Here is a 288,358-nt window from a genome sequence, read left to right as displayed (position 1 = left end):
TGATAAAATAAAGGTGTTATTAAAATTATTTAAGCTTTCATATTGATCCAAAAAACGTATTATTTATAAAATATTATTGTAGTATTTTTTTTCTTTTTCATTATTACCTAGCTAAATACTAGCCACTTTATGTTTATGTTAAATTATTCTTAATTTTACTTTGTTATATTTATATTTAGAGCATAAGATTTTCTCACTTTAATTGTCATCTTTTATACGTCACCTTGGATATTTTACGTTTCTTTTTTACTTTTTTGTAGGTTTTTAAATAAATATTTTACTCACATGATGCTCACACTTATACACACTTGAACACTTACTCCCACACAAACGCACAAAAACACACATTTACACTTACTCTCATACAAATACACATAAACACACCCTTTTGTTGTACCACAATTTAATGTGTATGATTTTTATTTAAAAACTTCGCTGGTCTGTCTTTAAACCGTATCTTTTTTATGCTATTATATCATTGTCGACTGTTTGTTTCTGTAAAATAAATAAATAATATTATCTTTCTTTCAATATGAATTATTGCTTTTTATAAACAAAACGATACGAAACGTTGCAGTTAACCAACTTACCTACACAACTACACTCTAATTTATTAATTTACGAATCACTAAAAAAACCCATATAGCACAAACGTCCTAAACATGAAAGAAATAAAATATATATTTCGTGGCATCTTTTGATGAAGCGCGGTGATGCAGCGAATACGCCCACTAAATCATATGGCGCTGTGCTGCCCTTGGGACGGCGCTACCAGGAGTGCAGGAGAACGGAGGAAGTGGAGGGGAGGGGGCTGCCTGTGGCGCCACCGAAGCGGTGTTTGCGAGCGCCGCGCCGCGCTGGTTAAAAATAGAAAACCGTCCGAACACGGCACACGGCGTTCTCTGCTCTCCGCGGCGCGCTGCGCTCCGGATACATCAACTTTGGAAATGTGAAATTTATTGGAAAAATTTCCTAAGGGAAAATTTTAAAAAGGGAAATTGCAGTACTTGGGACCCACATACTTGGATAATGGAATGAAAAAAAAAATAGATATGAATTCCAAAAAAATTTAACATTATATTTTTATTTTTTGGAAAGTCCACAGCTTTAAGACAACTAAGTAAATTGTAATAGAAAAAATAAACATGTCTGTAATTTATATTATTTAAACTGTAGATACAAAGTTGTACTTATATTAATTACTTTAGTATGTATTTAACAATAACGGGGAAAATACGATGCAATTCATTGTATTATTCCTTTTAATACTAACGTATAATATTTTATTTTCAAATTGACAATCATTTAAAAAAACATGTGCATTTCATATCCTGTCTTATAACTTCACATTACATAAATATTTTAATATGGTGAAGAGCGAGCAGCGTCTGATTAACAAACCAATCCTATTAATTGAGTTATAAATAGATAGAGGAACGACGGACTAAGTGCCACTTGTTATTTTTAGGAATACACAGAATAATATATTATATTAAACACAGCACCTTGCCTGTTGCGCGTTTCGTCCTTAAGCCCTTGATACATAAATGTATGATTGCTGTTATATATTTATAGAATGAGGAATTTAAACATTAAAGACAAATTCTTGCAGTATATAAACGCACCTCAGTCTAACAATATCAATTATCTTGTATGCGAGAGTTTTGCATACTGGTAATCGATATGCAGATGTGGTCAAAATTACGAGTATTATTCATGTTGCTGCTGAAGAAATATGAATATTTCGTTGTCAAGAATGTTTGTTTCACTATCCATTGCGCCACTCGCGTATGCAAACATTGCATTGGTTTGGTATTTGGTATAATATAAATCAATATACCTACTAGTACTACTAGCATCGTGTGCGGCCAAAACGGATATACAAAACGGATCGAACTCTGTCGATTAGGTCGGGTGGAGGAAATCTTCAAATAGCAGTAAACTCAACAATATGTGTACATTTTAGTCGATTCCGATGCAAAGAATTTACGTTCATACTTCAAGGCGATGATTTTTACGGATATAATTATTTTTAATTTTCAACTCTCCCTTTCCGGTGACGTGTAGCTAGTACACATTGCATCTAATAACTTTAATATCTCCATAAACATAATAAATTATGGGTTAAGTTTTTCGGTAGTCCTCCGTTATACATTTACGAATTTTGTTATTTAATAATTAACGATTATTGGGAGCAGAAAAAGCATTTTATCAAAAGTCTACCGATGTGTCGAATGTTGCCGAGTACGTAGTAAAAGAATACTATAATTGTCTCACACACTTTTAACGTCTCACTCTCGATAATACAGATTCGGGAGCGAGACAGACACGCGCGAACAGCGATGTTTCTAATACTTCTCCCAGACGCCAGTTAGTATCAATCCGATTTACGTCAAGGGGGGTTCTTTCGTTAGCGCTGGGAACATGAGCTCATGTTTTTAACAATTAGATTAAAAATATGATCACTTTTGACTTCAACTATAAATAGTTGAATTAATTGCATATGAATTACTTTTCTAAATTTTCCGATTTGAAAATATCTCAATTTTTTCACGTGTATTGACTATAGAGCACCGTTACGCGCGAATGTTTTTGGGACAGTAAGGGAAAGGTTAAAAAGATAATATTTTTGACTATTTATTTTACCAATGACAGGTCATAAGACCTGTAAATGCTTAGACTTCCATATTCCTTTCTCAAAAATGTTCCCCTCTTTGTTGCAACAAATTTAGACTTGTAAAATCTTCTGGGAGAAAAAAAACTTGGCAGGATAATTATTTTGCATCGGAGGCGTCTTGGGGAAAACGTCTTAACTGTATTTTAGTTTGACTTGTATCGAGACAGAATATATTAATATTTAGATGGTAGTTACATCTACATAGTAAGCAGACATGATGATGATGAAAATTCTTCGAGTGAATAAAAATAGAGGACGGATTTTAAAGACATTACAAGTTAGATGTTATTAGATCTCTATTCATAATAATTGAAATTGTCTTCTGTAGAATTTAAAGCATAAATTATAAACAAAAATTTGAGTTTGTCCAAATTTTTGTAGACAAGGACTGGATTCAACTCCCCGGGGAGCTGTCAATATAACATATAACAACAGAGACGAAGAACACTTTAGAGAAGGCAATACAGAAGTCTAGGCATTTACAGGGCTTATGACCTGTATGTAGTCGATCGGTAGATACATACAGACGATCATTAAGCGTACCGTCTAGGTGATTTCCAAAAGTTATACATAATTCATGTTCAAGCGAGCACTTTTAGCTTGAATTGGGATTTATTGGAGTTTATAACCGCTTTGAAGTGAGCACTTTTATTTAATTACAGAAGCCTATTTAAAATATAAATGAGAACTATTTTAAATGTCAATGACGTAAGGAACGAGGACTAATTGTTTGCGGTCATTCCGTCAGCTTGTTTCGATCATATGATGTCGATATGACAAGCAGGTAGAACATACCGAGGTAAGAAACAGATAGTACAGAAGTTAAGTATACCGTCTCGATATATACAGACGAAGATAGCGTTCATAATCGAGGCACAGGTCCGCCTGTAGAGACTTGTTGACACTAGCGCAGGCCAACAATGGTCGGTATTCCGTTATCGGCCGATGTTAGTAAACTCGGGAACTAGGAACAAACATGTTTATCAATACGCCATACCGTGGCGCCTCGGAGTGCCGGAGTCGCGGAGCCGCGAAGCGCGCGCCGGGGAGGCGCCGCGAATGGCTTCATAAAACATTAAGTGGAAACAAACCGAGAATATTAACTATTCGCGTATTATGACCGCATATTATTAGCATTCAATTAGACATATTACTTAGCCATTTTACGGGCGCTATTCGCATTCTCCGCGGAGGCGTGGGAGGCCGGAGACGAAGCGGGAATAGCTGTACTGTACAGATCCAACGTGATAACGCGAGGGACACGATGGGACAGGATCCACGTCGCCATCTTAGTTCGCGCGCTCTTGAATCGTATCCTTCTATCCTCGGTGATCCGTGGATGTAGCCGGCCGGCATCGGCGCCGGATGCAAATATTGAATCATTCGGCATTTGTTGATGTCGGAGAATGTTTAAATCGACAATTTCAACAAGGCATCTTTAGGTTTGCCGTAAAAATTGCACAATTTAAAAGTTTACGATTCGTAATTTTTGTCGGTTCGACGATAGAAAAATTTGAGTTTTTAACACACGTAGAAGCTAACAAAATCAAGCCATGTTTGAAAGGCACCACTTGAAAACGCAGAAATACATTTTGATACGACGAAGTTAGTGAAATACAAAATTTAAAAATGACTTTACATCGTTCTCATTTGCTTTCAACTCTCTGACACTGTTTTCCCACATTTTATGCATCGTGTAAGATTTATTCAATGTCTCGTATTTAAATGCAATATCCGATAATACTGGCTAGGCGACACGATTATGTGCACCTTCAGACACTTCAGTCACTCAGAACTCTGAGCACGATATATCGATCGAGACTAGAGGTGTCTATCAGGGGCGAACCGTGTATAGAAGCGATTATGCGCAGCTTACCATTATATTTGACTAAACATAATAATGTTTTATTGTAACTTTATTTACAGAAAAACAAATAAATAATTACCATTTATTTTAAATCATTTCCACCGTTTGTATTTTTATCCTAATATAAATATTAATATTTATAAAGCGCGCCCAGCGCATGCAGTGAGCCAAGAAACTAGTCGATTATTCCAGCTTATTTTTTCTTACAAATAAGTATACTATATTTTGAATGTCGTAACTCCAGTGCGGGTTTTTCTCCTAGATTAAACTTGCAGATTACACAAATTATTTGAAGATTCTTGATTTGGAAAACAGTATTTCAAACATTGTTTCTTAAGGACTATTTTTCTTTGAGATGTTACTTTTGACATAAGACCATAATGACTTTCATGCGTCATATTGCATATAGCGCTCCACGCGGCCGTTTTTAGCACTATTAATTACTAGAACAATTCGGCCAGTTGACATTTCAATTGAATACCTAATATCAACTAAATTCATAGTGGTATTTTTTTTATTTTTTTTAATGAATTATATATTAAAGTAATGCATAATATAATATATCCCGAAGTTAAATCGTTTGAGCTGATTTCATAGATGAGAGTTGTTGATTTCGTAGATGAGAGTTGTTGTATCACACAGAACCACAGAAAAAGATCAATTTATAGTATATATGACTTACGTTATATTATGTACCTCCTATGTAGGTACAAATATATGATATTTTTTATAGCTTACCTGTAAATAAAATCACCATTCGCCACTGGTGTCTATTGGATATTCACACTCAGGCGTCGCCGCGTGGAAGTGTTCCACGAATAATTTACTTGGGTATTATTCAGCCTGTAATCCGTAATGTCTTTTCGGCGGTGGACAGGCGCCGAAAGAAAGTCGTTACACGCGCAATGGTTTTAAGGCCCCGATTATAATGGGAAATTAAGAGTTATCTTCGACTGTCTATAAAGAAAAATCGATATTTGTGTACGAAAATGAGTATATTTGCGTGAAAATTTTAAATATCTTCGTCGGTAACCCATAATTTAACATGTTTAGAAGAAAAAAATGTATGCATATTCAGCGTTTCATACAGAAAACTTAATTTTACTATGTAGATAAAATTGAAGATAAATGTCAACTTCCCATCGTAATTGGAGCCCAGGTGACGCGAAGACACGTTAAAAGCAAATACAGTTGTTTTATTTGTTGAAGGGATGCTAGTCCGAGAAATTAAGGATTTTTACTCCTTGCAGATTACAACAAAAAAAAAGTTAAAAAAAAAATACTAGAATGTTTTTTAACAATATTTTGAGTTTGTCCAAATCTTATAAACTAAACCAAAATATTATAAACTAAATTTCATAAACAGTACACACATTTTTCCTATTTGGCTTGATCCACCAATCGATCCGTGCGCAACCCACCTCCACTATCCATTTCTTAATAGTAATTGTATATTTATTTATTTATATACGGCATTTCTACCATTTACATATATGTGGTATAAAGAGTGCTTAAAAAAAAAAAAATTTTTTTTTTAAATCGAGTATGAAATATTAATATACTCGTACTATACACATTATTAATTACTTCAAATACATATATATTTTAAATATTGTGAGTACTTACTAATTTTCCTTATGGATAATGGAAGTAGATTGTACACTTTAACCGAGTATTAGGCCAATCCTCTTTGACCGAAGGTTGTATTTTTTTTTTTGCAGCATCAGGGTGGACTATCTGGTAACTCTTGTATTTGAGGAAGGAGTTATGGAAGGTAGAGAATAATGTTTGTGTGCGTATAGTAACAGAACTTTGACATAAAGTTGTTTTATAGATTTTACATTAAGATTTTCGAATATACCGAGGATATAAGAATTACAAAAAAGAATACTTTTGTAAATAAAGCAACGACAAGCTCAAATCTATAATTTCAACAAAACGATAATTTCCTTCGATGTAGTTACGGCCTTTCTTCAAGGCCTACTTTCTTCGTATGACGGCAGAAATTTTTGTCGATTTTGTCTGTCGGTTCACTTCATCCGCGATGGTCTCATATATATATATATATATATATATATATATATATATATATATATATATATATATATATATATGTTAAGCAAACATGAGTCCAGAGCTTACTTCTTCCACTCCTTGACTATGCGGATGTATGCTATCCAGATGCTAACTCCGAATTACTTGATAAGTTAGAACGATTGCAGAATATTTGTATTCGTTATATCTTTGATCTTCGCAAATTTGACCACATAACCGAGTATCGCACGCAACTACACTGGCTCAGTATCAGGCATAGAAGAAACATTCACATTCTATCACTTCTTCACAATATTTTAAATAATCCCACTTCGCCTGTTTACCTGAGAGAGCTCATCCAACCTCTTTCACAACACGGACTATCTCTTCGTTCTAGTAACGAGAGGACCCTTTTAATACCCTGTCATCGCTCTAATTTTCTTGCCTCCTCTTTCACAATAGTAGCCGTTCGATTGTGGAATAATCTACCCACTAATGTAAGAGACGCCCCTTTTTTATTTACATTTAAGTCAAGATTGAAATGTCACTATCTAAATATTTGAATTGTTCCTTTATCCTCCTTCTTTCTTTCCCATCCCATCTCCTCTCTTCATAGTTAGTGTTCATTTTTTTTGTATATTTTTATTTCATTAATCTTTGTTTTTAATTTTTGTATAAAATTGTACGATTCAATATGTCCATGTATTTATAATTTTCTCAAACTGAACGGTTTGGGTAGGTAGGAAGAAATTGCCTTAAGGCAATATGGCCGCCCTTATATGTATATTTATTGTATATGTGTATAAATTGTGAAATAAATAAATATATTACGTTGGCGATGGATTAAAAAAAAATCTCAAATAAAGAATAATCTTATAACGAGCCGGGAAGCGTCGGAAAATCGTCAGATCAGGAGTCCACGCTCCACGCGCCTCGGCGAGAATTCCGCGAATCGCGCCGTTCGCGATATTGTTGTAATCTAAAATTCGTTCATCTCCGCAAATAGATAGCGAACATCTTGTTTGACGTTTTACACCTCGTTCCCTGGCACTCGGGAGTGCGCGGAAAACAACACAACACGTTGTCGAGGGAACATCAAATGGACGCGCGAATGTTCCGCGGTCTCGAGTGATGACACGTTCTCGATATCTCGGGAGGGAAATCGACGGGGCGTTCTTTTTCGACTCGACGAAAAATGCGTATTAAACTTAGTTATCAAAATTTTATTTTTTGTGGAATTAAGAAAGTCAACATGAACAGAAAATATTAAAGGAAAAATAATGAAACCCACTAAACCGCGAAACCGGCTTGTCAGCTGCTTTTTATTTTTCCTTTACAAAGAAAAAGTTTAAAAATAAAAAATTTAAAAGTAATAAAATGTAATTAATGTAATTAGTAATTCTGTGTTGACTTACGGTCTAATTGGTTGGGGAGCTTGCACAAAAACCGCCCTTGAACCTGTAGCAATTGCACAGAAATCTCTAATCCGAGTCATCTTAAAAAAAACATTTCGCTATCCAAGTGACTTGCTCTTCAAAGAATTCAGAGTACTGAATATTATTCAACAGTATACATATATTGAGAACGGTAGTGGTTACACACATAAAGAGAGACATTTACCCAAGCGTCAACCACAACCATAATACAAGATACTCTAATAGGGATCTGATACTAAGTGAAGGGGTCAACACTGTTCTGGCATCGAGACAACACTATAACGTAGGCAAAAAGGTCCAGAATCGTGGAAAGACGGGAATGTTGTCAAATTACGGAAGGTGTTGACCTCGCTCTTTCATGACATTGGTCGTAGGGAGTCAGAAAAGTTGATGCATGCCACGGATTGGAGAACCTTACTGGATGTCAAAAATAAAATATAAAAAATAAGGAATAATTTAAAAAATATATATTTATAGATGACAACCATGAAGTTTCGCATAAATAAATTGTCTATGTTTTTATGAATGTATGAATGTATGTATGTGTATGCGCATGGGTGTATGTACGTGTGTGTGTATGTACATGTGTATATATGTGTATATTTATATATACATGTGTGTATATATGTGTATGTCTGTATGTATATGAATCAAAATGTGTATCCGAATAAGTTTATATTTTGTTTGTCTGTGCTCTATATTAATTTGTTAAGTATTATAATATATTAAAATGTAATTGCCTAGCTTGGAACGGGGTATGTACCCTTGTTAGCTGGGCAAAGTGAATATGGAATTGTATTTTGATAAAGAGTGTGAATAAATAAATAAATAAATAAGAACATTATAAGAAATGAAAGTTTTTTTTTTACACAAAATTTATTTACAAAAATTTAAATAGATGACTGTTAATATAAAATAACAATCAATATAAAGCCTTGTTACACATTAGCCATTTAATTATTTTTCCTTTAAAATTTTGTCAACATTTTCCTTTCAGGTCTGCTTAGGAATCTTATTGAAAATTTTAGTAATTGTATGATGAAGTGTTCTTTGGCCACACTTGTTTACAAACCGCGGTACTGACAAGCCTTCACGTTGTGCTAGCCTTGTATTATGTGTATGTATATAACTTTTCTGGTAGTTACCATCAAATCGATATAGCATTAACGGACAGGCACCCAACCCAATCCACCCCTGCTTTTTAAAAAGTTCGGGTACCTCTTCCTTATCAATTCTAGTTGATCTGTTAATTAATTTAAGAACCGAGTTTTGTAAAGATTGAATTTTTAATGTTGGTTTTACAAGAAAGGCCCCAACTGGTGATACCATACCCAATAATTGATTTCGCTAATGATTTATAAATAAGTCCTAATGTTTTTATTGGAATACAATATTTTATTCTAAACATGCTGCCTATAACTATCCTTAATATTTTACATAATTTGGTAATAATGATCGGGTTGTGGTCCTGTGGCTAGTGTCTCGGACTCACGGACCAAAGGTCCGTGGTTCGAATCCCACTCCACCCCAACTTGATTCCATTTTCTAATAGTGAGTTATTTACAACTCGTTGAAAATGGCCCTCAAAATTAAATATTTGGGTAAATCATAAGAACGCAGATATTTCTTTAAAAAAATATATATATATGTTTATCAAAATACTTAATGCTATACTCGTAAGAGATATTCCATCTCTGATGCAATCAATCTCTATTTATATTATCAACCATGTCCCCATAGCCGTTCACAATGGAGTTCTAGTGCCAACTCTAATATATGGGAACGAAGTATGAAATTGGAAAAATAATGATGAATGTAGGTTAAATGCTGTCGAAATGCGATCCCTCGGGCGAATGTGTGGTAAAACGATGTACGATAGGTGCACAAATGTCGAGATCCGTGTACTGTGTAAGGCTGAAACATGCAGTATCGACAGAATCAAGAAGGGTGCTGCGTCGGTTTGGACATGTAGAGCGAATGGACAGCGAAAGAGCTGCTAAAAGGATCTACGATGCGAATGTTCATGGATGCAGAAAACGAGGAAGTCCGAGAAAGACATGGCAGGATCAAGTCCATCAAATAAAAAGACACCCTATTTCAGGAAGGGTCTGGTGTCTCGCAGAACACCCACACCCACACATATATGACAGCGAGTTGCATGCGAAGTAGCATGACATAATATAAATTACTAGACACCGAACACCACAACACACTGCATCCTGCAACCTGCAACCTGCAACCATATACAACGGGATTCATACCTTCAACTTTACGACCCGAAAGATAATAGTCTGACCTTTTCTGGAAATACTCATTTTCATTAAAGCTTACAATCCATGTTATTTTAGAAACCCGATGTTGATTCTTGATCAGAGAATAATATATTGTTAGTTGTCAGTAGTCACGTCGTCACACAATAGCGGGTTTTGTCAACTGTGAAACTGCCCGTAATTTCTCATGGCGCCGAAAACATCTAATAGCCCCTCTATGCTATGCTCCTTGCGCTGCTCATCACTATGCTCCTCGCGCTGCCGCCCTTTCGCCCGATGTTGCCCTCTCCGCCCACACACCGCTCTACTCGCGCAATTCATCGCGCTTGTCATTTGTCTTTCTATACAATGGACGATGAAACTGTGACAGCGTGCGCGCTATGCATTTTTAGTGTAGCTAATTATATCAATGTCATACAAAGAAATATACATCATTCAAAAATGACGCGTGCGTCTTGTGTGAGCGCTCGATGCGTACTGCGACCGCGCGATTATGTGGCCAACCACTCGCGCTCATATTGCCGGTCCTTTGACTCGCGCTAAAAACCGACAAAATAGGGAGCGGTGGGCACGACGAGGAGCATGACGTGCGGCACGACGAGTAATGTTGCCACACTATGTCTCTGCCTCTTTTCCTCACTACTTCCCATGCCACTGCACATGCTTGTGCGCAATTTTCAATCCCAGAGACGGGCCCGTGTAAAGCAACAAATAAAACGGCCCAAGATTTGGCACGAGAATTGTACGAGAAACTGGAGAAGTTCTCGTACCGTATTCTGATCAATGTAATACGAGCTTAAAAGAAGTCGAAAAACAAAAACATCACGCCGTTTCCTCCTAGAGGTAGGCAGAGATAATAAAGCGCCATATCACTGTCTTCGCGTACAGACCTCGCTTTCTCCACATTGAAACATCTTCTCATGCACGCGCGCTGATTATTCCGACATTTGGCAAGTCCACCTTCAAGTTATTTGCTAGATTCGGTCATGCCATGTAAAGACAGGGAGGACCGAGAAAGCTCCGTCCTTCTCGATTTATGCATCCATCAACGTTTGCATCGTAAATCTTTTTGGCCGTTCTTTCGCTGTCCATTCGCTGCATGTCCAAACCAAGGCAGAACTCATTTCTTAATTTTTCCGATAATGTTATTTCAGCCGTACATAATGCGCGGATATAGACATTTGTGAGTTTATAGAAACCATATCTCAATTATCATTTCAATTATGTTTTTGTATTATTTTCTATTGATTTCAATGATACTATTATTTTGTATATTTGATTATACTCGTATGTGTAACTAAATTTGTATAATTTATATTTAAATAATATTTATTTCTGATTATTTTTTACGTTGTCTTCTTTGGAATTTTACTACGCATTTTTTATTGTAATTATTATGGTTTAACACGGGCACAGCCTTAATAAACTCATGAATATGTAAAATAGTGTAATTTTGAATTATTAATTTAATAAATAATACCGCTCATTTTTTATCAAATCGGATTAAAAGAATCTCTTGTAAACGTCAATTAATTATATAAATCAAACTGTTTAGATACTATTTTATAATTAAGTGTTTATTTGTAATTAAAAATAATAATGTAAAACATACCTTCAGGTTTAAGCTTATCGTCCATCGGAGTACGACAGTAGGGAGGAGGTGGTGTTTCTGGAAAAAAATAAAATAAAAATTTATTAATAAGTCCTTAGAAAAATACATTAGAATGGAATTCAGCGAATTACAACTTTCTCGGATATGATTTAATGAGGAAAGCTAAACAGAATATTAAACGAGGAATGGCTCATTTCACACGGATCGAACAAATACCCGCCGCACAGTAAAATTACATAGGGTGGACTGTTTTTTTCTTGAACTACAGTAAAACTCCAATTATCCGGATTAATGGATGACAGATTTTATTGGTTTTGAAATTATACAGGGAACTGGAATCACATTAAAAACTTACTTAAACATGTCCAGCAAAGTTGATTGCACAATTAAATTAAAATTAGAAAATTATTTATTTATTATTTCCTGATAACGATCTGGATATTTGGCAATCCGGATGACTGGAGTTCATATTAACGGAGCTCTAATGTATTTTTATTTATTTATAATACATTTATGATATGAAAAATAGACATAAAAATGGTGTTGAGATCCCGCAGCTAGTGTCATCGATTCACGAATCGAAGGTCTGAGGTTCGAACCCCACTCTACCACAACTCGATTTCCATGTTTCAATAGTGAGTAATTTACAACTCGTTAAAAATGGCCCCAAAATCAAAATGTTTGCGTAAAAGTCACTCCCCTTTTTTTGAACCCACGGGATTTTAATTTTGATTTGAATTTTTTTGAATTCACTATTGTAATTGGGCCAGGAGGCCCAATTACAATAGTGAATAACAGCTCAGAACAGAACACCCAGGCTTTAGAAAAATGTACACCCTAATGTACACAAGAATGTTTTTTTCTTTTACGTTATGATAAACGTTAGTATAAATATGCATATTATTTTTTCAAAGTGGCGTTACTCAAAAAAGACCGTTAGTTATTCGAGTTTTGTCCGTTTTTATCCGATCACTTGATTATTTTTAATATGACACGACTAAGTGATTTCAAACTCAACAATACATTTTTTTAAAATTAAAAAGTAAGTATTTATTAATATAAATACTTATGAACAACATTTTTTTGTCAATAAAAATGGGAAAATAATAATAAAGTGCCTATAAGCTATTTATTAAAATAAAAAGAAGCTATTTAAATCTGCTTTTGTTATCCATAATTTAAACAAAAAATGAAATCTAAACAAATTCATGTAATTACCGTATTTTGCGGACGATAAGACGCATCGGACCGGATTTGGTTGAATTTTTTAGAGTAAAAAAAGTACGACTTATGGTCCAAAAATACGGTAATCTCTATCATATTATTCGTATCTAAATATGTATGTAGAATGATTATTCTTGTTGCGATATTTTTCAAATTAATCTTAATTTATATGACGACATTATTTCCGGAGTACATAAAGACGCAAGAGGTGTTCAAAATCCCTCAAATCTAGCGGCACCAGTCAAAGTGGCCGGGTACGAATGCATGGTATGACATACATGGACGTATGTCGGTTCTGAAGGAGTCCTTTGCATATCAAGCAACATGTGGCGGCCACATCACACGGCTGCGCCCGCGGTATGCGTTAGGGGGGGTGTAGCATGATGCTATGCGGATAACTGCATTACCAAGAAATAGTCCTGGGACCTGCCTCTTCAACTAATCGGGCTAAAGGCGGATACACTGAAATTCGTAAGACGCCTACGAGCATATGAATTAATCCTGGACACGTATTACAATAAGAAGGTAAGAGATTACCCGATGTCTGTCGATACATTTAACTCGATTTTTCCTTACAAATATTGGAGGCGTGTTAAAACAAAGACGGCAATCCCCACATTGGTCTGAAAAGAGTTAGATATGGCGACGGATAGAAAAACAAAAATACTATTGGCAAGTGAAAAGGTTTCGGACCATAAGTGACAGTTCCGCAACTATAACAGCAGTCTCCTTTACGTTGCAGAATATAAAAAAAACAAAACTATCTATTAATTTTAAAAAAGTAAAAAAATTACCGATTAATCATAATAAGATATACACTGAGAGCAACTTCTGGCAACAATAACTGTTAACTAAGGTAAAAATAAAATATCCTTGCAGTCTGGGAAAAGCAGGTTCCTACTAAAAAAAAACATTCATTGCATATTAATTAAAACGAAAAAAAATAAATGCCGGCATTGTGTTAGCACGCCGCACGAATTCGTATGAATTTTACAAGAATATTTGTAAGTATTTTTTAACATTTCTTTCGCGATCGGTGCCTACTATGTTATTATACCTCTACGCAAACAGCGCACTAAATTTAGTGAACGCGCAGAGGTGCGAGGCTGTGAAAGTGAAGTGATGTTTCGGAAAAAACTTAAAACCCACTTGTTCTTTAAATCATTTGAATATATCCGTAGCATGTGACAACAAAATAAATTGTTTTGATTAAATTACAAATTTAAAAGCTTCAATTCAATTAATTTAACAATAGAATCACTATGTACAGCGCCCTTAAGGTATTTTATTACGAAAATGACGCTATATAAGATATCCATAATAATAATAATAATATGTAACCTAACATTGATTAAAATTTTATCCCACATTAAAAAATTTAAAAAAAATTGAGTTAATTATATTGATAAACATTAACAATATTTTGAGTTTGTCCAAATTTTTGTAGACAAGAACTGGATTCAACTCCCTGGGGAGCTGTTTATATTAACATATTACAACAGAGATGAAGAACATTTAATAGAAGGTAATTTAATAAAGGTTTCAGCTCTTTAACTTCACAAACATCAACAGATGAAAGAATTGAAGGAATTTAGATGTTCAAATATAGGCAGAATGGTGAATGATACACAGTGTGTAAAGTGGCCACTTAAACCAGCCATTGACAGGTCATAAGCCCTGTAGATGCCTAAACTTCTATATTACCTTCTATTAAATGTTTTTCATCTCTGTTGTAATATGTTGATAAACATTGTTGAAACTCTTACCGTCCTTTTGTAATCGAGGGTCAGGTTTGATTTTAAAAAAAAAAAATATCTGATGATATTCAAGTAATATTTATGGACATTTAATATGTTAAAAAAAATCAACAGATCATCCATCCTCCCAATGATTAATTTTATCCCATCTATATTTTTACCACTGTTTAAAGATATCTATATTTTTGTACAATTTATTTCTTTGCGGTGTTTCGTTTTTTTTTGTGATCTGCAACAGTAATACTAAAACAAAAAATATCGATTCATCGTTTTTATTTATACTTTATTAAAAATATCGAAATGCTTTTTCCATCTTATTAATAATGGAATTCTCACTTTAGATCACCATGAAGTAAATTAAATCTCGGTCTGTTAAATGATTATTATTAAAATTACAAAAGCTTAGAATCTCCATAAAATCGTTCAGTCGCGGGAACTTTAAAACCTGTTTCGGTTCTCAAGCCGAGTGATAATGGTTAAATAGTATGCATTGATACATTTATATCTGTCATGTAATAGTTTAGTTCTATAATTGGAAATGATCGCTTTCTGCGGGTGAATATTGGCGGTGAGAGAAAACAGAAGAGGCGGTGATTATTTGGTATCATTTTAAGGCGAAGGATGTAACGAGAAACATTTGTTTTCGAGCAATTAACAGAGCTCAAGCTTTCATACGAGCAGTCCCGATTGCTAAATAGTTAGCAATCTAGTGAGCAAACGGAATAATTTAATACAATAAAATTAATCATTTATATTTAGCATTTCGATTACGGTAAATTACAGCCAAAAAAACATATCGGTGGAGGAATGGCAAGCAAATAATTTAAATAGCTTAAAGTGTATAAATAACACTATATTTAAATAAGGCGCTTTTTAAAAGAAGCTCTAGAGAAATACGTATACATTATTTTATCGTATAAAAGAGCAACAGATTTTAGCGTGTTTTATGTGAAAATATCTGTTTTGGAAAAAGTGATTGATAAACCCTTTTGCCATCAAACTTTTTTTATGTATATTTTTTTTAATTTAAATCATATAACTATACATTTTTACAGTTTTCAAAATTTCAATTGTTATATTTTTACTAAAACTAAAATCCCACCATGCAACTTTCTGTAGCTTGTTGGTGGAGATTATATTTATACTAACTTATATAATATTATCAACATTTATTAAAACAATGAATAACATATATAAATTAACAGCCGGAAAAATCAGAATATACATGTATGTACGAGTATAATAATAGTAATTATTATTTTGAATTTTTTGAATACAAGAAAATACATTAAAAATTGAAATATTTACACATAAACTTTTGACATAGGCAGAATGGTAAATGTTAAACAGTGTGTAAAGTGGCCACTTAAACCAGCCAATAGCAGGTCATAAGCCCTGCAAATGCCTAAACATCCATATTCGTTTCTCAAAAATGTTTTCCCTCTCTGTTGCAACAAATTGAAGCTGATTTGATCACATCTTGATTTTTAAATCACTTCGTCAAACTAAACGGTCAGCTGCTTGTAACCAGTTTTGTAAAGTAATAAATTGCGCGGATAAGCATCTGATTCCTCGTTTTCAAATCCATCGGCGGGTCGATGAATACATTGCAAAATAAACGAAGTTGACGCGAAATTCTCGGCTAATAGCGCCATTCTGCCTGACCAAAAGGGTCGCCACCCCGAGGTCCTGTCCGGCACTGGACCACCCAGGTATCGAGAGGAGGCAGGCTGGAAGCAGATAGCGACCGCATCGAGTAAGCCTACCTCCTGCAAGGTAAACTGCACGATCACCTGCAATTATCAACCTACCACCTGTCCACGAGCGACACTAAAATACCGTCGCGGAAACAAAAGGTGCGAAGGAATAAATCGCGTATATGAATCTAGAAATCACCAAACCATTGTCTGGCTATGTTTGAGTTTTTTTTATTTATGACAAAATACATCGTTTTTAACTTTACATATTACATTATATATTTTATTTGTAAGAAATATTCCCAATCAGCAAATGTGCTGGTATGAGGGGATATAATATATCATGACACAATAGTTTTAATAAAAAAACTATAAAAAAACATCGCATATCACTCGTCACACGGGCTGTAAGAACTGTTTTATTTAGGTGTTTTTAAAGTACGTATATGTTTTGTATATTTTTTAGGTCATTTGAAAGTGAATTGTAAAAATGTATTGCTGTATACACAAAACTGTTTCTTTTCTGTTAGTCCTAGGTTTTTTGAAAGTTAAATTATTTGACGCTCTTGTATTTATTTTATGTACATTGTAGTTAAAACTAAATGTAATATTTGTCTTTATTTTATTTATTTTCATCTTAAATATCAACTTTACAATGAATTAATTAATTAATCTAAATTGAGCATTTGTGTTATTTTATGTAAATCTGTGGTTCTAGTTTATTTATTAAAATTAAATGTTACTTTAAGTGCTTTATTCATTGTTCTTTGTATTGATTTTTTACTACATTGCGACAATATTATTCATCCATATACAAAGTGTGGAAGTATGAATGCATTGTACATCATTGTTATCACATAAATCTACATAGAATACGAGATTTGATTTTTTTAAATAGTAAAAAGATAAATAATTAAAATTTTCAGACCATTTCGTAAAAGTCGTTAATAACTTGTGCTGGAAAAATGTAAATCGAGTTGTGGTAGAGTGGGATTTGAACCTGGGACGTTTGGTCCCTGAGTCCACAATACTACCACGGGACCATTACCCGATTTTGTTCTTCTTATTGTATTGTTTAAAAAAACATATTTTGCTGAGTTTGAGTTTCGAGAGTATGTCTCGAGGAGAATATTAGGTATGGTACAAGGTGGTTCGATCAGACGCATCCGGCTATCGGGTTTAAGGGCTCGCCGAATATCCGGTATCCGGCCAAACCGCTACCAGTTCATCACTTATTGGTATCTACTTTATAGAGAAATTTTGTATCGAAAATAACACGGCGGTTTGTCAGGGAATTAAAATGATGAGAGTTGAAATATCTTGCACATCTTTGCACAATTATTGATATGTTTAATAATGCTTACGTGTGTAAAAATCACCGCTTTTTTTCTAGTTAAAATACCATAGTATTGAGCGTAATGGATTGTGTCTCGCGGCCTACTCGATATTCGGCATTCGTTAAATCCTACCCACGAACTACTAACTTCCCTACTCCTGGCTTCCTCCATCCTCCTAGTTTCTAGAGGAACAGGCCCAGACGATTTAATGCTACCATTTCCCGTCTGCGGCACTTGTGTGTCCTACACATTATGCACGTCAGTGATAGCCAACAATGCGACTACACCCAAGGACAACTAAAAAATTCGTTTTATTTTTTTCATTAAGTGTTATTTTTTTTATTTTTTTTAAATTGTAAAAATGTATAATTATGCTATCAAATAATTTCTACTTTTGAATATTGGTCACACAGTTGCACATTATAATATATAATACAACTATAGTTGACTATACAGTGTACATTTATTATGTGCCTACATACAGAACTGCACATAACCTGCATATTATAGGCTGCGGATTCAAGGCGCAATATCGTAACTTGAATTTTATTTTGGAAATTTCATTTTTAAAAGAAGTTAAAAGTATGTTATTAATATCAATACAATTTAATTTCTGATTACATAATATATTGCAGGTTCTATTAACAAATGACTTTTAAAAAGATTTAGTGGAACATGTAGAAATTTTAAATAGAGATTGATTTCTGGTCTAGAAAGTGATAGAATCTTACGGCAATCTATCATGTTATTTAAAGTTTTATACATAAAAATGGCGTCAGCCATGTTCCTGCGAGTTTGGAGAGTTTAGGTAAGTTTGTAGATTCATCTGGGCCTGTATTCTGAGTCAACCGTCTACAATTGCAATACGATATAAATTTTGATTGTATAGATTCAATTCGGTTAATGTATTTTTTGTATTGAGGGCTCCAAGCGGGAGATGCAAAAAGTTATGCAAAAGTTGCAGACCTCTGTATTACATTGATGCGACTTGGCTTTGTTACCTCTTCCTTTTGGCATTTAGATTTTTGCTAAGCGGCCATTTTAAATATTTTTTCCTGATTCATGAGAATCCCGTCCACCCCCGAAGGATCGACTCGGGCTAGTTGCGTCGAAAGAAATGAAATAATAATTGTAGTAAGAAATTAGGCACAGTAGGCTGCTTTTTTAACAGTTAACAGTTTTTAGCAACCTATGCAATAATTTTTGACCAAATATGTAGAATAACCTATTTAACTGAAACATTTTATCAATCGGTTGTTATTAAATTCTAGCCTCAGTCTTCGTCAATCTTATAAGGGCCTATATAAAGTGTCATGTCCGTCTAGTCGTGCAATGGTTAGTTAGGTTAGGTCAAGTTAAGATAGGTTAGGTTAGGAGATGGTTAGCAATGTATTTATACAAGACAGAGGTATAGATAAAGAATTCAAAATTATGTGAGAGCAAATTAAATTAAATTATTTTAGTCTTAAGAATCATTAACAAAGTGCTTCGGGTTAACTAATGAGTTGATATAATGACATTGTATATGTATTGTATATATCGTGGGCATACAAGAGAAATTGACCAAGTGACAAAATCAATAATGTTCAGGGGAGCCCTTTTAGTGTTTTTCTAGAGTTCAATTGCTTCTCAAAGATCAGATTTTTTAAGTAGATGGTTGATAATCGTACATTATATGTACGGTACTTTCAACTTTAATGTAAAGTATAAACGTATTTTAAAAACATTATCACTTTTTAATTTTTAAAAAAAATTGAAAAACTGTCATGAAATTTTGCAGATAAACATTTTTGTTTCGTTCATTGAGGGAGGTATTATTTTAGTTTATTTTATAACTATAATTAATGTTTTTGGAATATTTAAATATTTATAAAGGTTAAATAAACACAGAAATACAAAATGAATGAAAAAGAACATATAATTAAGAAGTGTAAATTTTATTAATGAGCTTTTAATAAAAAAAAATATGTCAAATACAAAACGTATGCTAACTTACTAAATACTACTAACTCTAACTAACCCTTCACTGGTGACATCTACCTACACGTAAAATGTTACTTGGTCAATTCTTTGGGTCTTAAATTTACTAATAAAAGTGACGATGTGTGTTGGTGAGTTTTACTTGTCAAAAATCTTTGAGCTTCTATCAAATGGTCACATATTTTAAGAACTAAATTTTTTTTGGAGAGACGGATTGACTTGGCATTTTTACCAGTCAAGCATTATGCTAATACAATGTCAAAAAGTCAATAATCTCAATTTCGTCGTTTTTGCAAATAGTCACTTTTACTTGTATAACCACGATATATATTCATATATTTTTTTTATTTTTACATTGAATTTTTTAATAAATATACCAGTCTCGAAGATGTCGCGAAAGCGATGAAACCGGTCACTGGACACTCCAAATTTGTGGATTAAAGTATCACTCGTCTTTTATATCTATAATAAATTACAATGAACTTCCATCAATAATGTTCACTTACAAACTTAAACGTTTTATATCTAAAATAGATCATGAATAAATATTCCATTTTTCATTCAGAAAATTTAATTTTACTCTGTTAACATCCCATTGTAATCGGGGCTCTGGTAGACTTGTACCATATTATAGATCGCGTCTTAGCTCGTTGGTTGATGTCATGTCTATAAGCCGAGTCAACATAGCCGAATTCTGGCAGAAATCTGAACATTACTCAAGCGATGTGTTAAGTATTTTTCCGTGCTTTGTGTAAAAACGTACACACCATGATATAAACATACCATTTCACACGTGCGTACATCTTTGCCGTATGCTGTCACAGCAAAAGCGAAGAATTTCCGGAATCTAAGGACATTCCGACGCAGAAATGTTACGTAAGTTTTAAATCGGATATAATTTATGGCGTACAATATTTTAACAATAACGACGCAATGCTTACCTGCTTTTCGTATTATATAGGCGCGTTTTGCAGTATTGTGGAAATTCAATTAAAATCGCGATTTATAAAATTTAAACCTTTAAAGAGCGAGTTACTCAGTTTTTGTAAAAAAATCGTGTTTCTAAGTTTAAGGGGAACCGGTAGGAAGAGCCACGGTGTTTAAAACTGTGAAAATTCCCATAAGTAGATATTTAAAAAAAAAATATTTCTTAAGTTAGCTTATATTAAAACTAATATAAACTATTATGTACATTTACATCATCTATATATATTTACATTTCCTTACAGTAACTTATACATTTATTTTTAAATTCTTTCAGACACTTTTCATTCTTCATACATTCAGGCATCTCATCATACATTTTTAAACCCTTATACATCAAACAATTTTGCGACTCAGCTCTTTTCAATAATGGTAGTCTTATTTTATCCTTTTGTCTAGTAGCATATTCATGACAATTTTTGTTTAAGACAACTTTATCCTTAAAATATTTTGGTAATTTATCGTGAAAAAATTTATGTATAAATATCAACATATTAAATTTAAGTCTCCTTCTTACAGATAACCATTTTAGTTCATCTCTCATTTTTTTTATATTTAAATTTCCTTCGTTTGCTAAAAATAATATTGTTGAGCAGTAATCTATATGTGGAAGAATGATTTGAATCTATTTGGTATCACATGCTCACATAATACAGTGAGGAACTAGAAGGATGACGAGTGCTTCTAAAAGCAAACTTAGAAATCTCCATTGAAGGAGTTTACTGAGATATTTGCGAAAAACTTTAAAATAAGAATTGCGAGATTCCGAATATGGTTTACCAGCTCAATGGAGAATGCAAAGTTTGCGGTGTCAAGTAGTATAATTGAAATCTGTTTTCGCAAGATTTAGAGACGGTTTTGAACTACGCGATTATTTAGATTTTTATGTATAGTTTATTTTGGCATCTACTACTACTACTACCATCACGCCATTTCCCCGTAGGGGTAGGCAGAAAGAATGGACCGCCACACACGTCTATCCTGACATACAATCCTAGCCTCTTCCACATTCATACATCTTGTCATACATGCCCTTCGGTTCTGTCTGCTTCTGACATAACCAGACTTAAGATTTTGGTTTATCTGATCATGCCACGTCTTCCTTGGTCGTTGGCATCAATAACAAATTTTCCGTTTTTGGTGGAGATTTAAAAAAATAAAACAAACAAACCACCACGCCGTTTCCCCCTAAGGGTAGGCAGATAGGATAGAACGCCACATCACTCTATCGTTGCATATAGATCTCGCTTCCTCTGCATTCATACATCTTCTCATGCACGCGCTCCGATTATTCCGACTTTTAACATGTCCGTCTTCAAGTATTTGATGGACTTGATCGTGCCATGTCTTTCTCGGTCTTCATCGTTTTCTGCATCCATCAACATTTGTATCGTAGATCCTTTTAGCCGTTCTTTCGCTATCCATTCGCTCTACATGTCAAAACCGACGCAGCACCCCTTTCTTGATTCTGTCAATAATGCTAATCTGTCTTACATAATGTACGGATTTCAAAATTTGTGCATCTATCGTACATAGTTTTACCACGCGTTCGCCTGAGAGATCGTATTTCGACAGCATTCAGCCTACTTTCATCCCTGTTTTTCCAAGTCCATACTTCGCTCCCATACATCGGGGCCGGTAAAGGACTCCATTGTGAACTGCTAATTTTGCCTCTTGCAACAAACATTTATTGCCAAGGTTGACTTCAGTGCACCGTTCACTCTGTTCCCGGCACTCGCCCGCCTTTCAATATATTTCTCGGTCATTCTATCCCTAGAAAACATACTTCCCAGATACACAAATTCCTCTACTCATTCCTCTCGAATATACATGAGAAAAAAATGTTTGTATTCTAAATAAATAAAATAATATATAATACGCCACATGTTGAAACAGTGATTTATTTATTTAGTTTTATATTGTTTACTTCGTGGCGTGAACATTTGACAGATTTACTACTATGCTATATGTTTACGTTTATTTTTTGCAAATTTATTGATATCATTAATTTTATCTTGCTAGAATTCCACTCGTCTATGCGCTTTGTAGCTGCGCGATGATTGGCTATCAAGCTTCCATGTATCAACTATAAAATACCTAAATTTTGTAAATGCGGTTTAGAATTGCATTCGTCCATGCGTTTAGTAGCTGCAAGACGTGTTGTAATCTTACTCCTTTTTATTATTCATATTATTTTAATTTTATTATTTTTAAATATCATTAATACACTAAATTAATTTGTCAATTTTTATAATGTGTAAATGGAGGCTAGATTTCTTACCGTCCACGCGCTCTTTAGCTGCAAGACTAGCTCCTATCTGTTGTAATTTTTAATTGATCTCAATTGAAAACGAGGAACTAGAATCCCAACCGTCCATGCCCTCTGTAGCTGCAAGACGCGCTGGGATATTTATTTATTGTACAGCGCCCTTGAGGTGATTTTCACAAAAATGGCGCTGTATAAATTATCCAACTATATTATAACTTGTTTAATTTAATTTAGTACGTACTATTATTTGGCATATGATTTATTGCTCCTATTTCTTATATTTCTTACTATAGTATTGAGTGAGTTTCTAAAATACATATCTCAATTATCATTTCAAGTATGCTTTTATGTATATATTCTTTTTCTGTTGATTTAAATGATACTCTTATTTTGTTTTTTTTTTTAATACTACTATATTTTACTATTATTTTGTTGATTTTATTGATACCACTATTTTGTATATTTGATTATCTGTGATTATTAATTTGTATAATTTTATATTTTAAAAATTATTTCTGACTATTTTGCATTGTATTCTTTGGATTTTGATTATTTATTACATTTACCTTTTTTTCTAGATTGTTATTCTATGTCATAATAATTTGATCTATTTAATTTTACTATGTATTTTTATTGTTATTTATTGTGGCTTGACGCGGGCATAGCCTAAAAAGCCTCAAAAAGTTCATAAATATTTAATTTAGTAATTTTGAATGAATAAATAAATAAATATATATGTCTATATAGCGGGTATTTATAGGAGCCGGCGCACTAAGCGGTAAGCGCTAGGCGCCACGTTTGTACTCCGACGCGCGGCCGGTCGGAGTATAAATAGAATTTTACGATTTGTTTTTACCGTGTGCGTTCGGCGTTCGGCGTCCGGCGTCCGGCATACGAGAGTACGTATGAATATGTCCACAAGCACCAGGGTAGCCAACCCTCAGTTTTAACTGTAGATTTACAGTTTTTTGGAAATCTTCTTAGTTTTCAGTTTTGACCTCTAAATCTACAGTTTTTTTTTAAATGCTATCGCCATCTATTTTACTTGCTATGTAGTTCGTTCACTAACTCAGCTTCGTCAAAAAATTCAACAAAAGCATGTACGATTTCAATAACAAAAATGAAATGGAAAATTAAGATTTGCAAAATGAAAATAAGCTCATAGCTTTATATAAATAACATGTTAGATATTATCACATTATTATTTTTATTTATTTATAGTTTCAAATACATTTTTATATTTATATTTACATTACATTTACTGTTGTTTTCACATTATATTTTACTATTAAATCTAATTTTTTATTTGATGCGTTGACTCTCCAAATAAGAGACTAGCTCTTGTGTTTGGAAAGTGACCTACGCTAATGTTTTTGATTTATTTTGATGCGATATATTTATTATTTTATATCTTTTATTTTTTATTTTGGTTGCTAGGTGTATATTAATATTATTCATTTTCGATTTGCATTTGTTTAAAGTGTTAGTTTAGGTACGTTTAAAGTTTTTTTTTTTTAAATATGGTTAATCTTCTTAATTTCTAAGGGTAGGCTATTGGAATTTTTTATGCCTAAATCTATAGAACTATATTGATATAGTTTATTTTCAAGTTTATTTTGTTAAACTGATTAAAAAATTGATGATCACAACATGATTTTTTTGTTTTATATTTCTTCCCGATAAATGTTTTATTTATTACTATCATTAATAATACAAAATTAGCAATTTCTCAAACATAGAATATTCCCATAATTTAATCAGAGCATGTTTGTCCTAATCAGTGCATGTGCTCATTAAAATGCATGTCGTGTTGGTTTTATATTTTTGTGCAACAACTATGATGAAGGTGTATAGTGGGTTTTGCATGTTGGTTCAATTAGTGTCCTGACGAAGAGACGGGAACGTCTCGAAGCCGGTATAGAAACAGACAGAAAAGTCGGTAAGTGGTTATTTACAAATATTTAATAACATTAAGAGTTATCTTCGGCTGTCTATAAAGAAAACCGATATTTGTGTACGAAAATGAGTATATTTGCATGAACGTTTAATGTATCTTCGTTGGTAACCTATAATTGATACATAGTCGTATTCTGCTTTTCATACAAAAAACTTAATTATACTTTGAAGATAAAATTGAAGATAAATTTTAACTTTCCATTGTAATCGGGGCCCTGCTCCTATATATCGTCGCCGTAATTTCGAATATGTATAACGATAGTATTTTTTTTCCTGTATTTGAGATTGTGATTTCTCGAATAACGCGTATCTCAGAGAACATTTATATTTCTTGGAGTACAGCGTAAATCAGTGGTATAGTAGTTTACATTTGTTTGTAGACATTCGTAAAATACACTGAGGTATCGTTGAATAGAGATGATGCTTCATAGAACGATATTTTAAAATTATGTTCCAAAAAATGAGCGTTGTTGCACGAACATTGCCGCGCCAAACGCGTAGTAGAATAAAAAAATACTAACTGCCTATGACTATCAAAATAAGCCAAAATTAAAAAAAATATTTTTTGGGCTGTATTATCATCGTTTTATAATTTTTCTATTACTCCGCGCTTGACGTCACTAGCTCTCTTCGCTAAGTTGTCCTGATTGGTGGGTTTGCTTTCCGGACACCGGAAATCTATCACAATCATTGGTCGATTTGCAAGAACTTGTGATATCATTTTAAGTACCGTATTTTGCGGACGATAAGACGACCATAAGACGCACCCCAAAATTTATCCATCAATTTTTAGAAAAAAAATGTTTTGGACGATAAGACGCATCGGACCATTTTTTATTTGAAATTTATTTATTAACCCTTACGGATTATTACATTCATTTTACAAAAATAATTTATCATTTATTATTCATACTCTGTTGTTGATAATATAATTTTGACGCCTTTTGAAAAGTTTGTCTGAATCTTTTGTTTAGTTGTCTGGTAGTTTAATGTATAATTTCAGTTCCTGATTTATTAGTCTCGATTGTCCTTGTCTTGTTTTGAAATGTTGTATTCGATATTGTTCTGAGAAGTTTTAGATCTTTGTCTAAAATGATATCACTGGCTTACTTATAAATTTTAGAGATTCAAGTTGAAAAATTTCTTTAACATTTAATTGTTCAGTTTTTTCAAAGAGTTCTTTAGTTGGTGTTAGATAAGGGAGGTCATAAACTAGCTTCAATATTTTATTTTGCTGTCGCTGTAGTCTGTTTATGTCTTTTTTAATTTCCTGTTCCCCATAGTTGTTGCATATAACATATTTTAATTTTTACATAAGCTTCGTACATTAGAATTTTTTTCCGTTTTTGGAACAAAGTTTTTGATTTTTTAAAAAAGATGATGTGAGTTTCCCACGTCAATTGTCTGTATATTGTTAGTCCTAAATATGTAACATGTACAATTTCAATTAGTCGTTCTTCGTTTATGTAAGCTATTTGATGACATTTTTTTCTAGATTTAAAATTTATAACATTACATAATTACAATTAAATACAATATTACAGTAAGTGTAAGTTAGTTAGTATTTGTCCATTTAGTCAACATAGTTAGGTCATCCTTTATGTTTTTGTTAGTAAATGCGTCAGTTTGATTTTTGTAAAATAGTCCTATGTCGTCGGCATACATATTTATTTTTCCTTTAAAATTATACAATGATAGGTCATTTATATATAATTGTATGTAACAATAGACCCAAGATCGATCCTTGTGGTACACCAAAATCCACTTTTTGAATTTGACTTTTTTCTTCATTTATACAAGTATATTGTTTTTATATAAGACGTACCTTAATTTCCAGTTGCATTTTCAAAAGAAAAAAATGCGTCTTATGGTCCGAAAAATACGAAAGTTAATTTTTAATCCATTTTTTCGTGCAAGAAAACATTTTTTAAATCCAATTTCCGGTAGAATATATTCTTTAGGCTAAAAAGGACAATAGATCAATCTGTAATTCTCAGAACCAGACGACTCTGGTCGTGGTTTCTATTATAAGCGCGGACAAGGGAGAGCAAATACAGCCTGTACACGAATATCATCAAGCGGACGCGAGTAGCCTTTCCTGATAAAATAGTAAGAAGGCGGCACGCTCGCGGTCCTGTATCGATTGGTCTCGCGGCACCTCCCACGGCCGATTATATTTCCAATCAAAGGGGAACCTTCATAAACAAACAGTCGAGGAGTCGAGACAATACCCACCATTATACTCGGTAGGTAGGTAGGCTCTCCGGACTCGGAACAATCTCCCCGGGTAACCGAAATTCCTGACGTAATGACAGACATCCCATCCCCGGCGGCTTTGAGTACGGATCCTCAAACATTTTGATAACAACAAAATTTTTAGTTCCGTATTTTGCGGACGATAAGACGTACCCCAATTTATGGTCTAATTTTCAGAGCAAAAAAGTGCGTCTTATGATCAGAAAAATACGATACCTAATAGAGTCGCCCATAAGGAGAAAAATCATTCTATGAATGGATATTGAACACGAAGTTAGCTACAGATTACAGCGGACCGTAGGTACTTGGGTTGAGAATTGCAAGCAAAAACTGTAACCGTCCATTACACATTTATTGTTTAACTAAAAAACAAACCAAAAAAATTGAATGCTTTTGTTCTATGCAATAGAGTTTAAGGGCTTCTCTAGAAAATTATTACTCTGAGTTACCAACAAATGTTTGCAGATAAGGGTCGACTCCACGCCTCGTGGGCGTTAACAGTGCAACTCGGTTAGTCTTAGACTAGCAGAATTTCAAATGTTCTATAAAATTTCGCAGCCATACGCAATAGTAAACCTGCGGCCCGCCAAGCTTATATGTGCGGCCCGAAACACATTTATTATCAAGAACACGATTGAATCAAAATCTTGCATTCTAAGTTTTGAATATCTTAAGATACGCGCAAATAATCATAGCTCGCTTCGAACTGAATTCGGCGGTACAGTATACAGATATGACGTATAAATCATATAGGGAAATACGCTATTGTTAATGTTAGAGCTGATATGGCTGTTATGCTGATACGCGATCTGTATTATTATCAATCTGTTTAAAAAAATATTTATTGATTTATCAAGTGGCGGCGACGCCCTAATCTTGAATCAATCGGGTTTTAACCATTACTGTTTTTCCCTGTACGATTTTTTTCCGTCAAATCGGTGTATTGTTGAGGCCCGTATATCTTAAGCAAACATATGTATGTGTGAGTATGGGTACTCTAGAACGTCCATAACTCTTTTATAGTTTTAGCTTCTCGATATGGTGTTTGACAGGTGCTTCGATCGTGCTGAGATCCTCATCATTTGTAATGTGGTCTCCCCGGGAAATTATTAGGATTCATCTATGGCCGTTCTCAAACCACAACAAAAATCCACACGGCCCGATAAAATAACATAGAATAGATTGGCTTTGGTCGTATAACTATGAATTTTTTAAATTATTGTATTTATTGATTGGCAGATAAACGCACAAACCAGCTCACCATGAGGCCGACTAATCTCTACTCGATTTCATTTGGCAAATTTTTCACTCGTTTGTAGAAACTAAAGAAATAAAACGAAACATTGACATTATAAATAAGTATTCACCCACCCTAATTTTACCGGGGCCGGGTGGATTCTCAAGATTCATTTGAAATGGGCCTATAGGTCCAAATCTCCAATCTCTTTCGCCTATGCATGATGTCTCGCAACCATAGATAAAATACTAAACGCATAATGTTTTGACTAATTGCTTGTGGACCTTGGGTTCATGTTAAGATTCTAAAATCTTTGGTTTCTTATTAAAGGCAGGTTTCGCTCGGTGGGTGCGACTGCCAACCTCTCTTTTTGTACGCCCATTTACGTCGAAGATGGACAAATATTCTTAGGGCCTTACTTACATACCAGGTATAAAGTTACGTCTAGGCATAGTGATAGAATAGGGATGCGCATACCGTCCTCATTCTACCACTACAATAAATATGGTATTTCCATCCTTATATGCCAAGGCGTAAGTTTAAAAGTAAGGCCCTTAGTAAAATAGTGAAAAGATTTTCGGAAAAAAATAATTGAAGTCTAGACATTTACAGGATTTACGATTAGGCATTGGCTGGTTAGAGTGATCACATTACAAAATTCTTTTTTTTTAATCACGCTCACAATATTATCAGTTCAATAAATTTAGTAAGTTACTTTATATTTGTAAAGTTAACCTTTCCCTTTTCCCGTCTTAAAAACACCCGCGCGTTACGGAGCTGTGTAGTCACTACACAATAAAAAAAAAGATTCAAGAAGGGAAAAATTGAATATTTATAGGGAATGGCTTTAATTAACCATAATTTAATTAAAAGATGATAATATTTCAAATCTAACTGCTAAAAACATGAAAAAACCATAAAGTATCGCTAACGACCCGGGCGAAACGTGCACCCGCGCCAACTTCCCGAGAGCTACTAAGTATAAGTAGCTAGTACTAGACTACATGACTGTTTCTGTGACGGGCGTAAATTCTTTACTATTTTCTTCATACGCAACAATGCGAAACATTGGTATACTGTGAGTATACTTTTGATGATATTTGTAATTTATCCCCGATTACCAATTAAATGCTTTTTTGTGCCTAATAAGTACTTATTATTTAATAACAAATTATTTCAGTCAATACGTAAATGTATAATGGAGGAATACTGAAAAACTAAACCCAATATTTATAATGATATTATAGTTATTAGACGCAATGTGTACTAGCTACACTTCACCGGGAAGGGAGGGGTAAACGTCATATTTTTTAGAGTGGGCTATTAAATTCCACGTGGATCGAAATAACCACAAAACAGAAATGGGACGGATTTCGCATAAAAATGAAGATCGTTTAACGGGAATCAAAATGCAGCTAATGTAATAACATTTTACAATCTGGAAATAAAATTAACATAATGCAGTAAAACATAATTTTGTCGAGTGGAAAAACACCCGGAGCTATAAGCGATAACTCTTAAAATATTCTCACGGGCGGAGAATTAGCATCGAAAGGTGAAGTTTTAATAGTTCGAGTGTTTATTAGATGTCCCGTAAACATGTTGGGAGCCGTTGGGTGCAGGCATTCCGTACGCGCGAGAAAGAGACGGCTTTAGGTAGAACGTGTTTCTAGGAACGAGATGGGAATATGAAAATCGGTCACCAGTCACCACTCATCGATAAGGTAAGAAATCTCGAGATGCAATTTTGAAAAAATACCTTCCTGCCGACCCGTCCTATAGGGAACTTTTTTTTTAATGGTTTGATTTTATAGTGATCACCTAAGTATGTTATAGGTACTTATATCTAATATTATTAGAAATTGAAATTCAAATAATCAACTTCTAGCAACAAATTTTACAAATTAATCGGAAATTATTTATTTAAAAAATAAATACAGCTGCAAGTGGTGCAAATCGCTCAATTTTTTTTTTTTAATCTAAATTATTAATATTGTTATAGAAAACCTTTATATAGCATTTTTGCATCAAAGGCGCATTACAAAAGAGATGATTAAAAAAAATAACAGTGGGTTCCTAACTGAACTTCTACCTCGTGTTTATTCATTCATGACGTGATAATGAATTACTGCAAATCAATTATAATCTACGCCATTTTTATAAGACCAAGCTCGACAAATTTAGTTTAAATTATTTTGGATAAATAATAAACAATTTACAGATAATAAAAGAAAGAAAGAAAGAAAAAAAACTTTGTTTTTAACCACTTTTTTGCTTTTTCTTTTTTTCTTTTTTTTTCTACCGATCGGTTTTAAAGCTATACAAGCTTCTTTATCAAGGTTTACTTAACTAATAAGTAAACCTCGATAAAGATAATAAATTTAAAAAATAAGTGGTTAAAAACAAAGTTCTTTTATTTATTTTATTATAATAAATAACCACAAAGTTAGTGCTTCAAATATAAAATTTATATTGAAATTAACAGATCATTAACAGTACAAAGAATACACAAATAAAAAAAACAAAAAATGTAAAAAGAGTCGATTTACATTTTCCACAACGGTAAATATCAAGCAGTAAAATTAAATAAACATTCATAAAATTTGCACGATTAGAGATTAAAAGATAAGATATTTTTTGTTTTGTAAAATATTATGTGAAAAGGACTTAAATTATATTGTTATGGTATTTGTTACAATCAATAATGTTTATTTTGTTATTTTTAAGTATTTTTCATACCCTTTTTAATTTGTAGTATATCATAATTTAAATAGTTCTGCTTTTGTAAATAATATTATAGTTTAAAATATAAAAACGTCTTTAAATAAATTTGTCATCTGTATGTCCCTAAATAATTTTTTTTTTTTTAAACTCCTTGGGAATATTGTATATAATTATGTATATGTTTTCAATTTAATAAAAAAAAGAAAAAAAAAGAAAATACAGATTACCTATAATGACAGTTTTAGTGACATCGACATATTACACTGTAAATACTATATTTTTATCAGATCTGTTAAACTTTTAATTTTGTCTTTTAGTTTCAACTATTCATTTTTACTTATTCATATGTATCTACTACCTGTATCTAATTAATTATTGTTAGTTATGAATTTTTACTAAGAAATATAATTGTTCATGGAAGCAGAGAGAGGGGGGAGGAAAGTATAGTTGGAGCTATGCAATGTCTTCTCCCTTTTATGTACTTTTTATTTGATATTTATATTTTTAAATATATTTTTTTTTAGAATTTAATTACCTTTTCCCATCTCCTCCTGCATTTATAATAAATTAATGTGAAATCTGTAATTGGTCTTACTTTTTTTAATTGTTCTTTTGTCCTTGTATTTATATAAAGACTGTATCTATATGTATATGGAAATCTCCTTAATAATTAAATAAATAAATATAGTGTTGAGTTTCCGCAAACCAAGTTTTGTAAAATTTCCATTGAAAATAAACGTAAAAATGTCCCTTTTCAATAAAAAATATAAAAGCGCCATCTATGAATAATTAGTTTCATATTTTCGTTTAGAATCACCATAAAAGTTTTTCGGAATCGTCATTTTACCGGAGTTATATTTTCATAGAAAAAGATTTTGGGAGTTCCCACTGATATATAAAAGAATGCAATAATATATGGCCAAGATTCCATTTCGCATTTAGGTATAATATATATACTCCGACATTCCCAAAGCAAACAGCTTCGTGGAATGTGTTGTGCCCGTGAAACCGGGTCACCATAAATTCCTTCACATTTTGTTTTACGATTCACATAAATCACGTGAAAAAATAAGATAATTCGTTGATGGTTAGTGGTGTTTTCACCACACCTGGCACCACAATCCACCTACATGATTCAATAATTTAATAACTAAACACACATAACTTATTTAACAGAAAAAACATAAAGAATGCTTGATTCATGGTGCACAAAGTAATAAACACATTCTGTCAGGTGCAGAATAAGTTATTAAACTTAAAAAGTGGTATGATTTATAAGCTGCAATTTTAAAATATGTGACACTTGTTACAAATTACAGTGGTTAAAAAAGACAAACATACAGATTTATTCTCAGAGTAATAATTCGCCAGAGTTCTCAATTCTCGAATTCTAAGAGTAGCAATAAAGTTGTCGGCCTCGTGATGTAATGGTCAATAATTTGCTAGAGAAGCCCTTTACTCAAACATCGAAAATTACGAGGCGAATTTATCTCCACACGATTGATTTTTTTTGGATTTTTACCCGACAGTGTTCATCGAGTCGTAAACATTCGTCCAGGGTTCTGGTTCTATTTCACACACAGAGCTGTATTCATCATCCACCCGGACACGATTCATCAAACACTCAATATTTTCTTGAGTCTATTCTCTATCTAACGACTCACAATTGCATTTTATTGTAGTACAGTACAGTACTCGATCAAAATGTATTTATATTGGATATGTGAAGTCTACGAAGTTTGGTACTAGATCTTTACAATACATAGGTTTGAAGGAATTTAATAAATTGCCACAAAAATTTAAAGTATTAATTTCGAAATAGAGAAACAGGACGTGCGAATAAGGAAGATCGGTGTCTTTTTTAATTAGTTTTATTTGTTAATAGAATATTGAATGATTTTTTTAGGTTTTGTATTTCTGAAATAACTCCGCGTGTGACGTCAGAGGTTGTTCTATGACAGTTCTTCTGATTGGTTTGTTTACAGTGACCAAACCGGATATCCTTCAAAGCTCTCATATGAACCAGTGACGTCATTCAAAGTAGTGCGTTTTTATTAAAATATTTTTTGGTACATTTTTAAGAAATTTTACTGTACAATTTAATGCTCTAATTTTTACCGCACTCAAGAAAACATTTTTGTATCCAATTACCCTTAGGGCTGAAGTTCCTCATTGATAAATTATTTTTTCAAGAAGTAGTTCGAATAAATAATGTTAGTTGATCCAAAGAATGCGCATCTTGAACATTAATTTTTTTTACCGTTTTTGCTTGTATATGTAATTTTCAATACTTTTGAAATGATTTTTATGCTTTTTTAACTATTAGTAAATAGTATTAATTTTAATACGCTTTTCATAAATTTTTAACCTGTATTGGGTACATATATTTCGTTAATTTTAAAAAACTTTTTTATTCTTGAATTTTTTTAACATTTGCACTCTCATACTCGTTCAGCTTGTATATACATACAGGATGTTCTTTAAACCTTGTCACATCTGAAACCACGATGATCAGTATGAGCAAGAAGACATATTGGCACATACAAATATTTTTTAGACTGAATAAAATTAAAAATAAAAAAAAACATCAAAAAAGCAAATGGTTGCTTACTTCTGCAAGGGAGAAGCGAAGGAGGCGTGGCCATGTGGTTGACGGTGTATCAGACTTCCCTCCCCCCTCCCCTCCACTCGCTTCGCCCTTGCAGAAGTAAGCAACCATTTGTTTTTTTAAATATTTTACTATTGTAAATTTTATTCATTCTAAAAATTTATTTTAACGTGCTAATATGTCTTCTTGTTCATACTGATCATCGTGGTTTCAGATGTGACAGGGTTTATAGAACACCCTGTATGCATACATGTAATTTTTAAACTTATTAATTATTTTTATTTTTTCTTTTATAGATTGTATTATATATACATATCTATATATTATTTTGAATTCATTTCCATACCTATTATTATTTTTATTTTGTAATTTTTTAAAACTTTTTCATACCCTTTCAATTTTTGTGTATCATAATTTCTATTCTGCTTTTGTAAATAATGTTATAGTTTAAAATATAAAAAACGTCTCTAAATAAATATTGTTATCTGCATGTCGCTAAATGAGTTTTTTTACAAAAACTCCTTGGGAATATTATATAAAATTATATTTGGTATGTTTTCAATTAAAATAAAAAACAAATTATAAAAATTAGTGAAACTCCTGCGCGGGGGAAAAGATTCTTACACACGGCGGACCACACATGCAGTGCACGGATTGGATAACCCGACTACATTTAAACAGTGATTAACTAGGATGCATTCATTATGGAATACATGTAAACCTGCATATTATGTTCACTGGGTCGAGGAATGGTGGTAGGTAGTAGGTAGGCTTTGCAGTGTATATAACTAACATTATTCGTTAATTTATCATTTCTACGTATATGTTAAGTACAAAGAAAAACATGCATATCAATAAACAAAAATAAATAGATTAACAAATTACAACAGGGATGGAGAATACCTTAAATAAAGGAATATGGAAATCCAGGGCTTATAACCTGTCATTTGCTGGATAAAGTGGCTACTTTACACACTGTGTAACATTCACCATTTTGCCTATGTTTGAACATCTATATTTCTTAAATTCCTACATCTGTTGATTTTAGTGAAGTTAATGAACTAAAACCTTTATTGTTGTGAAGAGATTCATATGATTGAATTATTTCACGTACTAGGCAACGCCTGAAAACAATTTTCCAATTTTAAAACTTCTTCTTGGACCAGTTGGTTGGAAAATTGTTTTCAGGCGTTGCCTAGTATGTGAAATATATTAGTCAGATAAATCTCTTCACTTCAAAAAATATCACTGTTCACGTCCTATAATCCAGAGATACGGGAATGCGTTTGTATGAAAAAATCTGCGTTTGCGTTTTCTCTTAAAAAGCTTTAGATTACTGATACAGAAGCAAAAAGTGCAATGTTAAAAGGTCAACAATAACCATACAAAAACAACGGTTTAAAGATAGATAATTAAAATAAAACTATACACATAAAATCAAAAGCGTAAAAGAAAAATAGATCCATAGACAATAAATAGACATGCCTTTTATGGTAATTACCATCTAGGTACAAGTAGCAAACAAAAAACATTCTTATGTAAATCAGTACCACCACATCGTAGTGTAAATAAATTTAATTTTAACATTTAATGTTTTTTACAATATTTAAGTTTGTCCAAATGTTTGTAGATAAAATACTGGATTTCACCCCCCCTTAGACTTCCATATTCCCTTCTTGAAGGTATTCTTCATCCATCCCTGTTGTAATTTGTTAATGTTTTTAAGTTTAATTTTTGGGTCTAAATCGTGAGTAAAAAGATATATATGTTTTAAAAATTGTTTTGGAAAAGGCAATATTGCCGTATATGTTAATAAAATAAAATAAATATAGCGTACTACTCATTGTCATTAAAAATAGATTTTAATTTTAATAATAAGTTTTCAGACGAAATAATGCAATAATTAGGTGAATCTCACCAGCATAAATAAAGGTTTCAGCTCTTTAACTTCACAAACATCAGCAAACTAAAGAATTGAAGGAATATAGATGTTCAAATATGGGCAGAATGGTGAAATGTTAGTGTGTAAAGTGGCCACTTAAACCAGCCAATGACAGGTCATAAGCCCTGTGATGCCTAGACTTATATATTACCTTCTCTAAAATGTTCTTCATCTCTGTTGCAATATGTTAACATTAACAGCTCCCCGGGGAGTTGAATCCAGTTCTTGTCAATTTTGGAAAAACTCAAAATATTGTTGAAAAATTAATGTTAACTTTCGACGCACATCGGTAAGTCTCTTATAGTATTTTGTAGTACGAGCTATATTAAAAAAAAAAACAAATCCCTTTAATCGAGGGCCAGGTATTCCTTCTTCCAGTTCGGGATCGAACGAGCCATGTTACCTCATTTTGTGGGGGCGCCGGCCTGTCATCACTCCTAATGGCCGCGGGCGCATTGCTCGACCGACCGAGACTCTACGAGACAAGGGGTGCGGGTGTACCGCACGACGGGAGTCCGGCGACGGCGACGAGCGGACCCGAGGGGCGCTGCGACGGGTTCAAAAACGCAAACGTCAAAGAAAGATCGAATACGTCAATTTACTTTAAAAAGATTCGAACAGTTCGATCAATATATACACGGTTTTTCAGGGCCAGGCCGCGAAACTCTAGAGGAACAATCCTCATGGTAAGCTTTTACACCTTACAAAACTTTTACAAAAAGTCATTTAAAAATATAAAAAAATTTTCATCGCAAAATGGAGTAAATTTTTTATTTCTTGGACTAGCATCTCTTCCGCAAACCCCTACCCTCCCTAACAAAAAAAAATGCGATAAAAACGTATTTGACCAACGATGCGATGCGCGTCAGACGCAGAAAAGCGGCTGGGTAGGAGAGGCGTAGGGGTTTTGTGGAGGGACTGCTTGTCCGAGAAATGAAGAATTTACTACATTTTGAGATTACATTTTTTAATTACATTTTAGAAGAAAATTGTTAGGATTTTTTTTAAACCTTACCATGAGGAATGTTCCTATGAAGTTTTGCGGTCTGGCCCTGAAAAACCGTGTATAAGATAAGATATTTAGGTGAAACTACTGAAGGGGATAATATCGAATAGCATAATCCGTGAGGCGATATGTATGGGCGAAGGTGTATATATTTTTTTTTTTTTAAATTTTGTAATGTCCTGCCGGTAAAACAACTTTGTGACTACAAATTGAATGTAGATCACTTTGTTAATCCGGAATAAAAAAAGAGTTTTCCACTAGATTACTAAGGGTTTCCCGAATCACAAATTACATCGGAGAACGAACATTAAATTGCGTTATTCCAATGTTGTTCAATGAACACAATGAAATTCAATGTTCCACAAACCATCATTAATACGAAATATCTTTTTTTACGAAATACGCATAAATAATGACAACTTAAACATTTTTTAAAAAAACCCCTTAAACATTTTTTTATTTGAATTTTATAAACAAAGTTTTTCTCAGAACTCCTGTACACTTAACTTAACTCAATTTCGTTAAAAATGGTATGTTGGACAAAAACGAACTAAAGCGACGATACAATACAAATATTGATCAGTTACGTAGGCATTTTGAAATTCTTTACTAGACATTAACAAAATTATGTGGATTTATTTCAAATCGAATAAATTTATTTTTTAAATGTAACCGATAGATTAACTACCGCGTCGCGTCAGGTCTGAGTTAAATTATTACTTTATTTCCGTAGGGAAATAGAGCCATGATTTATTGACAAGTGGGTAACTACACAAATATGGAAGGGAGACGAGCATACAATACACAACACGTGTGTGTTAAAACTCCGACATAAAGTCATGCGCTAACGGCTTCACAGGGCGAAAAGATCGATTGAATTAGCATAAATTAAAGAATGAAAATTCGGAGACGAGAAAGGGTAAAAGCGGTAAATGTTTGTAAATTACAGGTGCGGCCAACTGGGTCCCCACCTCCTTCCTCCCCACTCCATGCTCAGTGGGAACATTCTCCGGAGACATTTAACGTCATTCTGGTAACAATGTCGTAACGTGCGGCTGCGAATCATGGTGCCTTTTTGAAAGAGATAAAAATGATACTATATAGAAGCCTTCGACAAGTGATCCAATAGGATAGTTCTGGGAATATCCTGGAGACACAGCATCACGAATGATGAGGTTCGCAGTGGAATCGAAGTAGCAAAACACCAGATAAAGACCATTTCAGAAATGAGTACTAGTTAAAGAGGTCTTCTATATGAGGTAATAGAGGTGATGTTTGAGGGGACAAACTACAGATCAATGTAATAAGATGGAGCAATGCAATTCTGTCCATACAATATCCATTATTAAATGAGGAACTTTAGCCCGACGGAAAGTTGGACACATTTTTTTTCTTACGCGTGGTAAAAATTAGAGCATTAAATATTAAAGCAAGGTTTCTTAAAAATGTACGAAAAAAAATAGTAAATATATTTTAACGTAAACGAACTACGTTGAACGACCTCACTAGTTCATATGGATCTACCGACGATAAGAGAAATGTGCAGTATTTCCGGTTCTTCTCCTGAAGAGTTTTGAGTGGTTTCCTCTCCACATAAGCAAATGCTGAGAAGTTCCTGATTGGCCCACATTAGTATATCCCTCCTGATCCCAACAGTTTAGATAAATTTAAAGAAATTTAAATGCAGAAAAATCCACTTTTGAAATATAAACCTTGTTATAAGCAAGGTAAATAATAAAGCAACTCCTATATAAAAAAAATATAAAAAAATATTAAAGTTAGTATATGACCTTCCCTATCTAACTGCAACAAGAGAACTTTTTAAACAAACTAAGCAATTTTTTTTTTTTTTTTTTTGTTTATTTTTCCATACTGTTACATATTATGCATGTATTAAATTACATATTTTATACATTATATTTATTAAACATTAGAAGAGAAAAAGAGAAAAAATACATATTCTAAAAATAAACATAGCCTTAAATTTGGAAAAAATGCCCACAAAGACTTAAACGTCTGAGCGTGGGCCATTCCTTTTTTATTGTTTTTGGTGAATTTTTTGGTATACAAACACAAATATGACAACGCCATTAAAAATCATACAGAAATAACAGGAAAATGACATAAACAATGTAATTAAGACATCAAAGTTTAGAATATGCTGTTGTACGACTCTTTCACAATAGGTGTATATCTGTATTAAATTAAATATAACTGAACTCTTTCAACTAGAATCATGAAAATTTATCCATAAATTAGCCACTAATGTAATTGTAAACGAAGAACTAAAACTTGTAAAAAATTGTAGTCAACATGGACATAATACGAGAATATCAGACAAATACTATATACAACGTTCTAAAACAAGACAAGGACAATCAAGACTAATGAACCAGGGACTGAAATTATACAATAAACTACCAGACAAAACTAAACAAAAGACTCAGACAAACTTTTCAAAAGATGTAAAAAATATTATTTTGAACAACAGAGTATGAATGAAAAATGTTTATATTATTTTTTTGTAAAATGAATGTAATAATCCGTAAGGGTTAATAAATAAATTTTCAAATATAAAAAAATAGTATATTGACAAATAGAGAAAAATAAAAAAAATACTGAATTTCCCCATTGATGTTCAAAACGATTATTATTTAATTTTTTAAAACGTGCTTTTTCGAAACTTAAGGATAATCATGTATACATTCAATTTTGTGAGTGAAAATTTTAAATTCTAAGAAGTTAACATAATATTGCAAGACAGATAGATTTTATTTTTTATTTTACAGACGAAAAACCGTCTAAAACGAATGTTTCTTGAAAATGCCTAGATTTACATACACCATTTTTGAAAACGTTTTCTATATCTGTTGGACATAATATATCTTATTTATTCCCCAGGGGGATGAAATTCAGTCCTTGCCTGCTAACATTTGAAGATACACATATTTCTAATACCTATCATGTATACCGTTTCGAGGCGATTACTTTTTAGCGATCGGTAACAGTCAGATATAAATACTCGCAGATATTACACCGTATCAAGACAAAAATAGATAATTCCTAGAAGCGACAAGCCGCTTCACAAGCTACAAGCAGCTAGCAACTGGGTAAAAAAATACGATATTTACAAATAAACGAATTATGGGCCAATTATAGTTTTCTATATTTTGAACCGGGTTGCGGTCCCGTGGTAGTATTGTGGACTCACGGACCAAAGGTCCCAGGATCAATTCCCACTCTACCGCAACTCGATTTCCATTTTTCCAGCACAAGTTATTTACGACTTTTAGGAAATGGTCTGAAAATTTAAATATTTGAGTAAATAATAAGAACTCTAGTATTTCTCTTTTTATTTTATTTTTAAATAAAATATTTATCTAAATACAATGCCAAAAAAAGCGTACACGTGAGAAGCCACTCAGTATATAAATAACACAATAATTATAAAATAGAACATATTTTATGAAAACATTTTCTTTTTTATTATTCGACATTGAAAATCTTATCGCCTTCCAAACGCTCTCGCGGCCGTATTATCTCGCGTATTTACATACAAAATACACGTGAAAAACTCTTTTCTCTTGCCGCGAGAGCGGTTCAGAGTAACACCCCTGTAGCTCAATCACAAATAACTATCGACGTGCTAATCAACGTGATAACAATTTCTCACCATGGTTGTTTATCGTATTCGCAATCACAATGCAACATCCGTGAACACCTAATATAAAGTGTCAAAATATTTACTTTATTTAATTGTAATTCTATGTTCTGCTAAAAATAGCCAGACCGCTTTAACACAAAAAACTGCAATAATCACCTTCTAAAAATAGTGTCGATAAAAAAAAACGGCATTTCGCAATTTGCAGAAAACACATACAGCACTAGAAAAATCTTGCGGTACTTAAAAAGTCATTAAAACTGGTCAATTACATAATTAGATTCTTGTTTGCAATACAAAAAAAACGAATGTATTCATGGTTTATCATTGGTCAAAGTCAAAAACATTCCAACTTTTGTATAGATTTTATTATTTTATACTTTTCTATGGCTGGCTGCTTGCTGCATAACTACGTTCAATTACAGTGGTGAATTACATTACAGAACACCCAGGCTGGGAAAAATCACATTCACCGGGAATCGAACCCAGAACCTTCCGTGTGTGAGTCAAGCGTCTTGACCACTACACCACGGAGGCCGCTGTGAAAATTGAACTTGATTAGAAGAAAAAATTGAATGCATATTCTGCTTTTCATACAGCAAACTTAATTTTACTTGGTAGATAAAATGGAAGATAAATGTTTACTTCCAGTTGTAATCGGGGCCCAGATCAGCATTCCCCCTATTTTTTTCAGAGAAAATAATTATAACATGAAAGTATACAAAAAAAATAATTACGTAAAAAAAGAAAGAAATAGGTAGTTAGATTAAATTATAATTATTATATGTATTTAAGGTTCTAGCAATTTCTTTATAGTTGTTTAGAGTGAATATTATATATCGATTTCAGAAGAAAAAAAAAGTTGTAAAAATTAAGGATTCTCATTATTGAAACGCAGCACATAGATAGGCGAGACGGCTTTTCCTCTCACGCGACATTTTGTAAAACTAAACAAGAGGCCTTAATATTTTATAACCAGTTGTTTACAGTAGACGATAGTGTGACATCTGCGTGCTACTTGTTTTTCTGAAGTCCTGGTAGAAGCAAAGCTCCTTATCGTGTTATTTCAAAGATAGCCAAGATTTATATATGCCGCCACTTTCTCACCAGGGCTGGTATTCCAAACGCTCTCGCGGCCGTATTATCTCGCGTATTTACATACAAAATACACGAGTTAAACTGTTTTCTTGAGCTGCGAGATAGATTCATAGTAGCACCCCTGTAGCTCAATCACAAATAACTATCGACGTGCTAATCAGCGACGTGATAACAATTTCTCACATTTCATACTCACAACAATAAAAACACAATCACTAGTAAATTCACACAAAGCACAAATTCTTCTTACATCTTGTTGTACTGTTAGATAGTTGTTTCATATATTGTGTTGTGTACGTAATTGGTGCTGTGTTAGGTTTATTTTTTGTTCGTAATATTGTCTAGATTTATATTAACATAGCACTGTGTGCACAACATTAAATTTAAACAAATAAACAAATATTACCTTCTCTCAAATGTTCTTTATCTCTGTTGTAATATGTTAATACTTTTTTATCTTATACTTAGTTTTAATATTTTATATATATTTATATTTTCGACACTTGATACTTGTGGAATATTTACACACATGTCCACCCTCATTCCAATATAACACCCACTCACCCACCCTCTCACTCACACAAATACACTAGTATGTATTGTACGTGTATTTAATGTATTTCTAAGGATATCTGTCATTGGTTTTGTTCTCTGTATATTTTAGTTGTTATATTTTTGTTACATGTATTACTGTTGATATCCCCAATAAATAAAAATATTTAAAAAATTATAGCTTGGCACAAAAAACGCTACAAGGATGTATGAAAGCATGCACATTGTGTACAACGTACACGTATGTCAACACCGCTGGAAAACAAAACATTGCAAAAAATAAAATGGTCGTTCTGTTTTTAATACAAGCTGTAAAACATAAATGGACGTTGTGTCATCCTCAAATATAAGTTACATCAGGTGTTTGTGCATGGCGGAACATCTGTACAAACGAATGTACGAAATTCCTTCGCAAAGGCGGGAAAATCGAGTCTAATTTTAGCCGACTCGATAGTGATAAATAAATAAATCATTAGACTCGGCGTTAGTTCATTTGGAGGGTGGACGGAGGCGATACAGGATGACAAATATAGCAGTGACCGACCGAAACTTCGGCTCAGCCGATACCCGCGCTTGGATTGCGTGCGGTTGTACTCGGGTGCATCTTACGGTTCGTGCCGCATGACTTGTGATTTGTATTCATTAAACATATATCGATTTCAGTAAAAATCTATGACCTTTAGTTTGTTTTGGTTTACTATTAAATATATTTTTTAAATGGCACAATAGGGAAATACTCGTATCACATGTATGAAATGGATTTAAAATAATTAATTGTATTTTCAAAATCAATATGGATATTGTGGAGAAATGTTTTCATATATAAATGTCAAAAAGAAATTTGATAAAAATACGTTGCAAGAAAAATGCGACGTTTTTGGCCATGGTGGTTGTGACATCGAGATTCGCGATATTGTTCTGAACAAATTTAATGGCCAGGAACAAATAAACATGAATCGTGACGTATTAGGGGCGTGGCCAATGGAATGACCGTTTTTGCGGGAATCCAAAATTACAAATTTGAAAGTATATTTTATGCTACTAATAATTAGCAAATATTTTTTTTTTACTGGACAGTATTTCATAGACCTTTATTACATTAAAAATGCTTAAATAAAAGTGATATTTTCCTGTTATGGATATTAGATAAACATCAAACTGATTTTAGGATTTGTTGACTATTATACTCGTAGTTAGTGGTTATTATTATAACATATAATTCAAATACATTTTCATTAAAAAACTTCATAAAATTATAAAATAAACACCAGTTTTTATTATATACATTTAAAAAAAACTTATATTCTTATAATTGTTATTACCTTATACTTAAATGTTTTAATTTAAATTCTTTTATTTACATAATTATATAAAATCATGATTTACAACCCCTGCGTACACTTGTATATAACATAGAAAATGCAGTTCCACCAAGAAATGTCAGTAGAAAAACTCGATATTTATATAATCACTTTGTAAAGCGCCCTTGAGGTATTATATTACGAAAATGGCGCTTTATAATTTATCCATATTAATAATATAATGCAGTGTTGTATAGTATTGTATACATAGTGGTATAGTGCGGCTGCGTGCATTAGTAATTGTTTTGCCGCACGTTTGTTGGTTTAGTGTGGATTTGTCTAAGGTGGGTCGGGCAGAACCGGTTTGGAGATATTCGGATGGCCATGCACCACCATCCACCGCTATGGCGGAGCTGGCCACACAACACCGACGGCCTCCGAACCCATACTATATTGTAGTCACCAGTCGCTAGTTGCTAATAGGCTTGGCAATTATTTTTATTTTATTTCATTAGCGCGAGAATATTGGCATGCTAATACCCATATTTTATCAACGAGGAAGTTCAGTAGTTTTTTAAATTTATTTTATTTGTTAATAGACTATGAAACTAAGTCAAAAATATTTTTTTTTAATTTTTATATATCGTATTACCAGCGCTACGATTTTTTAAAGTTTTGTATTTCTGAAATAACTCCGCGTGTAACGTCAGAGGTTCATTTCCGCTTATTCTCATTAATTCTTCCCATTGGTCCAGAAGCGACAAGCAGACCGGAAATCTTCCATAGCTCTCAGATCATAGGTTGATTCACATGAACCAGTGACGTCATTCAAAGTAGTGCGTTTTTATTAAAATATTTTTTATTATTTTTTCCGTACATTTTCAAGAAACTTCGCGTTACAATTTAATGCTTTAATTTTTATCCCGCGCAAGAAAACATTTTTTGTATGCAATTTCCCATAGAGCTGAAGATCACTATAACACAGATAAAAATATCGGAAATGGATTTAGAAAAAATAATCGTATTTTCAAAATCGATACGGATATTGTGGAGAACTGTTTTCATACATAATTTTAAAAATTTAATTGTTACAAAATGTCAACAAAAAAACGCGACATGTTTGGCTTTGACAATTGTGAAGTCAAGATTCGTGACGATGTTCCACATAAATTTAAACGGTGACTAACTAAGTTCCAGATTGAACCGAATCGTGACGTATTAGGGACGTGGCCGAAGCAATGAACCGTTTTCGCGGGAATTTTAAATTATTATAAAAATATTTTTTATGCTACAAATAATTACATTTTTATTTATTTTACTCGACAGTTTTTCATAGACCCCTATTTTTTCGAATTCCAACTAAAAACATATTTTATGTATGTTTTTTTTAAATAGTGAAAAAAAAGAGTTACATTTTTCAGTTTTTATTTCATATTTTAGTTTAAGTGGACAATATGCAACATCGGGCATTGAAAGGTTGAAAAATACAAGAATGTAAGGAAAACAAGAAATTAAAGTTGCGGAAACAATTATAACTTTAAATCCTAAAAATAAAAACAAAGAAATCACCCTTTGAACTTTAGCTAAATTACACTTTTGACAGAATACGTGCAACTGACTTTTTTTCCAAATTTTATCAATAATTTTTACTCTAGTGGCGACTTTTTAAAATAAATTATAATGGCTAGTATGTATACAATATAATAAACTAGTAGCCGAGTGCTAAACATGTTTGAACTCACTTTTATACACCGATTATCGGTATGTAGCAAGCGTCTACATTGAGCATTATAGGGTTAAAAAAAAGAAGAAAAAGCTACAATACTGAACAAATAACGTGTGTAAAAAAAAAATGTTCGCCCAGTCACTTCCGCACGCACCGCCATGAATATTATTTTGCCGAATATTCGGTATTCGCGGCATCTCTAATCATAACATACAGGTCGCTCTCAGACGCTCTCGACTCTACATCCTGCTCCACTCTGCATTGTAGATACAATATAATTTTTAATATTTTTTTATTTTATTTAGTTATTTACTAAGAGACAGTTTATTACGCATTATTTGAGACATAAGTCCCAATTCCATGGGAATTAAAGTCCTGTGTCGGGTTAGGACGAGCAATCAGTTGACACAGCCACATGATAATATCATCACAAATATTTTATAGGATCAGAAACATAACAATAAAAAAAACAAATACATGTCACATCAATATGGTAAACAGTAAACTCAAACATTCGGAAAATCAACAAGGAGTTTCGAAACTCAAATCCTTCCCACTAAGGAAAATCCAGTTCTTAACCCCTCTCATGAAAATAGTTTTTGTCCTTGGGAGCTTAATACGCTCATCCAAAATATTAAACACTATCGGTGTGATAAAGGAGAGATGTCTCGTACCCAAAACCCGTACAATTTTTGGGTATGACATAATTTGTGCTCTGGGAAAACCTCGTGCGAACATTTTGCTGAGACCTCTCCTCACTCTTCGACCAGAAGTGTGCAAGTGCTTCTTTTAGGTACAGTTGTCTCATATCCAGCACTTTCGTGTATTGGAACAACTGTTCTGACGGGTGTGTTGGAGGGCACCGGAATATTATTCTCAATAATAATTTATGTGAAATAATGAGAGGCTTTAAGATGGATGCCGCACAACCTCCCCAGCCAACTATTCCACATGTTGCAGTGGATTAAAACAGATCAAAGTCCACGCTTCTGAGAGTGTAGAGTATTCTCGACTGCGCGTACATATTAATCAAGTCGAGGACATTTACCTCGATCTTCGTTTGAGAATAACATCTTCTCGGGAAATGTCACCGGGTATTCCGTAAAACAACGGAATTTCCATAATTGGATTCGCACCTGTCCGATATGGAGTTTCGCGTAGAAGACGTTGTCGTTTTAGTAAACGACCGTTCTAAAAATAGACAATGACGCCGTCAAAACGTAATCATGAATGACAAAAATGTGCGGCGAATAGAGACAAAATCGTCTTTGTAACAGGAGCGCATAATGGCCGCGTGGGAAGGCGGGCCAATGTGGCGCCGAGAGTGCCCGGTACAACGTACAACTTTACTAGCTGTAAGGTGCGAGACGCATCCGCAGTCTCCAGGAAACCATACCTACTGCGGGGCCTCGATTATGATGGGAAGATAAAGACTTCACTCGAGCGATTACAAAGATGCACTACCGGCCCCACCTTCAAGTTTTGGGTAAGTACATCGATATAAAACAAGAGGAAGCGTACGTCACGGTACAATTATCTACGCACTAAAATGGCATAGCTTCAAAATGACGTCATAGTTAAAGATAAAATTCCCCCGACCGATTACGAAGATACACTACTAATTTCCTTCTTTTGCTTCCCATCTCCTTGTTTTGTGCATATTTCTTTTATTTTAAGTTATAGTACACTTATTTTTATATAGTTTAAACCGTCGTCGCTTTATTTTAATATAATTAAATAATAAATGTTATTCGATGGCAGTCCCTACTATTTATATACATACATTTTTTATAGTTTCTATTTATAATTATTTAACCTGTACATCCGTTTGTAATATAAATAAATAAAATAAATATCTGTCGATTCTTTCAGTAGCATTAATTGAAATTTGAAATAAAATGTATTCGCCCACACACAGGCCAGCCTTTGTGGGATTTTTTTGTTTGTTTATGTAATAGTGTATAATTTGTAACTTATGTATGCGTATTGTAAAATGCAAAAAAAATATAATGAATAAAATGAAAATATAAAGAAATCGAAGGCAATATTTATTTTAGTTTTACGTTTGTTGATATTTTGAGTCATGAAAGAATATCATCTCGCAGTGTAATAAAGTCACACGTTCCTAATTATCTTGAGAATCTTATTATCATCAACAATGCTGGAATGATACAAAAATGCTGTTTGTAATATCTGACCCTTAAAAGCACGACGCATACACACGGTGCGTGGGCTAAATCCTAGGAAAATTCAAGAGTTTGAAAAAACAATCATGTGACCAAGTAATCGGTGGAGATAGCAGCAGGCCATTAAATAGTCTCCGGCTAAAGTGGCCCGGCAGGACGATAAGGAAGGTCCGCGCTCCGTACAAGGACAAGGAGCCGAGGTCGGACGGTTCCCAGAGAAATCCTCGCGCTTTATCAAAGGGTTAGTGAATGAATAATCCGACGCGACGAATCCATTAGCCGGCGACTCCAGAAGAGGAAAACGTCGGAGACAACAGAATCACTAAGATGTTTGAAATATGTTTCCGTCGTGGGTCCGCGGCTGAGAGATAGCGACTCGCCCGGCCAGAGAGGTGAATGAAAAACTAAAAAATCTGATTCGTACTGTGCTTTCGAATGTTTCATAACCCTGTGTTAGTGTAAAGATATAATTTACGATATAAAGCTGATTCTAAACGTAAATATGAATTTTACAAAACTTGGTTTGCGGAAACTTTACACTATATTGATTGTAACAAATACCATACCAATATAATTTAATCCTTTTCACAGAATGGTGTACAAAACAAAAAATATCAATTTTCCCTTTAATTCCGATTTGCTTAAATTTTTTATCGTTTTGAGGTTGGCACGTTTTTTTTAAAGGCCTATTCAAAATACAAGAGAGAAATAAGTCGATTTTGAAGTCAAATTAAATTCTGACATAACTGTCAGTTTCCGAAACGAGGGGCTTGATGCAAAAAATAATGTCGCTAGATTCTGCACTATTAACATATAAGAGTATCTAAATCTAGTAAATATAGCTTGATTAAAATGACAGCTGTTAACACTGTGACTAGTGATGGGAAAGTACTGATCAAATAGATTGTATCAGTTTTTTCATTCAAATATGAAACTCTACGAAAATTGATATAAAAACGAAAAACAAGCCTACTATAGTGTTTTTAGGACAATTATTTACCAAAAAAAAAGACATTGTATAATTTTTTTCATGAACAACATTAAATGAACTATTTTTTTATTCGATCGATTTACATTGATCAATTTGTCCCATTTTGCAAAAAATGAACCTGTAAGAACGTCATTAATAATTAGGTTTATTTTTTATTTTTTTTGGTTTTAAAGCTGATTTTATATAATTATGTTTACTACAAAGTTATGTCGTCACTTTTGCTGACAAATGTCATTCTAATAAAGCTATATTTTAAGGACTATAGATGGATACAGCTTTAAAAAACGCATCTAATGCCATTAAAAACGTAAATATAAAAAGTAAGATAAAAAAAATTTAAAAAGTAAAATCTCAGATTAAAAACATTGATTGGCTCTACTGAAAAAAGTCAAATTTCGATTTGTGGCCCTTTTCAATATAAGCAGGGATTTATCTTCAATTTTATCTACAAAATAAAATGAAGTTTTCTGTATGAAAAGCAGAATATGCATACGATTTTTTCTTCTAAACATGTTCAATTATAGGTTACCGACGAAGATACTTTAAATGTTCACGCAAATATGCTCATTTTTGTACACAAATGTCGGTTTTTAGTTAAGACTGTCGAAGATAATTCTGTTAACTTCCCATTGTAATCGGGGCCCTGCCGATAACCAATTGTTAATCTTTGTTTTTAATTTTTGCATAAAATAGTAAGATTCAATATGTTCATGTACTTGTAATTTTCTCTAACTGAACGGTTTGGGTAGGTAGGAAAAAATTGCCTTAAGGCAATATGCCAGCCTTTATGTGTATAACACTCAGACATAGGGAAATATTTAAACTGCCTTTGTTTTCAAATAATGCTACATACCACACACCTATGGCCCACATGTGTCGGGAATATAATATATACTGCCGAAATAATAAAATTGTCATTTTTCATGATACTCTCTCAGCTTTTGCGAATAATCTCTTAGGAATAAGTCTTATTCAATAAGTACACACGTACAACTTATTTGTTATTGCATTGTATCCTGTATAAAAAAAAATATTAAAAAATATGTATGACAACTTAATGTATAAATCTATTTTGTGTAAATCTATAATTGAAGATATTTATTATGCATGTAAAATTGTATCGACGAATGCTTTCAAATTGTATGTTTTCTAGTAATCATTTTTCTTTTTTTTATTTATTCATTTATTAGTTTATACATACAATGTTACAAAAATGGCACAAAAAACACTCTGGCAAATTCCGCTTGTACTAGGAGTAGGCTCAGTATATGAAGGGTCGGCAAGCCAGAAATATTAATACGCCTAATGTTGCAATCGGTTCCTATATGGGCAAATGCCTGTTCTAAGAAACCGATTTGTTGCGGCAAATATGGTTTTCTAATATGTTTCCTATAAATAAAAACAATATTGAAGAAATAAAAAAACAGTTACAGCCCAAAAGAGAAGAAAAGAAAAAAAATACAGTTTACATTAAATGTAAAAATATAAAGCATACATACTTCATACATACATATACACATACATACATATATACACACATATACATACATATATATATACACGCATACATACACAATATATATGCACATGCGAAAATACAATAAATTCTTCGATTCCTTACTTCCAATGTCTGTCAACCAAATTTTTTTATTTTTTTTCAATACTGATGGTTTATCAGATTTCCAAAATGACGGTATCAGGTTGTATAGTTTAGGTCCGTTATATAGAAATGTTTTTTGGAATACCTAGTATGTATCTTTATTGAATTACTTAATAAAATAAAATAAAATAAATATAAGCTGTATATGTGTATAAAGTGTTAAATAAACCAATATACCGATTTATTTTTTCTGAATCTACCGATATTAGCTTGATGGAGGTTGGCAACGCTGCTAGTACCTCAGTTTCCACAAAAATGTCGATTGCGATGGTTGCGCTTAGGGCGGCCGAGGAGTGCTAATTACTGTATTTATTTAGAGCTCAACGGTTGAAATGTACATATCTAGCTTTCTCCAATAAAAATAGAGAAGGAGACGCGGTTTCCCCGAGACTGGGACGGATAAGGCGTGCGGTTTGACCCCGAGCCGCGCCGCCGACCGCCACTAGTTAGCGGGAATGACGACAGGTGCCGCGGCGCGCGCTGGCGCCTGCGCCCGCACTTGGCGCCGGCCGCGCGCTTCTGCTGCGCCCCGTGCCCTCGTGCGTCGTGCGAAGTACAGTAAAAACACCGATATTCACTTATTATCTATAATATTAATACTCCCGAATTGATTGATGCGTCTGTCGCTTATAATTGCACCTTGTGCATCGTTTGCAGTACACTAGTACCAAGGTGTCATCACAGAATATATAAAAAAACGAGAAAGAACCACGACCATGTATAAATGGCAGGAAAATTGGGATAACTCAAATAAAGGAAGATGGACGCACCGTATTATGAAAGATATAAGAGTATGGGTAAGAGAGACCCCACGGTGAAACATCTTTCCGAATGACCCAGTGCCTTACAAGTCATGGAGTATTCTATAAATATTTGGAAAAAATCAAAAAGGCCGAATCAGAAGGATGCATGTACTGCAATGAATCACAAGACGATGCAGAACTCACGGTGTTTGATTGCAAAAAATGGAAAAAAAAGAGAAAACTTATAACGGACCTGGATATACCCGAAAGACTGACTCCAGATAATCTTGTAGAAACAATTGGGCTCTTATAAAACTTTTTATGGAAAATATAATGGAAGTAAAAGAAAAAGATGAGATGTCACAAGCGGAAGTATAGACAAACTGCAGGCAGAGGTGAGGTCGCGAGGCGGGCACCGGTCAGCAGAGAAGAAAAAGGGTGGGTTTTAGCCGGTGTGAGTCCGGCACTACTCAGGCTATCTGAGTGTTTATAATGGATTTCCCATCAAAAAAAAAAAAGTACTCTGTAAAGTAAAGAGCTGCACAACACGCTGGAGACCGAGACGTTCACGTGTACCGGCTGATTAAACTATGCCTATCATAAACACTGATATTTACTTTATCTATAGTATTAATACTCTAGAATTGATTGATGCGTCTGTCCCTTATACTTGCACCTCGGGCATCGTGTGCAGTACAATACACTAGTACGGCCGTGCCGGGCCGCACAACACGCCGGAGACCGAGACATTCACGTGTACCGGCTGATAAAACGATGCCTATCATAAACACTGATATTTACTTTATCTATAATATTAATACTCTAGAATTGATTGATGCGTCTGTCCCTTATACTTGCTCTCGGGGATCAAATCGAGCTTTACAAAATTGTAAATAACAAATTTGATTCCCCAAAACTAATTCATCTACTTGCTTACCGTGTCCCCTCCAGACCAACTAGACTCTGATATTTTCTATATTCGTTACATTAAAACTAATCATCGGAAACATTCTACCATCCCTCGTATATGTGAAACATTTAACAAGAATTTTATTAGTCTTGATATATTTAACTCTCCATAAAATAGGTACAGAAGAGAACAAATAGGCTTGATTCAGAATATTAGGGAATGAACGTTTCGTCTCTTTTGTTGCTCTTTATCATTAAATCAAATGCAATTTTCCACTCCTACTTTCCCTCATTCATCCTTTACCACTCCTTATCAATTTCCTTCTTTTCCTTCCCACTATCTCATTGTTTTGTTCATATTTCTTTTATTTAATAAAATATAATATATTCTTTATATGGTTTAAACCGTCTAAACTAAAAGTGTACACACATACTCGACATTAGACGATTGTCAAACTGCGACAGCAAATGTCGCGAGTTGCTAAGTTACTTTTAAATAATTAAGCAGCTTTTTGACTATCCTTATTCACGGCTGATTTAAGTGACCACTTTAAAGACTGTGTAACATTCACCATTCCACCTATATTTGAACATCTATATTCCACCTATTGACGTTGACCAGACAATGACAGGTCATAAGCCCTGTGGATGCCTTGACTTCTATTTTCCCTTCTCTAAAATGTTCTTCATCTCCGTTGTAATACGTTATTTTCAATTTTTAAATTAAATTTTCTGTATGAATAATACAATATTCATTCTTTTTTTTATAAACATATTTTATTACAGGTTACCGTCGAAGATACTTTAAATAGACAAACAAATATACACATGATCGTACATAAATATCGCTTTTATGTTATACCGTCCCGAATACAGTTGTGTGTGAAACAGTACCAGAACCCTGAACGATTGATTTCGGCTCGATGGCCGCTCTCGGGAAAAATCCCGAATGAGGAATTTGAGAGGAGATAAGTCTGCCTCGTAATGTATGCTTGAGGTCCCGGGTTTGATTCCCGGGAAGGTCAACATTAAATAAATATCGATTAGAAAGGTGGTTCTTCACCGCAATATTTTATGTTCCTGGATTAGCACCTGAAGCGTAAGGCTGATTACCTTACCTTCGTGTAACAGATGGTCGAAATACGCCGAATTTAGTTCACAAATGCACTGCCCTATGTACCACTGGTGTGAAAGGGGAACGATGATGATGGTCTTTAAAAAACAAACGGCATTTTTTTTTTCACACTTTGAGTAGGAACTTTTGTATTTCTATTTTTAAATTTCGACGCATCGTAGTTTTCCATGATAAAATGTCATGTGTGACAGTTGACAGTAAAAACGTCAAAGGGAGAACGCTGTCATTTCATTCGATGGCTTCAATCTGCTGCCAAAATTTGCGCTTGCAAATTGAAAGACTATTATCGTATTTGTATGTATTTAGAATTTAGACGTTGCCGGTACTTGGTTCGCACATAATGCAAAGGCGGCTTCAGTGGTATGGAGACAGAACGTCAGACAGCGCTATCATTCGGAAGGTCGCTACAAATGGCAGTTCGTAGTAAGATAGAGCCGATGGAAAGTAGAAATGGCAAGGAGAGTATAGGCGGTACACGGCTTGCGCACGATGGAAAGGAGTCTTCGGTTACGTAGAAACGAAAACGTCAGACGATGCTATCATTTGGAAGGTGGCTACAAATAAATAGTGGTTTCGTAGTAAGGGGGGACGAGTATCGGCGGTGTCTAGCTTGCACAGGCGGCTCCAGTAACACGGAGAGAGAAACGTCAGATAGTGCTATCATTCGGAAGGTCGCTACAAATGGCAGTTCGTAGTAAGATTGAGCCGATGAAAAGTAGAAACGGCAAGGAGAGTATAGGCGGTACACGGCTTGCGCATAATGGAAAGGCGTCTTCGGTTACGTAGAAACGGAAACGTCAGACAGTGCTATCATTCGAAAGGAGGGTACAAATGGTGGTTCCGTGATAAGAAGCGAGTGTACGAAGTACCCGTCTCGCACGTCGAGGTGGCTACAGGTGGAGGTTCCGTAATGAGAAGCGAGGAGGAGGAGGGAGAGTACGGGCGGTACCTGGCCACTCGGACTGTGCTATCATTTAAAAGGTGGCCACAGGTGGCGGTTCCGTAATGAGGAGAGCACGGGAGGCAGTACCTGGCTTGCACAGGCGGCTCCAGTGCCAAGGGTTGCAGCACGCGCGCAGCCGGCAGTCGGGCAGCGCGCGCAGCTCGTGCGCGCGGAGGTCGCGCTCGGGCCAGCGCCACGCGCGGCACGCGGCCAGCGCGGCGCCGGCGGCCGGCGGCGGCACGCACGCGCCGCCCGCGCCCGCCGCCAGCGCGCGCAGCTGCGGCTCCGTGAGCCGCTCCAGCAGCGCGCCCGGCTCGGCACCGCCGCGCGCCGCGCGCAGCAGCCGGCGCAGCAGCCTGCGTCTGCCGAGGTGGAACATCTGGCCGCATCGCCCGCCCTCCACCCTGCCCAGCCGCCCGCCTATCCCGCCGGGGCCATGGCCGCACTGCCCGCCGGACACCGCGCACTCCTCGCCGGACGCGGCCGTGCGGTGACCGCGGTCGCCTCCGATATGTGATCTGACTGGCGCCGGAATATGCCCGACGCGCGACGTCTGATATGCGCGAACTACGACGAAACTTCGGACGGAACGAATACAAAACACAGGCACTTTGATAAATATGTACGGTTGATCATTTTACGATTATAAGGCCACAACGGGGAAACACGCCACCGGTAAATAGCTAAACAATATTGCTGACACTCCGCATGCACCCGCCCCGACCGACATTGCGACTGAACTGACCAACTGACGTGAAGTACGCGAGGACCGAGAACCGAGAACGTCGCAACAACTGGTTTGTAATTCTCATCACCGTCGCTAGAGCGCGATACTAGATAGGGGCCGCGTTTCTAACTCACATCGAGCTTTGGCTGATTCAATTCGATAATAAAATTATTCTCGAATGTAATTTACAAAACTGGGTATTAAAATATTATTTTCTGATTTCAATAAATTAAGGTTCGTTGAATCTATTTAAAATTAAGCTTATTACTTATTTGTCGTACAACTGTTATACCAACAGCAAGATAATTATACTATTAATAAATAAATAACTAATTTTTTGATAAATTAAACTTACCGACATATTTAATTTATTCATATGTTTTGCTTACAAACTATAATTAATTATAAAAATAATTAGCCTCACTGGGGTTTCCCGTGCCGAGGACACTTAACAATATACTTTTTTTTTTTTAATTACATTTGAGAATAAACAAAGAAGACGATCTTAAAAAACGAAGATAATTAACAAATATTCAGACAGTTTTGAAAACAAGGTATTTATGTACATCTATATTATTTATATTACAAAACACACAATGAAAATAACAAAAACCTTACATAAGCTATACACTTGTGGAGCAGTTGATTTAATATTGGTATGGGCGAATGAGACAATCCAATTTACTTCTACCTAGCTCCACTATCCATTTTTTTATAGCCTTTTTAAACATTTTCTGGTTAGTAATTGTTTTATTATCATCATTATTATTTTAATATAATACCTTAAGGGCACTTTACAAAGTGATTATTTTACACTTTTTTTCTTTATTTGTGCATGCTGTGTTCACACCTAATTGTTGAACAATATCTAAAATAACAATTTGTAATAATTATACCAATGTCAAATGTATTGTTTATTGTTTGTGAACCATGTTTGTAATTTAAGCAGAACAATTAACTTTGTTATCACATGCTACGAATTTATTCAAATGATTTAGAGAGCAAGCGGGTTTTGAGTTTTTTCAGAAACATCACTTCACTCACAGTTTCGCACTTCTGCTGGGAGAGCATTCCATGTCGTTGGGCATGCGGCCGGAAATGCACGTTTGCTGAATTTAGTGCGCTGTTTGCGTAGAGATATAATAACGTTTCCTCCTGACGTAAATGAAGCTGATCTAAACGTAAGGCGTCTGTCAGCTAGTTCATCTGGAATGCAAAGTTCCCTTAGATATTCTGAAACAAAGTTGTGCAGATACTTATACTCATACATAGGCCCTATAAGGCTATGTCTTGTCTCTCTGAGATATTGTTATATTTTTGTATCTTTTCATTATTAAACGTTCTTTTAAACATAATGTCTATATCATAAGTAATGATTTTATTTGTAAACCTATCCTTACGCGTTAATCAAATAAACCTATCGATTAGTTTAAAAGAATAAAAAACTGTTTATTTCCTTTTTTTTAAATTTTATGGATAAATACCTAAAAACATACCTACCCATTGCACAAGTTTAAAATCTATAAAGCATTTAAATAATTTGGCATCTATCTGAATGATTTGGATTTTATGAATGCTCTAACCCCGTTCATTAATTATTACTTACATATTTTTTTGCTATTCAATTAACGTACTGAATTTCTTTATTGCATGAGAAAAAAAATGGATTGATCAATGTTTCTATTGTTATTTTGTTCTCTCTCCTAAAATACCAACTACATTTCTCCAAAAGAACAACAAATATGTTGTTAATATAGTACATTTAGTGAATTAGTGAAATGAACTTTAAAATTTTCTAGCTGTTTATAAATATTTAATAGACATAACAAAATTTCACCCCCAGAAGTACATTGTCATTAGTCTAAACTTGGCTGTTTTGTGTTATGAATGTAGTTTAACCACTTTTTTTATCTCTCGTTTAGGATACCTTACATATCGTACAAATATACTACAAATGTCAGTATCATTCTTGATCAATTTAGTGAAATATCGAGAATTTTGCAGTAATTATGATGCTTCTGTAGTTTTCTCATATGTTAACAGTCAATTGAGCAAATAACACGATAAAATACTGGGCATTATAATGTCAAGTTTTAAGCATTGACATATTTTTAAAAGTTTATTTTTGCTCTCTTGCAAAACTGACAATTTTGAAATACCACAGTCTACGCAAGAGAACAAAATTTCTGTAATATATAAACAAATTTCAAGCGTTGAAATCCCCCAAAATAATAATAAAAGCTATGCGCTTTTCAATATGCTCTATTTGTTCGACGTTCAGTTAGCATATTTTATTATTTTTATTTTCTTGGGCAACCAACCAAAATAAACTAAATAAATTGTATGTTGTGCCAAACGCAATGTGAGTTAAAAACGCGCTATTACGTAGAGATAAGGAGCCAATAGCAGCTGTGCTAGAGCGGCCGCCGTCGCCAGTCTTGGCGGCCGACTGGCGCCGCACGCCATGTCTAATGTCTGACGTGCGCGCGAATAGGAACGGAGCTTGTGGAAAAGTATAAAGACTCACGCGAACCCACGTCAACGCTCCGTAGAAGAACAGCGTACTTTTTACTGGCGAAGATTATTTTATACGACTTCCGTTGAAGCGCCCGGATGGCCATAAGTACTGGCGCTCAGGTGCAGTCGGACGATTTATGTACTTAATTAGCTACACTGAGCTTAGTTTCATAAGTTTTACAAGTAAAATATGAGCTTGGCATATAAAATGTTCAGTCGGTAATTATTTTTTTATTTATTTAGTAGATTACCAGTAGCGAAAAAAATAGTTACTCGACTAAATATTTCTGGGTTAATAATCCAACAAAACAAAATAAACAACAAAAAAAACCATCATGCCGTTTCCGTAAGGGTAGGCAGAGAGGATAGAACGCCACAAAACAAGCATGCAAATCTCGCTTCTTCTACATTCAACATCTTCTCATGTACGCGCGTCGATTATTCCGACTTTTCACATGTCTATCTTCAAGTATTTGTTGGATTTGGTCATGCCATGTCTTTCTCGGTCTTCCTCTGTTTCTGCATCCATCAATATTCGCGTTGTAAATATTTTTAGCCGTTCTTTCGCTGTCCATTCGCTCTACATGTCCAACCAACGCAGCACCCCTTTCTTGATTCTGTCGATAATGCGTGTCTCAGCCTTACACAGTTCACGGATCTCGACATTTGTGCATCGTCATCATGCATCGTTTTACTACTCATTCACCCGAGGGATCGCATTTCGACAGCATTTAACCTACTTTCATAATGATTTTTCCAATTCCATACTTCGCTGCCATACATTAGAGTTGGCACTAGAACTCCATTGTGAGCTGCTAGTTTTGCCTCCTGCGATAAACATTTGTTTGCCAAAGTAGATTTCAGTGCACCGTTCACCCTGTTCCCGGCACTCACCCTCCTTTTAATATATTTCTCAGTCTTTCCATCCCTAGTAAATATACTTCCCAGGTACACAAATTCTTCTACCTGATTCAGAATATCTCCGTTAACACTGATCTCACATTTAGTTATATCTTTAACCCTTTCGGGAAAGCATCACTTTCGATTTATCAACATTCATAAGCAAATCGCTTTTCTTGCATACGTCGTAGACTTTTGTTACCAAGAATTGCAGGTCTTCTTTGCTGCTAGCAAGAAGCACGGCATCATCAGCAGACAGAAGACAGTAGTTAAGGGTTATATCAATATTTTTTTCTCTTACTCTCCAATCTTTCAGTTCTTTCATTCAGTTATCGGCGCTAAACAAATTGGATACAACAATAAACAATATTGTTGAATTTGTTTAATTTATTCATTTTTACATTTATGTTTAATTTTTTATTATAAATGGTTTAATCTGTAATTTATATTTATGCTTCAATTTTTTTTATTATCGGAAAGTTTTCTAAGTTATGTAGGTATAAATACGTTTCAATTTTTAAATTATTAATGGGATATTTTCTAATTTATATTTATGCTTTAATTTTTATTTTTATGGGGATGTTTTCTTATCTATGTATATAAGTTTAAATTATTAATTGTATATAAATATGTATATATGTTTTTTAAATGATAATTTATAAAGCGCCATTTTTGTGAAAATCACCTCAAGGACGCTGTAAAATAAATAAATATCCCAGCACGTCTTGCAGCTACAGAGCGCATGGACAGTAAAAAATCTAGCCCCTATTTACATTTTTTTATTTGACAATGAACTTTAGAGTTTTGGTGATATTTTAAAAGATGCTATAAAAAACTAATTTATAAAAATAGAACTTGGATTACAACAAGTCTTGCAGCTTCTGAGCGCATGGACGGTTGAAATTCTAGACCCCATTTACTAAATTTAGATGTTTGATAGTTGATAACATTTACCCATTGAAGCTAGATTACTAATCGTCTTGCAGCTACAAAGTTCACGGACGAGTGAAATTCTATCAAGTTAAAATTATCAGAAATAAACAATGAGCATAGTAGTAAATTTGTACATTTATATTTGTTGTATATTTTCCAATTCACATTTATGCTTCAATTTGTATTATTATCGGTTATTTTCTGATATATATTTATGTTTTATTTTATAATTATTAATGGTATATTTTCTAATTTATATTTACGGTTCAATTTTTTTTTTTTTTGTATGTTTTCTAACTTACATTCATGTTTAACTTTCTAGTTATTATTGGTATATTTTCTTATTTGTATTTATGCTTCGATTTTTATTGTTATCGGTATGTTTTCTGATTTTTAATGATATTTCATTTTTAATATTATTATCATTTAAAATTTTAAATCACCATTTAATGAAAAAAAAACGCACGTAAAAAAGAAGATCACGTCTAAACACAGGGATTTCCTAGCTAGTCGGGATCTAAAACAAAGAACCTCGGTACATATTAAAACTGTGAAATAAATACATTAAAAAAATAAAAAATGTTTGTAAGATTTAAGTTTGTAGATTTCACCCCTAAGAAGTTGGAGGTGGAGATTATTTTATAGAAGGGCATTTGGAAGTCAAGGCATTTACAGGGCTTAAGACCTGTCACACCAGGGCTGCATTCGACGAGAATGCAAATACCAAAAAATTTAAACGTTTTTTTTTATATATTAAACGATGTTTTGTATACAAACAAAATTGTTTTGAATGTTTGCAAACAACATCCGTTTTTAATGGATGAAAATTAAATTATTTCAACCAATTTATTTCTTTTTACTAGATTTTTGGTAATAGGTCCTAAAATTATATTAACTGACATTCAATAAATTTTTCAAAATCGTATTTCTACATCCAGTGGATCGCTGTTGACAAATGAGCAGATTTTTTTTTGGTTTCTTTTAAGGGTTTTTACACGCTTTTAAGACACAATCAGCATTTTGGTTTCGAATTAAATGTCAGGCTCACGTCAAAACCTGGCTGGCGGTAAGAGAACAACTAAATACGCGTTAGGCACGACTGAGCGTTTGGGCATGAGTTAAGCGTCATAATTTTAGAGTGTTCAGTGTGCGTCTTTGTGTATTAAGAGGTCGACGGTTTTATTAAGGAAAACCGAACCTGTTTTTATAATTGGGTAAAAACATTATGAGGCAATTTTTTGTAAGTATACTAAATAATGTTTCGTGGAAAGAGGAAACGCGGTCTGACTTTTCTTCATACAAACGTATTCCCGTATTTTCTCCCTGGATTCTGGCACTAGAGCAGTGCTCTTTTTATGCACTAAATATTTACTATCGGCGTGTACCTATTTTTTTATTATACCAATTTTTTAATTGTGGGAACTAGAACGATATAAAAACCCATACAAGAGCCTAGTTTTATCTGCTCTTTTCGGGCGCACGCTATTCAAATATGATAACTATTTTCGAAAAAAGGCAAAAAAGAACAAGAAAGAAAATTTTATTTTAATACTTAGTCTAAAAAAATATCAAAATCGGCTCAGTTTTGAGGGAAAATGGGACAACGTAACGTCTCACTTGCAGTTGTCTTTTTTGCACAATATTGGGAAGGCATCTGCAAGACAGTGACAGAAAAACAATGTTCAAATACCTATTTATCTAAATTCCCCGTCACCGCATATCCTCACAATTTATGTTATCCGAAACACAAAAATAATAATGTACATGTACATTAGAGTGGGCCGCCGATGGTGTATGAAGTTTTTTTTATGTTTTTAGACATCAAAGTGAAAGGGGTCTAAAAAGTTGCATTTTGGATCACATTCAACGTAAATTATTTTTAAAAAAATTCCATACTACTTTTGGCCCTTAACCTAGTTTTGAAGTTTATAACTGTCTGAATATATTATTAATTATCTATATTGATAAAATAATTTTTTGTTAGTAAAGATATATGTAACTTTAAATTTATTTCAACAGAAAACGGAAAACATTGTTGGTAAGGGAATATGGAATGTTGAACTGTCATTGGCTGGTTTAAGTGGCCACTTTACACACTGTGTAACATTCACCATTCTACCCATGTTTAAACATCCACATTTCCCCAACTCTTCCATCTGTTGACTTTTGTAAAGTAAAGGAGCTGAAACCTTTATTATGTGGGTGAGATTCATCCGGCTGAACCAAATCACCAACTCGGTAACGCCCGAAAACAATTTTCCAATTTTTATACTTCTTCTTTTACCAGGTAGTTAATTCAACAATGTTCGAGTATGTCCAAACGCTTGCAGACTGGCTGGATTTCCTCCCTAGGGAGTTATTCATATTTAAATTTATTTCAACGGAGAGGGAAAACATTGTTGATATGGAATATGGAAGTCTAGGCATTTACAGGGCAAGTCCTGTAAATATGAATAACTCCCTAGGGAGGAAATCCAGCCAGTCTGCAAGCATTTGGGTCATACCCAAACACAAGGGCCAGACTCTTTTTTGGCAAGTTCAACCTTAAGTGTTCCATTTTTTTACTGAATGTATTGTTTATTTATACCAATAAAGGTTTTTATTAAAAAAAAAAATGTTGAAGATATAATTCAATCACATTACAAATTTGGATTCGTTTTAAAACTACCGAAATGCTAAAAGTTTACACTCCGCGGAACTGATTCCGTTGAGCGCCTGGCTAATTTGTCGAAAACAATGGCTTATTAAAACAATGCTACCTATTTATTACAAAACAAAGTGCAACTCACGCCCTTAGACGCTTATTCAATAAGGTTTAATGCACATTATAAAATTTAATTGGACTGATGTTCTTACTTAACTACGAAATGACAGCCGGTTTAGCGCAAAAAATAGACCTTTTTGAAAACTTCAAAAAAGAATGAAACTTCAAAATGAGGTCCAAAAGTATTATCAAATATTTGTTTGATATTTTTGCACCCCGTGTAATCCAAAAGGCAACTTTTTAGATCCCATTCATTTCTAAATTCGGAAAAAAAAAATTATCTGCCCACTCTAAATTACATATCTAATTTGAACTAAATACTACAATAATTTATATAAAACTTTTGATTGTGTTCATTTAATATACTCGTACAAAACGAATATATTCTCAAATCTAGAGATAGAAAAGCATTACCGGGCACAGCTCGTTAATAAAAAAATTTAATCTACAATAAATAATGCAACGATATTTGAAAAATAAACTAACTTAATTATTTCTAGTGGTAAGCCCATTTTACCTTTATAATTCGCACTGCAACATTTAACAGAAGTCATCGACATTAATTAACACTTAAAAATATATTATTGTAAATTGTTTGTAAGTTCATTAACACAGAAAAACCAGAAACAGAATCAAACTTAAAGTGTACAATGTACATTTGTGAAAATTCTTTATTTTTTACACGTCTCTTTTTATTCTATTTGTTTAGTCAAAAACTTCAAAAGCCTGCGTAAAGTTAGGGGCTATCGCGTAAAAGTTTCGGGAGATAAGGTTTTTCGTACGGACGCTTTCTCTCGCGAATTCGGAGGCGAAATAACTCTGTCGTAGAGGCACCGTCGCTTTTATTCGCCGCCCAGCGCCGTATCCATGGCGACGCCGACGCGACGGCGACGTCTCAATGGCGGGAATCGTGGCCAAAAACAAAGGGATGAAAAGAATGGTGCTCCACGATGTTTTTAACAGTTCATCGGCTCGCGGGTTAAGTACCTACGGAGTATATTATAGGAAGCGATGTTTGACGCAAACAAGTTTTGTCGTAAAATTACTTCACCACCCTACCACTGCGTATTACCTCCTACAACTTCATACTTACCGTTTAACTAGTGATTTAGGTAATGGTGGAGCATGGTATGCAAAGTACCTTGTAACAATTTTTTTTTTTTTTACTACTTCACTGTTATTTTTAATTTATTTTTTGGTTTATTCTGATAAAAAAATATAGGAATGTAATCCTACAACCAAACATAATTTTTGTATAAATTTAATACATGTATTTATTTATTTAATTACACATTTTATCATAAATGCAATTTTATGTTCACTTTGCCCAGCTAACAAGGGTACATACCCCGTTCTAAGCTAGGCAATTACACTTTTAATTCATGGTAATAGTTTACAAGTTAATAGAAAGCACAGACTAATAAAATATAAATTTACTCGTATACACATTTTGATACATACACACATACACATACACACATATACATATTTATTTATTTATTATCATATTAATTACATACTCAAAATTTCAATTTATACAAAGTTGCTTTGACTGCCTAAAGCTAGGGTTTCCTAGGACAGCGGTGCCCGTATCTTAACGGCCGTAGTGAACGGTGATGTGGTGGACAGCCGTCGTATTGGTGACTAGAGAGTGGTTTTATTTTTTAACGGTGTTATAAACACCATTTTTATAGGAAACCACTCTCTAGTCACCGTTACGACGGCTGTCAACCGCATTAATGTTCACTACGGCCGTTAAAATACGGGCACCGCTGTCCTAGGAAACCCGAGCTTAACTATAGTAGGGCCAATTTAATAGGTCACATTTGACATTTGTCGGTTTTAGCTTCATAGTGAGGTAACCTGCTTAAAAACATCGATTAAAGTGAATGAATCGATTCGGACTTCAAACATAATATATGTCAATTGAAATCAGTTGCTATGAAAAAGTACTTATAGGTACTGTAATTTTATTTTCAAAATCATAAGTCGAATCCCTGTCCCATTATTATTTTCTATCTTAAATTTAAGGAACAAAATAAGATATGCACATAATTTAACAAAACTATCAACATTCGATTTTTCTGGGTAACATCCCTAGTGTTCAAAAAGAAAAGGGGTTCACTGATGCAACATTGTAACGACGGCGACGTTTAGAACAGAAAAAGTTTATTATGTTTAGAATGGTTTAATTACCTTCTTTTGTCATTATTACAATAAATATGTAATCGTAATTGAAAGAAGTTAAGCAATTGTGCAGTTCTAAATTCGAAAAAATAAATAATATTTTTTACTACCGCTCTTACAAGGTTATGTTGTTGAATTTTGATGAAGTGTCAAATGTGTCCTATTAAATTGGCCCTACTATAGGGTTATTTACCCCGTTCTAAGACAGTAAAAAAAATATAAAAAACAGTAATCAACATACGGAAACAGTTCGGGGGCTTAGGGTCATAAGGGCGAAACTACAAAAAATGCTGTTTTGTGTTAAGTACTAATCTGATATCCAAACAAAATATCCTGTTAGTGACAAAAAAATGAAACTCATCCGATAAGTAGTTACCTAGATAAATTTGTGTGAAACTACAAATGAAGCGTTTTCTTTAAAGTCAGATGAATAAAACACCTTGTACATCATTTTGTTAATTTACTAATGTAAGCGCAAGTTAGGGTCATATAGACGAAAGCGTAGTTTCATATTTTTGTCTCTAAAACATTTTATGCTCTATTAACTGTATTTTTATTTTCTTTATTTGTTACCCTTAAAAGACAGTATTATTTTTTGAAAACTGATTTATCATTTATCTCAAAACTGTGTTTTTGTAGTTTCGCCCTTATGACCCTTAACCCCCGAGTTGTAAAGATAGAGGACAAAGTGAAAAACAACGTAAAAATGGAGTAAAAACATGGTAAAATGCAGCAAAGACATATTAAAAATGTAGTAAAAAAACGAAGCAAAAACATATTTAAAAAAAAGTTACGTACTTGCTTTTTGTCACGTAGAAACACTACTATTTGTTGATAGTAGTGTTTTTAATGGGTTAAACAATTCTTTTTGATTTACGATTTTATATCTAAAACCCTAAATTTCAGTGGGACAGTGGGAAAAATATACGGTTTTGTTTAATATGACTTTTAAAATTATTTTTTGAATTTTTTCGACCGGTAAAATATTCGTTATAAAAGCACCACCTCATCCGATTATTCCGTATATGGATCGGCCATCTGGCCAGTGGTCGGCAAACCGCGGCTCTTTAGCCACCCGAGTGCGACTCAGCGCAAGTTACACTTTTTTTTCAGATTATTTAGTCTGCAGGTTCTACAGAAGAACTTCTAGGACTATTGCCTTTGGAATTATTGATGATATTGCAAATACTGTAATCGAATGCATGGAGAAGCATCCTTTTTAACTTGATCAAATTATTTCAATTTCAACATATGGAACTAAAATTATGACTGAAGTAAGAACGCTTGTTTTTATTGTCGATGCAAAAATGAATCACGAGATCCTTTTTTACCATTGCATCATTCATCGAGAGGAAAAAATTTCAAATGCAATGGATTTAGTGATCAAGATTGTCAACACAATGAGAAAGTTCAGTGGTTTTTTAAAAAAAAAATATTTGTTTATAGACTGTTAAACTAAGTCTAATTTTTTTTTTTTTTTTTTCTATATCGTACTATCGGCGCTACGATTTTTCAAAGTTTTGTATTTCTGAAATAACTCCACTCCGCGTGTAACGTCAGAGGTTCATTTCCGCTTATTCTCATTCTTCCCATTGGTCCAGAAGCGACAAGCAGACCGGAAATCTTCCATAGCTCTCAGATCATAGGTTGATTCACATGAACCGGTGACGTCATTTAAAGTAGTGCGTTTTTTTCAAAATATATATATTTTTTTTTTGTACCTTTTCAAGAAACTTTGCCATACAATTTAATGGTCTAATTTTCACCCCGCGTAAAAAAACATTTTTTGTATCCAATTTCCCGTAGGGCTGAAGTTCCCCATTGTCGTTAAATCTCATTTTCATCGCTATTTAAAGAATGTGAACTCAAAATTTATAATACATTTTTATAATATATAAATTTATTATATATATAATAACAAAATAATAATATAATATGCTCGCATTAAATATAAAAAATCAAAAAAACTTATCTGGCTCAAGAGAAAGACGTCTGCTGAGAATCTGGGCTTTAGAACGTGGTTTTTTATATTAAGATTTTTTTGTGTTTTTCTTTTTTATTTGGACAATTTTTTTATTTTCGATGTACATATTTTTATTTTTTTCCATGGTAATAAGAGTTTTTAAATGTTATAAAATTTAAGAGATAAGATTATGTATATATATATTAGAATTTAACTATAAGCACCTGCTGACGAACTGCATTGTATGAAGTTCAGTAGGACTTGATAATTTATATGTTAGTTTCTGTATGCTTTTGATAAATAAATAAATAAATAAATAATAGAGACTAAATTCGGAGATCTTCACTGCATAATAAAGTTCATTGGCTTTGAAGAGGAAACAGTTTAACAAAAAAAAATGTTTCTCAAAAGAAATCTTAACCGTCGTAATGCTGATTTTTTTAATCTTTTGACTAATGAGTTTACCGACCACTGGATTGGGTTAGTACAAAGTAAATTGATTTTAATTTTTCGATAGTTATTATTTTTCTTGATCTAATAAATAAGTCTATAATTTTTCTCATAATATTCACAATATTAAGAGAAAAAAATGTATAAAATTGTAAACTCTCTTTTTGACGCACCAAAAATACTTGAATTGATTAATTTTAGAGTACCTGCTGTTAACACTAGGAGTACTTTATTGTTTCATTGCTCCAGTACTTCTTCCAACCAACAAAACAATTCATTGATACCGAGACTGCATAGGTTATGTAACACTTATGAAACGGCTGCAGACATTCTGTCCAATTCTTTACCATCTTATAAGTCCACAATATCAAGTTTATTTGTAGCTGCTCGTCAAACTATTATTGACAATTCAATTCCATAAATTAAAAAAAAATACTTACTTGTTTATTTTTATTACCTTATACTTGTTTTTTATTTTTTTCTATTATATCAAATTGCATTGTAGTATTGGCAAATACGCATTTCATAGATACGTATTTTTATTTCTTATTTTTTCGTGATAATATATGCTTGCTTGTTTATTAATTTAACTTAAAAATGTCTTTCTTGCTTACCGTAACACTTTATTTATTGTTTGCTTTACAGAATTTATTTCATAAGCTTATATCTTTGCATTTTTTGTTTATATGCTTACTGTTTTTTCTTGCATACCTTTGTTTTTATTGTTTTTTTTTTTTTTTACTTTTTAAAACTTTTTATCATATCCCTTTTAACTAATTTCACAATTTTTTCTGTATATTCTGTTTATTATTTAGTATGTTAGCATGTATTTAATTTTTATTTTTTGTAAATGCCTTTTGGGCGTTAATGAACAAAATAAATAAATAAATAAATATTCTTTATTTGTTCATTTTATTTTATATTTTTACCAATTATTACGCCCAAATATTTTATGGTATTTTTTTTATCTAATTGATTATTTCACATCTATTTAAAAATGTTGATCTCCTTTTAAATATAATCGGGGTTTAGTACCTATCACTTCAGCAGACCGAAGCGTTCAGGTGACTAAGTTTGGATGAGGACCTAGTATTGCGGGGTATAACGCGACCCCTCGCCCAGTGCCGTAATTATTTTATTTATTTATTTATCAAAAGAAAACAACAGCCATTACAACAGAAATATAAATATTTACAAATAAACCAAAATTATAGGCCAATTAAAGTTTTCTATACATTACTAAATACAATGTCAAAAAAAGAAGAAAAAAAGCGTACATTGAAATAGCCACTCCATATCATTCCACACGTAAAAAAAAATATTACAGCAATAATAAAAAAATGAAAAAAAAGTTTTTTGTTTAATCGAACTTTAAAATCCTTTCGCCGGCGGATCCATACGGAGTAATACGGAGCTATCAGTCCTCCCTTCTTTCTTCTTTCTTCTTTCAAACAAGAGAAAATAATTACAATACTAAAGTGTACAAAAAAAAACAACAAAGTATTAGGTAGGTACAGTTAGATTAAATTACAATTACTATTTTTAATTAGGGTTCTAGCATTTTTTAAAAATTTGTTTAAGTGAGGAAACATATATCTATTTCATCAAAAAACGTGTTATAATTATTTAAAATTCTGGGCAAAGATGCATTCTAATTATTATTTGTGCTTGAAATACCAACATGAAATAATTGTTGCAGCCGAGTTGTACGTTGAGGAATACGACTTTAAATTTTTTCAAGCAATTGAGGGCAATCTAAGTTATTGATGTTTGAACATCCATATAATCTTCAATTCTTTCGTCTGTTGATTTTTTCTTCTTCTCCTTCTTCTTTTCCGCATCCGCTCCTAAGTGGAGCGTGTGGACCTCACCAGTAGCCTCCAGGTGACCCTATCGCCAGCCAGCACTCTAGCTTCTTCCATGTCAATCCAGCGTCCCTTAATTCCGCCGAATAAAGTCTAAAGATCGTCATTGACGGCCTTCCAGGACGGCGTGATCCCGCGGGTTTAAAGAAGATGCAACTTGGGTTTAGGTTCTCCTGAGGCATGCGCAGCACGTGTCCAAGCCAGGTCCACCGCCGCATCCTCAAGACGCTCGTTATAGGAGGCTGCTGCGTCCGTTCTCGGACTTCAATGTTAGTTATAAAATCGAACCACCTTATACCTAATATTCTTCTCAAGCACTCTCAAAACTCAGAAGTTTGGTGTTTAATTTAATAAGTTGATTTTTGTGAAGTTAAAGAGCTTTGATTAAGAAATAGAACATGTTAGTATGCAATACTTAGACAACAATAGACAGACAATTGACATGGGCAATTCATATTAATAATTTAATTATTGAAATGGCGACATTATCGAGTCTTTTTTCAAAATTAAAATCCTCGTTTCAAATACGGAAAAAATCTGATGTATGAAGCATAGGCTTAGGTAAAAACTAAAATATGTTATATGCAACTACTATGGGGAACAGGAAATCAAAATGACATAAACAGAATACAAAGTCAGTAATATAAAATATTAAAGTTTATTTACTTTATCTACTAAGAACTAAAGAACTCTTTAAACAAACTAAACGATTAAATAAAACTAAACTTGTAGCTAACGCGCTACCGGCGTCGTGTTGTGGTTCCGCTGCAGTCACTAACGCACACGTCCCGATCCACTGGTTGTAAGGCAGCGGAGGCTAGGCGATCTTGTCTAACTCGTCAGGGCCGGAGATGTCCTCAGAAGGGCCTCTTATTTCAGGTTGAAGTTGCCGGTTCGCCGTGGTCAGGAATCCGTAGGGAGAGAAGTCCAAAATCCAAGTCCAGGGTGAAGCGAAGGTGTCAAGCGAAGTGAAGAAGAATCGAGTAGAAAGCCGGGTCGGGGAGAAGCGAGTAGAGATGAGTAAAAGCCAAACGTCAGAGAAGAAGTGTCATTTATTTTCATTTGTACACGTTATATACCGTTCGCGCTACGTGCCCCACCATTCACCCCGCCGAGCGGGTCTAGCCGTCGTATGCCGCGCGGAGAGAGAGAGAGCGATAGAGAAGGCCGCACGCCCGCTCCATCCGTCTCCCTCCCTCCACGTATATAGGCACTACCCCCTCCAGTTCTCACGGCATTCTTGCGGCGGCAACGCAGCGCGAAACGATGCACATTCAAAAATATACTTAAAACTAATTTGTAACTAAATGCCTATTCTAAATGTCTCGGTATGGAAAAGGCCACCCCCGAAAGTGACAAATACTAGTCTTTATTGGAGGGGCAGCTCATTTCTAACACATACCGAGATCCCTAAGTCTAAACATTTTAATATAGCGCAGGGGCGGTCCCTACAAGGGCCGCTTTCCGTTTGACGTCCGTAACAAAACTCTTTCAACTAGAATCCTTTTATCTTATTCATAAAGTAGCCACTGATGTAATTGTAGACGAAGAACTAAAACTTGGAAAAAATTGTAGTGAACATGGACACAATACGAGAATATCAGAACAATATCATAAATTATATTCTAAAACGAGACAAGGACAAGACTTATAAACCAGGGACTGAAATTATACAATAAACTACCAGACAAAACTAAACAAAAGACTCAGACAACCTTTACAAAGAATGTTAGAAATACTATCATTAACAATAAAATCTGAATTTAAAAAAGAAAAAAATAAGTGAAATGAATGTAATCAGTAGGGGTTTATAAATAATAAAAAAATGGGTGTAAAAAGTTTAATAAAACTCGGTTTATAACTAGCAAGTCCAGGGCCTCAATTATGAATGATATCTTCATCTGTACATATCGAGACGGTTTACTTAACTTCTGTACTATCTGTATCTTACCTCGGTAAGTTCTACCTACTTGTCATCTCGACATCATATGATTGAAACGAACCAATGAATGATGATCGTCTTACTTCATTAAAATTTAAAATAGTTCTCATTTATATTTTAAATAGGCTTCTGTGATATAAGGTGCCCACTTCAAAGCAATTATAAACTCTAATAAATCCCAATTCAAGAAAGAAATGCTCGCTTGAATATGATTTTTAAAAGACTTTTGACACTTGCCAAGACGAAATTAACGATCGTCTGTATTTATCTACCGAGCGACTACAAAGCTGGCTCCTTTAACGTCTTGATACATACACTCCGAAAGATAGTAAAACAGACGGAAAAAATATAATAACTAAACATATTTTTATAGTGGCAACTTTTTTACGCCTTGATACTCTTATATGTTCGTAGGACAGAATCTAGCGACATTTTTTTTGCATCTAGCCACTCGTTTCGGAAACTGACAGTTATGTCAGAATTTAGTTCGACTTCTAAATTTACTCATTTCTCTCTTATATTTTGAATAGGCTTTTAAGAAAAAAAGTGCAAACCTCAAAACGATTAAAAATTGAAGTAAATCGTAATTAAAGGAAAAGTTGCTCGGAGGAACAAATTTTTTGTCACATATAATGCGATAAACGATCGAGGAGTTCTAGACCCGTCGGTATAAACCGATGTACTTACATCAAAACTTGATAGTGGGGGGATCGGTAGTGTATGTTAGTAGTCGGTCGGGAGACTTTTATCTTCAACTATGACGTCATACTGAAGCTATGTCATTTCAGTCCGTAGATATATGAACCGTGACGTGCGCTTTCCCTTGTTTCATATCGATGTACATATCCAAAACTGGAAGGTGGGGGTCGGTAGTGTATCTTTGTAATCGCCAGAGATAATTTATCTTCAACTATACCGTCAAGGTGAAGGTATGACGTCTTTATCTTCCCATCATAATCAAGACCCAGGACCAAATATTATTCGCGCTTTTTTCTCATACTGATAACCATATCTGTGGAGCTTAGGTAATGATCGAGTGAGGAGAGTCATAGATTGACCGATCAGAGGTCGCATTTTGCCTTTATGCTACCGGCTCATGCAGCGCAACTCTTTTACGATATTTTGCAGTTTTTAAGATACCCCGATTCAGATATTTATCAAAATAATACCTACGTACGTATGTGGCACGCGAATAAACGCCGGCATGGCGCCCCTCAGCTAAGCAAAGCGGAGGCTGCGAGGGCTAGACAAGACGGGGGCAAGGGGGCGCCACTGAAAAAATGACACATATTTAATATGTTTACGGGTTGGGGCGCCACAGCGCCACCGCGCCACGGAGACCGCCGCCGGCCGCGGCCCTGGCAATAAGGCGCCAATTGACCAAACATGGCGGACGGGACGGGACGCCTTGTGGTGCGTATAACAGGTTACTGGCGTTAACCGAATACTTCGATCATTTTCCAACCGAGTTATTCCATTACACAATAAATTGTCCCGTTAAATCAACCAAGTAGCTGCTTCAAATTTTACTTACTTTGTCCCTATTTAGATATAATACTAAATTTTGAGACTTCAAAAAAAAATAACTTTTTGAAACACTCTAATTTATAGGCCTTTTAATATGTTTATGTTATTATCTAAAGTGAATTTCGAATTAGTCAGCTTTATTATAAAAATCCCTTTCCTCCACTCCTCCACTTTATTTCCTCATCCTCAACCTTCTTACTGTACTCTTCATTTCTTTTCTTATATAATATTTTATATTTTCTCTTTATTGTGTACCATATACTATCATTGTATTTGAGAAAAACTTTAACTAGATGTATGTACAATTTTCGATACTGTATTATATTTACACGGTTTTTCAGGGCCAGACCGGGAAACATCAGAAGAACATTCCACGTGGTAAGCTTTAAAAAAAATCATTTTTTTTCCAAAACGTCATTTTTAAATTTTTATATTTTTTTCTACGATCTCAAAATGGAAAATCAAAGTTAAATTTTTAATTTGTCAGACTAGCATCCCTTCCGCAAATCCTTACCCCTAACCGACCAAAAAAAATGCAATAAAAACGTATTTGACCAACGAAGCGATACGCACCAGACGCGGATAAGGGAAGCGGCTGGGTAGGAGAGGGGTAGGGGTTTGTGGAGGTACTGCTTGTCCGGGAAATTAAGTATTTAAATGAAATTATTTATTTAAGTATTTAAATTAAGTATTTACTACATTTTGAGATTTCAAATATTTTTTTAACTTTAAAAAAAAATTTTTTTTTTAAAGCTTACCATGAGGAATGGTCCTTTGAACTTTTGCGATCTGGCCCTGAAAAACCGTGTATTTAATATCTGTTGTTTTTCGTAATAATAAAAATATTTACTTAAAATCGCAATCGTTTAACGAACAAACAAACTATGACCTGTTTTCCCGTATGGGTAGGGAGAAGAGTTATAACGCCACAACACTTTGTCTTTGCATCCCACAGACCGCGCTTCTTCCTACATTTATACGTCTTTTTGTGCATGTTCGCCAATTATTCCAATCTTTGAAATTTTTATTATTTTGTTTTATTTAATTTATTTAGAATACAAACAGATGTACCCGTAAAAAAATTATACATAGAGATAAATAAATTTTATTTTTGTCGGATTTGATTAAACCACGTCTTTCTCGGTCTTCCTCGTTTTCTGCATCCATGAACATTTGTGTTGAATTGCGAACAATTCTGAAATTTACTGAAAAAAATGTTGAAATTATCGAAATACTCTTAATTATAAAAAAAAATATGAATTAAAAATTATTTTGAGTATGTCAAAATCTTTGTGGAAAATGCTGAATTTTACTCCTCGAAGATTTATCAAGATTGAAATTTATTGCAACAGAGAGGGCGAACATTTATTTATCATAGACAGAATTAAATTTCTAGCCCTTGGTCTTGGGGCCTTTGGTATCGGGCCATAGTTTGTTGGCATATATTTATCTGTTATTATACCTAAACGAGACCATTTACCTAGCTCACCTTCTCAGTTCTCACTGGAGTAATTTTTATTCAGCCCGTCCACGCCGCGGGGGTAAGCACCTCTCACTTCAGTAGACCGAAGGCCGTTTAGGTGGCTAAATTTAGGCGAGGAGCCAGTATTGCGGGGAATAACGCGATCCCTTGCCCAGAGCTACGGGTGAAGACCTCAACGGCTGTGGCGGCGGAGATGAAGTTCATCAGTACGGCGGAACAGACATACGGAACGGACGTTGTGTTGAGGATGACAGCGGAGGAACAATAGTCGACGGTCCTAAGCCCCAGTTAGCAATAGGGGTTTCTGTCTCGGGATCAGGTGGCAACCGGTCGTAAAACAGAAACTGAACAACAAATCCCCTAGTTCGACGTGTGGACTATAGGAGCTGACTCCGGACATATATCCAAGAGGAAGAAGAAGGCAGAATGAAATTATTCGATTTTTCCCATAATCGCTCGAATCAAATATAATTTTTAGTAATCAGTTGGAGATTCGCATCACTACTGACGCCTTACCGAAAAATCACCGCGACCGCGGCCCCCGAAGTCGTCGTTCTTTGAATTCATCCTCTGATTTCAACACAACTTTACTTCTTCTTCTTATTGTTATCCACACCGAACGATGCGTAGGGCACTGCATTGATATGACGCGGGAGTCCGGTGAAGATGATGGCTTTAAAATCAACAAAATACTGTTTGGGGCTTTAATCCCGTTTTGAATCTACTTGTGACTGGGTTGGTTACGTCATAAGCGATATTGCCACTCTGGTGGGAGGATTAAATAACGATATAGGGTCAAAGCACCAATGAATGACCGTTTAAGGATCAGCTTGTAGTGAAATCCACATTAAAGGTACAAATTTCATTATTTAAGCGTACAAAATAAAATAAAACAATAAAAAGCACATTAATTTTTCTAAGTACTTTTACTTTTTTATTGAAATACGAGTATTACAATTATAATTAATATTAATAATAATAATAATAATTAATAAAAAAGTAGAATCACCAGTGAATGACCACTACTACCCCAGTAAAAATAATACTCAGATTTAGTTACATCATAACATTATAAAACACCCTAGCAAATTAGAATATGGATATATTCAAATAATTGCACAAGAAATAGCATCAAATAAAACACTAACCACACCTTTCTTTATAAAAAACACTATCAATCTCAGAACAATAACGGGAAGACGCACTATTACCTTTTGTGTCCGCCTACCGCTTTTGTCATTGTTTCTAGTGTTAAAAGATTTTTGACTGGACACATGTAGCCATTCTTATTATATTGTGTTTTATTAACCAATGGTCATTTACTGGGGGGTTGTCATTTACTGGTGCTTTTTTAAATTTGTTTTTTAATTTTTTTTAATTTATTTACAATTTTAAAAAACCCGTTAGGGTTACATTAGAAATTTAATATTGTCTAGTCATTTTATGTCTCGTCTAGTCTAGTTAGTTCAGTCATCATGTGCTTTTTCAGATTGATTTTAAATTTGTCTCCATTAAAAGTTTTCAAGTAGTAAGGTAGGTCGTTGTAGTGTTTAAGTCCATTATGTAGTATTTTTGACTGTCCTGTGTTTGTCTTTGCTTTTTCAATATGATAGTGTTGTTGTTGTCTGGTGTTATATTTGTGTATGTCAGCATTTTTTACTTATATTATGTCGTCGTCTTGTATGTTTCCCAATGTTATTTTGTGCACAATTTTTAAGGTCTCAATTTTAGTCAAGTAGTTTATGTCAAACTGGTGTGTTTTTTTGTACAGTTCAGTCGTAGAGGTCAGGTAGGGTAGGTTGTATGTTAGTTTAAGAATTTTATTTTGCTGTCTTTGTATTCTTGTTATGTCTGTCTTGTTGCCAGTTCCCCAGAAGGCGATCATGTAACTCAATTTACTTTTGACATAGGCTTCGTACATCATAATTTTTTCCTTTCTTGGTATAAAATCTTTAATTTTGTAGAAGAGGCTATGTAGTGATGCCTATAATACCAACATCTTATGGTCCTTAGGGCACTGGATTAGTACACCAACTACACTCGAAGAGTCATTCGCTTCAGATGTCAGTCCAGCGGTGCTATTCTGAATCGCTCTCGTGGCCGTATAAAACACATTTTTTGAAAAACACACATTTTCATAGATAGCTAAAGCTATTCATCATCATCGTCATTTGCTTATCCGCATCCAGTGGTACATAGGGCATTGCATTGGTATAACAATACCACTGCTTCGGAACTACCCTGGCTACTTTTGCCACAGAGAGTGGAAAACAAACTCTGTCGGCCTATGTATAAATTAGTGCAGAACTCTGCTCCGGAATACCCCAAAGAACTGTAGGAATTAAGTTGTTGTGTGTTGAATGGAGTTCCTACCCCTGTTAGAGATTGACAGAGAAGACACGAGGTTGCTGTTTAATGTTTATTTATTACATGAAATAAATAATGAATTATGTCGGGCGAGTGTTACGGCGATGAGGAATTGAAGTAACTGCACTTGAAGTACATGCTGGAACCGAGTGAACTGGACTGACTGCCGTTGACTGGTTGACTGAACTTGTTGGGCTGACTGACTGGCGTTGCGTCCTGTGGTCTCTTTATAGACCACAGTAGTTAATTTCTTCATGGTAGGAACGATGTGAATGTTTTTTGTCCTAGGATGTCACATATAGTTTAATTTGTTGAGGAAGAGAAATCTTGTAATAGTTTGAAAAGGTCTCAGAAGTGTTTTGTTTCACACAAAAAATAGGTTTTTGGAAAGCTCTTGAGAGAGTAACAAGCTTCAGTCTTCATCTTGGAGTCTGCAAGTGTGCTTGTAGAGTTGCTGACGGAAAGTCAGACCATAGCAGGCAAGGAGTGTACGCATCTATGAGTGTTACGTGTATTAGGTTAATGTGTTTACCTACGTAATTATTTAAAGAAACTGCGGTTATCTTTTGGAACAGTTGCAATAATTATTATTGCTGTGACATGGATTAGTGAGTCTCTAGAGACGATGACGGAAGGTCCTAAGTGACAGGCGAAGCTTGTACGCTTCCTCGAGTGTTACGAGTGTGAGGGTGTGATTACCCTGTGGTTTTATTCGAGCTAATTTGTGTGTTTAATGATTGTGCTCGCTCAACTTTTTCAAACTGTTTTTAATTGTTACATATGTTACATTGCGGAATTCGGATAGTAAATAGTATTTTGAAGAAACTGTGTCTTTTTCCTCATTCGCATGTCACTTGAGATTGGCGAGACCGTCGACGCGAAAATCCTGCACCAGCTGTCGTGAACAACACTAGATTGCGTGTCAATATGGACAAAAGAGTGTGGTTTACTTATAAACCCATCTAAAACACAAATCATGTTTGCGGGTAGTCAAAGATTGCTTAGTAAATTAGACGTATCTTCACTAAATCCTCTTAATGTCAATAGAACCAATATTCAATACAGGAAATCCGTAAAAAATCTAGGAGTACTAATGGATGAACAGCTTTTTCAGTCTACATTCACTTAGAAGGTTGCAAAAATTCTTACTTATTAATACTAAATGCACTATGGTACAAGCATAACTACTACCCATTCTAGATTACGCTGATGTTTTCATGACTGATTTAAGCTGTGAGCAACTCGAACGACTTCAGAATACGTTCATAAGGTATATTTTTGGTCTTAGGAAATATGACCACATTTCTGATTATCGAAATGGCTCAAAATTAGACAGCGGAGAGACTATCACTCCCTCTCACTTCTGTTTAATGTACTTCATAGTCCTAATACCTGCGCAAAAAAATTCAAAGCTTATCAGTTCATGGTTTACCTCTTCGTTCTAATTCTCAAGGCACTCTCTTAAACTTAATACCCATCCACAATTCCTATTTCTTCTCTAACTCATATAGTGTCCATGCGGCTCCACTGTGGAATCATCTTCCATCCACCATCAAAGATGTTACTACAGTATCTCTATTTAAATCACGTCTGAAGAAACATCTCCTTTCTCTTCCTAATTCTCTCCTCCTTTCCTCTTTCCTCTTTTTTCATTTTTCCCATTGAGTAATAGTATTGATATAAGGTAAATTATATACATAAACATTTATTTATATTTTTTACACATCTTTATTTTTATTTATTTATTGAATGCACACTATACAAAATTTTATCATAGCACAATCATAATTTTTATATCCGGACTTGTTAGAAAATTCCGTGTTAAGTCGGGACTATTCTATATATAAATCAAAAACATTTATAAACATATTAAACAAAAGAATTTACAAAATAATAATAAAAAAATACAAATACTAAAAATGTATACATGTCAAGAAATGGAATTCAGAAAAGTTATTTAATAATACATGGCAATATGTAATTAATAATTTATAGTAATTTTATAATTCAATTCGGTAATTAGTTGATAGTAAAAATAAATACAAAATAAATCAATAAAGTAGTAACAGTAACACATCTATATTGAATATGTTTTAACTTGAATTATAAAACATTTATTTTATTGCTTAGAAGGAAGAAATTACAATTTGGCAATAATCCCGCTAATGTACAATTAAAATCAAGTACAAAAAGTCAAATAAACAAATAAAATATATACATAGCGTATGTAATTTTGCTTTTACGAAATAAAAATCCAGCTGAAGTATTAAGAACACTTCATGTATACACGGTTTTTAAGGCCGACCGCGAAACTTTAGAGGAACATTTCTCATGGTAAGCTTTAAAAAAATCCTGACAAAATTTTTCCTAAAAGTCTATTTAAAAAAAAAAAAATCATGTTCTCAAAACGTAGTAAATCTTTAACTTCTTGGACGAGCAGTCCCTCCACAAACCACTACCCCTCTCCTACCCAGCCGCTTCACTTGTCCGCGTCTGGTGCGTATCGCTTCGTTGGTCAAATACGTTTATATATTTTTTTTAATTGTCGAGGAGTAGGGGTTTACGGAAGAGATGCTAGTCTGAGAAATTAAAGATTTACTCCATTTTGAGATTGAAAAATGTAAAATTAAATGTTTTAGGAAAAAAATGATTAGGATTTTTTTAAAGCTTACCATGAGGAATGTTCCTCTGAAGTTTCGCGGTCTGGCCCTGAAAAACCGTGTACATATTATTCAAATTGTTGAAGGGAACGCTACACTTGCTAAATCTAAGATGGAGATAGTAAAGTAATAACGTGTCTATTTATTGTACGCCCGTGATCTCCCCTATTAGAAAACTCCCCCTCTCCCGCTCTTCCGAATGCTTGTTAATGCGTAATTTGACTTTTTCAGTTATTCATGTTTGAAAGGAGTAAAATGTCTGACGCCACTATAAAAAAATCTTCAACATATCAATCCATCTTTTCTAATGTCAATTTAGTCTGCTCGATTGACGTATTTTTCCAGAGTCGAACTGAGAGTAAAATGCTATATTGTTATTATATCTGAATTGCTTGATAAGCTGGAACGATTGCAGAATGGCGAATCAGTAGCGAGCCGAGATTTATTTTATAGGTAATCTACAACAAAATGTTCATTAACTTTTACCTACATATAAGTACCTAGATAAAATGAATGTAATATAATTATAAATGAATATTTTTTCTCTCGCAATTAACTCAAACAAGAATTATTATTAACCACGCGATTTACGTAGCTTTATTCTACATTATTTTAATACAATACTTGTACAAAAGTTTATTAACAAATACCACAATGACATTCAGCAGTACCTGTCAACACTGAGCCCTGGCCGATTCCCTTTAAAATTAATGCTACATGTCCTATGTGGTACATAATATGTCAACGGTATCCTATCAAAGAAAAATAGTCCTTCGGAAATAATATTCGAAATACTATTATTATTCCAAAACAGTCCTCTCCTGTGGGGTATGTACATATTGTAATAACTGTGAATTCATCCAAAGAAATTTGATTTATATCAAAGCTTTTGCCAAAAGTAATGATTGATGAAGTCGAGAAGGAACATACGCGGTATAAACGATTCCATCTTAATTATTGACGGTTCCGATTTTGAATTATCGCTCCATTGTTCTATTTTTCCATAGATATCTCACCACGGGCGCCAACTGTCAAGTATAAATCGCAATATGGCGCCTAGTTTAGGCGGGAACTCATTAGACATTCAGGCATTGAGATAACGTGTTTACGTATCCAATATTCTATTTATTGTGTTTTTTATTCCTTCCGGAAGGCGTCGTTCGGGAGATAAATGTATTTTTAATGGTTGTACAAATGCCGTGAAAAAAATGTAGCAAAAGCTGAGACCTTGGCGAAATAAAATGTTTTTGTTGTAGCCGAAAAATTTCCAATTAACATAGTGTTTTTTCTAACAATTTCACTCTTATGTATTAAAAGGAATACACCATAAACAAATTAAATTATAACTGTTACGTACCAACTTACAGAAATAAATTGGAGCATGTAGGATATCATATTTTGTATGTCCACTAGTGTAGATGGGCTAGATCTTCCAAAATGCATAAATAAACAGGGAAAACTTTAGACTACAATATACACAAAATATACAACATGCACAAGAGACAGACGTATGCTGAAAATCTTAATTTTGTAACGTGTTTTTCTTTATTGTGTTTTAATTTTATTTTTTATTTAGATAACTTCGTTTTAAAATTTATCATTTCTTTTCTTAATCTAGATATATATGTATATTATTGCATAGTTATCAGATTAAAATATATATATATTAGCGTTATCTTATTCAAATATTTTAATTTGGTGGCCATTTTCAACGAGTTGTAAATACAATGTTTGAGTATGTCCAAATGCTTGCAGTCTGGCTGGATTTTCTCCCTAGGGAGTCATTCATATTCAAACCTATTTCAACAGAGAGGGAAAACATTTTTAAGAAGGCAATATGGAAGTCTAGGCATTTACAGGGCTTATGAACTGTCATTGGCTGGTTTAAGTGGACACTTTACACACTATTCACCATTCTGCGCATGTTTGAACATCCACATTTCCTCAACTCTTCCATTTGTTGACTTTTGTGAAGTAAAAGAGCTGAAACCTTCATCACGTAAGTGAGATTCATCCGGCTGAACCAAATCGCCTACTAGGCAACGCCTGAAAACAATTTTCCAATTTTCATACTTTTTTACTAGGTAGTTAATTCAACAATGTTTGAGTATGTCCAAATGCTTGCAGACTGACTGGATTTCCTCCCTAGGGAGTCATTCATAATTAAATATATTTTAAAAGATAGGGAAAACATTTTTGAGAAGGGAATATGGAAGTCTAGGCATTTACAGGGCTTATGACCTGTCAATGACCTGTCATGACCTGTCAATGACCCTTCACAAAAGTCAACAGATAGAAGAGTTGAGGAAATTAGGATGTTCAAACATGGGCAGAATGGTGAATGTTACACATGACCTGTCATGACCTGTCAATGACCCTTCACAAAAGTCAACAGATAGAAGAGTTGAGGAAATTAGGATGTTCAAACATGGGCAGAATGGTGAATGTTACACAGTGTCTAAAGTGGTCACTTAAACCTGCCAATGACCGGTGGTCATAAGTCCTGTAAATGCCTAGACTATCTACGAACACGCGCAGCGCAAAGATCTACATTTTGCTGAAAACTGCACGTGAATCGGTTAAGCCGTTTAAGAGGAGTTCAGTGACATCACACGTACATAAGAATTATACGTAGATCTCTTCGCGACTAAACAGTGTGGGATGGATTGGCATGGTTTAGCTCAAAGTTTTTAGTCTTTCGTTTTTTTAAATATATTGTATACTATTATTGTTTTGCCCTTGTTTGTCTTTGCTAAATAGTTTTATGTTCTTTTTGTTCAGTTTCTTGCATTTATGTTTCTTCATGTAACTGTTGTAATTGGCTTAGGCCGTATATATATAATAAATAAATAAATAAATATATAAAGATGAATAAATTTCTTTTTCATTTTTGAGAATGGAATACGAAAGTCTAGCCATTTACAGGGCTTATGACCTGTCATTGACTGGTTTAAGTGGCCACTTTACACAACGTAACATTCACCAATCTGCCCAATGACAAACGTCTAGACTTCGATATTGTCTCCACAAAAATATTTTAATAGATTTGCACGTACTTAAAATATTGTTTATTTACATGTTTAAATCTTACAGATATAAACATTTATTGATTTGATCAACGCATCCCGAATTGGCAACAATCAATATAATATACTAGGTGGAATTATCACCAGAGCTCGCAAGGGAAGAGCCGGCTCGGGCGTCGCGGCGGCGGCGCGGAGAGGCGCCGGGACGCGCCGGCCGCGGCGACGCCGACGGAGGCACCGGCATCGCGCCGCCTACCCCGTCGTCTAGCCTCGCTGGTTCCAGCACTAAACTAACTCCATTATACGCCAACCCTAATATCTTCAACAGACAAATGTATCAACTGAATATTCTTTGTGAATCGAAGACATTCCAAACATTATAATATTTTCAGTAGGTTGAGCGTTTCAACAAATGTTTTGATGCCTAATTTAGATTTTTTAAATATTTCATTAACCTTTCTCTTTGCGCACCCAATGGTGCATAGGGCACTGCATTGGTAAACCACATGCAGGGTATTTCGATCATCTGTTACATGATTGTCATCAGTCCTACCCTTAAAACAAGATTTAATAACAATATTTTACGTAGCGTGGACGATAAAAAGTTTCTAAAAAGGAAAACATTTTGAGAAGGGAATATGGAAGTCTAGGCATTTACAGGGCTTATGACTTGTTAATAGCTGTTTAAGAGGCCACTTTACACACCATGTAACATTCGCCATTCTGCCTACGTTTAAACATCCACGTTTTCTTAACTGTTCTTGAACCTTTATCATGTGGGTAAGATTCATCCGGCTTAACCAATTTATCTCCTAGGCATCGCCTGAAAACTTAATACTTCTTCTTATACCATATATTAAGAATATTTTAGAGAGGGTAATAAAGAAGTCTAGGCATCTACAGGGCTTATGACCTGTCGTTGGCTGGTTTAAGTGGCCACTTTATACACTGTCTAACATTCACCATTCTGCTTGTATTTGAACACCTCTATTTCTTTGATTCTGTCACCTGTTAATGTTTGTAAAGTTAAATAGCTGAAACCTTTAAAAATGCGGGTGAGATTCATCTAATTGAATTATTTAACCTACATCCTACTAGGCAACGCCTAAAAAAAATTTTTTTTCAATTTCTATACTTCCTCACGCGCTGACCACTACACCACGAGGCTGACGGATTCAAGTTTTTCAAGGATTCAACTCCCTGGGGAGCTGATGAAGAACATTTTAGAAAAAGTAATATGGAAGTCTTCTATAGGGCTTATGACCTGTCATTGGCTGTTTAAGTGCCCACATTACACACTGTATAACATTCATCATTCACCATTCTGCCCGTATTTGAACCTATTCCTTCGATTCTTTCATCTGTTGATGTTTGTAAAGTTGAAGAGCGGAAACCTTTATAAATTCGGGTAAGATTCATTTAATTGAATTATTTTACCTACATACTAGGCAACGCCTAAAAAAATTTTTTTTTCAATTTCTATACTTCTTCGTAGACCAGGTGGATTTATCAACAATATTTTAAGTTTGTCCAAATTTTTGTAGACTAGGACTGGATTCAACTCCGGGGAGCTGGAAGGATATGGAACTCTAGGCATTCACAGGGCTTATGGCCTGTTATTGGCTGGTTTAAGTGGCAACTTTACACACCGTGTAACATTCACCATTCTGTTCATGTTTAAATATCCACATTTCTTCAACTCTTCTATCCGTTGACTTCTGTGAAGTAAAGGAGCAGATACCTTTATCATGCGGGTGAGATTCATCCGGCTGAACCAAATCACATACTAGGCAAAGCCTGAAAACAATTTTCCAATCTTTATACTTCTCCTTTTACCAGGTAGTTAATTCAACAATGTTTTTCATTTAATATTCTTTATTACTTTTTATACTAAAGTCCGAGGAGGAATTAGAGCGCGGGCCGGGCGGTTAGAACAAAAAACATTGAAGTCCTATAGTAATTTGATAGTCCATATTTTTTTTTTTTTTCTTAAATATTCTTATCAGAAGCCTATAAATCCAAAAAACAGCAATAAATTGTGTCTTTACTTCGAGAGATACATTTGAAACAGTTTTACATCTTCAAACCGCTCTCCTGAACAATTTACCAAATGTGACTTCCAGCATTTCAGCTTTAAGGTGCAGAATTGTATACGTAATAGTTATCATTTTTTGTAAACAATGGTTTAAAATGTACATAAATTTGTAGGTAGTAGAACCTTACGTATCGTATTAAATTAGTTTATTATGTGTAGTGTAGTGTTATTATGAGTCAATTATTTAATACGCAATAGTTGGACGGGGAGGGGCTTTCAACGCTCATCTTAGACCCCTTAATGTTTTACAAAAAATAATTATTAAAATAATACTATGTAAACCATCCTTCTTCTCAACTTCTGAACTTTTCAGAGAGTTTAATGTTTTATGAGTGGAGCATATTTACGAAAAGTGTTGAATGAATAACTGTATAGATGCCCATGATATCCTTGCTCAGATAAATCTTAATGTACCTCGGCGTAACTTGCGTACCAATCCTGTTTTTGCTGTGGGAAATTATAAAACTTACATCGGCTTCTTTTCCCCTCTGCCAAGGATCCTCAGAATAGTGAACGAAATCTCATAAACGGTACTGTCGATGTGTTCCTACAGCAAGGGCAGGCATTTAAGAAGTCATCGACTCGTGATGTCACATTTGCCATTTCCGCCTAGATTATGCTATATACATACATACGTTTTGATAATTATACACTTTGTTAATTTAAGTAGATTTTAAAAATGTTCAGATTAAGTATTACTCATTAATGCCAATCTATTAGGGCTTACTTAAGCAAGCTTATTAGCTTATTAGCAAGCATGTTGATTGGATTAAAAAAAAGGGAGGAAGCTTTTATATATTTATTTGACAAATTGTAGTCTGCATTACTTTACGGGCTGTTTAACCCATCAAGTAATGCAGACTGTAAATATATGTTAGAAGTCAATTAATAGAAAGCAGATAGCTGCTAAACTGCCGATGTGTACAGAAAAATATGCCCATGTTATTCGCAGAAGCCGGATTCAGCAAGCAAATTGCCCTATCAATGTGTGAATTCTGACTAGCATTAGTGTGCGTGCTTCTGGGTGTGTAAAACAGTGCATGAGATCTCGTTCCAGTATAATTACTGGGAACATACAAACTGATCTCGTTCAATATATTTGGATTATAATATATACTTCCAGAAATCAGCTTATAGAAATGTTTCCCAAGAGAAATTTGGCGACGAGATTCGATTTTTAAAAATTTACCACAGAATCCAGGGGAAGAAATAAATTACGAAAAATTTTAGAATAAATTAAAGAAAAGCTTCCTTCCACACTTAACATCAACTGTATTTTTATAGTAAAATGTATGTACTGTATAAATAGGTATATATGCATATTATGTACATAAATATATATTGTATGCTTGTGTATATGAAATAATTTAGTTTTTTTTTTGGGGAATATTTTTTTGATTTCTAATTATTACTCAATTATTATTTTTTATTTGTTGTGCATTTTTGTTTCTATTTTATATTATTTTGTACACTTGCCAAACACAAGAGCCTGACTCTTTTTGGCAAGTTTAATTGAGAATTGTTATTTTTTTATGTATGTTTTCATGTTAAATAAAGGTTTACAAAAAAAAAAAAACTTATTAAGTATTGTTCATTAATGCGAAATTAAAATTACACGCAATATAAACGATTTTTTTTTCAATACAACAAATTTTTGTCAATACAATAAATATGTACTTATATATTGAATTAGAAAAAAAAGTTGAAATTTATGGTTAGGACCAGAAGTAAAATCTTAATTTACCCGCTTTACATTCTAAATAGTCTATACTGAATAGAAAAAATGTTCTAATGATGTTTAGTAATTTTAAATTATCCGCCTTACGTCTATTATAGTATCTACCTGAATGGAAAATCTAATAAAAATATCGGCATTTGAATTGTGGTGGCAGCACTGATTCAGTCGCCATGTTTGTTAATATCTCGAGGTGTTTACGCATCGCGTTTGTGTGAATTTTACCTAAAAATATCCCATAATCTTTCAAAAACAAACTCGTTTACTAAACAAAGACGTTATTTAAGCATCACAGTGTTTGTCTTTCCAGTTGAAAAGTGTGTGGAAAGCAATGTTCGTGAATTAAATGCCCACGCAAAATAATAACAAAAATGCACTAATACTTGGACAACATGTTTTACTATTTTTGGCTATTAAAAGTGACCTAGCTTTTTAAACACGTTCTGAAAAGTGATTTTACAATGATTTGTACTTTATTTGTCAGATTGAATTAAGGATATTTCACTATTGCGCAGATCTAAGATGTGTAAAAACAGTTTGGAGGACCATAATGTGACAGCGCCGAGATGAGATCTATTTAAAGAAAATTCACCTTTTATTTATAGATGTGAAGACGTGAAGATAATAAACCCAATAAAGGGGTTTTATTTTTTTATTTGAAAAGTTATTAAGCCTAGTTTCATCTAAAATGGCGAATTCACAATTATTTGCTTTCACCGCTACGTGTGTCATATTATTCTTCATAGGTTTGTGTTTTATTTATTCTAATTCCTTATCCGGAAGTTACGCAAATAGACTTTGGTTTTCACGTCGATTTAGATACATTTCTTATTGTGTATTGATTGGTAGCCTTTAAGCAAATTGATTTATTAATAATACTATAAATAATCCACCCATTTATGAATAATACTAACTTATACCTGTAGTAGAAATGTGCATTTTGCTTACTTACCTGCTAACACTGATTGAAACATTATTAACATTTCTTTTTTACTTATGGTATTTTACTTTTAATCTTCTATAAGTGCTAATGAATGCTATATAGGCATATATATATAATTATTTTTTTGAAAATTGTAGTCTGTATTACTTTACGGGCTGTTTAACCCATTATGTAATGCAGACTGTAGACATAAGTTAGAAATTAATGAATAGAAAGCAGATAGCTGCTAAACTGCCAATATGTACCGAAAAATAAATCCATATTATCCGCAGAAGCCGTATTCAGCAATCGAATTGCTCTATTGATGGGTGAATTTTGACCTGCATTAGTTTGCGAGCTTCTAGGTGTGTAAAACAGTGCATGAGATCTCGCTCTAGTATAATTATTAGGATCATAAAAACTGATCACTGCTGCTCAGTATATTTGGATTATGCATACTCGGCCTCATGGTGTAATGGTCAGCGCGTTTGCCTACCATGCGAGAGGTCTCGGGTTCGATTCCCGACATGGTTGATATGAAATATTTATTTAAAAGGGTATTTTTACACCAGAATATTTTATAGTTCCTGGGCTGGTTTCTGCAGCGTAATACTGATCACCTTACCTTCATATAAAAAAAATGATCAAGATACGCTGCGATTGGTGTAACAATGCAGTGCCCTATGCACCATTACGTGCGGAAATGGAATGATGATGAATCCCACAATAGAAGTAATTTTGGTTGATTAAATGAATAGTTGGTAAATAAATATAAATTAATCGAACCCAGAACCTCAAAAATGGTAGGTGAATGCGCTAACCACTATTAAATTATTTCTACTCGATTTCCTTATTCAGGATTTTTACCTGAGCAGCCATCGGGTCGAAAACACTTGTCCGGAATTCTGGCTCTATTTCACTCACAGAACTGTATTGTCAGAACTGTCCTGGGTTCGATCCTTGGCAGGACGTGAAATACTGTTCCTGGACTGGCACCTGAAGCGTAGGACTGATCATGTTACCTTCATGTAACAGATGATCGAAATACACTGCATTTGGTTTACAAATGCAGTGCTTATGCACCCTGCGTGTGGAAAGGGGAATGATGATGCTGTGGGGATCATCAGTCAGACCCTGGCACTATATTGAATTTTATTTAGGTCAACCTAAATGTTTGAATGTTGTTAACGTCGTGTCAAAGCAACCGAAATCAGTGCTGGGCGAAAATTCTGATTTTAACTTTGTAGCTGCTGGTGTCGTGTTTCGCTGTTGCGTTGATAGGCCTGGCACTCTGCGTTGAGTGTTGCTAGTGCCCATAATGCTATAGGAATTAACCCGCTAAATGCTTTGTACAAAATTAAGGAAAAAAAAATTGTATTGTCGATTAAGGTAGATCTATCTCTACTTAAAGTATTATTTTCCAGGTCAGTATTGTTTATTACTACATCAAAATGGCTTCAGAATTGACATACCTATTTTGGTAAAACGCATAAATGCAAAATAATTTATTCTGGTATGAAATGTTTATACACTCGACAACAATTGATAGTTGTACTTTGTTTTTTCAAATTTTGAAACTATGTATTGATGGGTCTACGTTCGTGGCGCACAGAAGGAATGCGGTAGAGATGTGACGCTGCCCGGTCGAGTTTCAATAAAAATTGGATTGTCGATGTTAACCAATACAATATGCATAGGATCTTCGCAATTTGGTAATTTTTGCATCTGAGGATAATGTTAACTTTGGTATATTACATGTTTTAATCGAAATGTGCACGATTTCTCTTGATATTATTTTTTCATCCAGACATTGTAATTATCATGTTTTTTTTTTACCGATTTGACATTTTTATTTGTTACTTTTTAACCTAACTGTTATTTTTCTATTTAATCACTTCCTACTATGGTTTAGATTCAATAAAATACATACGCTTTCATTGATACGTTCATGGTAATAAAAGACAAAATCGTATTTAGAATTTAGTTAGCTACTTTCTTAGTTCTAAAACTATTTAAAAATATAAAAATTTCCAGTCATTTGTTCTCGCTGCCTTTGTCTTTTGATCGGCGTGATAAATAAATTATTTTGTAGCCGCTCAATACTATTAATTTAAAGTACTTATTTGTTTACAATACTTTAAGTTCAAACTTTTGATATTTAGAAGAAAACGAAACTTGTATCATACTAGAAATCGAAATATCGATCTCACAGCCATGAACAGCTCTAACAGCAAGAGCCCACCGGGTATGAGTCGCGTTAGACGGGAGTTTCATCCCCGCCAGTTCCTCCTCACCGCGCATGTCATGAATGTAGTAGTTTAATGTCCATAGTTTATTATTTGGATTTTATGGAATCTTTCTTAAATTATTTTTTAACGTAAATAACACATTTCAGAGACATCGCTATCTTCGGCAGCCATCGCCCAGACGATGGAAGTCCCCGGGGCCGGCATAGGGGCAGGCCGCACCCAGTACTGCGAGTACTACAACGCCACGTCTTGTCCCACCAACTCCAGCAGCTGCTACGAGCGCGAGGAATGCGAAAGCCACGACCCCCTGAAGAGGAACCACTGCTTCGTGCTGTGGACCAAGAACAAGACGTCCGGCGCCACCATCGTCAGCCTCAAGGGCTGCTTCCTCGACACCAAGGAGTGCTACGACAAGCCAGAGTGCGTCGAAGAGTCGTACCGCCCCAAAGGGATGTATTTTTGCTGTTGCGAGGGCGATCTTTGCAACAGAAACTTCACTTGGAGCCCAGCTCCGACCGAAGCTACCGTCGTGAAAGTCGGTACTGAACCCGTTCAACAGAACTATACGTTGATTGTCGTTCTGTGTTTCGTGGGTGTTATTTTAGTGTTGGTGGCTTGTTTAGTCATCATGCAGAGGCGTCAGAAGCTGAATTTATTCAATGAACTGCCTACTGCGGAGCCCTCTTGCCCGCCGTCACCGGCCGGGGAGGATAGGCGCCTGGGCGTGACGCTGTGCGAGGTGCGCGCGCGCGGGCGCTTCGGCGCCGTGTGGCGGGCGGCGCTGGGCGCGCAGGAGGTGGCTGTCAAAGTTTTCCCGGCGCAGGAGCGAGAGTCATGGCTGGCGGAACAGGAGATCTTCCGGCTGCCGCGCATGTCGCATCCGGACGTGCTGCGCTACATCGGAGTGGAGAAGCGCGGAGACAACATCCAGGCCGAGTACTGGCTCATTACGGCCTACCACGAGAAGGTATTTTATCCATTTTTAACCCATTCTTATTTATACCTTTACAATTTTGTATTAATTTTTTTATACAGAATAATGTTCCCTCACTGAGGTGTCTCGTGCCGAGGGAATCATTTTACAACAAGTATAATGAAACATGCCTCAAATTAGTTATTTAACACAGTTAACATAATAAGAAAATAAAAACGTAAATTATCTAATTAACCTAATTATCATAAGCAAACTAAATTAATCATAAAAAACATAAAAAATCCATATAAACTTGCAGAAAAAAATTCATAATCAGAAAACAATTTTTCATCTGTTTGGCATGATCTTCATCAATCCGTGCACAACCTATCCAACCTTATTCGAGTATGGTGAAATATTCCATTATTCTTAAAGCTGAAAAATGTACTGTTCTTCACATAGGCAAAATCAATTGAATACATACTTAAATATATCAGAAAAAAGGTCTTGGCATAATCATATCAATGGCTTTAAAATGGGACGCTCACATCACATCTATCGCCAAGAAAGCCAATAATTTGTTTAATTAAAATTATTGGCTTTCAATAATTTGTTTTATTAAAAAGGCATTCCAAAATATTACTCCAGAGATATTTCTTAAAATGTACAAGACCTATGTAAGACTAAAGACATTGAGGTACTGGAAAAAGTCCAAAAAAGCTCTGCGAAAATCCCTAAATTACTCAAAAGGATGCCCTACCGCAGTAGATTAATATCACTAGGACTTACATCATTGGAAGAACGACAGAAGAGAGGGAATTTGATAGAAACTTATAAGATACTCAATGATTACTGTGACTGTCTCCTGCATGAGATGAATTAATTAAATCCCAACTCAAATTTACGGGGTCATAACTGGAAGCTCTATCATCCCCAATTTCACCTCAATCCCAAAGAAAAACTTCCTTACCAGCAGGGTGGTTTTAGACTGAAATAAATTGCCAAGCCTAATTGTCCATTCCATTTCAGTCAACCACTTCAAAAACCGTTTGGATGATTTTTTTAAGGAAGAAGAACGCAGACACACCAGCAAAGGCTGGCTACCTTTTTATAATGAATAAGAATCTAATAAATAATAGTTTAAAAATTTAAAAAAGCGTCTGTAGCAGATATGATGAAATATTCCGTCAAGCCATTTAATAATATGTATGATTTTTATTTAGAAACTTTGCTGGTCTGTCTTTAAACTGTATTTTTAAAAAAATGTTATTATATCATTGTCGACTGTTTGTTTCTTTAAAATAAATAAATAAGACCTTTCTAAAATTAATCTCTCATGGGCGTGACAAGCTATGGCTTCTTTTGTTTGCGTATTATATTTCCGGCAGGGTGGTATAAATTGTCAAGCCTTATTGTCCATTTCGGTCAAGCAGTTCAATGCTTTTTTGGAGGAAGATGAACACAAGCAAAATGCGGTACACGAGATATAGGCGCACCAGCATGCCTGTAACAAATAATTTGTTGATGTTAAACACAATTTATTTTACATCCAATCCCAGGAATGTGTTTTTGGCAAACCGAGCTGTGGATCAATGTAATCTTTATTGGCTGATATCAAAATTTCTTTATTGCTTTATGTGATAAACAATTTTGTGATTTCCCTTTTTTTCTAAATAAAAGTCTAATTTTTTCTTCTCTGATGTTATGGATGTGTTCCCGTTGATTAAAATGTGTTTTTTTTTTTAAATTCTGTCATCTCTGGTAATTTATTTATTTAAAAAATACATAAATTAAATGCAATTAAAAATTTGTCTGACAGGGCTCCCTGTGCGACTACCTGAAGGCCAACACCGTGACATGGGGCGAGGTGCACCGCATCGCGCACAGCATGGCGCGCGGGCTCACCCACCTACACGACGAGGTGGCATCGGGCGCGGGTGCGCGGCGAGAGCGCAAGCCGGCCATCGCGCACCGCGACTTTAAGAGCAAGAACGTGCTGCTCAAGGCCGACATGTCCGCCTGCATCGCCGACTTCGGCCTGGCACTCGTCTTCCAGCCCGGCCGGCCCTGCGGAGACACCCACGGGCAGGTAATCCTCCGCTCATATTGCCATCGCGCACAGCATCACAGATTGAGAGGTGGTGAAATTATTAATTTATGGCTTCGTATAGCTTAGGCCAGAGGTCAGCGGTTTGAGAAGTGGGAAGAGCCGAATCGTCATGGAAACAGGATAACAAAGGTACAGAGGGCATATATAGTTGGAAAATTTATATAGCACCATTTTTGTGAAAATCACCATCAATCGTCACATTGAACGTTTGAGGTGTTTTATTTAAAAATTTAATTAGAACGGTGTCAATGCATTGCTTTTGATAGAGTTACTAAATCTAATATATAATTGGTTATTTTGAATTAAATACATGATTTTAAATTTTCATCTGTTATTCTGCTTTTAAGTTTATTTTTATTTGGTTCATAGATGATAATGTTTGTTCCCGTATATACACCGCAAGACAAAAAAAATTACGAGTTTACCTGCTACCGCGCCCCTTGACTTTACTGAACCCTTTTTCTAAGAAATCCTTTATCGATACCTCTTTCTTTTGTTTAATAAATTAAGGACACTATGTGTCACCTTTCTACAATATTTACATTTTAAAATGTCTCAACAGTCTTGTTTTACCCGCGTTTGAGTGAACATAACACAACAATCATGGAAAGTGCAAAGCAAATGTCGATTGCGATAAAATCCAAAATAATCACATTGTCGCAAGAAAACATATCTAATTGTGAAATATCTCGTCGAGTTGGGTATTCAGAAGGTGCAGTGAGGTTTTTATTAAAAAAAATCCAAGAAACTGGATCCATAGAACGGAAAAAAGGAAGTGGACGGGGGCGCGTGACATCTGCCCGAGATGATCGCTTAATAAAAAAAATTGTTATGCGCGATCGATTTTTAACGGCACCTGAAATACACGCAGAGGTGCAGTCTACCAGCACATCAACATTTTCAGTAAAAACAGTGTCCAGGCGGCTGTTGGAGCATGGTTTCCAAGCACGGAGTCCCGCAAAGAAACCATTACTCACGGACAAAATGAAGAAGGCTAGACTGGATTGGGCGAAAGAGCACCAGAATTGGACCTTGGAGGATTGGCAAAATGTTGTTTTCTCTGATGAATCGAAATTCAACCTTTTTGGTCCAGACGGCAGAAAGATAGTTCGACGAAAACGTGGGGAAAGATATCATCCGTCGTGCGTCACTCGAACCGTTAAACATTCACCCTACGTGATGATTTGGGGGTGCATGACAGCATACGGTTTAGGACCTCTAAATTTTGTACAGGGTACGATGAATGCCATTCAGTACAAAAAAGTGTTAAAAAAACATATTATTCCAACAATCGAGGACATTACGCAGTATACCGCGGACCCAATTTTTCAGGACGATTCTGCGCCGTGCCATAGAGCCCGCACTGTGAGTACAAATATATATATTTTTTAATGCATTTTGTGACCACATGATAAATAATTTATTGTTTTTTTATAGATCAATGAATTCAAGGAGAAAATTGGCTTAAAATCGTTGACGTGGCCCGGGAATAGCCCTGATTTGAACCCGATAGAAAATTTATGGGCGATTATGAAAAAAAAAGTCGGGAAAAAAAAATCAAAAAACATTGAGGAATTAAAAAAAAACTTAATTCAAGTTTGGGAAGAAGAAATAACATCAGAAATTTTAGATTCGCTTTACGCTTCTCTAAATAATAGAATTTTACATGTTATAAAAAATAAAGGTGAATTCACTAAGTACTAAATATTTTTAAATGTTATAAATATGTTTAAATGTAAAATACTTTAATTTAAAATAAAGCGATAAGAACCTACTTCTTAAATATGAATTAAAAAATAACATGTCTTTTATTATTCCATCACAAACACTCGACCATAAATGAACCGTTATGGGTCTCTAAGGTTCGGGTAATCTGATACCTGATATATAATGGCAATTTCTAAGTACAATTCATGAGTAAGATTTTCTATTTTAACCTTGAAATAACGAGTAGTCATCACATATGTCAAACAATATAAAAAAAACTAATTAAATATCAAGAATAATTCATTATATGTCAATTTTAGTTTTTTTTGAGAACTCGTAAATTTATTTGTCTTGCGGTGTATGTAGAGCCAAAGATTTTGAGATTACCAAAAACTAGTTGTTTTAACGCATCATATGTTTCAGGCACTCTATTCCATGTATCAAATATTATTGGTTCTATTTTAGGCAGCTGTTTTTATAGCTGTCAACTTGTGCTAAGAAATCAAACTGGATTTCTCTCTTCGAGTTCTTCCAAGCGGCTGGTCAGATCTGTGAATTCGTCACTCCACAGTTTCTCCCTTAAAATCTATTGTGTATGTATCTATTGTGTATCTATAGTGACTGCACCTGGAGTGACCCAGCATCTGTGTGGAACGGTGTTAAGTTCATTGACATTTATTTTGAGAGGGCATACGGTGAAAGTTAGTGTAGTCTTATTTGCTCTGAATTGTTGAAGTTCACTAAGTCCAGCTCTTTGTTTTTCCTAATACGCTATATAAAGAGCTGCTTCTGCCGAGTAGGTGTCTTTACTAGAGAGTATCGAGGAGACGATCGGGAACGTTTTGATTTCTAGAGCTAGGAATCCGCCTTATAAAGTATAATGGCAAAAATGATGAGGGGATGACATGGGGCATAAGGTAAGCGTGGCAGGTAAGGCTGACGGAAGGCCAGTAGAGCATCGCCATATGCAAACTAATTCCATAAATAAGAGGACTTGATAATAAGTATCCATGTAGTAAGAATGAAATAAAATTTATTTATTTAATACCCAATTTTATAATAGCGCACAGTTATAATTATTTTCATTAATTTAATTATCCTAACAAGGAATTTTCTAACAAGCCGGGACTCTATCAAAATTAATACATTTATAAATATACAAATTCAAAGTAAAAATTTATACAAGTGTTGGAAAGTTATACCAAAATGGTTACACACAGTGTATAAATTAGGACAATAAGTTAATGTACATATTAATGTAAATACTATAATTATAATAATAAAAATACATATTTAGTTTTATTCCACGTTTATTTATAAATTTTTACCAGTGACCGGGTTTCGTCGTGACCATCAGTCTGACGATGCTGGTCACGACGAAACCCGGTCACTGGTAAAAAATTATAAATAAAAGTGGAATAAAACTATATACGTATTTTTATTATTATAATTAAAAATGCTGTTCCACCAAGAAATATCAGTAGAAAAACTCTCAATATATTAAAAACTATATTAGACTATGATTATTATTATCATAAAACTAGATAAATAAAAAAATAGATTCCTCAACAGAAAGAAATGAATATATGTATAGGTAGTTATTGTAATGTTAGTTTATAATTTACACCTGATGATGGATGGTACCGAATTTCTAAATTTTGATGTTTTTTAAATTCTAAACTTAATTAGTGCCTGGTCTCAAAAAAGTTGATGATTATTTCTGGTATGTTTGTTCCTAGGTCGGAACCCGTAGGTACATGGCCCCGGAAGTGTTAGAAGGAGCCATCAACTTTACTCGGGACGCCTTCCTTCGGATTGACATGTACGCTTGTGGACTTGTGCTGTGGGAAATTGTTTCTAGGTAAATACTTATTTTCTCTTAATCATTCAATTTAATTAAATAGTTCCATCTGTGGGTTTCATAGTCCATGATACACACACACACATGTGCTAAATCATTTCACCTGAAATATAGAGCGACGACCGATGAAGCAAGTTATTATTTTATATTGAATACAATACATTATATGTTCCGTGCGTGGGAAAAAGGGTTTAAGTCATAAAATGTCTTAAATGTACAGGTAAGAAGCTAATTTTTTTGTGCATTTTTTGGTGTATTTGTCATAAGTTAATGACAATGTCCATTAATAAATAAATAAGTTATTGATACTAATCAATCGTTGCATCACAGGTCAAAAAGTCTAGACATACTTTTTTCAGAAAATTTTTCGATTTTGTGATCCAAAAGACTCATGTAAAAAAATTTATGCAAAATTTAAAAAACACAAAATGTCAAGAATAATTTTTTAAGTATCTAAAAAAAAGATTTACTCAAAACAGTTGAATCCTTTTTTGGCAGCTGTTTTTTCAATTTTTAGACACACTCAAAACTTTGATTGGCTTTCCTGAAAAAATCTTCTTTTTGACTTAAGCCCTTTTTCCCGCGCACGGAAGATATTCTGCAAGACACAAGAGCAACGTCCCGCAGTACATTAGCATAATTTCTTCCATGGGGATATGAAGAACAAAGGAATGTGGCATATAAAGAGACCACGGGGCGTGGTGCGTCTAGTCAGCCCGAGTCAGCCTAACCAGTTAGCCCAAACAGGCAGCCCGAGCAGCATGTAGTCCGAGTCAGCCAGTTCAACCCTTCATCGCCTTAACACTCGTGGGAGAAATTATTAATTACTAACAATATTTTAAATTTGTCCAAAACCTTGTAGACAAGGACTGAATTCAACCCCCTAGGTAGCTGTTAATATTAACATATTACAACAGAGATGAAGAACATTTTAGAGAAAGGAATATAGAAGTCTAGATATCCACAGGGCTTATGACCTGTCATTGGCTGGTTTAAGTGGCCACTTTACACACTGTGTAACATTCACCATTCTGCCTATATTTCAAAAATATATATTTCATTAGGTGCGGAAAGGGAATGATGATGATGATTCATTATTTATTCGCCATGTAATAAATACTTATTAAACAGCAACCTCGTGTCTTCTGTCAATCTCTAACTGGGGTAGGAGCTCCAACAATCCTCAACAAACTAAATCCTACACATTTGACATCGTAATATAATAATCAGGTTACGACATAAGAAAATACTATGACCAAAATTTGTTGTACGTGCACAAAAAATCCAGTACAAAACTGTAAGCTTAACTTGATTTTTTATTTTTTGTCACTTATACCTGATTTGAACCCATTCATATACTGTTTAATAATATATTTTTCATTATTTGTAAAAATAATCATGTAATTTAGGCCTGTTATCGCAAAGCAGGACTTCATTATTTAAAAAAATAAGATAAATATATCAAGTTTCCTTTTCTATATAGACTCATGTGAGATCATAGCCACACAAGGGTAATTGAATCGTTCACTGTTTTAATTCAGGTCGTTCCTATTGAATTTATTGTCTACACGTTGTGTTTAGATGCTCGGCCTTGGGAAATATGGGAGAGTACATGCTGCCGCTGGAGGAGGAAGTGGGAGCCCACCCCTCGCTGGAGGAGATGCAGGACGCCGTGGTGCACCGGAAAATGCGCCCCAACATTCCCCAGTCCTGGAGGGATCACAATGTGAGTCCTACATAGGGTTGCCATATTTGGCCAGGGTCTTGTTGGGATGGGAAGATATTGCTAGATATTATAAAAAAGTCCATTTTGTGATTAAAACATTTTTTAAATCCAATTTCTCATAGCATCGAACTTACTCATAATATAACGCTTTGTTAAATCAATATTTACAAAAATAATTCATTTTTGTACCCTACAAAATGTGTAAAAAAAAATGTGCAAAAAGAGCTATAGGTGTATTTAGAATACATATAATAATTATCATTGTAGAGAATCTGATAATACTGTTAAAATTTCCTTTTTGTGTTACTTTTATACCATTTAACTGACGACCTTTCCTCACATTTTGGTAAACCATGCAGAAAAGCCGTAAATTTTTACTATAACAGTCGAACATGGTTATTACGAGGAAGATGGAACTCGTTATATGCATTACTCGTTATACCAGAGTGTATAATCATAATAGAGTTATACAATCACTATTGCATATTTTCACTAAGTAAACAGATAAATGTTCATATAGTTCATACAGATAATTTTAAAATATAGAACTTGAAAAAATGCTTACAAATATACCACTTTCTAAATTTCAAATACAGATAAATAAACATGTTTTTTTTCCACACTATTGAGACTGGATAATATTTTTTACACTGTGATTCTTTTTCACAAATAATTGCCACTTTTTCACGAATTGAGAGACACTTTGTTCCAACCATCGACAACCCTATTTCTCAGGAAATGCTACTCTATTTTATCTATGGATTTCACCTGTTGAGTCAGTAATGTGTTTTTATATACAATTTTTTATTTGATATTAATAATAATTATTCAAATGTAAAATTCGGTAGCAGGCTCTTTCCGTGCTCTGCGATACGATGGAGGAGTGTTGGGACCACGACGCAGAGGCGCGGCTTTCAGCCTCCTGCGTCATGGAGAGGATCCGCAGCCTGGATCAGGTGGGGCGGCGTCCGCCACTCATCATAGAGAACGCCCGCCCACTGTGAGACATCGCAACCTGAAGTACAAAACCCTGATGCAACTTAAGGTTCACGAGTGAAACATCTCACATTGTCATTTAAACTAGTTTGTAAGAGTACAAAAATCACTCGCGATAATATTGTAGTGATCACATTCAACAAATAAAACATAACCTTTTATTATGTAGACAGAGTCATTATTTAAAACCAAATATTTGTTTTGAAAATGTGCCGTTAAAACTTCTTTTTTCATGTCAATTAAACACTTGCTAAAACCGTGGTTTCCTAAGTGTAATGTTTGAATAATTAATGATACACTAAGTTATCCCATGTTGGGTCATTATCAAGTACTCTTTATTATTGTTGTAAAAACACTTTGACTTTACACTTATGCACAGATCATATTTATCCAGACAAGTACCTACTCAGTGTTGCTATAATACATAACACTAAGAAAGCGGTGCCTTTATGGGCTGTGATGCAGTGGGCTTAACAAGACAGCTGTCTTAATGGTGACAAGAGATGTGACCTTTAAGAAAGCAGTGCCATTGAGGAGTCATCGTAACTCGAAAACTTTCATTCGGAGGAGACTTATAAATCATTCTACAGAGCGTGCATTTCAAAGTTTAGTGCTATTTTTTTGTGAGTTTCTGACAAATTCAATCAAATTTTGTCATTTTTGATAGTCCAAATCACGTTTGCACTCATTTTCAGATACAAAAGTGTTCACCGCCACAGGAGAAAAAACATTCCTCAACTGTTTGTACCGCCGTTACCGCCGTCTTGCAAATGAAGGCACCGCTGTTATATGTTCTGCTCACAATCAATGCTCTCTAGGAAACCTGCGCTATCTGATTTGTACAGACAATGTTTAATCATGTTATCCTCCGCTACATGATGGCACTGCTCTCTTAGGAATCCATAGCACTAACTGGCAACCTTTCTTACATTGTGATCAAGCAGAAATTCCATAGATTTCAACTGCAAAGTCACAGGTAAAATCTATGTATTTTCTGCTTGCCGGGTTGCCACTCAAAATGCATTTAAGTGACACGAAAAATAATATTTTAATGGCGCTTATTGTACGGTTTTAAATAAGCCTGGGTACGTAATGTAAGTTTTAATGGTAGGTAAAACTTTTCAATTAAAATTTCTGTCTTCATTGTAACAGTAACGCTAGTTTTACATTTAAACAATTATTGTCCTTGCAATCGAAACGGTCATGCGAGTAATCATAACCCACAATCGAAAAAATATGCTAGAAATAAGTCATTACTTAAATTGTCAATTTGAATGCATTTTTTTTTTTAATTCTTAAAATGAATTGTTATTTCTAGCTTAAAATCTGGCGTTTATTATTCCCAATGCAATATTCACACCCGTTGTATGATGTTAATATGTGTTTTTTATTATTATTATTAATAAAACATGTAATACAAGAATAAGATATTACTCTTCCAGGAGTTATAGAAAAAAAACTCATTCGGGACGATACATAAAAAAAAGTGACAATACATAATATCAGTTAATACAACTCAAAATAGTAAGAAAACATTATATTAGAAACAGAAATTACAGTATTATACCCATTTATAGAAATTATATGAATAATTATCACTATCAAACAGATTAAAGTAATATTTTTGAATTGCTACACTTTTAAATTGACTATTCTAAGTTATTAATGTGTTGTCAGGTTCATAACTAGGGTTCGTATTTTCTGCACACATAATAATACATACTCCATTTTTTGCATAGATTCAATTTTAAATCGTAAAATATTTTGAACAACCTTTTTTAACAATGTTTTGAGTGTGTCCAAATGTTTGCAGACATGCTGCATTTTCTCCCTTAGGGAGTTATTTAGATCTAAATTTGTTGCAACAGAGAGGGAAAACAAGAAGGTTTTTTCTCTTTGTTGCAACAAATTTAAATGTTTTTAAAAAAAATTAACTGGACGTAGGGAACTTGATTATTACATTTATTTATTTTACAAACAATTAATATTTTTATGTATTTAACTATTTTATGTCTATACTGATTTATTTATATGATCATGGCAGCTTTTTTTTAGAGTTTTTATTTTTAAAGTGTTTTTTAAAATGTATCTTTATTCAGACGAAACCTCGGGAAAGCGTTGATGCACGCTTCAAGGACTTACGCGTGTTGAAGATCCCATTATGAATCCGCAGAAAATCATCCATTATTTGTAACTCCCTTCCTCAAAAGCAGTGCCAATAATATTTTTAGTGAAATTATTTATAAATATATTATTAAGGAGCATTTAATTATTATTTTACGATAATAATTACTCGAAATAATGTACGGATAATTTTACTATTAGTCTAAGGACCCACCAAACAAATATATTTTTCACTATAGATCTACAATATTCTTTGTACTGGATCACACGCCATAGATTAGATCCCTGTGAAATTACATAATATTAAAACCTTAAGTGCAAATCTATGCAATGTACATATTGTTACTCGTACCTTGTACAAAATATATTCACATTAACTGTACATACTATAGATATTACGAAAAATAGTTATAAATAAGTTTCGAGTCGGTTATGAAATTTGTCTTTAAGTGTTTTAGATTCTATTTGAAGTAACACCTCGGAATTGTATAGGTACATCACTTACTAGTTCCAATACTTGTAATTTTACTAATGAAATTTCATTTTTTATTTTAAATGTTTTTTTAATCACTTAAATATTTCTGACTCATTTAAGAGTAAAAACATAATGTATGCATTTATTTATTTTAAAAGAAAATTTTAGTGAAATGGTATTTGTAGTAATGGTGATCTGATGGTACAGTCCCCCCATCTTTCTGAACTGACCAGATATACACATATAGGTAATATTCCTATTTGTAATTTAATTATAATTATACAACTCATTACAAAATTCTAATATTTTAAAGAGTTTAATCGTTAACCGAGTAGATGAATTATCAACATTAATTTGATTGAATTTAACAATGTTTGAATGCTTGCAGACTGGCTGGATTTCCTCCCTAGGGAGTTATTCATAATTAAATTTATTTCAACAGAGAGGGAAAACATTTTTGAGAAGATTGTTGAATTGCTACCTGGTAAAAGAAGAAGTATAAAAAATGGAAAATGGTTTTCAGGCGTTGCCTAGTAGGTGATTTGGTTCAGCCGGATGAATCTCACCCACGTGAGAAAGGTTTCAGCTCTTTTACTTCACAAAAGTAGGCAGATAGAAGTGTTGAGGAAATGTGGATGTTCAAACATGGGCAGAATGGTAAATGTGAGGCCACTGAAACCAGCCAATGACAGGTCATAAGCCCTGTAAATGCCTAGACTCCCATATTCCCTTCTCAAAAATGTTTTCCCTTTCTGTTGAAATAAATTTAAATAATTAAAAATAATATTTTCAATATAGCTATCATAAAAAGTTGTGTTGATAGTAAATTAGTGGTGAAAGTTGTTTTTATTTTTTTAAACACAACCTCAAATTGAGCTCTTCCAATTGTTCCCAATTTTGATGGCCTAATGTTAATTCCGCGCAGTATGTTTACATTCGATCGCTATTTGCTACTCAGTCATTTGATCAAAAGAAAAATTAATTGTTTAGTTGATCAATTTAATAATAAGTAAGAATGTATCGGATTGCTAAGGAAAATAGCAATATTCAAATTTATCATGTAATGCCAAAAGAAATAGTGTTTATTAGTTATTTTTTAAAGAAATTTGATTGGTTCAAAATGGAAACTGATTTGAGAGTCGTAAAGAAATTCATACGAATGTCAACAGAGAATCATAAAATATAGGTTTATTTACTTCTACTAAATCTACAAACGTTAACATTCTGTGAAAAGTTAAAAATGCAAAGCGGGGTTGCATTAGTGCGAACATTTCATATCCGATTTGTCAGAAAAGCAAAATGATGTAATCAAATGCTGTGTCATTCAAAATGAAATAGATTTATTAGATTAAAATTCTAATTTTTTTTAAATACATCGCTTTGTACTCTGGAGTGACCGCAGTCACCTGGAAGTGGTTGATTTTGTAGGCTTTCTTGAAGCTAAAACTTTATTTTGTTTGTTCAAAATATGAATGTAAAAAATAAATATATGACATATCATTGTAAAAATTGACTTATCAAAAACTGATAATATTTTTTGTTGACTATTTTTGACGATTGGTTGTAAGAATCGTCAGTTTTATTCTAATTCTATGTTTGCTGATTGATATTTCAGTAAAAAGACATATTTTTCATTTCTCGGTAAAACATAAATTTCCCGAAGGCCACTTTTAGTCGCAGTTAACCGTCCAGTAACGCGAGTTTGATAGCACGGATTCCATTACTGCAGCTAAGATTATTAACAGTAGTTGCTCCTTGAACTATGAAGTATTAGTTAGTAACTATAAATAACACCAATAATACATGTATTCACTAGCTAGTCTAGTGAAATAAGAAATTAGACGAGGCTAGACATTTTTCTAATTAATATTCTTATGTATAATATAAATATAACAGGCCCTCAACTCTCCTCATTAGACGTACTCGCCGTAGTGATTCTCGGGAAAAGATGACCAGAGTTGTTTCCTGTTGCCTTCTCTGGCTGATGTTTCTGCCAAGGTTTCCTTCCCTTAGCTGGTCGGTTTTGGTTTGGAGGCACCAGAAACTCGCTTTTCACCCTCTCGTTATCTGCTGTGATCACACCGTTACGAGTGTGATCCCATTAGGACAGTAACATTGGACTGGTCAGTAGTGTTTCCGGTGCTATGCAACTGGGCGTTTTGCAGCATTTTATAGAATTACACCCTCCATCAAGATGTGACTCACTGCGTTCCTACTGGCAGTTCGTACCCCTGATAAATATTATTCAATGTTGAATTAAGGTTTTAATTAATTTTTAATACAAAAATATAAATGATATAATACATTTTGCGCCAAAACATTTATATGGCCACTTCTGTAGGCCATTTTTTTTTACTGGTTCACGGGGCGATTACAAACGCTATCGAGACGATATACGTAACTTTAATTCTATCTCTATCTGCCTCGGTATTACGAATCTGGCTCTACCGACTTGTCGATATGTGTTTTCAGGAAGTTATTGCTATCAATGAAAAAAAAAAATTGGTATTTTCTATAGTTGCAACATTTGTGCCATTTTGTCATCTCAATTGTCAAACCCCGTTTTGTGCCCCGTCCTCAAGTTTAAATTAAAATGAACTTATTTTAATTTTTTTTATTTCGAAAAGGTTTATGTAATAATAAGTAGCCGCCTTGAAAGTATTTAAATTCACAATAAAAGCAAAAAAAATTCTCCTTGACGCATTTCCTGTGCATAGATAAAGTATAGAGTGGTGTAAAGGAGCCCTCGATAGCTATTTTTTATTTATTTTATTTTCTTTCTGTTGACGCCCATGGGGCTTTTACATTATACATACTATATCATAAGAAAAAAGCTATTGATGTCTATCTATACCTTCTCCAACTGTCAAAACTGGAAGATACAAGATCGACATTGTATCTTTTAATCACTCAGGAGAGTTTATCTTCAACTATACCGTCATTATGACGATATGGCTTCCATATCCTCTGATCGTAATCGCCCCCCAGTCTGTACGTGAATTTGTGTCGCATATACGCATACCTGATTACAAAAGAACATATCAACCGCACTATTGGAAGGTTTACTGTGTCTAGTTTATCTGTAACCTGTACAATATTGTAAATATATTACATTTTTAATATCTGATTTATTTTAACGACTGTTTTGAGATAGTGGGATATGCCCGAATGTATATCTACAGAATATAAATCAGATTTCAGTTTATTAAGAAAACAATTCTAATTTACACTGTGAATTAATTTTAGTGTATGTACTCGATGTCCAAAAAAAGACTGAATTTATTTTTATAAGTTTCTTATCCTCTCGTACATCTATCACTTCATTACTAATTATCGTATTATAAATTTAAACATTATGTTTAAACCAACAGATTTATATAAATAAAAATTCCACCATAAATGTCAGAAGATAACCTCAATCTATCAACATATTTTTAAATCTTTGTGTTATTAAACATTTCGTACATAATTGTGTTTTTCTTAAGTATCTTTAAACATGTAAAGGCTTTGATTTACAGTGGAACCTTTATATTCCTTTAGATATTCTTCCGTGCCTGGGGATCTAACGAATATGGAACCTTCCCTTAAGAAATTAAATTAATATGTTTCCAACTATTAAACATGGTACAAAAATATGAAAAATGTTCTTTAAACTTTGAATTTATTGTACTAGATAGCAGGGGCGAATCGTCCAAACAAGCCATTATGAACATCTTACCATTATATTTGACTTTCGATAATAATGTTTTATAGTAACTATGTTTATGGGAAAATAAATAAAATAATTTATTTATTTATTATAAATCACCACCACACCGTTTATACCTATCTTCCTACGAAAAAATAGAATCTATAAAGTGCGCCCAGCACCAGCCTGTTCTCAGTGAATGACGAAACTAGCCGATTACCTCAGCTTATACCTCCATACAAAAAGGTACACTATATTTTACATCTTTAACCCAGTCGTGGTTTTTTAGTACTAAAACAAGCTCGCAGATTACAAATATTATTATTTTAAGATTCTCTGTTTAGAAGCTAGTATTTCGAACATTATTTCCGAAGGAGTATTTTTTTTTGATAGGATACTGTTGAGATATTATGTATCACATAGGACATGTGGCGTTCGAAGTGGCCGTTTTTAGCATTATTCATTTTAAAAGGAATCAGCCAGTGCTCAGTGTTGACATTTCAATCATAATGGAAATATCCGCTGAATGTCATTGTGGTATTTTTGAATAAACTTTTGTACAAGTGTTTTATTGAAATATTGTAAAATAAAGCTACGTATACGTGAAGTTAACAATAATAATAATTATTGTCTGATTTGATTTTCACAGAACCACAAAAAAATACCCATATATAAAATTATATTACTTATATATTATATACTTGTATGTGGGTACAAATTAATGATAATTTTTTGTACATTACCTATTTAAAAAATCACCGCTCGCCACTGCTAAACAGATATACGTAATGGTAGAAGTAGAAGAGTAGGGAGGTTTATTAAGACAAGAGTTATCGAGTAAAATGAAATAGCCAATAATAATTCAAATTCTGACCATGGGGTCCATTTTGTCGATGATTCAGTAGCACTCGATTTAGCAAGGAACTTATTCGATGTTGTCTTGAGTGGCGACGATTGGGGGAAACAATTGTCATCTAAATGTGACGATTATCGAATATTACAAATATAGGTTCCACTGTAACTATCCAACCTGCTAGAAATGTTTAAAATTGAAAATGTATCATTTCTGGCGTTTTGTAAATGTTTATTGTCTCTTTTGGTTATGTCTCTACTCCCGGACTCGCCCTAGGGGGAGTTTGTTTAGTTTTAAATGATTGAATGTTTTTTCTAACTTCTCCAGTTATCAGTAAAATGCAACACTAAAATGTAGCTAAAATCCAAGTGATAGATGTGCTACGGTATTTAATTATGTTTTTATGTATTATTATTATCGTGTATATGTGCATAAATAACATCGAACTAAAATTTGATGTGTTATCTTGTAATTATTATATAATAAGGCGCTATAACTTTTAAAATTTCATGTCAGTCTTTGGAAATGAAAGATTATAACCCTACAGTTGGATTATTACAACCAATGCAGCCCCCGTGGTGTAACAACTAAGGCGCTTGACTCGTAAAATCACAATTATGTAATTAAAATGTGGTTTTGTTCAAGTTTGTATTTTTTACCCCTGTAAATGGGTTTTCTGGCCTGTAGTACAAAAATACAGAGTACAATTACTACACAAACGGTTAAATGTTTGAAATTAATAATATGTAATAAAGATAATGAATTAAATATACAGAATGTATAATAAACCAAATCAATTTATAATCAATCATCATTATCAAAATGTTGATATTAATTTCTCTGTGGTTGTATTAATCTGGCTGGAATTGTTTAATGTGTATCTTGAATCCACGTTTTGTTTGTATCAAGAATATGTTTTTGCTGTGTAAATTAATAATGTTTAACGTATATAAGTATGTATTTTCAAAAGGTACTAACGTCTACCATTAAAGAAAGTAAAATTTATATTTTTTGATGTTCTAAGGATACTTTTATTACTAAAAAAAAATGCATGGGTATGACAAAAAACTTTTTCTTCACATTCGGGTGGTTAAAATTTTAATTTATTTGTAAAATAAAAATGACATTAATTAACTAATAAAAATGCCTATCAACTGCATACCTACACACGGAATGGAGGATGTTACAAGTGATCACTTAACTCAGCCGATGGATTCGTAAACGCCTGTTGAAACTATCTAAATATTAATTTGAACAGTTTTTCGAGTTGGTCCGAATGTTTGTATGGACTGGATTTCATTCCCTAGGGAGTTATTCAGACTGGCAACAGAAATAGATGACATTTTCTCTTCTTCAGTTTCAATCCCGGGGATTGGTCGGTAGCAAAGCCCCGCATATCTTCCTCCACTCTGCTCTGTCTTCGGCGGTCTTCAATTCTCTTCAGTTCTGTATAGCTCCGGCAATATGCTGTATCTAAAAGCTAGTTTTGAGATAAATTACATAAATGGACATTTTGTTATATTTCTCGCAAACTAATCGTAGGAATAATTAAAAATTCGGTGAGAAGTTAGATTGACCCTTCATTCAAAACGTAAATAAGAATTAATAAATGTATTTTACATTTTCCATAAAATTCACATGTTCTGCTGGAACAGTTTTTTGATTTATAAAGGTTTTTATGTGTGTGTGTGCAGTGAACCATGTTCCGCATGGCAACGGCGCTGTGATGGCAAAACAGCGTATTCGTAGGGCTGTCCTGGTAGAATGCTGTATTTTAAGATGTAGTATTCTGTCATTACAGAAGTTTTTTATATTTTTTACTTGCAGCATTTTGCCATCAATTCCTCGCGAAGTAACAGCAATAAAAAAATAAAAGTTAGTTCATATGGTGTAACTCGACGAATGGAATTGATAGAGTGTTGTTAAGTATTACCATAATACGGGCGATAGGAGGTACAGGCCACATCACGGTATATTTGCTCCAGATACTCTCGGCGAGGATGCCCTCTGCCAATTGATCCCTCAGTCATTCCCTCCAGTATATTGTGCGGGAGATTTTCTTTCCAATATGGTGTTTGACAGACACCTGACGAGAACCTCGTCATTTATAATGTGGTCTCTCCATTTTAGATAAGGGAATATGGAAGTCTAGGTATTTACAGGGCTGATGACCTGTCATTGGCTGGTTTAAGTGGTTCGCTCCTGTAAGCCTTCAGATTTTTCTATGACATTTGGATACGGCATTTTTGGATGCGAATATTCCTGGCACTGGGAAACTTGACAAAAAAGTCACAAGCTTCAAGTATTTTTTGGATTTTATTAGTGATCATGTATTATTCACAAATGAAGCGTACAGGATATAAAGGATAAATGTCCAAAAATTATGTTTTGAGATAGAACATTTTAAAGTTTTTATACCTCTTAGATATTAAAATAAAGTTATAAATATAAAGAGCCCTGCTTAATGTAAATATCCTGTACTGTTTTACATAATCTAAAATGGTTTTCATTGATATTAAATTATCGCTTTATTAGTATTTAACTGACATCCACCCTTTGTCCCCTGTATGCATTTTTTTTCTTGCTCAATGAGGAACTTCAGCCCTACCGGAAATTAGATACAAAAAATGATTTCTTATGAGCATCAAAAAATTGGAGCATTGAATCATGGCAAAGTTTCTTAAAAATGTACAAAACATTTTTCTAAAAAAAAACCAACTACTTTGAACAGAGTCACTAGTTCATATTAATCAACCGATGATAAAAGAGTTGTGGAAGATTTCCGGTTTACTTTACCGTCAACGGACCAATCGGCGGAACTGACCGTAAAAAAGCGGAAGAGAACTTAAGACATCACATGCGGAGTAATTTTAGAAATACAAAACTTTGAAAAATCATAGTGCTGATAATACGATACATAAATATATTTTTTTATATTCAGGCTTAGTTTAATAGTATATTAACAAATAAAAAAAAACCACTGAACTTCCTTGTTATCTTGGAAAGTAGAGTCTTTATGTGAATGGAGATGTAGATCATGTGAACTGCCGTCAGATGTCATTATTAGTTTAAAACACATAAAAATTGGCCTCCATGCTTTATATCCTGTACCCTTCAAATCGTCGCCCTTGTAAAACTGTCAAATTTGTGAAACTCGCAGATCCAGAAATGGTCAAAAATGATATTTTGGCGTTTTCTGTTAGGACTTCAAATAATCTATAATATGTATTCACATATTTTGTTTTGTGTACAGTGTATTCTGTAACTTGTATTCTGTACAGTGTTGCATCGTCAAAAAAAGAAATGAAATAAAACTTCGCTACGATTTGCCACTGAAGAAAAACTGTTTTTACTATCCCTGAAAAAAAAAATTTTTGGCCTACGATATAATGTTTCGATTGAACTAGGTAGGAACATACACACCATATTTTAAATTTTCCTGATTACCTCCTTACATCTTTTCACCGTATCTTGTCGATTTGCATTATTTCCATTTCAACAGTACGGTTTAAAATTATTACCAGCGAACACACTATAATATCTGTACCTCAGAGGATAAAGCACGGGAGTCTACTTTTTGCCATTTTAAAGCTAAAAATGCAGAAATTATCGCAATCAGCTATTTTATAAAAATAAAACACCGCCATTTTCGACATCTAAAGCCTGTTTTCGTTCAAATAAAAATCCGAAGTCCACTTTGTTTTAATGCAAAAACATCAGTATCAAAATAATAATTATTTTATATTGAAAGTTCTTTATAGGTTGAAATTATCTCATTTGGTTCAAAAGTTATGATGTTCTGGATATCGCACGGTCACAAAATCTTGTTTCCTGGATATTTCGTTCAACGTGACTCTCGGTTTATCCTTAAATGTTTAGATTGGTTCAGATAATATCTTTATATCATATGGAGTTATAATAATTCTTATCGGTAGTACAATGTTTAGGATACATACATATTTGTGAAAATACATATTATATAACCAAGTTTAAATATTCACCCAACACTCGCAACATATTTTCTCTGTTTCTGTATATTGTGTTAATTTTCATAAATGATTCATGCAAATATTTAAGTAATAGTATATTTATATAGCGTGTTAAGTTTGAAAAGCAATATTTTTTAATGAAAAAGAGATCCAATAAATAAAATGTGCTACAATTTGTTTTATTCAAAAATAATATTTGTTTCCTTAAGATAATCAATTCCGGATTAACAGTGGATAGCGTTATATATTATTTTGTAAAGTTGAGTACAAAAGCCCGCCTTATTTTTTTTCTCTCGCTTTATTTGAAATACCGCTTCTAGTAAAAATCATGGACTTAATATTCCCAAGCATCTACTGAAAACCTTTTGTAGGTGTTTTTTTTCAAAATATTATATCTTTTTAACTTTTTTTAAAAATATTATTTTTATTCCAGTTTGATTTTAAAATTTTAAAATCCAATTTGGTGTGATTTTAAAATTTCTCCGTGTGGAGCGTATTTGTGATTCAACATCAACAAATCCTTATGAACACGATGGTGCATAGCGCACTGCATTGGTAAAGTAAATGCAACATGTCTTAATCGTCTGTTACAGGAAGGTAAGGTGATCAGATTTACACTTCATGTACTAATCTAGACAGTGAAATCTTGCCGTGTTAATCCACCTTATAAACAAATATTTCATGTTGTCTATCCCAGGAATCGAACTCGGGACCTTAAGCGTGGTAGGCGAATACACCAACCACTTTTTTTCCGGAATATTTACCTGAGAGTGGCCATCGATTCAAAAACACTTTTCCAGGTTTCTGGTTCTGGAAGACCGAATTTAATCTCCCCGGCCGTGGAAAACGAATACCATTTTCTCACCCATTAAAAATGGCTTATTAAAAGAGGCACATAAATCTTCCATGAAAAGTTTCATAATTACTATTTTACAGTCGGTATAATTTTCCAAATATTATCATATTGTCCATTATTAGATATTTTGTTTACCCTTCTACTTATTTTTAATAATAAAATGAATATAATTATATTTTTTCCCCTTAAAACTACTTATGAAAATATTACTGTAATTCAGCTTCCTTTAAAACATTCCCAAAGTGCCATAAAACAGTAATAGAAGTCATCTTGTTTATGATATATCTTTAAATAATTTTTAAAAACTCATATTTTTTAAATGCTTATTTAATTAAATTAGGTTTTTCAACGCTACGACACTACATATTTTTTGTGAATATCTCAAAACAAAGCAAAATGGATACGATGAAATTTGGAAATGGGCGACGTATACGCAGGACCGACTGCCACTTATCGTATGATTTGCTCACTCGGATCTTTCAGTACGATGGTTTTAGTAATTAGATTGTATTTTTTAGTGTAAAATTTTAGTTAGATGTTACTCTGACCATTCTAACAGAAGTGCTCTGGTTAAGTTAGGTTGTGCATTTGCATTATTTTATATTCTCATCTCTTAGGAAACAAATAAAACATCAGCACAGAGAACTGTTGTTATGAATACTAATATTGACTTGAATATTAACGTGAATCATTTACTTATTTCATGAAATAGTAAGAGTCTATTTATGTATTATATACGATCGTTTCCAAATAACATTAGATTTTAAAAATTAAAAACTAATATTTATGTGGATAGTGTTAAAATAGTGTCCTATATTTATCTATAGTTTGTAGATATATTTTTATCATATTATAAATAAGTTTTAATTGTGCTTTAAACTTTGTTTTTCTACATCGATACGAAAACCTCGATTGTCATTGCACTAATAGGCTCTAAATAACTACATAAATGTATTTGTGTTCTTAGATTTACGCAAATGATGTACATATATCACAAATTCTGTGCAATCTTTATTATTAAGATTATGATTGAATATATCTGCGTGCTTGTTCGCATCCAACTTGTGGCGATCAAATAAGTTTTGTTCATTTTGGGCGTGCTAACGCCCGTATTGTAATGCTTTCTTACTTATTTCAACTGAAATGTGAATACACCGGAAATTCTTTTTACACGGTTTAAAATGAAATTTTTTCAAAATTTACATTAATTTAACAATGTGTAACAGCGATGCATACTAATTATTATAAATGCAAAACTGTGTTTGTCTGTTTGTGTTTTCTTCGTGTCTGCAGAGCGACTGATTGACATATTTTTTTGCATAGCCGGAGACATAGAATTAAGAATAGTCCAGAAGGAGCGTAGAATCATATTTGAATACATCGGACTGTGTCGAAAATCCCCCCACTTTGCCCCGCTTTCGCCGCGCGCATTCGTGATGTCGCCGCGTAATGTTGCACGGTGGGAAAAATATAATCATAACACAAATGTAAGGTAAAAAAAAGCAATCTATTATTTCTCTAAAATTTTATTGTGCACGCGGAAATATTGATTGACACAACAGAGTAGATAAGTAAAGGATCATTTAAAAAGAATAATTAAATTAATGAACTTTGAACTTAAAATAAAAAACAAATTTTATTTTACATAAAATGAATATTTTTATATCATGTAAAATAATAGTTGATGTTTTAAAGATAATGTCGGTCAAATGTCCACCACAGAGTTGTTTAATCTGAGGTCTAATTTTCATTAATTCTCTCATTAGATGAGCGAAGTAGGGTAAACAAATTTACTACCCTGGCAATACTAACGAAATTTCCATTTTGTTTCTTCGACAATCTGACAGATGGAAAAATAATTCAATTTTTAAGTAATGCATTTGCTACTTACACATTCATTTGCTAATTACACATGAAATGTGATCCCATCCTGTTTCTTTAAGATTCTAGCAGCATTTCTACACTTTGAAGGACACAACACGGCATAGTTGAATTCAAATCAGGAGTTGCGTACTGAGCGACGTCTACAAAGAAACTAATGGGTCAAAACGTAAACCTACTCATTTATGAGTAGTTTAGTCGCCTTCTGTTTGATGTGCGTATGCGGTTTCTGGACTATTCTTAATTCTATAGCCAGAGAGCTAAGATGTAAAATAGGATACTTATTTTCCACACCGGATATAAAAAAAGTACATCCAAAAAATCAATTTAAAATTAATTCTTTAAATTCCTATAATTGACTTGCTTTATCTATGGTTAGTTTGGTTTTGGTTTTGTAGTAGGATTGTGAATTTGGGAACAGAATAACGGTGCTACGTCGGCATAGACTAATGGATTGTCGTTTTTTATTCATAGCAATAGTTGAAAGTCCGGCAATCGATACAAGTTACTTTCTATCTCGAAAGTACATCATTCCAACATGAAAATTATTATTGATAATCGACAAGACTCGTTAATTTCCTAAATAATTTCGCCCTTATACCATGCGAGCAAAGCCAAGGGTTAAAGCTAGTTATTAATATTTATGGTGAATATATCGTCCAGAAGGCACTCGACGGCTGGACAAGAGGTTTCACGATTGGAGGAAGGAACTTATCCAACCCGAGATATGCAGATGACACCACACTCATTGCATCGTCAGAAATTGAAATGAAAGAACTAATTGATCGAATAGATGCAGCTAGTTCAGACCCGGGACTCGCAATGAATATGAGCAAAACTAAGCTTATGGTCATTGATCGAGCTAATACAATAGCATCATTATCTCTGTTCAAACAATTTCATTTATCTAGGTTCTCTCATCAGCAACGGTGGTGGGGTGAACGTGAAATACGGCGACGTTTTGGTATTGCAAAAAATGCTACGAGTCGGCTGGTGAAGATTTGGACGAATCGTAGTATAACCATTAACACCAAAAAGAGACTGCCGAAGGCTTTGGTTTTCTCAGTGTTCATGTACGGTGTGGAGTGTTCTTTTTTAGAATACGTTTTTACATCCCTCGCGTAAAAAGAGGTTCCGGTATACTTTCGAAGTAATATAAAGGTTTGGTATTTCGCGATCGCGCAAGTTAACGTGAACAAGCGCTGATATTTGTCCTACCTCCTGCGGTATCTTGCCAACAATTTATAGATAATAGGTTATATCTGTATGTGCAATAAGTTTTTCCATACCAATAAAAGGCCACGTAACTGACATTGAATAAAAATGACCATTAAAAAAATTTAGTTTGTTTTTTTTCTCCATTTTTCATGATTATAAAAATACTACAAGAAAAATGTGAGTTTGAAATAAAATGTGGCTTTTGTTAATAAAAGAATACATGTTTTTAAAATGTTTGATCATGAAGTATTTTGTATTTCACATTAACTACTTACTGTGTATAATTAATTTATGTATTTGTTCGATTGATAAATATTATTTTCAAATATATTTTTTTAACTGTGTATATAAAATGATGGAATTAATAAATATAAATAATAATTATTGTTATATTGTATTGTTTATTTTAAACTGAAACAACTGAATAAAGTATTTAAGCACATAATTTTCTTTATTTAATATTACTTATTATTTATGTTTGATGTATTAACTATGTGGTCAAACGTTTGAATGTAGTTATGTAGAAAGCAGCCAGTCCACAATTTTGAAAATATTGGATATTTTTATTTTATTATTTTATTGAAATAAACGGCAATTAGTGCCTTTTACATAATAATTGCATATACAATAAAATAAATACATGTAAGTGGAATTATAAGTAAAATATGGTATTTAAAACAAATTATTACTTAAAACAGTTACTTACACATTAAGAAGTAAAAAAAAAAAGATACACAGTTTAAAAATTATATTACCAGTTATAAAAATATTTTAAAAACTAAGAAAGTAACACATATTAAAAAAAAAAAAGTTTTGAATAACACTAAACAAAAAAAAAAATGTATGTATTATTATTTAAAACTACTACTTAGGTAACTAGTATAAATATACATACTGATATAAAAAAAATGATAAAGAGAAATATTTTGTACTTTTAAATAAAATCAAGAAAAAAAAAGAAAAAAAAACTGAAGAAATTTAAACAATTTTGAAGACTACCAAATTATAAATAAAAATGTGATCCAGAACAATTGAGACTGCATTTTTACCATATGAAGTCGAAGTATTGTTGCCACAGTATTGGTAGGTTTGCCAAGTTGTCCTTTTTGGTACATCAAAATTGATTAGCGATAAAATTGCAGGTGTATCAAACATATAATGAATTATTTTATATAAATTTAGTAAGTCAGTTATAATTCTTCTACCGCTTAATCTTAATAAATTCAAAATATACAATAACAAGTTATAAATCTAAAAATTCGATACTAACACCTAATTTAAAATTAATAAATCGCAAAAAAAATTTTTTGACTCTCTCTTTCAATGCGATATTGGTGCCTAGAATAATGAGGAGCCCAGATTGTAGAGTTGTACTCTAAAATGCTTCTAACAAGTGAAGTAAGCAGTGGTTTTGGGTGCAGTAAGTTTGATTCTATTTTCTGTTAAAAACGGCCGGACCGCTTTCATACAGAAAACTAATAATCACCTTCTGAAAATAGTGTAAAAAAGGCATTTAAAAACTATTCCCGTTATGATTTATTTTATCTTCTTTCTCTCTCTTTCTTTCAATTTTCTGTCTCTTTCATACAATATTTTATAATACAAAAAGCAACGTGTGTAATTATAAGTTAGTTAAATTCCTGACGATGAGGTAGTAACCTCGAAACCGGTCGAAGTGTAATTAAAAAACTTAAGTGTTTTATACAAATTTATAAACAAATAAGTGTAAAAGGCATTTCTTAATTTGCACTCACAGCACTAGAAAAATCTTGCGGTATAGATGCTGATGGGAAGATTAATGCCTCCAGAAATCTAGTTCCCTTTAACAAATTAAAGTGGACGTATACAAAACTATACTAATTTTATAAATTCATTAATTTAAAAGTACCTGTTGTAAAAAAACATGTTTTAGTACAGAATGTCACCACATACATTCAAAGTTTGATTGAGGTATCTTTCAATATAAGATCTATGTTGTCGCCAATTCATTAAATCAGCCACTCAATCGGACTGCTAGGCTGTTCATAACATGCCGTTTTTTTATTATTAAACTTAACCCAACCTATTCTAACCTAACCTAACTTCACATAGCAAAATAAAAGAATTGTATTATTTCGTTAAATGTGCTTTTAACATTCTTGCTAAGCATCATCTATATGCCGCTGCCAAATGGTTAAATCGGCCACTCAATCGGGCGGCTAGGTTGTTCATAAATACGTAAGATAACATTTTTTATATCCAATTTCCCACATCACTGAGCTTCCTCATCGAGATGATCAATTTTAGAGACAGCATGAGTCATTATTTTAAAAGGCAAAATAGGAGCTCAGTACACTCGGAAGAATCATAAAATATAACATTCATTCTAATGAATGGGAAGGATCCTTAATAGGATTCTTAGAAAAATTCCATTCGTTGCCAGGATTTTAAAACACAATGTATAAAAAATACATATATTATTTTATCTTTACCAATCCTTGGAATGTTTGTAATTAAGATAATAATATCAAACTTGGATAAAAGTATTGATATCTATTATCACCATTAATCTATCATATCTATTTTGCAAATTATCAATCATTGACTCAGTCTGAATCAATCTATAAAGCAGTTTGGCAATTTTTGTATGTTGCATAAAATAACATTATTTATACAATTGTGCATTGTGCAAAAAAACTTTTTGAAAAATAAGTTTTGAAAACAAAAGGATATAAATATTACAGGTATTTGCTTAATTCAAATATTTTTTTTATTCATATAAATCTTTATTATGAGAAATAAAGATATTAAAAATACAGTACATAATTTTGATTAGTTAATTAAGTACAGGTAAACGTCGTTTTGCGCCAGTTCGATTTACACCGATTTACAATTACGACGGCTTGGGATTCCCCGGTTCGGCCGACACCAGACGACAGTAGGCGCTGCGATTCTAATAGCAGTCACAGTTTTACACATTGTTTTATTCTATTACCGTGTACGCGAGCAGCCTATTGTGAGTGTAAAATTGTTTCCGAGTTAGTTTTTGTTTTGTTTTTAAGAAAAATAAAAAGGTATGATTATATTTTTCATTTTGTTTTTATAAAAATTAAAAGAATATTCAAATATTTGTAGCTTATGCTATGATTCTGCAAGAAAGGAAGCAACAATCAAAGCAAATGAAATTGGATGCTTTTTTCAAAAAAGTGTGAGAATTTAATTTAGTACAGACGAACTGGTGAGATTTATTAGAGATTATTATTTATTTTGTAAATGAATTTAAACTGTATTTATTAAATTAATTTATAATTTATTTTGAATACATATAGGATATGTATTAAATAAACATGTTTGATTGTTCTTAGAATTTTGACACGGAACCTAACCTTATATCTTATATCTTCCATTATATTTGTGTTCATTTTACGGGGGTGTCTCTCGGAACAGAACCCCGGCGCAAAACGACGTTTACCTGTATTTGTAAATTCCAATTAAGACCTGGATTATTTTGGCGTAAAATTGGTCTGTCCAAATGAACAACAAGTATTTTTTAACCCTTTTCTTGGCTATGTATCCTCTAGGATACACATGATGTGTTTTTTTCTTATGAACTCAAACACAAATAAATGGCATTCAGTGTAAAACTGCTCTACCATATTTTTCATTCTCTACTGCATTATCACAATTCATAATAAACTTTGACTAAAACAAAAAAAAATGGTATTCGGAAGCCTTCTCAACCATAAAATGAATAAAAAAAATATTTTTTCGTTCTGCTAAGGTAAGGGTTTGTTGAAAAGATTAATATAAAATAAGCAATAAAAGGTGAAACAATTTGAATTTGTGAAAACAACACAAAAATCAAAAATGAAAAAAAATTAGAAATATTGTCTATAATAATAAAACATTCACAAATTCTTGAATTTATTACAGAAATATTTCAAAGAAAGCAAAAGCGATAAAATTGTTCAATACTTATTCCAAATTTGTGGATTTAAGTATCACTCATCTGTCATTTCAATAGAACAAACAAACCATCACGCCTTTTCACTGTAGGAGTAGGCAGAGAGGATAGAACACTGTATCCCTCTGTATTTGCATACATACCTAGCTTCCTCTATATCTATACATCTTCTCATGTTCGCATGCCGATTATCCTGACTTTTGACATGCCCATCTCAAAGCATTTGTTGGATTTGGTTGTGCCAGTCTTTCTCGTTTTCTGCACCCATCAACATTCACATCGTTAATCCTTTTAGCCGTTCTCTCGCTGTCCATTCGCTCGACGTGTCCAAACCAACGCAACTCTCCTTTATTGATTTTGTCAATAACGCTAGTCTCAGCCTTACATAATGCACAAATTTGTGCACCTTTTATGCATTGTTTTATCACACATTCGCCTGAGAAATCGTATTTTGAAAGCATTCAACAACCATTACTTTCGATTTTTCAACATTCATTAGCAAATCGCTTTTCTTGCATTCATTGTAGACTTTTGTTATCAAGAATTGTCAGTTTTCTTTGTTGCTAGCAAGAAGCACGGCATCATCAGCATACAAAAGACAATTGACAGTTAAATCACCCATTTTTGCTCCCATTTGTAAATATTTCAGTTCTTTCAAACAGGGGATTTAGTAAATCTACGATAATTGATTCTCTTTATGTTTTTTATAAGTTTTGCCATCAATCAATTTGGCAGCAAAGATAGTATTTAAGTTAATGGAATTTTGTGATTTCCTTAAGATTATCAGCACCCTAGTAAAAAATATTTATTGATAAATGTATTGATGCAGATAAGCTGAATAAAACAAATCCTATTTATTTTCTAAAAAAACAATGAATAATAATTGCTCTGTATCAATAATTCATATTATATCTGATAATATGACGAAACTTTTTGAATAATATGTACTTGACATGTATACAAGATGGTCGGTTATGTGCGCTACAATTTCAGGATGTGAAAGAGGCAATGTTTTTATAAAAAAAGAGTCAAAACATTCAAAGAAAAATATAATATAATTTTCATTATTTGCAGCAGTGAATTAATTTACAGTTCAACAATGTTTGAGTATGTCCAAATGCTTGCAGACTGGCTGGATTTCCTCCCAGGGAGTTATTCATATTTGAATTTATTTCAACAGAGAGGGAAAACATTTTTGAGGAGGGAATATGGAAGTCTAGGCAATTGCAGGGCTTATGACCTGTCATTGGCTGGTTTGAGTGGTCACTTTTGATAAAGGTTTCAGCTCTTTTACTTCACAAAAGTCAACAGATGGAAGAGTTGAGGAAATGTGGATGTTCAAACATGGGCAGAATGGTGAATGTTACAGTGTGTAAAGAGGTCACTTAATGCCAATGACAGGTCATAAGCCCTGTAAATGCCTAGACTTCCATATTCCATTCTCAAAAATGCTTTCCCTCTCTGTTGAAATAAATTTAAATAATTTACAGTTACTCATTTAGATTTTCCATATTGAGTAGTTTTCTGATAATACAGAAAAATCTTTGTCACCCTCTTAATTTCTCACTTATTTCACAGTTTTAAAATAAACAGAGGTTCATTGTTTCAAGTCCCGACTACCCAGGAAATTACTGTGTTTAGGCAGGACCTTCTTTTTTACATGTGATTTTTTTCAAATAAAATAACTAGCAGACTGTTACATGCTAAGAAATTCGGCCCTTTGGGCCTCATTTGAATTATTCGAATCTCGGACACTATGAAATTTCACCTTTTTGAGCCTCACAATTTTTTTGCTGTTAGGAGCAATCTAAATATAATAATGAGCCGGGGTGTGGTCCCATGGCTAGTGTCGCGGACCCAGGGATCTAAATGTCTTATTTAGATATTATTTTATAAGCAAAATAAAAACATTAAAACAACTGCCTTTACTAATGCCATCTAGCGGCCGGTCTGTGAAACGTTAAAATATATTAGCTAAATATATAATGCCATTTGAAACATAAAAAATATTTGAAAAATTACACGTGTGAGGATTCGATCTCTAGGCGCTTCATATATATACAATATTTTTGTAGTCCTTGTTGACTGGAGGTGTGGCGTCTTTCGTAATCCAGTTAATCGGTGGTCGGGTGAGGTGGTAGGGTGAGGAGGTGGATGGTCTGAGGTCGGGATCCTGCGGCTGTTTGCCCACGTTGACCGAACGTCCAGCGGGCCCGTACAGAGAGAGGTCAGACGCAATTAATCATTTCTAGAGTAATAATATAAAGATAGATAATATCAAAAAATATGTAAATTAGAAAACATACCGATGAAATTTTAAAAATGAAATAAAAATAAATATAAATATTACTAAATGTAAAAAATATAAATAATATATAAATAAAAAGAACAAGAAGCTATTTGACAATTAAAACCAACACAATTTTTAGTCATACAAAAAAATCGTCATGGTTGATAAATTGAGAAATAACTTATAATTTAGAATATATGCATTATTGTACTAATTATTATTATCTAACTACCTACAAAAATTGTCTCTGCCTAATTATGTACCCCGCATAAAGGAAAAAAAAGTAAATATGTTTTTAAATAAATGATTTCAGAACCGATCAACATGGAGGTTGGAGTCCACCTCTGGTGGATTTTTCTGGTGGTGTTTTTCCGAATTCCTCAAGCATTTAGTCAAGGTAAGTTTTAAAGCAGTGTAGTCTTCTATATTTCAGAGACAAGTAAAATTTTACAGATTCAAATAATTATTTGGTAAAGATATGTTGATTTTACCAAATAATTATTTACATGGTTCTGATTAACTGGAGACATAGTAAAAACTTTCCTTTTGATCATATCAAATTTGCATAAATGAATTATGGATATTATCCATGATTCCTAGTTTTGCACTGCCCGATGCCATATTAAACCAGTTTTTCATATAAACAAAAAATAGTGAATTGCTATTTTTCTTTCGATTCTCTTGGTAGTGTTGCAACTTGGCTCCTATTTTCTACCATAGATATTTGTGACGGTTATTTGGGAATAAAATCTTGCAAACTAGCATGATGGTGTTTTTATTAAATAAATATTTTTATTATTTTTGTTAACTTAGTGGTAAAACATTTTAATTAATGTTAGTAAATATTAGTGCAGATATAACTATGTATCTACTTTAATGGAGCCCCTCCCCTTCTTAACCCCCCTCCCCACACATTCTGCAACACATCACTAAATATTATAAACCTAATTTTAGTGCATGTTCGGACATGGTGGTGTTTGCATTCCCTTTAACTCTGCATGTAATTTATGTATTTTTTCATAAATACTATGTATACTATGGTGATGGTAAGGGTGAAAGTGTATTTTAGTATTTGCATGTTGGTGTAGTGAGTGTCCTGACATTAATTAAATCTTCATATTCCAGACACATGGGATGTGCCTCCATACATTAATATAGCACCTCGTGAAGAAGTAAAGTACACTCAATACGACCCCACCAGAGGTCAGATTATTAACATGCAAGAGGAGATAGAGGGAGAAGTTATCTTGGCTTTGTTTAACTATAAGGGTAAGAAATGTAAATTTACCGTTATTCAAAATATATAAACCATCACGCCGTTTGTCCGTGGTGACAGGCAGATAGGATAGATCGCACCATCACTCTGTCATGCATACATACCTCGCAGAAGCGAATCGAAAGCGGAAGAGGAATCTACATTCATACCTCTCATGCACACATACGGATTATTCCAACCTTTGACATGTCCATCTTCAAGTATTTGTTGAATTTGGTCATGCTGTCTTTCTCAGTCTTCCTCGTTTTTGGATCCATCAACATTCGCATTCGTTCTTTTGCCGTCCATTCGCTCTACATGTCCAAACCAACGTAGTACTTGTTTCTTGATTTTGTCAATAATGCTTGTCTCAGCTTTACATAATGCCCGAATGTCAACATTTTACCGTTGGTTAAAAAATAATATAAGTTAATTGAGGGTGCTGATGTTCTCATCGCTTTCCTCATAAAAAAAAATATTTGTTTACATTATATTATATATTATACACTAGCAGCGAGCTGATGCGTGTACATCTAATGCACTAATATATGGAAAGCATGGTAAATTTATGTTCATTCAAGTTTTTAAAAGCATTAACCGAGTGCGCACTAATCACTTTCTATTACTCCACAACTTGGTTTGTCAGGAAGTTCTAGAAGATAGTGTTCAATTTTAATTAATGACCTCTGAGATGGCAGTTATTATTCAAAGTGAACATTGATTTCAATTTTGTAATATTATATTGCTCCGTTAAGATTTTGAATGTCTCGATCAAGTCACCACGATGCCTTGGCTCTTCCAGTGTACTTAAATCAAGCTCTCTTAAGCGGTTGTCATATAATGTATTTCTTAGAGAAATTACCATATTGTCGTACATAATTTGTTCAATTTAATCAGCAAATTACAATTTTATCAGCTTCCATCTTCATCAGTTCTGGAAACCTCCTGAAAAGTCCCTTTTTTTCCCCGAGTCCTCCTCTTAGGACTTCCTCCGCGGGACTGTGTTTCCTTGACTCGTCTCTGCACCGGTTATTTCTTAATATCGCCTGCTTGCTGCGTGCGGTATCTGCATATATGTTTTGTATTTCAGGTTCAGAAACTCCAAAATACATTTTGGATATAGGAGATTCTACAGCATTAGGTGCTGAGATACGACCTGGAGTAGTAGTAGAGGGGAAAAAGTGGTATCTTATCATTACAAAGAAGCAGGATTATGAAATAGTTTCTCAGCGAAGGTACATTCTCTCTATAACTATTGGAACTAAAGTCAACAAACTGTACCTTAACATCGATAACATTGATGACAACGCACCTGTCATACAAGGAGGAACTTGTCAAGTACCGGTAAGATTGACATTTTATACATCTTCTTACTGTTATTCGTACCTAGTTTTGGTATTGAGCCATGAAGGCAAAGCGGCACACGATGACCTCTGGTTAGAAAGCCGGAGGCTTAAAAGACAGCGATCAAAATAGATACCTACTGAAACGGCCAGTTGCCAAATGGATCTAGTTTTGGTATTGGTACGTCTATTGATATGACTTATTCATCTACATTGCTCACAAAATATTTTTGAATGATCCCATAGACAAAAATAGAAGCCTAATTTTTTATCATGTCACCCACTAGTTGAAAAATAAAAATGCATTTATTAATTAAGCGTTTTGTACGTGCATTTGATCACCCTTTGCTTTTGATGTAAAATTTTATTACGTCTAACTTGTATATTTTTCTTCTCAGGAATTATATCTAGGTATTACCAACTGTACATACCTAGTGACAGATGCAGACGGAGGAATAAGTATTAATGTAATGAAATTTAAAATAATTGGACGAGCTGGTGAAGAGAAAATATTTAAAATAGAAGAAGAAAGAAATGACCCAACAGAAATGTCCATGCAAATAACATTAAAAACAATTCAAGAACTAGATTTTGCTGAGAGTCAAATACACATTTTTATTATTGAAGCTGAGGTAAGTAGCTTTTTGTATGTGTCTAGGGTGGGCGGGTAAAAAATACAGTTCTGTGTGTGAAGTAGAACCAGAGCCCTCGACGAGCATTTTCGACTCGATGGCTACTCTCAGGTAGAAAGGAAATCGAGTGGGGATAAGTCGGCCTCGTAGTGTAGTACATAGTTGGCGCATTCATCTACCACCCTTGTGGTTCCGGGTGAACCGTAAGATTGATCACCTTACTTCCATGTAAGAGAAGATCAAGGTACACTGCATTTGGTGTCCCAAGTAATAACAAATTTTCATTTTCATAAATCTTAATACATAGCCAGGTATAATTATTAATTATTTTACTTCACACTATATGAAATACAAACACTGTTTACGAAATGGCTTATTATATTTCCTACTCAAAATAAGTCTTTGTTGAGATATCTATGCAAATAATGTCTTGATTTTATGTGCCCTTTTCACTCTTATCATTTAAACATTATTATTATTTTAATTTTAAGAGAGCAGCTTAAAGCTGATATGCTAAAATCTGTTTTAACGAAAGTTAAATGTTGGCCCACTTTAACCTTCAAAAGACAAATCTACTCAAGTGTTGGGTAGGACACGACTTTAGAATGAGTTTATGTGAGGTACTCAAATATCTAATTTAGGTATTATAATGTATCAGTTCGTGAGTTGTAGCGTAATGTGAAATGCGTATGAATGACTGTGATTTGGGGGTCGCGGTTGTATATGATACACGGCATACACTCAACAAGCATTTTTATGCTAATTTTTTAATTACAAATATCGCATACATTCACAAAATGTATTAAATTATACCCAGGGCGATCGGTCCGCCCGTCCGCTGAATATATGTGTGTTTGATGCGTTAGATGCGCGCAAGACCCGGTGGGACAAAGCGACAACGATATTTTTTGTAGTAGCGAGCGTTTTGTGTTCGTGTATGCGACATTTGTAGTGCCTCTTGTATGAGTGACACAACATTGATTAAGTCGACACTTTGAGACCAGCTCTTGAGCAGCTTATTCCAACCACCAGCAACCAGCAACCCTATTGCTAAGGAAATACTTCCGTGAATTGAGATTGAATCTGGTTTTCTCCAAGCTGAGATTGTTTTAATGCTCACTTATATTCGGCCCCGCGGTGTAACGGTCAGCGCGTTTGCTTACCATGGTGCAATCTTGCATGCAAGAGGTCTCGGGTTCGATTCCCGACATGATTGATATTAAATATTTATTTAAAATGGTGTTTTTATACTAGAATATTTCATAGACCCAGGACTGGTACCTGAAGCGTAAGACTAATCATCTTACCTTCATGTAATTTTTTTTTTTTTAATGAAATGAAATATTAGCGTTCTTATAATTACCCAAATATTTTAATTTTGGTGGCCATATTTAACAAGTTGTAAATAACTCACTATTAAAAAATGGAAATCAAGTCCGGGTGGAGTGGGATTTAAACCTCGGACCTCTGGCCCGGGAGTCCGCAGCACTAGCCACGGGACCACAACCCGATTCAAAATGATTGAGACACGCTGTGGTATGCACCAGAAATTGAAATGTTTGTGTAAATCATAAGAACAATGAAATTTTCTCCAAATGTATTCAGGATTCGGGCTCAAACAAGGGTGAAGTGAATGCAGTCGTGCAAGTGATCGATATGCCCAACCAGCCTCCAATTTGGAAATCAATTTTCGCATCCCAAACCTTTGATGAAAAAACCAGCCAGGTATTCAAAGTGGAGGCAGTAGATGGAGATACTCAAATAAACAAAAAAATCCTGTATAAGCTTATCAAGCCAGACAATTGTAAGTTCTCAGTTACGCATATAAGAAATGATTTATTTATGCTTCATTAAATACGTGGAAACTTTCATGTAAAAATTTATCAAGAACTAAAAAAATACTGATTTGAAATTCACTCGTCCAGACACCCGGAGACAGGCCGAGAATGAGTATGTACATGGGTGCTCTCGTCGTGTCTAAATCTCTCGCGCCTCGCCTCGGCCGGTCTCGGTCGCTTGTCAGTTTTTTGCGCCCGTGTCAAAGGATCTCGTTGGGTCTCGCGAGGAAAACGAGAGCGTGCATGTACACACTTGTTTAAAAATAAGAGATATTTGCTAATGGCCACATTCCGCAGCCATAAAAGAAAGATTATTGCATCTATGCAGTCTGGAACCGCAGCTGAATCAGTTTATAAGCCGATATGGTTCGCATTGGATTTCATGGACTCCTTCTTAAATGATATTTTTCAATGTAGATTGTATGTTCAATAGGCCATTTTTAGAAAATTGAGTTATGAATGCCAATATGTTCATTATCTTATTACGCGTCCATGTAGCTAAAGACTTATTATTTTTTCCGTTTTTGAGTGCCAATCTCCACTTATTTAATTTTAAAAACAAATAAAGTTTTAGGGCAGCGAAACAGCAGAAGCAATTTCTACGTCCATTACTTTGGGAATTTTCAGTACTAATGAAAAAACGAATGTGTACAGATATGCTCTCGTCGAGAGCCCCATCGGCCGAGAGTCTCGGCGAAACGTTCTCGACGAGTGCGTACAGTCGCCATAAGGCTTATTATATTATATTTCTTCAGATAACTAATTGTACAATTTTGAACCCTTGTACAGTGAGTTTTGGAGACTTTGTTTTTCTCGTCATTGGTATACTTATGTTTTATACAAAAATGTTAAATTTGATTAATTTTTTTATTTGATTGAACCCCTAATTATTTTATGAATGAATATCGCAACATTATACAGTAAAACTGCAATTGTCCGGATTAATGAGTGCCAGACGTTATTCAGAGGCAATGTTTCGAAAGAAAACTCAAAATTTACTTTCAGATCACCTTTTGATGCTTTTGAAATAATACAGCGAATTGGAATCACATTAAAAACTTACTTAAACATGTCCAGCAAAATTGACTGGCACGCCGGCCGCCAGCGCTCTTTTTTATTTGTTATTATTATATCGCTTTTATTTACAATATTTTGAGTTAGTCCAAATTTTAGGACTGGATTCAACTCCCTGGGGAGCTGTTTATATTAACATATTACAACAGAGATGAAGAACATTTAAGAGAAGTCCAGGCATCTACAGGGCTTATGATATATAAATAAAGGTTTAAGCTCTTTAACTTCACAAACATCAACAGATGAAAGAATTGAAGGAATATAGATGTTCAAATATAGGTAGAATGGTGAATGTTACACAGTGTGTAAAGTGGCCTCTTAAACCAGCCATTAACAGGTCATAAGCCCTGTAGATGCCTGGACTTCTCTTAAATGTTCTTCATCTCTGTTGTCTCTTTTATTTTATTTTCCTGATAATTATCCGGATATTTGGCAATCCGGATGACGAGTTCGGATGAACGGAGTTCTACTGTATTAAAGTTATTGCTTTTCTGTGAGAAAGCCAATTTTTTAACATTATTTTTACATTTGAATATACATGTATACTTTTTAAAATATACATGTATATTATTGCCTTATTCTGTAGAATTTTAAAGTTTTTTATTTATTAGGTTTTTGATTAGGAAAGTGTCACTTGGTACATAGGTAAAATATGTAACTACTATCAACACAGTAATTCGAATTAAGTGCTTTGAAATAAACTAAAAAGCAATTTTATGCCATAATTTCAACACAAAAGAATTATATTTCATAGTCTCATATTATATAATACCACCGTGTCGACCGATCTAAGTACTAAATTTGTTATAAAATCTACATAATATGCGAAAAATAAACGAGGATTGGTTGGTTAGAATTGCTTCCGCAGAGATACTAAATATCTCAATTTGCGCATGTGCGGACTTGTGAATTCAGTGTTGGGCGACCGCCTTAAAGGAACCAAAAGACTTACGCAGTTCCATATTCCAGAATAAGATGGAGCGTAAGTGTATTTTACTTCAGTCCGCGCATAACTGCGCAGTCGAAAGGTGTGTAGGGTTGCCACAATTTTTTAGAAGTTATTAATAAATGAATATCGAACCCATCTCAGATCGCTTTGATTAACAACAACCTAATTCAAAAATATTTGTTGCAGTTACTGAAAAGATTGGTTAACTTATTTGCTGATTTGAAAAAATAATATATATATATATGTACCGATTGTTTAGAGGCCAAACTTTTAGGGAAGCATTGGTTCCATCCAATCTTTGGACGGACCGCGCACGATAGGTACATTTTGTAAATAGGATTAAAACTAAATGTAAACCTACATTTATAAAATTTTGTTCAATTCAACATATTTGCACAATACTCCAACAGTCTTTACTGTATTATTGTCAAAAACAATTTTACTCTGTAAGTATTTTAACTAGCATTTATTTTATGCAACATATTCCTAATTATTTTTTATCTTCATTTCAGATACCTTTTTTAGTATTGGTAATGAAGACGGCACACTCAAAGTTGATCCAATAGATCGCGATGCCTTGCAGAATGAGGTAGAGAAAAGTTACAATATTACTTGTGCTATAAATTTATGAATATTGAGAGCGTCAAAAATTATTTTGAAGACCAAAAAAGCTTTCCTGCATGATCTGCTCTTATTAAAAAAACTGCTCGATTGCTTTTGATTTTAAGATTTCTAGAAGATTATTAAAGTTTTTTTTCCCAACATATGAATAATGATGAAGTTGATTCTCATGTTTCTTGCGCAACGTTATTAATGACTTTTAAAAATGGTCTGAAAATTGTAATATTTAGTAAATAATGAGAACTCAAATACCTATTAAATGAAAAGGTAATATATTACAGTAGGGTCAGGGTGCCGACAGCGGATCACCCTTTTTGGAGGGCTGTAATTTTGTAATGGTTTGAACACGAAATATAAAATTTGGCAAAACTGTAACTTAATTATCGTATATTCGTATATATAAAGGGTTTTTCAATAAAAGCGGCTAGATGTTGAAATGAAATAATACAAGTTGTGTCTGAGGTATTAACAAAATTCTTTTTTATTTGAAAGGCCCATTATATAAGTGTAAAATATGACTTCGTTTAAATGCCCGCCTCGGCTTCTTACGGTGGCACGGATCCGAGTGGTCCAATTTTCAATTACTCTTCCGCGTAGATCCGGCTGAATTTGAGGGATGGCCTGTGTTACCTTTAGGGCATCGGCCGATTGTGGTTTATTTGCAAATACCTGTTATTTTAAGAAACCCTACAAGAAAAAGTTTAGCGGGGTCAAATCGCGTGACCTTGGTGGCCAATTCAGATCACCCCTGCGAGAGATAACCTTATCCTCAAATCGTTCATGCAGAATGTCAATCTTGGCACCGTCCTGCTGGAACCACATGTCGTCTAGGTCTATATGGTTCAATTTACGCCGTAAGAAATTGGTTATCATCGTTCTGTAGCGCTCGCCGTTGGCGGTGACCGCCTCACCAACGTCGTTTTCGAAAAAGTACGGACAAAATCAAAAAAATCCACACTAAACGGTAACTTTTTGAGGATGCATTATCACCTGGTAAACCTCGCGTGAGTTGGTGTCGTCTTATATACGTCCATTTTACTTATTAACACAGCTATTCATCCAAAAATGCGCCTCGTCGCTAAAAATGATTTTTCGGCAAAAATTGGGGTCGTCTTCCAAACGATTCGAAGCCCAGTCAGCGAACAAACGGCGTTGTCTATGGTTATGAACTTTGAGCTCCTAGGTCAGTTGGATCTAGTACGGCTGTAGGCCTAAGTCCCGACGCAATATTCGCTAAGTTGAAGTCTGCGAAAGGCCGAGTTCTTGTGCGTGGCGAGGAATCGACTGCCTCGGGTTCTGCTGTACACTTTCACGGGCAGCGGCGATGTTCTCGGCCGATCTTGCGTTCCTTGAACGTACGGGTGTTGACTGATTGAGTACCGAACCGGTCGTCTCAAATTTGGCCACTAAACGTTGAAGAGTTGACTGTGAAGAGCCACCACGTCTACCGTAAAATGGGCGCAATGCGCGTAACGTTTGAACTAACGAACACTCATTTTGATAATAAAATTTTATCATTTGAACGTGCTGTTCAATTGCGTGATTTGGCATAAGTAATTTAATAATAAAAAAAATATTTGACAGATGTCATCAAAACAAAATGGCCGCCACGGGCCGTCAAAATCTACCCGCGCTAATTGAAAAACCCTTTATAAAAGATTTACTGACAATATAAAGGAGTTACAACGGTTTTATTTTAAAAAAAATGGTAAATGATCCACCGTGTATTTAAATTTGTTGCAACGGAGAGAGAAAACAACTTTAAGAAGGGAATATGGAATTCTAGACATTTACAGGGCTCATGACCTGTCATTGGCTGGTTTAAGTGGCCACTTTACACATGATGCAGGTAGCTCATGAACCCACCGTGACCGTAAGAATCTGGGTGAGCTCGTAGCCAGCTTTCTGCATTCTCCTGGAATCATGGACATGGAAAATGGCAGGGAAAAAGATTCTAGTTATACGTTCGGTACTTTCACTCAAATATCGATCGTTCCAGAGTTGAAGGGTCTTAGCGAGCTTGCAAGTAATACCTTCATATAAAATTACCCGCTGTAATAAAATATGTAGAATAATTAACATTTTGCTATATTAATACCTCGGCACAAGTTTCACTCAGTGAGGTATTCATATTAAAATGAAAAAAAATTGTTTCTCAATTTCAACATGTAAATGAATATTGATAGTAATAATTTTCAGGTATTCCCATTTACCATCAGTGCGTATAAGGAAGGAAATGAATCTTGGGCGACTACAAGTGACGTGTTCATTATCATCAAGGATGTAAATGATCAAATCCCAGAAGTCCTCACGAAAGAATTCTCCATTACTATAAAGGAAGAAACATTTGTAACCCTTGATTTCAAACCACAAATTTTTGTGTATGATAAAGATCTGGTAAGTAAAAAGCGTCCTTAAAAATGAATAAATAACAAATTCAAATAAAATATAAAAAGGCTCTAAAAAAGCCTTCTTATAGTTGAACTAGGAAACTATTATCCTGGCCGGTTGCATCTTCTTGCTTTCATTAAAAGTATAACTTCATGGCCCGGAAAGGTCTTCAAAATAATGTTCTTTACAATATTGTATGGCGTCAATGACAGTCTCTTGATTCCTTATTTTCCAAATTACACAAAACCTATCGTTTCAAATAAATAAGCGGGTAAAAAAGGGACTCTGTGGATTTCAATCTAAGATTAATGGATGTCTAGAGACATTGGATCTACATGAATTTAATTCATTTAAATCACTCACACAAATGAAACAAATACGCCCGCCCCATCACAATGAGAGAGGTGGCAACTGGTACATATCTTTTGCCGAATACTCGGCGCTTCGCCCGAGAGCGTGGCCGAATATTCGGTATTCGGCCAAATCAGTAAAGTAATAATTAGTTTTTATTTAGGGGGAGAACGCTCAATATACCGTGAAGTTGGAAAGCATCACTCCAGCGGGGGCGGCTGAAGCATTCGCCATTATTCCCAACGAGGGGTACCAGAAGCAGGAACTGAAGCTGATCATTCTTGACGCCAAATTGTTGGATTATGAGAAAATTCCATGGCAAAATATCCAACTAAAGGTAATTACAACATATAATTTATATTTGAAGCACTAACGTTGTGGTTATCTTTATATATATAATTCCTCTGTACGTGTGATGTCACTGAACTCCTCCTAAACGGCTTAACCGATTTACGTGTGGTTTTTAGAGTAATATAGACCTTTGCGCTGCGCATGTTCGCAGATATTAAAATCTTCAATATAATATGTAAAAAATAAGTAAGGAGCAAATATGTTTTATTCATAGATCTACCAGGGTTGCATTAGAGGAGAATGGATTTACAAAAAAATGGAAACATGTTGTTTTTTTGTGTATAAAAAAGTTTGTTTTTTAATGTTTACAAACAACATTTGTTTTTTGTGAATCTCAATCAGATTCTCTCCTTAAATTCCTTATAATTTCTACCCATTTATTTCTTTTCACTGGACTTTTGGAAATACTAGAATAATATTAAATTCAATACATTAAAAAAAAACGTGTTCCTACATAAGTAAACCCCTCTGTTGGTGACAAGACCGGAGTTTGACGTTTGCAAAAGAATACCATATTTGAAAAAAATATTTATTTTATGATTTGAAATTCAACCATAAACAAGTACCTAGGTACCTATTTTAATTCAATATTTACAATTTGTAGTTTTAGAATTTAATAACAAACAAGTACCTAGGTAACTGCTTATCAATGAAAAGTCTTTTTCCAATGTAATAGCAGGCAATGGCGAGCCAACGTTCGGGCAGGACAACGTCTGTCAGGTCTGCTGGTTTATTTATTATAATAACTTTAAAAAACTCAATACATTAAAAACTCTATCCAACACTTTTGTACGCAGTAACTTGTTGATGTTTAACGCGTATTTATTACATGGCGAATAAATAATGAATATAATTATGTAGCACGAGTGTTACGGTGGTGAGTTGAACTGGCTGAACTTAAACTACATGCTAAAATTGAGTGGCTGGGTTGAGCTGACTAGTTGGGCTGACTGGGCGTAACTCTTTATAGCCCAGGTTCCTTTGTTCTTTATATCTCCATAGTAGGAACGATGTTTATGCACTGCAGAATATAATGTATTGTATTCAACATAAAATGATGACTTGCTTCATAGGTCGTCGCTCTATATTTCAGGTGAAATGATTAAGCAGGCGTGTATGTCATTGATCATGGAGTATCATTGGCGGCCTCCGTAGTGTAGTGGTCAAGACGCTTGACTCACAGACGAAGGTTCCGGGTTCGATTCCCGGAGAGAACACAAAAATTAAATGTGATTTTTCTCAAGCCTGAGTGTTCTGTGATGTAATTCACCACTGTAATTGGGCCTGCTGGCCTGTTGTGGTGCAAAAAATAAAATAAAATAAAAATGATTTAAATTACGAATATTGCTACTATTGACAAGTTAAAAAAAGCAAAGTTCCTTTTAATTTTATTTCTAGAAAAATTCCTAAGAGGTTGTTATAGTATAAATATGTAATCGAGGTACGAAAAAATCTTGCGTTATTTTTTTTTTGATCTTAAGGTTCCTGTGCAATTAACATCTCTGTATTTAAATTTGTTGCAACAGAGAGGGAAAACATTTTTGAGAAGGGGATATGGGAGTCTAGGCATTTACAGGGCTTATGACCTGTCATTGGCTGGTTAAAACGGCCACTTTACACACTGTGTAACATTCACCATTCTGCCTATTTTTAAACATCCACATTTCCTCAACTCTTCCATCTGTTGACTTTTGTGATCTAAAGGAGGTGAAACCTTTATTATATGGGTGAGATTATCCGGCTGAACCAAATCACCTACTAGGCAACGCCTGAAAACAATTTTCCAATTTTAATACTTCTTCTTTTACCAGGTAGTTAATTCGACAATGTTTGGGTATATCCAAATGCTTGCAGACTGGCTGGATTATCTCCCTAGGGAGTTGTTTATATTTAAGTTTGTTGTAACAGAGAGGGAAAACATTTTTGAGAAGGGAATATTTGAGTCTAAACATAGGAAGGGATGTTTAAACATAGGCAAAATGGTGAATATTACACAGTGTGTAAAGTGGCCACTTAAACCAGCCAATGACAGGTCATAAGCCCCTGTTATGTGCTGATATAGTGCAGCACACAGAGAATAAATATTCGAAGTTTAACAGATCAATTGAGAAGACACGAAGATGTAATATATCAATTTTTTTATTTAAAATACATTACAAAAACCATTTTACTGTTACAATTGAAAGATACGTGTATATTAAAACTAAGTATTACGTCAGAGCGACGTAGTAACCACGAGAGATTACATTTCTAATTCCCCCTCAGAAGACTGCGTATCGATTTATATAATAAAAGTTTTCGTCTTTTGGAGGGGTAAGTTTGATACAAAAAATAGATACATTTATTCTTCTTACGCTATATCCTGAGATTTACGCAAAATAATATTTCACACGCGTTGAAACATATGGTTTATAAGTGCATACGATAAACAACCTTTTTCAATAAAAATACATGGTTTCTGCATTCCTTAAGATGTTAATATTGATCCCAAGGGCTTTAGAAGAAGGTTAAGTGCCAAATGCATCAGAATTCTGGGTATATTTAATTCTGTGGAGAACGTAATTTCTACCACCAGCTTACTAAATACAAAATGTGCCCAATGAAGGTGGTGTTAAGTAAATAACAGCATTGGTCGATACTATTCCTGGCCGGTTACCTTTCATTTCCATCCTTCCTTTGACCCATCCTTATGGTACCTACCTAGCATCAATATAGAAGATATTCAAAATTAGAAGATTCGGATTTAGGACAAAAACAAAACAACACTTTTGACTTGACATAAAATCGGAAAAATGAGTGGTTGGAATCGTCGCGCGTCGAGGAAAACATTGTTATATTAAAGTTCATTTGTGATCCAGTGCCAGAAATTGAAGAACATTCAGATTATATTAAAGGTAGTGTACTGTACAAGTAACAGTTTTGACTGTATTCCACAATCCTGTAGCAAGGGGTAGGTGTTGGCCGCGTCTCGCTGCCGTCGTCGCTCTCGGGGTCGTAAATCCCGAAAGTTATGAAGTCTCGAAATTCCTCTCAAGTCCGGTGTCACTGCGTAGGTCGGTGGAAGATACTGGTTCGTAGTCCTGGGGTGAAGCGATGGTCAAGTCCAAGGTGTAGATCCAGTAGTAGAGCGGGAGGTCGGGCGGGGTGACGAAATGAAACGATCTGACTAACGTGATGTCTCGAGGCGAACTCAATATTTATTATTTAAAATGTACACATTATATAGGGCGTGTTGCGGGCTCCCGCTACCTGCGTCCGAACCGGCGTTAGGCCAATACGGGAGTGGGGGGGGAAATACCGCTCCCACTATACCCGGCCGGCGCGCCTCCCCCAAAGTGCATATAGGGAGGTGCCGGCGCTCGGCTCGGTTACTTCGCTGGGAGCCGCCTCACGCGCCACATCAATTACAAAAATGCCTTTCTAAAGGCAAACATTAGTCTCGTTTGCAAAAATGCCTTTTTTAAGGCAGTCCTTAGTCTCGTTTACACAAATGAAAAGTCCCATTTTTAGGGCAATTATTGTTCAAACGTCTTCAACACGAATGTAACACGAATTTCTACTCTATAGTACCCCGGTATCGCTAATGTCAGACTCGAAAGTGGAATATTCATCCTTTATTGTAGGTCCAACATTTAGCCTACAGATACCGGGGGCCCTAACTATATTATTGCATATTTTATTCACATTTCTAACCGTCCGTTACAGGTAGGTATCCATTCCATATTCCTATCCTTTCTCAAATATTTCCCAATTAACAAAACTGAATGAAATTCGATTTTCATTTACAGTCCGCCTTTTCGTTAACAGGTGGTTAATCCATAACACCCTGTAAATGCCTAGACTCTCATATTCCCTGGTCAAGAATGTTTTTCCTCTCTGTTGCAACATTTAAATTTGAACAACTCCCTAGGGAGTAAATCCAGCCAGTCTGCAAGCATTTGGACACACTCGAATATTGTTGGATCTCAATATTTACTTACAGCTTGAGTACGTTGGCGATTGGAACGACTAAAATGTTTGCTATTTCTTCCCCCTGTTCCCTAGGTCAAAGCAGTGGAAAACTTGGATCCGAGTCACGTGGATACGGCTACTATAAATATTCACTTAACTAATTGGAATGACGAGGAACCGATATTTGATAAAACTAGCTATTCTACATCCTTTAAAGAAACAGTTGAAAAGGGATATGTTGTGGAGACAGTACACGCGAGTGACCGGGATATTGATGATGACGTCATGTAAGTTATGTAATACTATAAACAAAACGAACTTTTTTGTGCGGTAGATGCGTTCTGCGGAAAATCGCACAAAAAAAGCCAGAATTATATATTTTTTTAAATTCATTTTTCAAAAATATTTACAACAAAGTCTTAAATTAAGTGTTATATTAAATATATCTACGTCATTTGCGTATTCATTTGCAAATGTATGAATTCTCCTTATTGGCGAGTGTGCACTGTAGTTTGTTGTAGATACATTTACATATAATAGTTTATTAAATCGGGTAACCCGGCCCGGAACTCGCAAGTTAATTAGTTGTAACAGTTCGGAACAATCAAATATAGAATTTAATATTTTAAATAAAAATAACAAATCATTCAGTTTTCTACTATTTTCTAATGTTTGTACATTTAAATATTTATTTAAGGACGAGTAATTAATATCTTCAATTGAAATACCCAATTTAAAATTAACAAAACTTTAAAAAATTATGTTGAACTCTTTCAGTATTATTTATAGGTACTTTATAAAATGGTGACCATATAACCGAGTTGTATTCAAGTTGGCTACGTACCAAAGCAATATATAAAATTTTCATTACATAAACTGAGTCAAAATCTCTGATCGTTCGCAACAGAAATCCCAGAGTTTTCATGCTTTTATTTGTTATGCTCTGTGTATGTTTTATGAAATTTTATTTTTCATCGAATATAATGCCAAGATCGGTCATTTCAGTCATTCGCTCCAAATTTATAGAATTCATGGTGTAGTTGAAAGCCATTGGATTCTTATTTCGGCAAAAAGTCAAAACTTTACATTTGTCAACATTGAGGAACAAATTGTTTCTTTCACACCATACATTCAAACAATTTAAGTTAGATTGCAGAGTTTCGCAATGACCTATGTTTTTTACCTCCCTATATATTTTTACATCATCAGCAAACAGCAAAACTTCATTATCTCGGAAACATGATGTTATGTCGTTTACAAAAATCAAAAACAATATAGGACCCAGGTGACTGCCTTGCGGAAGACCGCTGGTTGCAAAGAAGCAATTTGATAGCGGATTTTAAATTTTAACATAAAACAATCTGTCTGACAGGTAGGCACAAAACCAATCGAGAAACGCTCCACGAAATCCCAAACCAAATAATTTGGCAAGCATTACCTATTATAGTAGTATAACCATGTAGTTACTGTAAAACTTTATTATAGAAAGTCAAATATAATGGTAAGCTGTGCATAATCGCTTATATGGACTATTCGCCCCTGTTATGCAGTCATCATTCCACAGAAAACAGTCATTAGAACTAAAACATGTTGATCTAAAGATTTTATTTGCAAATTAATAGATTAGATGGATAAGTAACTCCCAGTAAAATGTACTGTGATTTTTTTCAGACATTCAATCAGCGGAAGCGTATCTAGCTACATGGAAATAAATCCAAAGACGGGAGTGATTACCGTCACTGAGAATGATGCGTTTGACTTCAATCGGCAGAGTGAGATTATAGTTCAAGTCAAGGCTGAAGACGTTCTAGGAGAACCGTATCATACTAAATATGCCCAATTAATTATACAACTGATTGATGTTAACAATAAACCACCAGAAATTCGTATGGTGCGTATTCCCTCTGTGTGCTGTGTACTGCATTAATAATTGCCTTTATACTTAATCACGTACGAGTATCTACTGTAATATTAATTGGATGGGGGAGAGCTTACAACAACCATATTAAACCATTAGAAACTGTTCAAAAATTTATATTAAAAATAACGCTTCACGAAAATCGCACTTTTCCCTCTTTCCAATTGTTCCAAGAAGCTAAACTTTTAGATATGAGACAAATATATTGTTTTCAATGTTTAAAATATATATTTAAGAACCAATATTTATTTACAAGTAATTTAAATAGATCAAGTCAAAGAAGGAACCGTGTGTTAGAAATACCACATTGTAAAACGAGGCTCGCACAGAGACATGCGTATTTTATAGGCCCAAAAACTTTTAATTATTTTTTTACTGATAATATTTCATTGATCCCAAACTTTTGAAATTTTACTTCTTTTAAAAAACATGCACTGTCCTGGATTCAGACTAAAGATATGAACTCTTTTTTTCTATGATATATTTTGTTGCCCTTTAATAATAAGGAATATTTTTATGTTTTTTTTATATTTTTTATTTCCGTTTTTAATTACTATTTTTTTTTTAAATTCCATATAATCTTTTACATAATATTTTATTTTCTCTTTCTTATGTTACACAACAATATTATAACTGTCTATTTATTATAGGAGCAAAAATTCATAAACATTTCTTGTATACCCACGAACAGGCCATGCCTTTGTGGGATTTTTTGTTTACTATTAATATGTATTTCATTGCTATGTAATTATCCTTTATTTTTTGAATACTCTGTTTTACCTCTTATGTATTTTGAAAAAAAAAAACAAATAAGAATAAAATAATTTTTAAAAATTAAAACTATTTTTAGCCCTCGAAGACTGTATCCGTCAAAGAAAATTCCCCCAAAAATCATGAAATAACTCGCGAAATTAGAGGCAGTGATCCGGACTCGGAAGCCGTGATAAAATTTTCAATCGACTGGCCCAAATCGTCGGCATCGAAGCCAGGATTCGAAGTCAAGAGAGAAGAGTTCGAAGGGTAATTAAACATTTATATGTCAACTCTGCAGATGACAATAACACAGATCTTTGAAGTCTATAAAAAAGTCCTTAAAGTATAGCTTGATTAGAATTACAGTTGTTAGCAAAAGTGACGATATAACTTTGTAGTAACGTCTAAAGAGTGATTTATATTGACACACGAAAAATCATTCGTATCTGGCATGTTAATTACTTTTTAGTACAATTAGCTTGACGTATAAAATAAAATCAACTTTGAAAATCATCATCATCATTCCTTTCCGTACCTAATGGAGCATAGGGCACTGCATTGGTACACCAATCGCAGCGTATCTTGATCTTTTTTTTTGTTACATGAAGGTAAGGTGATCAGTCTTACGCTTCAGGTACCAGTCCAGGGACTATGAAATATTCTAGTGTAAAAACACCCTTTTAAATAATATTTCATATCAACCATGTCGGGAATCGAACCCGAGACCTCTTACATGGTAGGCAAATGCGCTGACCATTACACCACCATTAAAAAAAAAAAAAAAACACAAAATTAACCTAATTATTAACGACGTACTTACAAGGTTACATCATTATGCAAAAATGTTAGAGATGGGACAAATTGATCGAATAAAAAATAATTCATGTGATGTTGTTTATTTTATTATTTTTGGTGAATAATTGTCTTAAACATACTATGTTGAACTTGTTTTTGCATTTTTATATAAATTTTCGGAAACAGAGTTTCATGTTTTCATGAAAAAACTAATCAAATCGATTTGATCAGTGATCTGTAATTTTCCATCACTAGTGACATTACTTTGACAGCTGTCATTTTAATCAAGCTATATTTTAAGGACTATAATTATATTAATAAAATAATTCAAAATAAAATTATTTCAGTGCTCTATCTACTATCTATACGATATCTAAGAGAAGAAATTATCAATTTGATGCAAAAAATATGTAAATGTTTGTTTCAGCTGCGTCGATATTGAAACAATTTATCCTGATTCAAATAAAAAAGGAGAAGCGTTAGGCCGATTGTTTGTTAAAGAAATTCGAGATGGCGTCACAATTGACTTCGAGGAATTCGAAGTTCTATACCTCGCGATTGTTCTCACTGATACAAATCAAACCATTTTACCAAATTCGGCTGAAGGTACATATATTCTCTTTTATTGTTAAAGTTGTTTATTTAAACACTGAAATGGCATCCTCAATTGGTTGAAAGAAATCATAGTCCATTGATTGATGACACACACACGTTCTGAATGATTTCACCTAAAATATGTCAATGTAGGATTTTGGTAGTTGTGGGAGTTTGGAGCTCTGCCTATCCTTGTAGCTCAATCGCAAATAACTATCGACGTGCTTAAAACATGCTAAACATTTGAGCGATCACAATGAACAACAAAGAACATGATGTTTAAGTTATCGCGGTCATAAGTCAACGCGTGTGTAATCTCTAAGTCAACGCTCGTGTCGATCTGTTTTTTGTTTTCCTCGTAAATAAATACAATTTATTGGCAAAAAATCGGCGTTTACTATAAAAAAAACAATACATTACATTTGCAAAATAGTAAGGAGTATCTAATACAAAATAGTGAAAATTAAATTACAATTACCATGGCGACTGCTTTTCTTGACTTAACTTGAATAAATAGCATGATAAATAATAAATAAAAATATCAGTTTTGGAATATTTTCCATACTTACACCGGTGAAATTCAAATATGTAATTGCGTAGCAGGATTATACGTCGCGAAACGTAATTTTTTTGACATTTAATATTAGGTGTTCACGGATGTTCCATTGTGATCGCGAATACGATAAACAACCATGGTGAGAAATTGTTATCACGTCGCTTATTAGCTTGTCGATAGTTATTTATGATTGAGCTACAGTTGGAGATTGACAGAAGAAACGAGATTCATTGTACCAAGGATGGGCATGGAGCGTGAGCGATGATTAAACGCTAGAACGGACTTGATCCACGACCGGGTCGAGCTGACATAGTTAGACTGACTGACGTTACCACGCCCTGTGGTCTCTTCATGGGCCGCGTTCCTTTGTGCTTCATGTCTCCATGGCAGGAATGAAGTTAATGTACTCCAGAACGTTGCGCTTATGTGGACGGATGTCTTATATGCAATACTGTTGCTCTTGGAGAATATGATTTGTATAAAAGAAAAAACGCCGAGTTGCTTCTTGCCCCCCACAGGTGTAACTAATTTGTTGGAATTTATAAATCAACAGGAACATTTTCACTGATTATTGAAGACGTCAATGACAACGCTCCCATATGGGTGGATGGTACATTAACCGCTAAACGCATTGTTAGAGAGGATTCAGACGCTGGTATATTGATTGGTTCAGTACAAGCAACTGATAGAGATGGACCTCTTTACAATAATGTCAAGTATTATTTAGAGTAAGTTACTATTCTAATTAATAATATCTCATAAGTATTTGACATTATCTGCCCTATCCAATATTGGGCAATTACAATGAGCACTCTGAAGACAATTATGTAGTTTGGTGTTTAGATAAGCATTTTGTGAATAGTTTATAGAACTGATTTGAAATGGAATGAAGTTAGTTTTAGATTTATTAAGAGTTAAGTAATTAGTATCTAGCCATGCCTTTACTACATTCAGATATTTTTCGGCTTTCTTATATGTTCCCTTCTATGTCTTATCTTTGAATAATGGAACGGTGTCATCAGCAAAACTTATAACAGAACCATCGATGTTTAAATGGCACAGATCATTTATGTAGATTAAGAATAAGATTGTTCCTAGAATACTACCTTGAGGTACTCCGTAGGTAATATTGGTTTGGTCACTTATTTTATTATTTATTTTGACAACTTGTTTTCTGTCGTGCATATAACTTTGAAATTGTTTCAGTTCTTTATTATCGATGCCTATTTTTCTAAGTTTTTGGAAGAGTGTATAATGATTTATAGTATCAAATGCTTTAGATAGATAGAAAAAGATACCAATATATTCATCACCTCTATCCAAATGGGTAGTTATAAACTAGATCAACTGGGTTGTGGCCTCGTGGCAAGTAGTGTCATGGACTCATGGATTAAAGATCCGAGGATCGCAACTCACTCTACCACAAATTGATTTTCACTTTCTAATTGTGAGTTATTTACAACTCGTTGAAAATGCCCACCAAAATTGAAATATTTGGGTAAATCATAAGAACGCAAGAATTTATTTTCCTTTAAAAAATAAAATAAAATTACAGTATTTTCTGTGTCCAGGCGGATAAAGAATACAGTTTTGTGCATGAAATCGATTCAAATTACGCAAAATGTACTTAACAATTAAGAATATCAAAATATTAATATGTATTGTTTATGAGCAGGGAAGGAGCCAACGCTGATAAAGATTTGGTGAAGATAGACCCAGCAACTGGCCAATTAACGGTCTACGCTAATAAGAAAATAACATGTGATAAACCAGATCCCAGGGAGAAATTATTCTATGATCTAACGGCTACAGACTGCAAAAATATGGAAGATAATGTAGACTGCCATAAGACGAAAGGAAAGGTACAATAATGAACTCGTTTTAAAATATGTATACTCGTATAATGTATAGAGGTATGCTTTATTAAAAAAAACAAATCACGACTTTCTACCATTAGAGAAATGCATAATAACTTAAGTAACACAATGTTATTATTATGGATAATTTATATGGCGTCATTTTCGTAATGTAATACCTCAAGGTACTCTACGAAGTGATTCTATGGATATCAATTGATTTTAAATTAAAATTATATAATTCAATTAAAACAATTTATTTTGTATTTACATGCTACAGATTTAGGTGGGTTTTAAGTTTTTTCGAAACATCACTTCACTCTCACTAAATATGGGCAAATGAAAATATATATATATATACATATGTATAAAAAATACATGTTTATTTTCTTTTGATTTTCTAGATAGAAATCGATATAATAGATATAAATAACAAGAATCCTGTTCCTAATGATGACGAATTTAAAAAAGTAGTTTCCATAGAAGAGAACTCCCCAACTGGAACCCCTATTACAACAATTAAGTCAACAGATTTAGACAGAGATGGTAAGTAAAACTAATATGTTGTTAAGAAATTATTAATATCCTTTTAAAAATAATTTTTATACTAATTTATGCTATACAATAACAATCATTCATCCGATAAGAATACGCACATATTAGGGTATTATCACTCGGGAGGAATATCGGATTTAACCTACTCTACAAATAAAAGATTTTTTATAGATTCTCCTAGTGTTTATATAAGCCCTTAATATGAATATTTTCATTAATTATTTTCGTTTCGAAAATAAGGTCTTTCGAAAACGATCGTTTCGTAAGTTGGTAATAAATTTTGTCACAGAAGTTCACGAGTAATGCATTCATTTTAATGTTGGTAATGCCACAAGCCACAGATAGAAATATAAGGAGAGTTGACTATGCATATTATCTTAATCCCCCCCTTACCCACTCCACACTCCAGTTCCAGGCACTGACAGATGAAAGTGAAAACGGATTACATCTTACATCTTGAATTTCTTTTATTATTTTATGGTTTTCAACCTCTTCTAAATATTAATTATAAATCACAACTCGGAGCGTTTAATAAGTGACAGGACGCCGTAAATGTAAACAAACGACACATAGAAAAAGGAAGCTATCTACAATACTCTATAAAATCCATAGACATTGATAAAAAAAAAACTGATGGCGTCACAAAACATCCGAAGACGTCATACTTGATGACGTCCCGAATTGTTTGTTTTTGGCACCATTCAAATTACTAGAATTTAATCCTTTATTCCCTTATTTCTTAACAGATTTTGATAAGAATAGTACCGATCGGCTTGTGATTTAGATTAATTTATTAGCTCATAAAAAATCCATGATAATTGCCCATTTAATAATTATATTGTAAAAATCAACATATGACATATCATATTTAGCCATCTTTTAGCAAAATATGCATATTGTGTGACGTTTGCGGAACATACTTGTACGCTATGTTTATTAGAAGCCGATTCGGCAGGCATGACGTGCGACGTCAAAATGACGTGTCCCCAACTGCGGTTTTTTATGGCTCATTTTTAAATCTAAAAATTATAAACGAAAACTTTTTTCGAATACATCGATAGTTAAATCGTTAGAATCTACTCTAAATGCATATTATTTTTTTAACGTTATTTTCGACTTGTGAAAATACCCCATTGGTTAAGAATATGTTCTAAAATAATTTGTTTTTTCTTTCAGTGCCTTACAGTACTGTAGCTTACACGATCAACTTTGACGGGCAGCAAGAAGTGCTTAAGTTTTTCTCCATTGATTCTGCCACGGGAGCCCTTATTGTAACTCTCAATGGGGAAGATTTGGATAGGGATGAAGGCGATGACAAATATGACATTTACATCACACTGACAGACAACCCATTGCAAGTTGGAGGTAGATAGATAAGTTTTATTAATTAATCTAAAATAAATGTGTTTTGTTTTTAAATATAGAGTTTATACAAATGTTCGTAGACAAAAGACCGGATTTCACCCTTTATTTATTGTTTTTAACTGTTGTGCGGCTGTGATGTCACACTAGTCGACATAGAACACAAGATTTGATATATCTCTCTTATTTTTTAAAATTATGAATTCGAATTTTGTAATCTTCAAATGGACATTTTCGCACCTGATTTGGAAAGTAAAATTTGTATAACTGTGCTAAATGTTAATACAAAAAATATTTATCCTTGTTACGCGAAGAATGAATGTCCGCTAATTCAGCGACACATCTATACACATACAGATACATTATACAAGAGAGAGCACGAAGACAGAAGTCATAACAAGGGAGACAGAGACGCTGTTCTGCGGCGGGTGTTGTCTACAACAGATTCAGTCTTCAGTCGGTTGATGACAGTGATGGGGGACGCACGCGCGTAGCATGAGTGGCGTATTCATGATTTTTAATTTATTTGGCTACAACAGGGCTAAATTATATGTTTATTCACATAAATTATGGAAAAGGAATTATTAAACAGTATAACTCCATGTTTATTTTTTTTTTCAAATGTCTGAACTTTAGAATATTGCGTCTTTTACTAGTGGTAACACGATGTTACATCACCGCGTGCAAAGGGATTATTTATCATAGTCTTTTAAGAGTTAAACAAATTGTTGTGGACAATAATAGCTTTTTTTACAAAAAAAACATATTTTTAACAGTGAATTTCGAGGCCTCAATTACAATGGGAAGTTAACATTGATATTCAATTTTATCTACAAAGTAAAATTAAGTTTTCTGTATGAAAAGCAGAATATGCGTACAATTTTTTCTTTTAAACATGTTCAATTATAAGTTATCGGCAAAGATGCTTTAAATGTTCATGCAAAATGACTCATTTACGTACACAAATATCGGTTTTTCTTCTTTATAGACAGTCGGAGATAATTCTGTTAACTCCCCATTGTAATCGGGGCCCTGGTACCTACGATTTCTTTTGAAATATTTGGAAAGAGAAAAATAAAATCCAATAATATCATTTAGGAGAATGTTGGTCTTTCAATGTGTCAGAACGAGGTCTTCAATTAATATTAATTAAATGGATTTGTATTTCTAGAGGGACAGAGAAACACTGGTAGAACAATGGTGACTGTCCAGTTGCTGGATGTTAATGATAATGCTCCACAATTACCCGATGGCCTGTCATGGATAATAAAAGAAAATGCTTTAAAGGTGTGTTTTGATTTTATCTTTCGAATTGGTTCATATCGTCGTTTAGCTAACAACACTGTTATTATTATTATTATTCTTTATATATAGGATTCATCGAATCTCTTATAATCGTCAATTAATCAATTATAACTGCACAATATAAATCAATAATTAGTAAATTAAACCTATCGAACGAATTTAAATAAAAAAACTATAATCAATAATCACGAATCTAATGCCAAGCTGTCTTGTCCTGCAAATATTCATCGACTCTATTGTAGCTTTTTCCAAACAGGCTGTGCTTGACTAAATCTTTAATTTTTTGTTGGCAAAGCCTTATTGTAGAATCGAATGCAGTTTGAGGCAAAACAATTATTATTGTTTTGCAATCTTACTAGACTTTTTACTACTCTGGGCACAACAAGCATATCTTTAGTTCTAAGGTCGAACCTATGGAAATCTCGGTATAAAAAATTTAAAGTAATTTGCTATGCTTTTTTTTAGGATGAAGAGTTAAAACCAGTTGTAATCGCTCCAGATAAAGATGAACCAAATACTGACAACTCACGAGTAAAATACAATGTGTTATCATTAAAATCAGCTTCCAGCCAAAACCCCATAAAGTTCCCTGAAGATCTATTTGGTATTCTAAGTCCCGATAATGTTTCTGGTATACTAATTCCTAATTATAATTTAAAACTTTATTGGGGATCTTACAATATTGAATTGGAGGTAAGACCATTTTATTTATTTTTTATTCCATATTAGTTTTTAAGTAAAAAATAACCTTTTAAGTTTTTTTTTTTATTCTAAGATAAAATTAATACTACGAATTTGTTTTCTGTAATATCAATTAAAGTAAAACCCCTTGTTACGTTTTTCAAGGGAGCATAAAAAAAATAGTGTAAAGAAAACTTTAAAGTGAGGAAATGAAAAATGTATGGAAAAAATGATATTTCATAAAAATATAGTTATTGTACAAGACTATACTAAATATACTGCAGAAAAATTGTAAGAACTGTCATGATTGGGGATTATTCATATTTACCAAAGATATAATTAAACATATTTTGTATTTATTCAAACAATACTGCAATGTATTATTTTTTATTGAACTTAAAAAAATACATGCATAAATAATTTTAACTAGGTACTTAACCGTAAAAACACGAAAATAAAATTTTGAATTTGCACAAAATGCATCCAACGATTTTTTCCCTAAATATTGGGATTTTTTTTTTATATGGTATCACTTTTTTAGTATGACACCAAAAAATTTCAACTGTCATTTACATCGCGGACTATTTCACATTTTAATGATAACTGTTTAAACTATCTCCTTTTCACATTTGTATACCGTTTGTATAACATCAAATATCATCGTAATTTATTGATGTAAAGACATTTTTCTTCCTAAACTTGCGTCAACTGCATGTCGCTATTTTGTAAAATGTCAAAATTAGACACTTAAACAAAATGGTCAATTACACTGCACCTACTTTGAATTTAGTTTGAGACAATAATTTACACATTTTTTATTTACCTCGATTTTATTTTATTTATTTTATTTTATTTTATTTTATTTTATTAGCATAAACGCAAATCTGCCTTTAACATTTTTTACTCTCCATTCACGCGGCGGCGCGCGGCTCGTCTTTTGACAGATCGAATGAATTACCTATGAAAAATATTTTTACGTAAAACCAGGGTTATGAAAAACGTAAAAAACGTTAATTAGGGGGGAAATTGAATGAGAATGTATGGAAAAAAAATGGGACTAAATATTTCGGTGTAAAAAGCGGGAAAACGTAAAATCGAGGAACGTAAAAACGAGGTTTTACTGTAATTAAAATGAATATGTATATATAAATGAATATTATTATACTTATAAAGATATATTAGTTGTTTTTTTTGTTTTGTAAAAAAATATTTTTACGCCTTGCGGAAGGACAGTCGTATTTGAAAAAAAATCGGGTTGTGGTCCTGTGGCTAGTGACTCGGACTCACGGACCAAAGGTCTGTGGTTCGAATCCCACTCCACCCCAACTTGATTCCATTTTCTAATAGGGAGTTATTTACAATTCGTTTAAAATGGCCCTCGAAATGAAATATTTGGGTAAATCATAAGAACGCAAATATTTCTTTTATTGAAAAAAAAAACCGGTCGGCATATTTGTTTTTATATATTTTTTCAATATCATCTCTTCTGAGGTATCCACATCACGTATCCAAGCCAAGTCCACCGCAGCTTCCTCGAAACGCCCCAATGCAATAACCGTTTTTGCGGGAATTCAAAATCACAAATTTTAAAATGTTTTTATTTTACTAATAAGTAGAAAAAAACTTTTTTTACTCAACACTACAGTATTTCATTGACCCTAAATACATTAAAAATGAAGGGATATTTCCCTATTAGGGAAGAAAAGAGAATGTATTTAACTCTGAGCTTTATTTTCAGGCATACGACTTGGGCGAGCCCAGAATGAATACAACCAAAGTATACAGTTTGACAGTAACTCCATACAATTATGAACGCCCGAAATTTGTTTTTCCAGTCCAGAATCAATTTTATCGTTTAAAACAGGTTTAGTACAAAAGTGATTTATTTCTGATTTTATAATATGATTTGTCTGGTGGAGATAAGTATTTATTTCAATAATTCCAACAACAGATAAAATGTGGAATACAGAAATATGAGGAATAACGTGTGGGTTAAAAATGATCAAACCCCAAAAATAAGATAAAGCTGTTACCATTTGAAATGAGATTCAGCATCATAATTATTTTCTCATGGAGCAGAAACACAAAAACGCCAAAATTGATGTTTTATGCAGATTTATTAATAAAGCTCTTATAAATTCAATCATTTTTAGGATACCTACCCAAACGGAAGATCTTATTCTTATTCTTAGAGGTGAGTATCAGTGCTATGCAAGCTCCTGACGTCACTGCTACCTGTGAAGATCTATTATGGCGGGTCCCCGTGAATATTTCTCGCACTCCATGCCCAGGTCTATAAAGAACCTGGCTTCTGTGTGGAACGAGAGTTCTCATTTTGCTAAATCTCCCCCTCCAAGCCCAGATCCGTAAAGTATCGGGCAAATTAGGTAGGGTGCGAGCTCTTTAACATCCTCAGGTTTAACCAGTGGACCCCCGAGGATGAGGCTTCTTATGATGTAAAGCATCACATTCACACAGAATGTGTATAGGTGTTTCCTCATCTGCACTGCAGAACCTACATCTAGAAGTTTCGGAAAGGTTCATTCTAGCAAGGTGTTTGTTCAATCTTCAGTGCCCTAAAAGGGTTCTAGTTATAACCCTCACTTGATTTCGGCTAAGCTTTATTAGGTCGAAGGGAAACCTTTGCGAGTACCCTTTCATACTGTACTTCCGTACTGAAGGAAGCTCTTAGTAGTTACATTAACAAAAAAAGCTTAAGCATTTTAATTATCAAATTATTTTTTATTTTTCCCTTGCCTTATTGTTTGAAAACGTATTTTGAACATAATGAGGAACTTCAGCCCTACGGGAAATTGGATACAAAAAATGTTTTCTTACGCGGGGTAAAAATTAGAGCATTAAATTGTACGGCAAAGTTTCTTGAAAATGTACAGAAAAAATAATAAAAAATATATTGATAAAAACGCACTACTTTAAATGACGTCACTGGTTCATGTGAATCAACCTATGATCTGAGAGCTATGGAAGATTTCCGGTCTGCTTGTAGCTTCTAGACCAATAGGAAGAACTAAATGGGAATAAGCGGAAATGAACCTCTGACGTTACACGCGGAGTTATTTCAGAAATACAAAACTTTGAAAAATCGTAGCACCGATAATACGATAAATAAAAATTAAAAAAAAATTTTTTTGACTTAGTATAACAGTCTGTTAACAAATAAATAATTCAAAAAAAACCACTGAACTTCCTCATTAGATGATATTGCAAAAACAATGTATATGTGAACGTATCTGTTTTAGGAAGATGCCAAAGCTGGTTCGCTGCTATATTTTGCGGGCAAAGGAAGGTTTACTGATATAAGTGCAACTGATCCGGACGGTTTAGAAGCGGGACAAGTTGAGTTCGAAATAATCGGAAAAGGTTTCTTGAAATTATTTTTTTTTTATTATTTATTAAATCATAGAAAGGTGCCTGATTTTACCATAGTGTATATAAAGAATTGCATTATAAGACATTCTTAAACTTATGTGAAAAGTTGAAGGTTTCAAATTTCAATATAAAAAATATCTAAAAGTAAAACAGAATCATGAATGCGCAATTTAAAATTTTAGGTAAATCTCATAATAGGCGCATATATTCATATATTTTATGTAAGATGCCATTGGGAATGCCATGGGGCTGAATTCCAACTACATATTGATATGTGCCTACCAGGGGAAAAGTTTGTACTCATAAAATTTTCAGCAAAAGACTCGCTCGAAACTGGTTACAAGCATGAAAATAATTGTTATTATCGCTCATCTGAATTTAAAAATCTTTCAACCGCAGTTTAGATTTTTCCAATGTCTAACCGAATACATAAAGCAGCGGATTAATCAGATAATTGCTGTCTCTATTCATGGTTGTGATAGGTGTAGGTATTGTATTTGTAACAATCAATACTTACCATTGTCTCATCGTCCATTTTATGACTTGCGAGCATTTTATGACAAGTGAGGCTCCGCCTCATTAAAAAAATCATACTGCACATGTTCACAATGCGGCGTGTTCAATAATTGGCCTTACTTATAAACCTGGCATAAAGTTACGCCTGGGCATAGAGGTAGAATAAGGATTGTATTCCCATCCGAAGTATACTACTGTACTTTGGCGTAACTTTATAACAGGTTAAAAGTAAGGCCAATAATTGAGCGAGCCGCATTGTGAACGGCTCAATATATACCAACGTAAGCACAACCCTATTTCCTTGTCCAAAATACAGTTTTTTGCAACGTACGGGCAATGCACACGATATCTTCAGTCTATTAATTTCATCGCACTCCTTCGGACAGCACGTGCTGCAAGCAAAAAACATATTTATTTTAATGTGCTTAAGGTTGAATTTGGAGTACATTAATATTGGTTAGGCGAAAAGTGAACGAGCCTCAAACGTAAAGAGAAAACATACTCGCTGGATGTCACATTGTGAGCGAGTTTTGAGTTAGTCTTTTCTACAGATGACAGCTCTTAAAGTCTGTTCATTTCGACAAGAATTTCCAAATAAACAAACCAGCCGCCTGATATACAAAGGAGAATAGCCTATTTCACACATATCATCTTAATCTAAACGGCACGGTAAAATTATAAAGAGTAATATAATTTGAAGAATTTTTTTTAGTGACGACACTTAGCTTCATATATTGGCCACACTGATTATTAAATGTCAAATGGTGTATAAAACTGCTGCAAAAATGGAAGTAAAACTAATTCGGTTTGGTCAATTCAACCTAATTAAGTGTTTTGAGTAATGCTTAAGGTCGCAATAATGTTCTAAATGAAAATCATCAAGTTTGATTTCACGTGTTTATATTTTTTGGCGTTTTATCATCAGTGTGGCCATTATGTGAAGCAAAGTGTCGTCACTTTAAAATAATAAAACTCTTCTAATTAATCAATACCACCCCTGGTTTCCATTCCCGGTGAGATCGCAATAAATTTTACTTTTCTCTATTCTGTGTTCTGTGCTGTAATTCACCACTCTCATACCTATAGTATTATTTTATTTGTTTTTTTCAGAAATTTCTAAGGAATATTTTAACATTACGAATCAAAACAATAACAAGGGCACTTTAACACTCCTTAAAGATTTGAACACCGAAGATAAAAAATTTGAGGTAATCAGTGAATATATATTTTTGATTTTCTTATAAATACGAGGGTTGTGTAAAAAATAAGGTTCTCAATTTTTTTTCAGGTTTAAGGCATTTTTTATTTGAACTGAAAAATACATCATTGGAAAGCTTAGTTTCTTAACTATTTTTCAACATAATCATCAGGTTTTTCAACGCATTTTTTGTTGACGACTAACCCACTTTTGGAATCCAGCTTCAAAGAAGTCCGCCGCCAGTCCGTGGAGGAATTTGGTGACCGCTTCCTGCACTCTTTCATCAGTTTCGAAACGTTGTCCACACAAGTGTTGCTTTAATTTTGGAAACAAGTGGAAGTCCCTCGGTGCAAGATCAGGGCTGTAGGGGGGAGCCTGTTCAACGAGATCCCAGCCAAAATTTTCGATTAAATCCTTGGTTTGGCGAGAGACGTGCGGGCACAGTCTAACGCCTTTCGTGGTACAGTCTAACGCCTTTCGTCAGTCTTCCTCTCCGGCGATTTTGGATGGCTCTTCTGAGTTTTTTCAAGGTCTCGCAATAATTTTCCGAATTTATTGTGGTCCCTCGAGTCATAAACTCAACAAGCAGGACAGTCACCAAATTCCTCCACGGACTGGCGGCGGACTTCTTTGAAGCTGGATTCCAAAAGTGGATTAGTCGTTAACAAAAATGCGTTGAAAAATCTGGTGATTATGTTGAAAAATAGTTAAGAATTAGCTTTCCAATGATGTATTTTTTAGTTCAAATAAAAAATGCATTAAACCTGAAAAAAATTTGAGAACCTTATTTTTTACAAAACCCTCGTATATTATTGTAAAACGTATCTAGGATTGCCAGATTTGGGTGACTGATGTTTAAACATGCCAGAATGGTGAATGTTACACAGCGTGTGAAAAAGCCACTTAAACCAGCCAACGACAGGTTATAAGCCCTGTAAATATCTAGACTTTCATATTCCATTCTCAATTTTTTTCCCCTCTCCGTTGCAACAAATTTAGATATAAATATTTTTTTGATTAATCTTGTACGATTTTTTTTCTAACACATCTGACAACCCTAGACGTAGCCTAATCATTACTTAAGATGATTCTAAACGAAAATATGAAACTGATTTATCTTATTTTTTGTGTTGTACACCATTTTATGAAAAGGACTCAAATTATATTGTTATGGTATTTGTTATAATCAATATAGTGTAAAGTTTCCGCAAACCAAGTTTTGTAAAATTTCCATTGAAAATAAACGTAAAAATAAAAAAATTCAATAAATCTATAAATAATTAGTTTCACATTATTTATTTATTTATTTATTTTTATTCGGAAAAAAAACAACAGTTTTTACATATATTGTGTAAAAAAAATAAGAATACATATGAACGAAAATTGTGAAAACAGTCAATAAAAATTTTCCACAGTTGTGTAAGATATCGATTAAGTACATTATCGGTATCAAAATAAAAGCAATTAACAATTGTTAGGCACTTAGAAACTTGCAAATAAAATAAAAATACATATAATTATTTACAGTTATAAAAATAAAGTTAATAGAAACCAGATCACCTTAAATTTAAAGAATAAGAAAAGAAAAAAAGTTATATAAAAATAATGTAAAAGGTACAAAAATGTAATAATGAACATATTATTGATTAATTTGGTGTTTATTTTGTAGAACTCCAGATATAAATTTATAATATAATAAATCAAACACTGATTTGAGTCTACTGAACAGTTTATTTTATTTTTACAAATATAAAAACACAAATTTCGTGACAATTGTTTCGCCTTGTTAAGACATTTTCATTCGTTAATGCATTTTCATTCGTTTGAAAATGCCCTAACAACGCGAAACAATTGTCACGAAATTTTTGTTTTTATATTTGTAAAAATAAAATAAAGCGTTCAGTAGACTCAAATCAGTGTTTGATTTTTTATATACGAAGTTTAGGTTCATATTTTCATTTAGAATCACCCTAAAATTGTTTTTTGCTTGGCAATGTAAATTAATGATAATTCAAACTTGTTTATCACATTTTGTTTGAATTACGCCTATTTGCACTTGTTTACAGATAACCATAAAGGCTAAAGATAAAGGAACAGATCCTTCTAGTTTGGAAGAAACTGTTACATTCACTGTCCAGTTTGTCCCAACCGAAGGTGCTCCATACTTTGAAAACAACTCAGCTACAACCAAATTCACAGGTAAGAAAAAATCTTTATCATGCTCTATTGAAATACGATTGGAACCTCAGAGTAATAATGCGCCAATCTATAGAGGAGCCCAAACGTGGGAAAACCATTCTATTACTATTGGGTATTAAGTTAGCTACAGTTCGCAGCAAAACAATGCACGGTGGTCCCGCGTTCATAGAGGGGCGGTCATAGCCTTTTGCTGTTGTAATAAACATTCAAAGCATATGCCACTGTATTTAAAAATACTTTTTCATAAGAATGACTAATTTCAGAAAAAAAAAACGCATTTTTATTGAAATATATAGTTTATTAGTTAAATAAAATAGGAAAAAATGTATGACAATGATGATTAGTATGTGATCGGGTTGTGGTCCTGTGGCTAGTGTCTCGGACTCACGGACCAAAGGTCTGTGGTTTGAATCCCACTCTACCCCAACTTGATTCCATTTTCTAATAGTGAGTTATTTACAACTCGTTGAAAATAGCCCTCAAAATTAAATATTTGGGTAAATCATAAGAACGCAAATATTTCTTTTTTTAAAATAAAAAAAGTATAAACATATCAAAATTTTATAATTTCTTTATTTCGGTTTATTTAATAGGTACACAAAATTACATTTTGACACAAAAATACATAGTGAAAGAGTACAAATATAAAACCAAACGTACAAAAAATAACGGTTTATTAAAAGTCTAGTGTAGGTGTTGTCAATTTACATAAATAAAAATGTCAGCACTTAATATTTACAAAACTATATATTTTCAAAGAAAAATATTAAAAACTATTAGTTGCACTTTAAAAAAAAAAATTAAACACATAAACTCTTTTGACGAAATAGACTTCTTCTTACGAGGCAAATTCCTAAGGCTTGAAATTAAGGGATCTGAAGTAAGAAGGCTATGTAAGAGATCGGTATTAGATAAAGTTCGTGACATTTCTCGTGTGTTATCGCGCCTATAAAGCTTAGTAATTTTGTTGCCTGATTCCGCTACTTCCTCAGATAACTCTCCAATAGACAATAATGCATGCTCAATCACCTCAGACCTATGAATAGGTATTTTATGGACAGAAGATGGCAATTAGTACCATGGGTATTCCTGAACTAGTTGTTGAGCAGTTCGTAACGTGTAATCCCTATACTTAACTTTATTTATATTATATCCTGATGACAAACATTGCAGCAAATGGCAACACCTGTCTATCAGATCCTTATTAAGGCCGTAATTATATAACAAGTCAGAGCACTTAATACTTTCTAAAACTTCCTTTTGAGATTCACGTATACGGTTTGTGGTGTGATCTAACAAAGATTGCAATTCTATTTTGGCAGACGATTCTGTGATTTTTTTTTCCGATGTAGACACCGCTTTTTTGCATTTAATACATTCCTGTAAGATGGAGTATAAGCAGCTCTTTTAAATGCACAAATTGTTTTATTAATAAATACTGATGTTTAGTTAACTTTGCTTATACAATGAGAGATACTACTTCGTCAGTACTGACTTGTAAAAAATATGTATTAAATTGATCGGAGTACTTTAATAAAGTATTTACGGCAGAATCGTCTACTTTTGATAAAATTGCTAACCTTCTACATTTTGATCGTTTGCTACAGTCCGCAAAATTCTTCATGTGTCGATCATTTAAAAACGGCATCTCTTGTAGCTGCTCCTGGACTTCCTGTACGTTGCGTGGATCCCAAAAGGTCGCATTCTTCTGTCACATTCTACCAATCAGAATATTTACCGACCATTTTTGGCATCCAATACTTGTTTTTTTTTTGTATATGTAATTAATAAGATTTTTTAAGTTATTTGTGTCGATATTTTCGCCATCGGGTATTTGTTTGGCAAACACATGTAAAGTATAGCGTTTTTTTTCCACATTACTTCCAATTTTAGCTAGCCAAATGTCAAACAAATGCATTCGCGCAAATAAACACTTGTAAAGAGATCCTAAAAAAAAAATTACAAAAAAGTCAGGCATGTAATTTTCCCTAATTTTTTTATTCGTGTGCAATGTACGGAGTGTACGGCTCATACTAAACCCCGGAGCAGAGTTGTGCAGATAAATATATCAAAAAAACAATGTTCTTGTAAACATTATGTAGTAAATAAGGTTGGGGGCAGAGCGGAGAAAATAGTTAAAAGTTTATGGAAACAAAAATACAATTTTTAATTTATACAAAAAAATATACAAAATTAGAAGAATTGCATTTGGAACAAAATAAACAAAAAATTGACGTAACATCACATTACATAAGAATTCTTGGAATCGTCGTGCGTCGTTGTGAGAATTGTTATCATAGGTATTTAATAATTCATAGTGAACATTCATCATTCAGTGGACCAATATTGAAGAACATCCTCATCGCATCAAAGGTAGTTCCATTTCCGTGCTTCTTTCCTTTATTACAAAATTGAATGATATTTGTTTTTACATTATACAGTCCCCCCATCGTTTAGAATAATAGTGAAATAATTAATTTAATTTTAAAAATTGCCGACTTAAGGGGATGTTGCCATGTTTGCAACAAACCCAATAATTTGAAAGTTAGATTCTCACAAAAAAAGCCGTATTTTAAACTGACAATGCTATAATTATTGTAAACAGTTGTATTCTGAATAAGTTTCAATTCATATCGCACTTTTTTAAGATTTTGGATTTTGCCGGGTTTGCATTGCCCTCAAACGCTGATTTTGAAGTTACCTATTTGTAGTAATCACCCCACAATAAGCTATACATATACATATGTCATTATTTTCCTATCCGCAACCGGTGGTGTATCTTGATCATTTGATACATGAACGCAACATAATCACTCCAGATTCAGTTCGGCGACTATGAAATATTAGGGTGAAAATCACTGTTTTAACTAATTATTTGTAATCGAACACGAAATCTCGCGCATTATAAATGAAAGCTCTAACCAATCACGAAGCGGACTTATCTCTTCTCAATTTCTTTTTTCAGGATTTTTACCCGAGTAGGCCATCAAGTGGAAAATACGTCCGGGATTCTGGTTTCATCTCAAACATAGACTTGTATTCTCGACACGAACTTACGAATGTTTTTTCTTTCTAGAATGTTCCACTGGACAATCACATATATTTAGTGAAGCTATAGATCCCAAAAATATGGCTTGCAATGAAGATTCTTGTAAATTTGACATATATTATTTCATCATAAAAGGTAAAAAATAATTTATTTTCTCAAAAAAAAAATATTACGCTAGTAATACGACGGTCCCGAGTATTGTAAGTGTAAATTGGTATATTACTAGGGTAACTTAGTGTCGGTTTTATACAAATATTTAATGGCATTTAGTAATAAATAAAATATGTCAATTTTGAACGCGGCGTAAATTGTATTTTCAAACTTTAGCTATATTAAAAAGTACAGCACAGTAAAAAAATTGCTTAGTTTATTTTAATTCCTTGACAAAGGAACAGCCGTGTACTGATACTGATATTATTATCACGTATTGAGTTTAGTTTGGTGATTTGAAACAAAGTAAAGATATTTAATGAGGTATATTTTCATATAAGTTATATATCAAAATAGTTGGTACACTTCCACTTATTCAATTGACCAATTGGCGCTTTTACCCTCTAACGAGCAGCTTGAAAATTGGAATTCCATCAATAAATACTAATTGTCAATAAATAAAGATTGAATACGATGATCATCCGCAAAATAAGGTTACAACATTTATGTAAGAGAGAAAAATGCTTGTATTTAATTGAAATTCACAGGATAATCCACAAATATATTTAACTATTTTTCAACGTAATCGCCGTTGAGATCAAGACATTTCTGTAGTCGGGGCACCAGTTTTTGTATGCCCCAGTGTCATAGAAATCCACCTGTTTCTCGCGCTTCTTCACTGCTTCTTCGACCTCCTGACCGTTGGAAAAACATTTTTCACCTAAAAACTCTTTGAGTTTAGTGAAAAGGTGATTGTCCGAAGGCGCCAAGTCCGGTGGGTGACAATATCCCATCCAAACGATGTCAACAGCTCCTGTGTAACTCGCGCGGTGGGGGGCTTGGCGTTGTCATGCATTCCCATTCCCAGCATTCCCCTTCTGCGGTTCTGTATGGTTCTTTTGAGTGTTTTTAGGGTATTGCAGTAAACCTCTGCATTAATTGTAGTCCCTTTAGGCATAAAATCAACCAACAGGACTCCCTTACAGTCCCAGAAAACTGATGCCATAACTTTTCTGTGGCTTAATGGGTCGTTTTGAATTTCTTAGTGAATAGGGAAGGTGAATGACGCCACTGAAGTGCTTGTCTTTTGGATTCTGGGGTGTAGTGACACCCCCACGTCTCATGTCACTGCAGAGTCCAGAAACGCTTTCTATGCAAAACGATCCAAAAATGAACGCTCGGTGATCACACGATTTTGACGGTGCTACAGTGTGAGCATTCTGGGCACCCACCTCGCACACAACTTCTTAACCAAGTTTTCCTGACACAATTTCAAGAAGGAGACTGCGGGATATGCGAGGAAACGCATTTGCGAACGTCTTCAAGCGTCACACGGCAGTCCTTCGCACTTGTTCTTCAATTTTTTGCACAAGTTCATCAGAAATCACTGATGGTCTCCCACTCCTTGCCTCGTCGTGAGTATCAGTACGGCCTTCTCTGAATAACCTAACCCACTTCGTGACATTTTGTCGACTCATCACTTCACTACCATAAACTTCCACGATGGATATTCGCGGCGGTGATGGTCTGCAAAGTAAAAAAAACGGATGACCGTGCCGTGCCGATGGCGACGTGTTCTCCATCAGAAAAATTTACTGCGACAAACAAAATGGCCGACAAACACGCGCGACCAAATAAACACGTCACTTCGGAACAAAAATTTCCCGCGGTCTCGGGAGCTTTCGTTACCTTATTTTATGGGTGACCCTCGTAAATTGTTTAATAGGGAAAATCACTAAGTGCTTTAAATATGAATTTTATGAATAATTGGTTCTGTTTTTATGGCAATTTAATTTCTAAATCTTTTTTTCTATGTAAAGACACTCCATCAGCAGAATTTTTTGAATTAAACAAAGTTACAAACGAACTTAAAGTAGTGAAAGAACTAAACAGAGAAGAGAGTGTGAGCCATCTGATTAGAATTGCCGCTACAAACTCAGACGAGCAAGCGGAAGTCGTGCTCTCTGAGAAATCAATATTAAATGTTGTTGTTAATGTGAGTATTGACCAAAACTATTCCATTATTTTATTTTATTTTATTTTTTATTTTATTTATTTCGAATACAAACAGATGTACAGGTTAAATGAATATTTTTTTAAAAAATATATAAAATGTATACATAGTAGGGCGTGCCATCCAATTATATGTATTCACTAAATAATACTGTAATAAAGCGACGACGGCTTGAAGTTTAAACTATATAAATAATAAATATACTATATCTTAAAATAAGATAAATATGGACAAAACAAGTAGATAGTGGAAAGGAAAAGAAGGAAATTGATAAGGAGTGGTAAAGGATTATTGAAGGAAAGTGAGAGTGGAAAATTGCATTTGATTTAATGATTAAACGAATTATGAATGAAGAGCATGAATCAAGCCTATTAATTCTCTTCTGTACATATTGTATGGAGTGTTAAATATATCAAAACTATTAAATTTTTTATTAAATGTTTCACATATACGAGGGATTGTAGAATGTTTCCGATGATTAGTTTTAAATTTACGAATATAGAAAATATCAGAGAGTCTAGTTGGCCTGGAGGGGACACGGTAAGCAAGTAGATTAATGAGTTCCGGGGAATCGAATGTATTAATCATCATCGGCATATCCACACCCAAGGGGACTACATTGATAAACTAAAGGGCTGTTTACATGTGGACTAACAATAGATATGACAATATTGTCTTGTCCCCGTTGCCTCGACCGCGCGGGACAGAGCGCTGGGACAATACGGAAAAATGACTACACGACAGCGTATATTACGAGCGAATTACGAAAAATACTATTTATTTTATACTAAGATGTTTCGGAATTGTTAAAAAGAATTAACTAAATAATAAAAGGATTTTTTCCTACCTCCATTTCCGGCAGAAAAAAATTGGGAGAGCGACACGTTCACTTTGAGCAAATCGCTATTGTCACAAGGTCCCGTCAATGCGGCCGATGGCGATGGTAGGAGTAATAATTGTTCCGCGGAGATAGCCTGCCCGTCTATCTCGGTGGCAATGTCTCGGAAAAATTATTTGACAATGGTCGAGTCCTGGGACAAAAGAATATTGTATTATCCACGAGTAAAATTGTCTTTAGGTTACGTTATTATAACGCAAGTTATGACCCTAAATTCGGCTCATATGATGGTGCATAATTGTTTTGTAATTGTTATGCCCATGTTTGAACATCCATATTTCCTCAACTCTTCCTATATATATATATATACTTATATATTTATAAATTTTATCCGTCTTTTCATTGTATTGTTTAGTGTTTAAATTGTCGTGGATAGTATTGATATTAATATAACTTACCTTGCAATGTAGCTTAAAAAGCTTTTAGTTTCTTCTCTTCCTAACTTAATAAGCTCCTGGGTTATTTTATTTTTTTGCATAGTAGTTACATCGTGTTGGGTGAAAAAAATATCTTCAACCTTATTATAAATTCTAGGAGCCATAAAGCTAAAAGATATCTGTCCGAAAGAAGTTCTCGTCCGCGGTACAATGTGTTTCTGTGACGTCACACTACGAGTTTATATATTGTGTGCTGTTAAGACGTGGTTCATTTCATTATTGTGATGATTAATTTTGATTGTTGAAGCATACAATTGTCTAACGTCCAAAAATTAAAAAAAATTTTTTTTTTTATTTATTACATATTTTTTTATGATTCATTTCAGGTGAGAGAAACAAACCCACGACCGAAGTTTGTTCAGTACCTTTATGCCGGTGGTGTTACACTAACAGACAACCTGTCCAAAATGTTGTTTATTTTAAAGGTTAGTTAAAAGTACTGAGTTTCGAAAAAACCCTACCTAAATTCATATGACTCTTTAAAAAAAAAACTTATTTCAAGGCTACACATTCTGAAGATTTGCTGATTAAATACAACATCAACTATACGTCAATGGTGGTCGATAGCTCCCTCCAAGATGTTGTGGACAATGCTTTCAAACTTGACGAAGACACCGGAGAAATGCTTCTTAACTTCAAGCCTTTGGTTTCTATGTCAGGGATGTTTGAATTCGATGTGATCGCAAATGATACAGGTAATATTAATTTTATTTTCTATAGCCATCAACTATTTTCTCAATCCAATGTATTTTTTAAAAATAATATGAGGCGTTTTTATTGATATATTTATTAAAGTCATTGACTGTAGAGTTTTATAAAAAAAAACTATAAATATTATCAAATTTAAAGCGACCACTCACGTGAAGCTAGCTCAAAGAAACTTTACCTTCCTGGCTCCGAAATTTTTTAATCAACTTCCGGCAGCCATAAAGAACTTCCCAAGTGCCAATGTATTTAAGAAAAATGTTTGCAATTGGTTGCTGCACATCGATAGGGACGAGGTTGTCAATTTTTTTAAAGTTCGAGATTAGCAATTAGCAAAAATTTCAAAAATCTGCTTTCCTTCCATACTTTGACTTTTATTTGCTTTTTATATATCGCGATATTTTCTTATTATGTATTTTTGTATTATTTAATTTTGTACTTACTATTGTTTGGCATATTATTTATTATATTTCTTACTACAGTATTGAGTGAGTTTCTATAAAACATATCTCAATTATCATTTCAATTATGTTTTTTAATATATTTTCCTTTTCTATTGATTTCAATGATACTATTATTTTGTGTTTTTTATACTACTATATTTTACCATTATTTTGTTGATTTTAATGATACTATTATTTTGTGTTTTTTATACTACTATATTTTACCATTATTTTGTTGATTTTAATGATACCATTATTTTGTATATTTGATTATGTGTGAGTCTAAATTTGTATAATTTATATTTTAAAAATTATTTCTGATTATCTTCGGAATTTTATTATTTTTACTTATATCTTTTTTTTCTAGATTGTTAATCTATTGCATAACATGTCGTTATAATTTAATCGAAATAATTTTACTATGTATTTTTATTGTTAATTATTATGGCTTGACACGGGCATAGCCTAAAAAGCCTTAATAATTAACATATTACAACAGAGATGAAGAACATTTAAGAGAAGGTTATATAGAAGTCTAGGCATCTACAGGGCTTATGACCTGTCAATGGCTGGTTTAAGTGGCCACTTTACACACTGTGTAACATTCACCATTCCGCCTATGTTTGAACATCTATATTCCTTCAATTCTTTCATTTGTTAATGTTTGTGAAGTTAAAGAGCTGAAACCTTTATTTATGCGGGTGAGATTCATCTAATTGAATTATTTCACCTACATACTAAAAATATAAACAGGTAGTTGAATCCAGTCCTTGTCTACAAAAATTTTGACAAACTCAAAATATTGTTGAAGCCTTAATAAGTTCATTAATATTTAAACTAGTGTAATTTTGAATGGATAAATAAATAAATAGGTACTAACGAATCTAATAAATGTCAATCCACTATAATTTTACTACGCCTTTTAGATAAAGATGATATGTGAAATAGGCTATTCTCCGTCGGGTATCACGGGGCTGGTTTTTTTATTTGAAAATTCTTGTTATAATGAATAGACTTTAAGTGATTCTATGGGATTCATATTGTCAATTGCTCGAACAGCTGTATTCTGTAGCACAAAAACAGAATCAATATCTGCAGCATTTCCCCACAGCAGTAAACCGTAAGTCATAACGCTGTGGAAGTAATTGAAATAGACCAACCTAGCTGTTTCTACCTCAGTAAGATGTCAAATATTTTTGACAACGTAGTCTGCAGAACTAAGTCTGTTTTTTTTTTCAAAAATATTTACAAAATAGTCCTTAATTAAAGTCCTGCTGAGTTGCATACATACAACTAGTCAGCAGGTTCTTATAAATTACATAGATTATTTACACTTAACCTACATTAACAATAATTTTACCTGAAAAACATTACATAGTACATTATGAAAAATTAAAAACTATCACTTATACAAAAAACTTTTTTCTATTAACCATAATTTGAGCAAACGTCTCACTTCTGTATTTAACTTAGTATTTTTAATATTGTTTGGTAACATGTTGAATATTTAAGGTATACTGTATTGCAGTTACTGTTAGATAAACCAGTTATATGTGGGCCCCATTGAAGCTTATAGGTAATCTAATTTTATCCCTAAGAATACAAAAGTATCAACAAGATCCAGTTCATTGTCTTAAAGTTTTACATTAAAAATAGTTTTTGCGACATTATTTTTTTCGTTAAATAACAAATTGTTGGAATCAAACCAATTCGACACCATGGAGAGAGGATTGTTTATGTCGTTAATTATTATACCTGTATGAATTATCTAATGAAAAGTACAGAATATCTCGCAGAATATAGGTAGATATAAAATGATTTGAAAAGTTACCGGAAAACAAAAAGCGTAAAAAAATATAGCTACATGTATATAAATGGAGGATTTGGAATGCATTAATGGAATATTAATATAATAATTACTGTAACTGTCAATGTTTTAATTTAATTTAATTTGTTTTGCAGCGGGTAAAACTGATGAAGCAAATGTCAAAGTATTTATGATCGCCGATAATAACAGAATATCTTTTATTTTTGAAAATATTGAAAAAAAAGTTGAGACTGAACGTAAATTTGTAAGTATACCTTTAAATTATTAATAAATTTCTATCGACATAAAATTCTAAAAAAGTCAATTCAAACACAACGTGGATGTTTTCTTGATCCTAAACTTTAAACTGAGTGGGTTGTGGCCCTGTTGATAGAGTCGTGAATTGATCTGGGTCCGATTACAGCGCGAAGTTAAAATTCTCAAATTTAATCTACAAAGTAAAATTAAGTTTTCTGTATAAAAAGCAGAACATGTTCAATTATAGGTTACCGACGAGGATACTTTAAATGTTCATGCAAATATACTCATTTTCGTACACAACTATCTGATTTTCTTTATAGACAGTCAAAGATATCTCTGTTAACTTCCCATTGTAATCGGGGCTCTGGGGTGATATTCCAAACGCTCTCGCGGCCGTAGAAAACACTTTTATCTCGCGTATTTTGTATGTAAATGCACAAGATAAAAGTATTTTCTACGGCCGTGAGAGCGGTTCAAAATAGCACCGCTGGACGGCTATTCTGAATCTTCTCTAGAGAATGGTTGATTTGTGATATTTTTTTTTGCATGCGACAACCCTTTGCTTCATATATGGTACATACACACTGATGATAAAACGTCAAATAAATGCGAACACGTAAAGGGAATATGATGATTTTCTTTTCGAACATTATTTATTGCCACCGTGCATGTCCCAAAACACTTAATTAGATGGAATTGACCGTACCGTATTAGTTTTTTTCCATTTTCAAAACAGTGGCCATATAGGAAGCAAAGTGTAGTCGCATGAAGAAAAAAAAGAAATATTTTTATTTGTTTAACTATTGGGTGTTGACATATTATGTAAGTTGCGTCCGTTTTTTTTTAAATTTAAAAATGAGCATTAAATTTTATTTGATTACAAGCTTTCAAAATGGAATGTCAAGTAGACGAAAGTGAGCATTTTCGACACCTCTTTCTGTTCGCTTTCATTGGAGGGAAAAGGAGAAAACAAATAAGGAGAATACATTATTGACTACAGTAAAACCGCGATATAACGAAACGCGATGTAGCGAAAAATGACGTAAATCGAAACAAAATCGAAATGTATTCCCTAAAACCAATTTTTCATACAAAAATGGATTTATACAACGAAAACTTGTTAGTATGTATAGCAAAATCATTTTTGTCTCGTACGAAAATTTTCCAATACATTTACGTAGATTTATAACGAAATAAAAAATAAATAATATATGAAAATATTATTTCGCCGTATGCGAACGGATTTATGCCCTTTTCGGCGGCGCGCCTTTCTGTCGTCGGGGGAATTCGTTATTACGAATTTGGAATTTTGGGTCCCTTGGATTTCGTTGTATCGCGATTCTACTGTTATTTATTGTAATTTGTCCTCTTGTTCTCTTCATTACAGAAAAAAAAACAGACACACCCATACTTGAGGTAAAAGTTTTATAATGAAACTTTCATGGCAGTTTTCGAGAAAGGCATTCTTATTTAATACCGACCGGATAATTCTCCTTCATTATTTTATAACAAATTATTCAATAATGTATTCCCGTCACTTGTTTTCTCCTTATCGGCGCCGTGGTGTAATGGTCAGCGCGTTTGCCTACCATGCAAGAGGTTTCGGGTTCGATTCCCGACATGGTTGATATGAAATATTTATTTAAAAGGGTGTTTTCACACCAGAATATTTCATAGTCCCTGGACTGGTACGTGAAGCGTAAGACTGATCACCTTACCTTCAAGAAACAAAATTGATCGAGATATGCTGCGATGGGTGTACCAATCCAGTGCCCTATGCACCATTAGGTGCGGAAAGGGTATGATGATGTTTTCTCTTTTATTCAGAAGGTGCCGAAAAAGCTCACATTCGTCTACTTGACATTCCATTTTGAAGGCTTGTATCCGAATAAAATAATTCACGTAAAGTAAAAACAAGTACAATATCTTATAGAGCAGATAATTTTCTTTCGAATGATATTTACTTTTTCCATTTTGTTTTACTTTTGGAGGTCATTTTTAAATTTTAAAAAATAGCAGACACAATTTATGTTAACACTTATAGTCCTTAAAATATAGCTTGATTAGAATGACTGAGCTGTGATGGGAAATTACTGATCACTGATCAAATCGATTTTATCAGTTATTTCATGCAATCATGAAACTGTGTTCCGAAAATTGATATAAAAAACGCAAAAACAAGCCTATTATAGTGTGTCTAACACAATTATTCACCAAAAAATGAGACATTTATACTTTTTTCATGAACAACATCAAATGAATTCTTTTTTTATTCGATCAATTTGTCCCATCTCTAACGTTTATGCAAAATGATGTAACGTTGTAAGAACGTCGTTAATCATTTGGTTTATTTTAGTTTTCTTTTAGTTTTAAAGCTGATTTTATATATTAATGTTGATTTATGTTTCAAGAATTGTATTAAAAAAAATAATTGACACGCCAGATACAAATGATTTTTCGTGTGTCAATATAAATAACTCCTTTGACGTTACTACAAAGTTATGTCGTCACTTTTTCTGACAACTGTCATTCTAATCATGTTACATTTTAAGGACTATAATATATGTTATAAGGGCATTAGAAACAAACTTAGGAATCTCCATTGAAGATGTTTGCGAAAAACTTTGAAAATATAATTGTGAGATTTATAATTGAACGTATGTAGTTATGCAGACGGCAGCCAGCCATAGAAAAGCTAAACTGAGATAAATAGCACTTTTGTGAAAAGAGTGAATAATCAAATTACACAACAGTTGCAATGTTTTTTACTTTGACAAATGACTAATAATACAAATATTCGTTTTTTTTGTACTACAAATACAATTTAATTACGCATTTGACCAGTATTAATCAATTTTAAAGTCTGGCAGTCCACACAACCTATTTATTTATTCAATAAACGCCCAGGGGGCTCTTACAATAATTGGTTAAGAAGTACATAAAGTATTATAGTAATTGACGCAAAATATAATATGTTAATTAAAAAAAAGAAAAGAAAAAGGAAATAAATAAAGATGAATAAAAAACAAAAAGAGGAGAATTGAGGGGATGGCCATTCAATGGAAAGGATAGCTAATTTAATGGCAGCAGGAGTGGTGTGGAGCAAGTCCAACAGCTCAGCATAATTATTAGCCATTCTGTGGATGCTCACTAGGGGAGGGGAGAATGGTGGGTAAAGTTTGTCCTATTGTGTCATTATGTATTGAACATGTACTATATTGTTAAGAATCACTTAATTAATTTGTTTAAATAACTTTTAGTATATTTTCATTACGTTTCAAGGGAATTTTGGTGATTTTTTACAGTAAATGATACCTCGTTCAGGCTTTGAATGTATGAGTAAACATTCTGTATAAAAACATATTTTTTATTACAGGTATTTTTAAATAATGAATTTATAACATTAAAATACTTGTATTATCAACTTAAATTTACTTAAGATAACTAGATATCCGGAGGCATTAATCTTCCCATCAGCATCTATACCGTAAGATTTTTCTAGTGTTGTGGTGTTTTCCGCAAAATGAGAAATGTCGTTTTCGTCATCAATATTATTTTCAGATGGTGATTATTGCAATTTTTGTATGAAAGAGGCCTGGCTGTTTTTAGCGGAACATAGAATTGCCCTTACTGCACACGATTACGCTTATATCTCATTTTCGAAAAATGTGGACTGGTTGCTTTCTACGCAACTGCGCTTAATTCTTCTTCTTCTTCGATGGTACTACAGCCCAAATCGAGCCTCGGCCTCCTTCAACTTTTGCCTCCAACTCCGCCTGTCCTAAGCGGCTTTTTTCCAATTTGCATTGTAGAAGCTGTGCTGCATCTTTTTTTACTTCATCCTCCCACCCCACCTCAGTCTAGGTCTTCCGATCCTTCTTTTACCCCCTGGGTGTCCAGTCATGACTCTCTTAGTTACTCGCGCATCAGTCATTTTTTGCACGCGTCCAGCCCATCTCGACCTGAGCAGTTTTATGTGCGTTGGGGCTTCATATATGCTGTACAATTCGGCATCTTGCCTAACTCTTTTCCATATTTTACAGGACCACAGATTCGGCGAAGAACTCTAATTTCAAATATGTCCAGCATCTCAGCGGACCTTACTGTGAGGGTCAATGCCTCGCATCCATACGCCAATACTGTCTTAATAATGGTCTTGTACAGGGTTATCTTCGTTTTCCTACGGAGGCTTCTTGACTTAAACACTTGCAGCAAGGAGAAATATGTTCCGTTGCCTGGCGATATTCGTTTCTTTATTTCTGTGGTTTCTTCGTTACATTCCGTGAAAAGAGAGTCTAAGTACGTGAACTGGTTGACTGCCTCAAAGGAGTAACTATCTCTGAACCGCACGCTACTTTTTCCTCTTTTGGATGGGTTTCGGCTTTGAGTGATAAACTTTGCTTTAACTTCAGATTTCTAATTATGCTTGAGTTTGCGGTGTCAAGTAGAATAATTGAAAATTGTATTTGCAAGATTAACAGTTTTGAATTACGCTAAATAATTAGGTAGGTAAGTTATTATGTAAAGTTTATCGGCATTAATAACTAATTTTCCGTTTTTAGTGGAGATTTCTAAGTTTACTTCCTTGTTCATATATGAAATATTTGTGTACATTATAAAATAAATTAAATTAAAATATAACCTGTTTCCATACATAAGATTGCAGACACATTTACAAACATATTTGGGTATCAATGTAACATTGACTACATATTAATAGCATCTGATAATGGAATTGCCGTGGGCAACCAAACTGAAGTGAAAACTCATTTCATAGAAAATGATGTGGCCATAGAAGCTGACAGAATAACAGTGTGAGTAACAAACGATATGGTTTCGGTTCATATTTTTAATCGAGTTTTCCATTCCTTCTGATCTTGCACCTCCGTTCATTATTACCTTGAATATAATATCTTATTGGTGGATTTTAGTCCAGAAGGAGCGTAGAATCATATTTAAATACATCGGACTGTGTCCAAAAATCCCCCCACTTTCGCCGCGCGCATTTCGCAGATGGTAAAAAATATAATCATAACACAAATGTAAGGTAAAAAAAAAAAGCTATTTGTTAAATTCTCTAAAATTTTATCGTGCACGCGGAAACATTGATTGACACAACAGAGTAGATAAGTAAAGGGTCATTTAATTAGAGGAATTTGATTAATGAACATTGAACTTAAAATATTAAACAAATTTTATTTTACATAAAACTGATATTTTGATATCATTTTAAATAATATTTGATGTTTTAAAGATAATGTCGGTCAAATGTCCACGATAGAGTTGTTTAATCCGAGGTCCAATTTTCATTAGTTCTCTCATTAGATGAGCAAAGTAGGGTGAACAAATTTACTACTCTGGCAACACTAACGAAATTTCAATTTTTGTTTTGTTCAACAATCTGACAGCATTTGCTACTTACATATGTATTTGCTAATTACACGTGAAATGTGATCCCATCCTGTTTCTTTAAGATCCCAGCAGCATTTCTACACTTTAAAACGACAACACGGCATGGTTGAATTCAAATCGGGAGTTGCGTACTGAGCGACGTCTATAAATAAACTAATGGGTCAAAATGTAAAACTACTCTTTTAAGAGTAGTTTCTTAATTCTGTGCTATAGAATTATAATAGTCCAGAAACCACGTACGCGCGTCAAACTGAAGCCGACTAAACTATTCATAAATGAGTCATTTTACGTTTTAACCATTAGTTGCTCTGTACTGTAGACGTTGCTTGGTACGCGAATGCCGATTTAAATTCAACTACGCCGTGTTGTGATATTGTCAAGTGTCAAAATACTGCTGGGTGACCATAATTATCCTTTTTTAAGCGAATACGGTGGGATCACATTTCGTGTGTAAGCAGCGAATTCACAAATAATATTATTTAGGAATTCGATTATTTTAACGTCTTTCAGATTGTTAAATAAAACAAGGTGGACGCTTTTTTAGTATCGCCAGGTGTCTGGCAACGTTACGCGACCAATTCACGCATGCGGGATGTCGGGTAGCGGGGGGGACGTATGGCAGACTTTTGAACACAGTACGATAGTAATAATAATTATAATTTATTAACAAAAATTACAATTTCTTTATCAACTACATACTTATATTTAGGTAATAGATTTCTCTGGATTATGTCTAGTCTGCCTAACTAAATACCTGTTTTAAGGCAGACATTTTTATGCAGAAATAAACAACATGACTACCTACTAGTTAATTTATTATAGAGTTTTACAATACTTAAGTTTTTGAGTAAGTTTTCCGGTTTTTCTCTACCTAAATCTAGTAACCATTTTTTTTACAAATTTATTTCATTGAATTCGAGTCATGATTTTGTAATGTTCAGGTAACATATTGAATATTTTGGGGCCCAGAAACCTGAAACTTCTTAACAATATTTTGAGTTTGTCCATAAACAGCTCCCCAGGGAGTCGCATCCAGTCCTTGTCTACAAACATTTGGACAAACTCAAAATATTGTCGATAAATCCACCTGGTCCATGAAGAAGTATAGAAATCGAAAAAATAACATTTTCAGGCGTTGCCTAGTATGTAGGTGAAATAATTCAATTATATGAATCTCACCCGCATAAATAAAGGTTTCAGCTCTTTAACTTCACAAACATCAACAGATGAAAGAATTGAAGGAATATAGATGTTCAAATATGGGCAGAATGGTGAATGTTACACAGTGTGTAAAGTGGCCACTTAAACCAGCCATTGACAGGTCACAAGCCCTTGTAGATGCCTAGACTTCTATATTACCTTCTCTTAAATGTTCTTCATCTCTGTTGTAATATGTTAACTGAAATTTCTTTGCCCTAATTCAGAGTTAAATGCATTTATATATGTCATTTTTTTAGTAAGTTTTCCGATTTTTCTCGATGTATGCAAACTTGGTTCTATTCTATGAATAAAGCCTTAGAAGTAATTACCATTTTTACCCAAAACCCTCAGATTAGGTTAGTATAGGTTGGCTAATATATTACCCTGCTTTGTTCATTAATGCCACGTAACGTTCTCTTAATTATTAAGTTTTGGTTTAACTTATGCGTCTGACCAATTGGAAATTTTGTGACTATCGGAAGGTTGCGTGTTTTAAGGTTTCTTTATATTACAGGCAACTCAGTGATCTCACTCTCATGAGAAAACTGAGAGATGCTTTGCGAGAGCGAGAACTTTACTTGGAAGATTTCTCTACCGATATAACGAAGACGGTCGAGTCTTTAGAAAAGATGCTGCGAATAATACTCATTGTTGTCTCTTCAGTTCTGGGGACACTTTGTATCGTGCTGCTGGTTGCATTCTTTGTAAGAACCAAAAGGTAAGATTTATTAAATTTGATTTTCTTATACTTTTATCCCTTACATTTTTTGTATCACAAATATTCACCTGACTCGAAATGAACACTTTTTAATTGTCGTAAAATCAGAAAGGTTATTAGACATTTTTCTTTTTTATTTATTTATTATTTATTAAGGCTGTAGTCTGGTAAAAACACGCAACATGAGGAAATCATACGATTTTGCTATTTTAAAACCGGTACCAAAGAGGGCCGGGATGAAGGTAATAAAAACGTAAAAAAGATATTGTTATAAATTCTATAAAAAAAGGTCTCCACTATAATATTTCAATAATTAAGTATTACCGAAGGCATAATTTTACGTAGAAATATAGGGAAATGTCACAAAAATGTATGTAATTTAAAATACTTGTATTTCTTTTCAAAAATAAAAAGTCAAGTTTTTTCTTCGGCCACTTTCATGTTCAATTTATTATCTTTAATACAACAAATTTTAGTTCAACACTTAGTCTTTATTGAGATCCCAGATACCTAAGTTTAGTCTAAATTTGAAATGGCGTAATCTGCCGGTCTAAAAGTAATTATATTTAAGTTACATAAAACTTTTGAGTATATTTTTTAACAGAAATACCTCTAAAATTATTGTTTATATCTAGTTTATGTTTTTACATATTTTTATTATTGCGCCATTAAAAATAACATTCGTTTTAAAATAGCAAAATCGTACGTACGATTTCCTCATTTTGCGTACGTTTTACCAGACTACAGCCTTAACGGACATAGTCTATTTTATACAATGTATGGGGTTTTAATATTACAATAAAAGAATACCTAGTTAAAAACATTTACAAAAAAGAAAAGAAGCATTGACGAGAAGAACACAAGGGACATCAAAACGAGATCTGGACTATTTATTTAGTGCTCGTTTAAATGACTGTAAACTCAAACCAAAAAAGTTCAGATCTTGTCTTGAGTTACACAATACGACAAAAACATTGGAGAATTAAGGCCACATTTTGTTCTATGCTGAATCTCACCCACGTGATAAAGGTTTCGGCTCTTTTTTACAATTTTATTTATCATTTAAATTTTTTTGTTTTTTTACAATAAACATAAGTGATAAAACAGAGTATTCAAAAAATAAAGTATAATTACATAACAATGAAATACATATTGAGGTAAAAATAGTAAACAAAAAAATCCCACAAAGGCATGGCCTTTTACTTCACAAGAGTCAACTGATGGAAGAGTTGAGGAAATGTGGATGTTCAAACATGGGCAGAATGGTGAATGTTACTCCATGTGTAAAGTGGCCACTTAAACCAGCCAATGATAGGTCATAAGCCCTGTAAATGCCTAGACTTCCATATTCCCTTCTCTAAAATGTTTTCCCTCTGTTGAAATAAATTTAAATATGAATAACTCCCTAGGGAGGAAATCCAGCCAGTCTGCAAGCATTCGGACATACTCAAACATTGTTTTGACATAACTTTTTTATTGTAATTTTAATTGAATTTTTCATCAACTTTTATTTACGTTTTTTTTTTCCTTATAATATTATTGTAGGCACTCGAAAAAATAAAAATTGTTCATTGATAAACTGGTCCATTAGAGTTAAGTCTAATTTTGTATACTTTAAAACTATGTAATTTATTGTTCCTGTATGTTTCCTGAATAAGAGAAATTAAAAAAATTATAAATATATAAATTCTGTAAACATGCATTTCAGCTGATATGATCATATTTTGGTAAAAGGCCTCCATAAATGAAAAAAATACAGGTAAACATTCTTTACATTTTATTTTCAGTCTTAATCGTCGTTTGGAGGCTTTATCGACAACTAAATTTGGTTCCCAAGACTCCGGATTGAATAGAGTTGGTGTTGCAGTGCCCGGTACAAATAAACATGCTTTGGAAGGATCAAATCCTGTTTGGAATGAAGAAATCAAAGCTCCGGACTTTGACGCTCTAAGGTTGGATTTCATCGCCATTAAAAATAATTCTGTCTCATTTTTGGTAATTGTTTTCGTATCTTCTTCTTCTTCGGCCTTCTGTCCTCCACTGCCGGATATAGGCCTATTCCATACCCTTCTATTTCTTTCGTTCGTTTGCTGCTTGCAGCCATTTTTACCCCCCCAGGGGCTGTGTCGTCGGACCATCTTTTTTGAGGTCACTGACGCGTCTCTTATTCTCCCAAGGTATCCGTCTTAACATTGGGGTCCATTTGGGTTTTTTGTAAATGTGATTAATATTCTGTTTGATTTATTTTACAGTAATATGTCTGGAGATTCAGATCTCATCGGAGTAGAAGATAATCCTCAATTTGCCTATGACAATTCCGCTGATGAAACCCCGAGACGAAACACCATATTCCAACAAAATAAAAATACTGTAAGTTAACAATAAAACATATTAAAAGTACCCCAAAATAGTTGATGCATTCTCAAATTTTTATAAATTTGATTTTTCTTCGCTTTATTAGCCAATATCAGTTGACAATTGAGGACATGGGAAGCAAAGATAGCAACCCCCAAAAATTTTTTTTTTTGGTTATGATGTCATTCTGTAGTTTATCAACTTTATTTTTATAAAAATCGTTAGTTGAATTGCAAATTTAGTTTAAAATCATACTTCTGATGGTTTGAAAATAGTGTTTGGAAGCAAACATAGCTATCCAGCAACCATTTTATTCGACCAATTTGCTTGAGATTTAAATTTTCGAAATGGCCGTGCCATACAAATATTAAGAAAGTTTTTTTAATTCGTGTTTCTAATAAAGCTCTTTTATTAGTATCTTAAAGTTTAAGTTCAGTGAAATTAACATTTCTAACATGAAGACTCTCTTTGGCATTAGTTTTGTTCTTTTTCTCGAAAACACCAAAACGGGAGTTTGCTATCTTTGCTTCCAATGCCCTCAATTATTAGTATAGATTTTTTTGAATTTGAAAAAAGTATATTATAAATATTATTAGTAATCCTAGAATAAATATTTTTGATGAAAAACTAATTTCACTAAATTGTTTGATATTTGATGATGCTTTTATCTTGCATCTCAAATATTGTTAAACGTCAGCAGATGGAAGAATCGAAGTAATATAGATGTTCAAATATAGGCAGAATGATGAATGTTACAGCGTGTAAAGTGGCCACTTAAACCAGCCAATAAGTCAAGCCCTGTGGATGTCTAGGCTTCTATATTCCCTTATCTAAAAATATATTCATCTCTCTTGAAATATGTTAATATTTACAGCTCTCTAGGGGGTTGAATCGAGTCCTTGTTTTAAAAAATTTTGACCTACTTTCAAAACATTTTTAATTGTAAAAATATATAATAAAGCTCAGTGTCAAAAGTTATTGCCAGAATTTCCTGCAATAGATTTTTGACTGTTTTTTTTTTTTTTAATATTTTTTTTATGCACCACAACAGGCCAGGAGGCTCTATTACAGTGGTGAATTACATCACAGAACACCCAGGCTTGAGAAAAATCTTTTAATTTTTTGTGTTCTTTCCGGGAATCGAACCCGGAACCTTCCGTGTGTGAGTCAAACATCTTGACCACTACACCACGGAGGCTGCCAAAATAATGTTTTGTAGTCTAAAATAATTTTTAATGCATAAACATTTAAACACCTCATTGGATTACTCTACTGTGCATGTTTTCATTACAGCTAGCATCGAGAAGACCCACTATGAACAATATTGGCAAGTTCGATTAACACCTGAGCACCGGCCCATAGAATTTACACCGCACCCGGCCCATTTTTGTGAAATTTCATGCTCTGTGAAGGGTTTCTTAAAAGTGTCATAATTATGAAAATACAAGATTAAATCAATTGAAACTTCTCAGATTTATTTGAAATAATTATGATAAAAGTGTCATAATTTTTGTATGATAGTGCCAACATTGGCTTTTACGGAGAGCCACATTGCGCATTGCAATGTTCGCACATATACGGGGTCTCACTCCTTTTTTTTTGTGCTTTGTATCCCGGATCCATGTAAACACGTGATTATAATAACCATGCGTTGTGTCCCGGTCCCGTGTTTTCACGTGGTTTACCAGCAGCAAAAAAGGACTAATAAAAGTCACTAGATGTCAATAAAATGCACTTTTTTAGACAGCTGGGACCGGGACACAACGCATGGTTATATAATCACGTGTTTACACGGCTCCGGGATACAAAGTGTTAATAAAATATCTGCCATGGGTGAAGACAATGATATCGATACTAATCTTTATGGGATTGTTTAATAAAATACACATCAATAAAAACAATTACTATTAATTATGCATTGTACATATTATAATAATGAATAGGTACTTTTGAATACATCAAGTAACTTTTTTTTAAAACATGTTTTTTTATTTTTTTCTTCTTCTTTATTTATTGGCTCTTTCGTCTCCTAACTGGCGTGTTCTAGCCAGTGACAAGTTTTTGATAAATTTACACATGTGTACTAACACAACACACTTACTTGTATATAGTTAGTACTAGTACTAGTTAGTACTATATACAAGTAAGTGTGTTAGTATTTAATATAAGGTAGAATATACATATTGATATATAACATACTTATTTACAACTTGATACCATTTATAACTAGATATTTACATAAAATTTTGAATACATGTTTATTGGGACAGTGGGACGTTGATATCGGAGAGGTAGGATAAGAACTCAGGATAACAATCATTTACGGGGCATTAACAAAAACATGATTTAAATCATCCTCCTTAAGCTGACATTCACATGTGGCAGTCTCGGACATGGATTCTGAATAGATGAGAACCATTACAGCAGTGTCCAATGCGCATTCTGCATATGCAGGATGTCTCAAACTTGTTCAGTTGTCGGAACACCAAGGCTTCTCCGTTACTCGGGAGGAGGCTACCCAATATTCTTGCCACGTGCGAAGTTGCTTCTCCTTCATCATAACGAGGACATAACACGTTTTATTTGAAATGCAGTCTGTCAAAAAGGAGCAAAAATAATTGACAATGCTGGTGTTCTTATGACTTTGCGCCATAGATAAAATAGTTTTTTTTTCCTTTATTGAGGCCTTCTACCAAGACATAATATTGGCTGAAAAGAAGTTACATATTTACAAATTATAATGAGATGACATGGAAACGACAAAACCGGTAAATGACAATGGATAACAATATGTATACAAACATGAAAATAATGCATGCAAGTATGTACGATGAAAGCACCCACCTCTTTCCCGAAACTGTTCATAAAGACTTGTGTCTTTCTTCAGTTATGCATATTCCTATCAATTTAAAAAACTAACTAAGCGAAAATTTAATATTTCTTTACAATCAAATGGCGGAAATAACAAAACAAAGAATTTTTAAAAGCTTTCATTTTACCCCTCGCTGCAGTATTTTCAATTTGTGATTAATCAAATACACACGGTCAGTGCAATCACCTTTTTCTAATTTCCCGGTACGCTGTCGGAACTAACACTGTATTCCTTCACTGTTGAAGGAATACAGTGTTAGTTCCGAATTGAGACAGTGGCCGCATGCTCCAGATCCCGCTTTGGTCAAATTGGCAAACAAATCAAACAACGACACAAAACCCAAATACATATAGGAAATATTAGAAGAATTTGCCCCATACAATCAAGCAACAGAAGAAAACAAAATACGTATACCAAAGCACATAAGAACATCAAATTATCAAGACACTACTGGCTAAGTCCTAACCCAGATCCTAACATGATCCCTATCGAACTCAGGCGAAATTGCCTCCCGTCATGACACTGATCCCTCGCAAAAACCCCAATTGTCCTAATACCAACAGTAGTAACAATCCTGTGCAAAGACCCTAATTGTCCTAACAACCTCTAAGACCTTAGAGCAGACGAAGCGGGTCAACGCGCGGTTCTCTTAAGCATGTACAAGGATAATATAAAACGTCATTTGTAATAAATCATTAAAGATTTAAAAACAGCAATACTGAAGTCAAAATAGAATATTTGGTTATGGCCTTGTCAGAGATTATGTAGTGAGATTATCTATGATAATCTCCAAGCCATTCTCATCACCAAATACATTAAAACTTCTTTACTATACTTATGTGCGAAGTCAACTCGAATTCGCTTCATTAGTATGGTCCCCTCAATATAATGTATATATTAATCAAATTGAAAACATTCAAAAGAAATTTATAAGGAGCCTGGAATGTCGTTTTGGTAACATTGAAAATGATTACGGCGCATCTTTGATCAATTTTAATATAGAATCACTACAAAAAAGGCGCCTTAGATATGATTTAATTTTTCTTTTCAAAATTCTCAATAACATAGTTGATTCGCCGTATCTTTTACAAAATATTGGTTTCCGTTGTCCTCTTCGCTATACTAGATTAAATTCCCTTTTTTATGTACCAACTTGTAAAAACAATTATACCTCGAATTCATTCATTAGACGCACCTGTAGAAATTATAACGGACTCAGTATTGATGTAGACATTTTTAACTGCACTTTGCATTTGTACAGAAAATTTCTTCATGGGGTCGATTATTTGGGATAGTTGCTGAATGTACATCTTGAGTGGTTTATGCTATGCATATGTGCCGCATGTAATGTATATGTTTGTGTATGTTTTATATGTGCGTTCATGTGTGTGCGTGGATGGCTCGGAGTGTACATTCGGTATTTTTATTTATTTTAATTTATTACCTCCATGGAAAACGCAAATGTCAACAATTATCTTTTTTTCACCTAAAATTCTTATTTATTTTTTATTTTTTGTCACATTTAATGTTTATATCTTTTTAATTTATGAAAACTTAATTGGTCTTTTTATGTTAAAAAATTGTTGTTTTTAATACTGATTTTGTATGACTGTATGTTTTCTAAATAAAATAAAATAAAATAAAATAAAATAAATTATATATGATGAAACAAGTTCCTACTCATAATCAATAACGAAGCAAGCCCAAACATGCTGTTTTATTCGGTGTTGCTTGCATAATAATCAGTTGCTTTTCTGATATTTACTGCTATTTATTCTTCTTTGACAGACTCTAGATTTGACATTTTACCTCAACATGGTAGAGCCATATTACATTTTTCATTTCAATTTTAGTGTTTGACATTATTTGGCTACAGAATTTTATCTTTTTTCTATGTGATCGGTCAAGTTTCTAATGGCCTTTTTAACAGTGCTGATAAACATCTATTTATGTACCAGATTTTTTATGAAACATTTTTATTTAGGTACTCGTGATTTCAATATGATAAGTACCTAACCTTTGTACTAATAAACTAAGTAATCTAAATTCTAAATCAGATTATGGTTTTCTACTTTCCTTTGTTGCAATTGTCAACTTTATGTATTTTTGAAGGCTTTGTGACTGGTGTTTATTATAAGAATGTCTGGTAAGTAATTTTGTTTACTATATAATTTATTAATTATAAAACTAATTATGAAGTTGGAATACTGAGCACAATATTTTGTAGAATTAAAAAAAATACTCTCCAAGAAAATAATGTTAATATGTCAAATAAAATTTCCTACTTTTCCAATTTTGTTTTAAATGCAATTTCAAGAGTGCATAATATGCATAAATAACCTGCATAAATCAAGGTTTCAGCTCTTTAACTTCACAAACACCAGCATTGAAAGCATTGTAGACAAGAACTGGACACAAACAAACAAACATCAACAGATGAAATAATTTAAGGAATATTTACGTTCAAATATAGGCAGAATGCTGAATGTTACACTGTGTGTAAAGTTTATTTTTTTATTTATTGATTACATTATACATATATTTGTTAAAGAAAAAAAACACAGTTAATAGCGACACAATCAGGAACGACCCATGTCTGTGAACTTGCTCCGACTCGCTAGAAAATCCGTGTTGAGTCGGGGCACTCGTAATGCATTCATAACCATACATTCACACACATATATACATATATATTCGCACATACATATTTATATTATATTTTATAAATACATATTAATCATTTACCAGTTAGTCCACATTTGATCGCAAAAATCCATTCCCGTTCGAGCAAACCAGTTTCTCAAACCAGATTTGAATTTCGAAAATGACTCAGATTCTTTTGTTACCTGATCTAGTTAATTAAAAATTCTTGGACCTACCATAGAGAAATGTCTCTTAGTCAAAGTTGTTTTACTTTTTGGTACGTAGTAATTTACTTTTGAGGAATATCTTGTTATTATTTCCTGTTGTGTTCTTTGTTTACTACTAAAGTGGCCACTCAAACCAGCCAATGACAGGTCATAAGCCCTGTAGATGCCTAGACTTCTATATTACCTTCTCTTAAATGTTCTTCATCTATGTTGTAATATGTTAATATTAACAGGGAGTTGAATCCAGTTCTTGTCTACAAAAAATTTGACAAACTCAAAATATTGTTTTAATAAGTAGCAAAAATATATTTTTTTTCACTCTGCTTTATTTCTTTGACTCTTAATACTTTAAAATTGTAAAAAAATACTTGTTGTTTACCTATTCTGATTTTAGTACAGGTTAAGTTAAACCCAACTTTTAAATATTTTTTTAGAAGATATATCCTCTTCTATAAATCAAATTAGTTATTTGTGGAAGAGAATAAAAAAAAACATCCGTAATTCAATAATTGTTTCCAATAAGAATCCCAAAACCAAGAATTATCTCAAGAGTCATAATGCTATCTTGAACGAAAGAAAACGGCACGCAGAGTCTAAGAATTTCGTTTATATTCATCAATTCAGCATATTTAGGTAATTACTTACATCAACAATGCTTTAGGTATGTCCGAGTGGTTGTAGACAAGCTAATAAATCCGCTAAATATTTTATTACGATTAACAAATATTTTAAACATAAGTAGGCACTCCGAAAACTTTTAGAGAATGGAATATTGAGGTTCAGGCATAGAATTAAGAATAGTCCAGAAACCGCATACGCACATCAGACAGAAGGCGACTAAACCACTCATAAATGAGTAGGTTTACGTTTTGACTCAATAGTTTCTTTATAGACGTCGCTCAGTACGCAACTCCTGATTTGAATTCAACTATGCCGTGTTGTGTCCTTTTAAAGTGTAGAAATACTGCTAGGATCTTAAAGAAACAGGATGGGATCACATTTCATGTGTAATTAGCAAATGAATGTGTATATAACAAATGAATTACTTAAAAATTTAATTATTTTTCCATCTGTCAAATTGTCAAAGAAACAAAATGGAAATTTCGTTAGTGTTGCTAGGGTAGTAAATTTTTTTACCATACTTTGATCATCTAATGAGAGAACTAATGAAAATTGGATCTCAAATTAAACAACTCTATTGTGAACAATTTACCGACATTATCTTTAAAACATCAAATATTATTTAACATGATATAAAAATATCCGTTTTATGTAAAATAAAATTTGTTTTAAATTTTATGTTCAAAATTTATTAATTCAATTACTCTTATTAAATGACCCCTTACTTATCTACTATGTTGTGTCAATCAATGTTTCCGCGTGCACAATAAAATTTTAGAGAAATCAACAGATTGCTTTATTTCTTACCTTAGATTTGTGTTATAATTATATTTTTTCCCATCGTGCAACATTACGCGGCGACATTACTAACAATTACGAATGCGCGCGGCAAAAGTGAGGCATAGTGGGGGAATTATTGGATACAGTCCGATGTATTCAAATATGATTCTATGCTCTTTCTGGACTACTCTTAATTCTATGGGTTCAGGTATTTCCAGGGCTTATTATTGTTATTATTGTTTTTTTTTTATTTATTGATAAACTCTTACGGGTTACATACATTTAAGAAAATATTTTTACATTTAAAATTCACATTCTACTGTTAATGATAATATTTTTAACATCTTTTGTAAAGGTTGTCTGAGTCTTTTGTTTAGTTTTGTCTGACAGACGTCGTGACACAGTTGGTTAGACGGCCAACTGTGAAACTGGCGTCGCGGGTTCGATTCCCGCCAGTTGCAAGAAATAAATCCAAGAAATATTTTTACTCAATTGATCTGGGTGTTGTGGTATATTTTTTATAACTTCCTTCCATATCCTATTTCCCAACTGCTGACAAGTCTCTAAAGAAGAGGCTTAGCTAATTATTCTTTTTTTAAATAAAAAAATAACTCCCGAGGGAGGAAATCTAGCGTGTCTTCAAACATTTGGACATACTCAAAGCATTGTAGTTTATTTTTATTCATTTTAATTATTATTTTTTTGCATTTTTTTATTGTTTTATGAAGCTAATATGTTTGGTTCTACACCGGATTAAAAAATATTATTATTATAACATTTTCTGTATATTTTTATATAAAAACTTATATCTGCGTGAATTGATTGAACCATATTTTTTTCCTACAGAATGTGGTGGGAGGTGATAATGACAATTGTATATTTACTTTTCTACATAATGGTTCCCATGAGACTGTCATTTATTTTAAGAAAGGAAATGAATTTAAAACTTATCGATATTGCTATTTTGATTACTGAAATATTTTTCCTTTTGGATATATTTTTGACATTTTTGACCGGAATGACGCTAGAACGTTCCAGGGTCATCCTTTTAGATAAAAAGCAAGTCGCCAAGTGAGTAAAATAAAAAATCACTTAATACATTATTATTGCATTTTTTAAATAGCGCTTTACATTTTTTCTTTATTTGAATTGTAATTTTCAGAAACCCCATAAGCATTGACATGTCCTGTAGAGTAAAATATTTTTTTAAGTAGTCTCATGGAAACGAACACATACTGTAGATTCATGGAGACTGAACCGCTGTGCACGTGCAAACCACGAGCCCGCTGCGTGATATCGCATGATTGGCCCAATTTACACCACGGCAAAAAATACGGCATGGTAAAATACAATACGGCGGATCGATATTTATTGTGTTACAATTATTTATTTATTTAATGCCTGGCAAACGCAATAACCTAATAAATAAAAAAAATATTTTCCATGAGACCGACTAATCTCCAGTCAATTTCCTTTTGCAGGATTTTTACCTGAGAGTACTGGCTAAATTTATTTATTCATTTAACAAATTTACGGACAATGTCCAATTTAAACAAATTAAATAACGAAAAACAATAATAATACAGTAACAAATAATAGAAGGAATACAACAAAGACAAGTTAATACATTAGACAGGCATTATGGAATCCAGGTTAATTCTACAAAAATACAGTGAATTTATCCTATGAATATTTCTTCAGCCTATTTGTAAAAAAACTCAATATACAATCAAAATAATTGAGATCTTGATTTTCATTTACAAATCTGATCATTCTGGGGTAGAGGCGCATGGAAACCATAATTAGTCTTATGATGACCGAGTAACAGAATTTCATTATTTCTGAGTCTACGTGAAGGAACACTAAGAGATGTTGGAGAATAGTCGGGACATCAAATAAACTATTAAGTATCTTAAACATGCAAATTAAATCTGCATTAAATCGACGTTGCGAGAGACTGGATATATTCAGGAAAAGTTCCATGTCGGTATAGCTTAAAACCAAATTTAAATAATGATTTCGATAAAATGATCATTAAAATCTCTTTGTTAAGTTTTTCTATATTATTTGAATCGGGTGGTGGTCCCGTGGCTAGTGTTGCGGATTCACGGATCAGAGGTTCAAGGTTTAAACCCAACAAGATTTCCATTTTCTAATAGTGAGTTATTTACAACTCGTTGAAAATGGTCACCAAAATTGAAATATTTGGGTAAATTATAAGAATGTAAATATATTTTTTTTTAAATAACACAGGTTGTTCTTTAAACCCTGTCACATCCGAAACCACGATGATCGGTATGGGCAAGAAGACATATTAGCACACTTAAAAAATATTTAGAACGAACAATTTTTTTAAAAAGATAATATTAAAAAAAAAAGAAATAGTTGCTTATTTCTGCAGGGGAGAAGCAAGGGGGGCGCCACCGCGCGGTTGACGGTATATCAGACTCCCCCCACCTCCTCGTTTCTCCCCTGCAGAAGTAAGTAACCATTTGTTTTTTAATTTTGTAAATTTTTATTAATTCTAAAAATTTATTTTAATGTGCCAATATGTCTTCTTGCTCATACTGATCATCGTGGTTTCAAATGTGAAAGGGTTTAAAGAACACCCTGTATAATAATAGATGCGTTTTTATTGTCATTTTTACTTGAGTCTAATGACTTTAGTATCATGTCCGCCTAGTGGGAGCATATATGGTGTCCACGAAGAGCCTCCAGGCATATTTGTCAGTTCCTGTGACTCCTCCCAAGTCAGGTTCGCATCCCGTAGCGGCAGTCGGCAGCGGATGTCCAATATGGAAAATAATGGATGATATTTGTTTACAGGACATACATATTGGGATATTTTTTCATCGATCTTGTAACATCTTTTCCTACAGATACAGTGGCTTTGATGTGTTTCACAAAATACAATATAAGTTTCCTTTATATACAGATTATATCCCTGCTTAAAATCTTTCGCTATTCAACATTTACGATGTATTTTGCTTGCTTCTCCGAGGTACATAACTTAATATTTATTGACTTTTTTTAAATCCTAAGCCTTTTACCAAGAAATACCTATATTTGTATAAAATGTAGTGATTATTCATAAATTTTCAATTCAAAAGTAGGTATTGTGTTCAGTATGTTAAGGTATTGTGTAGTCCTGGGTTTGATTCCCAACTGAATCAAGATTAAAATGTATTGAACTAAAATAACTGGCATTCGACATTTCGTATAAATCAAAAACCTTTGATCAGAAAGTTAGAAAAGTATGGAATAGTTGGGAATCTTCATAGTTGTTTCGAGAGTTAGTCTGTTGAAAACATAGTCTGTTGTTTTTAAAGACATGTGCATGTTTTGCACCTGTTAAAGAAAATGTAATTTACATTTCATGAAGTGATAAATATTTATATTTTTTATTATTTATTATTTTTTAAATCTAAAATGTATGACAAATTAATTCTTATAAATAATGCAAATTCTCTATAACTCCCAGTTTTCAAAATACTGAAAATGAAAAATTTTGATAAATATCTTTTTAGCAGGTTGGCATTATGTGTTTTTTTAAACATTAAATTAAGCATGTATATTGAAAGAAAAAAATACAGTATTTAAGTAAATATTTTTTAAATAATAGACAAAAAACAAAAGCATGCCTATACAACATTAGTATGATTTTCCTTTTTCCAGATGTTTTTAAAATGTTTTCCAATTAAATACAGTCGCCGCTTAGTTGATTTCATTTTGTTTTTTAATAGTACAATATGTTTATTCAATGTATTTGGAACGGCTATGATAAATACAGGACATTTGGAAGATCACTTGTGGACTCTTAGACTGGAAAATTCGGATTCACTTATAGTAAAATACTATTATGGTCTGTTTTTCTCCTTAGTGACATTTTCAAGTAAGTTTGTAATTTATACAGTATTAGAGACCAGTTAATCTTACATTTACGTAAAAGTAATTTTAATTATGGCAATGCCAAATTATAGTGGCTTTTTAAAATTTTATTAACGTATATATACGTACCGAAGATGGGTCCAATAAGACCCAGTAGTATTGAAAATTCTCGATTATGACAAAAGTCATTTTTATACCTGTCACTTTCCTTCATAATCCATTTACATATTTTGATGGTTAAATAATACTGAAAACTTCACAAAAAATGACAAAAAATGTGACTTTTGAAACTGGGTCTAATCTGACCCACCATCGCCACGCGTGTATTTTTTGAGCCAGCGGGATTTAATAGTTAATACGGGGTCACAACCACAACCACTGACATATAATAAATAGACATGTCAATCCTATACTTACTAGCTACATCTAAGATTTATAGCAAATATTGCATTTCACTCAACAATGAAAAAAAACCTAGGTAGCATACAATACAATACACATGAAATCATTGATGTGAGAAAGATGTATAAATATTTCCTTAGTTCATACAAAACTTGTATATTGATGGTAGCAAATAACACTACAATATAATTTAGGCCCTTTTTACAAAATGGTGTACAAAACAAAAAATAAGATAAATGTGATTTATCAAATAAGTTTAAAAAAATAAATAATAAGACAAATATAGTATGTACTCCTCTTTAAAAAGATATACTTAGGTCCCCTTTTAACATATCATGACTTCTCTCCATCCTTGATCCTGAAATTGTCAACCAGATAAGAAACTTCCTATTACAAAATGAGCTGAATGGTTTTCTTGGCTCTTATTTTTACTCAATCGTATTTCTAATGCTATGTTTACATTTTACCCTTTATGGTAGAAATCATCTTTCTTAGGATGGATTGACTTAAAAAATAAATAAAGAAGAACAATTCAATACCGTCCACCAAACCACAGCCTGACTATAGAATAATGTTGTTTTCATATATGAATGGGTTTTTTTTGTTTGTTTCTGTAGCATGTGGATATGGAACTATTCCCCCAATTCACGTAGGAGAAATCATCATAACAATGCTGATAATGTTAGCAACTGGAATCTTCAAAATTTATTTATGCGGTAATCAACAAATAAAGTGTATTGAATATTGTGTATTGTGCATTGTGCCCTGTACTAAACCTACAGCGTGTTTGTTATAATCCCTGTCACATCCGACACCACGATGATCGTTACTAACTTTTTTTTTTAAATTAGTTCAAAAACAGTTTTAATTTATTTAAAAAAAACAAATGGTTGCTTACTTCCGCAGGGTGAAACCAGGAGTGCGGAGGGGGGAGTCAGATGCGCCGCACACCGCGCCGCCCGCGCTTTCCTCTCGCCCCCTCCGAAATCCGAGCAACAAAACTGATGTAAACATCACATTTTGTGAGTTTAGCACGATTTCAACAATAAAAAGATATTTCACATTGATTTACACTTTTTATCCACACTATTCAATCAAAACATTAACAACGCCACAATGCGATCCGATTCACGAACATTTATTTCACTGTGACAGTGTTAGGTTATAAGATTTTACTTTCATTCATAATTCACATATATTTTATACGAGTATTTCATTATTGATTTGCCAGTAATTCAACATAATCGTTTCATTATGATTACAATCAATAATCAGCTACACCCAATTCACTGGTTTGAATCGATTCCTTACAAGCTTTGCACGTTATGTGCTAAAAACCATAGTAGAAAATTGATAGTTAAACTTAAAATGCTAAAAACGAAAGAATAAAGATCAGAGATATAATTTCCCTTCCACCTTCAAAAAACTAACAACAATACACACGACTTGTTACACATTAGCAATCATTTCTTACAACTAACAACGATCTCAATACGGGGCTGACATCTCCACCTCCACCCTTAAGGCCGGGTAAAGGAATCCCCGTTTTAGATTAGCATTAAATACATCGATATATTTTCAATATAGTAGAGTGACTATAGTCCTTAAAATATAGCTTGATTAGAAAGACAGTTGTCAGCAAAATTGATTAAATAACTTTGTAGTAACGTCTAAAGAGTGATTTATGCAGACAATATTAAAGTGGGAAAAAATATTAATGTGGAAAATTTCAAATCGTATTTAAAAAATGAAAAAAAGGTGAATTGCCAAAATATTTTTTTAAATATATAAAAAATAAAAAAAACACGTGGCATGTTGCAGATAGTTATTTAATATATATCTAATTTATATACTTTTTGAAACAAAAAAGAAAAAAAATTTTTTTTTGAAAAACGCTTGCAACTTTCTGTTAGCATTATTTTTATGAAATTTGCTGTAAAATGTTACGGAATATTAATGCAAGCAGATTTTTTAATTAATTCAAATTATTCAATCATGAGGTGCTGCCGCCAGTGGTGATTATAGGAAACTCTGGAAAAAATAATTTAAACATGACAATGCGCTGATTCGTTCTTGGATGTAATCGTAAAATATTGGTGTCGTAAATCGTAAAATAACTCAAGCATGGAAGGTTCCAGGTTCGATTCCCGGTGAGAACACAAAAATTTAATGTGAGTTTTCTCAAGCCCGGGTATTCTGTATTGTAATTCACCACTGTAATTGGGTCTCCTGGCCTGTTGTGGTGCAAAAAAAAAAAAGAAGAAAAACATAAAAATGCAGAAACCCATCATAGCGCCATTTTTGTGAAAATCACCACAAGGGCGCTTTACAAAAAACATCCCAACACGTCTTGCAGCTACAGAGCACAAGAACGGTTGAGATTCTAGTTCCCCATTTCCAATTATGTTAAATTTTAGTAACATACAGGGGCAAGATTTCAACATGACTTGCAGCTACATAATAATAATTACAAAGGATATACATTTAACTATCCAAATCAATACAGGTCATGCCTTCTAAATAAAAGCTTTTAAAATTCCGACAGAATGATGGAAAATATTTTTTTTAGAAAAGATAATGCATCTAGTTATTGTACTTTATCAAAAAAATATCAGTGTATTTGATGGTTAATCAATTTTCTATTAGTATTATTTTATGATTTATTCCAACAATACATATTCTTTATTTACTTCGGCCATGTAAATATCTGACAAAATGTCACCATCTTGGTTTTATCTGTTTTACCTTCAAACTGTAAAGCACTGCTTTATCGACAACGCATAACGCTGTAAAATTCCAAATTTAAGGGAATACATTTCCTTTACATACATGTATAGTTTTGTGTCCGTCTCGTGGTGTTATGGTCAGCGCGTTAGCCTGCCACGCACGAGGTCTCGGGTTTGATTCCCGACATGGTTGATTTGAAATATTTATTTAAAAAGGGTGTTTTTACACTAGAATATTTCATAGTCCCTGGACTGGTACCTGAAGCGTAAGACTGATCATCTTACCTTCATGTAACAAAAAATGGTCAAGATACGCTGCGATTGGTGTACCAATTCAGTGCTCTATGCACCATTAGGTGCGGAAAGGGAATGATGATGTTTTTAGCACTTAACGTGCAAAGTTTGTAAGGAATCGATTCAAACCAGTGAATTAAGTGTAACTGATTATTGTAATTACAATGAAACGACTATGTAGGATTACTGGCAAATCAATAATGAATTATAAATACTTCTATAAAATAGATGTGGAATATGAATGGTAAAATCTTATAACCTAACACTGTCACAGTGAAACAAATGTTTGTAAATCGTATGGCATTGTGGCGTTGTTAATGTTTTGATTGAATAGTGTGGATATAAAGTGAAATATTCGTAAATTAATGTAAAATTTCTCTTTGTTGTGGAAATCGTGCTAAACTCATACAAAATGTTGCTTCCGAGCAATCCGAAATCCGTTTCGGAGCGGGTGAGAAGGGAACCATGAGGTTTTTTTTTTTAATTAAAAAAAATAAATTATTTTGACCTATTTTTTTTTAAAATGCATCGATTTTTAAATGTATTGCTCATATTGATCATCGTAGTTTCGGAAGTAACAGGGTTTAACAAACACCCTGTAGACTAATGTGGTTAATGAATAATTATATTAATAACCGAAATCAGACTCACGAAGGATGGGACAGTTCAAAATAATATATATATATATAAACTCATTAGAAATAACATTATATCAACTCATTAGTTAACCTGAAACACCTTGTATATGATCCTCGAGACAAAAATAATTCAATTTTATTTACTCTCATATAATTTTGGATTCTCTATCCCTACCTCTGTTTTGTATAAATAGATTGAATTTCTTAATAAAGACACCAGTCTCGAAGATGTTGCGAAAGCGATGCAAATTTGTGGATTAAAGAACTTCCTGAACTTCCATCAGGAATTTTCACTCACAAATTTAATTTTTTTAAATAATTATATTATAGCTGCTGTTAATGAAGAAATTCAGGGAGATAGTAATGTTAGCAACGAGTATCTCGGAATGATAAGTCAAATTGAGGTAAAATTACTTATCTTTGTAAGGCTGTTCTCATATGAATTATATATATGGAAAGGAAAAAATAAAAAGTTTCATGTGAAACAAATATTATTTTAGGAATATATGAAGTACAAACAACTGCCTGAACTGACGCAAAAAAGGTTTTTAGAATATTTTGACTACAGATTTCAAAAGAGATATTTCAAAGAAGAATATCTGTTATCAGCTCTGTCAGGTAAACATTAATTTACTGGTAGGTATAATTAGGCTAACTGCAGCTTATTTTGATTTCTTATTGCTTTATTTATTTATTTAATTAATTCAACAGCAGAAACTACAAAGATAGGTAATGAATACATGTGAATACACAAAATGTGTATAATTATATTGTGCACATTTTTTGGACCATTTACGTTTATTTTTAGAACTCTATACATATATATAAATGATAAAAAACAGCTGTTTAAATTTTATGTTTGATTAAATAATTCATTAAATAATAACAAGCAATTACTATTAAACTACACTCTTGTATATATTTATGTAATTGAGTCTGAGGGCATACATGTTACAACCGACATTTTATTTAAATATTATTTAGGTAAAATGTTGCAAATCTTAAATCTTTTTCAGAGCATTTAAGGTCTGAGGTTACTTTAGACACTTGTAAGAATCTTGTGAAAAGTGAAATATTCCAAGATGTGTCTCAGCTTCAATTGGGGTGCATTCTCAGCAAACTTAATTATGAAGTTTATCTTCCCGGTGATATTATAGCTAGAGCGAGTTCCTTGGGAGATTGCATGTACTTTATTTCCAATGGAACTGTGGCAGTATTTTCTCCTACTGGAAAAGAGGTTGAAATTACAATTATTCTCTTAGTCTAGTTTTAATCCCCTAGACTGTTTTACAATGTAAATGAGATTTTTCTTAATTTGAGGTAGATGTCAAGTGTTTTATGAGTATATGCATTCTTAAAAAGCGAGAGACACACTCTGTTTCTAGGCAGATGAAAGATACAGTTCTGTATGTGAAATGGAACCAGAGTCCCGGTTTTTTTTTAACTCAACGGCTGTTCTTAGGTAAAAATCCCGAATAAGGAATTCGAGTGCAGATAAGTCCGCCTTGTTGCGTAGTGGTTGGCATCATTGCCTACCATTCTCGTGGTCCTGGGTGCAATTCCTAGCAGGGTAGAAGTGAAATATTGATTTTAAAAATTGTTCAAACCGTAATATTTCATTGTTCCTGGAATGGCATCTAAAGTGCGAGACTGATCACCTTACCTTCATGTAATTGATGATCGAAATACGCTGCATTTGTTTAACCAATGTGGTCCCCCATGTACCACTGGGTACGGAGAGGGGAATGATAGTAACAAGTGTGAAATATTCTAGTTTATAAATCAGTTCTTATCGCAACCCGCGTTTGGAAACTTTTGACCATCTATAAAATCAGGTGACATTGGGTACTGTTGACTGTTGACTATTAAAACATATAGAGTCATAATCGGCAGAACAAAGTAAGCGACAAATAGTGAATTGTGCAGAAGGTTTTTTTTATTTTTGTTCCATATATATTCTTTTTAATAATTCGGTAAATGGGATTTATAATGGTTGGTTACTGCCAATACTGAAATGACAGCCAAATTGTTTTAAATCCTTCCGCTTCTAAGAAAGTGGTGGTAACGCTGTTTTGCTTATAACTCTGACAGTGGTGCGAGCTAACGTAATCGCCTACATTGTCGTCGGTTACGTAGTTTTGCTTAGCTTAAAAATAATATGTTAACATATATATATTTTTTTTAATAGTGGAATGATGCAAAGTAATATATCATCATCATTCCCTTTTCGCACCTAATGGTTCATAGGGCAATATATTGGTACACCAATCGCAGCGTATCTTGATCATTTTTCGTTACATAAAGGTAAGATGATCAGTCTTACGCTTCAGGTACCAGTCCAGGGAGTGTGAAATGTTCTAGTGTAAAAACACCTTTTTCAATCAATATTTCATGCCAACCCTGTCGGGAATCGAACCCGAGACCTCTTGCATGGTAGGCAAACGTGCTGACCATTACACCACGAGGCCGATAGTAAATATACAGAGGCTGAGAGTAATATATATAAAATTATAATTGGCCTATAATTTTAGTTTATATGTTTTTCAATTTTTATTTTTCAAAAGAATTTTTAATTTCTCATTAAGATTACACAATTGTTTTAACAAAATATACTTGAATATTTTTTCAAAATAAAACTATGTATTTTTCCTTTCTGTTATGAATAAAAAAAATTGTAAAAAAAATCTGTTATCAAAAGGTACACTATCAAGGTTTTGAGTCACTTGGCAGTTCTCTATACTTTGTAAAATAAATAAAATTATGCATGACACCTTATTGCTATTCAAGTTCAATTTAACAATAGATATTTCATTTGGACGATGGTGATTACTTTGGTGAAGTTTCCCTGATAATGAAGGACAATAAAAGAATTGCTACAGTAGTTGCTTTAGAGACAACAGAATTGTTTCGCATGGACAGAAGTGACTTTAGGTAAGTTGAAAATATATTTGGATACTGCTTACACCAAGATAGCATACATTAACTCTTTATTTTTAAATTACACCACAATAAATTCAGTGGTGGTGGACTGGAATGCATAAACCACGCGTTGTTTGAATCCCCCATTCGGGACGCATATCCTTTGTATTTTGAACTAAACCTTCCCCTTTCCTTAAATTCATCCCATGTTTTGTCAGTCTTACCCCAGTAGTTTTGCACTAGTCCAAATTTATTGTTTTAAATGATATAAATTTATAAACTGAAATGTATTTGCACACTAGATGGCATAAATAATTCGTGTTAGGGTGGGTTGCCTTAAGCAATTGAAAAAAAATTCAGTGGTGGTTTGATGGCAGGCAAAATATGTAAAAAAAAAATATGCGAAAAATTGAGATACTCTGTGATTGGTGTAATCATGGAATGCTCTATGCACCATTACGCCCGGATAAGGGTTAGAAGAACAAGAAAGTATCAAAATAAAATGAACAATCAACTACAGTGATGAGAAATAATGTTGACATGAGCCATGTTTCTGGCCAGGGAAATTTTTTTGACATAACAGTATGGCCACATTCCCAAAAAGATGAGTTATATTATTTCAAATGTTTTTTTCAGTATGAAAGCTTAATTTTGGGTTGTCTAACTGTCCAAAAAATCTTATATAAAACTTGTGTTATAATGTACTACATTTATTTATTAGGTATTTCTCAAATCATAATTATTATTAAGTTTTTAAACTCGCCTTTGTTTTTTTGTTTTGGTTGTAAAACTTGATTATAGGTGGCTTGTTTTGTAATTGATTTATGACAAGATCACAAAGCTACATTTCAGCATTGCTGATTTTTAAATGTTTTTTCTTTTCTAAACCCATATGAGCACTGGCACCATCCTTTTTTTTTTTGACAAACTAGCATAAAAGCTATTATAAATTTGACTTTGTAACTACACAACACTTACTCAAAATGTACTGCCAAAGAAGTTTGTTACTAACAGATGCAAAAATTTTGGCACAAATATCAAGCATACTAATTAGGTTATTTTATATTATTAATCTAATAAATACATTATTAATATCTCTTCGTCAGGACACTAATTAAACCAATGTGCAAAACCCATTATACACCTCCACCATAGTCGCTGTACAAAAATATATAACCAACATGGCATGCATTTAATTAGGCAACCCTTACATGCATTGATTAGGTTATTTTATGTTCGTGAAAACACAAACTGTGTTTTTCCGTTTTTCTTCTGGAATCATCTTAGTCGTTTACCCAATAATAAGCCACCAGCAAATCCAAGATGACCTGAATCAGATTTTTCAATGGACAAAGGCCCTTAACGCTAAACCCTGAGAAATGCACCGTTCTACACATTGGCCCTAGAAATCCGAAAATAATAAATACCGTGGATGGAAATCAAGTGCAAGCAGTATCGTCACAAAAAGATCTCGGAGTTGTTGATTACTTGCAACCTTAAATGGGAATCACATATTATCGAAATTGTCAAACCTATTCGCTCACATCACCCAAGATTTGTTCCTCAAAATTTATATAACATAATATATGTTCGTCCACTTCTGGAGTATGCCTACCAAATCTGGAGTTCCGAAAGTCCAGAGAAGAGCAACTAAAATGGTAGTACAGAAATAAATCATATGAGGACCGCTTAAGGGAGCTCGGGTTAAGTTCAACGGAAGAGCGGAGGCAGCGTGGTGACTTGATTGAAACGTTCAAAATCTTAACTGAGCAATATAATATATCCAAGTTGAAATCAATGTTCACTATGAATGAAAACCGTCATCTCAGAGGTCGTTCATTGAAACTAAACGCTACCTCCCTCTCATCCAACTCCGGGAAGAACTTCCTGACAAACTGAGTTGTGGAGAAATGGAATGGCCTACCCAGAAAGGGATTGTTGCTAGTTTAGTTAATGTGTTAAAAAACCGCCTAGATGCACACATCAATTTATAATGTTTAATAACCATGTACACTTGATATACGCATCTGCTTAATAGCTTCTTCTTCTTCTTATCAGCCTGTTTCTCTCCATTGCTGGATATAGGCCCCTTCCAAATTTTTCCATGTTCTTCTGTCCTGGGCACTCTGTTTCCAGCCATGGCCCACGAGTTCGACGACGTTGTCAGTCCATCACCTCTGTGGTCTCCCTACTTTCCTTTTATTTCCGAAGGGTCTCCATTTTAGTATTCTGGGGGTCCACCTATGGACTTTTTGTCTCGCCACATCTTAATCGCCACTCGCTTAATAGCTGCTAGTGTATTATTATTATTAATAATAATATAGTATGTTTATGAGCTTTTTATATTTCTAGGGAGCTGATAGCTACTAATCCTATCATAATGAAAAAGATTGAGAGTACAGCGACAACAAGAATGAATAAAACTATACTAGCTGAGAAAGTTCATAGCCAATCTAGAGGCTTTTATGACGACTGAGAAGTCATTTTTTTATTAGAGCGTACATTCATTATATTTCAGGTTCTATTGTGAAACTATTAAACCATTTTCAAACTATTGTTTTTTTATTCCTACATACCTACGTATGTAAATTAAAAATACAGTAGAACTCCGTTTATCCGAAATCCACTCATCCGGATTGCCAAATATCCGGATCGTTATCAGGAAATAAAGGAGATGTTATAATATAATGTGAATGAGTTTATTGGTCAAAGTAATTAACTTTAGTGGACATGTTTAAGCAAGTTTTTAATGTGGTTCCAATTCGCCGTATTATTTCAAAAGCAATGAAAAAGCGATGTTATAAATTTTGCATTTTCTTTCAAAACATTGTCTTAATTTAATGGTTATTCCAACTATCCAGATTTCTGCATATCCGGATAATGCCTGGCCCACATTAATCTGGATAATTTATAATATTTAATATCGAACAATATCTTTTGTAAAGGTTTTAAAAAATCATTTATGTACCTATACAATATATATTTCACAATTCAATGTTTCCTAGTAATTCCCGGGTTGGGTTATGTAGTCTGATAAGTCATAATATAGTAAAAATTAGATTTAAATGCCACTCACTTGCCTAGATTTTTTTTATCTCGATGAGAGTGGTCAGTTAAAAGTCCAGAGGTTAATCTTCTTAAGAGGAAACGCAGTCTGATTTTCCTCCATACAAACGTATTTCCGGATTTTCTCCCGAGATTATGGCACTTGAGAAGTGATTTTTTTACGCACTATACATATTTACCATTGACGGGTCTCTATTGTTTTGCTTTTTTGATAAATTGTTTCTTATGGGAGCTACGACAGATGGGCAGCTCATAGTAGAGTATTCCCTGCCAATCCCACCAAACACACAGCAACACCGTCCTGGCCGTCAGTCCTGGCTTGGCCACGGTCTGGGCTGCTTTGGTGGCTTGCGACTACGATCTCTGTCGCTTGACATTGTCGTAAGTGACCCACTTTTCATCACCGGTCACCATCCGCTTCAGAAATGAGTCAACTTTGTTGCGATTCGCAGGGTTTATGATCGATATTCAGCTCCTGGGTGATGCTACGACTGCTAACATGACTGTCTATCTCGATATTTTCCATGATTTTATCTACATTTTTGACAACAGGCCTGCCAGAGCGTGGTGCATTATTCACCTCAACCACTGTTGTGAAGCACAAACCAAATGAGTATCGGCCCCGTATACATTGCAAATTTTTTTGGTCGCTTTCGACACGTTTTTCCCTTTCAGGTAATAAAAATGTAAAATATGACAAATTTCTTCCTTTGAGACCTTCATATTTGACGCTCGATAGTTCACGACTGAACCGACCAAGCGCAATACTGTCAAAGAAGCGTTTGTAGTATACATTCACACCATTACAACGCCGTATAATATGATCCGATATGACCAATAATGAACGAGAGTTGAAAAAAAGGGCGCGAAATACGAAATTACTTTCTCCCCAATCTGATATTATGATGAGTCTCAAATATGTTATTCCGTATTATCAAAGCCTTCATTGTTGTTTGATTGTTTGAATTGGAATGGAAATTGCGCATGCATTTTTAATGTTAAAAGATAAACACAAATTCCTGAATTGCATTTACTGATGTGTCTCTTCTATAAGAGAAAAGTATATGCCATGGTAGCTGCATATAAAAAAGAAAACATTGATTTGTATGAGGTTTAAAAACATGCATTCAAATACCACAGGGTGTCAATTTGCAGTAAATCATCCTGGAAAACGTAACTTTAGGGATAAGTATTTGGAAAAAACATGTCAATAAAAAACAGGCTAAAGTGAACACTTATATTTAGGACTGTTGTATTATTTAAAGAAATAATATTTTAATACCAGAATTACTCATTGCACAATCGTCAGCATCCAGCCACGCCACTCGCACATTCACACTAGTACATTTTTGGAATGATTTATTTATTAATCGGGTCAGCCGTCAGACGTATATGCCGACCCACAGCAAGAGAAACAGAACTCCGAATCCCGAGAATATTGCCGCCACCAGGGACACGAGCAACTCCTTAAATATATCCCTGGACGATTTGGTGCTCGTCACTTCGTAGACGAAAAACCAGGCGGTGAAGAAGATTCCTATTCCGAGTAAAACTATCGTCAGGTGAGGGAATATTGCCGGGTTCACCGGGGATACGTAGCGAGACATTGATTCAATATCGAGCTAAAAGAAACACTATCATTAAAAATCACATCAATTTAATCGAACGTATTCACGGGCTAGTTAAAATACTTACACCCATGATTATGGCTATATTTTTTAATAAAACAACTCGAGTAACGATATCACTGATAAAAAAATATCAAAAAACTTTGCCACGAAAATGACAGACAAATGACACGCCGGTTAAATACGCAGTGCTGCAACTTGACGAAAACAATAATTTATAGTGTTGCTATTGTACCGACGCTTTTTTATATTTATATAAAAAAAGGTTGACTCCCCTGGTCGTCGTACTCTATATTGTCATTGAAACTTTTTTGACAGATTATTCTGACGTTTGGCGAGAAGTTTTTTATTTTAGATATTTTTTTAATTTAGATTATATCAAAATAAACTATCACAATTCTTTCAATGTGTTTTTAAAATGTTGACGTAATATGTCAGTGCTGACCACATCTGATGTTACAAATGTTTTTAAAATGTAATATATTTTTTAATTAATATCTTTGTACCCTATATAGTAAATAATTTACTGTTGTTTTATGTTTATATACTAGTTATATTTATCTCTATATACATGTACGTATTTTTTTTAATGAACTGTAATTGCATGTAAAGTAATGAAAAAATAAAATAGACTTTTGAACTTTTTTATTTCAGGAACAATTTATCAATGTGTTCAAAAGATATCTAAATAGTTGTAAAATGGTGCATCACATTGAAGCTGCAGTTTCCGTATTGCAGTGTAGGAATACAGATGTGGTAACTGAAAATAAATGTTTAAAATCTTCTCAAATGGAAAAAGAGTCTGTAGGAAATGTTGATTTTTACAAGTGTAAAAAATGTCCTTACATGACATTGTCAACCAAAGATTTGAAGTTCCATTGGCAATCCTTCCACGCTTCTGAATCAGAAATGAAAACAAAAGAGTCGGAAGTTATAATAAAGTGTCCCGGCTGCTCCGGAATATTCCACCTAGAAAGTAGTTTCAAGGTTCATTTAAGGAGTCATCACAAAATGGGACCCAAGGATGTTGCTAAACTTGCATTTGCCTTGATCAAAGAATACGAAAGAAAAAAAGAGTTTTTCGAGAAGCTCGAAGTTGTCGTCGGAGGTTTCAAATGTGAAGAGCATATGTCCTCTGAAGAAAACGTTCCACCCACACTGATTCAAGTGCCTCCAGATCCTGGGGGAACAGCCGCTCAAGTCACGCCCGAGGGTTTAGAACAAGACACTTATAAAAATGGTTTTCAAATTGCATCAAATCATTCCAACGAAGATTCACATTATGATTTACGTTTGACATCTGAACCGGCAGATCCCTCCGATTTTCCTGACAACCACCAACATTTTGCCAACTCGCCTGTATTAGACAATCAATTATATCATATACATAAACCCCTGCAAGCGCCTAGTTCTCCGAGCGACAGTATTATTAAATCAACCAAGAAAAGCAAAACCAATAAACGGATTCTCAAAAAAACGTCTCGTTTAAAAGCAATTTTGCAAGCAACTTCGGATAGTAATAATTTATCTACCGAAGAAAAAGACGTTCAAAAACCCCTTAACATCGCTAAAAAGTGTGGCATCGGAGGTTGCGGAGCCAAACTAATATCCAACGATAAGATGTTGTATCACAAGTCCTGTCACTTGAACAACTCCAACGAGTTATTCTGTCCGGAATGTGAGATGCCGTGTTCTCGTGTGGAGTCTCTACATTCGCATTTGTGGTGTAAACATAAAATAGATTTAGAACTGCACAGTTGCGATCAATGTTCTTACAAAGCATTCAAAATTAGTAGACTTAACAACATCCACAAAAGAATCCACTTCGATGATAAACCTTTTAGTTGCGAAGTCTGTTCGAAGACTTTTAAGAATTACAAGCAGTTGGCCAATCATAAACTGTTGCACGAATTGAAAAAATACACCTGTCAGATTTGTAAACGGGAACTGAAAAGCAAGAGGCAAGTGTTGATACATACGCGAGCTGTCCACGAAAAGAAAGCGCAGTTCCACTGTGAACAGTGTCACTACTCCGCTGCCACCAAGCACTCTCTTCTTCTGCATATCAAATCACATTCAGGTATGTTTTTGTATTTAGTTAAAAATATAAATGTCTTACAATACGGAATTCTAGGCATTTACAGGGCTTATGACCTGTCATTGGCTGGTTTTAATCTACATTTCTTCCATCTGTTGATTTCAGCTCTGATTTATCTGATTGCATCTCACATACTAGACGGCGCAAATATTCTCCATCCCTGTTGTAATCTTTCAATCTTAATGACTCCCTAGGGGGTGAAATCCAGTCTTTTGTCTACAAACATCAGAACAAACTTGAAATATTGTAATATGTTTTTTATTTTCAGGCAAAAAACCTTTTGAATGTGAACAGTGTTCATTCTGGACATCAATTAGAAGTTCACTGCGACGCCATGTAGAAACGCACGCTCAGAACAAGAAGTATGTTTGCGAACATTGCACTTACGCCTGTGTCCAGGCTTCGTCGTTGAAGAGACATATTATTACCAAACATCCCAATCTTCATTCTAATTTGATACATCAGTGTCCTTTCTGTTCATATGAAAGTGTTAACATAGCAAACTTTACTGTTCATATGTCTACACATCCTGACCAAAATATAGTTGATGATAAAATAATTGAAAAAAATGAACCATCAGATACATTAGATACAATTGACAATGTATTCAATCATAAATATTGCAATGATACAAATAAGTTTGATAAACTCGCGAATTTAAATTTAAATATTGGCTTATCGGACATAGACAATTCCGATCCCGATTTAATACTAACTTCTGAATGTGTATCGCAACAGAGTCAACTCTTAGAAACTGATCCATATTCTAATGGATTTTTAACATTGCCTTTGAGTGCTATGGATAAAGCTCATGATTTCTCACATTTCCTTAAGGATTCTGATGAAAATAGTATTCTCGAAGAACATTATGATTTATCGATAGAAAATACTCCGGATACTCTTAATAAAAGCGATTTAAGCGGACATTTGTTACAATATCCACCAACTGCGAATATTCAAACTGTTACCAAAAAGCCAAGTTATCCGATCATTTTAGTGAAACCAAAATCACAACTATTGCACTTACCTTTGCAAAACAATCAACAGGAACTTTGCAGTACAAAAAGTGATAATCTTCCTAGGAAGAAACCCAAAATATCAGTTAAAAGTAACCTAATCCTCAAAGGACCGGATAACTTTAACAATTTCAATTGCAATCTACCGAGTAATGAATTTACATTGCAGGATTTGGCATTCGGAAATGAAGATCAAAGTACAACCATGCCTTATGATGCCACGATCTCTGATTCTCAAAATACAAACGCTATTCCACTGTCCAAGTTGATTACTAGAGACCCATTCATGTCTGATGATCTGGTATCAAACTACCTTCTCACCTCCAACTTCTTTTCCAACCTCCAATTTGCAAATATTTCCAATAATACCCTTCTAATCCAGCCGTCATCCGAAATATCCTCAAATAAACCCGAAAAGGGAATTGCAAATATTTCTATGGCTTCGGATATAAACCAAGGCTCGGATATTTCAGATATCAAATTAGAAAACAAACCATACATTCCTCCGCAGTCCGAACTGAGCTGTACAAGTTTAAATGATAACGGTTCCGGAAGCGGTTCCATGATCTACGAAGTACCTAAACATACAATACCAATTAAGTTTGAAAATAAGTCCGACGTATTAGGCCCATATTCTTATCACGATGAGCTGTTTGAAAATGAAAGTGCTCAAATGCAAAACATATCCATAATTGAAGAATTGCCAGCCTCCTTTGAAAATTTGAATGGAATGGTGAACGTGCAAGGTTCTCATTTGTACGGAGACAATCTATACACGGATCATGTCGATGAAATGTTGGATGAAGAGGAGATCATTGTCGTTGACGATACGTCATGTGAAATGAAATCGGTTCCTTTTGGCGAGGAATCTAATTTCAGTTTGACGGAGAGTGATCCCTTTTACAAGTACCATTCCGAAAATAATTTTTTAATACCTTCAAATTGTACTTTAGGACAGAATACAAACAATGGAAGTCACGTAAAAGAAAAACCCAGAATATTATCTCAAGTTCACATCACCGGTGATAAAAATAAGATTAATTTTTCTACCGTGAACGATTTAGGGCTAAAACTGGAGTTTCCTTCGGTACACAATATTGAATGGACATTGGCCTTATTGAAAGGTCAACAAGACAACAAAAGTTAATAGTAAGGTAAATATTATATACCAAGATATTGAAATTGACAGTGGTTCTATTAGTGACAAATGTCATTCTGTAAAAACAAAAGTTTTATCCCTTTTCTTGGCAATGAATCGTATAGCATATACGTATAACAGAAATTTCAGCAATGTTTTGAGTATGTCCACATATTTGCAGACAGGCTGGATTTCCTCCCTTGGGAGTTATTTAGATTTAAATTTGTTGCAACAGAGAGGAAAAACATTTTTGAGAAGGGAATATGGGAAGTCTAGTCAGGGCTTATGACCTGTCATTGGCTGGTTTAAGTGGCTATTTAAGTGTATATTGACCAGCGAATTTGTATCTACTCAACCGGACAGCGTCACAACACACTACCGCATTCTTTTCGTGCACCTTGAACATAGACCCCGACTATATATGTAAACAAATACAGGTAAACTTCGTTTTGCGCCGGTTCAATTTACGCCGATTTACAACTACGCCGGTCGGTGCCGGCGTGGGATTCCCCGGTTCGGCCGACACCAGACGACAGTAGGCGCCGCAATTCTAATAGCAGGCACACTTTTACACTTTGTTTTATTCTATAACCGTGTACGGGAGCAGCCTATTGTGTGTGTGAAATTGTTTCTAAGTTGGTTTTCGTTTTATTTTTAAGTAAAATAAAAAGGTATGATTACATTTTTTATTTTATTATTAAAATTGAAAAAATATTAAAATATTTGTAGTTTGCTATGATTCTGCAAGAAAGGAATCAACAATCAAAGCAAATAAAATGAGATCCTTTTTTTAAAAAGTGTGAGAATTTAATTTAGTACCGACGAACTGGTGAGTTAGTATTTATTATAAAAAAATCATTATTTATATCAAGAGATTATTATTTATTTTGTAAACTAATTTAAACTGTATTTTTTTAATACATTTATAATTTATTTTGAATATATATTAAATAAACATGTTAGAATTTTGATCTTCCATTATATTTGTGTTCATTTTACGCTGGTGTCTCTCTGATAGGTACCCCGGTGTAAAACGACATTTACCTGTACATTATTTTACAAAACATCTAAAACATGTTTTTCTGCTTATAAAAAAACACCACTTTTAAGTTTTTAAAGAAAACTAAAAACAAGATTTGTATCAAAATTATGTTTGTGACTGTTCTACAAAATGGGAAATCAGTTGTAAAATTGCAAATAAAATGTGATTATACTAAACAAATGAATGTCCATCAATTATGGATTCAATTTTTATTAAAGCGATTTTGAGCAAAGCCAAAATTATTGATTATTATATTTGTCAGTTGGAGACCTACCTAAATGATAATGATATGTACTGTTTATCAATAAATTATTGTTTTTTTTTTATATAATACCTTTTATTATAAATATTAAATTAATATAATATTGAAATCCAGTGTAATTATTATCATGAATCATGTACGGTTATATAACATTTTTTAAATTTGTTTTTACCATTTTTCATGCATTTAAAAAATACAATATTTTATAACCTAGAAAAGACGCATAAAGTAAAAATAATCAGTAAAAAGAGTTTTTGAAGAAAACCAATTCAAGTTCTGAAAATTGCAATTAAATAGTACCAAAGTAATTAAAAGGTACTTTATGTATGTTCTTCCTGTATATTATTTAAATTAACACAAATTTTATTAAAGTGATAAAAAAATTATTTATTTTTAAAAAGGTTATATTATTTTTGTTGCATGATCTCTATTTTATTACATGTAAATAATTTTCATCTAAAACATATTTCCTATCACATTTTTCATATACAGCTATAAAATCTTTCGTGTCTCTCACTTCTTGCGAATCCAACAGACTCCACTGGGCACCCAAACTCGGGCCAAATGGAGTGGGATCCGTATGTGTGTGCCGTCCCTCTCCAGGGCCAATAATAAAAATCAAATCCCCTTTGAAATATTTCACGTATTCTTCGAACGCCGGTCCATTATTAAAATAACAAAATAAAAGGGCTTTGTTAGTTTTAAGAATAAGTTGAGTTCCCGGGTCATCTTCGAGGAGCAGTTTTACAATGTTAAGGGAGATAAATGACTTTGGCGCATATTTGCATTTCCACCAAGCGTCATCTATTTCCAAGCCTATTACTTTTATACCTAGAAGAAATAAAACTGTATGGGTTATGCGATTTGACATAATTTAGTTTTGAAGACCTACAACATTATTACCATACATGGTGTGTCTGGAAAGTAATGTCAGTGAGTCGATTACAAAGAAGTTATTGAACTTTTTGTTACAACACATCAAAATTCTTTAAAAAAGGCTCCTCCTGCGTTGATGCATCGGCTCCAGCGATTTTTACAGGCATCAAATGCGCCACGGTAGGCCTCCTCTGGAATGCTTCTTAAGGCCGCGGTACAAGCTGCTTGGATCCCCTTGGTGGTCTCGAAATGCTTTCCTTTAATGGGTCGTTTCAGGCATGGAAACAAAAAGAAGTCGGGGGGAGCCAGGTTCGGACTGTAGGGGGCTGTGGAATCATTGAGAGCCCCGCTTTGGCCAGGTAGTTGGTGACGAGGAAGACACTGTGGGCCGACGCGTTGTCGTGATGCAAGTCCAGTTTGCGATGTCCGGCCGGACGCGTTGAATCCTGTTTTTCAGTTCTTTTAGCACTTTGATGTAAAATTTATCTTTCACAGTTGTACCAGGTGGTACAAACTCGCTATGGACCAGTCCTTTGATATTAATTGTTCGTGCCAGATTTTAAAACCAGTTGACTACATCAAATATCTGGGATAAATGCAATGAGCATCGTCTTGATTTTGGATTTGCTCATCTCTTGACCTTCTGGGGCGACGCCGGCCTTTTGCCGATCTGACAGAGCATCTTCTTTAAAGGCTGTCTTGATCATTTGAACTTGCCAAGTTAGACGCAAAACTTGATCGCCATCCTTTTCTCTACCGATCGCTGCATTTTGATTTTTGTATAAGATCCCAAAACAACAAAAGACTGAGAGACCCAGCGTTCGTTAGCTGACTTCCCCACTACCATTCCCAAACGGTCCGCGCGCGCTTCGACGTACAGTCGCATCAAAAAAATCACTGGCATTACTTTCCGGACACACCATGTATTAGAAACACTTAATTTTAATTAGATTTATGTTATTTATTGACAATTCTTGATGGAATTCCATTGTAATTCTGTGGCCTAGATCTAAAAAGGCCAATTTCATAAATCGTAATATTACAAGAAAGTAATTTTTTGGCATTACAATGAACTGTTCGACATCTTTGATAACAAATATTAATAAAAAACATTACCACCCATGTATGTGTGTATAAAATATTTGAATATATATGTTTTTTCTTTGAAATAGACTCTACAAAATGGTGGCAAAAAAAAGATGAAATCTGACATTGGCCCTTTTAGATCCAAGACACAGAATTATATCAGCTAGCGGGTGAATGAGCTTATCGGTCAAATAAATAAGTGGAAGTGTACTAAGTATTTTTAATTTATAACTTATATGGAAGTATAAGTTATTATCACCGGTTATAAAAAAAGACAAGTCAGAAGTCACAATGTTTTCCCATTAGGAAAAGGCTGTAATCTCACACATCATACGAATTACATAAATGAATACAGTGGATTCAGACAAACTTACTCAATGCTTCCATTAATATCCATTCTAAAAGTCCGCTGCCACAGCCGACACTGACGAGTGAAAGACAATTTTTTTTGCTCAAAATGTCACCGATAAATTTTATATTTTCCTCACTTGGAAAAACCCACAATAGCTTACAATGTTCAACATCGTCTTTGTAATCGGAAATAATTTTTCTCCATTGCTTTTCCTTTTGCCATGTAATAATACTTGTAACATAATCATTCTCCATTTTTGCAAAAATATAAACACATCAAAGCTGAATGAAATATACACAAAATTGATGTTACTTTACTGATAAGAGGTAAACATTTCACTACTTGCATTCCTTTTTCCAAATACAACAGTTCAATAAGCAGGTGAGACAGGGTGGAATTTTACAATATTTTATATGAATTCATTTTTTGTGTTTTATCTTACTGTTCAATCATTATATTCGGTGTCTGTGTAAGAGTTTGGCTTGTTGCTGGGTGTGGAGCTCCTACTCCAGTCGGAGATTGATAGAAGAGACGGGGTTGATGTTTGATGCAATATTTATTACATGGCGAATAAATAATGAATTAGATTATGTTATGAGAGTGTTACGATGATGAGTTGAACTGGCTGCTCTTGAACTACATGCTGGAAATAAGTGACTGCATTGAGCTGACTCTTCAGGCTGACTGGGCTTTACCATGCTCTGTGCTCTCTTTATAGGCCAGGTTCTTTTGTTCTTCATGTCTCCCTGGTAGGAACGATGTTGATGTACTGCAGGACGTTGCTCTCGTTTCTTGCAGAATATAATGTATTAAATCAAATATAAAATGATGATTTGCTTCATCAGTCATCGCTCTTTATTTCAGGTGAAATGATTTAGCATATGTGTATGTTATCGATTATGGACTATGAACCCCACATCTGTATTTTTTTCCAATGCACATTACGAATTTATGTACTTTTTTTTTAATAACAAACTTAGTAGTTTGATGATCATCAATCAGTCTTATAAAGTGATGTTTAAAAACACCTTCCTTGAATGTGCATTTATATTTTTGCGTGAAATTTTTAAACTGTACCAGGGCCGCGATTATAAACACTATCTTCATTGGTACGAATGAAGATAGTGTTGAATATCGAATCTCTATAACATAATCTCGTATGTTATAGAGACAGAGATAGATATATTATAGAGACAGTATAAAGTAAAATCGATATTTATGTATGAAAATGTGTATATTTGTATAAAAATTTAAAGTATCTTTGTTGGTATCTTACTTCTATCTTACTTCTAAAGTATCTTACTTCTCATTGTAATACAGGCTCAGGACTTAATAATTAAAATACTTACTCCTCAAAAGAAGATGTCCTAATGAGGATTAATCAATGTATTTGTTTTCAATATTTTGAATACCTTTAAAATAATGTATATATAATATTAAATGTAAGCCGTAAATCCGTTGAGAGAACATTGGTTGGAATTCAATCAAGTTTCGGTTTCGAGTGATCAGTTTAACACTAGTACCTAACTTTAAAAAAGCAGTAATATGTACAAAACATATATTTTTGTATTAGGAAAATCTTACTACATAGGTAGGTACTGAAAACAGGTTTTTCAACTAGTTGTTATCACGGCATTTACTTATGGAATGACATGATCAAATAAAGTTACCTGTTCTAGATTACACTGATGTTTTCATGACTGATGAAAGCTGTAAACTGCTTGATAAACTCGAACGACTTCGTTATTATCGTAGGCAAATGAAATGGCTCAAAATTAGACAGCAGAGAGACTATTACTCCCTCTCACTTCTGTTCACTGTAGTTCATTGTTTATTTCTTCATTCTTATTCTTAAAGCACTCTCTTAATACCCATCCAAAATTCCTTCTTTCTAACTCACATAGTGTCTAAGCAGCTCCACTGTGGAATCATCTCCCATCCCCTTATCAAAGATGTTTCTACAATGGCTCTGGTTAAATCATGACTGTATAAATATTTCCTTTCTCTTCCTTAATCTCTCCCTTTTTTCCCATTGAAGACTAGTGTCGATACTAATAAATTTATATACAACATATTGCTAATTCTATTTTCATACATATTTTTTTTCTCGCATATATTTTGAAACTAAAATTACATAAATAACACCTTTTATTTTATTGCGTGGTTGGAAGAAATTGCCATCTAGCAAAAAACCCACTAATGTACAAAAAGTTAAGTAAAAAACAAAGTTTTTTTTTCAATCATGTTTATTATCCCAACCAGTAATAATATACTATAGGTGACTGCATGCAGAATGGTTGGGTTCACAACAAATTTTGAAAATGTTTATTACATCATTCTAAATTTTATATAACAATATTTATTCTCATTTAAACTAAATACTATTTTGTTTATTGTATCCCCCGCAAAAAAACTTTCATTTAATCGCAATATCATATTAGTATTACGAGTATGAATGAATTTCATTCATTTTTGGTACGGATCATTACAAAAAATAATTGGTTCTGTTCCAACCCTGTATTTTTTCACTCATAAAAACTTGGCAACAGTTCAAGGTGTTATCTTTTTGAATATATTGCGAGATTTATTTTCTCAGTTAAAAATGACGTCAGCACCTTTGGCTCTGTATTCTGAATGTGTTTGCCAGTTAAATATGGATTTTAGACCAGTGTTTTTCAAAGTGGGTTTAAGAAAAAAATATACTGGCCAAAAATCCAAGACTAATCTCTTATGATATGATCATATATTCTTTAACTATCACAAATAAATAATAAAAAAACCTTCTCCAGCCAAACTACCATCATAAGAACACAGAGTGATGGCTAATGATTGAAACTAGACTACAATTATTATTATCCATGCTTTGGAAATACCGAGATTTGAGTTCGGTTGATTTTTGTTTAGGGTTTTTTTATCACTAATAGTAAACAAGACATCAATAATTGACAAAAATAGAGGATGGATCGCCACACATGTCTATCCTGACGTACATTCCTAACTTTTTTCACATTCATAAACCATTTCATACATGCCCTTCGGTTGTGTCCGCTTTTGACAGACTTAAGATTTTGGTTTATCTGAGATCACGCCACGTCGTTCTTGGTCGTCGTCGTCCTATGTTACCATTAATTCTCGCCATATATATTGGTGTGGATCTAGGTAAGAAAAAATACAAAAACAAATAAATGTAAACTTTTACATATAATTTTAGTCTTTTATATAAAATTACAAGTTTTGTCATTTTTACAAAATACCTACTTAACGTGAGAAAAGAGACTGCTAAGTATTTTTTTTTATGAGTTTGAGCTTTGCCAATTTTTTGCACATGATTTATTATGCTTGTTTTCTTATATTGGCTGAACTCGAATGCGTCTCATATTTTTCATGATGGGTATAAAAATACAAAAAAATGATCTTGGTAAAATGGATTCAAAACTAGGACAATGTTCATTGGGATCGTGTTAGACTTTGTATCTTTAAGTAGAAAAAGTTCCAAAAAAAAGTTACTATATTGTATGCATAGTACCGCTATCAGATTTTATGTTTCATGTCCAAATGTCTGTCAAAAAAAAAAAAAGAATTTGATTGAAGGTGCTGGTGTTCTTATAGCTTTTCTCTGATTGTAACAATTTAAAAACAACAGTACACTCTTGCTACTTCTATGCTACCAGTGTCCAGAATTGGAATCTATGGTTTATGTCTATACGTCGAGTGATATTTCTGATGCGATTTTCTATGTACTCGAATAATTTCTGCCGTTGCTCCTATTTTACCCATTAAATAATTATAACAACGATTAGTGATATTAGATGAATAATCTTGTCAGTAAATAAAATAAGCTTTTGATGCAGAGAAAACAAATGGAAAATCAATTATTTAGTTCAAAAACAGATCATAGCTGCAAAAGATTTGCCAGCTGTACAAAATTTTAAATTCCAATCTTAATGTCACTATTATTTTTTTTAAAAACTATTGGTCACTTAGAGTAATAACACGCCCGTGAATTATTACTCTGAGGTTGGTCATAATCTGTAAATATTGACATAATCAATAAAGCGAAAAGTAAACCACCAGCCGTACTGAACTTCACTAAAATCAACAAACGGAAGTACTGAAGAAATATGGATGTTCAAACATAGGCAAAATGGTGAATGTTACAGTGTGTAAAGTGGCCACTTAAACCAGCTAATGACAGGTTATAAGCCCCGTAAATGCCTAGACTTCCATATTCCCTTCTCTAAAATGTTCTCCATCCCTGTTGTAATGTGTTGAAAGTGGTCACACTATACATACTGAAATTGAATGTTGTGACCTTGCCATAACCAATCACAAAACAAGGTACTAATTATTTGGTGTTGCCAGCAATAAAAATAAATAGTGGTTCTGGTTTTTACTGTTTTTTTTATAAACTGTGCTTAGATTATTTTGCGGGAGTTTTTGGATCTGCATTTGCAACCATGTTGAAATTCATTAAATGTGCGGAAAGGAGGTTATTTTAGAGATGACAATGGTTTTGAAATGACAAAGGTGTTTTTTTTGTAAATAAACTCAGTCTTCAATACAAATAAGTGTTGCTATACAAAAAGTAGGTATGCATTTTTTTTACAAAATACTGTCAGTGCAATAATATTACATATAAAATTACAAATTGTTTGTTTAAAAATATAATTTTACTTAAAGTAACATTATTTTCAATCCGAGTATTGTTTCAAATATATGGGGAACTCATCAACAGTTCTAGCTTTATACTCTAGTATTTAGGAAAATATATGACCACTGAAAATCCAAAAGTGGTATCAGCATCCTATTATCGAATACAAGGGAAATGACCTAATATGTAAATGTGTATGTTAAATTGTCATTTAAGGTGATTCTAAACGAACATATGTAACTAAATTATTTATAGATGGCGCTTTTATAATTTTTTATTGAAAAATGTTATTTTTACGTTTATTTTTAATGGAAATGTTACAAAACTTGGTTTGCAGAAACTTTACACTATATTGATAGTAACAAATACCATTACAATATAATTTAGGTCTTTTTCACAAAATGGTGTACAAAACAAACACAACATTTTTCACACAAATTATAAAAGCACCATCCATTTATTTATTTTTATTTTTTCTATTATAAACTAAAATTAATAATAAAAATAATGTGACCTCACTTGGGTTACCCGTGCCTAGGACACTTAACAATATACTTTTTTTTAAAAATATTTTACATTTGAGAATAAACAAAGAAGACTAACTTAATAAACAGAGATAATTAACAAAATGTTCAGACAGTTTTAAACACTACATATTTATGTTTATAATTAATTTATGTGCATCTATATTATTTGTATTACAAAACGCACAATGAAAGAACAAAAACATAACATAAGCTATACATTTGTGGAGCAGTTGATTAAATATTGGTTTGGGCGAATGAGATAATCCATTTTACTTCTACCCAGCTCCACTATCCATTTTTTTATAGCCTTCCTGAACATTTTCTCGTTACTAATTGTTTTAATAGATAGTGGAAGTAGGTTATAGATTTTAATTGAATAATACTCAAAATCCCTTTGTCCGTAAGTGGTATTAGTTTGTATTTGTTTAAGTTGTCTGTGTGTTGAGGATCTAGTAATTATATTATTTGTAGGTGATGTATTGTAGGGGTTATGTCTTTCATTTCATTCAAATAAGAGTAGTTTTTGTAATTAGTAATCTGTAATCTATGAATAATTAGTTTTATATTTGCGTTTAGAATCACCTTAATATTTGAAAACCCATGTTTACACGGAAGCGAAGTACCATAATAGTATAGTTGCTTTATTCACTGTAAGTCATAGAATAAATATATCCAAATTCATAACAATTTGTTTTTCCAATTGTAAGGAAAATTCTGACATATTCTCGCACCTTATGTTAAATTAGTATATTTCAATAAAAAAAAACTTTTTATCTAAAATAGCAGACTCAGCACTGTATCTAATAAATGTCAAAATACTTTCAGTTTACTGTAAACAAGAAGTCAAAGATCATAATTTTTTGTTTATTTAAATGAAAAATTTAGTTCTGTTCAAAGTATTGCTTCTGATACTGCTCAGCAAACTGAAAAGTCATATATTTTCTAGTTTTACTAGACGCAATACACATAGTCAAATATCAAATGTGTTTTTAAAATTTTTATTTTACTCAGTCTTTTGCTATTTAATAATTTTGTCAGCAGTAATTATCGGAGAAACTCAATTATATAAAATTGCTAAATATTAGGTATGTGATTTTCTTACAATGAGGAAGGAAGATCAGCAGTTTAAAAAAAAAATATATTTGTTAATAGACTATCAAATTAAGCCAAAATAAAAAAAAAAGAATAATATGTTCCATAATATAATCACTGCTATGATTTTTTAAAGTTTTGAAAATCCCCAGTGAAATTTCAAAATGACACCGCCCGTGACGTCACGGGTTAAAGTCATTGAGTTTTTACTGAGTGTAAGAAAACATTTTTTATATCTAATTTCCCATAGCACTGAACTTCCTCATCGGCCGCCATTGTTTCAACGTGTGATTAGCTTTTTAGACACATAGCAAAAGACAAATATAATGTATCTATGTAAATATTCACGATTTCAAAAAATTACTACTGTATTTATTTTTATGAAGGGTTGCAGCCTTACGACATTCTGCCTATTCTGAGTACTTAGTTTTATAAAAAAATAATCTTAGTTTGAAAAAATCACAGTTTCTTCATGAATACCATAAATATAGATAAAATCAATATAAAATGTCATAAAAATTATTATGTTATAACATTGTAAATATGGCATTTTTTCCATTTTTTGGTAATTTCATGTCACAGCCGAAATAAATAACATTTCTTTAGTATTTTTAAAAATCCTGATTAGAGCTCTGAGCCAATCTTCGTCTCCAATGTATATCCGCTGTATGCGAAGCCGTGGAACTATAATTCGAAGTAGATGGTTTCTCGACTACTTTGTTTTCAGCGCTTTCCTCTGGTTTAACGTTACTTTTCAAAGGTACCAGTAACGGAATGGGAGGTTCTTCAGCTTTGTCGGTATGAGTTGACGTGGAACTTTCAGTTGAAAAACGATCTGATATTGGAGCTAAGGGTGGAATATTCAGTTCGCTACATTTGCTCGGACTACTGGCTTCACCGGAACCTTTATAGCTGGGAATCAAGATCTTTTTATACAATTCCAATGACTCCGGTGAAAAGTAACTTTTGGAATCTCTCTTTTCTGGTAAAGCACTATTCTTAGGAGAATTCTGAGCTGCTAATCTCTGTTCATTACCTTTAGCGATGTCTGATGTATTTGGTTTGTCTCTAAATGAAAACTGACTCAAATCGTAGTGGACTTTTTTATGTATATAGGACAATTGCCTCGGATTTCTATTTCTATCTTTATCTTCGCTAGATGTGGTACTGTTTACGGTTTCTTTTCCTACTGGTTGTGGAACTTGTCGGTTTGAGAAATTTAAAGCGCTTTCGGGAAACATTTCTCTATAAACATCACTCACATTGATCGTCTGCTTTTGAGTTCTCGTAGAATTATGTTTAGTAACTGCGCCACTATCGATAGGGCTTTCTTCAGATTCTTTGTTTTTTATACTTCTTAAATCTCTCGGGGCGTCGTCATATTTCGTAGAACTGTGGGCTGATGCAGTATCGCCAAATTCACTTTGACTGAGGAGGCTATTTTCAATTGGCATCTCAGCATATATCGGTTCGTAATAATTACTTTCGAGTTGCTGATTTATTTCTGTAGGCGGATTAAAAATAACAGATTGTCTTTTATAGTTCGCTTGGATTATTTCTAGTCTCGTTGGGTTGTCAAATTGCGCACTCATATTTGTGTTTGAAGTTTCAGATAAGTTAATGGCGCTCAGTTGTACGCGAACATTAGTCAGGGGAGACAAACTGGAGCGAGTATCTCTACCCTCCGGGGATCTACATTCCGATATACATATATTATTGAAGTCTTTAGGAATGTAGTTTTTATAATTTCCAAATTCAGATATGTTTTTGTAGTAATCTTCGTATGTCTCATCGGCTGAGTAATTATTTTCCATAAATGTTTTAGACGGAGCCAAAACTGGGGCATTTACAGGCTTTGGAATATTCTTGTTAATATTAATTTTACTGGAACGCCTTTTTGTAATTTTATTTTGTTTAACATTTTCTTTGATTAAGTTTAATGGAGAAACAGATTTAATAACTGAAATGTTCTGTAAATCTGCAGGATTAGTATCCGAATGTATGTTTCTCGTGTGCCTTTCCAAGTTGTCTTTTCTCTTAAATGATGAATGACATATTTGGCACGAAAATGGTTTTACATCTGCAATTGAAAAAACAACATTTTATAATTACTATTTCAGTTCGTAAAAACCAGCTTTTTGTCAGTCTATAAAATAATGAGCTTCCTACAATTATTTATCATCATACTCCTGTCCCCACCCGATGGTGCATAGGGCACAGCATCGGTACACAAGAGGGAGAAAGGTGTTTATAATTTAATTTGATTCAGTGATCGTTTGAAAAAAAAAGCAGTTTAGGTATATCAATCATCTGTTACATGAAGGTGAGGTGATTAGGCTTACGCTTCGGGTGCTAGTCCAGGAACATGAAGTATTGCAGTGTAGAATCATGCAATATATCATGTCGATTTTCCCAGGAATTGAATCCGGGACCTCAAGCTTTGTAGGCAAACACGCTAACCACTTCACTACGAGGTGGACTTCAGTACACTCGATTTCCTTATTCACAATTTTTGTCTGAGAGTAGCCATCTAATCGAAAGCACTCTTCCAGAATTCTGGTTCTATTTCACACACAGAACTGTATTCTTAATCCGCCCGGACACAAAACAGAACATTTATACACTAGGTACATTAATTTTTCATACTGATTGGACATAAAACTTTTACCTGTGTGGATAAGGTCGTGTCTCTGCAGATCTTTCTTGGTATAAAATGTCCGCAAGCATGTCGGACAACTCCAGGGTCTCGTTTTAGTGTGGCTTTTGACATGTTCCGCGAGGAAGGACTTTCTCTTGTAACTTTTTCCACATTCCAAACAGGGGTACTTTATGGCTATGAAACATAAACAAAAAACATGTTATTGTTTATTCTCGATTATCTTTTTTTCCACATCCGAATGAGTTGAATAATCGGCACTTCGTTTTGCCTGAGTATAAACTAGAGTTCCAGACAGAACGCATCGTGTTAAATGTTGCTCCAGCAATTCATAGGCGGGTTGCGAGTTCTTTGTGCATGCCACCATCCTCAGTTATCTGAACTCCCGAGTATTTAAAGCTGTCAACTTTCTCGATCCTCTGCTCATTATTATAGAGAGGCTGATCAGGGTCAGGACAGGATTTGTTGCACATTATCAGGGACTTTTTGACATTAATATTAAGACCCAGACGAGCAGAGTTTTACTGCAGTTTGCCAACAATTTCCAGAAGATCACTAACAGACTTTTCGAGAAGAACTGCATCGTCCGCATACTCCAAGTCGCACAACTTTAGGGGGGAGTTCACTTCTATGCCTCGATTAGGTGGTGTTGATTAGCATAGGATAAAATCCAACAATATGATAAATAAGAACAATGCAAGAACGCAGCCTTGCCTCACAAGGAGTGAGTTCATTTCATTGCTCTCTTGGATAGTAAATTTTATATTGATATGGTCCCCGCATGACTTACCGCGAATAAAACAGTTTGATTGCCGCTCAGAATCTGTAGTGCAGGAGCTCTTATTCAGCCCAAGATTATTTGTGCAAGAATCTTTCCCAGAATGCTCAGCAGGGTTATTCCGCGATAATTACTACACTCCAAAGGATCGCTTGTCATGCTAAGTGCAATGATCGTACGATTAATCCAATCCCTCAGACAACGTTTTTCATTCCAGATTTTTGATAATAAAGTATGGAGAGTCTGAACAATTCCATCCAAACTACTTTTTAGCAGCTCGGGATGAATATCACCTTCGCTCGGCGCTTTTCCATTCTTCAAACATTTCACCCCCTTGTGATTTCATCGACGGTCGGGGAACGATCGAGGACATTGGCTACTCTAGGGATGTTTTCTTGAGCAGCTTCTGTCAGAATATCGAACCTAGGGAGGTGGGCGATTAAGAACCCCGCAGAAATTAATTTTACAGATGTCACACACTCGCTTCATATCAGACTCAACCGCTCCACTGGGGGACTGTGGACAGGACCCGGGAAGGTGTTGTCTTGCCACATATTTGGCTTGTGATTTTGAATAGATTTTGGAGTCATTTTCGATTTCATCAAAATATAATATAATAATTGGGCAAACTGACCTGTGTGAGAATAGATCCTATGTTTCCTTAGATTTGATGAATCCCTAAAGGTGCTACCGCAAGTTTTACAAACATGCGGCTTGAGACCGGAATGTATGAGTACGTGAATATTCAATGCACGACTATTATTAAACTTGGAATCACACAATGTGCAAGAGTACGCTTTAACACCTGGAATATAAATAATTATTTTTTTAATTGTAAAAACATAAAAGTTGGTGAAAATAAATAAAAATCTTTGAAAAAGACTAAAAGATAGTTTGTTTTTTTTTAATGAGCACAAAATCGCAAAGAGAAACATATTATGTACAAGACAATGACATAACGATATTATACAGAGGACTTAAACACCAACTGGAACATATCTTGATAATTGTTTTTATTACATGAAGATAAGATGAAATATTTTAGTATAGAAACACCTTTTTAAATAAATATTTCACGTCAACCATGCCAGGAATTGAACCCGAGACGTCTTGCATGGATTAGGGAAAAAATCATTGTATGCATTTTATACCAATTAAATTATGTATTTTTGTGTTTTCAAAGTTAAGTACCTACATAAAATTATTTGAACATAAGAACACACTGTGGTATTGATTGAAAAAATACAAAATATTTTTTATGAAATCATAGGTAAATATAAATAATCCCCAATTATGACTGTTTTTACAATTTTTCTGCAGTTTTTCATTTTCTCACTTTAGCGTTTTCCTCAATTTAACACTTTTTTTTGCTGCTCCCTTGAAAAACATAAAACAGGGGTTTTACTGTATATGTATAAAGTGTAATTAAAGCATTTTCTCATCGCATTAATCTTCATAGTGTCACGTCTGATTTCGGCGAAAGTCTATTAGGGAATAAAGACAAGGATCGGAATTACCCACTAATTGAAATGTCATCTTTTATGCGCTTGCAACGTTTCTATTGAATAATACGTCATTGGTGCTGAGGAATTGCACGCTTCAATTCAGCAGGGCATGAAATATATGTAAATATTTTTTAAATAAATAAATAACCAAGCAATAATCAAAAGATGAAGCCATTAAATGAAATAATACGAATAGTTTCAACTCACCGCTGTGCCCTTTCAAATGCCTTATTAGTTTATCTCTCAGGTAAAAGGAGGCGTTACAGATGTCACAAATGAATGATTTGTTCTCCGAATGAACATCTAAGTGATACTTAAGTTGAGACTTTTTGATAAATTTCTGCAACAGTAAGCATTTATTTCAAATTAATATGGTCTTAATGTAGAATCTTCACATAATTTTAATACAAAGTATTCAATTAATATGTTCAGTTTTACTTATTTCTTCATTGACCAACGAGCACTGTGGAATTTATTGATCGTGCGCTGATAAGGTATTCTATTTTATTGATTAATATTCTTAATATTGGAAGCAGAATTTATTGGCTTTTGTATATTGACGGTTAACAGCATAAATATCTTAACCAACATTTTGTAAATTTTACAGGGGATGAAATACACATTATTTTCATGATTGAACGTTCAGTTTACCATTTAATTCTTCCAGGATTCTTCTTCAAGAGGGGTATCTAAGGGGGTATTTTTGTTGTTGTATTGATTTCATTTTTTTGAATAATTATATTGCATAATGTAAAGAATGTATCAAAATTATTAAAATATTTTTCTGTGGCATTCTTTCAATAATAATTCACATTTGTCTTCATTGTTTTACAGTTTAATAATATTTGATATATTGGTCAGTTAGCATGTGTACTTTTTGCTATTTGGATGCAAATTTCCACTCATGACCACAAAAAAAACAATCATAACATTTTATTTTTTAAAGATGTTTTTATAGCATTTTAGCTGGGATATTCCTGGTATCACCTTCAGGAACTCGCGGATTTTTTTCACCTTTTTTCACAGGGTTAGAAAAGTGGCCTTGAAAACACATTTTTTTAATTTATTATTTTTAAAACCCGTTAAGGTTATATAAGAGATATTATAAGGTCTAGTCATATTATGTCTCATCTGGTTAGTGTAGTCATCATGTGCCTTTTCACGTTGATTTTAAATTTGTCTCCGGTGTAATTTTTCTAGTGGTAAGGTAAGTCATTGTAGTATTTAAGTCCATTGTATACTATTTTTGACTATCCTGTGAAACCAATATGGTCATACAAAATTAAACAATACATACAAAGTAACAACAAATAAATAGACCAACACGGGTTTCACATAGGCATAACATAAAAATATTATATACGTATGTGGTCAAAATTCTTGGTTAAAACAGTTCGACTGTTAATCATCGATAGGTTTTTTAATTTTTACATTACTACTCTATAGTAACCTATGTTAAAATGTTACTTGTTTGTAACAAGATTGATTTTTGATAAATTAGATGGAAAAATTTAATAAATATGTATGTTTTATTTAAGCCATAAAATGGTTATGGAAAGTGATCACATAAACTGGCGAATGACATGTAAATAAATGCCTACACTTCCATACTCTCTTCCCTAAGAATTTCTTCATCTCTGTCGAGATATCTAAATAATAATAATATTTACCTTGTGACAGATACCACAAGCGTGTGGTTTAGTCGAGTTACAGTAAGAGTGATATGAAATCTGAGTGCGAGATTGAAACCTCCTTTGGCAAATAGTACATAAATACATTTTGGGACCTCCAGCGGCTGTAAAAAATCCACAAAAGAAAAATGAATTTTTCAATATTTTTTATTTATTTAAATAAAATCATAACAAACAAAAGATAACTTTATTTCAAAGGAAAATCGATCGAAATTTGAATATAATATGCTTTTTCAGTTTTCTTTTAGACATTTCTATTTTATTAATGATTTTTAATTTTCTGGAAGAGCGTTAAAAAAGTTTTTACCTGTAAAAGAATAGTGATTTTGTGCAGCACTTGTATTGCACCTATGTTAATTAAAATGATTTAGATATCTCAAAATTCTAGAAGTGATTTCTAAATTAAAATTAGCATATTAATTAGAAAACAAAAAATCATCTAATTAATTAAACGAAATGTGATTTTGTTGTTATCTGGATACATAATATGTACATAAGGGTATAAGAAGCAAACTTTGAAATCTCAACCAAAAACAGAAAATCAGTTATTGATGCCAAAATAAACTTTACATACCTACCTAAATAATAGCGTAATTCAAAACCGTCTCTAAATCTTGAAAAAACCAATTGAAATTATACTACTTGACACCGCAAACTAAGCATTCTCCATTGAGTTGGTGAAGCATAATTACAAATCTCACAATTATTTTTTTTTCACAAATATCTCAGTAACCTTCAATGGAGATTTCTAAGTTTATTTCTAATACCCTCCAATATGTAAATTTATATAACTTATTAACTAATGTACAATTATTGGTTTTATTTTAAAAAAAAAAAATCAATGGTAATAAAAATAATATTTATGATGTATTATATTCCTACGCCTAAATTATTGAATATTAAGTGCAGTAGAACTCCGTTTATCTGAATTGCAGTCATCTGGATTGCCAAATATCCGGATCGTTATCAGAAGAAAAAAAACGAGATATTATAATAACAAATAAAAAAGGGCACTGGCGGCTGTCATCGGGGCAATTAACTTTGCTGGACATGTTTAAGTAAGTTTTTAATGTGATTCCACTTCGCTGTATTATTTCAAAAGCAATAAAAAAGTGATCTTAGAGTCAATGTTGCATTTTCTTTCAAAATGTTGCCTTAATTTAATGGTTAATCCAACTACCCGGAATTCTGCACATGCGGATAACGTCTGGCACTCATTAATCCGGACAGTTGAAATTTTTCTTCACTTAAAAATTATCACAGAGGACAAATACAAAATCTAGTAAAATAATAATAATAATGATTTGATTGGAACGTTATTCTCAGGGCAGGTTACTCAAGTTCGGAGGTCTTTTTAAAAAAAAATAATTTGAACGTCTTATAACGCATCTAATCGTTTTCTTAATCATTACAATCATCCACTTATTCGTACCTAATGGCGCTTAAGGCAATGTATCGGTACACTGATTAGGAAGTTCATTGCAACGGAACATTGGATATAAAAAGTGTTTTCTTACATGTGGTAAAAATTGGACCATTTAATTTTCTGGTGAAGTTTCTCAAAAATGCATGAAAAAATTAATAATATTTTATTTTTTTAAATGAATCAGTCTATGGTCCTGTGGCTAGTGTCGCAGACTCACAGATCAAAGACCCGAGGTTCGAACCCTACTCTACCCCAAGTCGATTTCCATTTTCTAATAATGAGTTATTTACAACTCGTTGAAAATGGCCCACAAAATTTAAATATTTGGGTAAAATATTTATTGAATATTTTTTTCTAAAAAAAATTAAATGTTTTAAAATACTTTGAACTACGTCACAAGATCTTCCGAATCAACTAATGATAGTGTTGTGATAGATTTCCGGTTTCCGGGAAGCCAACTCACCAGTCAGGACAACTCCACGATGACAACTAGTGACGTCACGGGCAGAATAAAAAATCATAGCGATGATACACAAAAACACATATTTTTTTGCTATGTTTGATAGTCTATTAACAAATAAAATAAATTTAAAAACCACCGAACTTACTCATTGGAATGTTTTTTTTATTATTTTTAATTGTTTAATATAATAATTGATAAATGTTTTTTTTGTTTAATATGATAATTGATAAATGTTTTTTTTTCTATCGAATCTACTTTTATAATCTTTTTAATGTTATAGCTGTTACTTTCCAAAAAGAGACTAGCTCTTGTGCTTGGAGAGTGACTTAAGTTGTATAATGAAGTTATATAATTAAGAATATACATGAGAAAAAAAATTAAATTATACGAAATAAAAAGAAAACTTGAAAATAATAATACAGTAATATTGAAATAGAAAGCTGTTTTTATTGGGATTCAAAAAAATTCTTTGAATTTATTAGAGAACATTGTAATTTTTTATTTCTTTGAAAACAAAACTATTTTGACCTGACATATTAACCCTTAGACTGCTAAACAACAATATATCTTTGTTGTTAATCCCTATCATAAAGTTCTAACTAGACTAATGCTGACGTCATAATTCGGGAACTGCTTGTTGCACTTAACCGTCAGTGGTATAAAACATTTTCAAAACATAAAAATTACTTATTCGACGGGTTATTATTTAGTTTCGTAACTATTTCAGCCCTACGGAAAATTTAATACAAAAAATGTTTTCTTACGCGCGGTAAAAATTTGAACATTAAATTTTGCAGCAAAGTTTCTTGAAAATGGATAAAAAATTATATCAAATATATCTAATAAAAACGAACTACTTTGAACAACGTCACTTGTTCATATGAGTCAACCAATGATAAGAGGGTTGTGGAAGATTTCCGGTTTGCTAATCGTCGATGGAGCAATCAACATAACTAACCGAGAAGAAGCGGAAGAGAACTTGCGACGTCACACGCGGATTAATTTCAGAAATACAAAACTTTGAAAAACCGTAGCGCTGATAATACGATACATATTTTTTTTTTAAAAAAGCTTTGTTTAGTAGTCGATTAACAAATAAATATTTTTTTTAAAAACCACTAAACTTCCTCATTATAAATTTACTTATGATGTTTAAATTCGCAGTGCTTTTAAAAAAAGAGAAGCGACTAAACACAGGAAACTTCTAGCTAGTCGGGACCTGAAAAAGTGCATTTTTTTACATTGCAGAAACAGTGAAATAAAAAATAAATCATCTCAATATTTGGAATTTTTAATCACTTGATATTTGAGGAAAATAATTATATTCTGTGTTTTCCCCGCTATTTTACCCGATCCAGTGATTACAAAAATATAGATGTATTTCCCCGTAATGAATAACTTATTTAATACTTTACCTTTAATACAATAATTCTTATCTAGTAAGGTCCCTATATCACCGGAATACCCCGTAATTAAGAATATAAACAAATAAGTAAAGATCCATAAAACATAAAAATAATTCCCAATGGAACCTAATGATTGTCAATTAGGAGGTTTGAATATTGAAAAATAATTTGTCACTTTATTATAATGGGTACCTACAGTAATGGGAAATTAAAATGTTTTAGCTGTTCATTAGGTAGTAATTATTACTCTACAAACAAAACGTAATTATTACCATACAAACTCTATTCTATAAACTATTCTACAAACAAAACGTAATTGTAGTAAATGAGGTATATCAGCTCGATCTTAATCCAAAAATATTTCAGAAATAGCTTCTTAGATTTCGAGCTCTTCATTAGAGTCATACAAAATATCATCACTATCACTTAGAAGTTGATTGTTATTGTCTAATTCACTTTTGGAATAGGTTGAGCTGCTAAGCCTTCGAGTTTCTCGGTGAGGTACTATTATTTCTATATCACTTTCACTATCCGTTATCATTTTGAATGATATATTTTGTAAATTTATTCACAATAAAAAGGACGCTTTGTAGAGTTAACTTGGCAGTTAGAGTAACGATTAAGTAAGTAAGATTAAAAATATATATAAATGTAAAAACTATGTAATTTACCACAGCTGTTTGCAATTTCAGCAACTGTTGTCTATCTCGCTCAATCCATTACGCGTGAACTAGCTTTTAGTGAAACGGAATATTTTTCTTGGAAATGATATCAATTTGTGAGACAGTTGTACAAAAACATTATTTTTTGAAATTAAAATTATATTATAACATATACTAAGAAATAATATAACCTCTTAGTACATTTACTAGTAATCTTTAAGCTTCCATCTAAACAACTCCATACAAACATTTGGACATACTCAAAATATTGTTTTTTAAAATTACTTGCAAAAAAGTTTAAAGTATTTTTAGGCATTACCTAGGAGATGAAATAATTTATCCAGGTGAAACTCACCGACATCATTTCAAGGTTTCAGCTCTTTTAGTTTGCAAAAGTCAACAGATGCAAGAGTTGAGGTAATGTAAAAATAATCATGAATGTGGATGTGTAAGCAGAATGGTGAATATTGCGTAGTGTGTAAAGTGGTCATTTAAACCAGCTAATGACAGATCATAAGTCCTGTAAATGCCTAGACGTCTATATTCCCTTGGCAAAAATGTTTTCCCTCTCTGTTGCAACAAATTTCAAGATATATTTTAATAAAAAAAAATTAGCATGCATTGATGGAAGTGGTAGGTTTGATAATATATAACAGGGCACTTTGCCCCGCAATCAACAAAAAAACTATCATCAATTATGTCGTTTCCATAATAACTATTAAAACAATGCGCCTTGAGATTGATGTGCGAGATCATTTTTGTTTGTTTTTATTTTCAATTAAGAAAGGGTTTACAACCGCTGTACGACAATGAGATAAGGGCGGCACGAGTTGTCTATCTTGCTCACTCCATTGGGCTTGAATTAGATATTTATGAAATGGAAGATTTTTCTTGGAATTGCTATTAATTTTCAAAACAGCAGTGTGTTTGGAAAACAACGTATTCGATAAAATATTTTTAAAATGTATAAATAATAGGATTTCTGATTAGATTCTTAAAAACTGCGTAGCAGCCTAGGGTTAAATACTTTTTGTCACATAAACGTAAGTTGATCGGTTAAATAATAACATAGTTTAGTTTATAGAAAATCACAGTGCAATGAGCCTCACACACTTATAATTAATTTTCAATATGTAAAAAACGGGAAAATTTAAATTCTAGAAGTCTTTCTTATAATACAGATAGCATGTTTATATTACTTACGTGATTCCAATAAGATATGTGATGGAAGAATTTTGGGAGAGGTTTTATGGGGTGAAGAATTTTTATGTTTTCTTTCTTTATTAGGACTTTTAACCGTTGTATACGATTTTTTCATAGTCTTAAATACATCCCCATCTAAGTTTTCTCTGTAATCTTCTGTTTTAGAAGCCACCAAATTAGAAGTCACAGAAACTAATGTATTTTTTATCTCGGTTGGATTGATGTTTACATCCAACACTGTATTCTCGTGAATTAAGCTTTGTTTACTAGGTGTTGTAATAAGATCTTCCGGTTTTTCATTGCAAGCCAAGCACTGTGTATCTTCTCTTAAAAGACAAAGCCTACATTTGTAATGCCCGCAACTGTCGCGGATCATTCTATTGTAGCTTTCATTTGTAGCCTGTCCACACTGCAAACAATTAACCTTCTCCATTGTAGCAGTAAATAAAATATCGCTTGAAACTTTAAATATACCGGTCTACCGGTTATAATTTTCTGCATGCCATGTGTTTGCGGTTCGCGTAATGTTTGATTGAAAATACCACTGATTAAATCAAAATCAAATCCTTATTAAAATATTTTATGTAAAATATCACTAAACTGTAAAACATCTAAATTTTCTAAAAACAACATATATAATCCTTATAAAAATATAAAACCATTTGTCGTTGACAACTGATTGCCATAGATTAATTTGTTTTCAGTTTTCACCGGTATGTCAGTCAGCTCGTCAGCTGTTTTCTTGTCGTGATCTATAGATGCTCGATGCAAACTTGTCTATGGATGAGTTTCGAATTTAAAATTTCGGCTCCAAAACCATTAGTTGGTTTTTAAAAAGTTTAAAAAAAAAAACAGCAAAATTGAATTAGGTAGGTAAACAATTTTGTAAATTTAAAAAAGTTTGCGATAAGTGTGGTACGTACCTATACGCTCATAAGAAAAATATTAAATTTTTGATCCAAGAATAAAACATTTAGGAAACTTGTAATAATATACGCGACGCAAATAAATAATTCTCAAAAGAAAATAGAGATAAGTAAAAACGGGGATATGATTTTAAATTTTTGCAATTCAGCATAGAGATTTTTGTAATGTTGCATAGTGGATAGATTTGACAACGGTGAAGTTGAGTGGTTTTTTTTGCTGTCAAACTAAGCCCAAAAAAAATTGTTTTTATGTATCGTATTATCATCGCTATGATTTATTAATTTTTTGTAATTTTTCATTACTCCGCGCGTGACGTCACTAGTTCTCTCGGTGAGTTGTCCTGATTGATGGCTTGGCTTCTTGGAAACCGGAAATCTATCACAACACTATAATTGGTTGATTTAGAATAACTTGTGTGGTCATTTAATTCGCCCTTCGATTAAATGCTCAAACTTTTACCACGTGTAAAAAAATATTTTTTACACCCTATTCACCGTAACACTGAACTTCCTCATAAAGTAGATACTTGATACAATACTTACTAGATCCTCTAGTCGGTGTTGCTTGATACCATCAAAATAATTTGGTAAAATTTTTTAATGTTAACAATAAATTATATTTTTTCTATTTGATTAAATCGGTAAGTTTCAGTAAGTTATGGGAATAAACATATAATTTAATCCTGTTATAGCAAAATAAATTGAAAATCACAAATACGCCGCTCATGTTACGCGCGTGCGTCCACTATCATTGTCATTAACCGACTGAAGACTAAACCTGTTTTGGATGACACCCACTGCAGAACAGCGTCTCAGTCTTCCTAGTTATGACTTCTATCTTCGTGCTCTGTCTTGTATAAGGTATCTGTATATATGTGTTGCTGAATTAGCGGACATTCATGCTTCGCGTAGCAAGGTTAAATATTTTTTTTATTTACATATAGCATAGTGATACAAATTTTACTTTCCAAATCGGGTGTGAAAACGTCCATTTGAAGATTACAAAAAATACGAATTCATCATTTTAAAAAATAAGAGAGATATATCAAATCTTGTGTCCTATGTCGACTAGTGTGACATCACAGCCACACAAGAGTTAAGTACAGTTATTTTCTTACAATATGTAATACAAATAATAAGGCAATTGTAAGTATGGTTAGTAGCTATCTCTAGCAACATTTGAAGTATTTGTGGACTAGATGAAGTGGCACAAAATAAAACATGTTAGCCTTCTTTTCTTAGAACTATGTAGACTTAAACAAGTTGCTTAAAATAAGTCAAATTAGTTTTTAAATTAAAATTGCTCACATGTCACCGACATTCTCAGAAGTGGTGAAAACTGAAAGATGTATGTTACTTATTAAAATAAAAATACAGTCCTAAAAATTAATGTCAGTTATATTTGCGTAATACCCATACTGTTAGTATAGGTTTAGAAAATATATATAAAAGGTTTTTTATAAAAAAATTATAAATACTATATAATTTATGTTTTCCAATGATCTTTCACTCTTTTTAATATAGTATAGATTATGGCAACTCTGAATTAAAATGTAGAATATTTCTTTGTGGCAAAAATACATTTTACAAAACATTGTTGACTTTGATTACCTGAGAATCTTTAAAAAATATTTATTGTCTAACTAAACCTTACTCAATTTACCGAATACGTAGGCAGGGAGGATAAAACGCCCTTTTTCTATATTTTTATAGGTGTTGTAGGTCAGCGTGTTTTCCTACCATGCAAGAGTTCGATTCCCAACATGGTTGATATGAAATATTTATTTAAAAGGGTGTACTCTAGAATATTTCATAGTCCCTGGACTGGTGCCTGAAACGTAAGGCTGATCATCTTACCTTCATGTGTCAAAAATTATCAAGATACGCTGCGATTGGTGTACCAATGCAGTGCCCTATGCACGTGGTGATGATAAAAAAGACAATACCTTTGTTTCATCAGTTTGACACATTTTTAGCTCAGAGTAATAATTTGCCATGCTAGGCGCATTTATTACTCTGAGATTTTTATTGTGTATTTTTTTTAAATCTGTTTTAAATATAAATTCATATAAATATATAGTTTCTGGTAAAAGCAGTAAGAGGTATGTATTTATCATATGTTTTCCTTTCCATAATATTTTTTACTATAAATTACTTTTACCAACACATTTTTGTAGAAATGATGGTTTGAAATTATGTAACAAAAAATTTGCATCGGTAGATTAAAGAAGACTAACTGTCTTTGCCAGTTTACTGAGAAATTAAAACCTTTTTTGGTGCGCCTTTTTACGCTGCTTCAGGTTTACCGACTACAAGTTAGGTTCCGGAAATTAGGTTAAATGGAACACAAGACGGATGTTTGGATACATATATAGGGTTGGATATTTAAATCATTAAGACAATTTTTTTTAGCATTGTATTTATTGGCAATGTCGTAATATTATGTACAAATAATATAGAAATAAGATACTTAAAAATATTGTGAACATAAGTATTTATAACATCCATTTCTTTGTTCAAATTTATGTACAAAATTAATATAGCATTTCAATAATGGGAAGTAAAACATATTGCTCTAAACAAGGAAGAAATTGGTATTATATAAAATATTTCAAATGCTTAACGAATAAAGTAGAACTATGCTTCTCGATATAAGGACTAATTATAAAATATATTTGACTAGAAATTATCGTAAACATTCCGTATACACATACACACACACTTGCACTGCACACACACAAACATTTAAGCGCAAGATTATGGAATATAGGTTAAAAATAACTTGTATAAATTCACAATTACATAGAAAATATGTATCAAACACGCGGTGAAATTTGAACAATAGGAGTTTATTTTTACACATCTCTGTGAACATAACGTATCCGCCAGGTGATACCGCGTTATTGGCCACCTGTTAGTGTGTTTGGTTATCGTACATGAGGTCACGATCACCATTCTCAAAAAGGTTGTTTCGAATGATTTAGAGATGTTTTTTAACTGCAATATTTCAGAGTCCTCGGACTGGCAAGTGAAATGTGAGACCGTGCACTCAATGTAATGGTGCATCTTTGAAAAGGGTAAGATAAAAAAAGGTAGTTAGAAAATGCGCGAGGTTCAATTCCTGGTAAAGTTAAAACAATTAGTGATTTTTCACTGAATTATTTACAGTTCTAAATTACACTTATATGCACCATTAGTGCGGACAAACTTAATTATTGCAATCTCTGCTTTGTATTGCAAGGGTAGTCACTTCCATCACGGCAACATTTTTTTACTTTTTTATTCTGAGTTTGCTTTAAATGTGTCATTAATTACACACGCAAAGGTACTTTGATTTGTCGATTAACAATACATCAATATATAGATTTTAAGAATTTGCATAAACAAAATAAAGTAGAATCTTCAATAAAACAAATCGTAATAATTTTGTAAATAAGAAAATAATGTGTAAGAAATTGCGAGAGTTATTTCTTGCCAAAATAAGCTTTTGTTGTTGTAGGATTCTTAAAAAAAAAATGCAATTCTGAATGGTCAAGTTTAGTAACAATGGTAATCAAAATGAATGGCATACCAGAATTTTAATGTCTATCAAAACCTACGTCTCATTGTGCAATCTTTAATTGCTGTATAAAAATACATTATATAAGTAATCGTAATTGAGTAAAGGTATGTGTGCATTACAGAAATAGATTCTTGTCAACTTTTTCTATTCGTATATCATATTACCCGTCTATTTATTACCTTCCATACAACTAAGCGCTAATGATTGATATAAAGTCGCTACAATAATCACAAATGTCCAAATATTACGTCATAAAGGAAGCTGAAAAACATTTAAAAATAGGATTTAAGATTCATTACCGATATGGCGACACATACACGCGCACACACATAAACGCACATACTGAATTAGAATACGTAATATTTATATGGTTGTACACTGTGTGGTAAAATGCACAATCGAAGTACAGTTTAAGTACTTCTATTAGGATAATTATTTTAAGATTCATTAATTGAAACTAGTCAAAATTCTAAGTAACATTTTGCAACAATTATTATCGAATTGAAATGAATTAATCTAGAAAATACATCAATCAGTCATTTCATACACCAACACCTCTACGGTTTGCCTCTTTTAAGATGAACTATTCCACCGTTGGTACTTCTGTCGGCTACCTTTACCACGGGCACCTTGGAGTTGTACTTCAAGGTTGGCGACTGGGAAACTCTAATCGCTATGCTGGACTTCTGTTTGGCGGGAGTGGGAATGGAAGACTCGGCCTTCGGGGAGCCTTCGAACGTCGAGCTCCTCACCAGTTTCCCCACACTCGCCACGTCTCCCGAAGGGTCACTCTCGAGAGAGGTGCCGCTCGAGCCCTCCTTATTAGTGATCCACACTCTCATGTCTGGTTTAATATTGGTTTTTTTGCTCTGTTCTACTTTCTTCCACAGATTAGCTATTTTACTGGTTACATCTTTGGTTTGGGGTTTTGAGGGGACCGCCGAGGAAGAACTGACACTAGAAGAGCTTCCCGATTTGCTTGGTTTGGGAGTGAGAGTAATTGTTTTTCCACTGTCGTTACTTTGTAAGCTCTGATTGGAAGAAGAAGATTTCAAGCCCGGGGGTGTTTTGGAAACATTAGCAGATGATTTTCCATTCATTTCTTTGACGCTAACTTTGGGGGTAGTTTTTGACGGGGGTTGAGGTAAACGAGAGGGTGAAGTATTCACTACAGCTTTTACAATAGTTCCTGGTTTGGCAAGTTTAGAACCGGGACTTTGTTTCTTTTCTATAGTTTTATTTAGTGATGTCGGCGAAGAAACGGTAGAAATTTCTTCTTTAGTAAAAGTACCTTGCCTGACTAACGGAACTCTCTGTGAAACAGCGTCGGAATTATTAAGAGGAGATTTATTCATCGGTGGAGTTACTATCTTGTTTTTCGAAACTGAAGGATTGTTTTTATTAAACAAACTTATGGTATTTTTGACAGACACGTGCGACACCTTATTTAACATAGGTGTTTTGACATTTTGGGCTTTACTCGTGACACCATTAGTTAGTTTTGAAGAAATTGACCCTTTGGTAGATTTGACGGTTAAGGTATTTCTAGCTGGACTCTTCCTCGGTGTGGATCCATTCCTTTTGTAAGGAGATACATACAGAGCCTTTCTTCTTCCTCTAATTGTTTTAGGAGTGGTTTCCTCAATTTCAACTGACTCATTGGAATCCACGCTTTGATCTCGACCAGGCTTAACAATTTTCGGTTTTCCCTTCACTAAAGGTATTTCTACTTCGGAATCAGAGTACTGATTTTGGTCCGCACTTTCAGTACCAGAGTTTTGATCGCATTCTATGCTGTTTAATTCACCATTGCATATTTGGATTTCATTTCTTTGAGTGATCTCGCAAGTGTTTGTCAGTATCGAGTTATGATTCATATTTTTTAAGTTCTTTTCCATACATCTATCCACCGCTGTAGGACTCTCGATAACTGGCAAATAATTTCTAAAACTTTTAGTGAAAGTTTTCATCCTCAATGAATTTAATTCAGAATCGTCTTCGATTGATACGAGGCTCATAGTTTCGCAATCCAAATCTACCATTATGGATTCCTCGGTTGTTTCTTGTGTTTGACTATATTCCGTGACATTTAATTGCTGAGAAAAACAGCTCGGCTTGAAAATTGAGGTTTTATTCGGAATATCAGGTTGAGGAGATTCCGACTGTATATTCGGTATTAAAGTTTCATCTAATGTTCTTGTTCTGTACCTATCTGCATTTTCAAGGCGTTTTTGTTTCATGCTTTTCTTGGCTTCTAATCTCCTTTTCAGCTCCTCGATCTCGGGATCCTTAACGGTGTCCTTGGAAGTATTATGTTCAACTGGACTGCTTGAAAGACTTAAGTTAGAAATGTTCACAGTTTGTGTTTGATATCTCGCTCTATCCTCTTGCCTTCTCTGTTTGGGATTTGAACGAATCTTCCTTTCTTTAATTTCTGGATTCGGCGCAGTTACGTTTTCAGTCTGAGCACGTAACTGCATCGGGACCTCAGCTGAGCTAGTGGCCGCCACTTCTGAGACCTTCTTACGAGATTCTTCTTCTTTTATTGCCATTTCAGCGGCTATGGTGTATGTTTTATATCTATCTCTCGCCAATTGTCTTTTTTGCTTCGGAGATAAATATTTTTTATTTCCCGGTTTACATTTTTTAGGTGTAGATTCAGCGCTGCTACCGAAATCAGACGCAACCGGAGTACCGGATTCCGAACCAGAGGGAATATCCGGACAGTATGCCAAAGTGTGCGTCAAACAGTCATCTCCATCATCGAAGTCATTTTCTAAAGTAGATTCGGTCATTTCATCAAACAGCGAAGGAGGATTTATATTTTCGATATCTAAATTGGCGGGAAGGTTACCAATTAGATGAAAACCATTTACTGGTTGTTTGAAGTCGAAAATAATGGTGGAACTGTCGTCGTCATTAGTATCCGCTATTTCAGATACAATACTCGCAACTGAAATCATGCTGTTCTCCATATCGAACACATCGTCCATTTCCGACGGTGGCTTGACATTTTCCAAATTGCTTACGGCACAATCTAAGTTCTCGGAACTTCCCTGGTTACTATGAGAATATCCCAGGGCTCTCTTTATCATTAATCCCACAGGAAGAGATTTCTTCCTTTGAATCTTATTGATGTTCCTCTTTGTCAAGTTACTGTGTACTCTATCTAAATTGTCATCCCAATTTCCCGACAGGCTGTGGGTTAGAGAGACTAAGCTGCCCATGTGTGAGGGTGGCTTCACACTGTCCAAGTCCAACGAGTGCAAAGAGTGACCACTTTCTGTTAGACAAGAGTAATCATAGCTGCTCTCTCTGACAGCTCTCGATGACACATCTGTTTCATGTACTCCACCATTAGGGGCAGAATTAATATTAGAGTTTTTAGGAAGTGCAGCACCCTGCGATTCATCCGTATTGGAAATATTATCCATGACCATGCGTAACTGAGGATTGTCGGCGGGTTTGGGTAGTAAACCCGCCGTTCCTAATGGAGAATGTAAAGTATTTTCTTCGATTGGGGATTGATTGAGGAAGTTGTTAACTAACTGGTTAGTAAGATCAGGTTGGTTGGTTCCATCTCCGAGGACAACACTTTCTTCTAATAGATCGGGTAGAGTTCCCGCACAAGTTATTTCATCGCCAAAATCACTTTTTAAAGAAGTTATTATAGGGACTGAGCCGCTAACTGTAGGGAATGAAATGTCATTTGGACATGTATTTTCATTCCACGTATCCGTGCTACTCTGCTTTTCAGAACTTTTTCCTAGTTTCTCTGAAGACGTATTATCTATACGCTTCTCGGTTAAACTTTGCACAAATATGGGTTCATCTTCATGAAATTCAGTAGGTTTTAAAGGCGAGCACAGAGTGGTAGATTGCACTAACGTTCTTGAACTAGCCAGCATTTGAGAAGTTTCTAAATCCATTTTATTTTGAATGTCATCAGCCAAACAATCCATGGATAGATCAAATTCATTTCGCGATTCATTTAAATCATTGGCGCAAGATTCATTAGAAGGGTCCAGATTTGAGTCAAACGTATTGTCCAAAAAGTTACTCGTATCCAAAGCCCGGCATTCATTAGATTGATCAAAAATGGAATCATTAAATGGATCAGTTTCTTCCGCCATACTTTTAGAAACAGCGTCTCCATCTACTTGATCGGATTGCTGTTCAGACCCATCTCTCATCGTGGGGCTGTAGGGACAGGTGTGTGACGCATTCCCACTGAAGGACAGTGACGGGGGCTCCACCCGTGGAAGGGTGATGCGGCGATGTCGAGTGATGCTGATAGGAGAGGTGTCGCTGTTGAGGATTCCAGCGGTGCTTCTTGCGGTGCTTCCGACTTCCACCGCAGTCTTTACGTCTGATGTCGCCTGAAGAGCGCTCTTGTTCGTCAGAGAACAGCCCCGACCATTGTCGGCTACAACAGACGTCGCTTGGACGTTTTTTGAACCGTCCAAATTTAAGTCTTTTCTCGGAGTATAGCCCCCACTCGGTTGGCGATCATCAAAAGTAGATTTGTAATATATGTCGCTTCTATATTCAGAAGCCGTGTTACCTTTATCTCGTTTTTTAGGCATCCCGCAATAGATAGCCTCCTCTAAAAGTGCTCTGTCCATAATTTCTTCTTCGGCTTTTGTTAACTTTTGCGAGCAGTTTTGGAATGCTCCCACAGCTACTAAATTTTCAAACTCGATATCTCGTTGCATCTGCTTACTCCTGCTATCTTCCTTATTCCTCTCCAGGGACTTGTGACTACGGACATGACTCCTGGGGACCACCGAGCTGTTTCTATCGACCGATCGGGCCTTGAAATTTTTGTCTAATGTTTTTGAATGAATATCGTCCCACTTCCGGCTGATGCGAGGTTTGGGCATACCGGACATTATGCATTGCTCGAACAGGGCTTGTTCCCCTTCGTTGGAACCGAGAGAGTCCACACTGAGGGAACTTAAAGAGTCGTGTCTTGTCAGAACAGTGACGTGGTCTTCTGATTTCTCATCCAAAGTGCAAGAATCTTGACTCTTTTTCTGTTCTAACAATGAAGGGCTCTTGACAATCTTAAATCCACAATCACGCATGTAGTTTTGTCCATCTACAAAAACAAGTACAAGTTTCAATGTGAACTCAAAGTAGAATAATTACTAATAACATGAATTAATTTAATACTTAAAGCATTAACTTTGTGGTCAAACATTTTTTTAAAGATTAGTAAATAATTGTATGTAAGTTTAATTAGTGTCTTGACGAAGAGACAGGTATGTCTCAAAACCGGTTGAAAAGTCAGCAAGTGGTTATTTACAATTATTTACTCATATTTAATAAGAATAATTTAATATTAAGAATTAAAATTTAGCCATAAAATAATATGACTCAAAAGGATTGTTATTTTCACCTTTATATTTAGGAACTCCGGCTTGAATGGCCATATCCAGAAGTCTTCCGTCATCAGATCCGAGGTCCACAGAACTAAGGGATTCAGCGGGAGAACCGTGAGGAGAAATATCTGACCTGGACCTTCCTTCTCTCTCCCCATTGTTCTTCTTCGGTGAAGATTCTGCCCTTCTCGAACTGAAAGTTGGTGAAATGAATGGTAGTTTATTATTATGTATTGATATTTGGATAGCTTGCCTAGTGTTCTTATTGACCCCGACAAAACTAGATTTTTGACTGAACTTCTAAATAACGTGAGAATTTTTTTACTTAACTAAATATAAACTAACAATATCCATAAACTATTTTGAGTGGTTTAATTAAACATTCCTGATAAGTAAGATCTTATCTCATATTTAATTTTAAACTCCGTAAATAAACTAAATAAAAACTGAACAATGTTTTGAGTATGTCCAAATGATTGTAAACAGGTTGGATTTCCTCCCTCGTGAGTCGAGCGTTGTCTAGTAGGTGAAATGGTTCAGCCGGATGAATCTCACCCACATATTAAAGGTTTCAGCTCTTTTAATTCACAAAAGTCAACAGATGGAAGAGTTAGGGAAATATGAAGTGTTTAAACGTAGGCGGAATGGTGAATATTACACGGTGTGTAAAGTGGCCACTTAAACCGGCCAATGACGGGTCACGAGCCCTGTAAATGCCTAGACTTCCAAATTTAAATCTAAATAAAAACTATTTGAAACTTGTGGTCATATTTAACTAGCAGTAAATAAAATAATTATGAGCATCAGTTTTGTAACACTACTGTTCCTTCGCAAAGGCATAAAATAAACTGTACACAATCTAGCGCTTTAAATAAATATAGTTTTGGACTCAATTGTTAATTAAAATGAATTATATTTCAGACAAAAGGATTTTGAGTATTATTCAATTAAAATCTATTACTTACTTCCACTATCTATTAAAACAATGAGTAACGAGAAAAAGTTCAAAAAGGCTATAAAAAAATAGATAGTGGAGCTAGGTAGAAGTAAAATGGATTGTCTCATTCACCCAAACCAATATTGAATCAATTGCTCCACAAGTGTATAGCTTATGTTAGGTTTTTGTTCTTTCATTGTGCGTTTTGTAATATAAATAATTTAGATGTACATAAATTAATTATAAACATAAATACGTAGTGTTTAAAACTGTCTGAACATTTTGTTAATTATCTCTGTTTATTAAGTTAGTCTTCTTTGTTCATTCTCAAATGTAAAAATATTTTTAGAAAGTACAGTGGTGCCTCGCATAACGAACGCCTCGCACAGCGAACGCTGCACACAACGAACTTCCTTTTCGTTCATTTCACGATTCATACAACGAACTTCGCTTCACACAACGAACTTCGCTTCACACAACGAAGTCGCCCACTTCACACGATCACTGCCGATTTATTGCATCCTTCCGCGCAGGCAGTCGTTAGTCACTGAGCAGTACGCTTAACTTACGCACGTGTCGCAGCAATCGTTGAAGAGGATGTAGAGGAGCTTATTGAGGAACACAAAGAAGAGCTGACAACTGAAGAGCTCCAAACACTTCTGGCCCAACAACAGGACAATGCTCAAAGGGAAGCGTCATCTGATAACGAGGAGCAACAATCAAACAATCAACCAATTCCAACTGCTGACATCAAGAACATCCTGGTCAAATGGAAAGCAGTTCAGGAGTTTACCAATGCCCACTATCCGGATTCCGCTGAAGCAAACAGGATCAACGACCTGTACTCCGATACTCTTGTCCGTTATTTCCGGCAGATGTTGAAGAAAAGAGAGAAACAAACGACTTTGGACAGGTTTTTCACTGCACCATCGGCCAAAAAGCGGAAAATGGATGAAGATGTGCAAGATTCGATTATTTCTTAAAATTAAAAAATGTGTGTTTTTTTCATTATGTTTTTAGATGTATCTAAATAAAAATAATAACAAAAAATTTATCTTTTTTTTATGTCATCTTACCATATTTTATGCTACAGAACGAATTATTTTTTTTAACATGTATTGTTATGGGAAAACGCGTTTCACATAACGAACTTTTCGCATAACGAACTTGCTCCTGGAACGAATTAAGTTCGTTGTGTGAGGCACCACTGTATAATGTAAAGTGTCCTCGGCACGGGTAACCCCACAGTGAGGTCACATTATTTTTATTATCAATTATAGTTTGTAAGGGAAAAAATATGAATAAAAAAAATAAAATAAATATGTACGAGCTAGTATGAATAATTTTGAAAACAGTATAATTACTTGTTGGCCATCAGACGAGCTCTGGAGCCTGTGCTGTCTATAGTGAGGTCTGACAAACTGGAGGACAAGGAGTGCTGGAAGGGGCTTCCCTCGATGGCGTAACTCTCCATCTCGTCCTGGGCAACCAGGTACCCGGGGAGAGCGCTCTGCAACAATCCAGAAAACATATGAATGCATTTATAACACAAACAAACTTAAAACAAATCATCCTGAATAGCATTCAGTTGCTATTTTTGCCCATTTTCCATCAATTAAAATCAACACTAACAAATTGAATTCTGTCAGCTATACTCCTCCGTTACCAAAATAATTCAAATGAATTCAGATTCAATTATGTATTTCACATTCTATAGAAACATATATCTTATACGATTGCGGGTTTATTTCTGTAGTATCCATGCGTTATATATGTGGGTGCATAGGCACCGACATAGTAATGTGGGGATACACTATACGTATGTTGCGAGCAACGCGAAGTGGCCGGCTAGATCACTCGGGTTTCGCCTTGTGAGTCACACGTCATTTTGCTGTAATTATATTGAACTTGAACATCGAATATAATATCATCAATCATAAAAAAATAAGAGTTTTGACTTATTAATTATCGAACATATAAAATGTGATCACTGGCACCTGGAGTTTTTTAGGATCCAAGCCAAGAATTTCACAATTTCTAAGTGGTAATTTTTTCACCCAATCGTGATTAACACATTCGAGGACACATTTGAAAAAAAATATTTTTTTTAGTAAAAATAAATAATTGCGTTCTTATGATTTACCCAAATATTTAATTTTGAGGGCCATTTTCAACGAGTTGTAAATAACTCACTATTAGAAAATGGGAATGAAGTTGGGGTAAAGTGGGATTCGAACCACGGAACTTTGGTCCGTGAGTCCGAGACACTAGCCACAGGACCACAACCCTGAGATTCTGAGAAGTATTTTTTATACATTTTATTGACAAACGGTTTAATAAATTCCTTCTCAAATTACACAGCCTCTATTACGAATGCCTGTTAGCTTAGTGTGTACTAATTGCAATAAATCATTATGAATGTTTCCATTTACCTGACCAAGTCTCGGGTGGACAACTCTGGTTTGAATTTCCTTCCGAACAGGCACAGTGCATATTGGCTCTTGATAATCTTCCTGAATATTCTGGAACAAAATACAAAATTGCAATTATTATGTGTTTTCATTATAAAAAGGTTTTAAAAAACACTTTGAGCAAATGAAATTATAGCAATTTTAATTTAAGATAAATAATAATGCCAATCAGTTTAATACCCGTATGCAGAGACAAAACTTAAGGTGAGGAAAGTACATTCTATTGTCTTCACCTTCGGGTTATTCTCCGCATTTGAAATTAGAATGTACTTTCCTCACCTTAAGTTTTGTCTCTGCATACGGGTATTAGACCACAACCATTTCTTTAATGTGTAAAATAAAGTAGTTTTATTTTACTTCATGACAAAAGAACATTTATTTTACATCATCATCATCATCATACCCCTGTACACACCTGAAGATGCATAGGGCACTGTGTTGGTACACAATTAATTATAATGTAGGAGTTGCCGATTCGTAGATATTTGACTAGCTTACCTTTGGCATTCCGGATCGGATGCACTCGGCCAAAAGGTTTCCATTCTCCCCGCTGAGGTTGGAGCTGTCATCGGAGTAGTCCCTCTCCCTCGCGGTGTGGTGGTCATCCCCGTCCTCCAGCAGAGACAGGGTGGACAGGTCCGACTGGCTGCCGGCCTTGGACAGGAAGGCGGGAGTGTCCTCGGTGCAGTATGTGAGGAAGGCGTCGCTTCCGTGGTCTGGAGATCACATCCGTTGATTATTATTATACAAGTAGTCAAAGCATATCGGTGTTTTTATTCTTCTTGTATATTTTTTCACTCGTTGGGTGATGGCTGTTTCTTCTTAAAGTGCATTATAAAAGGCAAAACGGCAGTTCCGCAAAGTGACAATATTATTATTTATTTAGTAAGAATTTCATTCATATAAATAAATATAAATATATCAGATTGTCAGTGAAAATTCTTCGTGGAAGTTTGTTGTAATTTTTTATAAAAATAATAGACGAGAGACACCTGGGACCGGTTTAAAAGATTTCACGATGATAAGCGATGAAGCCAACCACTGGTTATTCCATATTTGTGGATTTAAGATCACTCCTCTTTTATTTCTATAATAACACAAATATATTTTTTTATTTCCTTACTAATTCATTTACAGTCGAACTTGGTTATAACGATCGTGGCAATAGCGAGATCTCGGATGTAACGAGGAAACATTCATCGACATTTTGGTTTATGGTTTACTCCATACATTTATTCATTTTTATAACGAGCTACTTCTCGGACATACCGAACAAAAATATTGTCAACAGTTGATTAAAAACTCTTCAATCTGACTTTGTGTTTAAGTGTCCAAGTACCTAATTGGTGTTTTCGCCGGCAACATTAAAAAAAAAAATAACACACATTTGAAACATTATAATTTACAACTTTTTTTGTAGTCCTTATTTCGGGAGTTTTACAACGTTTCTGAGTTTTTTTTAATGTTCTATAGTCGGTGAATAATAAAAAATACGAGTGGGAGATGTCAGATCAGTTTAAAACTAACCTCTGAATTATAAACATGTCAATTAACAAGAGGAAGCGTCTTTCAATTCGTGAAAAAGTGGCAATTATTTGTGAAATAGAATATGGCTTGAAAAATCTTGAGGTGTGTAAAAAATCTTCTTATTCACAGTGTAAATATTGTGTAATAATGTTCATTTATCTGCATTTTAAATGTAAATAGTAGTATGTTTGTAAGCATTTATTATAATTTTACTTAAAAGTTTTATTTTTTTAACTATCGGTGTGAACAATACGTTTATTTGTTTACTTAGTGACAATATGCAATGGCGATTGGATTAAAAAAAAACCCTTCTCTGGTATAACGAGTAATTCTTATGATGAGCAAATTCAGTCGGTCCCATCTTCCTCATAATAACCAAATTCAAATGCAGTTACATAAAATGACAATGTTTATTTTTTTTTCTCTATTTAGTTAAATCATGAAAACTGTAATTTTCCAAAAAAAGAGACTGGCTCTTATGCTTGGAGAGTGACTTACACTATTATAGTTATTTATATAAAATCATGATTTACAACCCCTGAATGTAAAATAACATAGAAATTTGTTTAGTCTCCCACCAGGCAGACGATGTCGGTCACTGGTAAAAATTTATAAATTAAAGTGGAAAAAAACTATAAGATTTAATGTAGTATTAACTACTAATTGAAATCTGGCCTTTACACAAATGTGTGAGAAAACGGTACAAGTTTTTGTTTTTATGAAAAAACATTTGAAATTATTTTCATTTGATTTTAGGTGTTTTCTATAAATGTTCATTTTTTGCATTTAAATCTTGTTGTACAGCCTATAAAGCATAAAGAAAAAATATTCATACCTTGCGACGACATTTGATGTGATTTTTGATGCATTATATGCATTGGTGGCAATTGATGCTCCAGGGACGGACCGGATCGATTTAATGCACTCGGGGTCCTTGTCTTTATCCTGAAGAGAAAAAAAATATTTAGGAAAAATTATCCCATTTCACACGCAGATCTGTATTCTGAAGAATGGATGGATGAATCAGGCCGGACAAGGATAAAATAAAATACCGTAGAACATAATTGAAAACAATATTTGAGTTTGTCCAAATGTTTGTAGACAAAAGACTGGATTTCACCCCCTCGTGAGTCATTAAGATTAACAAATTACAACAGGGATGGAGAATACCTTAGAAAAGGGAATATGGAAGTCTAGGCATCTACAGGGCTTATGACTCATCATTGGCTGGTTTAAGTGGCCACTTTACACACTGTATAACATTCACCATTTTGCCTATGTTTGAACATCCATATTTCTTCCATTTGTTGATTTTAGTGAAGTTAAAGAGCTGAAACCTTTCATCTGACTGAATAATTTCACATACTAGGCAACGCCTGAAAACAATTTTTTAACTTCTTCTTGGACCAGTTGGTTTTGATTACAATATTTGAGTTTGTCCAAATGTTTGTAGACAAAAGACTGGATGCTCTTTAACTTCGCTGAAATCAATAAATGGAATAAATGAATAAATATGGATGTTCAAACATAAGCAAAATGGTGAATGTTACACAGTGTGTAAAGTGGCCACTTAAACCAGCCAATGACAGGTCATAAGCCCTGTAGATGCCTAGACTTCCATATTCCCTTTTTTAAGATATTCTCCAGCCCTGTTGTAATTTGTTAATAATTGAAAACCTTGTTTTAAAAAATAAACCCGAAGTCTTCTTTTTTCAATTTTGATTTTATTTTACAATTCTCTGCCTATGAGTCCATACAATGGTTCTTCACTCCTGAAAAATTTGTTTTACAACATTTGTAGTTTATTGACCAATTCGAGAAAGGGGTGCTACGTTCATTTGGAGATGAAGAGCGAAGCAGCGGAAGACCAAGAAAGACATAGAATGATCAATCCAACAAATACTGATGGATATGTCGAAAGCCGGAATAATCAGCTAAGAATACAAAGGAAGTAAGGTCTGTATGCGAAAACAGAGAGTGCTGAAAAACAAAAATATAGTGTTGTTGGCATTTGAGGTTTTTAAAACAGTATTTGATTGTTATTGAATGCGACTTCAAGCGATGCACTAACACATTGAGGAGTATTACTTGGATTGTATTCCCTGGTTGATGCAGGCAGCCAGTATGTCCTCCCCGCGCTCACTGCTGCCAGCGGAGTGGGCCTCGCTCTGGCTAGAAGGCGGCAGCGCGTCCCGCTCCAGAGTGCCGCCCAGCTCCTGGAATAATACGTCATTTTTATTTACGCCGTATTGTTTGTCACATCCCTATCCAGGCCCAGAGGCGGAGCCCCGCATTAGCACTCCGATTGCAGAGTACCTGGGTCATTTTTGTTACAATTGACAAGTTGATAGAATGTTTTATTGACTTATGAAACGGTATTTAATTAACCTGTTGTTTTATTTAAAAAATTTTAATCAAATTCAAATCACAATTTTGATAAAGGAGTTTGTCGGCCTCGTAGTGTAGTGGTCAGCACATTTGCCTACCATGCAAGAGGTCTCGGGTTCGATTCCCGACACGGTTGACATGAAATATTTATTTAAAAAGGCGTTTTTACGCTAGAATATTTCAGAGTCCCTGGACTGGCGCCTGAAGCCTAAGACTGATCATCTTACCTGCATGCAACAAAAATGATCAAGATACGCTGCGATTGGTTTACCAATGCAGTGCCTAACTCAACCAGCACAAATTTCTTCACAAGGAAAATCAGCTAATGCGGATTTTATTTTTCTTATCTTACTAAATTATTTATTTCTCAAAATTCTGTTGCTTTTTACTTCATATAAATTCTGTAATGTATAAAAATATGTTTCATGAATAATGAGTAATAAATATTTTAAAAAAAAACACAAAACTTGATTTTTATGAACAACCAAACTTTTAAATTCAATTTACGTAAAACTGGCTTTTTGCAGTTAGCCGGTTTTCCTTGTATACCCACGCTATGTAATAATAAATCCCGCATTCATTTATTTTATTCCTTAACAGACATTTTTTTACTTTAAAATATGTTTTTAATAAACAAAGAGAAAATATATATAATAATGGTTCATACCTTAGGCGACGGTTCATCATCGATAGTGAGGGAACTAAGACTCGTTGCCGTGGAGAACTCCAAGGGAGTGTGTTCACACTTGAATGTGTTCATTTCATCTTCAAATACAGACCGCAACCGATCTGAAAATAAGTTTTAATCATGATTTGCAAAATAACTATGCAATAATTAATAATAATATTAATAAAAACAATTATTAATTGTTATGGCTTGACCTGGGCACAGCCTAAAAAGCCTTAATAAGTTCATTTGTATTTAAATGAGTGAAATTTTGAATGAATAGATATATTCAATTTTATTTCAACGGACAGGGAAAACATTATTGAAAAGGGAATATGGAAGTCTAGGCATTTACAAAGCTTATTACTTGTCATTGGATGGTTTGAGTGACCACTTTACACACTGTGTAACATTCATCACCCCCATGTTTAAACATCTACATTAACTCAACTTGCTCTTTTACTTTAATTGAATTTAAAAAGTCAACGGATTGAACATTTATTTAGTTGAAAGATTACAAAAATTATATTTACAGGGTGTTCATTAAACCCTGTCACATCCAAAACCACGATGATCAGTATGGGCAAGAAGACATATTGGCACATTAAAATATTTTTTTAGAAAGAATAAAATTTAAAAAAATAAAACATCAAAAAAAGCAAATGGTTGTTACTTCTGCGGGGGTAAAACGAGGAGTGGGAAGGGGGAGTCTGATACTGTTACTGGATTTAGGTAGAGAAAAATCGGGAAACTTACTCAAAAACGTTCTAAAATAATAAACGGTATAATTAAATATTGTAAAACTCTAAAATAAATTAACTAGTAGGTAGTCATGTTATTGTTTATTTTTGCATAAAAATGTCTGCCTTAAAACAGGTTGTACCTAGTTAGGCAGACTAGACATAATCCAGAGAAATCTATTGCATAAGTTTGTATGTGGTAGATAAAGAAATTGTAATTTTTTGTTAATAAACCATAATTATTATTATTATTATTTACAAGTTGTTTTTTTTCAAATTTTGTCATTTAGAGGGTTCTATCAATATACTGACGATATGAAGCCGCGTTTTTTCTGCATTTAGGGAAATTAGTCGAAATTTCAAACAAAACAACCCTAAAAATACTAATTAATTGTAGAAAAAACTGGCATTTTATAATTTTTTTCATTAATACAAATGATTTTGCTTATATTTTTACATTCAAATAAATATGTAGGAAATATTTACGTAGTAGGGTTATCAATCTTATCTGTTAACATATGCACATACAGTTATTAAGATAAATATGCAAAGATAAAAAATACACGGCACATGGTGATCAAAACTTTGACCGCAGAAATTTCCTCTTCTTTCTGTCGCATAACACCTTTATCCATATTATGATTGTCGTCAATTGTTTAGGCATTTATGCCACATCTTTACACCATATCTCTTTGACTTAGCAAATATACGATACTCACTGATGGGCTTGTGGCGGGCTCTTGTTGGTCGGCTTACCGAAGCGCGTGGCGGCAGAGCCCGAAGGGTCGTTGCGAGGAACGGGACTGTGAGTAGGGAGTCGGGGATCTCTGATGGGGAGAGGCAGCCGGACGTCATACGACTGTAATTCATACAACACAAAACAAATCGTCAACAAATCATCACCAAAAACAGTTTTTCAAATAAAGTCTAAAAATAAAATTACAGTTTTTTTTTTAATTAAACTGCAAATACAATATACATTTTCTACGATATTTTGAGTATAAGGGTGAAATAATTTGGATGAATCTCACACAAATTAATAAAGGATTCAACTTTTTTACATCACAAAAATAAACAGATGGAAGAATTTGGTGGCCTCTATGGTGTAATGGCTAAGACGCTTGACTCATACACGGAAGCTCCAAACCAAACCCAGGTTCCCAGTAAGAACAAGAAAATAAAATGTGATTTTTCTCAAGCCTGGATTTTTCGTTCTATAATTCACCACTGTTATGAGGAATTTCGGTGGTTTTTTTTATTATTTGTTAGTAGTTAATTTTTATCAATTTTTTCATAAATTTTTAAGAAATATTTACTGCGTGAAAAAAATCATTTTTGTATCCAATTTCCCATAGCATGAATTTACTCATTGTTATTAAAATTTAACTTATAAGGATTCTATGAAAAATATTAGGATAATCTTTTTTTAAATAACACGTGAGTGTGTATGGGGGAAATCAATACATTGACTTCTAATAATTTAGACTGACTGACTTTAGATGACTTTTTTTTAACACAGTTTAAAAAGGATGGTTGAAAAACTGACGCAAATGATTAATCTTTATCTGATTTAAATTACCTCTAATAGATAAGATTCCTATGAGCTATGATAAATATTTGCCAATATAAGAGTTGGTTCAGAAGAAAAATTATAAACACTTCAATTAAATAATCTGCTACCTCAAATAAAATAATATTTGAAATTTTGAAAAGAATCAACATTCATTAAAAAACCAATACATATTCTTTAAAATATTCAATTAAATAAATTCAATTTATGGGAAAGTAATTTAAAAATACTAAAATATAAATACCATATTTTTGGGACCATAAGATGCACTTTTTTATCTGAAAATTTAACTAAAAACTAGGGTGCGTCTTATTGTCCGGTGCGTCTTATCGTCCGCAAAAAGCGGTAAAATTCAATATGATAATTATTATTATATCACACAAACATATATTTTGAATTGAAATAATTGTACATGAAAGCAGATTAATCAAATAAAAATTCCACAAATGAACATTTGCATAACTAGAGATACATAATGAGGAACTTAAGCCCTATGGGAAATTGGATACAACAAATGTTTTTTTCCGTGTGGTAAAAATTGGAGCATTAATTGTACAAAAAGTTTCCTGAAAATGTATGAAAAAAGAATAAAAAATATATTATAATAGAACTCTTTTGAACGACGTCACTGGTTCATATGAATCAACCAATGATACGAGAGTTTTCGGTTTGCTTGCCGTGGATGAACCAATGGGCAGAACTGATTTGGAATAAGCGGAAGAGAATCTCTGACATCACATGCGGAGTTATTTCAGAAATACAAAACTTTAAAAAATCATAGCACAATCAAAGCATTCTCGGCAGTTTCTGGCAAAAATAAAACAACAGTTGAGCACTTTTGGCAGTTTTCTGATAAAACAACAACCGAGCACTGTCAGCAGTTTTCTGGCAAAATAAAACAACACTTCAGCACTTTTGGCAATTTTCTGACTGAGCACTTTCAGCAGTTTTCTGGCAAAAATAAAACAACAATTGAGCACTTGTGGCAGTTTTCTGATAAAACAACAACCGAGCACTCTCGGAAGTTTTCTGGCCAAATAAAACAACAATTGAGCACTTTTAGCAGTTTTCTGATAAAACAACAACCGAGCACACTCAGCAGTTTTCTGGCAAAATAAAACACTTTTAGCAGTTTTCTGATAAAACAACAACCGAGCATTCTCAGCAGTTTTCTGGCAAAATAAAACAAAAATTCAGCACTTTTGATAGGTTTCTAATAAAACAGGAAAAATAAATAAAAAATTGCATTTTTGAGAGGTAAATAGTGAGGGTATACAAGTTGACCTGAATTCGGATACCACAGAAGCAATGTCATCAGGATGCTCAGGAGCACTGCACCCGGAGAGAGATCCCAGGGAACTGGAGCGAGAGAACATCAAGGGAGTTTCTTCCGCATAGTTTAACACTCCTGGGCTTGTTCCAAAAGTCACCACTTTGCCTCCTATACAACACAACAGGACATAATCACTCGCGAGGAATATTGTTTTTAAGCATATGATACTAGTAAATACTTAAATGTTAATAAATACTAAAATAGCAAGTTCCTAAGCCGGATAGCCGGATATTCAGCCCATTGTCTAAAAACACCCCGGTACTCGAATTTCATCATCATCATTCCCTTTCCGCACCTAATGGTGCATAGGGCACTGCATTAGTACACCAATCGCAGCGTATCTTGATCATTTTTGTTACATGAAGGTAAGATAATCCGTCTTACCAGTCCAGGACCTATGAAATATTCTGGTGTGAAAGCACCCTTTTAAATAAATATTTCATATCAACCATGGTGGGAATTGAACCGAATTTCTCTCATAGTTAAAAAAAACAAGTGTTTTAATGATCACTTGTTGGTCAATGAGTTGCATATCAACATGGTTTATAAAATTATTAATTAAATAATTATAATGGTTTGGACACTTTTTTTTTAAATGTAAATATATTTATTTATGTTGGCCTCGTGGTGTAATGGTCAGTGTATTCGCCTACCATTCAAGAGGTCTCGGGTTCGATTCTCGATATGGTTGATATAAAATATTTTTAAAAGGGTGTTTTTACACTAGAATATTTCATAGTCCCTGGACTGGTACCTGAAGCATAAGACTGATCACCTTACCTTCATGTAATAAAAATGATCAAGATGCGCTGAGATTGGTGTACCAATGCAGTGCCCTATGCACCATTAGGGCATTACGATGAAATTTATTTATGATTAAAAAATAATTTCTGATAAGCATATTTAATTTGCTGGTTAAATAATTAAACATAATAGTAAACACTGATTTTATGAAAAAAAAATTTTTTTTTCAAATAATTAGGCTTACTTCCTTTTTTCCAAACACGGTCTTTATCAATAAATATTGGGTATCCCGGCTGAATATTAAGCTACTATCCAGCCTCCGACTAGATATTGAGCCACTATCTGGTATCCAGCCGGATAGTAAAATTAGGCCGGATACCGGATCATTACCAGATATCCGTTTCATCTCTTAATAATAAATTTAAATAAAAAAATTGTATTTACCGTCTTTTTCTTTTGCATCCTCTCCAATGATATCATCAGCAATGGGCGGAGTGTAACTGCCGGTTCTTTCTACATCATTAGTTCTCTCTGCGTTCCAGTTGTTGTCCTTGGTAACATTGTTACTGCCCTCCTCCAAGCTGCTCAGCGAGCTGACCCTAGAGAAGTATCCCGGAGTGCCTTCTTCGCAGTAGTTCACAGGCTTCTCGGGACTAATCATCCCGGAGCTGAACTTGGACTCATAAGTCATTCTACTGGAGGATTGGGGAACTACTTGATTAGTTGAATTTCTGGACATGGCTCGGTCGTTGTCGTGCTTCGAGATCTCTTCCAGAGAACAAGAATCTTTCTCATCTGACTGAGACATGACCTCTGCGCTCTGTTTCATAGCTAAGGGTGCATCGTCAAATGTAGATTCTTCTATTTTGATAGGTTTATTAGTTGTAGGCATTCCGGAACCTATGGCCCTCAAGTCAGACATAGAGGTGGCTGTGGAAAAATTGATGGGGGTTTCGTAAGGTGTTCCTTCTGTACAAAAGTGTTTCATTGTATCTTCGTGAATTAATGGTGGTCTTTCTTCCGACAGATCAGTCACGGCTTCTGTTTGGTCCTCGGCATAACGCAGAGAATAATCTGTCGGCTGATCCAAATCAGTTTCTTGGTAATCTGCATAATTGATAGGACGATTAATTTTATCATGGTGACTACTGTCAGGACTGAGAGACATTTCTGTTTTGATTTGGAATCCAGTGGACCGCGATAAATCGACCGGACTAAGGGCTTTCGGATTGCTCGGTACGGCAAATTCTTCTATTACGTTATCACTGCGAATGTCAGAAGCTTTTGTTTCCGAATATTTTTTGCTATAGTCAATTGGCTGGTCACAACTTTCATCGTACGCTAACTCGGAATAGTTGTTTCTGCTTATATCGCTACTAGGAATAGCACCCAAGTGGTCGTATTTTATCAACCCGCCCTCCTTGGAGTACCTTTTCATAAAATCCCTATCCGCTCTGGAAGTAGCCGTGTTGACGGAACTACAGCTTCCCCTATTCTTGTCTGGCATTCTCTCGCCAGGGCTGTGGACGTGGTTGGACATCTTGTTGTTTCTTGTCACCCGTTCGTACATAGAATCTGAGTGCGTGCTCGTCACCGAATCCCGGCTCTCGGATCTGTTGACGTTTTCGTATCTTCCATGGAGCATTGTTCTCGACATGTGACCTTTTTGCAAACTCGACTGAAGAAGCAAAGTGTTACTGCAACTCAGAAATCCGCCGAATTGAGAACTGTGACTCAATGAAATCTGCGATGCTAAATGTCCCATTAAGGGGGAACTGGAAGACATTCTTCGCTTCTCTAAGCTCATCGCCAAATGCCTTTCAGTAGCAGTGAACAACATTTTCTCATCCCTATTGCTTGTGGTTGGAGATGTAATTGGTTCAATATTTTCGCATGTTTCAGAGAGATTTTGGTCAAGCTCCTGTTCTAGAGCTTTTTGCTTGCGAGCTCCTAGAGTCGGTAAAACTGGTAAATTCAAATCTCTGGCTGTAGAATCATGTGTGATCATATGATTTTTTCCAGGTTTAGAATTGAGAAGATTTTTTAGTGCGGCACTTGAGCCCATAGCGATCATCTTGTGTTTGGAATGAATAAGACTTCTAAGCATCGGGACAGCCCCATGATCCCACAGATATTGTTGATCCTGCTGACATCTCGCGGAGAGATTCCACAAAGTTCCGCAAGAATTACTGACAATAGTAAGGCTCGGAGATTTCAACTGTTGAAGTAGAACCTTTAGACAATTGTGTTCTCTTAAAACTTGTCGGTAATCTTCTCTCACCGCTATATGACTGGAAACATTTCTTAAAATTCCACCGGCATTTTCGATAATAGCGAGAGTTTTACTAGGAGCATTAAAGCTTAACATATCCACTAGGAATGCCAAAGCACCGTCGACAGAACAAATATCTACTTTGTTGAGAGAACAGTGTGCCGTCAAATTCCACAATGCGGATAAAACAGACTTCAGAGTGGCCTCTTTGTGGCCAGTCATAGCAGCTACAGTTAATCCTTTGACAGTTCCAACTTCCCGAAGAATTTTTTTGCTCGATGTATCTGCTCTCCATGATAAATTACGTAAAACTGCAGCGGTGACCTATAAAACAAATTAAACAAAATGTGAAATTTATACATCCCGTTTTTAGATTCAGAACCAAGAGCTAACTAATTGGAAAGTGGTAGTGCATATAAATATATACTTACTTGTCTCATGTCATCATTGGGTGATTGCAGTTGATCTACCAATGCCATCATGAATTCCTTGAAAGAGCACAAAAGAGCCTTGTTATTTCCATCGCCAAATGTTAGGTTGGTCAAGGCCATTCCGGAATATTTTCTCATCGTAACACACTGTTCATTCTCAACTAAACTACCGTGGGCACACTGATCTATAGTAACGAGAGCTGCGAGGGATTGAAGACCGCCCAGTTGACACATAACATGTCTATGTTCTTCGTCAAAAGACAATTTCATCAAGGCAGCTACACTCTGGACAGGATGTTTGGACATATCATCTTCAGTAGGTTCGCACTCTTCTTTGAGGGAAACAATCAAGTCTTCTAAGCATTGACAATAATCCCGCACCTGTTCCAGAAGCTTCAGTACGCGAGCCTCGCGCCTACCAGCTTTATCATCCGGCTGAGCGTGTACCATATTATGTAAGGCTTTAGCCGCCTTGTCTCGCGAACCGCGGGAAAGTTTGGAGTGAATCAATTGTACTAATAACGGAATGCAACCGGACTGACGCATAGCGATGCAGCTTTCTACAGTGTGGCTCATATCGAGGAGGTATTCACTCATGTCTGCATTGCTGTCTGCTGATAATGAGAGCAAGGACAATAAGGAGTACACGCAGTCTACTTTAGGACCAAGTGGCTGATGTGGTAAAGCTCCGGAAGGTGCATTTCCAGACCCAGCACTAGAGAAACTTTTGACGCTGCAAGAATCTTGGCTTTGCCACAGTTCTCGGTCTCCGGACCAGCCCCCATCGTAATAATGTCTGTCACTCGAGGTAGAAGCCTGTCCTGGAAGTACTTCATTACGCTGTAAGTTGCTTCTATGTCGTCTTTCCAAAGAATGGCGATCCTCCACTTGATCACGGTAATAGTAAGTTTTGGTTTTAGGCCTGGTTTCGTAATATTTGGAATTATCATTTCTTCTAGAGGGCCCTCCGTTGGTCGATCTTTCGCGGGGTGATTCATCTAAAAAGTGAGGATTTGTTATATCACTCAGCCTCTCGTCATCAGGTGACAGAGAGTGTTCTAGGAAATGAGGTTTGGGAATTCTGCAATCGTCATTTTTTCTGGTGTGATAATCCTCGTCGAGAAAATGCGGCTTTCGGGGCGTGCTCGTAGAAGGTTCACCATCGTTGATGAGTTCAATTTGTTCTAGGTCTAGACTAAAAGTAGATGATTTTTGAGATCCATTTCGTTGTGACGTGTGTTTGTGATGAGGTTTGGGGCCATTAAGTTTAGGTTTCGGTGGAATAATCTTTTTGGGAGAGGCTCCAGATTCGATTACCGCTTGAGCGGAGATATTTACTGGCTGCTGATGGGTGGCAGAATGCTCGCTACTACACTGGGGCTCCGTACTTCCCGAGGGTCCACCGGACTCGGTAAGAACAGAGTTGGAAGACTCCATACTGCTCCAAGTGTCGGTTGCTACTTCATTATCCAACTGAAACAAAAATAAAAACATTAGTTAAATAATTTATTAATGAAATAGTAGCATATTGCTAACATTGACTGTAATATATAGCAGTCAACTAACAATGGATTTGGATTCCAGTCATACGCACCATTTCAAAATTCCCATTGGACTGAGAGTGATCTGCATTACCGTTGGAAACATCCGAAGCGATACCGGAATCCAGTCCCTCGGTGAAGGACAATCCCGCATTATCGTTGGCATTATTTTCGAGAAGTCCGAATGATGAATTCGCATCTCTGTACTTCAAGCCAACATTTTGAAGGTTATGATTTTGATGAAACATTGTGCCCACTGTACAAAGACTAATCTAACTCGGGTCAAATTCGATGACTAGTCACCACTTTTAAAGATAAAACACTCATTTATATAATATTGGATTTCACTCAATCGCAGCACTTAGTTAAATGAAAACTGGTTTCTATCTTTATTGCTGTTAAGAGAGCATTTTTAATTAAGATTATATTTATAATTTAGAAAATACCATATCATTCCTAGTATCACAAAATTACTTTTTTCCATAGAGCATTCACCAGAAAAAGAATGATGCGAAAAACTTACAATTTAAGAATAAAGCTCGTATTATATGGGTCAGAAAATGGCACAAAATATTGTGTATTATCCACTACCGCACACTACCCTTAAGCTTGTATTACATGGATCAGAAAATGGTACAAGATCATTGTCAAATTCAGAAAAATTAGAACACGTTCTATTTTACTGAAAATATTTGAACCAAGAATCGTGCGCGCAAAAAAATTTGCGGGCACACCACATGCCTGCCAACAACAAAAAATACATCGTGAAGCCCGAAGGGCCAAAATTTCTAGACGTCCCAGATTGCGATTAACCGAGGCCCGGAGGGCATATTCAAAATTTTCTGAAAAACAGTACCAATGATCGCGAGGTTCAGAACTGAGGAACGACGAAGAAGAATTCATAGAAAATAATTAAAGTGACAGAAAATAAATTTATTAATTTAACAAATATAAAAAAATTTAAAAAGGAATAGAGAAAATTCAAAAAACGTCATTTTTAGGACTTGTTCAATACATACTTTTTTTTTTTTAATGTTGAGGCGTAAGATCGACAATCTCACCTTTATGCAACAAATGAGCAATATATGTTTCAGTTGATGTACCAATTTAGTATCCTATGCACATGATATGAGAATAAGGGTGAGAAGAAAAAAATATTATTTAAAAAAATGTGGTTCGGTTAACCGCTAACCCGAGTCGCGGTTGTTCTAAGAAAAATATATTATACGATCCGTTTCATCTGTCATAAATATGTTATTTTATGATCTTTTTCCGTTTTCGGCGTTGCGACGTAATGTACGCAATTAAATTTTTATTATTATGTAGTTAGGTTTTTATGTCCGTTTCTTGTTTTACACGTCGCGTCTTTCGCTGCCAAAAATCGTGCACGCATTAGATTATAAGATATAATACATTTTCTTTTATCCCGTTCTGTGTCACTTATTTTACCAACTCAAGTTATCCGAGAGATTTACCGTGCATAAAACGCCGACGTAAAATAAAATAGACACATTGTTCCCGAGGATATGCGGCGCAGAGAAATTTAGCGAATAGGTATTTGAACATGGTTTTTCTGTCACTTAAGGGTTTAGTCGGGTAAAACGTACGAAAAATCAGGAAATCATACGATTTGGCCATTTTCAAACTAATGTTTTTTTTAAATCGCGCAATAATAAAAAAACAAAATATATTTTTTAAATGTGACAAAAATTTGTGATTTAAAATGCTTGAATTTCTTTTTAAAAACAATAAATTTTAGTTCAATATGAGAATCGTCGCCCCAAAGTTTAGTAAAAAAATTAAATGGCGTAATCTTTTAATACCCTGTCATCGCTCTAATTTTTTTGCCTCCTCTTTGACAGTAGTAGCCGCTCGATTGTGGAATAATCTACCCACTAATGTTAGAGACGCCCCATTTAAGTCAAGATTGAAATGTCACTATCTAAATATTCAAATTGTTCCTTTATCCTTCTTCTTTTCTTCCCATCCCCTCTCCTCTCTTCATAGTATAGTGTTATTTTTTTATATATATATTTTTTTTTGTTAATCTTTGCTTTTAATTTTTGTATAAAATTGTAAGATTCAATATGTCCATGTATTTATAATTTTCTCAAACTGAACGGTTTGGGTAGGTAGGAAGAAATTTCCTTAAGGCAATATGCCCGCCCTTATATGTATATTTATTGTATATGTATATATATTGTATATGTATATTTATTGTATATGTATATAAAGTGTCAAATAATCTGCCGGTCGAAAAAAAATTATTTTAGTTACATATAACTTTAAAGTATATTCTTTTAATAGATTTAACCTTTAAAAATATTGTTTTTATTTAATTTATGTTTTTTATTTTTTATTATTGCGCGATTTTTAAAAAACATTAGTTTTAAAATGGCAAAATCGTAGGATTACCTTGTTTTTCTTGCGTTTTACCAGACTACAGCCTTAATTTGATGTAAAATTGTTATTCGATTTCCATTTTTATTTTTTCTGCATCAGCTTCAAAAACACATTTAAAGTTGACGAATTTCTAAAAAAAATAAAAGAATTTTCATGTTTACACAATTTTTCAGTTATTTTAAAACTTGTGTTAAACTATGGTAAATCGTAGATAAAAAAAATAACAATATGTTTCTTTTTTGGGTGATACCGTATGTGTTGGATTTGTTCCAACGTTTCGGATACCATTGCAGGAGTTACTCAGTTTACCCTGAAGATGGCTCCTGCAATGGTAGCCGAAACGTCGGAACAAATCCAACACACGCGGTATAATCCAAAAAAGAAACATATTGATAACAGCGACCGTGAAAACCTTCGCACCTATTTAAAAAAAATATTAAAACAACTTATGTCCAAGGACAAAAGTGGTTTTTAAAGTCATTACGTTTTTATCTACCTAATATTCAAATGAAATAAATGTCACTTTTAAATCAAACCATAGATTTTAGGTTTATTTTTTAATTAAAGTCAGAAAAATGGAAACTGTAAAAAATGGACCAAAGTGTATTTTAATGATTATTGATTCAATCTACAGGGTGTTCTTCAAACCCTGTCACATCCGAAACTACGATGATCAGTATAGGCAAGAAGACATAATAGCTTTTTTTAAAAATATTTAGAACAAATAATTTTTTTTTAAATAAAATATTTAAAATAATACTTTTGCAGGGGAGAAGTGAGGGGAACGCGGCACAGTGTCAGACTCCCCCCTCCACTTCCTTGTTTCTGCACTGCAGAATTAAGCAACCATTTACTTTTTAAAAATATTTTATATTTTTCAAGTTTATTCGTTCTAAAAATATATTTTAATGTGCCAATATGTCTTCCTGCTCATACTGATCATCGTGGTTTCGGATGTGACAGGGTTTAATGCACACCTGTATAAACGCACTTTTTTGGTTTTCAGTTTTAGATATTTCCAACAGGGCCCCGATTACAATGGGAAGTTAACAGAGTTATCTTCAATAAACCACGATGGTGAAAATGTGATTTATTTCAATTGAAAGATTCAGAGCCAGACCGCGAAACTTCAGAGGAACACGTCAAACACGTTTTTAATCGCAGTTTTAAAATGAATAAAACTAAAAATGCGTCTTTCCAAAAAAATCATTAGGATTTTTACAAGATATTAAGTCCCTACACCATAAATATGTTCTATATAATAAAATGCTAAAAAAAAACCCTGTTTAAATTTGAAGAATCTTCGTCGATAACTTGTAATTGAACATGTTTGAAATAAAAAAAATCATACAAATGGATGCCCAATTTCAAAAAATGCCTAAGTCAATTTTTGTGTTTCTGAGATATTTCAAGTTCAAGTGTTTATTTTGTTCCTGAAATGTTAAAAGACAGAATCGTAAGATTGAAGATACGTATTGTAATTTTTTTCTTCTTCTTTATTTAAAGATAAACAAGATAAAAAAATACAAAATTGTAACATGCTTAGTTACAAAATTATTGCTTGTAAAAAAGTGGTCGCTAGCCTAAGGTCATGACTTTTTTAAAAGTATTTAAAGGACTAAGGGATTTTTTCTCAGGAAAAAAACTCTTGGACCAAGAGATTTTTAGGACTTAGGGATTTTCAGAAATTGAAATAATATTTTTCAAATACAAAATTCGATATGGGTATTCTTGATTGAAAAATTAAGTGTTTAATTTTCTCAATTTTTAAAATTGTTTCATTTTTATTTTTTTGTTTTACTTTGTTTTGCACTGTTTGTTTTTTTTTACTATTATTTTGTAAACTTGCCAAACACAAGAGCCAGACTCTTTTTTGGCAAGTTCAACCTTGTTTCATTTTTTTTATTGTATGTATTGTTTTTTTATGCTAATAAAGGATATTATTTTTAAAAAAAATAAATAATGTATAGTTCACAAAATGCTTTACACGGCAGTTTTGCTAACTCAAAACCGATAAAATTGGACTAAGGCATTTTTTTAAAATTGGGCACCCAAATACACACACTTTCGTTTACAACTTTTTAGACAATTGAAGATAACTTTCCTAAATCGGGATTTTTAATAGAGTTTTTTAAATAAAAAAATAAACATGTAAATGCAATATTTTGTAAATTTTATATTTGAAGCACTAACTTTGTGGTTGTGGTTAAAACAAAGTTGTTTTTTATTTATTTTATTACAACATTTTGTATTTACAAATGAAACGAAACGATATAACTTTATAGGTTCTGTTTTGCACGGTTACAGTGTAATCAAAGCATTTCTCATCACACACATAATGTAGGCAGGGAAGATTTTTTTCGCGTTCGTGACGTGTCTATTTGATCACACGTCATTGGTTAGGTGTAGATTTTCAATAAAATATCATATGTAATAGACCATAGATAGCGGTGAACATAACGTGCATAAAATACTGAGACTAACCTCGAATAGTAGTTACCACGATTCCTTGCATGAGTTCATGAATACGCGGAATTTCTCATCGAACCGATGAAAGAAAATATTGAGAATTAGTTTTATCTTGTGCGTTATAACGGTCCTTCGATCATCGCATCTTGCAACTCTATATACGAGTAGCTAGCAGTGGCGAATTGTGATTTTATTTACGGGTAAGCTATAAAAAAATATCATATATTTGTACCTACATAGGAGGTACATAATATGATGTAAGTAATATATACTATACATTGATATTTTTCTGTGGTTCTGAGTGCAACAACTCTCATCCGTGAAATCAACTCAAACGATGTAACTTCGTGATTTATTATATTATATAGATATATTATCTATTACTTTAATAAATAACTCATTTAAAAAAATATAAAAAAATAGCACTATGAATTCAGTCGATATTAGGCATTCAATTGAAATGTCAACAGGCCGAATCGTTCTAGAAATTCATAAGGATAAAAACGGCCGCGTCGAGCGCCATATATGTCCTGTAATATGACGCATGAAAATAATTATGGTCTTATGTCAAAAGTACCATCTCAAAGAAAAATAGCCCTTAAGAAACAATGTTTGAAATACTGTTTTCCAAATCAAGAATCTTCAAATAATTGGTGTAATCGGCAAGTTTAATCAAGGAGAAAAAACCCGCACTGGGGTTAATACATTCAAAATATAGTATACTTATTTGTATGAAAAAATAAGCTGGAATAATCAGCTAGTTTCTTGGCTCACCGCAGGCGCTGGGTGCGCTTTATTAAAATTTATATTTATATTAGGATAAAAATACAAACGGTGGAAATGATTTAAAATAAATGTTAATTATTTATTTGTTTTTCTGTAAATAAAGTTACAATAAAACATTTTTATGGTTAGCAAATATAATGGTAAGCTGCGCATGATCGCTTCTATACACGATTCGCCCCTGGTAGCTAGCTGACAACTGATGCACGATGCGCCGGGTGATGTTTTATGGGTGATGCTGCGACGATACCTACTCGTCACGGGATTTGGTTTCAAACGGCACATCACATCCGAATATTTCAGGCCACGAGGTACCTACCAGGAGTGTAGTACTAGACCTTTGCAATACATAGGCTTTGCAATACAATCGAGGGATTTAATAAATTGCCACGAAGATTTTCAGTGCCAATTTCAAAATACAGAAACAGGGCGTGCGAATTGAAGAATTATTTTTTCAGAAGTACTTTGAATAAATCGTACTAGTTGATCCAGCGAATGCGAATGCTGAATATACAGGGTGTTCTTTAAACCCTGTCACATCCGAAACCACAATGATCAGTATGGACAAGAAGACATATTAGTATATTTAAAAAAATATTTATAGCAAGGAAATTTTTAAAAAATAAAATATTAAAAAAATAAATGGTCGCTTACTTCTGCAGGGGAGAAGTGAGGGGAGCGCGGCTCAGTATCAGATTCCCCCCCCCCTCCTCGTTTCTCCCCTGCAGAAGTAAGCAACCATTTGCTTTTTTGATATATTATATTTTTTAATTTTATTTGTTCTAAAAAAATATTTTAATGTGCCAATATGTCTTCTTGCTCATACTGATGATTGTGGTTTGGGGTTTAATAAACACCCTGTATAATTTTTTATACTTTTAAAATATTTTCAATGCCTTTTCATACTTTTTTACCTTTTATTATGTATAGGTAATTTTAATACGCTTTTCATACTATTTAAGCATGTATGTATATATTTTGTTCATTTGAAAATCTTTTTCATGATTTTTTTACTGTATTTTTTTTTTTAAGATTATAAACTCATAACCTCTTTATAATATCATTACATCAACTCATTAGTTAACCAGGGTCCCGATTACAATGGGAAGTTAACAGAGTTATCTTCGACTGTCTATAAAGAAAAACCGATATTTGTGTACAAAACTGAGTATATTTGCATGAACATTTAAAGTATCTTCGTCGGTTACCTATAATTGAGCATGTTAAGAAGAAAACAATGTATGCATATTCTGCTTTTTATACAAAAAACTTAATTTCACTTTGTAGATAAAATTGAAGACTTAACTTAACTTAACTTACCATTGTAATCGGGGCCCAGAAACACTTTGTTAATGATCCTTAAGACAAAAATAATTTAATTTAATCTAATTTCATATAATTTTGAATCCTCTATCCTTAACTCTTGTTTTGTGTAAATACATTAAATTTCTTAATAAAGATACCAGTCTCGAAGATGTCGCGAAAGCGATGAAACCGGTCACTGGATATTCCAAATTTGTGGATTAAAGTATCACTCGTCTTTTATTTTAATAATAAATTACAATGAACTTCCACCAAGAATTTTCACTTATAAACTTAAATTAAATAAATATGTTTTTCGGTTAAGATACGCCGCATTTGGTTCACTAATGAAGTGTCCGATGCACAATCGGGTGCGAATAGTGGTAAAACGATGAGACTTTTATTTGGTTGATTTTGTGTTAAGCTCGGCCAGCGCTAGGAAAATCTCATTTCTTTTCGAAATTGTCTAATCGGAGGAGAGAACGAGGTTCTTTAACCCAAGACCCAACGTACCGTGTTTATTTGCCGAGCTAATTGGAATAGACCAGTAGTGCATCTAGCTCGGCCAATATAAACACCTTCCAAGTTCTGGGGAAGACTTAACCTCTAGCGTCTCTGGACCTACACGTATTATGATAATATGGACTTCTGGTTTTGAATTCTATAAATATTTTTGTTACACTGGCAATACTATTAAACAACTCGAGTGTAATTTTCTACAGCAAAAGGAGCACATAGCATCATTTCGGCAAATTTTAATGATTATTGTTTCAGTAAAAAATCTTCGACTGCTAATCACTTAAAATGGCGTCCCGTTGAGCAACTTTCTCGCGTTTAAAACAAGTTTTTTTTTAATAAAAAAATAATTTACACTTGATTCTTTTTGTCGAAAAGGGCCCCAAAATGGAAATGTTTGGGTTAATCACAAAAACGCCTATATTATGTCATAAAAAACATCGTTAGAAAGTATTTAAGTGGATAAACGCTATGAAAGATAAATCATTATTAAACTGGCTTTCAAACCATATCTTTAAAATATTTGTAGTTATTTATTTTATTAATAAACGTAATAATTTTGTCCCGACTCAACACGGATTTTCTGGCGAGTCGGGGCAGGTTCACGGGCATGGGTCGTTCCTGGTTGTGTCACTTTAAACTGTGTCTCTGTGATCAACTAATGTATATGTAATGTTTATAATAAATATTTTTTTTAAAATATATAGTCATTCATTTTGTAAATATACCTATTTTTTAAATTTATATGCCAATTATAGTTTTCTATATATTTATTATTAATTTAAACACTTTATATACATATCAGTTTACATAAAATATGCATATGGACGAGCATATTGCCTTAAGGCATTTTCTTCCCACCTACCCAAACCGTCCAATTTGAGAAAATTAGTGGTATATGAACATATTGTTGGTTTATTGATAATTTCTTTATAGAATAAAATATTGATAAATATATAAACTTTGTAAGTGAAAATTGACTAAATATCTACACTATACTATGAAGAGAGGATGGGGTAAAGATATATAAGTAAATACAATGCAAAAAATAAGAAAAAAGGCGTACCCGTGAAAAGCCACTAGGTATAATTCTACTTGTAAAAAATAAAAGATAACAATAATAATGAAAAACAACACATGAAAAGAATTTTCAATAATCGTTCATTTATACCACTTTTCATTTATACAGAAAAAAAAGCTTTTCTGGTGGCCGTATGTCTCAGGTCTCAAAGGGTTAAAACCAATCCGTCCGCGTAGAGAAACTTACTATTTGTTTGGTACAAAAACATGAGTCAAAAATAATAACGAAATAACCAATCAAAAATAATTCACAGATCATTAATTTCGAAAAGGAAGCACAAAAATAATATTAGAATTTGACGACGTCTATAAAACAGAATCGATCAAAATTCACGGACGCAAATATGGTGTGCGCGTTTTGCTACGGTTTTGTGACATTATACAAATTAAATTAATTTTCAAACTTGACACCTCCGTCAAACAATATTGGAAAGAGATTTTGAGATTTCCATTCCAAAAAACTGGTTTACTTTGAAATAGGTGTTCGGATATTAGGATATAATAGAATTTTAAAGGCGCAATAAATTCTTGAATTGGAAATTTGTAAAAAAAATACAAATATTATTTATATCAAGAGTAGACGTAGTTACTACTTTACAAACCTCGATATTATATTAAGATAGCAAGTAAGTTCCTTTTCAAAAAAAATTTAGATAATAATGCGGGGTTTTAATCCATTTTTGTAAATATTTTTGTATTGGAAAAATAACAACTTTTTTATTGGAATTCCACGAAGGCGCAGATTTGTATCACTGTTATATTTTTTTTTTAAAGTTTAAAAACTAATATTTTGAGTTTTTCTACTGACATTTCTTGGTGGAACTGCATTTTAATTATAATAATAAAAATACCTTATAGTTTTATTCCACTTTTATTTATAATTTTTTTACCAGTGACCGGGTTTCGTCGTGACCGACATCATCAGACTGGTGGGAGACTAAACAAGTTTCTATGTTATATACAAGTGCAGTTTTCATTATAAAACTTCATAAAATTATATATTTTACACCAGTTTTTATTATATACATTCAAACAAAACTTATATTCTTACAATTGTTTTTACCTTATACTCAAATGATTTTAATTTAAATTATTTTATTTACATAATTATATAAAATCATGATTTACAACCCCTGCTTGCACTTGTATTTAACAAAGAAACTTGTTTAGTCTCCCACCAGTCTGACGATGTCGGTCACGACGAAACCCGGTCACTGGTAAAAAAATTGTAAAAAATTATAAATAAAAGTGGAATAAAACTATAAAGTATTTTTATTGTTATAATTTTAAAACTAAATCTATGTTCAGGGACCAAAGGGTTAACCTCTTTTAAAAGTTTTTAAAGTCAATATTCAATATCACAGAATTTGCGAGTTTCACAATGCATTATTTTTTAGTGATGACTAAGAGTTTTTTTTCTTTTTCAACGAATTTGCGGAAAAGTAAAAATAGCGAGACTTATCGGTGTCCATTGATTTGAAACGTCAAAAGCTATGTTGGATTGTATTATGTATAGGTATACTGTACACTACTAGTATATAGTACAATCTCTTGTAAAAATTTCCATCGGAATGACTTCAATCAAAATCTTCATTAGTCCGTGAAATCAGTATTCGCAATTATCTATCAGACGCAATAATCATGATCATCCAACAGAAATATTTTTTTACTTTACACACCGAGTCGATTATTTTAATTTATTATTTATAATATTTATGATTTTGCGATAACGTCGGGTCATCAAATACGATCAAATGTAAAATATTGTGATCTGATACTAAACGAATTTCTTTACACATCACAACAGGCCAGCAGCACAATCACAAATGACTATCGACGTGCTAATTAGCGGCGTGATAACAATTTTTCACCGTGGTTGTTTATCGTATACGTGGTCACAATGAAACATCCGTGAAAGTTATCGATCGGGATTATTATATTTTTTAAATATTGTCATACTTCAACTTGATGCTTGGCAACACCTAATATTAAATGTCGAAATTCAAAATATTTACGTTTCGAAACGCATAATCAATCACAAATTTGAATTTTACCGGTGTAAATATGGAGAATATTCCTAAACTGTAAGTAAAATAATTTAGTTTTATTTTTTTGTTCACAATTTATCATGCTATTTATTTGTTTTGAATCAAATTGAGAAAGATATTAAACTAGACAATTGTTGAAGGCGTTTGGCGTTTTGCAACGCGACCGCGACCGCGATAACTTCAGCGTGTTTATAATTGTTCGCTGTGATCGCTCAAATACTTAGCACGTCGATAGTCATTTGTGATTGAGCCCCAGGAGGCACATTTACAGCGGTGAATCGCATCACAGAACATTCAGGCTTGAGAAAATTCAAATTTATTTTTTATGAACCTTTCGTGCGTGAGTCAAGCATCGCAACTGCTACTCTACGGAGGCCGCCATTTAAGATGCCTTAAGTTATTATGGCACGCAAAATGAGGAAGTTCAGTGATTTTTTCATATTTTTTTATATGTTAAGACTATTAAACTGAGCCAATTTTAATTTTTGAAATTTTTGTACGTCGTATTATCGGCGCTATGATTTTTTAAAGTTTTGTATTTCTGAAACAACTCCGCGTGTGACGTCAGAGGTTCTTCTCTGACTGGTTTGTTTGTTTACGGAAAGCAAACCGAATATCCCTCACAGCTCTCATATCATTGGTTGATTCATATGAACCAATGACGTCGTTTAAAATAAAGCGTTTTTATGAAAATATTTTTTATAATTTTTTTCGTACATTTTCAAGAAACTTTGCATTACAATTTAATGCTCTAATTTTTACCGCGCGCAAGAAAACATTTTTTGTATCCAATTTCCCGTAGGGCTGAAGTTCGGGATTGGGGTAAAGCTTCAGGTTATGGTCCTGAGGTAGGGTCGTGGAAAAGGGAGAAGTTCTAGTCGGAGTCGTCAAAATTCCGTATTAAACGACCAAATAAAAAAAAAAGGTACAGCAAAGGAAGCATGTTAAGTAGATGAAATAGTTCGGTAGAATCTCACCCATATCAAAAAATGTTTCAGATTTCAACAAAATTAACAAATGGGAAAATTGAAGAAAAATATTCAAACACCCTAAAAATATGTGAATCGAATCTAACCTTTATTTATGTCAATCGAAGCTAAACTGGCAGTGCACAGCGGAGTTTTAGTCCCAACACTTATGTATGGAAGTGAAACATGGAACTGGCAGAGGATGGATGAAAGCCGAGTGAACGCGGTTGAAATGCGATCTCTTCGACGAATGTGTGGGAAATAAATGTAAGACAGGGTTACGAATTATTAATTCAGGCGAGAGTGTAAATCTGAGTTAAGTATAATTACAAAGATTAAGAAAGGGTCTCTGAAATGGCTTGGTCCTGTAGAACGAATGGACGACGAAAAAATGGTAAAACAAGTATACAGGGTGTTCTTTAAACCCTGTCACATCCGAAACCACGATGATCAGTATGGGCAAGAAGACATATTAGCATATTTAAAAAAATATTTAGAACAAAGAAAAATTTAAAAAATAAAATATTCAAAAAAACACATGGTTGCTTACTTCTTCAGAAGAGAAGTGAGGGGAGCGCGGCGCAGTATTTGACTCCCCCCTTTACCTTCTCGTTTCTCCCCTGCAGAAGTAAGCAACCATTTGCTTTTTTGATATGTTATATTTTTAAATTTTATTGGTTCTAAAAAAATATTTTAATGTGCCAATATGTCTTCTTGCTCATTACCGATTATCGTGGTTTCGGATGTGACAGGGTTTTAAGAACACCCTGTATATGGCGAAAATGAACGGTAACGTGAGACGAGGACGACCAAGGAAGACGTGGCATGATCAGATAAACCAAAATCTTAAGTCTGGTCATGTCAAAAGCTGACAGAACTGAAGGGCGCGTATGACAAGATGTATGTATGTGGAAGAAGCTAGACGTATGTGGCGGTTCATTCTCTCTGCCTAAATGGCGTGATGGTAGTAGTAGTAGTAGTAGCACCCAAAAAAAAAGTTTTCCATCTCTGTTAAAATATCTACATATAATAATTATGTGGGTTGTGCTTTGTACTCCAAACAGCAGCAGCTGCAGTTTATGAGCATTCCAATTCATCGCTTGACGTATTATTGATTTCCCAGTGCAAATACCTCCTACAGATACACCGCAAGACAAAAAAAATTACGAGTTTACCTGCTACCGCGCCCCTTGACTTTACTGAACCCATTTTCTAAGAAATCCTTTATCGATACCTCTTTCTTTTGTTTAATAAATTAAGGACACTATGTGTCACTTTTCTACAATATTTACATTTTAAAATGTCTCAACAGTCTTGTTTTACCCGCGTTTGAGTGAACATAACACAACAATCATGGAAAGTGCAAAGCAAATGTCGATTGCGATAAAATCCAAAATAATCACATTGTCGCAAGAAAACATATCTAATTGTGAAATATCTCGTTGAGTTGGGTATTCAGAAGGTGCAGTGAGGTTTTTATTTAAAAAAATCCAAGAAACTGGATCCATAGAACGGAAAAAAGGAAGCGGACGGGGGCGCGTGACATCTGCCTTAATTGTTATGCGCGATCGATTTTTAACGGCACCTGAAATACACGCAGAGGTGCAGTCTACCAGCACATCAACATTTTCAGTAAAAACAGTGTCCAGGCGGCTGTTGGAGCATGGTTTCCAAGCACGGAGTCCCGCAAAGAAACCATTACTCACGGACAAAATGAAGAAGGCTAGACTGGATTGGGCGAAAGAGCACCAGAATTGGACCTTGGAGGATTGGCAAAATGTTGTTTTCTCTGATGAATCAAAATTCAACCTTTTTGGTCCAGACGGCAGAAAGATAGTTCGACGAAAACGTGGGGAAAGATATCATCCGTCGTGCGTCACTCGAACCGTTAAACATTCACCCTACGTGATGATTTGGGGGTGCATGACAGCATACGGTTTAGGACCTCTAAATTTTGTACAGGGTACGATGAATGCCATTCAGTACAAAAAAGTGTTAAAAAAACATATTATTCCAACAATCGAGGACATTACGCAGTATACCGCGGACCCAATTTTTCAGGACGATTCTGCGCCGTGCCATAGAGCCCGCACTGTGAGTACAAATATATATATTTTTAAATGCATTTTGTGACCACATGATAAATAATTTATTGTTTTTTTATAGATCAATGAATTCAAGGAGAAAATTGGCTTAAAATCGTTGACGTGGCCCGGGAATAGCCCTGATTTGAACCCGATAGAAAATTTATGGGCGATTATGAAAAAAAAAGTCGGGAAAAAAAAATCAAAAAACATTGAGGAATTAAAAAAAAACTTAATTCAAGTTTGGGAAGAAGAAATAACATCAGAAATTTTAGATTCGCTTTACGCTTCTCTAAATAATAGAATTTTACATGTTATAAAAAATAAAGGTGAATTCACTAAGTACTAAATATTTTTAAATGTTATAAATATGTTTAAATGTAAAATACTTTAATTTAAAATAAAGCGATAAGAACCTACTTCTTAAATATGAATTAAAAAATAACATGTCTTTTATTATTCCATCACAAACACTCGACCATAAATGAACCGTTATGGGTCTCTAAGGTTCGGGTAATCTGATACCTGATATATAATGGCAATTTCTAAGTACAATTCATGAGTAAGATTTTTTATTTTAACCTTGAAATAACGAGTAGTCATCACATATGTCAAACAATATAAAAAAAAACTAATTAAATATCAAGAATAATTCATTATATGTCAATTTTAGTTTTTTTTGAGAACTCGTAAATTTATTTGTCTTGCGGTGTAGTAATCTAATATTCTTCCCTCGCTAAAAGGAAATTAGTTTAACATCGTGTTAGAAAACACATTTAGCATTCCGTGGGGTGAGCCTTGCTTTTAAATTTCGTTCCGAGGGTGCAGTAAATATATAATTCCTAGATGAATAAAACAAATAATTATATTAAACGAATACAATTTATAAAATATTCGAGATTCACCCAAAAATCTTCATTTTGGGGGCCATTGAGTTGTTCAAGGAGTTCGGTGTTCTATTTTATTTGTTAATAGATTATTAAACTAACCCAATTTAAAAAAAAAACAATTTTATGTATCGTATTATCAGCGCTATGACTTTTAACGTTTTGTATTTTTTAAATTACTTCGCGTGTGTTTTTTTTTTATTTTTAAAATATACATAAGAGGTAAAACAGAGTATTCAAAAAATAAAGAATAATTACATAGCAATGAAGTACATATTAATAGTAAACAAAAAATCCCACAAAGGCATGGCCTGTTCGTGGGTATACGAGAAAATGTTAATGAATTTTTGCTCCTATAATAAATAGACAGTTATAATATTTTTGTGTAACATAAGAAAGAGAAAATAAAAAATATTTTTAAAAACACGAAAATATTCCTAATTATTAAATGTCTTGTGATGTCTTTAGTTCTTTTCCCTTTAGTAAATATTTTAAAAAGAAACTTTAAAAATATTAAAGTAAGGTTGATAATGTCATAAAAAGACGCAACGCGTCACATTGTATACTCTTGTACTTGGTACTCTTTAGCACTCACTGTTATTATTGTTATTTAATTTCATACTTCATTTCAAAAGAATAGAAATTACACCATCAATTGTAATAGAAAATGAAAAACTTAATGAAGTCACTGAAATTAAATATTTAGGTGTAATGTTGGATTCAAAACTTACATTTCACCAAAACGCTAAGATGGTAATAAATAAGATTGCAAAAAAAATATCAATTTTGGGAAGGATCAGAAGATTTATTGATAAGGACTTCTGCAAAACTATTTACAAAGCAATTATTGAACCACACGTTAACTACTGTAGTAGCATTTTATTTTTATCAAACAAAGAAAACATAAATAAACTAACTGTATTACAAAATAAAGCCTTTAGAATCATTTTGAAAAAAAACAGATATACGAGGGTAAAGTCGATGGTAAATGAAATGAAATTATTAACATATAAACAAAGAATATTTTACAATACAATGATATTTGTTCATAAAATTATAAACTCTAATAAAAAAACAGAATTTTGGAAAAAAATTGATCGGAACCAGCATGAACACGATCACAATACTAGAGAAATAAACAAAATTAGACTTCCATTTAGGAAAAAGGCAAAGTCACAAAATTCAATTTTATTTAAAGCAATTAAAAAGTATTACGAAATGGAAAAAAATATTTATGAAGAAAAAAACATATCAAAATTTAAAATAATGGTCAAGACATACATATGTGATAAACAATTTATAAATTAAATGTATTTTCAATGTTATTATTAAAACACACATAACAATATGTATGATATGTGTGCCCTACTTTAAGATTTAAATAAATAAATAAAAAAATACTCTATGAACCATATCTAAATTATCATTTCAATTATATTTTTGTATTATTTTCTTTTGGGTTAAATTAATCTATTATTTTGTATATTTGATTATGTACGTAACTAAATTTACATAAATTATATTATATATTTTTCTCAGGTTATTTTTATGTTACCTTCTTTCGAATGTTATTATTTGTCATAATATTGATGGTTTTTTAAATGATATTTCTTGATAAAACTCCATAATCAAATTAACTGAATCGGTCCAAAAATGAACTGTTCATCAAACTAGTTATAAATATTTATACTTATTTGTTTATAAATTTGTATAATATACAAATTTATAAACAAATAAGTGTAAAATGTCATACCACAAAGTGAAAAATGTTTTTGATAACAATAATAAATATTTATGTTTTCTGTCCCCTGTTAAAACACTTATTTGATCTCCTTATCTCCAAAATATCTTAGAAAAAGTATAAAAGTTGTAAACGTAAACGATTTACCAGTCTTGCGAAGTCTCGCTTAGGCGAAAGCGCTCGTTGGTCAAAATAATAAAATAGTCAAACTAAACCAAGAAGTTTTAGTGATAACTTTATTAATAACTTTATCAATATCATTTATTATTTATCGTTTTATTCTTTGTTATTTATACTTTATTTTTCTGGATTGTCATTCTATTGCTTCACAAGTCATTATAATTTAATTTATTTTACTATGCATTTTGTATTCTTGTAATTATTATGGCTTAACACGGACACAGCCTAAATTAATTCACGAATCTGTAAACGAGTGAAATTTCGAAATGAATACATAAACTAAATAACCAAATAAATATATATATATAAAATAAAAGTACAATTTAATCCGATAATATTCTTCTAAGGCCATTTTCTTACCTGAAAATAATGAAAACAATGTCTAGTCTGAAAAATGCTCCAGTTAACGGACTGATGTTTCAGCGTTATTTTGGTATCTACTCAAAGTTTACAAAGTTTAGGAAGTTTAGGAAGACAAAACGGAAAGAAAATAAACGTTTGTTCCACTTTCCATGGGATGAAAATAAATTATTCACAAGAAATGAAGTTGACTGACGTGTAAAGATAAATTATTATTTTATAGTAAAATTATAAATACGTATTTTCGTTCTTGTGATTAGGGTACTAATATTTTAATTATTTTTTATTTATTTATTAATAAATCATATAACTTTGAGTTGCATTCCCAGGAGTTACAACAACTCAATTCGGACATAAATAATATTAACATTTAGAGAATAACCCATATTGAGAACAACAAAGAAACAAAGCAAGTTTAGCACCTTTATAACTAAATATAGCGCAACAATATATACGCATAAAACCTTTTCTTACACAAGCAGAATAAATATATATAAAAAAGCGCTTTTAAGAATAAAAAGAAGTAGTGAATCTCTACTAAGGGAGATAAGGTCATTAACATCACATGCCATGCAGATGGTGCTGCCATAGTGATGATGAGAACATATCCATCTCAGTTAGTAAACATCTGGGTGCCTAAGAAATGTCGTATAGTACAATGAACACATGATTATTGGAAACATAATTCGGATATACAAATATATAAATTAAGAGCCATTTCACAGTAAAAATCTACCCGGCACGATAAAATAACATAGGGTGGATTGATTTTTATCGTATTATAATTATTTTTTAATTTATTTAATGCCAGGTAAACGCACTAACTAGTACACGATGAGGTCGATAAATCTCTACTCTATTTCCTTTCGCATTTTTTTACCCGAGTAAAAACTACATACATAAAACAACAAAAAAAAATACCCAAGCTCATTTTACTGTGCCGTGTGGATTTGAACGATACGTGTAAAATGGGCGCTAGTGAGGATAACTAATAGAGTCGCCCATAAGGAGAAAAACCATTCTATGATGATGTTGAATCGGGTTGTGGTTTGTGGTCCCGTGGCCAGTGTTGCGGACTCACGGATCAGAGGTCCGAGGTTCGAACCCCCCTCTACCCCAACTTGATTCCCATTTTCTAATAGTGAGTTATTACAAATCATTGAAAACGGGCCCAAAAAATAGAAATATTTGGGTAAATAATAAGAGCGCAAATTTATATATTTTTTTTATTAAACAATAAAATGATTATTGAACACGAAGTTATCTACAGATTACAGAAATACAACGGGCCGTGGGTACGTGGGTTGAGAATTGCAAGGGCAAACCGAAATCGTTTCATGGGTATTGTTATTAAATGCAAAAACATTATATTTGTCATGAATCATTAACGTACGTATAAAAACTTTTTATATTTAAGTAATTTATTTATTCGAAATAGATGACTCAAATGATAGTTATGATTAAAAAGATATATAGTTGTAATGATTAATTTTTTTTTTTATTCTTTCATATATTTTTAATGTTTTTTTTATTGCATGTTTCTTTTTATATTTAATTTGCCATGTATTTTTTTATGATGTTTTTGTCATACGAGTATGCAGTAAATATGGTTATATTGACTGTAAAAGTTGTATACATATATTCGTCCTAACTCAACACAGGACTTTGAATCCATGGAGTTGGGACTTGTATCTCAATAAATGTTTAAATGAATAATCTTTTTTATAATTTTTTAAAAAGTATTTTGAAGTCATATTATCATTATATATATAATTCCGCTGTACGTGTGATGTCACTGAACTCCTAAACGGCTTAACTGATTTACGTGCGGTTTTCAGAGAAATATAGATCTTTGCGATGTGCGTGTTCGTAGATATTAAAATCTTCAATCTAATATGTAAAAAAGAAGGAGCATAAATGTTTTATTTATTGATCTACCAGGGTTGCATTCGAGGAGAATGCATTTACAAAAAAAAAGATGTGTTTTTGTTAAAAAAAAAAGTTTGTTTTTGAATGTTTACAAAGAGCATTTGTTTTTTGTGGATCTCAATCAGATTGTTTCCTTAAATTCCTTATAATTTCTACCCATTTATTTCTTTTTACTGGATTATTGGTAATACTAAAATAATATTAACTTGAATACTTTTTTAAAAATCGTATTCGTACGTAAGTACGCCTCTCTGTTGGTGAGAAGACCGGAGTTTGACGTTTGCAAAAAGAATGTCATATTTGAAAAAAATATTTATTTTATGTTTTAGAATTTAACAATAAACAATTACCTAAGTACCTACTTATCAATAAAAAGTCTTTTTCCAAGCCAACGTTCGGGGAGGACAACGTCTGACGGGTCCGCTGGTATTCAAGTAAAAAATTAAGGTACAATAAAATGTCAATTTAAATATCGAATTGATTTTTTTACAAGGAAATCTATCCAGCGTGGGTATACTTTTCTTACGAACGCATCCTCCGTGTACAGGTTCCAGTGTATTGACAATGTTGAAATTCAAATGTTCCATTACACATTCAGTGATGTAAACAAAATGAATGATTTTAAACATACATTATTACGAGTATAATACAAAGAATACGAGCAATAGAAACAAGACTCGTAATCCAAAGATTTAATTAAATTTTAATTCGGTTCAAAGTGAAAGAGGTCAACACCATTAAGCGAAAAGTTTTGGACAAATGTTTTGCGGAATTGTTAGGCATAAAACGTAAACTGGAAATGAAACAAAAGGGTCTTGAAAACACAATCGACGCATTGTTCTGAGGGATAAACAATAATTAGACAATATGGCACGGGGCCAAAGTTCTCGGAATGTCAATACTGGAAGTCGTTTTATTTCGCGAAGTAAAGTAACTAAGGTCTAATTGCACTAAAAACAATATAATAAAAGTTTAGTTAAATGAGGAAGTTCAATGATATTTTTTTATTAACCTTTCCCTTACTGTCCTTAAAACACCCGCAAGTTACGGTGCTGTGTAGTCACTACACATTAAACAAATAAGAGATTTAAAAAGGGAAAAATGGAATATTTATAGGGAATGGCTTTAATTAACCATAATTTAATTCAAAGATGATAATATTTAAATAGATAAACTGATGAAAACATGAAAAAACCATTGGGTATCGCTAACGACTCGGACGAAACGTGCACACGCGCCAACTTCCCGAGAGCTACTAAGTACATAGCTAGTACTGGACTACGTGACTGACTTAAATTATACTTTTGATGATTTCTGTAATTTCTCACCGATTTCCGATAAAATGCTTTTTTTGTGCTTAATAAGTACTTATTATTTAATAACAAATTATTTAAGTCGATATGTAAATGTGTAATGGAAGAATACTGAAAATCTAAACCCAATATTTATAAAGATGTTATAGTTATTAGACGCAATGTGTACTAGCTACACATCACTGGGGAGGGAGGGTTAATAAAACATAACGTAGGTATTTTTCACGCATGCCACGCCAATCCACCCGGCCCGGTAATTTTACCGGGTACACCCTACAAAAGCTGACACATTTTGTATGCGTTTGTAGGAAGCACCCGGTAAATTACTGGGCCGGGTGGATTGGCGTGGCATGTGTGAAAAGGTCCATATAGTAGATATTATACTTCCAGCAGTTATTGAAAAAAATCATTTGGGACCGTACATAAAAAGAAAACATTTTTGTGACGATACATAATATCATTCATAGTTAATACATCCGAAATAGTAAGAAAACATAATATAAGAAAAATAAAACACAGTACTTTACACCATCTACACAAATTACATTAATAACTATCACTATCAAAACTAGAGCCTTTACAGGGCACTGCAGATTGAACAAACACCTTGCTAGAATGAACCTTTTCGAAACTTCTAGATTTTTTCATTTTTTTCATTTCATTTTTTTTGCACCACAACAGGCCAGGAGGCCCAATTACAGAACAATCAGGCTTGAGAAAAATTTATTTTTTTAATTTTTGTGTTCTCACCGGGAATCGAACCCGGAACCTTCCGTGCGTGAGTCAAGCGTCTTGACCACTACACCACGGAGGCCGATGTAGGTTCTGCAGTGCATATGAGAAAACACCTATCCCAATTCTATGTGAATGTGATGCTAACATAGTCTTACGCTTCAGGTACCAGTCCAGGGACTATGAAATATTCTAGTAAAAAAAAAACATTTTAAATCAATATTTCATATCAACCATGTCGGGAATCGAACCCGAGACCTCTTGCATGGCAAACATAGGCCAACGCGCTGACCATTACGCCACGAGGCCGACAAAAAACTAAAGATAAACAAAAATAGAAATAAATTATTTTGAAAATAAAACTTTGTTATCAGTGTTACACAATTTTTATTCTTTTACAAGAACATTACTACATTTTCGGGAGAGCACTCCCCCCCATCGACGGGTGATATAAAACTAATAGTTTATTAGTACATATGTAAAGTAAAATTTTAATTTCATAATAATTTATAATGAAGTGTTACGAAGTGAATGATGATTCAATTAATAAAAATAGAAGTAACTATATGTTTCTTCAGTGAGTTCTGCTGATTGGCTTCTAGTACACCGAATATCTATCGCAACAATCTATCATTGGTTGATTCGGAAGAACTAGTGACGTCGTTTAAAGTCGTTAGTTTTTATTATTTTCCATAAATAATAAAAAAATACCACTACAATACATCACATACAAATAATACATACACTAGATCCTCAACACAACGACAACTTGAACAAATACAAACGAATACCACTTTCGGACAAAGGGATTTTGAGTATTATTCAATTAAAATCTATAATCTACTTCCACTATCTATTAAAACAATTAGTAACGAGAAAATGTTTAAAAAGGCAATAAAAAAATAGATTTTGGAGCTAGGTAGAAGTAAAATGGATTGTCACATTTGCCCAAACCAATATTGAATCAACTGCTCCACAAGTGTATAGCTTATGTTAGGTTTTTGTTCTTTTATTGTGCGTTTTGTAGTATAAACAATATAGATGTACATAATATATACCTAGTTTTTAAAACTGTGAATATTTTGATTATTATCTCTGTTTATTAAGTTAGTCTTCTTTGTTTATTCTCAAATGTAAAAAACATTTTAAAAAAGTATATGTTAAGTATCCTCGGCACGGGTAACCCCAGTGAGGTCACATTATTTTTATTATTAATTTTTACCGCGCGTAAGAAAACATTTTTTATTTTATTTTATTTTATTAGGTAATTCAACAAAGATAAATACTAGAAAACATACAATTTGAAAGCATTCGTCGATACAACTTTACATGCATATATATCTGCAATTATAGAATTACACAAAATAGATTTATATATTAAGTTGTAAGGCATATTTTTTAATATTTATTTTTTTATATACAGGATACAATGTAATAAAAAATAAATTGTATGTGTGTACTTATTGAATAAGATTTATTCCTAAGAGATTATTCGCAAAAGCTGAGAGAGTATCATGAAAAATGACAATTTTATTGTTTTGGCAGTATATATTATATTGCCGACACATGCGGGCTATAGGTGTGTGGTATGTAGCATTATTTGAAAACAAAGGCAGTTTAAATATTACCCGATGTCTGAGTGTTCTCAATCACGCATTTATTTGTATTTTATTTGGGAGGTTAGTATCTAGTTTGTAGTTTAATATTTTATACAGAAATTTTATATCGAAAACAACGCGGCGTTTATCAGAGAATTAAAATGAAAAGGGTTAGAAGTTGCTCGTAATTTGAATTTGAACGTGGGTTAGAAATTTGGAACTTATACAAAAGGTACTTTAAGAACTTTTTTGAACAGATTCTATTGAATTTATATCCTATTTTCTGTAGTACTGAACTTCTTCATTGACTGACACGCGGCCACGGTAGCAGAACAATGAAATAATTGCGAGTAGCGAGTAATGTGGTCACTTTCTGCGGCGGTAATAGTTACTTATTGTTAGCAGGCGACACTAATCCATTTTTTGTCCCAACTTAATTAGTTCATGAAAGGTCCGTTGTCGGAATTTCTGCCGAGATGAATCACGAGACAGAAACAGTCGAGTCGTTTCCTTTTATTCGAGTTTATTTTATAATCTCGGTTTACGCTGGGAACTCTGCATTTAGTTGCTTGAGGTTAAAGGTGTAGTCTGGTAAAACGAACGCAAAATTACGAAATCATACGATTTTGTCATTTTTAAACGAATATTTTTTTTTAATCGCGCAATAATAAAAAAACATAAATTAGATAAAAAAAAACAATATTTTTTAAAGGTATTTCTGTTAAAAATATACTTAAAAGATTTATGTAACTAAAATATAATTACTTTTAGACCGGCAGATTACGCCATTTCAAATAAAGACTAAACTTGGGTATCTGGGATCTCTATAAAGACTAAGTATTGAACCAAAATTTGTTGTAATAATTTGAAGATAATAATTTGAACATGAAAGTGGCCGCGGCCAAATTTTATTTTTTTGTTTTTGAAAAGAAATACAAGCATTTTAAATCACATACATTTTGGAGACATTTTCCTTTATTTTTACTTAAAATTATGCCTTCGGTAATACTTTAAAAAAATATTGAAACACTTTAGGTGAAACCTTTTTTTGTAGAATTGTATTCTCTTTTTTTGAAAAAAAGAAGATAATTCTTGTTGTAATATTCAATTTATAACAATATCTCATTTACTTTTTTATGACTTTCAGACCAGGATTTCCGAAAACGATTAAAACGTTTCATTATATTTTTTAATAAAAATACCTTTCAAAATTATTGTTTTTACCTAATTTATTTGTTTTTATTTTTTTATTATTACGCGATTGAAAAAAAATATACGTTTTAAAATAGCGAAATCGTATGATTTCCTAATTTTGCTTTCGTTTTACTAGACTACAGCCTTAATTAGCGCGAGCACCAGCAGAATTTCCTTCGCAATTACAACTCTATCATTATTAACGCCCTAGTGAAGATGTAGAAAATAAATATCAAAGTATCCAGACGAAAAAAGAATCATGATATTAAAAAAATGATATTACTGCCGTTATTTTTATAAATATTTAAAATACTTTTTTATTGGGTACTAAATACATAATACGTATATTTTTTACGGAAAAACACTGAAAAATGCAGTTTTCTTTTTCTGGGCTATTGTGTCCGTCAGCATGCGTTGCAATGCGATCCAAAAAGTCAGAAAACGACGCACGGCGCAATGGCCTCGAAAAATAACATCTGCATCTGAACGACCGTAAAAAATCTAAGAAATTTTATTACTGAAAGTACATATTATTATAAAATGATTATAAAAAAGATTTTTTTAAATTTATATGAAATACAACATGAAATAAATAGTACGAGTGGATTTATCTATTGAATATGTAATATTATATGTTTGTATGCGAGAGGTTACTGCGGTAACTCCAAATATGATGAAATCAATATTTTCGTTCTCTAATGCAGTGCTCCGCAACCTTTTCTCACCTACGACACACCAAAATTGTTCCTAGAATTACGCGGCACACCAAAAGCTAAGATATATAGGTATTAAATTGATACAAAATTTTACAATAATTTTTAGCTTTTTATTTAAAAGGTATACATACATATATAACTATAACATATTTTTTTTACGAAATTTTAAAATTTTACCGCAGTTTTGCAACATTTCCAGGGGAGAAATTTTCAAAACTCAGTCAAACCAATTAAAAAATAGCTATAAAACCAGTTAAAAATAGAAGCTAACTAAACTTATGTGATACCTGCGCTTGTTTCAATGAACACAAAAGTTTTATATTCGGCTCGATTTTTGACAGCGCTGAACTGAGCCGCTCAGTGTTGCCACCTTGTCATTTACATTCCCGCTAAAATCTACAGAAAATCCCGTCAGATTCCGTCAAAACTTACTTGTATTTCCGCTAGATGTCCCGCCAGATTTCATCACTCAACATAAACCACATTATATTATATTATAATAATTATTATTTTTCTATACTAAAATGTCAAAATACATTGAATTTGACCGCGGCACACCTGTATCCAGCTCACGGCACACCAGTGTGCCACGGCACACCGGTTGCGGAGCACTGCTCTAATGCATGGCAAATAGCATTGACTCGTAATACCTTTAATGACAAATACATTTTTTAAATTGTAACTGCTCACCAAATTAGAGGTTAAAGACATAAGTATGAAAACATACAGTACTCCCAAATATGTTTTATATGCGTATTTTTTAAATGTGTATCAATATATTTTAGAAAACAAATTTACTTTAAAGCCTCTCATAAAACATTCAAGATGTTTAAAGTAGGAAAAATCACTAATTTGTTTCCCCGGAAAAGCTCGGTTTTTGGAGACACTAGTTTACCTCTTGCATACAGATGTATTCTGAAATACTACAATGTAAATCAATGATTTTTCACGCTAATGAATACGTACGAGAATTTTTTTTCACGAAGTTGGTAACATTTTGTAATAATTTTGCGCTAAGTTGTTTCCAACCAAATGTCAATTATGTTCATATTATATATTATGTGTGTAGCTTTAGAACATGAAACTAGTGGAGCTGATAGGAAAATTTTCTTGTCAAGGATTTTTAAATATTTTTTTTGTATCACAAGTTTGTACCTAGGGCAAGATGGGGCATGATGGGGTCGGGAAGCAAGATGGGGCACCACGATAAAAGCCAAAATCTCTGGAGCAGCCGCAAGCGCATCTCACCATTTCCTTCTCTCCCTGGACCACATGTCAGGGACGCAATCACAGTAGCGAGCCCGTTCTTAGGCGCAGCGATACTAAACATGTTTTTTTGCAAATTTCATCATATTTTACCTAATTTTGCTGCTTATGACATTGAAGGAAGAATATCGTGATTGAGGCTGGCTGACGGCCGCTATACAAGCTCTAACTACTGGATTTCAATGTTAGGTCATCAATTATTAATGGAGAAATTGTATTCTATAGTCAATATTTTTTTTAATAAATAGAGCGAAGGGGGCCAGATGAAGTACCCGAGACCCCATCTTGCCTCATCGCTTGGGCCGTAAGCATTAACAATTTTGGTTACAGTATTCGTTATGTTTATGTCACAGAATATGGTCCGGAACTGCATTGTTTCATAGTTGATAATTTCATTAATTTTTATTGATTTTAAAAAAAAGTCATATGTTTGTAAGATAAAGGACCGAAGTTTATGTCGATAAACATTTTATAAAGAATTTATAAAAGGAAGTGTGCTTTATTGGCGTCTAACCTTAAAGGCCCCCGGGCCCCCTTCTTACCCCACCTTCCTGAACTCCTTTTTTACCAATAAACGCCATATTTTGGCATAATACAACCTACTCACGGGTTTTATTCTCATAGTGAAAATTGAAAGTTGAAAGTGTCTGTTTAAAATAAAATAAATAATCATTTGAAATCGAAAAAAAAAGATAGCAAAATAATGTAACGTTTTCCGCGCATGTTTTGTAGAAGCGAATACAGTTGTCAGGTATAATGTCTGCCTAGAAACCGCTTCCTGAGCAAGTTTAAGAATGATCTGAAACAATGAAGTCTCAGTCAGTTAGGTAATGGTTGTTTGAACCGTGTCGTTTAAATAATGGAAAAGGGGCTTTAGCAAATCCAGTGAATTCAGCCACAGTAATAGTATTTAACGAAAAAACAATTACTTCAGCAGCAGACAGCTGAAGTAATTGGAACATTGTAAGGAAACTGGGAAGGAAATGGATGGAGTACGGACAAGATGCTCACAAGCGTACGGTTAAGCTTTTCAAAAAAAGTTTATTATTTAAGAACTCAATAGAATGGCAATTTTACAGTACCTAGATAATTTTACAAATAAGCCCCAAAACGGGCGCCCGTATAGTAAATTATACAGGAGCGGCAAAATGATCTGATGGTTTTCGCCGCCGCGCCGTACTGTTGAGCGTTATCTAGAAAAGTTTTTTTTTAAATTTATTTTTTACATTTATGTATGAAAACATTTCTACACAATATCCACACTGATTTTGAAAACAAAATTAATTATTCTAAATCCATTTCATATATTTTTATCGTTATTTGTAGTTGTAATATTTCCCTATTAATTTAAACACCTTTCCAAGTATTTACAAATAAAGACAGATATATGTATTTTACACAGAAGTAGCAAAAAAATTTTTTTAATGATTTTTAGAAGAAAAAGAAAAATACTAAAAATATCCTCTTTACATATTAGTATAAAAGTGGAAAGAACAAAAATGCTTTTTGCACAAAAAAGGAGCAAAAAATAAAAAAGAATTAAGAAGAACAAGAAAAAAAAATATTTTTTTAAATTAAATATTAGTAGAAAATATATGAGGATACATAATAATACATACATATATTACAGTGGAGAACAGGAGTACATTTTTTCGTATAGATTATATTAAAATAATCTTAAAATTAGAAGAAGTTAGAAAACTACTAATTGTAAAGTATTTTCAAGCGTTGCCTAAGTACGTGGAATAATTAGATAGAATCTCACCACAACAATAGAATTCACTAAAATCAACAGATGGAAGAATTGAAGAAATATGGATGTTCAAACATAGGCAAAATAGTGAACGCTACACAATGTGTAAAGTGGCCGTGTAAAGTGGCCACTTAAACCAGTCAATGACAGGTCAAAAGCCCTAGTAAATGCCTAGACTTCCATATTCCTTTTTCTAAAATATTCTCCATCCCTGTTGTAATTTGTTACAAACAAAAATATACGGAAGTTTAAACGAATAATAATAAAGAATGATAAAGAAAATACAATATTGTACAGTGATTACTTAAACCAGGTAATGACAAATCACGAGCCCTGTAAATGATTAAACTTCCATATTTCCTTCTCAAAAAGGTTCTCTGTTTAAACAAATATATTAAAATATCGGAAATTATTTTAATAGAACGTAGTATTTGATTTGCTTCAAAGTTTTGCGTAATTAAAATTGCAGGAAAAAAATAGACACGGGACGATCATTATTATATATTTATGTTTTTCAAAAATGATCGACAAGTCTTTTCTTATAAAACCAAAACACCGATATTTTAGAATTAATTTTAAACACGGTTTAACTGGAAGTAAAGCTTTTTAAGAAAAAAGAGAGCTTTGTCAACGAGCGTTATACTTGAAGATCTTCATAGAAGGCTGATCGGTTTAATAATAATCCAGGGTCATCTTGTGGAAGCACTGAATGAAAATGTTTCGTTAGCAAAATAATCAGAATAAAGTTATATGTAAACTCGCGGCGGCAAGTATAACACACCGTCAAGAGGAGGTTAATAAGGAATATTGATTGAATGTGCTTTTGAAATATGAAATGGAAAATTGAGTTTTTTATATGAATTTATTACTTGAACGTAATCAAACGCAAGATTGAAGTCTGCTTTGTTTGTGTATCAAACCCTTATAACCCGATCTTATTCCTTGAAACTTTAAAAATAAATTAATAGGATAATTTTTTTTTTTTTAAAAATGACAAAATACTCAATAAAAAATTATTGTATTATTAATATCATTAACATTTTTCGCTTTGTGGAAAGACATTTTACACTTTTTATTAGCGTAGTTTACACATTTGTGTATATATTTTTATTTAAAAAAATAGTGGAAAACTTATTGATTTAAAAAAGATGTATGTGAACATTTTAGAGAAGGTAATATAGAAGTCTAGGCATCTACACGGCCTATGACCTGTCATTGGCTGGTTTAAGTGGCCAGTTGTAACATTCACCATTCTGCCCATATTTGAACATCTATATTCCTTTAATTCTTTCATCTGTTTATGTTTGTAAAGTTAAAGAACTGAAACCTTTATTTATGCGGGGTGAGATTCATCTAATTGAATTATTTAACCTACATACTAGGCAACGCCTGAAAATGTCTGTGCGCCTGTGAATTTTACGCAGTGTGTAAAGTGGCCATTTAAACCAGCCAATGATAGGTCATAAGCCTTGTAGTTGCCTAGACTTCTATATTACCTTCTCTCTTAAAATGTTCTTTATCTCTGTTGTAATATGTTAATGTTAAAAGCTTCCCAGGGAGTTGAATCCAGTCCTTGTCTACAAAAATTTGGACAAACTCAAAATATTGTTGATAAATACTCGAGTTCTTATTATTTACTCAAATATTGAAATTTTCAGACCATTTCCTAAAAGTCGTAAATAACTTATGCTGGAAAAATGGAAATCAAGTTGTGGTAGGGTGGGATTTTAACCACGGACCAAGTCCCATTATAGATTTATAAATTAATGTAATATTGGAATACAGTAGCACTCTGTTTATCCGAACTCAATTCATTCGGATTGCCAAATATCCGGATCGTTATGAGGAAATAAAAAATAAAGGAGAAGTTCTAAATTTAAATTTAATTATGCGATTAACTTTCCTGGACATGTTTAAGTAAGTTTTTAATATGATTCCAATTAGCTTTATTATTTCAAAGGCAATTAAATCTGGCACTCATTAGTGTCCGAATATTTGCAAAGTCTCGAAATTGATATAAATTACAACAGAGATGGAGAACATTTAAAAAAGGTAATATTGTGTGGGCATTTACAGGAGTATGACCTGTCATTAGTTTAAATCATTTTACACACCGTGTAACGTTCGCGGATCTCCCTATTTTTAAACTTTTCTAGGTTATTTGTGCACTTTTTTCATTATATAGACGTGAATTAATAGCCTCCGTCACTAAGCCATTAGAGCAATTAAAACGTTTGTAGAGTGGCTATATTAGTAAAACAATGCCTCGCTAATTTTTAAAATGAGTATATACTATAAAGTGGCGATGTAAAAGTTGGTTTACGAGTCATCTACTGATGCCTATTAAACATTTGAGTAATATACACGGTTTTTCAGGGCCAGACCGCGAAACTTCGATACCCTAGTAGGAGGACTCTTAAAACAATTTTGAATACATTTTTACTCATGTTTTTTTTAAACTATTTTGAATGGAAATAATTTGAGTATACGCAAAAATACGTTTTGAAAATTCAGCAATAATAAAATGGATTGCGGCCAATAATGAAGCTGTCGCCGCAAAATAGCTAAATCAGCCACTCCGCTGAGCGGTCAGGCTGTTCATTAAATGCCGGCGTACAACTGGATGGCTAGGCCGTTCGTTGAATGAACGTTTAACGTCGCTTAGCCTCTTTAATTTTAATACAACAATAAAAATTGACTTATTTTTAAATTTATTTTGTTATGTAAAGTAATTTATATTTTTTATTATTAAACTTAACCCAACCTAGCTAACCTTACCCGGTGGCCTTTGGATCGGCCGTTTCAAAGGGTCTAGCTTTCAACCAGCCAACACGTTGAACGATGAGTTATCTCAATGAGGAAGTTCAGTGCCTCTTTTTTGTTTTTTTTTTTGTTAAAATACTATTAAACTAAGCCAAAAAAAATAACTTTTTACCCTTCGTATTATCAGCCCAATGATTTTTAACTCCGCGTGTGACGTCAGAAGTTGTTCTCTGTTAGTTCTTCCCATTGGTTCGTTTACGGCAAGCCAACCGGATATCCTTCCCAACTCTCGCATCATTGTTTGGTTCATATGAACCAGTGACGTCAATCAAAGTAGTGCGTTTTTATTAAAATATTTATTAATATTTTTTCGTACATTTTCAAGAACTTGCTGTACAAGTTAATGCTCTTATTTTTACCGCGCGCAAGAAAACATTTTTGTATCCAATTTCCCGTAGGGCTGAAGTTTTTCATTCATTCAACGAACGTCCCAGCCCTTCAAATTTAATGAACAGCCCAGTAGAGTGGCTGATTTAGCTATCGGCGGCCATAGAGCCGCAATGAGCAAAACGGTTGAATAATTGGAGAAATCGTTTATGTGATTGAATGCACTATATATCAGTCATCAGTCCTCAGGAAGTTTAGAAATTCCTTGAAACTAGAATACGCAATTTATTTCTATGTACTCGACAAACAGCACTGTATTTCTCGTTTGGCATATTAATAACTGTGTTCGATACGGAAATATCGGATGACGGATTTCCCGGGTACTTTTAGAACTGAAAGTATTATGTTTCGCTCTGGTCTCGGAGAAAAACATTTCTAACGGATCAACAGTCAATAATCAAGATACTCGTATTAATCGAGGCGAAGATTTATAATGAGTGATTGGCATAATAGGGAAGACCGGGGCTAGTGGACCCAATTTTAACTTAGTAATTTTAAAAAGAGGGAAAAAAAGCCTTTTGCCGATGGAATATTAATCCAATATTGTAATATTTACATTTGATTTTGTGATCATACAGTAAAACAGTTAAAACATCTGCCTGTAATGAAGCAATTATTTTTACAGAAAACTCCTTTCGGTGGGTCGACCAGCCCCGGGTGTGTGGGGCATGAATCTCATAGTATTGAGTTAGTTGTCTAATTCAAAAATAAAAAAAATAATGTTAGATAAATCAAGTAAAAAATATTAAACGGCATGATTTCTATTTTAATTTATGTATTCAATTATTGGTATTATTATGGATAACTTATAAAGCACCATTTTCGTAATACAATACCTCAAGGACGCTTTAAAAAGTGATTATATAAAGATATAAATTTAATTTTAACTTAAGAAAAATAATGTACTTTGTCACCACATGCTAAGAATTTATTCAAATGATTTAGAGAACAAGTGGGTTTTAAGTTCCGAAACATTACTTCACTCTCACACTTTCGGACCTCTGCAGGGGGAGCATTCCATGCCGTAGGTCCTGCAGCCGCAAATGCGCGTTCGCCGAATTTAGTGCGCTGTTTGCGTAGAGGTATAATAACTGTTCCTTTCAACAATTATGTACTTACAGAGCAACATTGTAGTAAAATAAAACAATAATTGTAAACGTAAATAATTGAAATAAAAACTTCCTTTTCCAATTGATAAAAAATAGTAATAGTTACAGTTTATATTTTATTTAAATGTAAACATAAGATATAAATAGGTAAAGGGCATATCAATTAGTAGTTATAGTTATTATTTGTATATCGTCATTGGAATTACAGTGAGTCGAGTAACCCTAATGCCGCTGAGTCGACTAACCCAAGTGGACGTATTTCATTTGAAAGCATTAATTCCAGTAAACGACTGGTCCGACAAGAAAAACAACTACCGCTATTCACTCACGAAATATGCAAAATAAGCATTCGCTATACGTACATATGATTTTGTTTACTTAAGGGATAGTAAAAAACAATGAAATATAAAAAAAGTTACTCACCGAAGAAAAATATTGAAAATCAGCTCTTAGTAAACTGACTCATGCGTCGCGATCCAAAAGAACATAAATACTAATCCGCACTGGTCACGTTCCAGACGGGAAGGACTTAGAGCGCCCTGTGTTGAGAACCAGAAGAGTTATCACCGATGAGTCTACTAAGGCCTATAGTCTACTAACCCCGGTCTCCCCTACAGCAGGTATAATTATTAGATATTGTAGAAGTATCCGTCTAAAAACGTTTGACAGAAAACAAAATATAGATTTATTTGATTCATGCCGTGCCTTTTACTTTACAAAAATACACATTTAATAGAATATCAACACTTCAATATAATGTAAAAGAAAAATATAAAAACTTAGTGATTAAATAGAGTTGATAAATATCAGCAATGTCAGAATAGTTAGTGTTATCAAAAATATGTGTAATCCAACAATAAAAAAAAACATAATAAAAAAAAAACAAAATATGTGTAAGCAAGTAGAATGTACACACTATTGTTTAAGCATATTAGGAAATAATATATTTATATTAAAAATATAAAAAAATTGAAAGACGGGAAGTTGAGATAAAACAATTAAAATAAAGCTGCTTTTTAGTAAAATCATTAGTACGAGTACAATGAAGTAGACTACAATGCTTTATGAATAAATTTACATAAGAGAACGATAAAAAAATATCGAGAAATGGGCAAAAATCTATCTTATTACGTAATTATCATCTAGTTCTTGCAACGAAAAAAAAACTATTGTAATGTTTGTCAACTTTCGTCGAACGGGCGAACGGGTTATTGAATCAATGAAGCCCAAAGGCTAGGTGGAAGGTAGAAACAATGAAGGAATTACGTATTATAAAGCTATTCGATACATAATCAGATAGAACGGCTTCGGGTAGCGAACCGAGGGTGAAGCGAAATATCTGGGTTAGATTAAGCCTAGCTTCCTGCCCTGCTCGGGGGGCGTACTTCCAGTACCATACAAAAAGTAATCAAATTGTTCGCATGCATTTGGAATAAACTGTAAATAATTCTGCTGAATAGGAGCACAAGATAGAGGCATTACGGACCAATTTTTTTAAAAATAAATCAAATCTAGCTTAGATCAGTTGTAAAGACTTAATATACAGTAAAACCTCGTTTTTACGTTTTCCCGCTTTTTACACCGAAATGTTCAGGACCCATTTTCCTTCATACATTCTCGTGCAAATATTCCCCCCAATTAACGTTTTTTACATTTTTCATCACCCCGGTTTACGTTTAAAAAATTTTGGAATTCATTTGATGTGTCAAAAAAGCCAAAATTATGTCGTAATAATGACACTGTGGCCCGCGCGCCACCACGCGTATGAATCAATGAAGAATAAAAACAAGTAAACAACTAATAAAGGATAAATTATTGTCTTATATATAATATTACCTTCTCTTAAATGTTAACTCAAAATATTGTTGATAAATTACCTGGTCCATGAAGAAGTATAGAAATTGAAAAAATAATATTTTCAGGCGTTGCCTAGTATGTAGATGAAATAATTCAAGTAGATGAATCTCACCCGCATAAATAAAGGTTTCAGCTCTTTAACTTCACAAACATCAACAGATGAAAGAATTGAAGGAATATAGATGTTTAAATATAGGCAGAATGGTGAATGTTACACAGTGTGTAAAGTGGCCACTTAAACCAGCCATTGACAGGTCATAAGCCCTGTAGATGCCTGGACTTCTATATTACCTTCTCTTAAATGTTATTCATCTCTGTTGTAAAATGTTAATTATATATAATAGTTATTGTATAACCCTGAAGAGGGTAAAACGTGAGATGCCGAAACTAGTCAGTTGTGACAATAAAAAAAAGTGGTTCACAAAACAAAGTAATTTTATTTATTCCTTTAAAATGAAACCTTTATTGTTGCGTGTGAGATTCGTCCGATTGAATTATTTCACCTACATACCAGGCAACGCCTGAAAATATTTTTCAAGTTTTATAATTCTTCTTGGACCAGGTGGATTCATCAACAATGTTTTGAGATTGTCCAAATTTTTGTAGACAAGGACTGGATTCAACCACATAGGAAGCTGTTAATATTAACATATTACAACAGAAATTAAGAACATTTTACAGAAGGGAATATAGAAGTCTAGGCATTCACAGGGCTTATGACTTCTAAATTCCCTTCTGTAAAGTGTTATTTATGTCTGATGTAATATACATTGTAATTGGCAGTAGTGGTGTATTGTACATTTAAATAAATAAACAAATAAATTGATATGTATAATATTAGTTGGTAAAAATGAATTTTCCGACTAAATAAAGACACAAAATAATTTAACAACTATTTATACACAAATACAAATATGAAAAAAGCACATTTATTCAAACAAAAAATCCCAGTTGGATGTTAAATTTCGTAGCTTTTAAAAATATTTTTTTAATGTAGATATTAGTATTTCTTTTTTAATCAAAAGCCGCAAACTTCGATTTGTTATAAAGCAAGAACGTGTGATAGATGGTTCGGATAACAGTAGTAAATAGTAAATAAGAAAAATATCTGGGTAGTATGTTTACTAGAGATGGAAATATGGACAAGGATATTGATAGGAGGGTTAGTGCCGGTAACAGAGTTAATGGTGCCTTAAAGTCTGTCGTAGCAAATAAGTGTCTATCGCAAGAGGCTAAATTAGTAGTTCATAATGGAGTTCTGGTACCAACCCTAATGTATGGAAGCGAAGCATTGAGTTGGAAAAAAAGGGACGAAAGTAGACTGAATGCTGTTGAAATGCGATCCCTCAGGCGAATGTGCGGAAAAACAATGTATGATAGGTGCCCTAATGTCGAAATTAGAGCAGAATGCAAGGCTGAGTTAAGCATTATCGACAAAATTAAGAAAGGTCTTTTGCGATGGTTCGGTCATGTGGAGCGAATGAATGATGAAAGAACGGCTAAAAAGATTTATGATGCGAATGTGTCTGGTTGTAGAAGTCGAGAAAGGCCGAGAAAGACATGGCATGATCAAGTACAACAAATTCTTGAAAGTGGTCATGTGAAAAGTCGGAATAATCGACGTGCGTGCATGAGAAGATGTATGAATGTGAAGGAAGCAAAGGAAGTGTGCCAGGACAGAGTGGTGTGGCGTTCTATCCTCTCTGCCTACCCCTCTGGGGAAATGGCGTGATGGTTAGTTAGTTAGAAAAAATTTACTCACATTGTAACAAGAGCAAAATAAGAGAGTGGCTACTCGATCAAGAGTTTATATATGAATAGTAGCTTAGGTGTAAATATTTTAATTTTTCATGTATTTTCTTGTATTTAAAAAATAAATTTATATATTATTATTTGTATAAACATGTTTATTCTGATCTTTCCGGCTGTTAATTTTTATCTGTCATTCATTGTTTTTATAAATGTAAATAATACTATTAAGTCAGTATAAATATAATCTTCACCAACAAGCTACAAAAAGTGGCTTGGTGGGATTTTAGTTTTAGTAAAAATATAAAAGTGAATTTTTTTTTAAATTGTAAAAATTTATAATTATGCTATTAAATAAAAAAAAAGCATTCATTTTCGTCATAATAAAATCAAAAAGTCCAGGCTCACCTGTTACTTCTGATGTTGAGGTTTATGGATTATGAATACTCGCATTTAATTGATAATACATACGCCCTGTTACCATATGCGTGTTTACTATTACGAAACATGATAAATTTCATTGACATATTAATACACAGATAGGCCCTAAGCTCTCAAAAATGATTACACTTAACTCATGCCTCAGTCATGCCTAACGCAAATTTAATCGTTTTTCGACGAGTGACGTTTACAATCGAAACAAAAATGCCTACCTGTGTCATAAAAACGTGTAAAAAACCTTTCAGATAATCATTGTAAAAAGGATTGCATAACTTTTCATCGTTAAATATTTTTTTTTTCGTGAATGATAAACAAAGCTCAACACAATTCATGTTTAAATATAAATGTATTTTTTGTAAACGTTAAACTACGCTTAGCGGCGCAATTGTTTATTATATAATAATATTTTTTATCTGGGAGTTGCTTTATTATTTACCTTGCTTATGATATAAAGGGTCTATATTTCAAAAAGGGGATTTTTATGCAGTTGTTTTACATTAAATTTAGCTAAACTGTTGGGATCAGGAAGGATATACTAAAGTGGCTCGATCAGGAACTTCTCAGCATTTGCTCATGTGAGCTCTTTTTAGTCACAGCGATGCACTGATAGAAATACGTTTTTAAAATATGATAAGCGTGAGAAAATATTATCTTTTCGTTCCTAAAAATCCAGTGAAAAGACATAAATGTGTCAAAATTATAAGGAATTTAAGGAAAGAACCTGACTGTTAAAACACTTTTTTTTTTATGTACCAAAAATAAGTATCCTTTTATTTTTGGTAGAATATGCATGCTCGTTAAATGCAACCTTGGATACATAAACAAACTTAGTAAATATGTGTTCGTTTTCGATATCTATGGGATATCTATGTATTATATGTCAATGATAAATCGTCCCTTAGTAACACAAAAACGTATCTCGACTTTTATCAATTTTCAGTTTATATACAACCTTTCTCAAAATAACAGGTTAAATTTAGTCACAAAGACACGTATCTCGATGACAGTTTATTTGAAGCTTTAAAAGGCATTAATTGTATTCTCATTTTTGTATCGTGTTGCGCGGTTATCTGTTTTCTCAAATTAGACAAAATCGAGATACGTTTTTGTGTTTCTGAGGAGACGAAATATAGTTTATAATTCCCGAGGAAAATATACAAAATGAAACGATTTACGAACCGGTCGATAGCGTTTTTCAAATAAAAATTACATATTTTTTATGTGTTTAGATATGTTGCGGTCTGTGGTTTTTTTAGCGAAACCCACAAATGAGAATTATGTGTAATATTGTATTTATATACGGTTTTATCAATCTTGGTCGACGTTTAATCTTTAATAGGGAAATATCAGTTTTTTTTACATTTTTAAAGTAATAATGGTCTATGAAATACTGTTCAGAAAAAAAATCTAATTATTAGTAGCATAAAAGATATTTTTAAATTTGTAATTTTGAATTCCCGCTAAAACGGTCATCTAGCCACGTAATACGTCACGATTCATGCTAATTTGTTATTGACACACATTTGTTTAGAAAATTGTCATTAATGTTGACGTCATATCTGTCAAGGCCAAACATGTTGCATTTTTCTAGCAACGTATTTTTTCTTAAAGCTCTTTTTAAGTATGAAAACATTTCTCCACAATATCCATATTGATTTTGAAAATACAATTAATTATTCTAAATCCATTTCATATATCTTTATCCGTAATCGTAGTATGTGATATTTCCATATTAAATAGATTTTCTTTTTAACCTAAATTCTATAGCCGATAAACACACCAATTTTACCATCGCTACAACAATCAAATCAGGAATACTCGTATATCAATCGAGTTTGCTCCTCATATAACAAGAATGAGGAAATTTTTAGTGTTTTTTTTTTATATGTTTATAAAAAGACTATCAAACTAAGCAAAAAAAAATATGTGTGAAAAAGACGTGGCATAATCAGATAAACCAAAATCTTAAGTCTAGTCATGTTAAAAGCAGGCAGAACCGAAGGGCATGTATGACAAGATGTATGAATTTGGAAGAAGCTAGAAATGTATGCCAGGATAGACGTGTGTGGCGGTTCATTCTCTCTTCCTACCCCTACAGGGAAATGGCGTGATAGTAGTAATAGTAATATATTTATTAAAAGTAAGGACGCGTAATGTCTGTACCGCCATTTTCACATGTTTAAAAAAAATATATTTTACGTTTTCTTGCGCGTGGTAAAAATTAGAGCATTTAATGATAGTACTGCGAAGTTTCTCAGGAATTAATAAAAAAAATAAATAAAAAGGAACGACCCAACTAGTTCTCCGAAATCATAAATAATATAGCGTTGTGTTAGATTTTCTGTTTCCGGGACGTCAACTGACTAATCGGCAGAACTGACAGGTGAGAACTTTATACTTCGCAGGCGGAACAATTTCGAAATTGCTAAACTTTAAAAAATTATAGCGCTGATGATAGGGTACATAAATATTTAAAAAATGGCTTAGTTTAATAGAATATCAACAAATAAAAAAAACCACCACCAGAACTTTCTCATTGGTCTAGTAATTCGAGTTTAATTTTGTATGACTGTGTTGGTTTCAATAAATAAATTAAAACAAACTGGAATATTATATGCTGATTCAAGCATTAATTTATAATAATAAAATAAAATCACCTTTGATTTTATACTTGTACATCCATACATAATAAATATTATCTACATTAGACATGTAGGTAATACATGACTCGTAATTCGTACGGAGTGGGATGCACAGATATTATGTTCACCTGTATAAGGTCAAGCCACTGCTATTTTGCATAATGTTATTTTAATAAGAGGTATAACAATACATCACGCGTTATATCCGCTTGGCCTACGTCGGCGTCGGCGGTAACGCCGGCTTTTATTTCATTATTGACGGAATTATAAAAAACAAACTGAATGAAAAAATTACTACAGATTTGTGATCATTTGAACCCCAAATATTTGAATTCTGAGACCGTCGAGTTGTAAATAATTATACTAGAAATGAAAAAATGTACATGTGTTATTGATAGAGGCGTTTTACCCTCTCCGTCTATTCTCGTGAAGAAGCGACGTGTTAGTTGAAGAAATGAGCCTTTATGGAATTTCAGATATCTCTTGTGTGGCTGTAATGTCACACTAGTCGACATACGATACAAGACTTGATATATATCTCCTTTTTTTTTTAATGGTGATGTTGTATTTTTTACAATCTTCAAATAGACATTTTCGCACCGGATTAGAAAAGTAAAATTTGTATAACTATGCTGGATTTTAAGGCAAAAAATATTTAACCTCGCTACCCGAAGAATAATGCCCGCAAATACAGCAATACATCTGTATTAGAGAGAGCGCGACGATATAACACATAACAAGGAAGACAGAGACGCTGTTCTGTAGCCGCCGTAGCCGGCGTTGTGTGAAACGAATTCAGTCGGTTGTTGACAGTGATGGGGGACGCACGGGTGAATAATGGGCGGCGAATTTATGTATTTTTTATGTCCTATAACAGGGCTAAATTATATGTTAATTTTAATAAATTATGGAAAAGGAATTATTAAACTGTATGTCTCCATATTTTTTTTCCATATATCTGAGCTTCGGAATATTTTGTCTTTTGCTTGTGGTAACACGATGCTACATCACCGCGCGCAAAGGGATTATTTACCACAGTTTTTTAAGAGATCCTAAGATATCATTACGATGCGATGATTCATTCCTAGACGCAGATTTTTCTCTTAAAACAGAGGCTGAAGTTAGTCATCTAATTACTGTTATCAATCTGCAAAGTCATTTTTGGTGCTCAATTAACTACCTTAATGGCGCATATTATGGCATGTAAAAAGGAAATGTACCATTTGGTGTTGGGCAATCATTATTTATAGTGGCAAACATAAATAAAAAGTGGCACGCATTCATCATCCCAAGCGAGAATGGACAACTGGCGACCAGAGGGCATCCATTATCACTGATGGAACATAGCAGATATTAATCAATGTTATTTTAGTTTATTTGGCGTCAAAACACGGGGCACTCTGACTCATCACCTTATCAGGTTCACGCGAATGTTGCGAATCTTATCATTTTTGCAAAAATGACCAATTATTTCCCGTATTTTATATGACGTCCCATTTTCAGTCATGATTATGTCAGTCGACAGTGTCCAGTATTTTTAGGAGAATGCAGGACCATAAATAAGAAATAAGTATTTATTCCATCTGCCAGTCTGTAGCACTAACTATGCACAACACTCTTTCCTGTATCGTTCTTGCTCTAACTATAATGCTTTTTTTTTCATCTATTGATTTATTTTACATGCCCCTTAATTTATTTAAAAATAAATTAAGACTTATTATTTCTGACTGCGATACGATCCCATTTACTATTTAATGATGCTCACACTTACACACACCTGAACACTTCCTTCCACACTAATACACATAAACACTATGATTCTTATTTAAATTTATTTCAACAGAGAGGGAAAAAAAAATTGAGAATGGAAACTTCGCTGTTCTGTCTTTAAACCGTATTTTTTTTAAATGTTGTTATATCATTGACGACTGTTTGTTTCTTTAAAATAAATAAATATTAATATGATGATCTAATATGCCGAATTTCTAGCCAAAATCATATAATTTAGGTGCATACATATTATATTGTATCTCCAATGGTAACAAAGATATATCAGAGAATTTGATCCATTTCACGAGGTACCTACCCTTAGTGCATACCTACGAAACCTGAAAAGTTGAGAAGTTTTAAGATTTTTCCCAATCATTGGTTCAAACTGTGTAAACACACGCTTATTTAAAGTACGGGGTGATTTGTCAAGTTCGACCCGTAAAGCTGACATGATAGGACAATGCCCGGAGAGAATTAAAAAAATATATAGGGGGGTGCTATAGTAATTGGACAAACTACAGTAATCTGATATTCTAAATCTAATGGTCAAAAATAAATCAACGTAATGCGTTCATTTTAAGAACAAACTCACAACAGGTGGTTATTTTATGGTATTTTTTACCATTAGATTTAGAGTGTCCAATATCTATAGGACATCCAATTAATCCCTTAACCATAGAATTAACAATAGTCCAGAAACAGCATACGCGCATCAAACAGAACGCGACTAAACACTTTATCAATGTCTTTATAGAAATTATCTTCAAAACATTAAATATCCATAAAAATATCCGTTTTATGTAAAAAAAAAAATTGTTTTTTTTTTTAGTATAAAGGTCATTAATTCAATTACTCTTATTAATGACCCTTTACTTATCTACTCTGTTGTGTCAATTAATGTTTCCGCGTGTACATTAAGATTTTAATGAAATTAACAAATTGCTTTTTTTTTAAAATATAATTATCTTACATTTGTGTAATGGTTATATTTTTCGCTATATGGCAACATTACGCGGCGACTTCACGCATGCGCGCGGCGATAGAGGGGCAAAGTGGGTGGATTTTTGGACACAGTCCGATTTATTCAAATATGATTCTACGCTCCTTGTGGACTATTCTATATATCTCTTCATGTACCTTTACGTAGACTCAGAAATAATGAAATTCTGTTCTGAAAAAAATAATTAAGAAACCAGACCAATACAGGTAAATTGTACTTGTATCGGCGGGAATCGAACCCGGTAATTATGGTTTCCATGCGCCTCTACCCAGAATGATTAGATTTGTAAATGAAAACCAAGACATAAATTATTTTGATTGTTAATTGAGTTTTTTTACAAAGACGCTGAAGAAATATTCCCAATAAATTGACTGTATATTTGTAGAAATAACCTGGATTCCACAATTGCCTGTAACGTATTAGCTTGTCTTTGCTTTTCTTTGTTGTATTCCTTTTATTATTTTTTACAGTATTATTATTGTTTTCCGTTATATAATTAGTTTAAATTGGACATTGTCCGTAAATTTGTTAAATAAATATTCTTAATTCTATGCCCTGAACGAATGAAAAGTACACGTTAAAAAATAATCAACAGAACATTCTTGCACGAATCAACCGCGGTGAGCGCATATTTAAAAACAGTTTTCTGGTACAAATTCAGCGTGTATAATTGATCATCTTCTTCTCGTTCCGGTTGAGAGGAAAAGGGTGTAAAAATAGGCGCCGTAAAGCTAAATCGCTCTCGGATTTACCGTTCCCGGGGAGAATCGTCTGTCGATCAGCTTTTTACCGCCTGCGTCTTACTGAAACTGAAAATAAATCAAGTCTCCTTTTATTATTTACGCGTAGCGCCATTTCCGTCTTCGGCGAACCCACTGCGCGCACACCGCTTGCCAAAAGTATGGGAACTCCTGTCTATTTTTAATACCTCACGTAATGGCTTTATATCAAATTAAGTATTAATAGGAAAAATAAAGATACCAATATCTTTATTCGTCTTTCCTCTATATCCACCTAAGTGCACACTACAAAATTAACAGTCGTCTCTCGAATTCTAAGTAAAGTTTAAGTTGTACCTTTTTAATTCTTAAAAGACTGTGGTAAATAATCCCTTTGCGCGCGGTGATGTAACATCGTGGTACCACTAGTAAAATACTGAATATTCCTCAGAGTAATAATGCGTAACCTAGAGAGAAGCTCTAACACTATGTTTCATAGAATGCAAGCGATGTTGGTTTGTTGGCTGGCAACCAATTGGTGGCCATTTCGTTTTATTCGACAACATAAACATGACGGTTCGATCGGATGCTTTTGTAGCTGTGCTCGGCTTTGTTTGTAAATAACTTGGATATTTACGTTATAATAAATAAAAATCGACTATGGTGAATTGCAGTATGTTTGGTTGCAGCAGTAAGAGTGTCAAAGGTGTTAAATGAGTCAGTTTTCACAGGTAATTGATTGCGAATATTTTCCCATGATTTACATTGATTTTGGCATTTATTGTCCCGACACGTGTATTATGTTGCTT

At 33.4% G+C, this 288,358-nt stretch overlaps 9 protein-coding genes across 17 annotated transcripts; 4 read left to right on the top strand and 5 right to left on the bottom strand.

Annotated features, from left to right (window-relative positions):
• Window positions 1-11,896: 11,896 nt before the first annotated feature.
• On the bottom strand, window positions 11,897-54,656 carry LOC148273262 (SMAD family member 6-like; the record flags this gene model as incomplete). The annotated part of the gene is made up of 2 exons (XM_088238945.1): window positions 53,866-54,656; window positions 11,897-11,953 (listed from the first exon to the last, which is right to left on the bottom strand). Coding segments are annotated over exons 1-2 (349 nt in total), but the record flags the coding sequence as incomplete, so codon positions are not given.
• A 30,411-nt stretch (window positions 54,657-85,067) lies between these two features.
• LOC148273261 (receptor protein serine/threonine kinase put-like) lies at window positions 85,068-99,637 on the top strand. 3 transcript variants are annotated; one of them, XM_088238948.1, is made up of 7 exons: window positions 85,086-85,665; window positions 88,237-89,057; window positions 90,823-91,092; window positions 94,560-94,681; window positions 96,263-96,407; window positions 97,256-97,452; window positions 99,503-99,637. In XM_088238948.1, exons 1-6 carry the CDS (start codon window positions 85,608-85,610, stop codon window positions 97,409-97,411), a joined length of 1,572 nt encoding a protein of 523 aa, XP_088095074.1. In that variant the 5' UTR covers window positions 85,086-85,607; the 3' UTR covers window positions 97,412-97,452; window positions 99,503-99,637. The 3 variants fall into 3 exon arrangements, with proteins under 3 accessions (XP_088095073.1, XP_088095074.1, XP_088095076.1); XM_088238947.1 differs by lacking the exon at window positions 99,503-99,637 and having other exon boundaries at window positions 85,068-85,665; window positions 97,256-97,571; XM_088238950.1 differs by lacking the exon at window positions 99,503-99,637 and having other exon boundaries at window positions 97,259-97,571.
• A 15,445-nt stretch (window positions 99,638-115,082) lies between these two features.
• LOC148273260 (cadherin-AgCad1-like) lies at window positions 115,083-172,582 on the top strand. 2 transcript variants are annotated; one of them, XM_088238943.1, is made up of 34 exons: window positions 115,085-115,210; window positions 118,506-118,657; window positions 119,034-119,117; window positions 119,846-119,989; window positions 121,066-121,319; window positions 121,717-121,950; window positions 123,556-123,754; window positions 126,324-126,400; window positions 128,632-128,829; window positions 129,338-129,511; window positions 133,570-133,763; window positions 135,148-135,367; window positions 136,245-136,414; window positions 137,370-137,548; window positions 138,646-138,820; window positions 139,768-139,954; window positions 140,353-140,494; window positions 141,680-141,868; window positions 143,037-143,152; window positions 143,636-143,863; window positions 145,590-145,715; window positions 147,112-147,232; window positions 148,868-148,965; window positions 151,022-151,154; window positions 154,231-154,338; window positions 156,174-156,349; window positions 158,029-158,127; window positions 158,205-158,397; window positions 160,813-160,922; window positions 165,578-165,732; window positions 168,045-168,248; window positions 170,036-170,200; window positions 170,501-170,618; window positions 171,897-172,582. In XM_088238943.1, exons 3-34 carry the CDS (start codon window positions 119,045-119,047, stop codon window positions 171,942-171,944), a joined length of 5,007 nt encoding a protein of 1,668 aa, XP_088095069.1. In that variant the 5' UTR covers window positions 115,085-115,210; window positions 118,506-118,657; window positions 119,034-119,044; the 3' UTR covers window positions 171,945-172,582. The 2 variants fall into 2 exon arrangements, with proteins under 2 accessions (XP_088095068.1, XP_088095069.1); XM_088238942.1 differs by lacking the exon at window positions 118,506-118,657 and having other exon boundaries at window positions 115,083-115,210.
• A 2,673-nt stretch (window positions 172,583-175,255) lies between these two features.
• LOC148273259 (potassium/sodium hyperpolarization-activated cyclic nucleotide-gated channel 1-like) lies at window positions 175,256-191,127 on the top strand. Of its 6 annotated transcripts, none has more exons than XM_088238956.1 (11): window positions 175,587-175,621; window positions 176,780-176,978; window positions 178,593-178,817; window positions 180,682-180,747; window positions 181,422-181,638; window positions 182,654-182,752; window positions 186,025-186,098; window positions 186,195-186,312; window positions 186,711-186,931; window positions 188,498-188,625; window positions 190,966-191,127. In XM_088238956.1, exons 4-11 carry the CDS (start codon window positions 180,724-180,726, stop codon window positions 191,087-191,089), a joined length of 1,005 nt encoding a protein of 334 aa, XP_088095082.1. In that variant the 5' UTR covers window positions 175,587-175,621; window positions 176,780-176,978; window positions 178,593-178,817; window positions 180,682-180,723; the 3' UTR covers window positions 191,090-191,127. The 6 variants fall into 6 exon arrangements, with proteins under 6 accessions (XP_088095079.1, XP_088095082.1, XP_088095077.1 ...); XM_088238951.1 differs by having other exon boundaries at window positions 180,573-180,747; XM_088238955.1 differs by having other exon boundaries at window positions 176,780-176,979; window positions 178,764-178,817; window positions 180,573-180,747.
• Window positions 191,128-192,902: 1,775 nt separating this feature from the next.
• kud (oligosaccharyltransferase subunit 5 kud) lies at window positions 192,903-193,527 on the bottom strand. The gene is made up of 2 exons (XM_088238946.1): window positions 193,375-193,527; window positions 192,903-193,301 (listed from the first exon to the last, which is right to left on the bottom strand). The coding sequence occupies exons 1-2, from the start codon at window positions 193,378-193,380 to the stop codon at window positions 193,062-193,064; spliced, it is 246 nt and encodes an 81-aa protein (XP_088095072.1). The 5' UTR covers window positions 193,381-193,527; the 3' UTR covers window positions 192,903-193,061.
• A 79-nt stretch (window positions 193,528-193,606) lies between these two features.
• Window positions 193,607-198,239, top strand: LOC148273257 (uncharacterized). Its single transcript, XM_088238957.1, has 3 exons — window positions 193,607-193,782; window positions 193,962-195,387; window positions 195,674-198,239. Exons 2-3 carry the CDS (start codon window positions 194,007-194,009, stop codon window positions 197,566-197,568), a joined length of 3,276 nt encoding a protein of 1,091 aa, XP_088095083.1. The 5' UTR covers window positions 193,607-193,782; window positions 193,962-194,006; the 3' UTR covers window positions 197,569-198,239.
• Window positions 198,240-198,827: 588 nt separating this feature from the next.
• On the bottom strand, window positions 198,828-201,530 carry LOC148273256 (uncharacterized). The gene is made up of 2 exons (XM_088238959.1): window positions 201,200-201,530; window positions 198,828-199,694 (listed from the first exon to the last, which is right to left on the bottom strand). Exons 1-2 carry the CDS (start codon window positions 201,429-201,431, stop codon window positions 199,291-199,293), a joined length of 636 nt encoding a protein of 211 aa, XP_088095085.1. The 5' UTR covers window positions 201,432-201,530; the 3' UTR covers window positions 198,828-199,290.
• Window positions 201,531-207,368: 5,838 nt separating this feature from the next.
• LOC148273255 (uncharacterized) lies at window positions 207,369-219,928 on the bottom strand. Its single transcript, XM_088238960.1, has 6 exons — window positions 219,238-219,928; window positions 214,057-214,181; window positions 212,594-212,726; window positions 211,516-211,686; window positions 210,116-210,280; window positions 207,369-209,527 (listed from the first exon to the last, which is right to left on the bottom strand). Exons 1-6 carry the CDS (start codon window positions 219,668-219,670, stop codon window positions 208,059-208,061), a joined length of 2,496 nt encoding a protein of 831 aa, XP_088095086.1. The 5' UTR covers window positions 219,671-219,928; the 3' UTR covers window positions 207,369-208,058.
• A 2,643-nt stretch (window positions 219,929-222,571) lies between these two features.
• Window positions 222,572-246,125, bottom strand: Apc (APC-like). Its single transcript, XM_088238941.1, has 13 exons — window positions 245,784-246,125; window positions 244,190-245,662; window positions 241,931-244,082; window positions 240,694-240,850; window positions 238,559-238,698; window positions 237,100-237,221; window positions 236,133-236,260; window positions 234,880-234,989; window positions 233,016-233,233; window positions 232,479-232,568; window positions 231,411-231,556; window positions 229,127-229,302; window positions 222,572-228,826 (listed from the first exon to the last, which is right to left on the bottom strand). The coding sequence occupies exons 1-13, from the start codon at window positions 245,976-245,978 to the stop codon at window positions 224,283-224,285; spliced, it is 9,651 nt and encodes a 3,216-aa protein (XP_088095067.1). The 5' UTR covers window positions 245,979-246,125; the 3' UTR covers window positions 222,572-224,282.
• Between the last annotated feature and the right edge of the window lie 42,233 nt (window positions 246,126-288,358).

The sequence above is a fragment of the Micrasema longulum genome, unplaced genomic scaffold (genome assembly GCF_059751315.1).
Source record: "Micrasema longulum isolate JH-2025_06_02 unplaced genomic scaffold, ASM5975131v1 h1tg002022l, whole genome shotgun sequence".
NCBI classification, from domain to species: Eukaryota; Metazoa; Arthropoda; class Insecta; order Trichoptera; family Brachycentridae; genus Micrasema; species Micrasema longulum.
The sequence above is the reverse complement of the archived record's forward strand: the minus strand, read 5'-3'. Positions and strand labels throughout refer to the sequence as shown.

Bases quoted from the DNA above. Each gene is read 5' to 3' on its own strand.
- LOC148273261 (XM_088238948.1), top strand. From the start codon at position 85,608: ATGGCGAATTCACAATTATTTGCTTTCACCGCTACGTGTGTCATATTA. The intron at 85,666-88,236 runs GTTTGTGTTTTA...AACACATTTCAG, and splicing joins TGTCATATTATTCTTCATAG to AGACATCGCTATCTTCGGCA. The intron at 94,682-96,262 runs GTAAATACTTAT...CGTTGTGTTTAG, and splicing joins CTGTGGGAAATTGTTTCTAG to ATGCTCGGCCTTGGGAAATA.
- LOC148273260 (XM_088238942.1), top strand. From the start codon at position 119,045: ATGGAGGTTGGAGTCCACCTCTGGTGGATTTTTCTGGTGGTGTTTTTC. The intron at 147,233-148,867 runs GTTTCTTGAAAT...TGTTTTTTTCAG, and splicing joins GTTCGAAATAATCGGAAAAG to AAATTTCTAAGGAATATTTT. The intron at 154,339-156,173 runs GTAAAAAATAAT...TTCTATGTAAAG, and splicing joins ATATTATTTCATCATAAAAG to ACACTCCATCAGCAGAATTT.
- LOC148273259 (XM_088238951.1), top strand. The intron at 181,639-182,653 runs GTAAGTTTGTAA...TTGTTTCTGTAG, and splicing joins CTCCTTAGTGACATTTTCAA to CATGTGGATATGGAACTATT. The intron at 182,753-186,024 runs GTAATCAACAAA...ATTATATTATAG, and splicing joins CTTCAAAATTTATTTATGCG to CTGCTGTTAATGAAGAAATT.
- LOC148273257 (XM_088238957.1), top strand. From the start codon at position 194,007: ATGGTGCATCACATTGAAGCTGCAGTTTCCGTATTGCAGTGTAGGAAT. The intron at 195,388-195,673 runs GTATGTTTTTGT...TTTTATTTTCAG, and splicing joins GCATATCAAATCACATTCAG to GCAAAAAACCTTTTGAATGT.
- LOC148273256 (XM_088238959.1), bottom strand. From the start codon at position 201,431: ATGGAGAATGATTATGTTACAAGTATTATTACATGGCAAAAGGAAAAG. The intron at 199,695-201,199 runs GTAAGTTTGTCT...TATTTCTTCTAG, and splicing joins GATATTAATGGAAGCATTGA to GTATAAAAGTAATAGGCTTG.
- LOC148273255 (XM_088238960.1), bottom strand. From the start codon at position 219,670: ATGGAGAAGGTTAATTGTTTGCAGTGTGGACAGGCTACAAATGAAAGC. The intron at 210,281-211,515 runs GTCAGTTTGCCC...TATGTTTCATAG, and splicing joins TAGGATCTATTCTCACACAG to CCATAAAGTACCCCTGTTTG. The intron at 209,528-210,115 runs GTAAAAGTTTTA...TTTCAATTGCAG, and splicing joins ACACGACCTTATCCACACAG to ATGTAAAACCATTTTCGTGC.
- Apc (XM_088238941.1), bottom strand. From the start codon at position 245,978: ATGTTTCATCAAAATCATAACCTTCAAAATGTTGGCTTGAAGTACAGA. The intron at 240,851-241,930 runs GTAAATACAATT...TGTGTTGTATAG, and splicing joins GGATGCAAAAGAAAAAGACG to GAGGCAAAGTGGTGACTTTT. The intron at 237,222-238,558 runs GTGAGTATCGTA...ACTTATTTTCAG, and splicing joins AGCCCGCCACAAGCCCATCA to ATCGGTTGCGGTCTGTATTT.